The sequence below is a fragment of the Eublepharis macularius genome, chromosome 5, assembly GCF_028583425.1.
Source record: "Eublepharis macularius isolate TG4126 chromosome 5, MPM_Emac_v1.0, whole genome shotgun sequence".
Classification (NCBI taxonomy): Eukaryota; Metazoa; Chordata; class Lepidosauria; order Squamata; family Eublepharidae; genus Eublepharis; species Eublepharis macularius.
The window spans coordinates 11,328,641-11,616,183 of NC_072794.1; the positions used below are offsets into that span (position 1 = coordinate 11,328,641).

Genomic DNA, 287,543 nt, shown 5'->3' on the forward strand with positions numbered 1-287,543 from the left:
AGCTGTGGTTCTCGAAAGCTTATGCTAAAATAAAGTTGCATCTGATGAAGAGAGCTGTGGTTCTCAAAAGCTTATGCTACAATAAAGTTGCATCTAACAAAGAGAGCTGTGGTTCTCGAAAGCTTATGCTAAAATAAAGTTGCATCTGATGAAGAGAGCTGTGGTTCTCAAAAGCTTATGCTACAATACAGTTGGTTAATCTTAAAGGTGCTACTGGACACTTTACTGTATTGCAACTACAGACTGCCACAGCTAACTTCTCTGGAACACTGTGGTGGCAACTGTTGCTGAAACATTTGAGGAAAGGGAGTTGTATATTATGTGGAAGGATATTCTCAGGGAGATTAATCTGTTTATACACAGGTCTGGTTTCTCAGCTGCCCCATGAAATCCAGAAGCCTAAAAAATGATGCTTCACAACAAATCAGACCTTAGATTCCAACTTTAATTTCCTGTACTTTAACTGGCAAATGTTCATGCCCCAAACAGTTTTGATTTGTACACAATTTTTTACCATTGCAAACCTCCAGAACCCACATTTTCCAGCGTTAAAAAAAGAAAAAACATCCAAAGAAGACGAAAATGTCTCTGCTGTTGCTGTGCGCTCGGGCAAAACTCGGATTTTTGTCTCCAAATCTTGCATATTTGAGGTTGCCACAATGTCTCTGTTGCAACTGTGGGCATTTGAATTAGAGGTGGTTCATTCATATCTGCTCTGTTTGCAGCATGCAAGTTGACAACAAAAAAAATACTTGTTTTGCTTTGTGCAAAAAAAAAAAGCCTAGTTAAGTTCTCCAACAAAAGAGGGGAGCTTTAGAAGCAGCAAATTTAAAACAGAAAAACTCAGACTTAGTGACGTGGTCTGGGTAAGACAGAGCGCTTCCCCAGACCACAGAAGTTCCCCCAATCCTGGCCGTTTTCACTCTGCTTACCGGCCACGGAACATCGCGCCGAGCTCCCGGAACGGCAGTGTCTTCCTGGCGGGATTTTGCGCGAGAACCAGGAAGACGCTGCCGTTCCGGGAGCTCACTGTGATGTTCCGTGGCTGGTAAGCAGAGTGAAAACGGCCACAGTTGAGTATCAAAAAGGCCAGTTCACCTGCTGAGACTCCCTGTGCAAACTGGCCATTGTGCATCAACTGCCCCCAAAAGAACCCCCAAATGCTGTTTTTTAAACGGAAGCAGCTCACAGGACAAGCCTGCGAGTTACAAGAGGTGAGGCGATTCTGTCCCTGTATGCTCGAACCGATCCTTAGCCAGGGATGCTGCTGCCAATTTTTGTGCGGCTTCTTCTCTCTACCATAGCGGTGTTTAGAGCTAAGGCCTCAGCCTCCACTGCCAGCGGCGTCAGTTAAGTCCCCGGGCTCCCCCTCTGTGTGGGGCGGTGATGGGGAAGGAGGAGGATTCTCTGGTTTTGCAGCTGGGGAAACCAAGGCACAGCACTGTGGCAAACGGCTTTGCCTGAGGTCATGCGGTGTGGAAGGATGCCAAACAGGGTAAGGACGAGAGTGTTAAGCGGAGCCCTGAGCTGCATGCCAGAAACTGCTGTCATAAGTGCGTTGTGGGGCTCAAAAAGAGGGACAGACTCTGGGCAAAAGACTTTGCAGCAGTTGGGGATCGCACTGTGTGTGTGTTTGTGCGTGGCAACTGCTCCCCCCTGCCCTGTGATTTTGAGGAGGAGGCAAGGGTGGCTGGGAGGAGGTAGCTCTTAGCTCTATTGCAGTGGTTTGGTGAAGAGGGGCAGGGAGAGGGGGGCTCAGTCATGTCTCTTCCCCTCCTGGAACTTGTGCTTCCCAAACTTGTGGGCACCATCCTTCTGGGAGAAGAAAGGGCGCTGCACATGCCAGGGCTTCTGGCCCTTTGGCTCGTGTGGGTGGTGCTTATAGTCCTGCTCACGCTTAGGGTGGCGGCCCTCGCCTCTATCATGCCTCTCTTTCGGGTGCCCCTTCCCATCCTCCTGCGGGTGCCGTTTGTGTTCCTTGAAGTGGACTGACTCGTGTTTTGGATGGCGGCTCTTGCCTTCCTCCTGCTGAGGCCTCCACCGCTGCTCCTTCGTTGAGCCCTCCCGGTAATGGCGTTTGCCCAGCGGGTGCTTCTTTTCTTCTTCCTCCTCTTCCTTGGGTGCTTTGTGATCTTTCAGGGCCTTACTTTTCAAGGACTTCTCTCTTCTGCCAGCTTTCCTCTCTTCTCGCAGTTTCTCCCGGCTCTTTCGTGGTTCTGTCTTGGCGACTGGTTCCTCTGGCTCCTCCTCTTCCTCTTTTGGCTCCTCCTCTTCCTCCTCTTCTATTTCTATTGGCTCCGCCTCCTCCTCTTCTATTTCTACTGGCTCTGCCTCCTCCTCCTCCTCTTCTATTTCTACTGGTTCTAGTTCTTCCTCCTCTTCCTCCTCCGGCTCTGGTGGCTCATAGTCATCCGGCCAGCTTAGCCACCTCTCATAAAACCACAACTCTTTCTAGAAGAGAACACAGAACAGCCTTCAAGATGTAACTGTTGACTGGTGCCGGCCTTGGACAATTTTTGTAATGGAATTAAAAAAAACAGAACAACAAAAAGGCGCCCTTCGCTTTCTGCACTGGAGAAGGGATGGAGGTTGAAGGCCAGGCAAAGGGCAGTCTCTCCACAAGGCTGGCTGCAGTCCCATAACTGCCTTAGAGCAAGAAGGCAGAGTTAGATAGAGCTCCTGTTTGGGAGAGTTAGATAGAGCTCCTGTTTGGGAAATTCCTGGAGATTTGGGGGGGGGTGGAGCCTGGAGAGGGCGGGGTTTGGGGAGGGGAGGGACCTCATCTGGGTATCATGCCATCGAATCCACCTTCCAGGGCAGCCATTTTCTCCAGGGGAACTGATCTCTGTCATCTGGAAATCAGTTGTTAAGCTGGGAGATCTCCAGTTAGCCCCTGGAGGCTGGCAACCGTCGAGTCCGATCCAGTGTGGGGAGAGAGCACGGTTAGGGCCCTCTGCCATGGGAGCTGAAACCACCTTTGCTGGCTCTTGGCAAGTGTGCCATGCCAGAGGGGGATTGCGGGGATATGGATGCCAGCTGTGTAAGATCCAGACTGAGCTTCTTTCTCCATCCTGACACAGAAATTTAAAACTTGGACTTGGTCAGAGGCCTTTTCACCAGAGCTGAAGGGCAACAGCCAAAAGGTTCTTGGCCTTGAACAAATTTTTGGTGGATTACAGACTGCCCAGGGGGTTTTCCATACCTCTTCCCCACCGCCACCTGTTCCCTTATTTAAACTGTATTTTGTTCATTTTCATTGTTTATTTAAATTGTATCATATGACTCTGGGAAATTTCTGCAGATTTGACAGGTGCAATCTGGGGAGGGGGGTGAAGAATAAGAAATCGTGTAAATTAAAAAAACCCTGGAATCAGGGGCATGGAAGCTGCTGAACCCTTGCCGCCTGTAGCAGCCTGAGTTCATTAACACGTGGGACATTGCAGAGAGGTGCTTTCTGTTGCTGCGGGGGGCTTTGGCCCACCTCACTGCCTTCTGCCCCCTCCCCCTGTGAACTCCATTAGGGACGGAAGTGCAGCCAAGGGTCCACACTGACACTGAAAGCCCCTCTACAAGAGACATCTTACACGAGGATGCTCAAGTATAGGGAGATGCAATGTTAGCTGGGAAGCATAGTTTAAAAAGACAGAGCCGGAGATCACTCCTCAGAGGCTTTGTTAATTTCATCTTCGCTTCCCCAAAGGGGAGGTGACATTGACGGGAAGTGACACTGACAGATCCTTCAGGGAGGCAAAGATGAAATTAACAAAGCCTCTGAGGAGCCATCTCCACCGGCTCTGTCTTTTTAAACTACCTCCTGTAGAGAGGTGAAACTGACAGAGGATAGTTTAAAAAGATGGATCTGCAGAGATCGCTCCTCAGAGGCTTTCTTAAATTCATCTTTGCCTCTCTGATGGCTCTGTCAATTTCACCTCCCCTTCGGGAAGGCAAAGATAAAATTAGCAAAGCCTCCGAGGAGCGATCTCCCGCTTTGTCTTTTTAAGCTACGCTTCCGAACTAAAATTGCATCCCCTTACACTTCAGCATCCTCGTGTAAGCTATCTCATGTAGAAAGACTCTGAGAGGGAGGGAATTACACCAAAGACAAGATAGTGTGCCTCAGGGAGAAAAGGCAGGTTTGCCTGTAATTCTGCACTGAGCTTTGCAGGAACCCGAAGGAGCCTTGCTTTCCAAGAGCCTCCACATCCACTGTGGGAACGAGTGCCTGTCCTTCTCCCTATTCTCTGCTTCGTGCATCTGAAGCGTGGCTGCCTCCCACTCATCTTCCCCAATGCTCCTCATCAGCATGCAGGCATATCCTCTTTGATCTATTTATCCTCCAGCCTTCAGCTTCCTTCTGTGACCATGACTTCACCTCTTGGGGGGGGCAGCTGTCCCACACTGGCATTTTTAGTGCCATGGCTGTTGAAGTTTCACAGGCCCACCCCTTCCCTTTGGCCCAAAGGCACCCCCCTCCCCATAGCCAGAACATGCTATCTTCCTGAACACATAAAAACATTTAACCCGAGTTAAACTGAGGATCAAACCACACGAGACAAAATACACTTGAATTACACTTGAATACACTCGAATTACAAAATACACTCAAATTACACATGTAATTTGAGTGTATTTTGTCTCGTGTGGTGAAGTTAAATTGTCACAGTTTCCTAAGCCAACAAGTAATTTCATTGCCTGTTTGACACTTGGATTTATGACTCTGGTGATGTTAGAAAAACGATAAACCCAATCTAGGCATGAGTCAATTCATCCTTTCTTTTGTCAAAAGAGCCTAATTTTCATGTTGGGACTCCATATAAAGAGCGGGGGTGGGGGACTTAGCTTGGGGTTTCCAAACAGACCAGGCATGTGGAATGAGAGGTTCACTAGTGATGACCATGTGAGTAAAGGCAGTCAGCCTCTAAATACAATGCCAGTAGGCAACATGAGGGGAAGGCCTTGGCCTCTGTCTTTGGGTTGGCCCTTGGAGGCAACTAATTGGCCACTGTGCGAGACAGTCTAGGAGTCTCTCCAGACAAGACCTCTTACATGAGGACGGTCAAGTGAAGGGAGATGCAATGTTACTTGGGAAGTGCAGTTTAAAAAGACAGAGGTGAAGGCTCTGTCAATTCCCCCTCTCTACAGAGCTGGCAAAGATCGCTGCTCAGAGAGGTTGTTAATTTTCTCTTCTTCGCCTTAAGGCTCTCTTTGGGGAGGCGAAGAGAAAATTAACAAACCCTCTGAGCAGCGATCTTTGCCACTAGGTAGAGAGGGGCAGGGCTTTTTTTCAGCTGGAATGCGGTGGAACAGAGTTCCGGTACCTCTTGAAAATGGTCACATGGCCGGTGTCCCCTCCCCCTGATCTCCATACAGAGGGGAGTTTAGATTGCCCTCCGCGCCGCAGCACTGTGGCGCGGAGGGCAATCTAAACTCCTCTCTGTATGGAGATCAGGGGGCGGGGCCACCGGCCATGTGATCATTTTTGCCGAGAGCAATTTAAACTTTGAAAAACTCCCCCCTTGTTCTAGCTGATCTAAAGTGACATCATTGTGCAGTCTAGGGAGCGTGCACACACTTTGTGCACATGCATGTGGTACCAGGGGCACCGCTGTGCTGGCAACCCACTGAGTCCACCAACTCTTTTCCCAGAAAAAAAGCCCTGGAGAGGGGAAATTGACAGAGTCTTCAGGGAGGTGAAGAGGAAATTAACAAACCCTCTGAGCAGCTATCTTTGTGGCTTTGTAGAGAGGGGAAATTGACAGAGCCTTCGCCTCTGTCTTTTTAAACAATCCTTCCCGGCTAACATTCCTCTCCCTTCACTTGAGCGTCCTCATGCAAGAGGTCTTGTGTAGAGAGACTTTAGGAAAGACCCTCCTCTGCTTCAGGGGACCGGGGTGGGGGTGGGGGGAGATGCTGCTAGTCAGAGGTGACGGTACTTCCTGTATATGGCATCTTGGGGAGTAATGAAAAGCTTTTAAAAATGGCTACGTGGGGATTTTAGGTAAAAGCAGGTATAGTCTTCTCATAGATGCTTCAATGCAGCTGATGGATTTAACACTTCTTGGGAGCGCAGATATAATATTTTGAGGTGAGTAGAGTTGGAATATCTATGGCATACTCTGATATTTTAAATGACTGTATGAAGCTGCCGTATAAGACACTATCCTACTGGCCCATCAAGCTCCGTACCATTTCCTATGACTGGCTGCAGGTCTCCAGGGTCTCCCTTCCCCACCCCATTCTGGAGAAGAGTGCCCTGAAGAAATCAATGGGAAAACTCAGAAGGCAGAACCCTTGCGTGTTTTGGTGAAGGAGTCATACACATGAGACCTCCCCGCCTGCCTCCTTCGTTTCATGGCTCTTCCCTGAAAAAACAATTCTGGCTTTCTTTATTAATGTAATAATACAGAAATAAGAATGAGGTCACATCGGTGATACGGATGTTTCTGTCCTAAGGATTTCTCTACAGGATTTCTCTGCCAAGGAAGTGACAGATTTCGCCTGATTTGGCTCTCCGGCTTACCAGTTCTCCAGGGCTGCTCTCCTGAGGGCTGCTTTCTGGGGAAGTCCACACGCCGGGCTCTGCGTCTGGAACATCTGCCTCACCAAAGTCTAGCATGTCTGCAAAAACAGGGTTTGGGAGTGAGCTCTGATGCCAGTGGGAAGTTTTGTGCTCTAGAACGTGCTGCAGCAGCTTTCTGAGGGCCGGACAATCACAGGCTCAAGCGCTGGACCCAGAGCCCTCTTCAAAGCACAGCCCCTTTGACTGGCAGACCCCGTGAAGGCTCTGAATTGGCCAGGCCTAGAAGAAGTGCTCTGGGCGTGCCCTTCTGGTCAACAGAAATGGTATTGCTGGATCACAGCAAGCCTGGAGCAGTCGCAGCAACTGCCTTGGTCAGTCAATGGTCTGTCCTAGTCTCATTGATGCTTGTCAAGGCCTATTTGTACCCTCTCTGCTCTCTACTGAATTTAGAAGATGCTGAAGAGGAGGCAGACTGGAGGAAGGGTGAGAAGGAACCTTCCCCCAGAAGATCAGCTGTGCTGTGATGAGACTTTCCCCTCTTACCTTGAACCACTTGGCATCCCACACTGAGGAGGGCAACGCAAAAGGCGACAAGGATGCATTTGTTCAGTGTCAGCCCCTCCCAGGGGAGCGTGTCCTTTGTGGCGGCCACTTTTCTCTTCGTGGAGATGGCCTTCGGAGCTTCCAAAAGAAAAAGAGAGAAGGGAATTGACATATTAGAGCTGCTACTGGACAACGGGGCACTTTTCAGCAGTGTTCACGATCTCCATTTGTTACTATTAGTATGTCAAGCCCTGACCTGGATAGCCCAGGCTAGCCTCATATTGTCAGATCTCAGTACCTAAGTAGGGTGAGCCCTGTTTAACAATTCGATAGGAAACCACCAAGGAAGACCAGGGTGGCCAAGCAGAGGCGGGCAATGGCAAACCACCTCTGTCCATCTCTTGCCTTGAAAAAAAAACCAGCAGGGGTCGCCAAAAGTTCGCTACAATTCCATGGCCCTTCCCATCACCACCGCATCACTTCTGGCAGCGGCATTTTTTCCCGAAAGTGTATTCGGACTTGAAGCCATGGTACGAAGCCAGTGTCGCTCCCTCCGGCAAGCATGAAGGCAACTGTGGCCCACATCTGTCCCCTGGAAACAATGGAACCAGTCTGCACCCCAAGAGTTTTAAAAAAATATATTGTTAGGTTCTTATTCTGCTGGTGGTCTAGGAATTCATTTTGCTGCCTGTCATAGTTTAATGTTATTGTAGGTTTTAATTTTGATATCGGCTACTTTGACAATTACTTAGAAAAGCAGGGCATAAATATTTTTAATTCATACTGCCACCACACATGCTACATACCTATTAGAGATCCAGAGGAGTTAGCCGTGTTAGTCTGTAGTAGCAAAATCGAAAAGAGTCCAGTAGCACCTCTAAGACTAACCAACTTTACTGTAGCAGAAGCTTTCGAGAATCACAGCTCTCTTCGTCAGATGCTACAGTAGCTTATGCTACAGTAAAGTTGGTTAGTCTTAAAGGTGCTACTGGACCTATTAGAGATGCACTGAATGTTCACATAAGAATACGTTCTATCTTCCGCATTTTTTGCGCGATATTTTGCAACGTTCCGGGAGCGGGTAAGTAGTGTGAAAAGGGCCCAGGTCTATATAAACCAAATATGTCCGAGGTGTTTTTTGCACTCAGGACATGTCGCCATTGGCCCTTCAGTGCCAGAAAGGGGCAGCCTTTTCCCATTAGTAAGAGCTGGAGAGGACGATTCATTCACACAACGGAATCATGCAGCTGTAGAAGGAAGAAGAAAGCTTCTCTTTTCAGCCTTTCCTCTGGCAACGAGAAGACAAAAGGGGATGGAAGGTAACTCCTTCAATAATTGATTCTTGAACATAATATGCTTTTAAGGGGAAAGGGTGGAGACAGGTGACAGAGATCAGTTCCTCTGGAGAAAATGGCTGCTTTTTGGAGGGTGGACACTCTATGGCATTATACCCTGCTGAGATCCCTCTCTTCCCCAGGTTCCTCCGACAAACCTCCAGGAATTCCTCAGGCACGAGTTGGCAACCCTGATAGAGTATCTGGCAATTCATAAAGGACTGGTCTTCATTCCAGTTTTTCCCAGGAAGTGACATCATGCTGTCGTCCTGCTGACCATTTCTTCGTTTCCCACGGCTGCTCCAAGCGGCAGTGGGGAGAGAGGGCTGCTGGCAGGAGGTCTCCCACCGTAGCAGGAGGCCGGCAACCCTAGGACGCAGCCAGAAGTATTTGGCTAGACCTGCTGGTGATTCTGGTTCCACCCCACCATTCGTCACCCTGCCTCACCAGCTGCCACTGCTGGCAAGTCTGTTGACTTGAAACCCTGACACAGAAACCCAAACTCATTTTAGAAAAATAAAAGCATAAACTGCCTCAGATAGTAAAGAGTCCAGTAGCACCTTTAAGACTAATCGGCTTTATTGTAGCATAAGCTTTCAAGAACCACAGCTCTCTTTGTCAGATTTTGCAACTACAGACTAACACGGCTAACTCCTCTGCCTCAGATAGGTTTCCAGTGGGGAAAAAATAACTCAGAACCTAGCAGCCAAGAGAAGGGTGGGTGGACAAAGGCGCCCCCACACATTTCAGGTCAGTGGGTTGAGATCCTGGGCTGCTCAGAGGGGGCAGGGCCTGGGTGCCACTCGCTCCCTTTGATCTTTCAGCTCCGGGAGCCCTCTTACAAACTGGAGTCCCTGGAGGACCCCTGCAGGTGAGCCTGGTAGCTCAGGGAAAACAAAGGTCAGCTGCACAGCCCACAGCTGCACGTTCAAGGCCTTTCACGTCTCACTGTTTGAAAGTGGATCCTCTGTAATGATCTCATGGCAGAGGTCCGATCCCTCCTGCCTGACTCCAGCTCAAGACTTTCAGGCCACTCGTTTCAGAATCCTGCGGCTGGTTCTCAATACGGCAGAGACTGGGCTTTAGCTTTAGGTTGAATAGAAGCCCCTAGAAAAGCCTGGCGAGAAAAGCTCCCAGCTCCTGGAATGGGTTCAAGAGCTGCTCCTACTTGGGGACTTTTCCCCTGCATGGAGAACAGGGAGTCCCCGCATTTAAAGGGAACAACTGTACAGAGTTTTGCTCAGTCTGGGCGTGGCTTGTCTACTTGACCCTTTAAACTAGATCAAAAGTTAAATGTTCTTCGAGCCAGTTCAAAGAAAGAACCGCGGGGCGGAGTGTCAATCTGCATTCTCCACCCACAGCAACCGGCGAAGGGGGAAGCTAAGCTCCGCTTTCAACATGGCATGGGGAAGCTTGTTGCCATGTGCCATCCCTTTACAGGGCATTTTCCTAGCCCAGCTGCACTGTACCCTGGCTAAGAAAGGGAAAGGGAGGGGAGGCTGCCAGGCTTTTGCACATGTGTGATGCAGGAAGGAGGATGCTGTGGGGGGCAGCAGCCGGCGAGATCCCCAACAGGCCTTTCACTTTCCCCTGTTTTGCCTGGTCTCTAGTCCTCATGACCAATTACAGAAGCCAGCCAGAATGTGAGGGGGCTGCAGCCACAAAGAGCTTTGCTGCCACACCTCCACTTCTGATTGGCTCACACTGGGGAATCGTGGCCGGCTAGCTCCAACCTTCCAAACAAATGTCAGCAACAAGCACTCCCCCCACCCTGCACCTGCCTTGCTGCTTATGGAGTCTCTCTACACAAGGCATCTTACATGAGGATGTTCAAGTGTAGGGAGACGCAATGTTAGATGGGAAGCATAGTTTAAAAAGACAGAGCCGGTGAAGATCACTCCTTAGAGGGTTTGCTAATTCATCTTCACCTCCCTGAAGGCTCTGTCAATTTCACTTCCCCTTCAGGGAGGTGAAGATGAAATTAACAAACCTTCTGAGGAGTTTTCTCTACAGGCTCTTTTTTAAAAAGCTACGCTTCACAGCTAACATTGTGCCTCCTTACACTTGAGTGTCCTGGTGTAAGATGTCTTGTGTAGAGCAACACTTACATGGAGATGCTCAACTGAAAGATCTTACACTTGTTCTCCCATTGTGGATACACATGCACTGCTAGGGAGACAGATACATATATATAAGAATATAAGATCACACAGAAAGTAAGTCACTTGAGCGTCCCCATGTAACATGTCTTGTGTAGAGAGACCCTTAGCATCTTTGAAAACCCCAGAGAAATCCAAGGTAAGGAAGAGAGTTAAGAAGGTAGAAACATTAGCAGGTGATTGTCTTGCCTCCTCCCTGATCCTTAGAATCTAGCCCCCCCCTTAGATTCTCCCCTCCCTCATGTTGCTTTAAGATCAAGATCTCCAGACTATTTTTAAACTTCTTCTAAATTTAAATCTCTACACCTTTGGCTGCTGGTTTAATACAACATTAATCCTTTTATGATTATTAATGCTTATTTTATATGATTAGCCCATCCACATTTGTTTTTAACATGTAGTGTGAATTTATGAGTTTTTACTGGAAATTGCTTTGAACAAATTTGGAAAGGCGGCATATAAATATTGTAACACAAAAGATTGCCTGTGTCAGAGAGATGCTCGCTTGCCTTGCAAGAGCCAGCAACCTGACAAGGAAAGGTTTTCCGCAAGTAGACTTATTTGCGAACTGGAGCTTGCTGTGTTGAGTAACATGAGAACCCCTCCTCCTCCTCCTCCTCCTCATGGATCAGCTTTCAGGCTTAGCAAATGGCCTGGCTGGCAACGGGAGGCGAGGCGAAAGGTGGCAGCCCTTCTCCAATAGATCTGTCTGCTGTTTGCTTTGCAGAGTAGTTGCAGGCTGCAATTCACTCAGTAGAGAGTGAAAGGCATTGGTCCGACAAACTAAAGGCTCAAATTCTGCCCCCCCCCCGCCGCCACGGTCAATTTATTTCCAGAAGATAGGCCATTTCCCCATGTCTTAAAAATCATGCAACACTCACGGAACACTGGCGGCTTCATGGCGCAATTTCTGACGTTAGGTAGCGATGATTCCGTTTTCGTGGCACCATGACGTCAGAAATCGCACCATGAAGCTGCCAGCGTTCCGTAAGTGTCGCACGATTTTTGAGATGTGGGGAAAGGGCCATAATCAGCAACTTACATTGCAGAAAGGAATTCCAACCTTGGGGCCACTCACAGCAGTTGTGTCAGTGCCTTTGTTCCTGTGGGCCTACCATGTAAGGGGTGCTTTATGAAACGGGAAGCAATAGGAGAGGGCGTAGGGCTTCACAGGGCGAGACATCGTGATATGCAGACTAGTCCCTTCTCGGATTCACTCCCAACTGATGGAAGTTTCCTCCTACCATTCGTCTCTCTTGCGCTGTCTGTTCTGATGGACAGTAGCTCTCCAAAGTCTTAAGTGGAGAAGTGTCTTTTCCTGGAGATGCCGGGGCTGAACCTGGGACCTTCTGTAACCAGCCCACCCCTGTTGTGTTTTACACTGGACCTCCCAATACCCGTTTGGCATCCTTGTGGTGCCACCTCAGTCTGGATGGCTGTAGGCATAAAATGCCCAAAGAGATATTCAAAGGAGAGACGTATACCTGGGGAGCCTGCAGGGCGTGTTTTCTCTGTCGGCTTCTCTGCCCGGGGTGCTTTCTCCACCGCTTTCTCTGCCCTGGGCACCTTCTCTGGTGCTTTCTCCGCCCTTGGCACTTTTTCTGCCACCTTTTCAACTTGTGGCAGTTTCTCTGGCCCCTTTTCTGTTCCTGGCGGTTTTCTCACACGTTGCACCCCCTCAGACACCACTTCAGCCCTCAATACTTTTTCTGCCACCTGCTCAGCCCGGGGCAACTTCGGGGGCACTTGTTCCGGACCCAGCTGTTTCTCTGCCTCTGGCATGGCTTCCGCCATGCTGTCCACAAATTCATCCAGATCCTTCTCAATGATGTGAAGCTTGTTTCCGCTGCCTTTCTCTATTCCCTGAAATTATAATGGAAGCAAGTGTGGGTCAAGGAAGCCTTAGGGTGGACTTGCACATGACACCAGAAACTCTTTTTAAAAAACCCAGATTCTGTAATACAAATGGAAAAGCTGTATGAGGAAGACTGTACATTTGATTCTGAGAATGGTGCCATCTTCTTATGATTCTAGACGACAATTCCTATTTCTCACTAATATCTGATAACGTGAAAAACCAAACAGCTTTCTCTATTAACTTCAAGAAAATGTAGTTGTTTAAAATCGGTGGTTTCTCATATTTCACATGAACCCATGAATCAATGGCTGTTTGCACACTGCTTACTGGCCATGGAACATCGCGCCGAGCTCCCAGAATGACAGCATCTTCCTGGCACGATTTTGTGCGAGAACAGTTGTTCTCGTGTGAAATCGCACCAAGAAGACTCTGTCGTTCCAGGAGCTTGGCATGATGATCCGTGGCCAGTAAGCAGTGTGAAAACGGCCAATGTTTCTCAGTCATTGCATGACACTTCTTTCCTTGAATTAAAATTGGACACCCACTTCACTCCAAATGATTACTTGTACTGCATGTGTGAACCACCCGTCCTCACAAGATTCACAGACCAGTGATGGCGAACCTTTTTGAGCCCGAGTGTCCAAACTGCAACACAAAATCAACTTATTTATTTCAAAGTGCCAGCGCTGCAATTAAACCTGAATACTGAGTTTTAGTTAAGAAAAAACAACTCATACAGTTGTCCCAACTAATTAACATCTCTCTCTCTCTCTCTCTCTCTCTCTCTCTCTCTCTCTCTCTCTCTCTCTCTCTCACACTCACTCACTCACTCACTCACTCACTCAGGAGCCACAACTGAAAGTAAAGCAAGTTAAATCAAAGCAGTTTGCCCTTCTTTAGACCAGCAGCTTGCAAGCATTCTCTCTCTCTCTCACTCAAGAGCCACGACTGAAAGTAAAGCAAGTTAAATCAAGCAGTTTGCCCTTCTTTAGACCAGCAGCTTGCAAGCACTCTCTCTCTCTCTCTCTCTCTCTCTCTCTCAAGAGCCACGACTGAAAGTAAAGCAAGTTAAATCAAAGCAGTTTGCCCTTCTTTAGACCAGCAGCTTGCAAGCACTCTCTCTCTCTCTCTCTCTCTCAAGAGCCACGACTGAAAGTAAAGCAAGTTAAATCAAAGCAGTTTGCCCTTCTTTAGACCAGCAGCTTGCAAGCACTCTCTCTCTCTCTCTCTCTCTCTCTCTCTCTCTCTCAAGAGCCACGACTGAAAGTAAAGCAAGTTAAATCAAAGCAGTTTGCCCTTCTTTAGACCAGCAGCTTGCAAGCACTCTCTCTCTCTCTCTCTCTCTCTCTCTCTCTCTCTCTCAAGAGCCACGACTGAAAGTAAAGCAAGTTAAATCAAAGCAGTTTGCCCTTCTTTAGACCAGCAGCTTGCAAGCACTCTCTCTCTCTCTCTCTCTCTCTCTCAAGAGCCACGACTGAAAGTAAAGCAAGTTAAATCAAAGCAGTTTGCCCTTCTTTAGACCAGCAGCTTGCAAGCACTCTCTCTCTCTCTCTCTCTCTCTCTCTCTCTCTCTCTCTCTCTCTCTCTCTCTCTCTCAAGAGCCATGACTGAAAGTAAAGCAAGTTAAATCAAAGCAGTTTGCCCTTCTTTAGACCAGCAGCTTGCAAGCACTCTCTCTCTCTCTCTCTCTCTCTCTCTCTCTCTCTCTCAAGAGCCACGACTGAAAGTAAAGCAAGTTAAATCAAAGCAGTTTGCCCTTCTTTAGACCAGCAGCTTGCAAGCACTCTCTCTCTCTCTCTCTCTCTCTCAAGAGCCACGACTGAAAGTAAAGCAAGTTAAATCAAAGCAGTTTGCCCTTCTTTAGACCAGCAGCTTGCAAGCACTCTCTCTCTCTCTCTCTCTCTCTCTCTCTCTCTCTCTCTCTCTCTCTCAAGAGCCATGACTGAAAGTAAAGCAAGTTAAATCAAAGCAGTTTGCCCTTCTTTAGACCAGCAGCTTGCAAGCACTCTCTCTCTCTCTCTCTCTCTCTCAAGAGCCACGACTGAAAGTAAAGCAAGTTAAATCAAAGCAGTTTGCCCTTCTTTAGACCAGCAGCTTGCAAGCACTCTCTCTCTCTCTCACTCAAGAGCCACGACTGAAAGTAAAGCAAGTTAAATCAAAGCAGTTTGCCCTTCTTTAGACCAGCAGCTTGCAAGCACTCTCTCTCTCTCTCTCTCTCTCTCTCTCTCTCTCTCTCTCTCTCTCTCTCTCTCTCTCAAGAGCCACGACTGAAAGTAAAGCAAGTTAAATCAAAGCAGTTTGCCCTTCTTTAGACCAGCAGCTTGCAAGCATTCTCTCTCTCTCTCACTCAAGAGCCACGACTGAAAGTAAAGCAAGTTAAATCAAAGCAGTTTGCCCTTCTTTAGACCAGCAGCTTGCAAGCACACTCTCTCTCTCACTCACTCAAGAGCCACAACTGAAAGTAAAGCAAGTTAAATCAAAGCAGTTTGCCCTTCTTTAGACCAGCAGCTTGCAAGCACTCTCTCTCTCTCTCTCTCTCTCTCTCTCTCTCTCTCAAGAGCCACGACTGAAAGTAAAGCAAGTTAAATCAAAGCAGTTTGCCCTTCTTTAGACCAGCAGCTTGCAAGCATTCTCTCTCTCTCTCACTCAAGAGCCACGACTGAAAGTAAAGCAAGTTAAATCAAAGCAGTTTGCCCTTCTTTAGACCAGCAGCTTGCAAGCACTCTCTCTCTCTCTCTCTCTCTCTCTCTCTCTCTCTCTCTCTCTCTCTCTCTCTCTCTCTCTCTCTCGACTGAAAGTAAAGCAAGTTAAATCAAAGCAGTTTGCCCTTCTTTAGATCAGCAGCTTGCAAGCACACTCTCTCTCTCACTCACTCAAGAGCCACGACTGAAAGTAAAACAAATTAAATCAAAGCAGTTTACTCTTCTTTAGAAAGCCAGCCCGAGCAGCCCGGCTGCTGCCTCTGCTTCCTGCTGCTAAAGAGACGGGCAGCAGGGAGGCAGCCTTGAGGAAAAGGGATCACGTGGGCAGGGCCAAACCCCATGTGATCTCTGCTCAGAACGCCGTTCCAGGCGTTCCCCCTCCAAATTAGCCCTGGAACTAGTGATCCGGCGACTTGGCTTGCGTGCCCACAGAGAGGGCTCTGCGTGCCAGCTGTGGCACGCGTGCCATAGGTTCGCCATCGCTGGTCTAGACCCTGCTGGAAAGGAAACAAGCCCTAGTCAGTGGCTTATGCAGATGCTGCACCAGGAGTTTCCCCATTTCTGCTGCTGCACATGGAGGTATTGTGTGCACATGCGGCAGCAGAAATGGGACACACACATACACACGCACTGTTTTTGCATGGGGGAAAAACATTGGGAGAAAGGCAAAAGCTCTTCCTCCACCAGCGGCAGCTTTCCAAGCCCATTTGGGCTCTCTTTTTCCTATGCAAGCCATTTCCCAGAGGTGCTGTGTGTATGTGTGAGCCTGGGTTGGCTCCATGGGGTGAACTCATGAAGAAAATAACATTTAGAATAGCCCTGTAGACAACTACGAAGATGCTGGGATAGCAGACAAAGAATGATAATTGCGATGTCCTAAATATGTTGTGGATTGGGAGACATTTATTCTGAAATGAAGCCGAAGGTGTCTCTTGATTATAATTTACTAAAGAAAGAGCTAGAGAGAGGATTGGCTTAACTGCTGAATATAGCCAGAGATATTTGAAAAAGATATTTGAAAAAGAAAAAGACCTACTATGAATGAGGGCACAGGCTGTACTGACTCCTGAATCACTGGTTCAAAGGAAACAATATGGAAAGTAAAGAGGATGCTTTGGCTGTAATTGGGTTAGAGCAGGTTTATAGGGCAATCCCTAAAGAATATAGATGGTTCATTAAGATAAGAAACCAAAGTCAGGGGCTCAGGCTGTGGAAGTTATGGTCTAGAGGGAGAGCTGGGGTGTCCCATGTCAACATTTTTACCTCAGGTTTCAAGAAAAAGCATTCTTGGAATCCTCAGGATTCTTCTCAGGACAGTCTTGGCAAGCCAAAATGCAACATGAGAACGAATGAAGAGGACATACCAGTGCCATAAAAAGAACATTTTCACTCATATAAAGGAAAGGAGTGTCTCTGGACTAGGTTAAAAAGTACAGTTTCATTTCTCAAGTAGTACCAGAGGGTTGCACTCAGGGCCAAGCTACACATGACGAATGACACTTGAACAGCAAGTGGATTGAGTGGAGGGCAAGTGAACAGGGAGAAATACACTTGCTGTTCAAGTGTCATTCGTCATGTGTAGCTTGGCCCTCAGATGAGAATCCTGCCTCAGTGTTATCTGTCTGGAAAGTTCCGGAGGGAATAAAGTTTTCACTACTATATGCAGGTTGTGGAGGTTAACAATCAAAATATTTTGATGTGGAGAGAGGCTGGGTTAAAAATTACTCTTACGCAACCAGAATCAATACAGTCTGAACAAATAATCCCAGGAAAGCAGCAGGGCCAGATTGAGGGGGGGGGGTAGTCTGCCCCCGGCGCTGCCAGGGAGAGGGTGCCAGGAGCAGCTGCCCGCTGCCGGGAGTGCGCGGGCGGCAGCACGGGCAGCCTCACAGCCTCCTGTGCTGCCTTTCACCTGCTCCGCAGGACAGGGGGTGGCCGGCTTGCCTCATGCCCCCTGTCCTGCAGGGCAGGCAAAAGGCAGCATGGCCACCCGCGCCATTCGCCTGCCCTGCAGGACAGAGGGCAGCCAGGCCCTGTCCTGCAGGGCAGGCGAAAGGCAGCACGGGGGGCTGCGAGGCCGCCCACGCCATTTGCCTGTGGGGAGGCGAATGGCGCGGACGGGTTCCCAGCCTTGCACGCTGCTCCACTCTGCATGATGACATCATCGAAATGACATCATCATGCAGCACCGGGAGCGTGCGCGCACTGTGTGCGTACGTGACAGGTTGGGCTAGGGTTGCCCTGGGCGCCGGCAATCCTATATCTGGCCCTGGAAAGCAGATAAAACTTAAAGGGCCTGTTTTCTTGGTGTCCAATGCCAGTTGTCCCAGTGTGGCATAGTGGTTAGAATGCCAGGACTAGAGATGGGCACGAACAGCAATACGAACTAAAAAAAGCCACGAACAGCCCAAACTGCTGCTCGCAAACAAGGTGTTGGTGAGGCCCCATTCTAAATGAACAGGTGGCCATTGCAAGCCTCGTTCGTTGCTGTTCGTCAAACCAGACAATCTGGCACCTGCAATCAATTCCCTTGGCAACCGGAGGCAGGGACTGCCTGAACTCTGTCTGAACTCCTGCTGTTGCCCTGGAAACCCCAATCTAAGACCGATTTAGCTCGATAAGCAGGTCTTCTTTTCAAGTGTGGAGCTCCAAATTTGTTACAAGGAAGCAAAGAGCAGAGGGGAGGGGGGCTCCCAGCTCTGGTTTTGCAGACAGTGAGGGAGAGACAGCTGCTGTTGGCATTTTGAGAGAGAGACAGGGAGAGTGCATTGGAGCCTGAATTTTGTGTGTGGTGGGATAGGGATCTACCCCTTCGGGTTCCAGGGCTGCTGCCAGGCTCTGGGTCCAAGCTATTATTTATTATTGGTACATTTCCTACTGCCTGCTCAGGTAGGGTTTCTGGGAGTGGTGTGGTAGGGATCTTGATGGCTGGAGGAGAGCCTGCTGGCCCCCACGAACAACGAACGTGTTCGTGAACAGGTCATGTTCGTCAATGTTGTACAGAAGCTGTATGGATTGAAGGAATCCAGATCTGTTCCTTAAATGCAACGCAACAGGGTGTGGTATAGGCAATGCTGAGTAAGTACAGAGAGGTGTTTTCTACTATCGCTGGAAAAACCCATTTAGTTTAACATAAAATAAATACAGGGATGCTTCCCTCGTAGCTAATCACCATATTACCGGGGGGGGGGAGTGATATGTATCAAAATGGGGATAAATGAAATGTTGGCCCTTGGGGGGTGTTCCTTCAGAGACCTAACCTGGGTCATGGGGAATGTATATCTCCTGAAGAGCGAACCAGGAAAACCAATCTTGTAAAAGTCAATATTCTAAGCTGATAGTTACTCTCTGTCTCTAAACTCGTAAATGTAGAATTTTCCTGTTGACTGTATCCCGCATAGCCTGTGTGATACAACTGTGAACTGTTTCAAGCCTCTTTGCAAAACAGTCATTCAACCCTTTCCAAGAGTGGAAATAAACTTTATTTCTAAATTGTGCCCGCTTCTTCCTTTATATCAGGTTAGTCGTCTGGAATCGGCCCTGGTTATGGAGCAGGCAAGGTATTTTCCAAAAACATAACCCAGAGAGTCCAGGAGGAAATCACGTAGAGATGCAGAGGACAACCTCTTTAGGGCTCATGAGACACTGATTAATTTCTTGTAGCACACTAAGTTTGCCTTGGCACAGGGGCTGGAAATAATTGTTGACTTTTATACGCGGGCATTCTGTTTAAGACAAGTCAATGGGCTTAGACTGGAGTAACTCTGCTTAGGATTTCATGGACAGTGTATGAACTGCTTCACTGAGCAATCCTTAATGTCAACTCAGAATCTTACTCGGGTCTATTCAGCAGGACTTACTCCCCAGAAAGAGTTCTTTGGATTGCACCATCAGATATCTGGAAATGTTAAATAAATGCCAAGTATTAAAGCAACTGATGAGAGAGCTGGAGGAAGGGCAGGCTGTTATTCAACAGATCGAATTGTAAGGACAACAGAAGTAATTTTTTAAAACGTATGTTTAGTAGAACAGGAGACCATAGACGTGTGCCTGCTTGCTTGGGGTTTGTAATGTCCTTGGTTTCTTTTTCTGCCTCACATTAAGTGCTTTAGTAATTGCAGGTTGTTCGGTCGTCATCTCTTTTGTATTTTTCACTATCCACCCCATACTTTTAAACTTTAAAAATATATACATTAATTTTCAAACCGCAACAGGGAAGTCAAAGTAACGGAGGGCCCAGCCACCATCTGGCACGCCCATGGTTTCCTCTGGCATTTGGCTCAGAAGTACAGTTTGTCCTTCTCCAGCACGGATCCATGAGCTCAGCCAGCAACAATTTTTGGACAGGCTCCCAAGCATTTCCCCATCTCCTGAGGAATGGAGGGATGGTTCTGAACCAAACACAGCTCAAGGATCATCAAAAAACAGGCGCCGATGCCTAGAAACCAGGCATCCAGATAGTACTGCCAACGACTGACGTTTCAGGGCTTTACTAGCCTTCTGTCTCCTCAATGGTCTCTTGAGAAAGAATCAAGGGAGCTGGAAGGCTGTTCTTTATTTGCCGTGAAAGCTTTGGGCTTTCAATCTGCTCCTCTATGTCCATCAGCCTCCAGCCTGAGGCTCCAGATTGTGCGACTGACCAGCCAGGCACCATCCATCGTTGCAAAGTTCCACCTCATCCCACCAGGACTCACCCCCTCCTCACCATCTGCTAAGCTCTACCTTTAGCACTGCCACCTGTATATATCAATCTGAACAGCGTGGAACCTCTTCTTTCTCTCTGTCTGATCCAAGAGGGCCCTCCTCTGCCTCCATAATTCTGCGTTGCTCCAGTCCCTCTGCCTCTGATCTGCCAAGCCCATCATTTGAGCTCCAGGAGATCTGAGTGGCCTTGGGTAAGTCACTCCTCTCAGCCCTGGTTCCCCAACTGTATTGTGGAGATAATAATAACACTAACTTGTTCACTGCGCTAGGTGAGGTACTAATCTGTCTAGAAGAGCGATATGTAAGCACAGTTATCCTCCTCCTCCTCCGGCTCCACTGGGTAGCCCTGGGTTCGATCCCCATCCCAGAGCTACTTCCTCATCTGTCAAGCTCCACTTCCTCTGCATCTGAGTCTCAGAAGGGATGGCAGAGAAATGACCAGGTGGTACTGGCACAGAGGACACGGGTGCAGATTCTTCCTTCTCTCTTGTTCCTCTATTATCTTACTCGTTTTATGCTATCTTACCAGTTCCAAAAAAAACCCCTTTGAACTCCAAAGTACTGCCCTACACCTGTGTGTATGTGAAGCGTGGCCCTGCTGCCACGGAAAATCTTGCCCTAGGCAGCAGCACTGTATATGCAACCTAAATTCTGCTAAGTAATTCTGCTTCTGTGAATTCTGGGCAGGGGAATGGAATTATGCAGAGCACAAGATGGGCCATAGTTCAGTGGCTGAACTCCTGTCTTGCATGTATCTGGTGAAGGGTTCAGTCTCTGGCACTGGCGATTGTCACATAAGGGATCTCAGGTAACACAGCTGGAAAAATTTTTGCAGCTGCTTGAGAGCATTCGGTCATTGTGCTCTGCCCCTCCTCTGTCATCTGTCCTTCAGTAGTGTCCAAATTCTTTCAAACGTGTATCATGGCTTTCTTAAGGACCTGAAGCTAATTTTTTTTAAAAAAATTGCACCCAATATAAATTTTGCACTGCCATTACAGAATGTGAACAGCCTTGCTTGGTTCTAGCCAGGGGCATGACTGGGCTTGGTCAGAACTGCAATGGAAGTGCAACATGTTAGTGATTGGATTATCACCAGGGCTTTTTTTCTGGGGAAAGAGGTGGTGGAACTCAGTGGGTTGCCCTTGGATAAAATGGTCACGTGGGCTGGTGGCCCCGCCCCCTGATCTCCAGACAGAGGGGAGTTGAGATTGCCCTCCGCGCCACTCGGTGGCACGGAGGGCAATCTCAACTCCCATCTGTCTGGAGATCAGGGGGGGGGCACCAGCCCACGTGACCATTTTCAAGAGGTTCCGGAACTCCGTCCCCCCCCCACACACATGTGGGAGAAGAACAAAATCAATGAGGTGATATCCTCAGGTGGACCAGCAGCTGCTTAAAGATGTAACCATTTTTTCACAGAACCTTTGGAAAAATTCTCCTTGCCAGAGCACACACTTTGCCTGAAGAAGGTCCAGGGTTCAATCCCTGGCCTTTTCCATTAAAAGGATTTTGGATGGAGAGAGAGGTCGTTCTCAGCCTGAGACCCTGGAACACAGCCAGATGATGACTCCATAGTGAGCGAGAGGGAGCAACGGCCGAATTCTGCACAAGGATATCTGCGTTTCACTCCACATGATTGGTTTGGAGCACAGCTCAGTCAAGCAGCACGTGCTTTGCCTGCAGATGCCCTGCGTTTAGTTCCTGCCATCCATCCGCAGTTAGAGGGTCTCCAGTAGCAGGTGTTTCTCTGCCTGGAGGAGAACAGCTGCCCAATAGACAAAATGTCATCAGGCTAGAGGGGTCAACAGTCTGATTCAGCATAAGGCAATTGTATGTGCTGTGTGATGCTTGGAAAGCTCGAGTCATCTTTGACTGTTGGCTAAGCCAAAAAAACCATCCACTCCCACCAATTCTATTGCTGTTTCTCCAGCCCTTTCTATTCTGTAAGTGAAGCCCCTTCGAAACACAAACCTCAGACTATCAGGACAGAGTTCGTTTGGTAGGGACCAGTTTTAAAACATCACGAAAAGGTGGGGTACTTACATTTGGGGTGCCATTTACCTCTTCTTTATTTGGCTTGGCATCTGATTAAAAAACACAGACAAACAAAATTTAATGTCATCTTTGGAGGCCATACTTCGGATGCCCCCACTATCTAAGGATAGGTGAGTGACAACTGGACAAAATGCCTTCTTAGTCATGTTGCCAAAACTTTTGAACTCCCTCCCCCTATCATCGTCTTCTGCTGGCAGGTGAAGACTTTTGTGTTTTGTTTGGCATATCCCCAATAACTAGGGTGGCCATCCTCCAGGTAGGGCCTGGAGATCTCCAGACCATAGAGATCAGCTCCCCTGGAGAAAATGGCTGCTTTGGAGGGTGGAATCTACGGCATTATATTCCCTGCTGAAATCCCTCCCCTTCCAAAACCCCGCCCTCTTCAGGCTCCACCCCCAAAATCTCCAGGAATTTCCCAACCTGGAACTGGCAACCCTACCGACAACTGTTTATTGGCCTTCCTCCCTGGTTTTGGTGTTGTGAGTTTCTCTGTTTTATGAATTATTTAATATATTCTTTTAAATCCTGTTCAGACGTTTTAATGTTTTTACATTTGTTGCCTTAAGGATGCCATTCAGGTGGGAAAGTGGAGTTAAAAAGTTTAATAAAAATAAATAAATCAAGGATCATAGTGGAAATGGATAGGGACTTTTTGGGGTTTTTTCCCTGGTTCTCTGGTAATATTATTCTTCAGTGATCCATGTGGGTGAAAAACGTGGATGTGTGTGTCTAGAATTTCAGGGTGTTTTTAAATCCAAGGGCAGTGTTATGACCCTTACTTTCTCTAGGGTCGATTTTGCTTTTAATCTTTCCCTTAACACCCTCTGGGTAGTTTGCTGCCACCAGGAATATTGTATTCCAATATTTTTTATTTAAGTTTTCCCTTTTGGTGACGTTCCCAAGCGTCAGGCTCCTTCGTGGTTCTATGTGGCCCTGAGGATAGGAATGGGATATAGCAATGACAGCTACTCTGGGATATAACAAAATAAAATAAACTTTTATTTAGTCAAGAAGCGTATCGGTTTCATAAAAGTAGTTCTTGGTTCTTAATGTTACTTCATTTGCTCTCATTCACACAGATCTCTTGTAAGGCTTCACACACAGTTAGCCTCTTTCTCTAACTCAATATTTCTTACAGAAATGCTTTAAACTCCTCAGGCAGCACACAGCTAGCCTCTCTGACTCTCATTCACAGAAATATTAAACCTTCTCAGGCAGCACACAGCTGGCCTCTCTTTCCCTGACTGAGTGTCCTTTCACAAACATGCTCAGTTCAGGTTCCACACAGGTTATATTTCTCTCATGAATACTTCAGTATACTCAGGCAGCACACAGCTAGCCTGCTTTCTTCTGATTGAAACTTTTCTCTCTGCACTGTCAGTCTCAAACTGCATTCACTCCACTCAAACTCAGTCATCAACCAGTCATATCACTCACTCATCCCTCTCTTTCACCCCTACTCTTCACCTATCCCACACCAAGCATTTAAAGATACATGCACACATTTACTTGAAATCATTACAGGCAGTTTTATGGGAGGATGCCTTTGATTGCTATCTTGTTTCCAGCAAGGCTCCTTCTCCTTCAGCAACTACAGGTCAGAAATCCAACAGCAAAGTGTTCTCTAGGAAGGATGGAAGAGGCCCAGGAACCCTGCCAGAAAGAAGGTGCTGGCAATCCTAAAGTTACGTTCAGAAAATGTAAAAAGTACCTTCTTTTCTGTCCTCTTTCAACTGTTGCTGAACTGACAGTCCGTTTACAGAATCTGGGCACTCCTCATTTCTTTCCAGTACCTCACAGGGTCCTGTGGCCATATCACCTTCTTGGGATTCTTGCAAAACACAACAAGATAAGAAACAGATTTTTTAAAAAAATCACCAGTCACAGCTGGTTACCTTCTTCACCACCACCATCACCCCGTGCAAGTGAAAAACCACGTATGGTTGCTTCTGCCCGCAAGTTTTGCTCTGGTTTAGCATTCCAGCTGTAGAGGTGTTTTTAAGAGCATCATCCCCTGATCTTCCACTTTCCCCTTTATTTGCTCCTGTCTTTCCTAAACCTGGTTTTACACAAGCCGTTTTCACACTGCTTACCGGCCACGGAACCTCACGCCAAGCTCCCGGAACGACAGCATCTTTCTGGCATAATTTTACATGAGAACGGCAGTTCTCGCGCGAAATCGTGCCAGGAAGACGCTGTCGTTCCGGGAGCTTGGCGCGATGTTCCGTGGCCGGTAAGCAGTGTGAAAACAGCCACAATCTTTATGGAAAGGTTGTGGTCAAAGTGCATTTGCATGCTACGTGTACAAATTTTTGAAGGTCCTAGCCACACTGGCACTGTTTTCCACCTAAGTAGATCCTGGCTTTTAAAAAATTGCTAGTCAGTTATAAGCTTATGACAATCTAGTTACAGTAACCATGATCTACTAACTGCTTTGAACCTCCAGTTTAAATTTTAAAAGAGATGTCTCTTACTCTTTTCTGTTGGAGAAATACACATTTCCCCTTAAAATTCCACAACGAAAAAGTCTAGATGTACTTCTAAAACAACAACAACAACAACAACAACATTCAATTTGTATACTGTCCTTCAGGATGACTTAACACCCACTCAGAGCGGTTTACAAAGTATGTCATTATTATCCCCACAACAACAATCCTCCTGTGAGGTGGGTGGGGCTGAGAGAGCTCTGAGAAAGCTGTAACTGACTCAAGGTCACCCAGCTGGCTTCAAGTGGAGGAGTGGGGAGTCAAACCCGGCTCTCCAGACTAGAGTCCTGCACTCTTAACCACTACACCAAACTGGCTGGGAATTCAGAAGAACTAGTAGATACTGGTGACTGCTGCTTTTAACATAATATTGCTGAAGTCTAGAAACTACTTTTTTTTTAAGCCAGAAAAATGTCTAGCAGTTTTAGAAGGGGAACATACAGGGAAATTGGCGCTAATAGAGAAAAGCGCAGAGAAAACTCCTGTGTGAGTGCTCCATTGCCAATGCAAATGCCTCTGTGTCCATGTCAGTAGTGAGAGAAAAGAAGAATCCTCTCCTCATGCTTACAGCCCATGTTAACATTCTTGCTTATCTTAAAATATGTAAAAGGCTAAAAAGCCTCTTGCTTTCCTGTCAGTGTTCATATTCTGCAGGTACAAGTTGAGCTACTGAAATAGAATATTCAGCAGCATTCTAACTTCTTGGGGGAAGGTGTCAACAATACAATATTGACTTTCTAAACACTCTGAGGTAGTTGGAAGTAGTAGCTGAAGCCCTACCCCATGTGCCACCCTTATGTGATTTAAGGTAGGTGGGTCATGTGAGACAGGGCCTTTTCTGTGGAGGCACCTTGATAACAAAACTCCCTTCCAACAGACATTCAGCTGGCACTGAATGCGCTAAGTTTCTGGCACTTCTAAAAGATATACTTATTTACCAAGGCTTCCAATCTTTTATTTTTAAAAAATAGTGATTGATACCTGCTTATTGTCTGCATTGGTTTTTAAACCTGTAAGCTGCCTTTTGTGGAGGAAGTGTGTGTGTGTGTGGGGGGGGGTTATTTATTTAACTACGTAAATGAATAGGTACAGTGTCAGCCAAGGATTGGGGGGATCCCAACTCAGCCGTGAAGCGTCCTAGGTGCTCTTGGGCCGGCCGGCCTTCTCTGGCTCACAGGCTGGTAATGAGAATAAAATGAAGGCGGAGAGCACCATGTTGGGTGCCGGGGGTGGGTGGGGGTTGAATAAAACTGAAATAGACAGACTATGAAGCTTCCTGAGGGAAACTGAAAGGATATTTTGGCAGACAGGAAGAAAAACCGGTGCCAATACGGGGAGGGGGGACCCACGCCACCCCTCCGTCTGCTAGTTGGCAGCCCCTGTTCCCGGGGCAGAGATTGTCATACGTACAGCTGAGAATGCAGCCGACAGAAGCAACACATAAGCCTGGTGGATGGAGTGGTGTCAGAAGCAGTCCCTTACATCTCGTAACAACTGTTAGGGAACGAGGGGGCTCAGGGAATTGGGATGGTGTTACCCAGCTTGGAAGAAGTCCAGGATACCAGGTTTCATACCCCTATTCTTAGAAAACCGCGGTGGGATTTTTAACGCTGACTGCACAAACCAGGGCTTTGGTTTGAGTTCTTTAAGTGTGAATGAAGCGCTGGTGGGAAATTCGATGACTGTTTAAGGGTGTTTGATATTGCTTCTCCTAAACACGCACTCTGAGACATTCAGACTCTTAAAAGAAAAGCGTAGAGTTTGAATAAACTGATTCCTCTTCTAAAACTGGTGAGGGGTCAGACTGAATGGAGATAAAAAAGCTGGATGAAAAATAAAGCGTTTAGACATGACGTTGTAAAGAGGAAACGGAAGGAGAGAGCAGCAAACCTACTTATTTGGAACAGAAACTTCCAAATAAATGCAAGTCTACCAAAATTAATGGCCACGCATTACTCTTCTACAGGGCTTTTTTTCTGGGAAAAGAGGTGGTGGAACTCAGGAGCACACAATGATGTCACATTGGGTCAGCTGGAACAAGGGGGTAGTTTTTAAAAGTTTGACTCGCCCTAGGCGAAAATGGTCACATGGCCGGTGGCCCCGCCCCCTGATCTCCAGACAGAGGGGAGTTTAGATTGCCCTCCGCGCCACATGGCGCGGAGGGCAATCTCAACTCCCCTCTGTCTGGAGATCAGGGGGCGGGGCCACCGGCCATGTGACCATTTTCAAAAGGTGCCGGAACTCCATTCCACCACATTCCAGCTGAAAAAAAGCCCTGCTCTTCTACGTGGAAAAGGTTTACTTTTAGAGCATGTAAGAGAAAGAAAGAAGGGAAGGCAGCATGGCATGGCCCGATCTTGGAAGCTAAGCAGGGTCTGTGATTGGATGGGGGACCAACAAGGAAGTCTCTGCAGAGGAAGGCAATGGCAAACCACCTCTACTCCTCATTTGTCTTAGAAACCTCTTATGGGGGGTCGCCGTAAGTTGCTTGCAACTTGACAGAACATATGCACATTAGAAAATGAAGAGATGGTTTGGAAGGAAGCCAGGACAGAATAGTCATGCAGAGATGCGACAGGAAGCCTCTTCTCTGCTGAGCTGCAGCCTTGAAAAGGAGATGATCACACGTGATGCAGAGACATGATCTGTGGTCATTTACACACAGGTTATTTGCCCTGGTATGGATGCTACCGGGAAGAGTGCCCCCTCCCACTTCCTCACAGCATTGCCTTGACCTCCTGGGATCTCCTGTCCATCCTGCCACCTTTGCCGAACCTACTTTGCTGCAATGTTTTGGAAAAGATCACAGGAAAGCTGAGATGACTACTGTGAGACTACAGTCTCACCCACAATGGTGCTATTTTGGCTGCCCTAGTCCCCTCTGCTGTTCTCCCTCCCTGTCTTGAGCTCTGCAGGTTGTCCTGGTCAAGTGCCCCCTGGAGTAAGGCCTGGCTAGGGAGACCTGGAAGTGTAGGTGATCTGGAAGCAAAGAGCCAAAGCACAAAGCTTGCGCCTAGTGGACCTGTTGATCCAACGAGGCAGCCTTCCCGCCTCATCCTAAAGAAGCTAGGAGTTAATCAGGCTCATTTATGCTGTGCTTTGGCCAGGATCCTCCCTCACTGCGCTGCTCTGGGGTGGGGTTACATGTAGCCAGCCTGGCCTTTTGTCTCCTTTGGACCATCTCCGCCTGAGCCTTCTGCTGTTGCTGTTCCTGCTGAGTGGGAAGGGGGCTGCAAGCCCGCGGGCTGAGACCTGCTCAGTAGAAGCCTGATGACTATCTCAAGCGCCAGCAGGGAGGTCTCCCAGGAAGGCCTCTGGCGCTGCTGGCAAATTGTCAGCCGGTGCCTCAGCAGTGTTAGACCCTCCCTGTTCTCACCAGTCCCAATGGCCTCGGCTCTTCGGGCTCTTCCCTTGAGGACTCTGAGTCACTGAGTTGGTCAAAGGAGGCCATGACGTTCCCTGTGGCACCCTGGAGGGTTTCTTTTTAAAAATTGGTAATTGAGATATTGATATAATGGTATATAGAATCATAGGGTTGGAAGGGACCTCCAGGGTCATCTAGTCCAACCCCCTGCACAATGCAGGAAATTCACAACTACCTCCTCCCCAACACACACAGCAGTGTCCCCTGCTCCATGCCCAGAAGATGGCAAAACACTGTCAGGATCCCTAGCCAAACTGGCCTGGGGGAAATTGCCATCTGATCCCAAAGCAGCAATTGGCCTTACCTCGGGCATGTAAGAAGGGGGCACTGACGTAACCCTTCCTGCCCTCCCTCTCATGATCTGCCAGGTCCACAGAATCAGCATTGCCGTCAGATGGCCATCCAGACTCTGCTTAAAAACCTCCAAAGAAGGAAAGCCCACCACCTTCCGAGGAAGCCTGTTCCACTGTGGGACTGCTCTGTCAGGAAGTTCTTCCTAATCTTTAGTTGAAAACTCTTTTGGTTTAATTTCAACCTGTTACTTCTGGCCTTACCTTCTGGGGCAATGGAAAACAACTCCACAACATATCGATATGTCAATTATCGATTTTTTAAAAAATATGGCTCTGATGGGGGGCGGGATGGCTGCTTTGAGGACTTGGGCATGGAAAATGTGGGTAAGCCCACCACGTGGAAGCCCTGTGGCTGCTTTCCTGCTTTGGAAGCTGCAGCAAAAATGGAAACCACAGGAAAACATCACCACGTGGAACTGGCTACAGTCATCTGTCCCAGTGGAAGCTGGTTGGAAGGAAGCAAAGATAGGAGCAGGGTCTCATTCAGAGATTGATTAGATTCTGGGAGCTTTCCTTTGTGTCTGGGGAGCTCCCAGAAGCCTTAAGTTATTTCATTTCTTTCTCATGACTAGACATGGGCACGAACAGCATTACAGACAGAAAAAAACCACGAACAACCTAATCTGCTGTTCTTGAACAAGCTGTTCGTGAGGCCCCATCCTAAACGAACAGGTGGTCCTTAAAAGCCTCGTTCGTTGCCTTCGGCAGCCATTTTGCAATCAATCCCCTTGGCAACCGGAGGCAAGGAGGGACTGAACTCTGTCTGAACGCTTTCTGGCATTCCTTCTGGCTTTAACCCTTCAAAGTACTTCCAGCAGAGAGTCCCCTTTTTGCCGCTGTGAAGAGAAAATGACAGCCAATGGGGAGACCCATGGATCATGCCTTTCCCGGGGTGCAATCTCTCTAAAACTTGAGGGGTCTTCAGAGGACAGTGAGGACTATGTCCCCTGCAAATTTGGTGGATATTGGACATTGGGAAGGTCAGTTTGTGGGGTGTTTAAAGGGCCCTGCCCCTTGCACGTGGCAGGAAATGGCCCTTTAAACGATCAGCTGGCAGGGGGGAATCCCCCCCTGCTGCCTGCCAGCTGATCATTTAAAGGGATCTTTAAAGGGTCAGGTAAGTGGGTTTGAGGGGATGGGGGACTAAGCAGGGTGGGGGTGGGTTCTGGCCCCCACGAACAATGAACAACAAACATGTCCATGTTCGTTGTTCGTTGTTCGTTGTTCGTGGATGGCACCGAACAACGAACAGGATGTTCGGGTTTTTTTCCCATTCGTGCCCATGTCTACTCATGACCCACTAGACTGGAGCAACCCAGTATGCCTTTTTCTGGGGGTTTAAACAAGTTTGGTGTAGTGGTTAAGAGCAGCAGGACTCTAATCTGAAGAACCAGGTTTGATTCCCCACTCCTTCACTTGAAGCCAGCTGGGTGACCTTGGGCCAGTCACAGCTCTTCCAGAGCTCTCTCAGCCCCACCCACCTCACAAGGGCCATTTTCACACTGCTTACCGGCAGTTCTCGTGCAAAATCACACCAGGAAGACGCTGTCATTCTGGGAGCTCGGCATGATGTTCCGTGGCCGGTAAGCAGTGTGAAAACGGCCCCCGTGATTGTTGTGAGGATAATAATAACATCCTTTGTAAACTGCTATGAGTGGGTGTTAAGTTGTCCTGAAGAGTGGTATATAAATCGAATATTAATGTGGTTATCAAATGTGTTTTCCCCCCTCCCTACATGGCCACAACGTGGTAAGCTGAAGAAAATTCATATGCTGTAGCAGGTGTGGTGATCTGTCGCACACTTACAAACTCCACAGGTCTGCGAAGTGCCATTTATCATTCTCTTATTAGTACTCCACAGAGTACTTTAGGCTTCCCAATATGGGCAGGGTGTGGAGCTTCCACTGATGGAAGTTCCCAGTTTCAGTGAGCCTCATAAGCTCAGGGTGGAGCTTGTGGGATATGATGGGGGAAGGGGGGCATAGCATAGCCAGTTAGGCGCTCTATGAGTATCTCTCAAAAAAGCTGCACATTTCAAAGTGGGAGGAGGCAGAGGATTGAGGAAGGATAGCATTTCCTAACCACTAAAAAGTACCAATGTGTGTAATGAGCTTGCTACTTGCTTGGCCCTAAACAAAAAATTTGGGAGAGTTTAGTTTAGTTGGGAGAGGCATCGTTTAAGGATATAGAAACCCACTAATGCAATACAGCTAAATGCTTCCTGTAGAAAATCTGCAGAAAATACCTAGTGGTTAGGACCTGGAATATCACTTAGGGGTTCATCCCAAGATTTACTATTGGTACTACATTTCAAAAAAAAAAAGCTCTTTATAACTATGAGGCTAGAAAATTAGATTTTAAAACAAATCTTCAAGACTGTAAACAGGTATGAAAGCACCACAAGTTACAAGATGCCTACCCCTATTTTTAAGGGAAGGGCCATGGGCTCATTTAGCAGGGGCGGGAATCACTGATTCAGCAGATGTTTCTGTAAGGACGTCAGCCCCGTCCACCTGTTGTGGACTTCACTCTCTCTTTCCCAGCCACTGCATTCGGAGGTAATGTTGGAGTCTGGCTGAACCTTAGCCCACTCTGCATTCTGCATTCCAAAAAGATTACACAGAATGGACCTATCTTGCAAAATTTGTTCAAGTTCTTCTAGCCACAAGGTGGGAGGGGGTTACTGTACAATCCAGGGCACCAAAGCCCCTTTGATAACCACAAAAAGTCCTGCTCAGCCACCACCAAACAGAAAGATTACCAGCCTGGAAATCTCTCAGAATTACAACTGACCTCCAGAGACTCCAGAGGTCAATTCCCCCAGAGTAAATGGCTGGTTAGGAAGATGGACTTTATGGTGTCGTACCCCACTAAGGGCTCTCATCACCCACCCCCAGCCTCTTCTCCCAAATCTCCAGGAATTTCCCACCTTGGAGATGGCGATCCATAGGGCCTTGTTTGTTCATTCAGAAGGACTAGAAAAACAGGGTTAACATACCTGTAACTTATGTTCATCGAGTTCTTCTGTGCTGACACACATGGGGACTGCGCAGGCGCAGGCCAGCTGCCGGAGAATTTTCTAGAGCTTCCAAGGCTCCGAAGGGGCCGTTTGTCGCGCGCCTCAGCGACCGTCTTCCCGCCCAAACGGTCACGTGATCCTACAGCGACCAACGGCCCCTTCCCTCAGTTCTCCTTTGCCGCCGCTTGACCAACACACTTCAGCCATAACACCTTAAAAACACCAATATCCGTTACAGCCATCACAGTATTGTGCATTGGAGTTCACAGCGGGGTAGGAGGGAGGGTTGTGTGTCAGCACAGAAGAACTCGATGAACATAAGTTACAGGTATGTTAACCCTGTTTTCATCTTCGTTCTTCTGTGCCTCCACACATGGGAGTGTACCAAGCTTCACACAATAAGGAAGGCGGGGGTGAAGTCCAACACAATTTATTGAACAAACAAGAACAACAATAAATAGATATGCATATATACATCTATGTAAAAGAAACTGTGTAAGGACACATAAATATTCAATATTTACATATATACACACCCCCAGGCACATATATACACACTTTCACTCAAGGGTACCCAGCAGGTACGCCAAGAAAGTCATTCCAAAACTCCCTCAGGAAAAAAGGGAGTGTAAGACAGCCTTGGCCACAGATACATCCTGCTCCGCATTGACATCAACGGCGTAATGCCTGACAAAGGTGTCTGCAGAGGACCATGTGGCTGCTTTACAAATGTTAACCAGGGGCACCCCCCTGAGGAGTGCCGAAGAGGATGCTTGGGACCGCGTGGAGTGGGCTCTGACATGGAGCGGGCAAGCCACCCCTGCCAGGGAATAGGCCTTGCTAATGGCCGTCACAATCCACCTAGACAGGGTCTGTGAGGAAGCCCTGCTACCCTTGTCCTTGGCCCCAAAACATACAAACAGGTGAGGACAGGAGCGGAATTCCTTCGTCCTATCCAGGTAATAGGCTAGGGCCCTCTTCAAGTCTAGGGAATGAAGGGCCTTTTCCCCCTTAGAGGAAGGTTGAGGAAAAAATGCAGGCAGTGAGATATCCTGCGAGAGGTGGAAGGCGGACACCACCTTGGGCAGGAACCCGAGGCAGGGATGCAGGACCACCTTGTTGGGATGAAACACAAGAAAAGGGGGGTCAGACCGCAGTGCAGACAGCTCACTGACCCTCCTGGCCGACGTGACGGCCACCAAGAATGCTACCTTGTAGGATAGCATATCCAAGGGGCATGTAGCCATAGGTTCAAACGGAGGCAACATGAGACGTGAGAGCACCAAAGACAGTGACCACTGAGGCACTGGCGCCGACACAGGTGGGTAAAGATTGTACATGCCCTTAAGGAACTGGCGGGATTGTGGGTGAGAAAACACTGTAGCACCCTCAACTCGGGTGTGAGCAGCTGATATCGCTGCCAGGTGGACCTTGAGGGAGGACACCTTCAAGCCCAGGCCACGCAAGTGGCACAAATACTCGAATACAACCCCCAAGGGACTGCTGTCAGGCACCACTCCTTTAGCAAGTGCCCAAAGTTCAAACCTGCGCCACTTGGCCGCATAAGCGCGCCTAGTGGATGGCCGACGGGCGTTCAGGAGGACTCTCTGCACCTCGTCAGTAAAGCCTACCGGGGAGGAATGATCCGCCACGCCGTTAGGTGCAGCTTCCTGGGATCGTGGTGGACTAGGCTCCCGTTTAGGAGAAGGTCTTGCCGAGGGGGCAGACTCACATATGTCCGTTGGGACATTCGCAGGAGCTTCGGGAACCAAACCTGCCGTGGCCAGAAGGGGGCCACCAGGATGCAGTCCGTCCCGTCCTCCTCTATCTTGCACAGGACCCTGGGAATCAAGGGGAACGGAGGAAACATGTAGTGCAAGCCCTGCGTCCACGTAAACTGGAAGGCATCCCCAATAGAGAGGGGGTCGCTTCCTGCCCTGGAACAGAACGTGTGGGCCTTGGTGGTCGCCGCAGTGGCGAACACGTCTATCACTGGATGACCCCACATCTGGAAGATCGGCCCAACGCACTCTACGTTCAGTTCCCACTCGTGGTCCAGCAAAGGGACCCTGCTGAGGGCATCTGCCCGGGCATTGTCTGACCCAGCCACGTGTATAGCACGGAGCGACACGCCATTCCTGATAGCCCACTGCCAAGTGAGCGTGGCTTCCCGGCACAGGGCCATGGACACTGTGCCCCCCTGCTGATTCACGTAGTACATGGCAGTCGTGTTGTCCGTCTGCACCAAGACCTGACGATTTCTCAGCAGTGCTGTAAGAGACACAAGTGCGAAACGAATGGCCCTTAGTTCAAGCACATTGATATGGAGGGTCTTTTCCCTGTCAGACCAGACATCTTGCACAGACACATCACCACAGTAAGCCCCCCATCCCAACAGAGAGGCATCAGTGGTAACCGTGATGTCATGGTGTTGATACCCAAAAGGGGTCCCTCTAAACAAGTTGTCATCAGACAGCCACCAGTCCAAGGAGGAGAGGATGACCCTCGGGATAGAGAATTTGAGGGACGGAGGGTGGAGCAGAGCATCATACCTCCGCACAAACCAGTTCTGGAGAGGGCGCATACGCAGCCTAGCGAAAGGCACCACAGAGGTGGCCGCTGCCATATGCCCTAGTAAGCACTGGATAGTGCGCACAGACTGGAACCGGTTCCTTTTAAACATGGACACTAGACCCCTTAGGGACCGAGCCCTCTCCAAGGGGAGCAGGGCCTTACCCTCCACAGAGTCTAAAAGTGCACCAATGTAGGACACCTTGCAGCTGGGCACCAGCTTGGATTTCTCCAAGTTCACCAGGAGCCCCAGGCGTTGGCAAGTGCTAAGTACCAAGCCAATGTCCTGCACCAGCCTAGACTCCGATTCAGCCACGATGAGCCAGTCATCGAGGTACGGAAAGATGGTACAGCCTTCTCCCCGTAGGAAGGAAACCACAGGGGCCACACATTTAGTGAACACTCGTGGGGCAGTGGACAGGCCAAAGGGGAGCACCTTATACCGGAAAACCCTTTGCCGGTAAACAAAGCTCAGGTACTTCCTGTGCTCCTTCCGTATGCCCACGTGAAAGTATGCGTCTTTTAAGTCAAGAACCGCAAACCAATCCCCCTGTTTCAGCAAGGCGATCACAGCCGCCAACGTAACCATTTTGAATTTGGTCACCTTGAGGAAGGCATTAAGGCCCCTCAGATCTAAAATGGGACGTAAGCCCCCATCCTTCTTAGGGACCAGGAAGAACCTAGAGAAGAAACCCTTTACAGAGTCCTCATAGGGCAATTCCTCCACAGCACCCTTGGCCAAGAGCGACACGATCTCCGCATCCAGCTCGGCCATAGTGTTATTGACAACTGTCAGGGGCGAACTGCATCTAGGCAGCTCAACAAACTCCAGCCCGTATCCCAGTTCAACAATAGTTAAGACCCATGAGTCAGATGTTATTGACTCCCACTCAGAGAGGAGTGAACTAAGTCTGTCCGAAAAGTTCGGCGATACGGCTGGCGCGACCCGTCAGTACTGCCTCCCGGCGCCCTGCTGGTCTTTCTGCTGGGCCGGTTGCTGTGCCTGACGAGGCTTGAAGGGCCGACGCCTCCTCTGCTGTTGTGCGGGAGGGTAAGGCCGCTGCTGGTAGGCAGGATACTGATGGTAGCCCGGCCGCTGCTGTTGGTATCTGCCCTGGTAGTGGTAAGGGCCAGACCGGGGAGCGTACCGTGACCTGGAGGAGGGCTTGTCCGCTGGAGCCAGACCCAAAGACCGCGCCGTCTGTCTGTCCTCCTTTTTCTTTTTCAGGGTCTCGTCGGTCGATTTGGAGAACAGCGAGTCCCCTTCAAATGGCATGCTCTCCACCCTGGAACGCACCTCTTGGGACAGGGCCGTAGACCGCAACCAGGAGTGGCGCCTGAGGACCACCGCCGACGCCATCCCTCTAGCAGCAGTGTCAGCAGCGTGGCTCCCAGCGTTCATCTGCTGCTTAGAGAGCCTCACAGCCTCCGTCTGCAGCAGGGACACCACAGCCTTCTGCTCAGGAGGGAGGTCCCGGGTATAGGATGCCAACTTCTCCCAGAGGTACAGCTGGTACCCTGCCATGATGGTCTGGTAGTTGGCAATCCTCAGACCCAGCGAAGCGACGATGTACTGGCGCCTGCCCATGGCATCAAGCTTCTTGCCCTCTTTATCGGCAGGCACCGAGGAGTGACCCGATCGTCGGGGGTTGAATTCCTCTGTGACCAAGGAGGAAGGTGGAGGGTGTTTCACCAACGCCGGCCAGGTGCCCTGCTTGATCTTGTAAAGCTGCTCGATGCGCTTGGACGTTGGAGGGTGATCACAGGGCACCTGCCACACCTTCTCCACAATCTCCTCAATACCCTCGAGCATGGGAAAGCCAACATACGCCGGATTATCCCCATAGATACGTTTGAGGAGCTTGTCCTTGGTCTGGGGAACAGCCGAAGAGATGTCCATCTCGAGAGCCTTGGCCATCCTTGCCATCTGGTCGGCGTAGATGCGGAGGTCCTCGAATGGCGAGTCCGCAGATGGCACTAGCTCCTCAGCTGGCGATGGTTCGGACCAGGACTCCGACTGGTAGCCGCCAAAGCTCTCCCCATCCTCCTCATCGGAACCGAGCTGGGATTCCGGAACCTGGAGCGGAGGGGGAGCCCACGCCGACCTCGATGTCGAAGGCCTCGGTTCCGACACGGAGAAGCCCGCAGGTGCCCCCTCCCATTGGCAACGGTATGGTGAGGGGAGGTAGGAAGCCTGCCGATGCCGGGACGCAGTAGACCGGACTGATCGGACACTGTCCCCGGAACCATGCCGCTCACGACCGACCAGAGGTGGAGACGGACGGACAGGCGACGGACGGCTCCGACGAGGAGATGGGCTCGGTTCCAGCCTCGGCGACCGAAGGGCAAGCGATGGTCGGCTCCGACGGTGCGGGCTCAGCTCCGGCCCCGACGAGAATTCCGCGGGCACCGTCTCGAAGGCCATCGGATCCGGCACCTGCACGGAGATGTCTTCTGGCTCCGGGGAGCCCAGGTGAGGGGATGGCGTGTGAGGAAGCACGATGACCTCCTCTTGAGGAGCGGGACGCGGCGACCGATGATGCTTGGTCTTCTTCTTCTTCTTTGCCGGTTCCGAAGAAGACCTCGGAACCGACGCGCTCCTCGCCTTCGAAGGGGACCTCGGCTTCGACCTCTTAGACTTTATCGGAATCGATCCGGTCGTCGGTTCCGATCGGGGACTCGGTACCAGGATCCTCGGTTCCGATGTCGGTCTCGGATCCGACCTGGTGGATGACGCGCTACGGGGCGGCCGCACCGGTCCCTGCGCTGGAGAGGCCGCTCTCGACGCCGAGGTACTCGGGGGACGCGGTTTCGACCCCGACCTCGCGGAGGCCACTGAGCCAGCTCTGGAATGCCGTTCGGCAGAGGGGCTTGGGCCGGCCTTGGAGGAGGGCAACGGAGCGCCTCCGGACATGACCTTCTGCCACAGGGAGGAGTTCAGTCGGGCCTTGCGCTCCTGCTGGGCCTTGCTGGTGAAGCCCTGGCAAATCTTACAGGCCGTCACATTATGGGTCTCCCCCAAACAGAACAGGCACAGTTCATGGCCATCGGTCTTGGCCATTTTCGTGTGGCATTGGAGACAATGCTTGAAGAGAGCCTTTGAGGCCATCTTCAGGGGCACGCGAAAGGAAGGTCAAAAACAGTCCGAGTCAAATTACCGAGTCCACAACAAAGTCCAAAACGAGATCCGAAGAATAGTCGAGGTCACGAAGTCCGAAGTCAAAAGCCAAGCAATCAGTCAGATATAAAGCACGAAGCACAAAAAAGCACAGAGCAACGAAGCTCACGTTCTCTCCAAGCGGCGGCAAGAAGAGAACTGAGGGAAGGGGCCGTTGGTCGCTGTAGGATCACGTGACCGTTTGGGCGGGAAGACGGTTGCTGAGGCGCGCGACAAACGGCCCCTTCGGAGCCTTGGAAGCTCTAGAAAATTCTCCGGCGGCTGGCCTGCGCCTGCGCAGTCCCCATGTGTGGAGGCACAGAAGAACGAAGATGAACTTGGGCTTGTGGGAGGAAACAGATGCTCAGGATTAAAAATTGTGGCTCAGACATAGGTTATCAACACAGTCCTATGAGATCAATGGGCTTAGACTGGAATAACTCATCATAGGATTGCAGTGTTAACCTCTGTCTCCACTTCCATTTAACCTTTGCTAGATTTACAGTGCAATCCTAAGCAGAGTTACTCAGTCTAAACACACTGATTTCAATGGGCCTAGACTGGAGTAAATCTGTTTAGGATTGCACTGTAAGCCTCTTTACTCCTCCCTTAAACAAAAGCTATCTATTTTATCTTTTTTGTGGGGGTGTTATGGGGAGTGGTGAGCAGCCCCGTGGCGCAGAGTGGTAAGCTGCAGTACTGTGGCCCAGGCTCTGCTTGCAACCTGAGTTTGATCCTGGCAGAAGCCGGGTTCAGGTAGCTGGCTCAAGGTTGACTCAGCCTTCCATCCTTCTGAGGTCGGTAAAATGAGTACCCAGTTTCCTGGGGTAAAGTGTAGATGACTGGGGAAGGCAAAGGCAAACCACCCCGTTAAAAGTCTGCCAAGAAAACGTTGTGATGCGATGTCCCCCCATGGGTCAGCAATGACTCGGTGCTTGCACAGGGGACTGTTACCTTTACCTTACAGTGGGGACTGTTTTTCTATTTATTCCGGTGGAGTAGTCATGACAGGTTTCTACAACAAAAACAAAAAATGGCACTTAAAAGACTAACAAGTTTTTATTCTAGCATAATTTTTTGTAGACTAGAGTCTGCTTCCTCTAGTCCACAAAAGGTTATGCGAGAATAAAAACCGGTGTCTTTAAGGTGCCACAAGGTTCCAACTTATTGTTAGTGGTACAAAAAGAGCTGGGGGGGGGAGATGCAGAAAATGGCTAATTCCGCACACACTGGATAATGCACTTTCAATGCACTTTATCAGTCGTTTGAGGTGGATTTTTTGTTCCGCACACAAAAAAATCCGTTCCAAATGATCTATAAAGAGGATTGGAAGTACATTATCCAATGTGTGCGGAATCACTCAATGATAATTTTTTGAAACAGATGCTCGAAGTTATGAATTCCCCATGCAGTTCCTTGTTTGTATGTTGCAAACACATTCACGTAGAATGCACCCAGCATGTCAGTGACATTCCTGATCAGACACTCGCCTACTATCTCTCCTTCAACAATTCTAAAGTGGCAGTAAAGCTGTCCAAAATTTGCTTCCTCTTTTATATGTCCCTAGAAAGCTGTCAGCAGTTTCTGGGAAAGTGGCACCCCTAAGATAGGGCCAAGCTACAAGTGACGAATGACACTTGAACGGCAAGTGAAGAGACTCACATGTATTCCTCCCTGTTCACTTGCGCTCCACTTGCGCTCCACTTGATCATCAACACTTGAACGGCAAGTGAACAGACCCACATGTATTCCTCCCTGTTCACTTGCGCTCCACTCGATCATCGACACTTGAACGGCAAGTGAACAGACTCACATGTATTCCTCCCTGTTCACTTGCGCTCCACTCGATCATCGACACTTGAACGGCAAGTGAACAGACTCACATGTATTCCTCCCTGTTCACTTGCGCTCCACTCGATCATCGACACTTGAACGGCAAGTGAACAGACCCACATGTATTCCTCCCTGTTCACTTGCGCTCCACTTGCGCTCCACTCGATCATCGACACTTGAACGGCAAGTGAACAGACTCACATGTATTCCTCCCTGTTCACTTGCGCTCCACTCGATCATCAACACTTGAACGGCAAGTGAACAGACCCACATGTATTCCTCCCTGTTCACTTGCGCTCCACTTGCGCTCCACTCGATCATCGACACTTGAACGGCAAGTGAACAGACTCACATGTATTCCTCCCTGTTCACTTGCGCGCCACTCGATCATCGACACTTGAACGGCAAGTGAACAGACTCACATATGTTCCTCTCTGTTCACTTGCGCTCCACTTGCACTCCACTCGATCATCGACACTTGAACGGCAAGTGAACAGACTCACATGTATTCCTCCCTGTTCACTTGCGCGCCACTCGATCATCGAGTGGAGTACAAGAGGAGCGCAAGTGAACAGGGAGGAATACATATGAGTCTGTTCATTTGCCGTTCAAGTGTCATTCGTCACTTGTAGCTTGGCCCATAGTGTCAGATGCAAGGGCTTGTAGGGGCGGCTGGTGGATAGCCCTAGCCCACTGTTTTTAAATTTTTTCCAGTTACCAAAAAGCCATAAGCTGATGTTGTTCCTGGATCATGACATCTTGTTTTGTCTCTTGGCAGAACACAACTTGAGAAGCGTGTGTGTTTCTTTCAGACACAGATCACCGTTACGGTTTCTATGCTTCCTAATCCTGAGGACTGAAGTGGGCAGGGATCATTTTAAAATATAGAGAAAAAACAGGGCTCTGTCCTAGGATGGCCAACTCTGCCCTCGGAAATGCCTGGAGATTTGGAGGAGCAGCCTGGAGAGTGAAGGGAGCCGAGTAAGTATGAGATTCCATACTGTCTTCCCTCTGAAGTTGCTCCTTCATCCGAGGGAACTGATTTCTGTAGCCTGGAGAGATAAGCTGTAATTCCAGGGGAACTCCAGGCCCGTCCTGAAGGATGGCAATGCTCCATCTCTGTGCTTACGAGCAGCTGCTGAAAGGCTGTTTAATAAGAATTCTGAAGCCTTCATGGGATGGTAGGATGCGGCCAAGTTTTGACTTTGGTGGACCTCCAGCAGGAGGCAGCTCCAGAGCTGGAAAACAGCCACTGAGCACCTCTCTGAGCTCCTGATTGGAGGGCACTATAAAGGAAGTGCCCACTGCAGACTGAAGCAGGTGATGCCAGGCAAGGATATGGCTTGGGCAGACATTGTCAGATTTGGTGTTAGTCTAGAGGGCAATAAGTAGACTTCTCTGGGGCAAAACAGACCCACCCTGAGAAATACTGGAAGAGACACAATATATAAAGGGCAGAGGAAGAAGGCTCTGGGCCCTAAGACTCCAGTTGGGAAATTCTTGAGGATTTGGGGGCGAAGCCTAGGAAAGGTGGGGTTTGGGGAGAGAAGGGATGTAATGCCATAAAGCCTGCCATCCGAAGCGGCCATTCTCTCCAGGGGAAGTGATTTCTGCAGTCTGGAGATCTGCTGTAATTCCAGGAGAACTCTAGGCCTCCTTGGAGGTTGCCCGTCCTATTGGCAACTTTGTTAGCTGGGGCCCACTGAGCTGTGTGCAGTGTGGTGCTTTGCTGTTGTCAGGGCTTTTTTTCAGCAGGAATGCGGTGGAACGGAGTTCTGGCACCTCTTGAAAATGGTCACATGGCCGGTGGCCCCGCCCCCTGATCTCCAGACAGAGGGCAGTTTAGATTGCCCTCCACGCTGCTGGCAAACTAAACTCCCCTCTGTCTGGAGATCAGGGGGAGGGGCCACCAGCCATGTGACCATTTTCGCCCAGGGCAATTTAAACTTTAAAAAACTCCCCCCTTGTTCCAGCTGACCCAAAGTGATGTCATTGTGCGGTCCTGAGTTCCACCACTGAGTTCCACCACCTCTTTTCCCTGAAAAAAAGCCCTGGTTGTTGTTATTATTACAGAGAAAGAGAGGGAGTGGGCCTGTGTGTGCATAAACTGAGGAGGGGCCAATCTGCGTAGCACATGTGCAGCCATTTTGCACACGCACAAAGATCTTTCGCTGCTGGAACAAGCCAATGACAAATGACATGTGCCTCTGAAGCCACACCGATCTGTCCCTGACAGGTACATGCATGATTATACTACCACTCCGAATCGCAGCGTGCGCTGCTACATGAGCTACTATTGCTAGGATCAAAAATGTTCTGTCTTGTTGGCAGCCATGTACAGACCTTCCTTAATTTCTGCAAACACAAAACTGCCCATCATGCTGGCAGGAAAGACTCCGTAGTAATAGGCAATACTTCTCAGCACACAAAGACTAAATTGTACCCCCAGAGGTTCTGGCAATGTACAAACCCTCTTTTTGTCCCCTGCCACACATAACAGCCTTTTGCTAGTAGCTTGATTAATATGCAGCTTCTAGGCCAAAACGGAGCCCCTCTAAATAGTTCAAAAGTAGGCAGAAAGCTGCAGACAAGATCTGACAACCCACGCCTTCTTCTACCTCCACTGTCAAATCCTCAGGTTAAATTGCATTGTTTGAAGAAAAAGCCTTCAGACATTCAACACTGGGGTTAGTTCACTGCAAAAAGAAAAACGAAAGAAGAATACCTTTCTACCTTCATGTCTGCGTTTAATTTTTCATCTAAGGCAGCTCAGCGCCCCACAGAGAACTGAAGAGGGGGGAGTTTAAAGCTGACTCAACATCAAAGAAGGATCCCAAAATAGCTTTCCTTTCCCCTTCCCGGCCAACCTTTGCGAAGCAGTAGAAGTTGGCTCTAGCCTTGCTTCAATCCGTCAGCACTTGAGCCAGCAAGCCAAGTGTGTGGATCCACACGTGTGGATTTGCGGTTTTGTAGACACAACTGTTGTTTCTTTAAAATTGGAACCCAAAGTGTCAAACACCACCAACCTTGTCCCCGCAGAGGCAGAGCACACACATGCGGTTTGTACCTAGGACTGAAATTCCACCGACCGGCCTTCAGCTTGTCGCCTGGATCAGTCTCTCTCTCTCTCTCTTTCTCTCTTGCCCCTGCTGTATATTGCCTGTAATATACAGCAACAGGTGCTGGATCCTGTCGGAGGAAAATACCAGCCAATCACGAGGAAACTTCAGCTGCGGCTACTTCATTTTTCACAAGACAAGGAGATGGTCTGACTTCACGCAGAGGGGCAGGAACAAAGATTTGGGCATGACAGGGCTGTCGTCTTCCTTTTTCAGAGGGTGCTGCCCACGCCCCTCGCAAAGTAAGAATGCATCATAGCACTGGACACAGGGTGAATAACGGTTAGAATAAAGGAATATAAATGTACATTAAATAAATAAATTCACTTGGGCAATCAAGCTCCCCCAACTGCATTTGAACTGCCGTTCTCATGCGAAATTGCACCAGAAAGACACTGTCGTTCCGGGAGCTTGGCGCGATGTTCCATGGCCGGTAAGCAGTGTGGAAACGGCCATTGTGGCTTGGCTCTTGCTGTTAAAAAAAGAGGCATATTTATAAGCAACCTTGCAGACTTCTGCATAGCAGAGCTTGATTTTTTTTCAAGTTTCTAGTCCCTGTAGTTGTGGAACAGAGGATGATGTGGTCAGTTATTCACTGGAAACTTATGTCCATAATCAGTTTTCTGTCCCAATGCACCCAAATTATGCAGACATAAGCATATACATCAAAACCTACTAAACGAGCCTTGAGTATCTGGAGAAAAGCTGGCTTTTCTTGGTGTCTTTGTTTAGCACAGGGTATAAAAGCAAGTTATTCTCTCACGTTTGAAGCTTTCTTAGACAAAACTCCTTCTTGTGTTCACTTCCAAAGCAGATTCAAATCACAAAGCACTAATCTCCTTTTAGAACAAGACAACCCATAGTTACTGAGAGATATTTTGCACACACACTAAACCATGTGTGACCCAGATCCTGCAAACAATCTCTCTTGTCATACAGCTGATTTAGCTGCATCTCTGTCAGCTGACACAGGATGTGATTTTTTTTAAAATGCTCATTTTCAATAAATTGTTCCACAATATTCTTGTCTCTCTGGCCATTTTCACACTGCTTATCGGCCACGGAACATCGCGCCGAACTCCTGGAACGATGGCATCCTCCTAGCGCAATTCCTGGCAAAATTGCACCAGGAAGACGCTGCTGTTCCAGGAGCTCAGCGCGATGTTCCGTGGCTGGTAAGCAGTATGAAAACGGCTTCTGTCTGCAATTATAGGGGTGTCAAGGATCACAAGTGCTAGCATTGGAAGTTGGCAGAGTCAGGAAGCTGCCAGGGCCCCTGGAAAACCCACTTTTGATCCCTGACAGACTTAAGGGGCAGCTACTCTGCTCCTTTCTTCAGGTTGCCTCAACAGATATAGGGTTTTTTTTCCTATTGTAGAGCTCATCTTTCAAATCCACTACCTGCAACCATTTGCTTGGCATGAAATGTGTTTTAGGCGCCAGGTAAAAAGAAAACATTTTTTGTTTCCTCAAGCTTGATGTTGAAGATGGTTGGGTTGCTGTTTTTACTATGTTCCATTTTTATATTAATCTGTATATATCTCACTGATCTTTGCCCTGTTTAACACTGTGAGTTTATTACTTTGGTCTTTTAGAAACAGCAGTTGTATACAGGGATCATTTTGTAGAAAAAGAACTGGAGGAACTCATTAGCATAAGTCATTAGCATATGCCACACCCCCTGACATCACCTATCCTGGCTGTTTTGGACCCAATCCTGGCCATTCAGGGACAAATTTGGGCCCAAAATGGCAAAAAGGGGCTGAAAATGGCCAAAAAGGGGCCCAAAATGGTCAGGATCGGGCCTCTGCTGAGCAGGAGAGTGATCCACCACCCGTCAGAGGCCGATCCGGGCCGTTTCGGCCCCAATCCAGGACAAAACGGGCCCAAAATGGCCGAGAGTCAGGTGGGCGGGGCCACATGACATGTGACCTCTTTGGGGAACTGCCGGAACTGCATTCCTGAACGTTCCCCCTCGAAATGAGCTCTGGGTGTATACATAATAACAATAATAATAATACAACCTCCCTGACTCCTAGATTCTTGGATAAGTCAGTGAGGGACCAAACATTCCAGCCCAAACATCTGATGGACTGTGAAAAACAGAGATAATAATAATAATTTTATGCTGCGGCTTTATGGTTGACTTTATTAGTTGCTCCTAATTTTTAACTATTTTGTTTGAATCCTTGTAAACTGCCTCGAGAGATTTTTAGTCAAAAGTGCAGAGGTCATAAAGGAATCTTCTCCAATGCTAAGTGATCTTGCAAAGAGAAGGAGAAAGTATGGTGCCTTTGCTTTCTGCTCTACCCATCCATGCTAGCAGCAGATCCTGCCAAAGGGTTAAGGTGATCTTGGTTAAATGGTTAACTATAACTAATGTAAAAATACCCCCTAAGTAAGAGGCCTCATAGAACATATCGGCTTCTTCTTGAAATCCAACTTGAGTCTGATTTAATTGTAATCAAGACAAAAAACAGAGTATCATGGTAAATCTACAAAGCAAATGGAAACCCCACCAGAATAAAACTGATGTCAAATAACAATGTAATCTACTTTCTTTCATTCTTATCCAGGAAGCAATGCATTAAGACCAGATTGGTCTTAATGCATTGAGCTGCACGGCTTTCACATCTTGATTTGTTCTATTGATTGGCCCTTGAAGGTGTCTTTCTGAACTGTTCCAACTAGCGTTGCCAGCCTCCAGGTAGTGGCTGGAGATCTTCTGAAATTACAACTGGTCTCCAGGCCACAGAGATCAGTTCACCTGGAGAAAATGGCTACTTTGGGGGGGGGGGGGTAGACTCTATGGAATTATGCCATGCCAAGGTCCTTTCCCTCCCCAAACCCCACTTTCTCCAGGTTTCAACCCACAGATCTCCAGGAATTTCCCAACTTGGAGCTGGCAACCCTAGTTCCAACAGCCTGTTGAGACCTGTCATGATCTAGCTGTGCCAGGAAGGCCTAGCAAGGCCTCAGAAGCCTATTAGCAGTTGGAGTAGGCCTGCCTACAATTCCCTAGAGCCCCTGGGCCATTCTGGTGCCCTTTTTGGCCAATCAGAACACAGGGCTGATGCTATATGTCTGGGAAGAAAAAAAGCCTGGGTTCTTTCTCCCAGGGAGCAGGCTAGGGGAGGTTTCTGCCAGGGAGAGAGGCCCTCATCCAGGCAGGGTGAGCAGGCAGGCCTGGCAGGCAGAGGGACAGGGCCTTCTGTTGCTCTAGGGCCTTCTGTTTATTTTGCTTTCACCCATCTATTGTTGCTAAGGCACCTTGCTTCTTGTTTGCTTGTTTGTTTGATATTAACTGACCTCCTTGTAAATAAACTATTTTGTTTGTTGTTCCTCTGCTGGGTCCTCCTCACACCTGTTTATTGGCCAAGCTACGGAGGCCAGAAGGGGTGGGAGGGTACTCTGGGCCTTCCCAAGGGACCCTAAATCCCAGAGTGGTGGCAGCGTAAGGTGGCTCACCCCACCAGAGGCATGACAAGACCATATGATAAGAAACAAATAACGGGAACACATTACAATGATCTATGGACTGTAATGAATTTACCTACATGTAGTCATCAGACAGAGGCTGTGGAACTGGAATACATGGTATACCAGGAAAAAGAGTGGTGAAAGAAATGTTTTGTACTATGTTGCTGTTATATTGAAAATGGATAGAATGACATGTTTATTTCTGTTACAACCATTAGTATACTGTGAATTTTGCACCTAGCACTTCCAGTAAGCTCTTATTAAGTACATTACAATGTTATTTGACATCAGTTTTATTGTGGTGGAGTTAATTGTAATTGAAACATTTCAGAGATTTGTAAAAAAAAATGTCCTCTGTTGGTTTCATGGGTGGAAGGCACCCTCTTCTGGTGGGACTACTAGCATCCCTGTTTATTCTAAGCTGATCACACTCTGCTATGAAATCAACTTAAATTCTGCACTAGGCTCTCTGTATAGCATGATAAACTGCGAAAGCTCACACCAATCACAAAAGAAGTCTAGTTGGGAGCCATCCACAGATAAGAGAGGGGTGGAAAGAGGATGTACCCGAGTTCCTCATTTTCAAAGGAACTTCCTCCCGTTTCTGGCAGAGTGCTCTTGGGTAGCAGGTTGGTCGGAGAACATACCACAGAGAGTCTCTCAGAATAAAGATTAAATTTTTAAAAGTATAGTTTCTGGCTAATTTAAGGACGTAACCCCCCCCCCCAAACCCTCAAGTCTAATGAAAACTGATTGTGCTCCAGAAAGGATGAAATGTTAATTTTAGAGGCAGGCAATAGCAAACCACCTCTGTTAGTCTTTTGCCTTGAAAAGTCCAGCAGGGGTCGCCATAAGTCAGCTATGATGTGATGGCACTTTCTACCGCCACAGATATTTATACCCTACTTTTCTTGCTAGTGGGGATCCAAAGCAGTTTATATCATCTCCTTATAACAACAACACTGTGAGGCAGGTTAAGACAGAGAGAATGACTGGCCCAAGATCACCCGGCAAACTTCCCTGGCAGAGGGAAAATTTGAACCTGGGTCACTAAGATCCTAGTCCAACACAACTACACCACACTGGCTATGGCTGAGAGAAACTGAGTGTCTGTTAAAGAGCAAAAGGTATGTAGGTTATTCTGGGGGAGTCAGCGTACTCAAGCCCTTGAAACCTCATAACATTCGACAGTGGGAGATTTTAGGGCTGGGGTTTCCTCCCCATGCAATCTAATGCAGGCCCCAAGCATAGAACTATCCAGCGAATCTGCGCAAAACTGCCACATCGCCATGTTTTATTCTTCAAGCCAGTACCTTTAATGAACGTATATATTGAAGAAGCAAGCCGAGAGAGAAAAGCAGGCAGAGAGGCCATCTCACCTCTGGAGAGGTCTTTCAATAAGTTTTAAAGGCCCAAACTTGGGTATGGTCACAGTTAAATTGCACAATAAGCTGCAGACTTCCCTAGTGTTTGCTATGGTTATTTTGTTCATACTTCCTCATAACTATAATGGTGTACTCAGTGCAAAGCAAGTCAAGCAGACACACACACACTGCTTCCGGCAGCTTGAAGTGGTACAGTTCAACGAAAACCAAACTACTGATTTGACCAGAGATAAAAACTGCCTCCAAGTTTCATGGTAAGCGCACAATCCCCTAGTGTGTGCATAAAAAGGCTTTTCGGGTTGCACTCCATCTGGTCTGTACTCTTGTCAGAAGACCTACTATAACTTGCGCTCACATGCGTACCAAGCTGATGCCCAGGAAGCAAATTTGCGCGCACTGCCTGCCATGCTGCTTTCTCACCCACCAGCCTTCGTTTCACTCCTCTTTCTTTGGCCTCTAATTTGAATTCTTCCGCCACCTGATCCAATTTGCTTCACCCTTGCAACGAACCCTCTGGGTCTCTCTCCTCCCGCTTGTGGCCGTTCTATGAAAGTACTTAGCGTGGGGTTTCTGGGAAATCCACATTAAGCCAGAGCGTGCAAGTGGGAGCAGGTGGAAATCCAATGCATTAATTTCAGGCACCTTCACACTACTAAGAGTTCAGACCAAGGGGCCAGGCAGGAACTGAAACCTGTCAGAACATTATCCAGCTCTCCACCATTCAAACCAGTTGAGAAAATGCAATTTCCATTCAGTTTACAGCCTGACTCCAGGCCTCCATACAGACAGGCCTGCCCTCTCCTCCTTAAACCCTGTCATTTTTTTTTGCCAAGTGGTTTACAGATAAATATAAAAAAATAAAAAATTGTATTTATATTGAGGCAGACTAGTGGTCCATTTGGTCAGCCTTATCCACTCTGGCAAGGACGGCTCTCCAAGGTCTCTGGCAGAGGGTCTTTCCTAGGGATGCATACTTTAGAAGAAAGATGCACAATATCTTTGGTATTGTTGTTATTAAGTAGTCCCTTTTTCATTTCTCTCCCCTACTCTCCCTTCCCAACCCCCAAGCAAAGCATCTGCTCTGGCACTGAGCTGTGACCCTTCTCCTCCATAAGGTCATGGGTGCAGAGCACTAAAAGGATCAATATTAGGAAGGCAATTGTGGTTTGTGAGCATCATTGTCATGTGGAGGCCTTGTTTTTACTTGCTTTTTTCACACCAGCACTGCAGGATGTGTCTGAAACTAACAGCGGCTGAGTCATCAATATCCAGCCAAAACACGAACTTGGCTCCCTGTCAAAAACGCCTTTGCCATTTTCATTGCCCTAGCCCTGCAAAGACAAATGCCACAGGCAAACACAATAGGGTTTTGTTTTCTTTGGGGATGGGTCAGAATATAGAAGAGCAACCTGAGAACAATGGCCAGGCACGCAGATCTAGCTCAGAAGGAATCGGGGTGGAATGCTGATTTCCATGAATGTTATTAGTCAGCATTCGTTTCAAACTCTAAAAGGAGAGATTGCTGTGGAGAGTGAAAAAACCCCCGATGACGTATTTTTTAAAAAATTCAAATTGGATTGCCTGTAAATTGTCTACCAATTTGATCACATCTTTACTTCAAAGTCAGTGCAGCGTAAATGGCTTTCCTCTTCCCCACCCTTATCCTCACCATGAGGCAAATTAGGCAGAGAGAAACAAGTAGTCCCATGACACCCGACGAGGTTCATGTCTGAATGCGGATTTGAACCCGGGATTGCCAAGTCCAAATCAATCTACTAGACCATACTGGCTCACTTTAAAAAAAATTTCAATGGCATTTTTGAAGAACTCTGAATACAAGCAAGTTAAATATACAATCTCTTACAATTGAAGAGATAACCCATTAAGAATGGCTATTGCCCTGCGTCATTTTCTTTCTTATTATATAAATATATTTCTACTATTAGATGGTTGATGGCTACAGAACTTTTCAAAAAATGATAAAATGTAAACAATAGTGATCAATGGTGTTCTACCAAGCACTCTATTCATGTTTGTTAAAAGTGGTTTTTCTATGTAAAAAGCCATGAGGAAAACGTCCATTTGAAGTCGAGCCTTATAAATATGGCATCGTCAATCTTCCTTACAGCTAAGGATGGCCAAGGTGCAGATGAAAACAGGACTGACTAGGAATAGGAATAGGTTTCTGCAAACCTTGGGGAAGCCAAGGCTTTTACCAAAAACTGTACATGTGCAGACATTATAAACCTACCCACCTACCACAAATTCAGGCGGCAATTCGGGCTACTATAGCAACCCAAACAGTGACTGGCCTTGCAGCAATTGCATAGATGACTGTAACCAGAAGGAGGTGAGCTGTAGGTTGAGAACATGTCAGGAAGTGGGGAGAGGAGCAACCAGAAAAAGAAACTGCGGGGGCTGCGATGGGGGAAAAGCAGCAGCCAGCAAAAGACAGGGGGAGACAGGGAGGAGCCAAAGGGGCCCGGAGTGCAGGAGGCTGGCAAAAGTGGAAGAGAAGTGGGGCAAGAGTGGGAAAAGTGAGAGCCAGCAAGGGAGAAGCAGTGTGGGGAGGGGTTGGTACGGTGGCCAACCCTCCAGGTGGGACCTGGAGTTCTGCCAGAATTACACCTGATCGCTAGGCCACAACAAACATTTCCCATGGAATAAGGGGCAGCTTTCGAGGGTGGAATACATGGCATTACAATCCCTGCTGAGCTCCCTCCATTCCTCAAACTCCGCCCTCCCCAGTCACTGTCCCCAAATCTCCAGGAATTTCCCAAGCTGGAACTGGCAATCTTAGAGGAGTTGGGGGGCGGGGGGAGACTGTGATTTCCTCCCCATTGCAAGTTCTCATGGGTCCCCTTCTTGCATAATATACTGTCCTTATGGGCTTGATACTAGGGGTCTAGTGACTAGCAAGCCACTATAGACACATGGAGACACCTTCCCATATATCACTTAGAGCAGTGCGGCTCACTCAGTGGCTTGAGAGCTGCCTGTGTTTCTTCTGAGCACCATTCCCCAATACGGCACCTGTCCCATGCAAACGGGCAAGGCCTTTGGCCAGTGGGACTTGTGGTTGGCAGGTGGCCCCTCCCTTGAAACAGCTGCTGCCATAGGAATGGGTGAGCTGTGAGCCTCCTGGAGGCATAGGCCTCAGGCCAGAGTGGGAGCTCTTTGGGTTGTGAACATGGCTCTCCATTAGCCACAGAGTACCACTGACTTAGAGAGATTACCAGAGGGAGTCTGTATGTTCCTGTATTTACCCTTGTTGACTACTTCAGCTCTGTAATTTGAGGTGATCTCAAATAATGATTTTTTCCCCCAAATCAAACAAAATCATCCATTTTCATTTTATAAACTGAATCTGGTTTTATTATACTACCTATTTTATATTGTGATGCAATCCATTCTCGATAAGATTGTCACGATGCTCTCTGACAAGGATTCTTTTATTTCCCTAAGACTGGCGCTTTTTGTTTTAGCTGCTAGGAAGATCAGAGCAAAGGAATCAGCCATTGATTCACTGTGATTGCTTTTAGAAGGTTTTATTAATTTTAAAGGTTTTTTTAGTAGGGCATTTTATGCAGTTTTGAAGCATTTGATTACCTGATCATTTTGATGATGTATTATACTGACATTCAAGAGTGTTTTGATATTGTGAAGGCCAGTGGCCGTATACAATAAAACGAATCTGTCAGTCTATCTGTCTAATCCATTCTGAGCCTGCTTTGCAGGGAGAGCGAAATATAAAAATAATAAATAAATAATTTTATGAAAACAAACTGCTCCGACCAGGAACTAACTGACTGGGGAGCTTTACGTGAAGAAGGTCAATCTCGGTTTATCTGCAGGCGTGTGAAGGCAGAACCTCCTGCTCTTGAGCCCCTAGAGATCCAGAAGAGCTTTGCTTTTGGAAATTTCTGGGGGCTTCTTCAAATACAGACCCTGAGTCACATGAACTGCAATGAACAAAAATGTTTTAGTGGTTTTGAGTGTCCTGATGTGGCAAGGCAGTTTTGCAACAGAGGAGGAGGAGCAGAAATGAAACAGAAAGCAGCAGCTCTTTAAAAGAAAGGTTGCGTAACAGCGGGGATTGCTTCGTGTAATAAAATGCAGGTTCTGTCCTGTCTTTTTAAGAGAGGCTTAATCTCTGGAAATGGAGTGCTGAAGCTTTTCCCATGACCGTAAATAAGATCACATTAAGCCTCTGTTAAAGGGACAGGAGTTTTTTTCCTCTGGGCAGTTGGCAACCCTAAAAAGTGCTGTTTTTATGTAAGCAATCTAGTAGTCCTAATCCGACTGCACATAAACAATAAGCTCCCAGGCAACATTTTCTCAGAAGTTAGCATATACATATATATACATATATATATAAATAAACACACACATTAAAGAATGTACATCTGCCTAAATAATGTAAATGCTCTTTGAAGTTATACATTAACATTTTTTCAGGTGTTTAAACTTACTAATGAGTGTGTACAACTGGCCTGGCTTGAGGTATGGTTGCTAACTCTGGGTTGGGAAATTGGAGACAGGGGTGGAAACTGAGGGGAGGGGGGTATAATGCCATCGATTCTAGCCTCCAGAGCATTTTCTCCAGGAAAACTGGTATCTGTCATCTGGAGATCAGTTGTAATTCTGGGAGATCGCCAGGTTTCCAACTGGAGGCTGGCAATCCTACCTTGCATATGTGTGCAGTGAAATGAGACAGCAGAGTTGGTACCACCTCAGTGGCTCAGATTGTTGCTTGCTTTTTTTAAAAAAAAGTCCCTGCAAGTAGAAACCTAGCACGGTAAGGAGTATTAGAACAAAATTTCATGTGCTGCTTTTTGTTGTAGGGAATTTGAGATTTCTGTTTTGTTTCTATGTGGTGGAGCATTCAAAATATCATCTTTCAGATGCGATGCAAACCAGTACAATTCAATCTACCATTTACCATACTGGGATTCTACCGCTTCATGTTACCCCAAGTGTGGAGCAGGACAACCTGATGATTTAGGCAGGCAAATAACCTTTTCGGCAAATAAAAAAGGTGCAACTCTATTTTCTTAATAACTTTCATTTTAATCTTTTTTAAAAAATATACATTAGCCCCCTCTCCCTTCATGATTCCATTTACTCTGCTTTTAAATCAATCCACCCCATTTTGGGGTGAGGAAGGAATGTTCTTCTAGTTAACACTAGCCAGTGAACTGTTGCCTGTCTCCTGCATGTCACAGCTTGGCTCACTTGTACAAGTCACCCATTTACTCTCTGATTACTTGTCTGCTCCTAGAACATCCAGCTTGAGAACTAGTGGAAGGCATAGCTTTTAGCTGAATTTTGGAGCTGTTGCTCTTTATTTGATAGGCTGAGATTCTACACACAGGTCCTTGGAAGAAAGTTTCACTGAAATCCATCATACCTACTTTCAAATGCAAAGATCTTTAAAACATTAAGTCGTCTTCCTGATAGCCTCCAATGCTGTAGAAACGGGGGCAGCGGAACCCTCCAGAAGCCTAGAAATTCAATGCCAGGGCCAAAACATTTGAAATATTTACTCTGCCCTGTTGGGATGCATTTCATGTGGTTTGGCTTCCACTCAAAAACAGAGCAAAGTCTTACCCAGAGTTGCAAAATTGATCTTATACCCATTTACATCATATACTGGTTGTGCAGATAAAGAGGTCGATGCTAGCTTTGGCACGTTTCTCATCTGTTGCGCAAACACCCGGAGGAACTAGTATAGCTCAGAGTATTTGCTTCTCACAGCTTCCGTCAGTGCTGACTTCAGTCTGGCATGGTCTTATTTTATTACTTGGATCCACTGGTGCTACACTGGACCAAGGCCTCCTCAGCAACAGTTGCCATCCTCCAGGTGGAGCCTGGAGATCTCCCAGAATTACAACTGATCACCAGACTACGGAGATCAGTTCCCCTGAAGAAAATGGCCTGTTTGGAGGGTAGAGTCCATGGCATTATATCCTGTTGAGGTTCTTCCCCTCCCACACTCTGCCTTCACTAGCCACTACCCCCAAATCTCCAAGAATTTCCCAACCCAGGGTTAGGAAACTGTAATTTTTTGCCACGTAAATAAGTGTGCATATTGACATGGGCATTTTAAATTATCTTTGCTGTGGTTAAAAGTACAGTCCTCCGATGCGAGAAGGAGGGGGACTGGATGGGTGAGTGGAGGGTGCTGTACCTTGGGGGGGGGGCAGAGTGAATTGCAGTTTTGAGGAGAGTGCAGAGAAAGGGGGGAGGGTTGGTCATCCAGGGAACTCTGTCTAGTTTAGTTGGTCTGTGTGTATCTAAGAAAGAGGTTATCCTATCTCGTCTGGGGTTGCTGTATAGTTCATCCAATCAGTGTGGAAGTCAGGAGTATTCTACTCTGTGGATGAACACAGCCTAGGGGGCAACAGAGAGAAGGGCCGGACGGCGCCCTGCCTCGCGAAACGTCGCGCGTCGTTGCGCAGAAAACGCGAAATATCCCGTTTTCTCGCGCGAGTTTTGCGCGACGTCGCAGTCAGGCTTCTTTGTGTTTGACCGAGAGAGTCTGTGTCTGTGACAGAATTATTCTGTGAGTGAAGAACTGTGTGAAAACTTAGTCTTTGCGACTCGGTCTGTGAATATACCTTTAAGAATATGTGACTGCTTTGAAACCACCAAGTTTGTGAACCTATTTTGAAACCAGTGTGTTTGTCAAGACTCTACAACCATCATGCATATAAATAAATAATAATCCTGATTGAACAAAGAAGGATCCCTTTTTTGCCTCACAACTACCCCTAAGCACCGACCATTGCCTCACAACTACCCCTAAGCACCGACCATTCTGTCATATTACCATCTATAACAAGGGCCGATTCCAGACGGCGCCCTGCCTCGTGAAACGTCGCGCGTTGTTGCGCAGAAAACGTGAAATATCGCGTTTTCTCACGTGAGTTTTGCACGACGTCGCAGTCAGGCTTCTTTGTGTTTGACCGAGAGAGTCTGTGTCTGTGACAGAATTATTCTGTGAGTGAAGAACTGTGTGAAAACTTAGTCTTTGCGACTCGGTCTGTGAATATACCTTTAAGAATATGTGACTGCTTTGAAACCACCAAGTTTGTGAACCTATTTTGAAACCAGTGTGTTTGTCAAGACTCTACAACCATCATGCATATAAATAAATAATAATCCTGATTGAACAAAGAAGGATCCCTTTTTTGCCTCACAACTACCCCTAAGCACCGACCATTGCCTCACAACTACCCCTAAGCACCGACCATTCTGTCATATTACCATCTATAACAAGGGCCGATTCCAGACGGCGCCCTGCCTCGCGAAACGTCGCGCGTTGTTGCGCAGAAAACGTGAAATATCGCGTTTTCTCACGTGAGTTTTGCACGACGTCGCGCAAAACTCGCGCGAGAAAATGCGATATTTCACGTTTTCTGCGCAACGACGCGTGACGATGCGCGACGTTTCGCGAGGCAGGGTGCCATCTGGAATCGGCCAAAGTCTTCCTATAATACCAGTTAGACTGAAGATGTCAGGTTCAGTGTGTATATAAGCTGTACTGACTCCATTTTCTAATGCTTCTAGTGTTTAAGTGCTTTCTCCACAGGTGCACAAGTTCCCAAGCAGACTTCTCACCAAAAGAGATTGTTTTGTCTAACAACGTTCCACCCAAGATTGGCCTTGAGAGAGTCCAGCTTCCCAAGTCTGAAAGACGTTGTTTTGAGAACTGTGGGGGGAGGCTGGTTCAGCTGGGAACTGTTACTTTGTACCTCATGCTTTGCCCTTCATTGGTAACAATGCTCTTGTACCATCCTGAATCTCCTATTCAGGACAGTGGACTATAATGAACCATTTCTGCAGTAAAGTTTCCTTATTCAAACAATGGACTCTTGTTTGCTTGTAAAGGAGAACCTGTAGAGAGGACATTATCTAGCCACAGTCTGACATTTTGTTACCAATCATGTCTAAGCCGGACCCATCGGAATCCAAAGCAGTCCCGGACAGGGATCCTTTGTTTGATCCGTATGCTTCTCCCGGCGATCAACAGTTACGACCTCAAGACCCTGCACTGGCAGGGAACGGAGCTTCAACTACCACCCCTCCTCTCATCGATCTCGGCAGTGGGGGTGAGAAGCCGACGGCCATCACCATCCCGTTGTTCTTGGTACCCACACCCTCGGAGTGGGGAGCCAGACCCCGAGAGACGAGAGAGCGCAGGGCCAGTGGGGTGCCCCATTCGTTACCCATGGACGGGCACCGAAGTCTAGAAACAGTCCCTGAAATGGACAGCAGCCAACCATGGCTATTTTGGAACAGGACGACCGAACAGATAGAATGGGAAACATCCCGCCGCAGCGTCCTAAGTTGGGACTATTCGGAACTCACTCCGTGGACGGAGCAACCAGAGATTTCCGAGCAAAGTTGGGTACAGATGCAAAATCGTACCCTGGCTGTGGATTCCGGCATTTCAGCAGTTACTGGACTGGCCAAAGGAATTCTAGCAGCGAGATCGCAAGGCGATCAGGGAGACCCTCCACCTTGGAGGCCGAATACCCCGGTGGCTGCCGCTGCTGGGGACTCTACGATGGACCAACCGGGTCCAAGTAGAATTCAATTGCTAGAAGCTAGGTTAGTCAATATGGAAGAAAGCCTAGCTCATGCCATACATCTACTCTCATTAATGGTGGCGGGAGAGAGACCATCACCCGAAGAAATGGCTGTACAAATAGCTACCCTACAAAGCGTTATTTCTAACCCGAGGGAGCCCGCCCGTTGCAGCCGCCGCCCACGAACAACCCAGGGACAGGAGGTGAAGGGGATTCCTGCTCCGATAGCCTGTGCCCTGACGATACATCAGAATCGGAGGAAGAGGGGGATCCCTGCCCTGGAGAGATGCCAACGGAGATCCCTAAAACGGACGAAACTCCAGATCCCGGGGATGCTCCAGTAGAGGTCCTAGGAGGGAACGGAGATGAGCCGAGCCGCCCGACGGAGTCTCCGGTAATACCCCCTCCAACTTCTCCGATAGTCACCCAACCGGATCAGCTCGAAGAGCCTCCAGCTCCTCCAAGGGGGTAGACACCACACCAAACGCCTGCAACTACCCCCGTACAACAACCCCCAGGGGGGGGTCAACCATTGCAGATCGTACCCCGGGGACTACTTCCGAGTCCGAGATTGGCGACGCCGGGAGGGGCAAGCCCGCGCGGCCCAGCACCTATCAGGCCCTCGCCGCAGTGGCCCCTTCCGCTCCGACCTCAACAAATACCACCACAACAGCCGGTAAGGTTGCCTCCAGCTCAACCGGTGTTGCCACCTCCTGATCAACCGGTAAGGCCTCCCCCACTTCGACCGTTCCGACCCGCACCCCAGCGACCAATTCCGGCCCAACCCGTTCGGCCACCCCCAACCCAACCGGTACGGCCGCCGCCAGCTCAACCGGTGATACCGCCACCAACCCAACCGATAAGACCACCACCAATACAACCGGCCCCGCATCTGCCGCCGCAGCCGGGGGGTCCCGGGCAACCGTTACCACAGCCACAACCCTGGCCCCAACTACCCCCACCCCCCCAGCAGCCTCCTATCACGCCGCAGACCCAACTAACCATTCCGGACTATTACCCCACACCAGCCCCAAGGCAAGATCTTCCAATGGGCTGGGTGAAACTGGAAGCCACTTTTGACGGAGACCCCTCCAAGTTGGGATTTTTCCTGGTACAAGTGGTGCAGTTCTTCAACCGATGGGGACATCTATTCGGAAGTGAGGCCAGCCAGATCGAACATCTCGGTTCACGGCTTCAGGGCAGAGCGGCAGACTGGTATGTAGGACTATACAATGTTGGGGCCCCAGAACTCAATACCTTACAAGGGTTGGTGGATGCTATAAGGGCACAATATGAAGACCCCTTAGAAGAGACCAGAGCCAGAACAGAATTGCAAGCTATTAAGCAAGGCAGCATGTCGGCCAGAGACTATGTTACAAAATTCCGACAGCTGGCCGCTAAATGCCCTAGGTGTGAGGAGTCCACCAAAATAATACTATTCAAACAAGGGCTAAACCCGAAACTCCTGGACAGAGCTCTCATGCAAGACAATCCTCCTACGCTGTTAGGATGGATTCAACTAACCTGTGAAGTTGAAAATCGCATATTAGAAGTCCGGTTAGTTGAACAACAACAACAATCGGGACAAAGACGGCCCCTTACTTTGCAGAAGGGAGGACGAGGCACGGGATATGCTACCCGAGGAGCGAGAGATGCTAGATGGCAACAAGGTTTGTGCTTGCAATGTGGACAAGCAGGTCACTTTGCAGCACAATGTCCATACCGGCCTGTGCAAAGACCCCCGCTCCAATTACGGCGTCCAACCCCTGCTCCATTTCCCACATTACAACGCCCAACACCAGCTCCCAGATTGGGTAGGGGCCGCGGCACTTCCCAACGAAATGCCCCAGACAGAGGGTTAGAGGCGGAAGAACTCATGGAATACGACCCTACTGCTTTAAATGGAGAGGAGAATCCGGAAAGCCCCCAGTCGGGAAACGAAATGGATCTGTCGTGAAGGGGCCCAAGCGGCAGATCCACTCTCGGTCCGTCCCAACAAGGGACCGGCCACAAGGGTCCATATTGTTCATACCAGTAACTTTGTTAAACCCTGAAAGGAAGATGCATATTCGTGTACAAGCCCTAATCGACTCAGGCTGCTCTAGAGACATCATTGCCCCAGCCCTGGTCAATGGATTAGTATTGCCAGTGCGGGAATTACAAAACCCAGTCATTTTCGAGCAAATGGATGGCACCAATATGAACCCCGTCACCACGGAAACAATCCCGGTGGTGACGGGCATGGGCCAACACTGGGAAAAAAGATCCTTTGTCATTAGCACCACAGCCAAATATCCGTTAATTCTGGGCAGTAAGTGGCTATGCGATCACAACCCCTACATAAATTGGGCAGAAGGAAGCGTCACCTTCAGCCACGCCAACTGCGAAAACCATCGGTGGAATCAAAATTGGGGTACCAATCCGACCCACACCGAGAAAGCTCTCCTTACACAGGAGGAAATAAGTCAAATACCCGAACATTATTGGTCTTACTTACCGGCTTTCTCCGAAGAGGAAGCCGATACCCTACCCCCGCACAGACGGACCGATTGTGCAGTGGAGATTTTACCGGGAGCCTCACTACCAAAAGGCCGACTCTACCCTATGAATCTCCATGAAAGGGAAGAACTCAGAAAATTCATTGACACCAATCTCCAGAGGGGGTTCATCCGTCCAGCCAATAGTCCCCATGCGGCACCAGTACTTTTCGTAAAGAAAAAAGACGGAGGGCTCAGGCTATGCACGGACTTTAGGGGACTGAATGCTGTATCAACCAACAACGCTTACCCCATCCCACTCGTCCGAGATTTTCTCAACGTCGTGGCTCAAGGTAAGATCTTTACAAAATTAGATTTGAAAGATGCTTACTTCCATGTTCGTATCAAAGCTGGGGACGAGTGGAAAACCGCGTTTAATACACCCCTAGGACAATATGAATACTTAGTTATGCCTTTTGGATTAACTGGAGCCCCATCTGTATTCATGTCCATGATAAATGAAGTACTGCATGAATTTCTGTACAAAGGAGTGGTGGTGTATCTTGATGATGTGTTGATTTATTCAGAATGATGCCCCCACCGCAGGACACTATGGGTACTTGAAAACGCTACATTTAATACAACGGCAATTCTGGTGGCCGGGCATACGCAGAGACATTTCCCAATACGTAGCCTCCTGTCCCATTTGCCTCAGCACCAAAACCCGCAAGGGAAAACCTCCGGGTCTGTTGCAACCTTTGGAAACACCCAGCAAACCCTGGGAAACGATATCCATGGACTTTATCACTGATTTACCAGTATCCAAGGGACATAACTGCATTTTAGTGGTGGTAGATCTGTTTTCCAAGCAAGCCCATTTCATTCCATGTACCACTATACCCACCGCTCGAAAACTGGCAGATCTATTCTTAAAACACATTGTAACATTACGTTCTTTTCCGTCCAAGGTGATTTCGGATCGCGGCGGACAATTCGTTGCCAACTTCTGGCGGGAGCTTTTACAGATGTTAAATATTGAGCAAGGAATCAGTTCAAGCCACCACCCACAAACCGACGGGCAGTCGGAAAAAACTAATCAAATCTTAGAGCAATTCCTTCGTTGCTACATCAACTTCCAACAAGATAACTGGGTGGACCTCCTCCCTCTAGCAGAATTCTCATACAACAACAGTGTACATGCCTCTACAGGAGAAGCCCCTTTCAAGGTTGTGTACGGGGCCCACTTCAACCCTTTTCCGCTAGACGCTCCCCCTTCTCTTTCCCCGACTTCGCCAGATGTGTCTTCATGGTGGGGGGAGGCAGCCCAACAATGGACTCTCATTAAAAAACACCTAGAGAAAGCCAAACAGGATTACAAAAAATACGCAGATCGCCATCGTGCGGCCGAATGGGATTTGCAACCTGGAGACCAGGTTTATATATCCACCAAGAATCTAAAACTAGCACAAGTCAGCCGCAAACTGGCATTAAAGTTCCTCGGACCTTTTACGGTGCGCAAAGTAATCAACAAAGTGACTGTTGCTGTAAATTTACCCAAAAATCTACGCCATGTCCATGACACCTTCCATGTCAGCCTGTTGAAGAAGGCTCCAACAGATGATAAATGGCACGTCAAAGCTCCACCCATTCCAACCTTGATAGATGACCAAATACACTACGAGGTGCAACAAATTTTGGACTCTAAAATTAGGCGCAATCAGTTGTTTTACCTCATCAGATGGAAGGACTTTGACTCTGGGTTCGATGAGTGGGTGAATTCTGTACATGTTCATGCTCCTAGACTAACCAAAGCTTTTCATACTCGCTATCCATATAAACCTGGGGGGGATTTATTTTAAGGGGGGCAGAATGTCAGGTTCAGTGTGTATATAAGCTGTACTGACTCCATTTTCTAATGCTTCTAGTGTTTAAGTGCTTTCTCCACAGGTGCACAAGTTCCCAAGCAGACTTCTCACCAAAAGAGATTGTTTTGTCTAACAACGTTCCACCCAAGATTGGCCTTGAGAGAGTCCAGCTTCCCAAGTCTGAAAGACGTTGTTTTGAGAACTGTGGGGGGAGGCTGGTTCAGCTGGGAACTGTTACTTTGTACCTCATGCTTTGCCCTTCATTGGTAACAATGCTCTTGTACCATCCTGAATCTCCTATTCAGGACAGTGGACTATAATGAACCATTTCTGCAGTAAAGTTTCCTTATTCAAACAATGGACTCTTGTTTGCTTGTAAAGGAGAACCTGTAGAGAGGACATTATCTAGCCACAGTCTGACAGAAGAGACCTAAAGTGAAAGACTTTGGTGGTCGTGAAAACCTTTGAAAACATTGAGGGTCAAGTAGGCAGAAATATATAAGTGACACAACAGGGCAAAACGCCACAGGTGATGTTAGCAGTGGGATTCAACCCCCCAAGGGTAGGTATTCTTAAATTAAAAAACCTGGATAAAGTAAATAACACCTGAAGCTTTGTATGTCTGGAGAAAAAAGGAATGTTGGTTGTGACCAAGCCCTCTAGAGGTAAAAGTTTAAGGTAATATATGTGTGTGTGTTATGTGCCGTCAAGTCACCTCCGACCTATGGCGACACTATGAATGAAAGACCTCCAAAATGTCCTATCATTAACAGACTTGCTCAAATCCTGCAAACTGGAGGATGTGGCCTCTTTTATTAAGTCAAGCCATCTCATTTTAGGTCTTCCTCTTTTCCTACTGCCTTCCACTTTTCCTAGCATTACTTTTCCAGAGAGTCTTCTCATGATAAGACCAAAGTACGATAGCCCCCGTTTTGTCATTTTAGCTTCTAGGGAGAATTCCGGCTTGATTTGATCTAGTACCCACTTATTTGTCTTTTTGGCTGTCCATGGTATCTGCAAAACTCTCCTCCAGCACCACATTTCAAATAAATCAATTTTCTTCCTGTCAGCTTTCTTTACCGTCCAACTTTCACATCCATACATGGCAATGGGGAATACCCTAGTTCGGATTATCTTGATTTTGGTTCCCAGAGAGGTAATATAAGGAGAAGCTATAATAAAGATCTAAGACAGGTTAAAAAGAAATTATACAGTAACCCTAGTAACTCCCAGTAACCTTAGTTGGCATTCTTTGCATGAGCCCCACAAGCAAGAGGTGGTCTGCCAGAAATCAGTGAATTGGCCATCTTGTGGTCTGTGATTAAGCTTCTGCCCACTTCCATCTCATAGGGATCACATGTGCTGGCTATGGGCATCTAATTCCGGAGAGATCACCTCCTGGAATAGCACTTGATACATCTTGCCCCTACTCCTAACTGGACAGAAGTTGGCTGCAGTTGTTAGTTAGGAGTTAGGCTAACTGCAGGAGTTAGCCAGCAGTTGAAAAGTTTGGTTCTCGAAAGCTTATGCTACGATAAAGTTGGTTGGTCTTAAAGGTGCTACTGGACTCTTTACTGTTTTCCCTAGTGAATCACCGGTGGGAGGGGGCAGCAGGAGCGCCTGCTGTGAATGGGCAAATGTGTAATCCTGGGCTGTTGCTTCCTGCCTCTGCATTCCCCTTGCCTGGCAAAAGGCTGGTGCTCTTGTGCTCCACCCTGCCCTGACTCGAACCTTTGTGTGGGAGCAGTCTGGGCTGTTCTGCTGGGGCTGGCTCTGCTGAGGGAGCTACAGAAGCAGGCAAGTGCTGTGGTTGGAGTGGACAAGATGTCCTTGCCTGGAAGGGCAGCTGGCAAAAGGGTAATTGGCCACAGGTAGAGACTTGAACCCACATCTGCAGAGCTTGCTGGGGGAATGTTCACTCCAGGGCCCCTGCCAGTTACATTCACAGAGCTTCTTTTTAGGGGGGTTGCTTTTTCCCCTGCCTTGGTGTTTTCCACCTGTGGGTAGCAGTGCCCCAACATCTGGGTGTGTGTGTGTGTGCATCTGTTCACATCAGTTGACTGTGCCCATCTGCCCATCACTGGGGCATAAGTGACATGCTGCTTCGTGATTGGTGGATGTCAGCAGAGTTGCTATCAGTCTGGTGGAATTACTATGCTCTCTATAGCTTGTCAAAGGTTGTTTCTGTTTCTATTTCCTCTCTGCAGAGCAAGCACTGGATATCGATTAGTAGCAAAAGCAATATGCTGGTGTTGGGGACGCATCCACATCGGGGGCTTGGGATGGGGCTGCCCCTTGTGCAGCCTGATGGGGCACAAATTGGGGAAGTTTTTGGACAACTGTGAAAAGAATTCCTCAAGAGCACTGTTACATAGGAAATACTGTACTGCGTTTTGTTCTAAAAAGGTAGCAAAAGGCATTTCAGTGTCCTAAGACAGGATGCAAGAAAATGCTGATGCAGAAAATGCTGAGGAAATGAAGTGGCCAGACCTGCTAATCTAAGTTAAATAATAACGTCTGATTTTTCACCACTTTTGGACACAATCAAAGGAATGTTAGTTTATTAAAAAGGGGAAGAGAGGACTGGAGAGAAAAATAAAGTTTAAAGAGAAAGCCAACCACTTGGTGTACTGTAAACAAAATGCTGTGTCCTGTGACCGTCACAGTGCAATCACAGCACTATCTTGTTCAATCGGTCTAGTGCAAACAATGTGCAAACTTTCTAAGATGGAAACAAAATGCCATAGTACTGTACATTACAAATCATACTCCATAACAAGAATGGGTGGGGGCCGGCAACTAAACACAGATGCAAAAGGAAAGCAGGGTTTTAAAATTTACAATTGTGCTACTGGCAGTGTGCTTTTAAAAGCCTGAAGGAGGAACATTCTTAGATATAGGGGTTTTCCGCACAGATTTTTTCTGTTGGTTCTGGCCCTATTCTGCTTCAGTTTATCCCCTGATTTTTGCACATCTTTCTTCCCCTTTAGCTTTCACTTTGGGTTTTTTTCTCTCTATTTTTTTCCACTCAGTTTTTTGAGACCGCTTTTACCCCAATATTTTTCTGGAAGCTGATTTCGTGGCAATGTTTCCTTGTGCATAATGTTTCTTTCGGTTTTGTTTGTCCTGCCCATCAACCCACTTTTCGATGATTAAAACACTCATCTTCATCGAATCACTCCTCCCCCACCCCGTTTTATTTACTATCTTTTTGTTGTAATTTTCATAGTGTTAGATTGTCCTACCATTGCAGCAATACATGCAGCAGATTCTCTGAATGGCCAGCTTTCATTTTTTTAAAAAAGTAAGTATCTAGTCCCTTCCCATGCAGAGATATAAAGAAAAATGCATATCGCCACAATGGAACAGGCTAGAGACTGACGTTTTTTAAAGCAATTTGGGAATTCAAAGAATCTGTTGCAAGTATTATTACAAGGGCAGGTTATTATAACTCAACGAAAATGATGATTTTCTTATAACATTGCAAAAGCCCTGGGTGTCTGGGGGTTGGAGGGGGCACTTCTGGAACCTGAAAAAACAGCTCTGTTTGAAAAGCATGTAGCCACTACTGGTACAGGCTCCATCCCAACAGAGGTTGGTTTGCTCCTCCGGGGGCAGCATCCAGCTCTTAGCTCCGGGTCAGCCCAGGTGAGGCTTTCCAGTTTGAGCCAGGGCCGGATCAAGGGGGGGCCGGGGGGTAGTCTGCCCCCGGTGCCACCAGAGAGGGGGCGCCGGGAGCAGCTGCCAGCTGACGGAGCGCGCAGGCAGCAGCACGGGCAGCCTCGCAGCCTCCCACGCTGTCTTTCGCCTGCCCCGCAGGACAGAGGGCGGCCAGCTTGCTGCGTGCCCCCTGTCCTACAGGGCAGGCAAAAGGCAGTGCAGCTGCCCGCGCCATTCATCCCTGTCCTGCAGGGCAGGCAAAAGGCAGTGTGGCCACCCGTGCCATTTGCCTGCCCCGCAGGACAGGAGGCGGCCAGCCCCGCAGGACAGGGGGCACATGGCAAGCCAGCCGCCCCCTGTCCTGCGGGGCAGGCGAAAGGCAGCATGGGGGGCTGCGAGGCTGCCCGCACCATTCGCCTGGTGCCTCCACTGCTCCGCCCTGCGTGATGACATCACCGAAATGACATCATCACACAGCGCTGGAAGCGCACGTCCTTCATGTGCACACGGGGGTGGGGGGTCAGACTAGGGTTGCCCTGGGCGCCGGCAACCCTAGATCCGGCCCTGGTTTGAGCCACAGGGTGGGGGGAACTTAGGTATGGTTGGTGAAGCTGCTCCCCTTTTAGGCTTCTCCATGCAAAGGCTTCCCCAAGTATTCGTTTTTGAACCAAATAAACCAACCCAATAATTGTAAAAATGCAAAGGGAAGGCCGATGTGCAGAAGAACGGTAACCGAACCATTCCAATGCTGGGGGGGGATCAACCGCTAAGAGAATCAGAAATAAATCAAGTGTGCAGAAACACCTAACAGTGATTGGACAATGAACATGCCATGGAAATTTCTGAAAGATGATGGGAATGACTCTTGTGTGGGATGTTTTCATTTACAGAATATACATTCTTGGGGCATAGGACTGAACTAATTGGTCCATTGCTCAGTTAATGGGTAGGAAAATAGACTCATTAATAATGAGCATTAATAATCTCAACACATGATTGAGCTAATGGACTTATTCCCATTATAATAGGCTGTTTTGAGATGAAATGTTTAGGCAAGCAAAACCCAGCCTGTATTCATTCCTGACACAGCCTCTTCCCAAAAGCTCATGCCACCAGCCATCTGCTTGTTTTTATGGCATTTCCCAATTAAATTGCGAGTTACAATAACAGAGCTGTACGGTGCACTTCCGTGTCCCTAATGTGGATAGACCCAAAAATAACAGAGATTAAATGGGATCAGCTAATCTACAGAGCGTTCCCCTAGCCAAAGAGCAAAGGGGAGAGAGGTTAAAACATGAAAACAACGTAGAAGAAGAATTCTGCAGACTGAAAACATCTAAGTCCTGAACACAATGGAGTAGGCATCTGAAATAATTAAATTATTCACAAAGGTGGTAAGGGGTTTTTAAAAAAAATATTCCAACATTTTTTACTTATGTGCATGCCTAACTGTAGGACTAAGATCTGGGAGAACCGGATTTGAATCCCTGGTGTGCCATGGAAGCATTTTAGGTGACCTTTAGCTAGTCGCTCAGCCTATCCTACCTGACAGGGTTGTTGTTGTGAGGATAAGACGGAGGAGGGGGGAATGATGTACGCTGCTTTGGGTCCTCATTAGGGAGGAAAACGGGGTATCAATAAATAATAGCAACAAATTAAAATGAAATTCCTATAGTCAAGTAAGTGAAATTGCTGCTTCCTGCCTATTTTGACCTAGTTCAGTCCTACAGTCTGCAAAATAACGGGAAGGATCCAGAGCAAGGGTCCCCTGCAACCTGGCTCAGTGGGATGTGCTAAAGCAAAAGATTTTTAGAACTGGCACAACTGCATAATTTAGCCACAACCTGGACAAAGAAGAAAAAAGGACCCAATCGTGCAACCATTTAAATAGAGAGCATATTTAGCTGCCTTACACAGAATCAGCCCATTGGTCCAGCCAACCCAGTGTTTCGTCTTGACTGGCAGGGACTCTCCTAGTCTTTGAGCAGGGAACTGAACTGGCAACCTTCTGCACGTAATCTGTAAGAAAAGCAATAGGCAGAGCTGCAAGGTCTATTTGTAGACTGCTATTGACAGAGCAAAGGGACAGTTTATCCCACTTCCCTCTCTTTGTCCACCCAATTTCTTCCAATATTGCACTTAACCATGTTTTTAAAAGCACGCCCTCTTTAACTGGCTTGTCCTGCTGATTAAATTGTTCCCATACCAGCAATGCAGGACGGTGCAGTTTAAAAAATGGTACACACAGAACAGCCAGCATGAAATAATTAATGGCCCACAGCAGATGCCAATAAGTAGGCGTTGGTCTACAGGTCTCGCTGTAACCAGTGGGACCTGCTGAACAATTTTATTTACAGCGTTATGTTTATTTACTTGAAAATAATATGAGCTGGCTTTCCATAAGGTGCACCCAAAGTGGTTTACACAGACAGATGTACAGCAGTTTTGTGAAACAGTCTCCAACAGCTGTTTCACATGGCAACACTTTCCTTTGGAAGTTACATGGTTGCCGCCGCCGCCGCCAATGCACCACAGCGTCAACAGGCAGGTTCCCTCCACATTTGGTCTCCCCCGTCCCATTGCCCCTCCCTAAGGTTGCCTGTTTCTAGAAGGTGGCATGGAATCCCTGATTGCTGCACCCAACTGCCCACTGATCGATACGATGATAGGAGGAGAAAAGATGTCACTGATACCGTCATGTAACACCCCAAGGAGAGAATCATGGTAAAAGAACCAGAAGTACAAAGAACATAACCGTGGAAAAACTTACTACATGTGAAAACAATCATATCAAAACTTTTATCTTGTCTATAAATAATATGTCATAACATCCTATATAAATCACTATGTATACAAAAATCCTGTATATTCATAAATGTACTATGTACCACTATGTATATAATTGCTCATTCAGACAACAACTCATATAACAATTCCAGGAAAGATTATATACAAGATTATATACAAGATTATATACAAAGATTATATACGAAATAACAAAAAACTTGGCCCTCCAGAGTATTTGGACAGACTTTACCTCTCCCACACTTACAATGGCCATCATAAGACATGACTAATGACCATCGTAAGTGTGGGAGATGTAACGTCTGTCCTAATATCTTGGAAGGCCAAGTTTTTAGACCATCACAGGAAGTGGGGAAGAAGAATGCAGTAAATATTTTTTGGCTCTGACAAAAAACAATCAAAATGGAGCATTCCAGTCAGTTCTCCACCGCCTGTTTATATTTACTTGTGGAAATTATCGGGTTCTTCATCCAAGAAACATTATTCTATCACTATATATGGTGATTCTGGATGCCTCCTTGACTATGGAGGCCCAGGTTGCCAGGTCTTCTTTTTTCTATCTTCGACAGACCAGGCAGCTTGCCCCTTATCTTTCGTCCCGTGACTTGGCTACAGTGATCCAGGCAATGGCCACCTCTAGGCTTGACTACTGTAATGCACTCTACGCTGGGCTTCCCCTGAACCTCATCCGGTAGTTACAGCTGGTACAGAATGCAGCAGCGCGGGTCATCACCGGAACGTCAAGGTGTGAGCACATAACGCCGGTATTGCGTCAGCTGCACTGGTTACCAGTAGAGTACTGAATCAGGTTCAAAGTTCTGCTATTAACCTATAAAGCCCTATGCAGACAGGGACCGGCATATCTGCGGGACCACCTCTCCTCATATGAGCCTCAGAGGACTCTTCGCTCTAACGGCAAACATCTGCTGAAGGTCCCTGGCCCCAGTGAGGCCCGCCTGGCGTCGACCAGGGCCAGGGCCTTTTTGGTCCAGGCCCCAGCCTGGTGGAACGCTCTGTCTAATGAGACCAGGGCCTGGCAGGATTTATTGTCTTTTTGCCGGGCCTGTAAGACAGAGCTGTTCCACCAGGCGTATGGTTGATGCTAGGCGGAATCCTCCCGTCTAGTCGAGCATGGTCTGTGCCCTCCCCACTAGCGACATCCTCCATCTGTTGAGCTCCACTGTAAATGCTCTGGTGAAGGTGAAAGGGAGGTGCCTTGTGCATGCATATAGTGCATTTTATTATGCCGCTGAGTATATATATGTGTGTGTGTATATATATATATATGTATTTTAAATCTTAGGATGTTTATATATTTATAATTTTAAACTGTGTAATTGTTAGATGTATTTTGAATGTATGTAAATTGTAATCCGCCCTGAGCCTGCTGGTGTGGGGAGGGCGGAATATAAATCTAATAAATTAAATTAAATTAGATTAATTCTCTTATGGTACATTTATGACTATACGGGATTTATATAGGACGTTGTGACATATTTATAGATGAGATAAAGTTTTGATATGATTATTTTCACACGTAGTAAGTTTTTCACGTTTATGTTCTTTGTATTTGTGGTCATGTAATACCGGATGACATTCTAGCAATTCCACTAATCTCTGTGGTGGTTTGTGGGTTTCTGGAGGGGTGTGATGTCACTTCCAGATTTTGGAAGTAACATCACATCCATGGAGGCCAGGCTAGATGGTCACCTGACAGCTATGATGATTCTAAGACTCAATATGAATGAATATAGATAGGGAGAGGGGGGCATGAAGGGATAAGATAGGCTCTTGTGGTCTTTTCTTATATGCCCCAGGTAATACTGATTGTCACTTTGGGATTAGGAAGGAATTTTCCTCTGGGCCTGATTGGCCAGGATTCCTGGAGGTTTTTTTGCCTTTGTCTGGGCATAGAGCAAGTGTCATTGGGGGGGGGGGGGTGAAGGGGGGCAATAGCTGGAATTTCATGCATTGTGCAGGGGGTTGAACTAGATGACCCTTGGGGTTCACTTCCAGCTCTATGTTTCTATGTTTTTTGGGGAGGAAGAGCCTGGGGAAGGCAAAGTTTTGGGGAGGAACCGCAACGAAGTAGTGGAGCACAAGGAAACATTTTTTCATGAATGTTTGTTGCTTTCTCTTGCAACCTCTGGTTTGGGAAATTCCTGGAGATTTTGCGATGGAGCCTGGAGAGAACGGGGTTTGAGGAGGGGCCTCAAAGGGGTATAGTGCCATACAATCCACCCTCCAAAGCAGCCATTTTCTCCGGGAGAATTTATCTTTGTTGGCTAGAGATCATCTGTAATTCCAGATCTCCAGCCAGCACCTGGAGGCTGACAACACTGTGCAAGGAACTTCCACTTTCATTTCTACTTGGGTAGCAGTGTTAATCTCTAGCAGCAAAGCAAAACAGAAATCCAACAGTACCTTAAAGATTAACAACATTAATTCCAGCATGAGCTTTCTTGAGAAAGTGAGCTCTGTTTCAGTAAAGCTCATAAATGTTGTTAGTTTTTAACAGTGTTTTTTTTTTCCGGGAAAAAAAAAGAGGTGCACCAGTAACTCATGTTTCCCCTTCTCAGCCCAGGTCCACAAATGCCCAAGAAGTGGAAGTAGTCCATAAAGAGGTGGAAATACTCTGTACTGACATATACTTTCTGAAAAAAAACTCCTTGTTTTTAAGGTGTTATGGGGCTAAACTGGGTTGCCAGCTCCAGGTTATAAAATTCCTGGAGATTTTGATGGAGGAGGGGGGGAAGGTTTAAAAGGAGAGAGGGGCCTCAGCAGGAGATAATGCCATAAAGTCCAACCTCCAAAGCAGCCATTTTCTCCAGGGGAGTTAGCCGTGTTAGTCTGTAACTGACGAAGAGAACTTGATTCTCGAAAGCTTATGCTACAATAAAATTGGTTAGTCTTAAAGGTGCTACTGGACTCTTTTTGATTTTCTCCAGGGGAACTGATCCGTTGCCTGGAGACCAGTTGTCATTCAAGATCTCCAGCCACCACCTGGAGGTTGGCAATCCTATCCTTTCATAACATCGCGCCATTACAGGCCAAGAGATTTTTTTGGAAAGAATTTTGAACATGTTAACTGTGTGTGGAGATGAGGGGGGGGAGGCATTTCACAGGGCGGGGTATCAACAAAGCAAGTTGGCTACCTATATTTTATTTATTTATTGCCTAAGGAAAGATGTGTGTAGTTGTGTAGGCCAATTCTTTCTCCTTCACTGACCCTACTTTCTCCCATCCTCTAGGCCTCCTAACTAGTCTGCGCACGCGCGAGTACCTCGGCATCCAAGGAGATTTCCCCAACCCCCTTACCCTCGTTGCTGAGATCTTCCTTCAGAGAGCCAACCCATCCAGCCAATCGAATCCACCAGCTCGTCTCCTTCAACCAATCAGAGAAGCGTATTTCACCTCTTGGACACCACCCTCCCTTTATTATTATTTCTCCTCTCAAACCTCCGGCGAGCGGCTCATCAACGCGCACGCGCGTCCCCTTCTCACCAGCCGACTCTCCTCAGCCAATCAGGAGCGGTGGGGAAGAAGATGCGGAGAAAGAGAGGGGCAAATTGTTTACCTCAAGAGAAGAGAGAAAGAAGCATTTTTTAAAAAAAAAATAGAGTTCAAGAAGGGAAAAGCGGGGCGTGGTCTTGCCCATATATGGAAGAGAGCAGGGCGTGCCCCCTAGCAAGCGCGTCGTTACCCGTTTCTCCTTGGAGTGGGCGTGGCGACCCGCGCGGGAGGGCGTGGCCGTCCGTCCCTCCCGAGGTATAAAAGCTGCGGTCGGCCGCCGAGCGTCCGCCATTTTGTGCGACTGAGAGAAGAGGCAAGAGTAGTGAAAAGCCGCGAAGGGGGAGGGGGGCGAAGACCCGACTCGGGGGTTCGGTGACCAGGGGGCGGCCCGGATGGTGAAATCCTCCCTGCAGCGGATCCTCAACAGTCACTGCTTCGCCCGCGAGAAAGAAGGAAATAAAAAGACCCACCAAGAACCCGCAGACATGCCCGCCCTGCCCGCCAGCGCCGCTCTAAGGAGGTGAGAGGAGCAGGCCCCCCAGCCACCACCAAAAAGCCTCACATTCAGGCGACGGTTCCCCTCCTCGCGGGGAGACGCTTCGCCTCATCCTCCCGCGGCCTAGTCGCCGGGCCTCGCCTAGTGGCCCCTCCCCGCGCGAGAGGGGCGGGGCAGCCCCAGGCCCCGCCCTCTTCCCCACGGGAGGGCCGATGCTGGTCTCTCCCGAGTAGGAGAAGAGGGGAGAGGGGAAAAATACAGGGATTTTATGTTGCCAGGGTGGGAGGAGCTCCCCCCCCAGAGTAGCCTTACTCCCCAAATTTTACAAGTCAGCACCCCCCCCCCCCCCAGCACCAAAAGAAGCATCAAATATTTAAGCATCTTCGGAGTTTATATTTTATCCAACATACATCCCTGATGCCGCCCCTCCAAAGCAAAATCTTATTTACTAGATGGCGGGGGCAGTGAGATGAGAGACGTTTTGGTTCAGTTGGTGGTGGGGAAAATCCAGAGCGCCCCCCCCAACAGGGCCACACCCATGAAAATACCTCTCTCGCGCAGTTTTTGTGTTTATGGAGGGGGGAGAGAGAAAAGAGTCAAATCCTTCCCTTTCTCACTGACTCATGCCTGGAAAAGCATGCGACCCTGTTCAGTTTCTCTGGGGGTGCAGAAGAGTTGCTACTGGAGGGAGATTACATCTTTGTCTCCTCCCCCTCACCAATAATAACAGTTTATATAGATCAGGGTGGGTAGCCGTGTTTGTCTGTAGCAGCAGAAAAGAGCAAGAGTCCAGTAGCACGTATAAGACAACATTTGTTGTAGGATATGAGCTTTCATGAGTCGCAGCTCACTTCAGATATACTGTTCTTTTAGACAGATTAGGGTCCTGCTCAGCAGTTATTATCCCCACAATACACTGGGCTGAGCGAGGTGGTTTAGCCAAGGCCTACTGAGCTCATGGCAGTAGTGGAATTTGAACTAGCAGAGTGGTGATTTGCAGCTCAACTTCTTAATTTCTATGCTCCTCCAGCCCAACACTTCCCCAGCTCCTTGGATAACATACATCTGTTGGGAGAGGGAGAAGAAAGGGGGCTGTTCTCTTTAGTGGTTAGATTGCGGCTCAACTTGGTTTCTCTTCTCTCCATTATACAGGAAAACACTCCCAACACCCAGGAACACACAAGTTCCTATTCATTTGTGGGAGGGAGAAGAGAAAGTGAGACAGCTCTCTGTTCACCAGGGGAAATAAAAATGTGTTTGCTCTCTTCCTCCTTTCCAAACAAAAAAATTGGCCACGGAAGTGCACAAACACCCTGTGAAGAATGAAGGCCTGTTCAGTGTGCTTGAAATATGAGGAGGGAAAGTGAAACTCCATTCATCAGGCAAATCCATATTTCTCTCCCCACCCACCCGTCCCGGTCATCATAGCATCCTCTTCCATTCAGTATGCCATCTTTGGAGGATGTAGGGGGGAGAAAGTTAGACCATCTCTCTTCATTGATGGTAATCAGAATTGACTATTTTCACCCCTCACCTCCAAACTACACAAATGGCCATCAAGGCATCTGAATGCCAGAAAAGCAGGAGATGCTACTTAATATGAGGGAGTACAGAAAACAGATACAGATGTATCGGTATCTCATTGTCAACCCCTCACCCCCCCCCCATTTTTCATTGGGTACCCAACAGCAGATCAAGTGAGTAGCAGGAAGGATAGAATTATCAGAGGGTGAGAGGGTCCTCTTCTCCCTGCCCCCCTCCCACTAGGGACATGAACACATGATCAGACAGCCAGAGAAATGTATGTGAGAAAGAGAAATAATGTATGCAGGCTGTCCTCCATCTTCCCTGTTTCGATTAACTAGTTTGGAATGGATGAAACGCATTCTTCATGAAAAGATTGCAGTGGGGATTCCTACCAATAGGGTTCTCCCTGGAGAGTGACAATGTCTAATATGAGGTGAAATATAGGGCCAAGTACATAGAAACCTGCTACTGCGATGGCTCTTTTTGTGGAGGAAATGTGCCCTCTTTGGCATACACAAAGAGTGACTGGGGGTAGGGGGAGCTGATCTTCTCCAATATATTGGATTCTGTGGCTTATAAAAGAACTATTTAAATCTTCCATCAAGTAGAGATACAAAATAATTGGATACACCCAAGAGGGGAGGACAATACTCATTGAACAAAGGTTTCACTAAAATTAAATCTATGTGTATTCTCTGTATTGACAGGAGAATTCCTGTCCTCTTCACATATCACATATTGCCCAGAAAATGGCTGAATCGGGGGTTGCGGGGGAAGCAGTCTTCCTAAAAGGAAAGTTCAAAATAGGATGAACTTGTACATCTAAACGTTAAAAACATTACCGTCAACCTTGTGTTTTTTTCCTCTTCCGTCATTTTAGTTGATGTAAGCAATTACATAGTTAAGTGAGAGACATGCTCTGAGAATTGGAGGGGGGGTTAGAATCAGGGGTCCAGTGTGCAGGCAGTATTGCAGGACGGGGTTCTGTAGGGAAGAATCCTGCCATGTACTCAGGAGCAGAGAGGAAAGTCTTGGTCCTGTTCAGCTTATCTCTCTCCATTGATAAAGACAATGATAAACACATTTAAGGCGTATCTGTCAGTTTCAAAAGAGGGGGCCTGTTATGGGTGGGAGAGAAGTCTAATACGCACTCTAGGCATGGCCTGAAGTAAACTTCCCCTTTCCGTCCTGAAGCAGATGTGATGTGGAACATGGATTTGCCCACAACCTCTTGCCTTTTACCAGAAGTGATGCTGAGGCATCATTACCTCGCCAGAAGCTCAGCCTTAATCCTCTTCTTGCTGTGTCTCAGCACTGGTGGGAGTTTGTACGGGTGGAGTAGATGAGTGGGCTGAAATTACTGTTCTGGATTTTCAGAGCAAGGAGAGCTTTTCTTTTGGCATTCTTATCATGGGCAGACTTTTTCCAGCATGATAGAGGATGAGGCCTAAATCCTGCAAGTCTGTCTGTGAGAGGTGCTGGGGAGCCATGTGATACTTTTGTCGATGAAAACAAGACAAGATTCATTGGAGCAGCTGAAATGGCTTCAAAATACACAGGTTGCTAAGCTTGATTGACAAGCTGATGGCAGTCTTGTGTGGTCTACTTTTTGAAACCAGTATTGCAACCCACTGATTTTTTTTAATGTACAAAATAAGAGTGCACGCTCAAATCATAATTCGTCCGTGCTTAGTGATCCGGTGTATTCTTGCTTATGAATGCGTGCCTGCGTGCCTTGGCAGATGAGGTCAAGCTCTGCCACATTTCTGTAACAAGCAAGTGCTAGAGTCTACCTTCTGCTTAGCTATTCTAGGCAGCGTCTTAAGGATTCTTAATAATCTCTATTTCAGGCTGTGTCTTGCAGGGCAAAACTAGTGGAGAATGCATAAGTACAGAGAAGCTAAATCCTTTACTTACGTAATGGTATGGAAATTCATGGCTGTTAATCATTTGGGTTTAGTTTAAAATGGGAAACATTAATGTTATGAATCCAAGCCTTTAAATCCTTTTGTTTTTTAAAACAACAGTAGTTGCGTGTGCTTGCCCTGCTCCACTAGTACCGGAAAAAATGACATGTCTGTATAGCATTGTAAAAACGAAGCCGCCATCTAAACTGGAGAAGAAACAAATAGCATAGAGGCTGGGATTGCTCTTTAGAGAGGGTAAAAGGGATTCCACTTGTGAGCCCCTTCAAGGAATGCATGAATCAGTGCAAAGTTGATGCTGCCTTTTTACATAAGCACCTTGGTGCTCAGCATCTTTCAGGATATAATATGTCACTAGAATCCTAAGCCTTACATGTCTGGCAGAAGGAGGTGGGAGAAATCAGCTGCATAATCGCATTGAAAATGCTGGACCCAGTGCTGCTGCAAATAGAAGGATTTAGTGTGGTGGGAGGTTCAACATGGTGGATTTTAATCATTTTGCCTGTTTACACCATTTTGCAAATGGCTGCTGGCAGGATGGATGTGAGAGTTTCCTAAAGGGGGCTGTTGATCTGCTGCATCTGCTGAGGTGACGCAACCCAAGTGAGCCTGCAGGGCGAGCGGTGGTGCAGAGGGAGGGGCTAACCGGGGCAGCGAACAGTGCTGCTGGCATTGAAAAGGAGAGAGCTTTCTGTTGCGTATTGACATAAACCTGTTCTTGTGTACATAGAGAACTGATGGGTATTGGTTTTGAGATGCTGGAACCCTTGCCTAGAGCAGCTAGCAGCTACCAAGTTCAGGACTAATTTGGTATTTTCCTGGCTTGTTTGGGACACAGCAGCTCATGATTGATGGTTGATATGAATCTGCCTGCGGGGAGGGGGATGTCCTTGGCCTCACTTACCTTCCTCGCTTGTGTTTTTTGCAGCAAACCGTAGTTGTTCATCCAAACCAGCAAGCCATGTTCAGATTTACAGGGCAAAAGCAGGACTGCAGACCGGCCTGTCAGGAACTTTGATTTGTAGGGTAACCCTGTTGATTTGGAAATGATGGCATACTTTGGTTTCCCACAGAATGTGAGGAATTGTCTTCCCATGCATGAGGAAGGAGGGAGCATTTGAGCTTGGAATTCCTCCAGGTTCAAACTCACAGTTGGATGTTTGCTACTGTCACGCTGATTAAATTTTCCTGAAGGTATGGGGCACATCCATAGATACAGTCTCATGTTCAATACAAGTATCCAAAAGACAGCAAATACAGAAGAATTCCCTGGCAGGCATGAATCAGAATTGCGTGATTTTAAGGTTTGCCATTACAGCAGTACAAACATGTAAAAGTATTTTCACTTAAGGGTAAGAGCGTTGTGTGCTAGTGTCTTATCAAGGTAATGTAGGGAGAACTTTTAATTTTTGTGGGCTTCCGTTTGGTAAAACTCCAGTTGTGATTTGAAGACAAGAAGTTTTTGCCTATGATTGATTACTCCCCTCCCCTATTACTGATATAAAAATATAAGTGCAAAACCTGATTCTACTCTCTTTACGTCCCCTTCTAGTCCCTGGTAGAACCTATTGCTTCCTCTTCTAGAGCACTGGCTCCTTGCTGTACATTACTGTGTTATGACTACGCTAAACATCACCTTCCTGTCTCCTTCAGTTCCAGGGTGTCCTTCAGTTGCTGTAGTAACCTGGGTCCAGGGCCTCGGTGGTGCTCCTGATGCCCCTCACCCACCCCTGAAGATCCCAGGTGGGCGAGGGAATAGTCAGAGGGATCACAATCTTTCAGCTAATTTATTTTATTCCGTAAGTATTTGTGGGATTAGTAGTGGGGATACTGGGGCTGTGAGATTAGTACTGGGGCTGTGGTGAACCAGTGATTGTGGAAATCTAGTGGTGTTTGAATTGCATCTCCCCAAAGAGTTAATCTGGAGTGTGTGCAGGAATTCAAAGACTAAAGCAGAGGGGGGGGGGAACAGTCTGTGCTTTTTTACGTGAATGTTTCATAATTCAATATGGTTTGTAACCTTAAATAAATAAATAATCTGAAGATACAGCAATTTTCTGTTTTGCTTTCCCAGGATAATCGGCTGAATGTGACAGAAGAAGTAACATCAAATAACAGGACAAGAATCCTTAACGTCCAGTCCAAGCTGACGGATGCCAAGCACATTAGTTGGAGAACTGTGCTGAACAACAGCAACCTGTACATCGAAATTCCTAATGGTGCTCTGCCTGAAGGGAGCAAAGATAGGTAGGCAGAAAATGTCTCTGCTACTCCTGTTTGGTTTTTGTTTTGTATTGTTCTTCTGCAAAGCTGCTCTTCGGATAGATTTTAACATGGTATCTAGTTGTCATGTCTGGTAAAAGCAGTCGGTTCTGCTGGAGAATGCAGGTGTGCACCCACTATTCCTTCTGTCCCACCCCATTGGTCTCTTCTCCGGTAGGATGGGTAGGATTCAGAGGTATTTCACAAGGTACCCTCTCTGCTGAGTGACATTCAGGAGTGTCTGTTCTAATGCTGGGACTCCCCCCCCCCCAAAGACAAAGAATACCAAAATCTAAGCTGAAAAGGACACATTTTACTTTATAACCTCCATGCTGCTAGGCTCATGAAATATCTGCATTTAATGGGGAAGCTCAAACTGCATAGTGAACTTCATTCTTGAAGCAAATCTCAGCAGCTGTGTCAATAGGAGTACAGACAAGATTGGTTCTGATGCATATTTAATCCTAAGAAGTGTATTAAGCTCTAGATGGGATGCTTATAAATAACATGCAATTTGGGGTGGGAGAGAGGGCAGAACTTCCTCTTTGACTGCAGAACAGATGGCTGAAATGGTACTGGACCATTGCCTGTCAATCAGCTTTGCTTCTTTTTTTCACCCAAATCAAAGCATAGTCTTCAGTGCTTTGAGGGGAGACTAACTCACTTGTGCCCCTCCTTTCAGTTTTGCAGTTCTTCTTGAGTTTGCTGAAGAACAACTTCAAGTTGACCATGTCTTCATTTGCTTCCACAAGAACAGAGATGACAGAGGTAAGCCACGCCAAGCCTGCTTGCTGGGCTAAGGGAAGTTTGGATGAGGATCCTGCAGATCAGTAGCGGTGCTTTCCCTCTCGCAGCGGGTCTGGATCTGCAAGATCGACCCCACTGTTTGTCTAGTAGTATGTTGTTATATCTCCAGACCTTCATATTAAATGCCTTCTCTCTTCTTCCTGGCAGCTTCACTGCTCCGTACTTTCAGCTTTTTGGGCTTTGAGATTGTGAAACCAGGGCATCCCCTAGTCCCCAAGAGACCCGATGCTTGCTTTATGGCCTACACGTTTGAACGAGACTCTTCTGAAGAAGACTAGATTGCAGTGTTTGCCTCGTAGAGCTTTCTTGTTCTCCGTAAAGATGAATCTGTAGAAATTTTGTCAACATCTTTAATATACACACGTGTGCGCGCTTTAATGACTTGTTCTTTGTACGAATTATTGTGACAGGCTGCTGTGGTGGTGGGGCGGGGGGATGTTGAAAATTTCCGACTGTTGTCATCTTTCTCTTTCTGGATTTGTCCGCATGTTGTGATTGTGCAAAAATAAATGCTCACTCCAAATTAGCAGTATATTTCTTGGAAGTTTAATATTGTGTGTTTGTGATACTGAAGTATTTGCTTTAATTCTAAATAAAAGTTTATATTTTACTTTATTGCTGGTTTTACTGTTTGAAAGCGGGTGCTGTGCTCCAGAGTGTGGGGGGACTAACCTGGTTTGCACAGTTGAGAGGGTGTTGTGCCAGGGTGGATGGATTCCTTCATCTAACTTGCACTTTTCTTTCTTGGACATCTCATAGGATGGCACCAGTGGTGTGGGCTTGGATTCGAGAGAGACTGCTTAGGATAAGGGGACTGTTAGGTGAGCCACCCTCCTTTCTGTGATGGGGCAGCCCCAGGCTGAGTCACTGAAGTTAGCACTATTCTCTTAAATACATAAGCAAATTCAAAAAGTTCTCCCCATCTGTTAAAGGGGGGGGTGCCTTGAAAATGAGCTTAAAGGGGCTGAATGGAATTTGGGAAACGTATTTTTAGTTCACTAAATTTATTTAATTATTTAAATTGCCTTAGTTGCTGTATCCTTTGTTCCCAATAAACACCTAATTTAAAATGGATTATCAGTGCTAGAAGTGGGAGGGGGGAGAATGGAAGGAGCCAACACATTTGTGTAAGGGCCAAACCACAAGTTTTCTAACATGTTGGATCCAGCGTCTCTGACTCATTTTCCTTACAGCTGCAGGGAATGGTGTTTTAATCTGCCGGGGTCCAGTTTGTCTTGGGAAGGGGGGGGGGCTCTTTTCCTTGCTGTTTTCCTTAGCTAAAACAGCCCAGGGAGGGGAGTTGTTTACCCCATTTTGGAGCTACATGTGCATGCAATACCAGCCCCAACCTGTTAAAAAACTGTTACGTAGTTTGGCCTTAAGTTACACAAGAGTGCTTTCATGTTATTCCTGGGGTGTGGGTGGGGGCAGACTGGTTCAAGTATTAATGCTACTCCTATTTCCCCCTCAAACCTACCCTCTATCCTGTTGCTGTGTTTTGAATATATGAAAATGCAGGGGGAAGTGCTGCTAGCCAAGTGAATCTGCAGGATGTGTTGGTTCTTGCACCTTCTCTTTCTCCCTTGCTATTAAAAGATGGGCGGGGGCGGGGGGAATCTGTTTTTGGAGAGCCAGTGTGATTGTAGTGGTTGGTGTCAGGCTAGGATCTGAGAGAGCCGGATTTGAAGCTCGCTGGGTGACCTTGGGCCAGTCATACTCAGCCTAACCTACCTCTCAGGCTTGTTGTGAGGATGAAAATGGAGACGAGAAGAGTGATGTAAACTACTTTGGGTCCTCATTGAGGAGAAAAGTGCTGTAAATGAAGTGATTTGTTGTAGTTTTCCAAGGTGCCAGGTGCACAGAAAGTGCCTTAATACAGAGAAGAAAAGCAAATTACTTTTTATAGTTGGTGGAGCTGCCTTACAGGAACAAAGTGCTACCAGCAAGAGGCTAAGGACTGTCTGGGTTCCTCTGTATGAGAACTCTTCAGTATTGCCAGGTTGCAGCTAAAGAGGCCAGCCTTTCACGTTGTTTGAATCTGAATGTAGTTCTTCCTGGTAGGGTAGGAGAGAGCAGCTTTTCTGTTCTGGGTGCAGTGAGCCAGTAGGAGAGCATTTCAAAGGAACATTTTATTATTCTCACAGAAATGCATTGCAACATGTCCAAGAAATACGAAGGCATAGCTATGCAATATCTGTGGGTCTGTGCTGAGGGGTTCCTGTTATTTAAAAACTTCCACAAATCCCCTCCCTTTGCCAAATAGCACCACGCAGCTAACAAAACACATGCTAGAGTGAGTTAGGGTTAGTTTTCTCCCCATTCTTTGTAATCTCAACTGGAAAAAGAAGTGGGGGCAGGGAGGAAAACAGTAGAGGCTGTTGGCCCTTGCTAAGTTTTGCTGCTTTGGAAACCATTACCAAGAGAGATCTCTTCCTCCAGCCCTGTAAACTGAGTCTCTCCTGTAGTAAGACAAGTTCTTGTTCATTTTCTGGGGGCAGTTCATACATTCTCATGGACTCGGTGCCTTCATCTCACCTCCGGGCTGCTAGCTCTACTCAGATCTTCTGTACATAATTCCCAGGGAAGAGCCCTTCTCGCCCATGGAGACGACCCTTCCACCAGCCAGAGGCATCTGAAAGGAGACGACAAAAAGACATCCACTCTCTACCATTGGTTAGCTGTATGTGGCTGGGAGACTGAACCCAGCCAAGGATTGGGGTGTGCACACATTTCTTTAAAAAGGACCTTTGCCCCCTACAACCTTTGCATAATGCAAGACTACTGTACCTAGAACCTGGCAGGTGAGGTAGTATCCTAAACCAGCATATTCAACTTTTAGGGCTGGCTGGGACATTTTATGTTGTGCCAAGCTTGGAAATCTTCAAGATCGACATGCAATACAGCGCTGGATCTCCTGGCTGCTGCTGGGGGTAGTACAGTTTTCCCCTAAGGAACCTTGGGAGTTGTAGCTTTGCCAGAGGCAAAGGGCAATTTGGTTAACCACCAGTACTGTCGCAGGACTAATGCTTAGTACGGTGGCATTTCAAGGTATTGGTGTTTGCCTCGGAAAGACTTCAGGGTCTGGGCCCCATAGACCACAGAGTCTGCTTTATCGGTTACCTTTCTAGCCAAATAATGGTCCAATTTAGCATAAGGAGAGAGCAGTTACAGGGTTTCTATTGCAGTTGCTCCAGTTCTGTAGACTGACTTGCCCGTTTCATACTGCTTTGCCTTTAAGAGGGCTAGGGTGGGGGAAAGGTGACAAACTCCTGCTCTTAGAAAGATACTATATCAAGAAAGCTAGGGTTAGACCCCCTTGTGGCCCTCATGGGTGCCTTTTCCAAGAGCAAGGGCTTTTTTTTGTCTGAAGATCATCAAAGAACCTTTTTAGTCTATACCCTGGTTTACCACATCAGTGAGAACTAGGTTCACCTTCTCTTGAACCAATATAACTGACCCTCAGGTCAGCTCAAACACAAAGGCAATTGGGGGGGGGGGGTTATGCCTTGACAGCTGAGTGAGTTTTGCTAGTTCAGTTCTTTTTAAGGAAAATAAATCAGGCGCATAGATACCCATAATAATCTTCTTACTATATAACTGAGTGTGTTTCAGACAACTCACTTTATACCCTGGTGAACCACCAGAGGGTGCTGCCACAGAGGAAAGCCCAGGTAACTCACCGTATTGCTCCAGAAAAATGCCATGATGGGAAGCCCAGGCAGGGAACAGGAGCAGAGCAGGTGGCAGTGCCCTCCCCGTGCCTTAACCCAGCTGGTATTAGGTGCGGAGCAGGTGGCAATGCCCACTCCCCACCTTAACCCAGCTGATATTAGGAGCAGAGCAGAGAGCAATGCCCACCCCCGTTCAGCCAGCTGGTATTCGGAGTGGAACAGGTGGTAATGTCCACTACCACCTTAACTCAGCTGGTATTAGTACTGGAGCAGGTGGCAATGCCCACCCCCTTCAGGCAGCTGGTATTAGGAACACAGCAGGTGGCAATGGCTGCCCCCCGCCAACCCAGCTAATATTAGGAGCAGAGCAGGTGGCAGTACCCACCCCCCTTCAGCCAGCTGGGATCAGGCGTGGACCAGGTGGCAGTGCTGGCCCTCCACCTTAACCCAGCTGATATTAGGAGCGGAGCATGTGGCAATGTCCGCCCCCCCTGCCTTAAACCAGCTGGTATTAGGAGCGGAGAAGGTAGCAATACCTGCCTCCTGCACTAGCCTAGCTGGTATTAGGAGCAGACCAGGTGACAATGCCGGCCCCCTTCAGTCAGCTGGGATCAGGAGTGCAGCAGGTAGCAATGCCCACTCTCTGCCTTAACCAGCTGTTATTAGGAGCGGAGCAGGTGGCAATGCCTGCCTCCCGCCTTAACACAGCTGGTAATAGGAGTGGAGCAGGTAGCAATGCCCACCCCCTTTAGGCAGCTGGTATTAGGAACAGAGCAGGTGGCAATGGCTGCCCCCGCCTTAACCCAGCTGATATTAGGAGCAGAGCAGGTGGCAGTACCCACCCCCCTTCAGCCAGCTGGGATCAGGAGCGGACCAGGTGGCAGTGCTGGCCCTCCATCTTAATCCAGTTGATATTTGGAGCAGAGCAGGTGGCAATGCCTGCCTCCCGCCTTAATACAGCTGGTAATAGGAGAGGAGCAGGTAGCAATGCCCACCCCCATCTTAACCCAGCTGGTATTACGAACGGACCAGGTGGCAATGCCGGCCCCCTTCAGACAGCTGGGATCAGGAGCGGAGCAGGCTGCAATGCCCACCCCCACCTTAACCCAGGTGGTATTAGGCACGGAGCAGTTAGCAATGCCCGCCCCCTTTTAGCCAGCTGGTATTAGGAGTGGAGTAGGTGGCAATTCCCACCCCCCCACCTTAACCCAGCTGTTACTATGAGCGGAGCAGGTGGCAATGCCTACCCCCTACCTTAGCCCAGCTGGTATTAGGAGTGAAACAGGTGGCAATGCCCACCCCCTCCTTATCACAACTAGCATTAGGAGTGGAGCAAGTGGCGATGCCTACCCCTGCTGTATCCCAGCTGGTATTAGGAGTGGAGCAGGTGGCAATGCCCACCCCCTTCACCCACCTGGGATCAGGTGCGGAGCAGGTGGTTATGCCCACTCTGCTTTATCCCAGCTGGTATTAAGAGTTAAGCAGGTGGCAATGCCCACCCCACTTCATCCTGGTGGGTTCAGGAGCAGAACAGATGGCAATGCCCGCCCCCTTCACCCAGCTAGGATCAGGAGTGGAACAGGTGCCAATGCCTGCCCAGTGCCTTCACCTGGGTGGGATCAGGCACAGAGCAGGGGGCAATTCACTTCTCCTCTTCACCCAACCGGGACAAGAAGAGGAGGAGGTGGAAATGCCCTCTCCCTTCAACCTACTGGAATAAGGCACTGAGCATGCGGCAATGCCCACCCCATCACCCAGTCAGAATCAGAAGCCAAGCAGGCAGCAATCTCTGCTCCCCTTCAACCTGCCGGAATAAGGAGCAGAGAAGGTGGCAATGCCCGCAACCCCTTCTCCCAGTTGGGATCAGGATCAGAGCATGTAGCAAAGCCCACTGCCTGCCTTCACCTGTTGGGATCAGGCGAGGAGCAGAAGGTAGTGCTCTCTCCTCCCTTCACCCAGCAGGGAACAGGTGGCAGTGCCCACCCCCCTTCACCTAGCTGTAATCAGGCGCAGAGCAGAAGGCAATGCCAATTTTCCCTTCTCCTGGCTGGGATCAGGAGTGGAGCAAGTAGCAATGCCTGCTCCCCTTTACCCAGCCAGTATCAGACATGCAGCAGGTAACAAAGCCCACCACCCCTTCCTGTTGCTGAAATCAGGTATGGGGCAGGTGGCAATGCCCACCCCACTCCTTCACAGGCCAGGATCAGTGATGGAGGAGGAGGGAATGCCTGCCTGCCCGCTCTTCCCTTTCTAGATCCCGTTGTATTTTTTCCCACAACGGGCTTTGTTTCTAGTGTTTTACATAATGCCATTGATGTTGAAAGCGTTTCACAAATGTAATATGTAAGCCAGCAGGGCCAAGGCTGACAACAGCCGCCTTGTAAACTTGTGATGATAAACTCAATTTGAGCCTTCCTGTTGGCTGTTCTCTTAAACTGCCATGCTACATAGAGTGCCCACTGAACATGTTGGTATCTAAGGAGCAAAGATTCTGTAAACATTGGATTGATCCAGACCTTTCCATGCTTATGGTCTCATTTTCTACAGCACAGAGGGTATAGCGGTTTGCACTGACTGAGTTCCCCAGGGCCCCCCAGTGCAAGTTTCTGCCCACTCAGAAATGCTTCTGAAGCAAATGAGGACCCACACATACATCTTCTTACCTTCCAGCAAGACGTCTATAATTTCGCCTACGTTGAAGCTCAGTTCATCCACATCCTGCCCGAGATACTGGTATAAAGCTCGGCAGCGAGGACCTGGTCGAGCGGGAGGTGGTTTAGGTCGAGCGGGAAGTGGCCGTTGTCCAATGCTTTTCTTCCTTTGAGCTCTGCCATATCCAAGACAAAAGGGAGTCAGTGTGTACTCTTGTGGGCCAGAGTTCTTCAAATTCTACAAAATCGGACTTATCAAAAAGTGTGTGCTTGTGTACGTGTGCGCGCGTTCCAATTCATCCAGTAATCTCAGTGCTGGGATTTTTAAGGAGTGGAATTAGTTACCTGAGAACTATATTTCTACCCTACATGGAGGCGAAGATAATCTTGTATTGTGAGAGCAATGATGATGGAAGATGGCCAAGGAAGACTTCCAGTGTATGGGGGTAGGTGTGTTTTACCACTCTCCCTAGCTCCTTGCCCCAATCTGGTCATAGCAAAATGAATAAATTATACAAAGTGGGAGGTCTCTTCCCAAAGCATGTTGCAGAATTCACCTGTTCTTGGCATAGAATGTAGAAAGCCTTGGAACCAGGGCTTTTTTTCTGGGAAAAGAGGTGGTAGAACTCAGGACTGCGCAATGATGTCACTTTGGGTCAGCTGGAACAAGGGGGGAGTTTTTTAAAGTTTAAATTACCCTCGGCGAAAATGGTCACATGGCCAGTAGCCCTGTCCCCTGATCTCCAGACAGAGGTGCAGAGGGCAATCTAAACTCCCCTCTGTCTGGAGATCAGGGGGCGGGGCCACCGGCCATGTGACCATTTTCGAGAGGTGCTGGAACTCTGTTCCACCGCGTTCCAGCTGAAAAAAAGCCCTGCTTGGAACACATTTCATGTATGTGGCTGAGCTTGAATTGGGGAGACCTCATGAAATAGCTCCCCCGTCCCCCTCACAACCCTCCCCACAGCTCTTCAGTTTGGTGATCTTGTAGGAAAAAGCAGTTGGTCATTGGGGCAAGAAAGTTGCCCAAATTTAAGAGAAGGCCTTCCTTAACCAGATGGGGTAGAGATGCCAGTTTCATAGCAAATGGTGGTGGTTTTCTGCTCTTGAGGAAACTTTGGACTTGCCCCAAATGGAAACGTTGGCTCAAAGAGAAATAAGAAGCAAAAATTCATGTCTAGCTCTTCACCACCCCCACGCCTGTCCCATCAGATGCCAGACACAACCATTTCCAAATCATTGCCATACCCAGCCATCCCTTCATCTGGAACATTGAGGAAGTCCAGGTTGTGGTCCAAAGGTTCTCTTGCCTTCAACCGCCGAGTCTGGCCTTGTTTGGGGAGGGCGGTGGCTGGAGGCCCCTGCCTTTGCGGGGTGGTATACATCTGATCCTGCCCCCGGGTACTGTTCCGGGGAAACTGCGGGGCCCCGTTCCTGCAAGGTCCTGCGACAGTTCTCCCTAAAAGAAAACATCGGAACAACTTTGTGAAGAAGTCTACAGCTAAGAAATAAACACTCCACAGCTAAGAAAAACAAAGAATGAGCAAATGTTTATTATGCTGTTTATTTCTATATTTGTTTATATTCTTGTCAACATTCGCGTTTGGGTTTACAGACATGAACGCAGATTGAGTAGCCATTAGACACAATTCATACATACAATGCATATCATTTATACACATACATGGTGGTAGAAAGTGCCATCAAGTCATGGGTGACTTATGGCAACCCCTGCTGGGGTTTTCAAGGCAAGAGACTAACAGAGGCGTTAAGGAGTTAATTAAAGTGGCAGGAATTGAACAAGGACTAAGCTCTGCCTATCATCCCGAGACCAACGGACAAACCGAAAAGGTTAATCAGGTGCTGGAACAATTCCTGAGATGTTATATTAATTACCAACAAGACAACTGGACTGAATTCTTGGTTTTTGCAGAATATTGTTACAACAGCAGTATACATAGCTCCACGGGAGCCTCCCCCTTTAAAGTTGCCCAGGGGTTTGAGGGCAAGCCCCTGCTGTTCCTGACTGACACGGAGAAACCACAGGGGGGAGACCTGGCTGAGAGGTGGATTACCTTAACAAGTCAATGGGAGGTAATTCAAAAAACTCTGAACAAAGCTAAAGAGGACTATAAAAAACATGCGGGTCGCAAACGATCCCCCCCTCCCGGGACGTGAAAGTGGGAGACCATGCGTATATCTCCACTAAGAATCTGCAGGGGAACAGCCAAGCAAAAAACGGGGGTGGAAATTTTTAGGAGCGTTTGAAGTACTTCGAACTATCAATGCTGTGACTGTAGAACTGAAATTGCCAAAGAATTTACAGCACATCCACCCCGTATTTCATTTCAGCCTCCTGAAAAAAGCGCCTCTTCCCAATAAATGGCATCCTGACTGAGGAGTTCCACCCTCGGTGAAAGGCCAACCCCACTACGAGGCGGAGGCTGTGCTGGGCTCTAAAATGAAACAAGGAGAACTGTTCTATCTGATTCAATAGGTTCATTTTAACAAGAGTAATGTTGAATGGATCAAGGCCTCTGATGTTAATGTTCCGCGAATGCTTTGTAGATTTCACCGAGAATACCTGGACAAACCTGGGGGAGGGGCCTCGAAATTTGGGGGGGGGGCAGTATGTCAGATAAGCCTTGCATATCTGCCATGGATCTGACTGTATCTTTAGTTGGGTGTCTGAGTACGTGCAGAGTGAAAACTGATTTCTAACGTGCTAGGACTAATTGTTTACCTTACAGGAGAAATGTTTTCCTGCCAAGCTGAGAATTTGAACTTGGAGAAACCAAGCTCCCTCCTCCCATCTTCACAGAGACTCCTCTTTCCTTCCTCTTTCCCCCCTACCTTCTTCCCAGGCCTAACTGACTTTCTTTCTCACTGGGGGTGGGGCATTACTCTATAAAATTGATTGGGCTTTACTAGCTTTAGGCATTCTGGCCAATTCCATTGTCTGAGCTGCTTGATACTGGTATTAATCCTTAATAAACATTTTAACTACTTCGCCCAAATGATGCAGTGGAGGGTTTTGGGGAACCACCTGGCAAGACCTGACACTAGCCCTCAGCATTTGTTACTACCCTGATGCTCATCATGTGTGACACATCAGTCATTTGAAAGAAAAATTAAATAATAATCTCCCTCGCTTCCAATATACAAACACGTGCCTACCTGTTCACCTGGAGTAGTTTCTTATTACTGCTGAGTAGCTACTTACGAGCTTGTTACAGTAATCCCCGGAAGACAGAAGACTATATCCTCCCACCACACAAAACCACAATCTCCATGGCCGTTTTCACACTGCTTACCAGCCACGGAACATTGTGCCAAGCTCCCGGAATGACAGCGTCTTCCTAGCGCAATTTTGCACGAGAATGGCAGTTCTCGTGCGAAATTGCGCCAGGAAGACGCTGTCATTCCAGGAGCTGTGATGTTCTGTGGCCGGTAAGCAGTGTGAAAACGGCCCATGCAAAAGAGCCCTGAAATTCTTAATTTGGGGGTTGAAATTGATACTGTTGTCCTTTGGACAGTGGTTTCAGAGCCCTTAGGTATTATTTTGCTAGCCTGCACTTTATTTTAAATGCATGTGTGAAGCAGGGGCTTAAAATGATGTTGAGACAGAGGTAGCATGAAGTAACGGTGAACCGTGCAGTCTCTATCCCAGCCCTCTACCTCATAACCCAAGTGGCTTCAAAAATGGATTAAGTTCAGCACCAGTGAGAGAAACAGAACAAGAACAAGATTCGGGTCCAGTAGCACCTTAAAGATCAACTAGAGTTACAGGATATGAGCTTTACTCCCTGGGATAGGGGAATAAGGTAGCTCAGAAAATAGGATAGAAACTATTTATAGGTGTAACATGGACTTGCTGGGCTCATTCAATTACAAGGTTACAGTGGATAATCTAGGCGCCTGAAGAGCAGCTGGTAGCCAAGTTTGCATTCTTGAGGTGAATATTGAACTTCCTACAACCTCAGGATCCTCAAGTATAATTGTGAGCTTCTCTCAGAAAACATAAATCTCTCTAGATTTCCACATAAATTGGGGCTTTCAGGACAATATAGTCGCTTCCTCAAACTAGCCTGCTTTAGCATATAAAACAGCAAACATTCACAGTTTAGTCTGTTTATACTGAAGGCAGTCTGAGAGCCAAGCTGCAAGTGATGCCAGACACAGGTTGGACACTTGTCAGCTTCCCTCAAGTTTTGATGGGAAATGTAGGCGTCCTGGTTTTACAGCTTGGCTCTCCATTACAGCTGCAAGACCAGGATGCCTACATTTCCCATCAAAACTTGAGGGAAGCTGACAAGTGTCCAGCCTGTGTCAGGCATCCCTTGTAGCTTGGCTCTGAGCTGGCAGGGTCACTGCTCCCCCCCACCTCCCAAAAATCTGGCTCCTCCAGCCCTTCCAGGGATCCAGATCGGTTGCCAACACCAACAGAACTAAAGGGGGGTTGCTGTTTCGCAGAAAGCAGCAGGACCTTTGCCCATCCGTTACAATAGATTTCTAATCTTTTATGGCTGCTTGGAAGCCTATGAGCAATCTCTGCTGAAACCCCCAAGCAGCCTAAATGGGATAATTTCATCGTACCCTCGCAATACTCCTGTGAGTGACCTGTTCAGGCTCACCCAGTGATATTCATTGCTGATTCACACCGGAGGATCCACCATCCATATATGTTACTATCCGCTATGCCTTGCGGGTCTCTTTTGTCCACACAGGTTCCTAAACTCTTTTTTCACTCCATATGATCTCTTACTACTGTGCTTAGAATGGAGTTCTTCCATACCTCTTGGGGCTGGTGGGACAGCTCGAGATGGTGGTGGGTACCTCTGGTGGCCTTTGGTTTGCTGGATTCCTTTCTTGGTGGGTTCTGCGGGAACAGAAGAGACAGTGATGAAGAGGAAGGATGAAGATGGAACTCAAATGGGAGGATGCAGATCTGGATAGCTTTCAGCTCATTAGAAACCATTCCCAATTCATTAGCGAATCTAGCAATTTATATCTATCTTTGTAGGGGGAGGGGGAGGTTAGGGAGGGAAGGTTTGTTAAGGATGGAGGGAGGGGTGGGCAATTTCAGCAGGAAAGAGGGTAGACAGCTGTTTACGTAAATGTTAAGGCATGTTGGTAAAATTTTCCAAATTATTATTTTTCATAGCTCTAACTATAATCGCTTTTAGATGTAGAATCCTTGGGATAATGTAACACTAAAAATCTTTGTACAATATCTTATTTTGCCATTGAATATCTTCCCTTTTGTTGTTATTGAAAAAGTTAAAAATAAAATGAAAAAAAAAAAGAAACCATTCCCAAACTGTCCTTTCACCCCCAGTGGAGCAGGGAAAAGTACAGAATGTGGACTCAGGTACAAAGCAGTAAAGATCATGGACATTTGTGAAGATGAAATTTTATTGAAGATTGCATCCCTCTTGTATACACAATCAAGAGAAGAAAAACAAGGAATGAGCAAATGTTTATTATGCTGATTATTTCTATATTTGTTTATATTCTTGTCAGCATTTGGGTTTGGGTTTACAGACATTAACGGAGGTTGAGTAGCCGTTAGACACAATTCATACATACAATCAGGGCTTTTTTTTCAGCTGGAACGTGGTGGAATGGAGTTCCGGAACCTCTTGAAAATGGTCACATGGCTGGTGGCCCCACCCCCTGATCTCCACACAGAGGGGAGTTTAGATTGACCTCCACGCCACTCAGCAGCGCAGAGGGCAATCTAAACTCCCCTCTGCCTGGAGATCAGGGGGCGGGGCCACCAGCCATGTGACCATTTTCGCCGAGGGTGATTTAAACTTTTACCCCCCCCCCTTGTTCCAGCTGACCCGAAGTTACATCATTGGTCCTGGGAACAAGCGCGCACTTTGCACGTGCACATGTGGTACCAGAGGCACCACCTCCTGCCAAGAGTTGCCCCCCTGTGCTGGCAACCCACTGAGTTCCACCACCTCTTTTCCCAGAAAAAAAGCCCTACATACAGTGTATATCATTTATACACATACATGGTGGTAGAAAGTGCCATCAAGTCATAGATGACTTATGGCAACCCCTGCTGAAGTTTTCAAAGCAAGAGACAAACAGAGGCGGGTTGCTCATCTTCCAATTACTAACCAAGGCTGACCCTGCTTAGTTTCTGAGATCTGACAAAATCGGGCTTGCCTGGGCTATTCAGGTTAGGGCATACATATACACACTATGTATCTACTTACTTCATTTGTACCCCACTTTTTTCCCTAACTGTGACTCAATTGTAATAGTTGATATCATTCTGTTCCCCATTTTATTCTCCCAACAACCCTGTGAAGTAGATCAGACTGGCCCAATGTTGTCCAGTAAGCTTCCATGGCAAAGTCGGAATTCGAACCTGACTCTCACAGATCCCAGACTTCAGCCACTGCACCATGTCTGTTTATTGACCGTAACATTGGGAAAAGTGGATGGGTAAAACAAAAAATGAGGAAAAAGGAAAAAGACTTACTGGAGTTCTTTGGGAGTCCACTTCCAATGCTGATGGAAAGAGTTTTCCCTCCTGCTTTGAGGAGAGCCACGTTCCCCTGCCCACCGAGAAAAGTCACTGTTCGGGTCCCCCCTCCACCCCAGCCTTCCTTCTTCACACGGAACTGTAGTCTGGGATGATGGAGAAAAGAAGAAAACCAGGCATTGTGAATTGTGTTGGTTTGCCCACAAATGGGGAATCGTACTACATTCACCCCTAACAATATTGGAGTGTAGGACTTCCTACACCACCCGACATCTTTATGATTATTAGGCAGGGCAGTGCACAAACGGTGCCATTTCCAGCTCACCCCCCTCGAAGGAACACCCAACCACCACCTCCATAAAAAGCCTATAAAAGTTTTAAATACATTTTAACCTCACAATAACCCTGAAAGGTAGGCTAGGTTGAGAGAGAGAAAGCAAGGACACAAGCAAATGGCCCAGTGAAATCTATGGCAGAGCAAGGATTGGAAACTGGGCCTAGTCTAACTATTATACTGGCCAGCTTCCCAATATGACTTCTGCTGCCAAAATCCTGAGATTTTTTTAAAAAAATATATTTTGGTTTTTTTTAAATTTTTATGCCGCCTCTCCCTCGAAATGGGGCCCAAAGTAGTTTACAAAGATTAAAACCGCAATAAATGATATATATTAAAATGGAGAAGATCCCGCCAGAATACAGCCAGTGAAGCAATGTAATCCCAATAGCTGGGACAACTCAAAATTAAACAGATTCTTTTTACAAAATGGAATAAAGGCTGTGGTTTCTAGCTTTGATGGAGTCTCTCTACACGAGATGCCTTGGCATGTGTTCGTCCAGTGTAGGGAGGCCCAATATTAGTCAGGAAGCATAGTTTAAAAAGACAAAGCAGAGATCGCTCCTCAGAGCGTTTGTTAATTTCATCTTCTCCTCCCAGAAGGCTCTGTGTCATGTATGCCAGCATACCTGCCATTATTGTATTTTGCATTTTGTGCTGATCATTACTGTTCTGCTAAAATTGTATTCTGTTATAGCATCTGAGAGAGTGTAAACTGCTAACATAAAATGCAGGAGAGCCAGTGGGGCCTCTCTGTTATCTGTTGAAAATACATACTTTCACTTTTCCAGCAAGTGTCCTTGAAGGCGAGCTGCTAGCAGCGAACTTTGTATCTTTTCCCAGAGACTGGGATATTTTCACTTTGTGCTTCATTTAGTCTAAACTAATCAGTTCCCATGTAACTTCTTTGGGGTTTCGCTCCAGAATGTCAACGGACCACAAAGGGCGGGAAGTTTCCCTATAATCAGTAGTGCCTTTGTTTGAATTGTCACTACCTTTGTGTGAACACCCTGAACTGAATGGATCTCTAATAAAGTTGCTTCAACTGGAACACCTGTGTGTTAACTGTGGAGAACTTGAAGGGACCTAACTGCAAGGGACTGAGAGCCAAAACACACGAGAAGAAATACCTAGGTTCAGCACGTGTTCTCTTACCTCAAGGTTTGCCAGGATCTGTAGGCGTCCTGGAAGCTTAAAGTTTAGCATTTACAGAGCAGCAGGAAGGGAAATACAGGCGCCTGTATTTCCCTTCCCCTTCCTGCTGCTCTGTAAATGCTAAACTTTAAGCTGCCAAGACACCTACACTTCCCAACAAACCTTGAGGTAAGAGAACAAGTTTAGCATTTACAGAGCAGCAGGAAGGGGAAGGGAAATACAGGCGCCTGTATTTCCCTTCCTGCTGCTCTGTAAATGCTAAACTTTAAGCTTCCAGGACACCTACAGATCCCGGCAAACCTTGAGGTAAGAGAACACGTGCTGAACCTAGGTATTTCTTCTCGTGTGTTTTGGCTCTGACACTCTGTCAATTTCACTTCCCTAGTCAAACTGTGTGGATTGCAACAAGAGGGCAGCAAGGAATGGAAATGGGCTGGAGCTGCCTTCCAGAACCGGACTTAGACCTGGAGAGGTTATCATGGGCTGAAGTTTCCCTTCTGGCATTTCATAGCCCCTTCATACAGCTCTGGTGTATAGCAAAGCCTTTGCCCTGCTGCCGGCTCTGTCTTTTTAAACTACACTTCCTGGCTAACGTTACATCTCCCAACACATTTTCTTCATGTATTAGATGTCTTGTACAGAGAGACGTGGTTGTAAAAGAAAAAAGCAGTCAAAATAGGCCTATTAGAATGAGCATTAAGTTTTCAGAGGGAAGTCCAGTTCAGGGGCAAGATGGGCTTACGTGTCATTAAAACTGAGCTGCAGTTTGCTACGGGTGGCCTCTTCATAGCGCTTGCAAAGAAGGCTGATGAGTTCCGTCTTGAAGATGGACTCCAGGAAAGTGTCGGCCTCTACTTCGTGAAGAATAAAGAAATCGTCCTGCCTGGTGCTGTGGTGTCGAGAGAAAACAGAAGGGGGGAAGATTAGACCTGTGAAGCCAGGAAGGACTGGGGGCCAAGCTACAAGTGACGAATGACACTTGAACGGCAAGTGAACAGACTCACGTGTATTCCTCCTTGTTCACGTGCACTCCACTTGTGCTCCACTCGATCACGTAGTTATTGAGTGGAGCGCAAGTGGAGCGCAAGTGAACAGGGAGGAACACACGTGAGTCTGTTCACTTCCCGTTCAAGTGTCATTCGTCACTTGTAGCTTGGCCCATAGCGTCTGCGGGAAAGACTCGCAGGATGCCTGTGAGGAGACAGAGCCCCCTTCTGTTGTGCTTTGACCAGACCCAATTGAGAGCCCCTCCCAAGTTTCCAGTGCCTCCCCCTCCCGCAGGGGACCACCAGAGAGAAGGAAGAAGCAGCTTGCTAAGCAGAGGAAGCCCAGAATAAATGATGCAAAGCAGCTCAGGGACACCTGAGAGGTATGGGAAAGAACGTTACCTGAGGGACACTCTATGGACAGCGTGGATTTCCACCTTCTTCTTCAGCACTTCCCGGATCTGGCCCTTTTCGGGGCCTTTCTTTACCTTCTCACGGCCGATCAGGTAGAAGTATTTGGGCGTTAAGATGAAATCACGTTTAATAGGCTGAGGGGACAAGGAGAGAGAGAGGATGGATGGGTCACAAGGAGGACACGAGGACCAGCACAAGAGGGCACCTGTTTGCCACCATCAAGACCCATCTTTGTGAGTGTGGTCGCAGGTTGCCAACCCATGCATGCAAAATTCAATATAAAGTCAAGCAAACATTCCAGATCCTTCATGTGTTTAAAATGCCATCAAGTCACAGCTGACTTACAAAAGAGAAACACAGGCGATTTGTCATTGCCTGCCTCTGCATGGCAATCTGGGACTTTGTTGGTGGCCTCTCATCTAAGTACTAACCAAAGATAACTCTGCTTAGCTTCTGAGATCTGATGAGACTTTCAGGTCTTTATGCTTGAAATTAGAGGTGGTTGGTATGTAGGATTCTCGAGAGACCTTTAGATATTCTTCCTCTGGTTTATTCCAAGTCCCTTCCCTGAATGTTCAACTTTCATTAAAATAAACAATAATAAATCTACATTTTACTCATGGAGGAAAAGTACATGACTATGTCCATAAAAAGCAGCCTACTTCCTTCTTCCAAGGTTTCAGCCAGTGAGACCAAAGGCTGAGGAATTACAGACAAGCACTAAGGACCCCTTTAAGTTTTTTTTTAAAAAAGGGGAGATGGAATACAATCAAAGAACTTTAAAACTATGAGGTTACCTGGCCCTTCAGCTCTAGTCCATCACCCCCAACCTGTGCTTTTAGGCTGATTCATCTCCCCACAAAAGTCCAGTGATTGCCTTGAGACTCATGATAGAGACATGCGCACTAGAATGCTGTGGAAGAGGATGTCCCTGATGCAAATTTGACTTCTCATTGGGCTTGGCTTGATGTTCTGAATTTAATATACCCAGAGCTCATTTCAAGGGGGAATGAACCAGAACGCCGTTCCGGCAGTTCCCCCAAGTCAGGTGGCCCCGCCCACCCGACTTTAGGGCCGTTTAGGCCTTGATTGGGGCCAAAATAGCCTGAATCCAGGCCAAAACAGCCTGGATCGGGTCGTGCCAGGTAGGGGAACCTTCCTCTGCATGGCACTGACCCAGTCCTGGCTGTTTCGTCCCCAATCTGGGCTGAAACGGGCCCAAAATGGCCATTTTGGGCCTGTTTCAGCCTGGATAAGGGCTGAAATGGCCCAGATCGGGGTGGAAACATCCAGGACCGGGTCGGTGCTGGGGGGGAAGCCTCCCCTACCCAGCACCAACCTGCTCCCGACCATTTTGGCCCCGATCCAGACCAAAACGGGCCCAAAATGGCCATTTTGGGCCATTTTGGGCCCGTTTCAGCCCGGATTGGGGCCGAATGGGCCCGGATTGGGTCAGTGTCAGGTGGGGGAAGCGTCCCCCACCTGACAGCGACCCAGTCCTGGTAGTTTCGGCCCCAACCTGGCCCCAAAGTGCCCCAAAGGGCCATTTTTGGCCCTTTGGGGCCCGGATCAGGGCCAAAACAGCCTGGACCGGGTCAGTGCCAGGTAGGGGAAGGTTCCCCCCCTCGGATTCAAGCTAATACGGGCCGTTTTGACCCTGATCTGGGCCTGAAAGTCCCAAAATGGCCACTTTGGGCCATTTTCTGCTGGGATTGGGGTCAAAACAGCTGGGATTGGGCTGGTGCTGGGCAGGGGAAACCTCCCCCTCCTGGCACTGACCCAGTCCTGGCTATTTCAGCCCTGATCTGGGCCTGAAAGTCCCAAAATGGCCATTTTTGGCCATTTTGGCCCCATTCCCGCTGGGATCGGAGCTGGAACGGCCGGGATCAGGTCAGTGCCAGGTGGGGGAACCCTCCCCTTCCTGGCACTGACCTGGTCCTGGCTGTTTCAGCCCTGATCTGGGTCCAAATGGCCATTTTGGCCATTTGGGGCCCATTTCGGCCAGGATCAGGACCAAACCCACCAGGATTGGGTCGTTGCCTGGTGGGGAACCCATCCCCTGCCCAGCACTGACCCAATCTGGGCTGTTTTGGGCCGAATCCAGGCCAAAATGTGCCCAAAATTGCCATTTTGAGCCATTTGGGGCCTGTTTCAGCCTGGTTTCGGGCCAAAGGGCCCTGATCGGACCACTGCCAGGTGGAGGAACGCTCCCCCGTCTGGTAGCAGCCAAATCCCAGCCATTTTGTCTGGATCAAGGGGTGTAGCATATGCTAATGACTTATTCTAATGAGTTCCTGCAGCTCTTTTTCTACGAAATGACCCCTGCCCATACCTTTGTGTGGCTTACCTGCCACCAATGCAAGCCTAAATGATTAATTGGACCACAGATTCTTCTCCCATTTACCCTTTCCTCTCTCTTGTGATGAAATGTAAATTTATGTAAATGTTAATGTTAATGATTCTGATTTACCTGACAGGGTTGTTGTAAAGATTACCAAAGTAAGGTTCTGAAAGTCCTTTTAACACATGCAGTGTGCACATGTACTTCTGAGCTTTGGGAGACAGCAAAAAATAAAAATTCCTCACTGCGGCATCTCATCAGCGTACTGAATTGTTGCCTACCACTCAGCACAACTAACAACAGTGCTTTCCTCCAACCAAGAGGGATTGTTGGAGGAAAGCACTACCAGTAGCAGAACAGAGGGGGCCTAAAGCTCCGCAAAAACGCATGGCTGTAGCAGTGCGCATGTCTGCATTAGCACCTTTAAGACTAACTAACTTTATTGTAGCATAAGCTTTCGAGAACCACAGCTCTCTTCGTCAGATGCATCGTGCATCTGACGAAGAGAGCTGTGGTTCTCAAAAGCTTATGCTACAATAAAGTTGCATCTGATGACAAGATCTGTGGCTCTCGAAAGCGTATACTACAATAAAGCTGGTTAGTCTTAAAGGTGCTACTGGACTCTTTACTATTTTGCTACTACAGACTAACACAGCTAACTACTCTGGATCTATGACCAAGTGTGCGTTGGTAGGTACAGGAGGGAAAAATCACAGAGGCCTTCAAAAAATAAACTACGACAGCCTAAAGCTTAACAAAATTTTATTGCGGCTTGTGCTTTCGTGACCTAGAGACCACCTCTTTGGATGCAATGAGTGAATCCTCCGTATGTAGACACTTCATGTGTGTGTGTGTGTGTGGGGGGGTAACAACAAGGGGCCATGAGAAGCAGAAAGCACAAAATGAAATGCATTCCTGTGAAACTGGGATCTGATCAGAGACTGATCACTGGTTATGCCAAGCCCATACACATCTGTAAAGGGTCACAGGTTTTACTAACATAGTTAACAGCTATATTGAATCGCAAGTCTCCTTAGTCAGTCAGGAGCAGGGTAACGTGAACTCTAAAATAAACCCAAAAGAAATGTGGATGAGAAGTTTGCAAGGCGAGGGAGGAGATTCTGCTGCCTCCAGACCTTGTTAGATACACTCTTTACTTTCGAAACCAAATTGATCTCCAACTGACCTTAAACCGCCGGTCGTATTTGGTGACTGAGTCAGCAAAATCTATTCTTTCCCTTTTGGCCAGGAACTGACGCAGCTCCGGCTTGTCCTCCATGCCCAGGTAATCGCCCACAAAGTTCCGATTGATGCTGTTCCTCCGCCGTTCTTTGAAGTTGTACAGGATGTGGGATGCTGCATGGACGAAGGGGAAAGGAGCATCCAGTTTGAGAAATGACCAGTCGGCCATCTGGGTATATTCCAAGTATAGAATTAGACACTGGGCACAAAAATCAGCGTCCTGAAAAAAAATATCAACACTGCTTCCAATAAAACAAGGCACGATTCTAGAACACGAGCGCTCCTTACCTTCTTCTCGCATCTGTTCGTATTTCCGGATAGCAATGTGCCGACGCCAAGCTTTCTGGATGACTCGGGCATAGCCATCAAACTTCCGTTCCCGCATCTCCTCTAGAAGGAAGAGCTGGTGGAACATGGAGCATGTGATTTCAAACTTGGGCGGCAGATACAAAATCGGGGTTATCTTCGATTCAAGGCTCTCTGCTCTTTGCAATTAAACATGCTAACATGAACAGACAAGCTACCTTTTGCTGAGTCAGGCAACTGTCCAACTTGCCTAGCCTTGTCTACTCTGCTTGACTGCAAGACCAGGGACTCAGGCAGAGAAGCGACTTTCCCAACACCTGAGATCCTTGAACTGGAGACATAGGGACTGAATCTGGAACCAAACCACCTGCCCAGTACTCAGGCAGAAAAGCATCTTCCCCAGCACCTGCAGTCTGAGATCCAGTCATACTAGTCTTGGACCGTAGTCCGTTCTGCACATAAAACACCTGCCTAGTCTACTGGTAAGCCACAGACCCTCCCCGTGGTTTCATGGAAGAATGCCACAATTCCAGCAGGGCATTCAAAAAGAGAGAATTGGGGAACAGATGTACAATTCACTGTCACTCTTTCAAAAGAAAGTAAGTTTCTAGTTGTGTTCAAAAGTGTGTGAGCAACACCCAATAGAATCGCAGAAGCCCAGAATAAGATTTCCAGCCGTGGAAGGTTTTTAGCTTCTTGCGCCTCACCTGCGACTAGCAAAACCCAGGGTCATGCAAACACAGAGATTATGCCTACTGGTTTTTCATGGGACAAGGAGCCAAAACACACGTTAAGAAATACCTAGGTTCAGCACGTGTTCTCTTACCTCAAGGTTTGCCGGGATCTGTAGGAGTCCTGGAAGCTTAAAGTTTAGCATTTACAGAGCAGCAAAAAGGGGAAGGGAAATACAGGCGCCTGTATTTTAAGCTTTAAGCTTCCAGGACGCCTTTAAGCTTCCAGGACCCCTACAGATCTTTAAGCTTCCAGGACACCTACTTTAAGCTTCCAGGACGCCTACAGATCCCGGCAAACCTTGAGGTAAGAGAACACGTGCTGAACCTAGGTATTTCTTAACGTGTGTTTTGGCTCAAGGTGAACCCTGGTAGATCAGGAAGTGGGGTCAAAACCCCGGCTCCACAAAATGACCTCATTCAACAAAATACCTGATACTAAAAACAAGGTAAAAATACCAACAAGTCAAGCAAAAATTCCCAACCATTTGCCACACTTCTACAGAACGTTGATGCTGGACAGAGCTAGGGATGCTCGGCTTACCGACTCAGGGTTCTTGACGAAAACCTTGGTGCGGCCCATCTGGTACTGGTCGATATCCATATTGACGGATTTCAACAAATGCTGGACTCCTTGGCGCTCATCTCCACGCCACCTGGGCCATGTCTCTGGGGTCAGGATGGCATACCTGAGCATAGAAGGGGACATTCTTAATCAAATGATGCAAGCTGACATTGAAGTTCAGTTTAGGTGGCTAGCCGCATCGGTCTGCAGTAGAACAGCAGCAATTGAGTCCAGTGGCACCTTAGAGACCAACAACATTTTAAGAGTGTAAGCTTTTGAGAGTCAGTGCTCCCTTCTTTAGACACATTGAAGTTCAGGGGGATCCCAGAAGGATAAGAGGGAGATTGTTTTTAAACCAAGGGTGTACAATGTCCAGAAGTAAAATCATTTTGGGCTGCAAGAGTGGCACACTTCCATTTTTACTTCTGCATACAAGGATACCTCTGGGAAATGCTGTTCTCCATCCGGCCAGAAGGCACCCCTTTCAAAGGCCTTGATAGAGGGAAGATCGAGGAAGGAAGTTGTGCAGAGCTTCCACCTTGCTGAGCTGGGGATCCCAGAGAAAAGGAAACACTCTTACCGTTGCAGGAATTTCTGAAACAGCCTGCGATAGGCAAAGCCAGCTCTGCGAACACGGATATTCTCTTTCAACCCCAGATATTCTACTTGGTGCTTCACCCTAAAAAGGGGGAAAGCATGCAACGTAACAGGGAGACCTGAAGGACAATCATCCATTGGTTTTCTGCCAATCTGGTTCCCAACCCACCGAAATAATTCAGCATTCTCTCTTACATATTCCTCAGTTCTCTCCTATGCCAGGGAGTGGGAATGAATTCCAAACTGGTTTAACATGCAATCCTGTGATGAGTGACTCCAATTGAAGCCCATTGAAATCAATGGACTTAGACTGGAGTAACTCTCCATAGGATAGTAAAGAGTCCAGTAGCACCTTTAAGACTGTCTGGGGTCTGAGTCCCAGCCCCCAGATTTGCCAGGAGGGAACAGTGGGAGGCAACCGGGAGGCAGCGGCCCTGTCACCCCAGCGAGCAACCAGGTCCAGAATCTGCCCACTCCAGGGGGAAGGGGCGAAAGGCCAAAGCCTCAGAGGGCTGGAGGGAACAGGGAGAGACCAGCCAGTCCCACCCTCCAGGGTGAAGAGAGGGGGCTAAGCAGGACAGAGGAAAAGGGCCAAGGCAGGGGGAATAGGGACCCAGCAGCAGCCCAAACAGAGCCCTTACCAGCCAAGGAGGAGAAGCAGCCACTACAGCCCAGAGCCACACCCCGGCTAGAGGACAGCAGCCTGGCTCAGGAGGTGCTAGGAGCCAAGCCCCTCCAGGTGGAGCTGCCACAGGCATTCTGGGGGAGGAGATGGGTAGCCCCGCCCAGCATCAAGGAGCAGGCAGCCCAGAAGCTGGCCAGGGCAATTCCTCGCGAGCAAGGCCAGGCAAGCTCAGCAGCACAGAAGCCGGCTGGGGCAGCTCCTCATGAGCAAGGCCAGGCAAGCTCAGCAGCTCAAAGGCCTACTGGGGCAGCTCCTCGTGAGCAAGGCCAAGGAGACCTCAGCTGGGGATGGCTCGCATTCAACCCCACCCTGCCAGCAAGGCAAGGAAGCCTAGAAGGGGTTAGTGATAGGAGGGAATCACCTGAGGGAAGGCACAGCTGGGCCAAGTCAGGAGAGGGACAAGCCTGGAAGGAGGGCGGGGCGGGGAAAGGAAGCCCTATAAAGGGTGGCTGGGAAGAGCTCTGAGGTGGTGGGTGTGAGTAAGGAGTGATGGTGTGGAGTGAGAGCAGAGTGAGAGTGGAGGCGAGTTCTGGGAGGAGGAGATGATGGAGGACGCAGGGGGTGAGCAGGTCAGGTTGAGCAGGCCAGCGAGTGGACTGAGAGGGAGTCAGGATGATGTATACTGCCCCTCCTTCCACAGAGCAGGGTCCTGCAGCATCCCTGGCGTCCCTCTGATGTCAGGGCCGGCCCAGCCGGTGCCCCGCCCAGTGGCAGCAGCGACAAGCCCTGACAAGACTAACCAACTTTACTGTAGCATAAGCTTTCGAGAACCAGATCTGATGAAGAGAACTGTGGTTCTTGAAAGCTTATGTTACGGTAAAGTTGGTTAGTCTTAAAGGTGCTACTGGACTCCTTACTATTTTGCTACTACAGACTAACACGGCTAACTCCTCTGGATCTATCTCCATAGGATTGCACTGTAAGTCTCTAGTGCAGACTGGACATAAGGGATATTTGTCTGAGCCTCCATGTCCTTGTCTGTCACTCTCCATTTTAAGACAACCCTTTGTGGTTACCTCTCTGATCCTCAAACCCTGAAAGCAGATCAGACTCCAATCATTCATTCCTCAAATTTCCCTGCTGGGATTCTGTCACCTTCTACATTCCAGCACAATCTATTGCTTACCTCTGGCTATGCCCTCTCATTCCAGTAGGCTGAAAAAACTACCTGCCTTCCCTACCCAAGGCTCTACAGATAACCTGCTCCTTCAAATGTCCCTGCCATTTTATCCTTGCTGCCCCTTATGCCTGGAATACACCCCCTTGTTCCCATCGAATTACGCTTCAAAACTCAATTTTCTGTGAAATCTTTAGCTCAGTCCCCTCACCTTTACCAAGCCAAAGTATATTTGACTGAGAGCCAAGCTACAAGTGACGCCTTACACAGGTCGGACATTTGTCAGCTTCCCTCAAGTTATGATGGGAAATGTAGGCATCCTAGTTTTACAGCTTGGCTCTCCATTACAGCTGCAAGACCAGGATGCCTACATTTCCCATCAAAACTTGAGGGAAGCTGACAAGTATCCAACCTGTGTCAGGCGTCACTTGTAGCTTAGATCTCAATGAATATATTCATGTCCAGTCCGAGCTGCCTGGCGTCTCTATGCGCTTGCGTGTGTTACCTTTGCCTTTCCACTCTATTTTGTCCTCCCCATTGCCAAGTACCATGGAGCAGAGGCCTACCCTCTCTCCTGCAAAAGCCCCGATATTCATTGTGCTTTTAAAAGAATAAATCACTGCCATCCTTTGAACTGGCAATGTGCTTTATCCAGTTGGTAATACAGGTATGCCACCATCAACATACAAAGCCAAAGACAGAAAAAAGATTGTAATGTCAAACTGAAATAACTTAAAAGTTGCTTTATAAATTATAAAATCACCATTTTTATGATTAAGGCCGTGTCTCATGGCATTTACAGACAAAACTTGGAAGGAAATCTATTTATTTATTTATTTACGTGTGTATGTATGTCGGTCGTTTATAGTCCGTCTTTCTCACTGAGGCTCAAGGCGGATTACATAGTGTGAGATTATTACAATCAGTATCAAGGATCAAATGGGCAATGAGAGACTAATATACCCCAACAAACATTGCCTCATATTCATCTAGGACAGTATTGCATTTTTTTCCCCATCAGCTCTTCCTCTAAGGAGCTGGGTGTAGCATTCTCTCCTCTTAAATTTTATCTTTACAACCACCCTTGGAGGTAGGTCGGGCTGAGAGAAGTGCTAAAGAGCTCGGGGTGACATACAAGCACGCCTCTTTTAAATGGTCTTCGTACAACAAGTGGTGAGATAGTTTATGTTGAGAAAAAGTAGCCAATCCATGTTCACCCATCAAGTTTTATGGCAGAGTGGAGATTTGAACCTTGCTCGCCAACTCTAACCACTATACACTACTGGCTGTGTAACAACCGAGCATCGCTTTTGCGGAAGAAATCTCTCTTACCGGCTCTCTTCCCAGTCTCTAGGCCTCTTGGTTTCGTTGGGTTTAATGCAGCGGATGTAATGGGGCGTGCACTTCATCAGGGTATTTACAAGATCATTGGCCTGTTTCTGTTGGAAGAGATCCAAGATTCTTGGCGTCACCCAACCGTGCCTACCCACTGGGATACCCTTTCCGCCAACACTCATGCATGCAGGGTATGAGGTGGTAGAATGTGCTGTGCCACTGCGGGGGAAGGATCCAATTTTGGAATCCCCAACTCCCTGCAAGTAGAAATCTAGCACAGCAAAAGAATTTAAGGGCCTTTTGGAGCCAACCAAAAATCATACTTCTTGTTTCCCACAGTGGCCAATCAGGTCCTCCAGAAAGCATCCATAGCTTGTCCCTGTTATTGCAAATATACACTCCCTCCAATAGCCTTCATAGATAATTAGCCTGTGACCAACCTCTTCTCTCCCTCGATGGATTTGTTTCATCCCCTTTTTAATAAGCCATCTAAGCTAGTGGCTATCACTTAGGCTTGCAACCAGCAGGAGAAGGAGGGGTGGAGGATGGAGAAAATGGCATGGTATAATTTTCAGCAAATACATAGAAGTGATGTCACATTGCCCGCAGGATGTTCATATGATGCTCTAGGATTGGGACAAAACTCTATGGTAAACTCTATGGCTGTGGAATTGGAGGCCATCAATATGTAGATCATACCTAGCTCTAAATCTCGTTATCCAAATCCCCTGGTGATGCAGTAGAGTTAACGAGTTGCTGCTTGATAGTTATTGTTAATTGGCTGAAAGCAAACAAATTGAAATTGAACCCAGACAAGATGGAGGTGATGCTGGTGGGGAAAGCAGAGATCTTGAAGGACGGTGTGCTTCTGACCTTTGATGGGGTTCAGTTGACCGTGGCTGACTCAGTTAGCAGCCTAAGGGTTATACTAGACCCAGCACTGCTTCTAGAGAGGCAAGTAAATGCAGCTGCAGAAAAGGCCTTCTCACAAATCATACCAGCCTGGAAAATGGCCCCCTGTCTTGACACGGCCAATCTGGCCACATGGATTCATGGCACATCAAGACTAGGCTACTGTAATGCACTCTACATAGGTCTCCCCTCAAAGTCAACTCAGAGACTTCAGCTGGTGCAGCTTGATATCGCTCCCATTCTGCTCTCACCCCATTGGCTCCCCATCAGTTACCAGGCTCAGTTCAGGGTCATGACTACCACATTCAAACCCCTTCATGACCTCATATCTGTGACCCCCACCTCCCCCTATGTTCTGCTACAGCAGCTTCACTCATACCTTCAAATCTTCCTTATTGGAGAAATTAATTAAATCAGACTTACTTTGATTTTGGAACTGGCTGTGGTGGGACGTCCTTTTTTGTCGGCATCGAGTTTTTCGGGGAACAACATTCGAATGAAGCCACTAAAACAAAATATTCACTGTTACGTGATGACAAGAACTAGGGTTACCAGCCTCCAGGTGGGGGCTGGAGATCTCCAGGAATTTCAACGGATCTCTAGGTATCAGTTCCCCTGGAGAAGATGGCTGCTTTGAAGGGTGGACTCTATGACATTATATCCGGCTGAGATCTCTCCCCTCCCCAAACCCCATTTTCTCCAGGCTCCGCCTCCCAAATCTCCAGGGATTTCCCAACCTGGAGCTGGCAACCCTAACAAGAACAAGAGAAAGGTGCTCCAGACAATATAAGATCAGGATCAGGCTGATGGGCCATCTAGTCCAGCCTCCAGTGGCCAGTTAGATGCCACCAGAAGGCCTTTAAGAAAGTACGGAAGCAGTTTGGGGCCCAAACTGGGCCCAAATCGGCCTGCTACGAAGTGTGGGAGCGCTCCTGGGGTGGAGCAATAAAATAAATAGTAATAAATGACAGGGCTTTTTTTCAGCTGGAACGTGGTGGAACGGAGTTCCGGAACCTCTTGAAAATGGTCACATGGCTGGTGGCCCCGCCCCCTGATCTCCAGACAGAGGGGAGTTGAGATTGTCCTCCGTGGTGCTTGGTGGTGCGGAGGGCCATCTAAACTCCCCTCTGTCTGGAGATCAGGGGGCGAGGCCACCAGCCATGTGATCATTTTCTCCAAGGGCAACCCACTGAGTTCCACCACCTCTTTTTCTAGAAAAAAAGCTCTGATAAATGATATGCCAAAAATACTAGATGTTGATGGTGATTAATGATGATGATAATACAGTTAACAACAACAAATTGTGTTTTTTAGGCTTATTATTTAGATTTAATATTTATTTTTGTTACTTATTTTGAATGCCGACATTTATATATAATTTTAGTATGTTCAATATTCAGTGTACACAATTGTTACAGTAAGGTATGATGAAGCTCTTGGGTAAGTATTTATTTATTTATTTATTTATTTACCTGTTCAAATTTATATTCTACCCTCCCCGCACCGGCAGGTTCAGGGCGGATCACATTGGTATACATTTAAAATGACAACCACAGTTAAAAACATAATAGATATAGTATAAATATTTAAAAACAAACACAGCAGCACAAAATAGTTCATTGATCCATTTCCGACCGTCACTGAGAAATAGTTAAAGAAGGAGAAAACCTCCTTTTTGGAGGTGGATGTTCTCTACCCTTTCCTTTCAGATATTTATGTAAACTAGGGGTGTGCGCTTCAGGGTTCCTGATTCGGAAAAAAACCTGAATTGGGCCCGATTCGTAAAGATTCAGAATTTCCAAATTGGGGCCAGTATGATGGCCCTGATTCAGAAATACCAAATCAAAGCTTCCCGAAGCAACTCGAGTCAGTTTGGGTCACTTCAGGGCCTATATAAAGGGTTCTCTCCCACACCACACCACTTACCTTGGACATCCTGGTGGCGGCGGCGTGAGTGACAGAGGCTGTGGCTGCGGCCTTCCCCACAGCAGAGACACCGGCTGCAGCCTTCCCTGCCACCCAGCTGGCCACTGCAGAGGCGGAGGAAGCGGTGCGGGTGGAGGAGGAGCCAACTCTTGCCTTCAGAACAGGTAAGTGGGGTTGGGGTTGGGGGAAGGGGGCTCAGTGGGGGTGGGTGGGGGGACTTGATGACAGTTTCCCCCTCACTTCGATATGCTCTGAATAATTACGAAGCATACTGAAGTGATTCTGATAACCCGAATCAGAAGCGGCTTGCCACTTTGGGTTTCGGGTTATTCTGAATCTTTTTCCTGCTTCGGGAAAACCAAATATTTCACCGGTGCACACCCCTAATGCAAACATATATTCACCCATTCCAGTTCAAAGAATAAATGGACTGCATCTGACCCACAAACATAGTACAGATGGCTGGTTTACACTTCCCCCACCTCCACAGCTTATTCTTCCCAATGTTTGAGGTGTGAAATTGTCCTCCCTTTTATGTATGTGACACACTCACAATTCACTGCTTTGCATCAGCTCTATCAGATCGGTGAAAAGCACATCCCGATTCCTCTCACAAAACCCACTGGCATCATAGGATACCTGGAAGGAGAAATGGACAACCGGTCAGGTTTATTTGACTGGTCTGGCAAGGATATTGGGTAGCCAGTATTAAGGTCTGAAAAACAGTCAACGCCAGACCCTATGATATGCCCCTTCCCAAATTTCTAGATTCTGTTCTCGACAGTGTAGATTCCAGTTCTAAGGTTGTCAACCTCCAGGTAGGATCTGGAGATTTCCTGGAATTACAACTGATCTCCAGGCTACAGAGATCAGTTCCCCTGGTGAAAATGGCTGCTTTGGAGGGTGGACTCTGTGACATTATACTCTGCTGAGTTCTATCCCCAAACCCCACCCCCAAATTTCCCAGCTAGGAGTTGACAAACTTGCTTTACCCTAACCTGACAGATGCCTCTAATTGCTGCATCTCATTCTTTTCCAGGTTGCTCAGCGTAGTCTACAAGATTCTACCGTCTGACATTTGAACTTTACAATAACCCTGCAAGGCAGCTGGAACCCAGGTGTGGAATTCTAACTGCAAAGAAGCGCATGAGGCTGCTACTGTCAGCCTATCATTATCCAGACTAGTCCAATATGCCACAAGCAAAAGACAAGATCTAGAACTCTGCACAAAAACTCTGCAGTTTGATAGTTTTGTGGGTCAGTGAAGAAAGACTCGGGGGGAGAGAGAGAGAGAGAGAGAGAGAGAGAGAGAGAGAGAGAGAGATCTTTTATTAAAACTAAATAAAAATTCATTGAAATGTAATCTTTTAAATAGTTATATTAGCACAACTAAAATGTTAAATAGTGAGAACCTAACATGACAATGAGGAAACTGAAATTGTTCAAGATTTTCTATTCCTTGGCTCAATCATCAGCCAAAAGGGAGACTGCAATGAAGAAATCAGAAGATTGAGACACAGAAGAGCAGCTTTGAGGGAGCTAGATAAGATCCTTAAAGATAAAATTATCTCTCTGGGGACCTAGATCAAGATAATCCAAATTATAGTATTCCCCATTATTATGTATGGATGTGAAAGTTGGACAGTGAAGAAAGCTGAGAGGAAGAAATGTGGTGCTGGAGGAGAGTTTTGCGGATATTATGGACAGCCAAAAAGACAAATAAGTGGGTTCTAGATCAAGTCAAGCCGGAATTCTCCCTAGAAGCTAAAATGACAAGCCTAAGGTTATTGTACTTTGGTCACATCATGAGAAGACAAGACTCTCTGGAAAATTCAATAATGCTAGGAAAAATGGAAGGCAGTAGGAAAAGAGGAAAATGTAAAACAAGATGGCTTGACTCAATCAAAGAAGCCACGTCCTCCAGTTTGCAGGCTCTGAGCAAGTCTGTTAATGATAGGACATTTTGGAGGTCTTTCCTTCATAAGGTCACCATAGGTAAGAGGCAACTTGACGTCACACAACAAGATTAAAAGGTTAAATGAGACCCCAGCATAATAATAATATGGTATGGTGAGACCACATGTCAAAAATAACTAGGTGGGTTAGGCGCAACCTGAATCCCACCCCAAATTCCACACCGAGTTAGCCTGTGGGATAAGTAAATGCCTCTCCTCCACTTTCATGGCAGTCGGGATTAGAACTGGGACTAATCCCAGCCCAATATGCTATCCACCGATGAAGCAGAGGTGTAATCAGGGCTTTTTTTCTGGGAAAAGAGGTGGTGGAACTCAGTGGGTTGCCCTTGGCGAAAATGGTCACATGGCTGGTGGCCCCGCCCCCTGATCTCCAGGCAGAGGGGAGTTTAGATTGTCCTCCGCGCCGCCCAGTGGCGCGGAGGGCAATCTCAACTCCCCTCTGTTTGGAGATCAGGGGCCGGGGCCACCAGCCATGTGACCATTTTCAAGAGGTTCCGGAACTCCGTTTCGCCACGTTCCAGCTGAAAAAAAGCCCTGGGTGTAATGAAATGGGGATGGCTGTCCTGCCCTTGCCAGAGTCAATTCTGCCCTGGCTCTGTTTGTTCTTTGACTCATATCGGGAGCAGGGGGAGGTATCTGTATTTTTTACAATCAAAAATTGGCAACCAAGATTAGGCAGGAGATTGAGGGAGGCTGCGCCCTGCCTGCCCCATCGCACTCCAGACAGACCTTGCCAGCATAATGGTGGATGACAAATCCAGAGTTGGAGCCATTGAAATGCTCGTGGGTTCCCACGGCTGACTGGAGCTTCTGCAGGAGCGTCTGGTCTGCCCCCTCGCCCTTGGCATGCATTGTGGCGCACACGTCGTCCAAAACACTCATGATTCCAGGAGGGTTCTGGGAAAAGAGACCAGAGAGAATGACAAACTGTGGCACAGCCGCTTGTGTTACAAGTGTTAGGTTCCATGGACTGGGGTCAGAAGCGTTTGTTCAGGACAGATAGAAGAAAGTCCTACAATTATCCTGTGGAACTCATTACCACAGGGTGCTGCCATTGCTTCAAGTTTAAATGGCTTCAAAAAGGAATTAGACAAATTCACAGAGGAGCAGGGGACTATGAGTGGCTGTTGAGCCAGGATAGTTAAATAGTACTTCCATGTTCAGGGGCAGTTTATCTCTCAATACCAATAGCCAGGGAGGTAACAACAGCGGAAGGCTTGGGTCTTTGTGTCTTGCTAATAAGCACTGGGTTGGCCACTGTGGGAGATGGGGATGCTCAACTAAATGGACCTTTGTCTGATCCAATTTTCTTCCAATGTCCTTGAGAAAGGTGTGCAAACAAGGTATTAAACCTCAGTAGGCGACATGTTCATCAGAACGTTATGCGCTTACAAAGACCGTTTCCTGAATATTTTGCAATGCTTCGCAGCAGTTTTGTGGCACATTGTAAATCTAAAGGACTGTTCCCTTGTCTTTGGCATACAATTAGCCTGGACTGTTACAAGTGCGTCCCCTCTGCTCCCCGTGCTCTATCACTGGACCGTTGTGACCCGGTGGCAGGCAAAAAGAGGCAGGAGGATGAGGACACAGAAGAAGAAAAATGGCTATGATGAGGGTTTTGCGTGACCAAAGACTGGTCCTTCCTTACCACTTTGTTTTCAATGAGGTCACAGACAATCTTGTTGTTAAAATACTCAATAGGAGTCCACTTGATGCCTTCTTGCACATATTCTTCCTAATACAAAAAGGAAAAAAAGGGTGAACTGGAATTGTCCCCAAAGGACAAGTTCTCCTTTCAAGCAGGGCCTTTTTTCTGGGAAAAGAGGTGGTGGAACTCAGTGGTGGAACTCAGGACTGCACAATGACGTCACTTTGGGTCAGCTGGAACAAGGGGGGAGTTTTTTTAAAGTTTAAATTGCCCTCGGCGAAATGGTCACATGACTGGTGGCCCCGCCCCCTGATCGCCAGACAGAGGGGAGTTTAGACCATTTTCTCCGAGGGCAACCCACTGAGTTCCACCACCTCTTTCCCCAGAAAAAAAGCCCTGCTTTGTACCCTTGCTTAGCTAGAACGCTTGAACAGGATCAAGTGCGTTCATTTTATTTATTAATTAAACTCTTACATTTTGAACGTTCTAAGATTGGTCTCAGAAAGGAAGGTGGCATGGTATAGCCTGATCTTGTCATCTTTTGGAAGCTAAGCCTGGATGGAGGAGCACTGAGGAAGACTTTGCAGAAGAAGGCTATAGCACGCCACCTCTGTTTCTCACTTGTCTTGCAAGCTCCTTGCTGGGTCTCCGTAAGCCGGTTGCAACTTGGCAGTACACATATACATACAAGCCTGGGCCGTTTTCACACATTTTTAAAATAGCGCGATACTCATGGAAGTCTGCCGGCTTCCTCACCCAATTTTTGATACATCTATTTACAAAATAGAGGCAGGCTGTGATGGTGGCACTTTTGTGACATTTTGTAAATGGATGGTGTCAAAAATCATGCAAGGAAACTGGCAGCCTTCCGTGAATATCGTGCTATTTTAAAGACGTGTGAAAACGGCCCTGGTCTCTGGAATCAAACCCTGCCTATTCGGTTTTGCTGTATGAAAAGCACTAAAGCGGAATGACAGCAGGTCAGTGTGCCATCTCTGAAGCGTGATAGGGTGTGACTCGTTGTCCCCGTGGTAGCTTGTAAACAGCAAGGTGGGAGATGCAGCAACTAGGTGGAGCGTTTAATTTAATTTAATAGATTTATATTCCGCCCTCCCCACACCAGCAGGCTCAGGGCAGATTACAATTTACATACATTTAAAATACATCTAACAATCACACAGTTTAAAATTATAAATATATAAACATCCTAACATTTAAAATACATATATATACATACACATATACTCAGCGGCATAATAAAATGCACACACAAGGCACCCCCTTTCACCTTCACCAGAGCATTTACAGTGGAGCTCAACAGATGGAGGATGTCGCTAGTTAAACTCCAACACAGATACAGAGTGCTAGATGTGCATATGTGTCTGGCAGAGAGAGGCCGTTTCCACACGTCTCCCCTGCCCTAAAAATAGCGCAAAACTTACAGAATGACGCGCCTTCATGGCACGATTTTCCATCATGACTTTGCTTTCTGGAGCGTTCTCTGACGTCGTGCCACAAAGCAAAGTCATGTCAGGAAATCACACCATGAAGGCGCGTCATTCCGTAAATTTTGTGCTATTTTTCAGGAGGGGAGAAGACATGGAAACGGCCAAAGTTTGGTACCCACCTCAGAAGTAAGGGAAAGGGAAGGTGTCGCTAAGCTGAGACTTGCGGTGGCCACGCGGTGTTTGCGATCTCCAGGGACCCCAGGGGATGGGTCTTGCAAGACCATTTCTGCAGAAACGTAATTCTCCGCCCACCCCCCATAAATACTCAACATCACCACTGAACACTGTAGACCTCACCTGCTCTGCTTTGAGGGTAAGCTCGATGAAGATCTGTTGAAGTTTCTCATTCACAAAGTTAATGCAGAATTGTTCGAAGCCGTTTCTCTAAAAAGGGGAGGGGGAAGAGGGAGACATGAAGCGGGACGTTCTTGGCTTAGTTATCTTTTTTCAATAAGAACTTGCAAGGAAGGTTTATAAAGGGAAAGTGATTGAAAAGAAGACAGCCAACATTATAATGCCCCCAGGCTATACAGATCTATGGTGTGGTCTCATTTTGAATACGGTGTGAGTGGAAAACTGGTTGCCGTATCTCAAAAAGGACGTTGCCGAGCTAGAAAAAGTACAAAAGAGGGCAACCAAGTTGATTCGGGAGAAGGTTGAAGAGTCTGGGGCTTTTCAGTTTAGAAAAAAGGATTAAGGAACACGGAAACGATCGAAGTTTTTAAAGTTATGCCTGGAGTGGAGCAAGTGGATAGAGATCACTTTTTCTCTCTCTCCCATTGTACTAGCACTTGGTAGGGGGAGGCAACCAATGATCTTGATGAGCAATACATTCAGGACAGACAGAAGGAAATACTTCTTTACACCACAAGTGGTTAAAAAGTGGAGTTCATTGCTAGTGAATGTAGAGCCAAAACACATGTTAAGAAATACCTAGGTTCAGCACGTGTTCTCTTACCTCAAGGTTTGCCGGGATCTGTAGGCGTCCTGGAAGCTTAAAGTTTAGCATTTACAGAGCAGCAAAAAGGGGAAGGGAAATACAGGCGCCTGTATTTTAAGCTTTAAGCTTCCAGGACGCCTTTAAGCTTCCAGGACGCTTACAGATCCTTTAAGCTTCCAGGACTTTAAGCTTCCAGGACCCCTACAGATCTTTAAGCTTCCAGGACGCCTACTTTAAGCTTCCAGGACGCCTACAGATCCCGGCAAACCTTGAGGTAAGAGAACACGTGCTGAAGCTAGGTATTTCTTAACGTGTGTTTTGGCTCCTAGTGACGGCCACAGACACAGATAGCCCTAGAAGAGGATTAGATAGGCCATTTTCACACTGCTTACCGGCCACTGCCGTTCTCGCGTGAAATTGCACCAGGAAGACGCTGTTGTTCTGGGAGCTCGGCGCGATGTTCCATGGCCAGTAAACAGTGTGATTTATGGAGGAGAGGTATCAGTGGCTACTAGCCATATTGACTAAAAGAAGCCTCCACATTCAGAGGTAGTGGACCCATGCCGGAAGGCAACCTCATCTTCTATGTCCTGCTTTTGACCCTCCAGAATAACTGGTTGGCCATTATTGGTTGGCCATTATTGGTTGGCATTTTGACTCTCAAAAGCTCATACCCTGGAAATCTAGTTGGTCTTTAAGGTGCTACTGAACCCAAATCTTGCTCTTCTTCTACAGACCAACACTGTTACCCATCTGAAGCTATCTGGTTGGCCCTTGGGTGAGATAGGACACTGGACTAGATGGACCACTGGTCTGATACAGCAGGGCTCTTCTTATATTTTTATAAAATTATGGCTGGTGAAGAGAATGTGAATTTTTTCTCCTTCTTCCACAGTTCTAGAATTTGGAGGGACCTGATGTAACTAATAGCCAGTTGACTGAAAACAGACAAAGGAAAGCCTTTCGGACAACACATAATTATGTAATAGAATTCACTGCCACAAGACAACTTTATTATGAAAGAGGCAATTAGTCATGGGTGGAAATACATGCTATTAAGGACCTAGGGACACTCAAGTGAACCTCATTGTCACCCCTCCAACTTTCCAGGCATTCGGTCTCGCGGTCACACTTCAATTTGCTCCATGTGAATACATTCACGTAATCAATATCAGTTCCTTCTCAACTGCTAAAAGTGTCCCAGTTTCCCCCACATCCATTCATTGAAATGCAGATCTGGACACTTTCTCACACCTTAAAGAAATGTAAATTGGCAAGTTAAAGGAGCCTACAGTACTTGTTCTTGCAGTAAAAACAGAGCTGAATTGGCACTTTGCCCAGTGGAATCATTTGCAGATGCAGCCACACCAAGGGAGCTCCTTTGAAAGTGGCATTCACAAGCACTGACCAAGAACAGCCTGCACGTGAGTTGAGGACCACACATACAGTCCTGCACTTGACCCTCCCTAGTACTTAGTAACATATATTTCCACCCCATGATGGGTAAATGAAACTCCCATGTTCAGAAACAATGTACCTCTAAATACCAACTGGAAGGGCAATAAGAGGGTCAGGATATGGCCTTTGTTGCCCTGCTTGTCAGCTTTCTGGGGCATTTGGTTGACTACTATAAAATATGGAATGCTGGACTAGACAAATCCTGTAGTCCGACGCAGCAGGATTCCTTTTGATATTCTTATGATGTTGATTTTTAGGTTCCAGCACTCAGAAAGAGCACAGCAGGACTTCCGGTTTGGGATTCATGGAGGTCTGACGCAGCTCCAACTGCGGAGCTGACCGGACTGCCGTTTTAAGCGGCCGGCGGGGGCAAAATAGCCCGCGGCCGACTGCTCTCAGGCGGAGAGCAGGCAAAGAACGCTCAAGACCTCAGGGCGCGTTGATCTCGGGCGAGGGGGGGCTCTACGCGACGGGCCCCCTCACGACCCTTGAGGTCCCACCCTGTGACAGGTCGGCTATGATCTCTGCGGCAGTTTCGGGGCCAATGCGGTTGGCATAAGACCTACGTACCCAAGCTTCAACAGGGGAAAGAGGAGTAGAGGAGAAACGAAGATTGAAACAGTGATTACAACCCACGGAAAGTGAATGGGAAGGTAAAGATCACTATCTTCTGATACGGGACAGATTGTTAAAAGTAAAGAAGATTAAAAGTAGATTTTAAAACTGCAACAGGCTAACTATAAGGAGGAGAAGACTCGGCAAGAGTCGAAATAGAAAAAAGACTAAGTTTAAAGAAGTTATTAAAGAATTTGGACTATTGTTTTGAATACTTGCGGTTATGGAGCTGTGAGAAAATTTTACCATCGCGAGAGCTACTGCGGGAAGTCGGGAGGCAGGAAGTACGTAATAACAATAGAGTTGCTGGAGAGAAGCGGCCCCTGCCGGAGGGCAGGAAGAAGGGAATCGCCATCTTTGAAAGGGGAAAAGCCGCGGCTTCAGCGGAAGAGGAAGTAAGCCATTTTGGATTACAAAAACCATAGAAGAACCATAGAGAAAAGACGCCCGACATTTTGGATTTTCTAAAAGTTTTTTCTTTGCAAAAAGACCGGGACATTTAAATTAAAAATTAAAAAGACACTAAATTTTACGCCACGGAGTTAAGGAAGAGGGCGGACTTGTGGGAGCGAGCTAAGGCAAGCCCCACGATGTCGAAAAAAGAGTGGCAATCGGCAATAGAGAACCTAGACAAAAAACTCTTAGAAGTGATTAAAGAACTTAAGGACATGAAACTGGAGCTGATCAAAGAGGTTAAACAGACAGTGAAAAGTGAGCTGTCAGAAGTAAAGAAAGGTATGGAAACAATGCAAAATGAACTGCAAGGAACACAGCAGAGAGTTAAAGTAGTAGAAGGCGCGGTGGAGAATTTAGCTGACACGCAACAAACAGAGATGAGGCTGATGAGGGGGAGAATGGCGGTTGCGGAAAGTAAACACATGGAGAAGCAGCTAAGATTTCGCGGCTTGCCGGAAGTGGAAGGAAAGACAGCGCAAGAACAGATGACTGAGGTGTTAGCTGAATACCTGGGGAAGGAGGAGGAGGAAGTTGTGGCTATCCTGGACGTGGTATATCGTGTAAATTCAAGAATTGCGACCCAGAGGAAATTACCAAGAGATGTGATTGTGCAATTCACGACCAGAAATATGAAAGAGAAGATTGTGACTAAACAGTTTCAAGATCCATTGGAGATTGACGGCAAGACGATTATCATCATGAAGGAACTACCCAGATCGGTGTTATTGGACCGGAAAAAATATAAGGCGCTAATTCAGATTTTGAAGGACATGAAAATTAGGTACAGATGGGAATTACCAGAAGGAGTGTCCTTTGAATTTGGAGGGGCCAAAAAACGCATCAGATCTGAACGAGAGATGGAGCGATTTATAAGAGACAATGAAAAGGACTTACCAGCAACAAGATTATGATTATGGAGTGTAAAGTTTTATCTTGGAATGTAAACGGACTTAATTCACCGAATAAGAGAAAAAGCATTTTTCACTGGCTATTAAAACAAAAATGTGATATTGTATGTTTGCAAGAGACCCATATTCGAAAACAAGATGTAAAGTATTTAAAATCAAAAAAATTGGGCAATGATTTTGCAGCGGCCTCTAATAAGAAAAAAAGAGGAGTAGTGCTTTATATTAAAGAGGAGCTGCAGCCAAAGTTTGTAATGAAAGATGTGGAAGCCAGATTTATAGCAGTGGAATGCGTATGGAATTTAAAGAGAGTGCTGGTAGTTGGAATTTATGCACCTAATGGAGCAAAAGAAAGCTTCTTTGAGGATTTAAGGAAGCAACTAGATGAACTTTCATATGACCAGATAATACTTGCTGGAGACTTCAATGGAGTGACAAATTTGGATTTAGACAAAAAATCATCAACTGCACAAAAGAAGAGAGGATTGCTACCAAAGTTGTTTTTTGAATTGATACAACAGGAAACCTTAGAAGATGTATGGAGAAGACAAAACCCGAAAAGCAGACAATTTACGTTCTACTCCGCAAGACACTTCACACTATCGAGAATTGATATGATCTGAGCCTCAAAAGACTTAGCGTTATGGACTAAAGAAGTGGAAATAATGCCGATGGTAGGCTCGGATCATAATCCAATTATGTGGAAATTGGGGAGAAGGAGCAAAAGGAAAGGATGGAGAATAAATGAGGACTTACTTCAAGAGGGAGAGAATATGGAGATGCTGAGAAGAGAGACAAAGTTCTTCATACAATACAACATGAATAAAGAAGTACCAACCAACAAGGTTTGGGACACTTACAAGGCGGTAATTAGGGGCATACTAATGGACTTAAATGGAAGAGCCAGAAAAAAGAAAGAGGAGAAGAGACAGGAGATTATGGAGAAAATAAAAGCCAAAGAAATACAGTTAAAGAAGAGACCAGGGAAAAAGAAAATTTATCAGGACTTTAAAATATTACAAGAACAGCTGACAGCAATGAATAATAAAGAATTGGAGTGGAATCTTAAAAGACTGAATCAAAAAGGGTTTGAAGGTGCAAACAAACCTGGGAAATATTTGGCATGGCAATTGAAAAAGAGAAAGGAAAAGAAAACAATAAATAAAATATGTGAAGATAACAAAACGTATTTGGAACAGACATCCATTAGTAGAGCCTTCTATAAATTTTATGCTAAATTGTATAATAAGAAAGAGGTGAATAAAGAATCAATAGCGACATACTTGGAGAAAATGAAGCTCCCAGTAATCTCGGAAGCGTGGAGAGACAGACTGAACAACGAAGTAACGGATGAGGAAATAAAAATGGCAATACAATCAACAAATTTGGGAAAGGCGCCAGGGCCAGACGGACTTACAGCCAAATTTTATAAGACAATGGCCAATGAACTGGTACCATTCCTAAAAGAAGTGATCAATGGAGTATTAAAGGATCAACGGATTCCAGATACCTGGAAGGAAGCTAATATTTCATTGATCTCCAAAGAGGGCCAAGATCTGACTAATGTGAAAAATTACAGACCCATATCCTTACTTAATAATGACTATAAAATCTTTGCGAAGATACTGGCAGAGAGAGTGAAGGGATGGCTTTCAGAAGTTATTGAGGAGGAACAAGCAGGTTTTTTACCTGGTAGACAAATCAGAGACAATTTAAGGACAGTGATCAATGCTATTGAGTATTATGATAAGCGTTGTGACAAAGAGGTTGGTTTCTTCTTTGTTGATGCTGAGAAAGCGTTTGACAATTTGAACTGGGACTTTATGTTTGCCACTATGGAAAAGCTACAAATGGGAGAAAGATTCATAAGAGCAGTTAAAGAAATCTACAGAGACCAGAATGCAGCAATTGTGGTGAATGATGAGACTACTAAGAAATTGACTATAAGTAAAGGAACAAGACAAGGTTGCCCGTTGTCTCCGCTGTTATTCATTTTGGTATTGGAGATATTGATGATACAAATACGACAAGATGAAGAAATCCGCGGAATAAAAATAAAAGACTTTTCTTATAAGGTCAGAGCATTTGCGGACGATATAATGTTAATTGTGGAAGACCCAATGGAGAATATGCCAAAAGTGATAGAGAAGATCAAGGAGTTCGGAGATTTGGCAGGGTTTTATATTAACAAAAAGAAGTCAAAGATACTATGCAAAAATATGACTAAGCAAAAACAACAACTGTTAATGGAAATAACGGACTGTGAAGTAACAACTAAGGTGAAATATTTGGGAGTTGAACTGACTGCAAAGAATATAGATCTATTCAAAAACAACTACGAAAAATTATGGACTCAGATTGAGCAAGATTTGATCAAATGGAATAGACTGAATTTGTCATGGTTGGGAAGGATTGCAGCAGTTAAGATGAACGTGTTACCAAGAGTAATGTTCTTGTTACAGACAATACCAATTATCCGAGACTCTAAGCAGTTTGAAAAATGGCAGAGGAAAATATCAGACTTTGTTTGGGCAGGCAAGAAGCCTCGAGTGAAAATGAAAGTTTTACAAGATGCAAAGGAAAGAGGTGGAATGCAACTGCCCAATCTAAGACTTTACTATGATGCAATCTGCCTAGTGTGGTTGAAAGACTGGATGACGTTGAAGAATAAGAAATTATTGGCCCTAGAGGGATATAAAAAAATATTCGGATGGCATGCATACCTATGGTATGATAAAGTAAAAGTGAACTCTATGTTCTTACATCATTACATACGGAAAAGCCTATTTGCAACTTGGAAGAAGTACAGAGACTTTCTACAAGAAGGAACCCCCATGTGGGTGGTTCCATATGAAGTAATAGATCCGAGAGCTGTCGATACTGAGCAACAGTGTTTAACATATAAGGAGATAACCCGAATAGAATCTTCTAAACTTAAAATAAAGACACAGGACGAGTTATCACCCAACTATGATTGGTTTCAGTATAGGCAGATCAGAGATCTCTACAACTCGGACTGTGCAAAGGGAGGCATAAGAACAGAGAATTCGGAACTAGAGCAGACACTTTTAAAAGAGGATAAGAAGGAAATTTCCAAGGTATACCAAGTACTGTTGAAATGGTATACTGAAGATGAAATAGTTAAAGTACAAATGGTGAAGTGGGCCATAAATTTTAACAAAGAAATAACAATGGAGGCATGGGAACACTTGTGGAAAAACACAATGAAGACTACAACGTGTACTAATATTAAAGAGAACATTTACAAAATGATCTATCGTTGGTACATGACACCAAAGAAGATTGCGCTAGGGAATTCGAACACTTCTAATAAATGCTGGAAATGTAAAAAACATGAGGGCTCTCTGTACCATATGTGGTGGACGTGTGAGGTAGCTAGGCAGTACTGGGGAGAAATAATAAAAGTAATAAGTGAGATTCTACAATTTCAAATCAATAAGAACCCAGAACTCCTGCTACTGAACTTGGGAATGGAGAATATTCCAGCCCAATATAGAACATTGCTATTTTACATGACAGCAGCGGCCAGACTTTTGTATGCGCAAAAATGGAAAGTACAAGAAGTGCCAACTATTGAGGACTGGACTTACAAATTGCTGTATATGGCCGAAATGGACAAAATGACAAGAAAATTGAGAAATCTGGACCCAGGACAGTTCAACACAGACTGGGAGAAGCTGAAGCAATACGTGTTGAAGAAATGGGAGGTGGGAGGAGAACTGTGGCAGTTTGAGAACTATTGAAATATGACAAAATGTAGAGGGGGGGTGACTTTACCGGAGGGTAGAGAGAGAAATGAAAATGTCTAAGCAGCTATCTTGTTATATATAGAAAAATATACAGAATATGGATAGAAAATAACTAACTATAAGGACCAATTAATTAATATTGTTTCTGGTAAAAACGTGTAACATGTTAAACTGAATAAGTCTACCTGAAGAAATATATGGATCAAATTGATTGATAACTTTTGACGATAGTTATATAGATGTATAATTAAAGAAAGAGGAAATTAATAATATAATTAAATATAACTAAAGTAGAATGAAGATAAGATATGTAGAAAAAATAATATACAGAATATAAGTTAAATTGGTTGATTTATATGAATGAATGGATTATACGGTTTATATGGTATATGGTTTATAGAAATATTTGAAACCAGGAAATTATGAAAAAAGGGACAAATTGTTTGTCTAATACGGAAGAAGGGACTTAAGGATAGGGTATAGAGTGCTAAAAATAGTTAAAGAATTATTGCTTAGATTAAAGGGAAAGTATATATCTGTTAGATAGATGAATTTAAAATGAGTAAGGGAAAAGGGACAAAGGGTTGGAAAACTGTTGGAAGTCTACAAAAAAGGGGGGAAAGGGAGGGGGTTAGAAATTGGGAAATGGGAATTGATTGTAATGTGAAATTAAATGATTCTAATTCCAATAAAAATCTTATTAAAAAAAAAAAAGAAAGAGCACAGCAGAGCTCCGATTGTGATGGAAATATTCAAGGCCGGTCAAGATTTTGTCTGTTTCTATAAACTGAAAGAGAACTTATCCTTTATATGTTTATTTCTTTATTGCTGTCTATGTGTGCCAGTGACTTAAATTGCAGGCAGATTGAATAGTTAAACATTTTCTGGGCTACTAGCCCCAACATCTTGGAAAAAAGGAATCTACCTGGAATATTTCGAAGCCATAAATGTCTAGTACGCCCACACTGTACTCTTCATTCGGTTTTTGCATGGCTCTGTTGATGGACTGGAGAAGATCAGGAGATTGAGAAGAAAGAATTAAGGAGGGTTATCTTTAGGTACTCTACGGTCACACAGTTAGCATTATCATATGGACAGAAACAATAAATCAAACATTTTCAAAAGAATCTCATGCCACCCTTTGAGTTGACATTCAAAGAGGCTGTGGCTTAGTGGCAGACCATCACTTTTGCATGCAGAAGGTTGTGGGTTCAATCCCTGGCTTCTCCAGCTAAAAGAATCAGGTTGTAGATGATATGAAAGAGAGCCACTGCCAGTGTGAGTAGACAATATTGTCCTTGCTGGACTGATGACCTGATTTAGGGTGAGGCAGTTATAGTGTTGAAATTGATAAATTGTGTTGTCCAATGCCCTTAAAAGAGTTTTATACCCTACCCCAACCCTGTAGAAGTCAATAAAGTTGGTTGGAGGTGAAAGACAAATGGCCATCTTGTTGAACATGCTCAGAAGAATCCAGGGACCTCCTAGAGTCTTCTAAAAAAAACCCCCATTTGTTGGAAGCGACAACTGGGACATCATGCGGTTTGATGCACTTCCCGAATTCCTACTTGTCCCCAAATATGTTCTAGAATTCAATGGAAGAAGGCTGCTCACCTCCACAAGGAAGTCAAAGACACGAGCATAGAGGCCCTTAGCAAGGGCATCACGGGTATAGGCCGCTTGCTCAACGTTGAGAGTCACGTTGATGGACTCCGAGCGACCTCCCCATTTGCTGTCCATCTTCCTACTCGTCAGCTTCTCTTCAAGGCGGGTCTTGTCAATCCCCAACAAGTAGGCAGGAAAAGCGAGGGCTGGAACAGGGGAGGGAAGTCAACAATGGCGCCTCTGCCACATGGGATTTATTATTGATCAAATTTGACCAAATAAAATTTGGGATTTTTTATTGATAAAATGTGGCCATTCCTCCAAGCTCAGAGCGACATATATGATGTTAATCTCAAAAACAGGCCCATGTGTTAGATTAAAGTTTAGGGATAGCCGTTGGCCCAAGGTCTCTCAATGAGTGCAGATTCCTGCCTGTGTCTCTCCAGTCCTTCTCCAACCTCGCAGCTCCAGCTAATGAGAATATCTTTGTTGATTGTTTTCATTTGTTGGTAATGCCTGTGATTTTCTGCAGATATTTTGCAAGTTTCCGTTACGGAAAAAGAGACTGAAATGCCGAAACATGGGAGCTAAACTGGAAGCCCCGTCTTGTGCTGTGGACACTGTATAGATTACAACTAGAGATGGGCACGAACAGCAATATGAACTAAAAAAAGCCACAAACAGCCCAATCAGCTGTTTGTGGACAAGCTGTTCGTGAGGCCCCATTCTAAACGAACAGGTGGTTGTTGCAAGCCTCGTTTGTTGCTGTTCGTTGCTGTTCATCAAGCCAGAAATCTGGCACCTGCAATCAATTCCCTTGGCAACTGGAGGCAGAGACTGCCTGAACTCTGTCTGAACTCCTGCTGTTGCCCTGGAAATCCCAATCTAAGCCCAATTTAGCTTGATAGGCAGGTCTTCCTTTCAAATGTGGAGCTCCAAATTAGTTACAAGGAAGCAAAGAGTGGGGGGGAGGGGGGCTCCTAGCTCTGGTTTTGCAGACCGTGAGGGAGAGACAGTTGCTGTTGGCATTTTGAGAGAGAGACAGGGAGTGTGCATTAGAGCTTGAATTTTCTTTCTGTGTGGTGGGATAGGGATCTACCTCTTCAAGTTCCAGGGCTGCTGCCAGGCTCTGGGCCAAGCTATTATTTATTACTGGTACCTTTCCTGCTGCCTGCTCAGGTAAGGTTTCTGGGAGTGGTGCGGTAGGGATCTACCCCTTCAGGTTCCAGGACTGCTGCCAGGCTCTGGGGCCAAGCTATTATTTATTATTGGTACATATCCTGCTGCCTGCTCAGGTAGGGTTTCTGCGAATGGTGTGGTAGGGATCTTGATGGCTGGAGGAGGGCCTGCTTGCCCCCACGAACAACGAACAACAAATATGTTCGTGAACAGGTCATGTTCGTCAATGTTCATTGTTCGTGGATGGCAACGAACAACGAACACCATGTTCGGGTTTTTTTTTCTGTTTGTGCCCATGTCTAATTATAACTCATTTACAATAGGAAGTTTTGTTAACTATGTATGTCTTGTGATACCGTTTATACTGTTATACTATTTCTCAGCAGACATTTAGGGACTACTGAGAATAACTAAAGCGTTATTTATAACTTTTGGTATACACTTTTATTTCTTTTTGCTTTCTTTTAGAAAGTACTGTGTTTCACAGTGGGTTATTTAGTGTTATTCACACTGTGATTCCTCTGGTACTATTGTTTTGTATAGGAGTTTGGCGCCAGCTAATGAGAAGTCATTTCTTGCCATGTATAACCCAACATACATCAGAACTAGACCCAAGGATCCTCACTTCCTGAAGGAACCTTACAATTTATGAGCTAGCTTTTCGCTCTACAGCTGGAGATAAGTTAATGAACGGGTTGCATTGATGACCAGGTTCAACCCCACCACTGTCTTTGCGGGAGAAGTGGTTTGAGTCCTGTTTGGGTTACCTCAAAGTGATTACTCACTGTCGGGAGTTTCCACCTGGGCATAGTTGCCTTGTTCCTGGAATCCAATGTTACCAAGATGAAGGATGCCGGCCACAATTTGTAGAACGAGCTGCTTATCTTGACCTGAGATGCCGATCACATCCATAGCGTTCTGGTTGGGGCGGGTGAGGAGGGGGAGCCCAGAAGAGAAGAGAGAGAGAAAGATGGTTCTGAGAGACGAAACCGAGGTGCGAGAACCGAGCGTTCGCCTTGCAAGTTTTGTCTGCTCACCATGGTCTCCTGGAACTCGCTTTTGTCGTCTGTGCCGTCTACTTTGTATGTTTCTGACTGGCTTAGGTAATAGTAATAGTCGGGATTCATAAGACCCAGGTTGTGTTTCTGTTCCTGTACGGCTCCTTCGATGAGCTGTTAAGAAAAGGAGGGGGTTGTTTAGTGGGTAGAGCCATTGTTTAGCATGCAGAAGGTCCCAGGTTCAATTTCAGCGAAAAAGATCTCATGCAGCAGGGGTCAGAGAAGACCTGAAGAGCTGCTGCTAGTCATACTAGGAAATGCTGACCTTCACGGACCAAGGGACTGGCTCAGAATAAGGCAGAATGTGTATGTGTGCCCAGGGTATGGTGGGCATGTGTGTGCTTAAACAGCAACACTACAAAACCCTACTGTAAGTGTTCACAGAAGAACATCACAAAAATCAAATAAGCTTAATGTCCAACTGTTTATTTACAAAATTATCAGGAAGATCCAGGGGGAAACTTAGGGCCAAGCGAGAAGTGACGAATTACACTTGAATGGCAAGTGAACAGACTCACATGTATTCCTCCCTGTTCACTTGCGTGCCACTTGCACTACACTCGATCACGTAGACTCACATGTATTCCTCCCTGTTCACTTGCGCTCCACTTGCACTCCACTGGATCAGATGCATATGTATTCCTCCCTGTTCACTTGCGCTCCACTTGCACTCCACTCGATCACGTAGACTCACGTGTATTCCTCCCTGTTCACTTGTGCTCCACTTGCACTCCACTGGATCAGACTCACATGAATTCCTTCCTGTTCACTTGCGCTCCACTTGCACTCCACTGGACCAGACTCACATGTATTCCTCCCTGTTCACTTGTGCTCCACTTGCACTCCACTCAATCACGTAGTGATCAAGTGGAGTGCAAGTGGAGCACAAGTGAACAGGGAGGAATACATGTGAGTCTGTTCACTTGCCATTCAAGTGTAATTCGTCACTTCTCGCTTGGCCCTTAGAACTGATGCAATAAAATAATAAAAATTCTTCTCAATCTCCGCTTAACTAGGAAGGGTTTGGGTTTATCCAGCAATCTGTCAGGGCAAGGTGCTAATGGCCACGAGTCTTTCCTGCCTCCCCTTCCCCTCAATAGTCCCTTCCCAGGGTCTTGAGTCTCTGGACTACTAGCCGCTCAGGGCAGGGGGGCTGTACTGAAGGGGGGAAAGAGGATGGAATTCCCCCCCCCCCCACGCCTCCTGTGTCCACAGTGCTGGTGCATGTAGAAAAGGGAACCCTCACTCACAACCTGTCTATTCTGTGGCCCTGACTCCATTGCAGGGTTGCCAACTGTGGATTGGGAAATTCCTGGAAATTTAGGAGTGGACCCTGGGGAGGGTGAGGTTTGGGGAAGGGAGGGGCCTCAGCAAGGAGTGATGCCATAGAGTCCACCCTCCAAAGCAGCCATTTTCTCCAGGAGAACTAACCTCTGTAGTCTGGGGATCAGCTGTGATTCCTGGAGCCCTCCAAGCCCCACCTAGGGTTGCCAACTCTATGTTGGGAAATTCCTGGAGATTTGGGGGTTCTATCCTGGAGAGGGCAGCGTTTGGGGAGGGGAGGGACATCAGCAAGACGTGACGCCATAGAATTTGCCCTCCGAGGTAGCCATTTTCCAGCTGTAATTCTAGGAGAGCTCCAGGCCCCACCTGGTGGTTGGCAACCCTATGTGTGCTGGAGATGAGCCTGCTCAGTTGGTGGTGAGCCCGTCGCCAGCTTATTTATTTATTATTTATTTATTTGATTTGATTTATACCCCGCCCTCCCCACCGATGGGCTCAGGGTGGCTAACAACAACATTAAAAAAATACATTAAAAGTCATAAAAACATAAAATCAATAATTTTTTTAAGTCATTAAAATAGTCCAGGAGCAGGCTATTTAAACAAATATTGGGGGTCCGTATACGGGCATAGCAGATGGCCGAGGGCAGCCCCAGAAGAAGTGGTGGTCTTAGATGGAAGAAGGAGGACACCCACTGGCACTGAGGGCCAAGCTACAAGTGACGTCTGACACAGGTTGGACACTTGTCAGCTTCCCTCAAGTTTTGATGGGAAATGTAGGCATCCTGGTCTTGCAGCTGTAATGGAGAGCCAAGCTGTAAAACCAGGGCGCCTACATTTCCCATCAAAACTTGAGGGAAGCTGACAAGTGTCCAACCTGTGTCAGGCGTCACTTGTAGTTTGGCTCTGAGCCGAAGGCCCGGTGGAACATCTCCATTTTATAGGCCCTGTGGAACTATAACAGGTCCTGCAGGGCCTGGATCTCCAGCGGGAGAGCGTTCCACCAGGCCGGGGCCAGGGCAGAAAAAGCCCTGGCCCTGGTTGAGGCCAGACGGATGTCCTTTGGGCCGGGGACCACCAGGAGTTGCTTGTCTGCAGAGCGCAACACCCTGCAGGGGATGTAATGGAAGAGGCGGTCCCGCAGGTATGCAGGTCCCAGTCTGGGAAGGGCTTTAAACACCAAGGTTAACACCCAGGGGCGGAGCAAGGGTTTACCTCGCTCGCGGCCGGCCGGCTGGGCGCCCCCACGCGCGCATGAGCGCGCGCGCGCACCGGCCTGCGTGATGATGTCACGCGTGACGTTATCACGGGAGCGCACGCGCCACCGCTGGCCCGATTGCTGCAGCGGGCGGCCTCCGAGCTCTCCCGCTCGGTTGCCTGCGCCGCCGCAGATGCCTGCCCGCAGTGGCTGCACCTGGCCAGGGGCTTGTGCTGGCGGCGGCAGCGGCGCGGGGTGGGAGGGATAGGAGGCTGGTGCTTTGTGGCGCGCGCTCCCGCCCGCCGAGCCTCCTCCGGCGCTCCCTCCGGCACCCCGCGCCTGCGGCCACCGCCTACCTGGCCTCAATAGGCCCTCTGCCCCTGTTAACACCTCGCTTCCAGCCAATGCCTGACCCGTGTACAGTGGTGATGCGCATGTTCTCGATGGCACGTGACTTATGCACTCTTCCATGAAACCACTTGCCCATGTTGTCCCCAGGCTCATTTCTTGCACTCTCATACCTGGTAGTAAATGTGGAAGTTCCGTTCGTTCGTGTTCTGGCTTACCACCCGGGATTTTTCCAGCAAGAAGTTGGAGATCTTCCCTCCATCCGGCTCACCCCCTCGACTGAACTGGATCTCAAAATACTTTCCCTGGTGAGAGACATGGCAAATCTGGGGGGGATTGCCGTTTGCTTATAGTATGGATGGTGTATTCCTTTTGGATCTGCACATGACCCAAAGAGCTTTACTTACTTATTTATTTATTTATTTATTTATTTATACCCCACCTTTCTCCCTAATGGGAACCTAGCGCAGCTTACATCATTCTCCTCCCCTCCATCTTTTTCTTACAACAACTCTGGGAGGTAGGTTAGGCTGAAAGTATGTGACTGGCCCAAGGCCACTCGGTAAGCTTCCATGGCAAAGCGGAAATTGAACCTGGATCCCACAGTTTTTCACTCTAGTCACTTCACCTACACGGGCTCATGTTTGATCGGTGCGTGCAGTGCCACAGCCGAGTCACATCGGTTCCTAAGCATGTGCTTCTTGGATACAAATATACTCAGATGAAAAACGCTGTTACAGTTCTGCACCCAGGGAAGCGGAAACCTGTATGTAAAGTTAAGCTGCATTTTGCAGCCTGTAAATTTAGGAAAATTAAGCACATTTGCATGATTGCTCTGATTTGGTTTACGTTCTTCTGCTATGTGCCCTGACTCAGTCTTGTTAGATCTCGGAAGCTACGCAGGGGCGGCCCTAGTTAGCACTTGGATGGAAGCGCAGGGCTGCTACACACAATGGCAAAACATCTCTGAACATCCCTTGCCTTGGAAACTCTATGGGGTCGTCCTAAGTCACCTGTGGCTTCACGGCACTTTCCACAACCACCATTTCAGCTACCTATGAGGATAAAAGGCACTGAAACCTCACTCAGAACTTCTGGAAATCTTATCCAGACACTCTGAGTTCAGCAGGTACTGTCCAAACTAGAAACCATGCAGACTAGAATCTTGATTTTAAAAAGAAAAAAAAAGTTTCTCAGCAAAGTGAATTTCTGCACCCTCTCCTACATTCTGCACTTTTTCTGTGTTCCTGCAGAATTACAATATGTTCACAGTTTTGGGCACCCCCCTAAAGAAACCCTTTTGTATTTATTTTCTTAAATATTGATTAACTGATGTTTACTTAAAGTGGATTTTACTCAACCCAGTGGGAGATCATGTCCCTGTAAGGAGGCTGCCTGATGAATGATTTCTTTTAAAGCAAACATTCAGCTTTGATCTTTGAAAGCCAAACTGAACAGCAAGAAGCACATGCTTAGGAACCGATGTGACATGCTGCATTGGTGCACAAGTTGTACAACTCGGCTGTGGCCCGTATTCCACTATGGCATCTTTGCTCATTTGATCAGGGCCTTCTGCAGGTGCCACCCTGCACTTGGGCTAAATCATCAACTGCCCATACACGCACATTCTCTGTTGTGACCCTCCCCCCCCACCTTGTGAAATGGTCTGCCTGAAGAGGTCAGGACAGGAGAGCTCCCACTCTCTTAGCTTTCCACAAACTATGCAAAACTGAATTATTCACAAAGGCCTGAGAAGTGGTCTAAAAAAAAGAAGCATAGTAAATGGATAGGGACTATAGACTATACTACTATATACTGTCTGTTGCTGTAAGTATAATAATAAACATATGCTTATATACCACTCTTCTGGACAGATTAGTGTCCACTCAGAGTAGTAAACAAAGTCACTGTTATTTTTATCTCCACAATACAGCTGGGGAGCTGGGACTATGAATAGTGGCTCACCCAAGGCCACATGCAGATTTCATGGCAGTGGTGGGATTTGAACCAGCAGAGCACTGTTTTGCAACCCAACCACGTAACCACCATGCTACAGCACTATGATCATACTGGGTAGTTTCTGTGTTGTTTAATATGTCAGGTTTAGCCTCGCTTGTGCTCCGTTTCCCCATTTCTTCAGCTCCGTATTGGTTTTCTGCTTGTTTTCAAACCTTTGCACATTTGCATTTACATGCCCTATTGCATTGCTTATTGAAATGTCTCTGCTAATCCGCCTTGAGTCTTTGTGAGAAAGGCAGACTATAAAACAAACAAACAAACAAACAAACAAACAAACAAACAAACAAACAAACAAACAAACAAACTGTATTGTGGGGATAATAACACTGATTTTGTTCACTGCCTTTGTTGGCACTAATTTGTCCAGAAGAACAGTATCCAAATAAATTATTATTATCCTCTCTCAGGGCTTTTTTTCTGGGAAAAGAGGTGGTGGAACTCAGTGGGTTGCCCTTGGAGAAAATGGTCACATGGCCGGTGGCCCCGCCCCCTGATCTCCAGACAGAGGGGAGTTGAGATGGCCCTCCAAGGGCAATCTAAACTCCCCTCTGTCTGGAGATCAGGGGGCGGGGCCACCGGCCATGTGACCATTTTCAAGAGGTGCTGGAACTCTGTTCCACCGCGTTCCCGCTGAAAAAAGCCCTGTCCTCTCTAAACCTTTACCCAGAGGTGGACTCTCAAATGAAGTCCCCTATAGTGCTGCCAACTCCGAGTTGGGAAATTCCTTGAGATTTGGGGGGAGTGGAACCTGGGGAGGGCGGGGTTTGGTGAGAGGAGGGAGCTCAGCAAGGTATAATGTCATGGAGTCCACCTCCCAAAGCAGCCATTTCCTCCAGGGGAACAGATTCCTGTTTGGATATCATCAGTAATCCTTGGAAATCTCCAGGCCCTACCTGGAGGTTGGCAACCCTTGCCCCCCAATGCTGAAAAGACTTACAAATCGGCTGGAGTTGTTGTTCCGGACAGTCTTTGCGTTGCCAAAGGCTTCGAGCAATGGGTTAGACTGGAGAATGATGTCTTTAACGTGCTGAAGAGACAGAGAAACACCAGAGGATGCAGTGGGGGGGACGGGGACGGGATATTAAAATAAAATGATTTAACATCTGGTCCCTGCCTCTCAAAACATCCCTTGTGGTCAGACACTTAAAAGTGTAAAATTTCTGAATGAGGCTTTGTCAGGAAACTTGGCTGTATTCATGAAGGCCTGAATAAAGACCAGGCATTTCTCACTAACTTCAGGAGTTAATCAGCCAGGCAGTATCGTGTCCTTGCCGGTTAGCGCCACTGTGAATGGTCTCTGTCCTTTTGTTGGATACTTGTACCGAGGGCTTTTTTTCTGGCAAAAGACGTGGTGGAGCTCAGTGGTGGAACTCAGGACCCCACAATGACATTACTTGGGGTCAGCTGGAACAAGGGGGGAGTTTTTAAAAGTTTAAATCATCCTTGGTGAAAATGGTCACATGGCCGGTGGCCCCGCCCCCTGCTCTCCAGACAGAAGCGTGGAGGGCGATCTAAACTCCCCTCTGTCTGTAGATCAGGGGGCAGGGCCGCTGGCCATGTGACCATTTTCAAGAAGTGCCAGAACTCCGTTCCACCGCGTTCCAGCTGAAAAAAAGCCCTGCTTGTACCCTGTTTCATACCTTTGATGCTGAATTTGCACTCAGGATTTATTCTCTGTCATTTAGGATGATCAACTGGCACACTGTAATCTATTCATTTATATTTATTTATGCCACGTAAAAGCAGAAAGAAATGTGTGTCCTCTACAATCTTTTTAATTTGAAGAGTCATTGGAATGGACTTGAGCTGTGGACCAGAATAAAACAGTGCTCTGACGAATTACGCCCTTAGAAAAACAGCAGGGTAGCTGCACTGGTCTGTTGTGGCACCTTAAAGAACAACAGATGGTTAGCTATGAGCAGTGTGAAACTGCTTGACATAAGATGGTAGGGTGTGCTATCACTGCCTGCTGCTGTCACGAATAATCAGCATGCTTGTTTGGCACACTTTTGAGATCTGCACAGAAAAGTTTCAGACTATAGCTCTTAAATATCACAGCCTTTGAACCCCATTTTGCCATTCTCTCTCTTTTTGTGTATATATATATCTGCTAAGAATTCACTTCATGCAACTGGAGAAGTGGACACAAGTCCACAAAAGCTTCTGGCATAACACAGCTCTTCACATTAGAACATTAAAACCCTGATCCCTCACTTTGTATTATTTGTTTCAGGTGCTAATTTATTATGATCATGTATCTAATAGTAATGGGTGGACCTCCCAGGTTGATCAAAAAGTCCCAAAGGGCCATTTATTAAGACCTTGGCCGTTTCCAGACGGCTTACCTGCCTCCGGAACATCGCGCCATCTTGCGGGGAAAACGCGAAATATTGCGTTTTCCCCGCAAGATGGCACAACGTTCCGGAGGCAGGTAAGCCGACTGGAAACGGCACTTCTCTACCATACACAATTGCAGCTTCTCTGGTTGGTATATAAATGTTAATGTTAAGTGTTCAGTTCACACTGTTTTGAGTATATATTTTGTTGTTATATTGTTAAAAAATTCAATTTTAAAAAAAGTCCAAAAGGGGAGGACTATCTAAAGTTCCTGTAAACCTGAGATAATCCCCAGATGTGCAAAAAATGATAAGAAGATGCCAAGAAATTCTAGGGGGTCAAAATCCCTCCTGAATGCTAACTGATTTGATGGTTGTTGTGGATTTTCCGGGCTGTATAGCCGTGGTCTTGGCATTGTAGTTCCTGACGTTTCCCCAGCAACTGTGACTGGCATCTTCAGAGGTGTAGCACCAAAAGACAGAGATCTCTCAGCGTGATCTCTGTCTTTTGGTGCTACACCTCTGAAGATGCCAGTCACAGCTGCTGGCGAAACGTCAGGAACTACAATGCCAAGACCACGGCTATACAGCCCGGAAAATCCACAACAACCATCGTTCTCCAGCCGTGAAAGCCTTCAACAATGTAGCTAACTGATTTGTGGAAATGTACAAACATTGCCTTAAAAGCCCATGTGCAAATGAAAAATAGGAGTTGGCTGAAGGGTAGGAGGGAAAACTGGCCAGTCAGGTTGGGAAGGTGGGAGGAAAACCGGCACAGCAAGAAGAGAAGCCAACAGGGGCCAGTGAGGGAGGATAGGATTTCTCCTCCCCTGTGTCCCGTCTTTCTCAATAATTTTATGGAATCAACATTCAGCTGTGGAAGGAAATGTGTTGAAGGTGCCCCTCTACAAGCCAGCCTCCCCAGGCAAGTCTCCTGGGTCTCCGGCCCCTAAAGCCGGCCTTTCTTACAACCACTTCTGGAAACAAACCTGCGGAGACACGTGTCATTTCCTCCATCCCTGGAGTCAGCAGGAAGTAAAGACTTGGGAGGGGGAAAGTGGGGTTGAGGTGGGCAAGACCCAAGTTGAGATGGCTGCCCAGATGACCCACCTGCACTTTCTCTCCGCCCCCGGATACTTTGGAAATGTAGCCCATGATGTATTTGGCGGCCACTGTCTTCCCGGCTCCACTTTCGCCACTGGACAAGAAAACAAGCAGGCTGTCAAACAGGGTGAATCTGCAAAGCAAGGGAACTGCAGCAAAGACAACAAAGAGGGGATTCTTCCACTTGGTCCCATGGGCCCTCTTGCTCAGTGATTCACCTCAAAACCTGGTCCCCTCTTTTCTAGCTGACTTGGGGCTGCGGGAAGTTCGTAGACGGTACTTCCTCCTCTCTTAAAGGTCTCTTCTTCTCTTTGGTAACTCCATTCCTCCTTCCTTCTAGAACCCTCTAATGCTTCTGTTTCCTTAAAAAGACTCTGCTACTTCCCCTCTGCATCCTGGAACCCTCTCCTGGAGACTACCTGGTACATTCCCCCAAATTCTTGGGACTGCACCCTTCAAAGCACTGCTATCAAGTTTAAATAAACATGCACAAAATCCAATTATAACTGCCTCTGTCAACACATCACACTGATCTCTGCCAACTCAGGTTTCCTTCTGTTCATAGAGGATTAGTGTCTACGACCATGGTGACTACAGGGAATCTCCCCATTCAGAGGCAGTCAACCTGAATGCCAGTGCCAGGGTAGGGTTGCCATCCTCCAGGTGGTAGCTGGAGATCTCCCAGAACTACAGCTGATCTCCAAGCTACAGAGGCCAGGTCCCCTGGAAAAAATAACTGCTTTGGAAGGTGGCATTTCACCCCACTGAGTTCGCTCCCCTCACTAAACCCTGTCCTCCTCGGGCTCTACCCTCCAAACCTCCAGAATTTCTGAACCTGGAGCTGGCAACCCTCGCACAAGGAGGCAACTTTAGGGGCAGGCCTCAGCCTCTATGCTCTTCAGTTGGCCTTCAAGAGTAAATGGATGGCCACTGTGTGAAACAGAATCTTGGACTGGATAGACCACAGGTCTCTTCTTATGTCTTTCTAAGTGGCAAAATTTCAATTGTTTACTCCTGAGGGGTCAAAATCTGCCTTTTTTTTTTTTTGCATGTGGTATAACATGAAATTTATGGATAAACACTATTATAATTAGAGAAATGTTTACGAATAGAGAGCCAGTTTGGTGTAGTGGTTAAGAGTGCGGGACTCTAATCTGGAGAACCGAGTTTGATTCCCCACTCCTCTGCTTGAAGCCAGCTGGGTGACCTTGGGTCAGTCACAGCTCTCTCAGAGCTCTCTCAGCCTCACCCACCTCACAGGGTGATTGTTGTGAGAATAATAATAACATATTTGTAAACCGCTCTGAGTGAGTGTTAAGCTGAAATGAAGGGCAGTATATAAATTAACTGTTGTTGTTATTAATAATAATAATGATGATAGAATCAAAACGTCTTAGGCAGCAATAGCATCATTCATCATTCATTGATGGTTCTGGAATTTCCCTCAGTACTGAATTTCTCTCTGCAATTCCAGTTTAATCAGTAGAATTTCTAAAATTCCAGGGCTGGAGCGTGTACAGTTTGCACCCGTCCCGTACTTGTATCTGGTGGGAAAACATGTCAGTCAATGCTCTCAATATCCCCCAAACTCTATGGTAATGCCATAGAGTTTTGGGAGAAGTTGTGCAATGCCATGTCTGCCCCTTGACCTGCCCAGAGCTCCTGGCAATAGCCTGGCAATCTTAGTTCAAATTACAGATGATTTTAAAGTTCTAATCTCTGCTGTTTCTCCTTTGCATGAATGAAAGTCACAAATCTTTATCTTTAACTAGTTGGGTTTTTTTCATTATACTGATTTTTTTCCTGTTCCACTGTGACCTGTTACACATACTGTAATTAAAGTTGCCAACCTCCCGCCTGTCTGGGCACCTGGAAGTCAAGTTGGCACGATGACATCACTTCCAGAGTTACATCATCATGCCGGGCGGGATCGCACATGTGCATTTTCCTAAAAGAAGGTGAGTGCCCCCTCCTCCTCCCCAGGGTCCAGTAGTATTCTGGAACCCATCTGGCAACTCTAACTGGGAGGGGCAATGCCTGGGGAGGGTAGAGTTTGAAAGGGGAGTGATCTCAGCAGGTATCTGATGTCACTCTAGGACTTCTGTTTCTCCTGTGATCTATGGTATACCATAGAGTCCATCCTCTAAAGCTGCCATTTCCTCTAGGAGAACTGATGTTTCCAGTTTAGAGATCAGTTGTAATTCTGGCCTCATTCCAGGATTCACCTGGAGGTTGCTATACCTAGCTAGGATGGCTGAATTCCACTGCTGTTGGCGGGGAGCCTTTGGATCCTGCGCACCGATGTCAACCTCCCAGCTGGCTATTATGGGAAATCTAATGAACCATATCTTTGGGTCTGATCCAGCTGGGCTCTTGCTAGGCTAGCCTGGCTCATAGTGGGAGACCTCTTGCCTGGCAAAACCCATTGCTCTGAGCAGCAGCAAGATAAAAACCCAGAAGTGACAAAGGGGAGCACCAGTGATCCCCAGGGCTATTCTTTGTAACTCACAGATTTTACCCCAAGTGATGTCACCGATGCCACACCCACTACCCATGTTTCTGGCCCCAGCTGTCCTGCTGTTTGCCAGGCTTAGCTCTTGTTATCTTCTTAACCTAACATACTACAATTTTGTTTTTTCCTGATACGATCATTGCAACAGATTGGTTGCAGGATGTGGAGAAATTTCCTCCTACATGCTTGTTAAGGTCCAAAATAAGACTTGTGCCACCCTGAAATAGGTTGCCGGCTGTAACTGGCTAGCCCCTGGGAGCAATTGGGTGGTGGGGACAGGTGGCTCACCAGTGGCTTCTGGAGTTGCTTCTGCAATTCACGAAAAACACTATGGGTAAATCATTGACTGCCCCGCCCCCCACACACACACTGTGATCATGTCACTTCCAGTTTGGCAGCGGAAGTGACGTGATGCTGGGGTGCCCCCACATTGCCACCCTTTCCCCCCATGCTGTCAGCCTGTGACGCACAGGCAGGAGCTGGGAGGTCTCCCACCATACAGGGCATTCTCTCCCCACCCCCCGAACACATTATCAACACCAGAGCTTTTTTTCTGGGAAACGAGGTGGTGGAACTCAGGACCACACAATGACGTCACTTTGGGTCAGCTGGAACAAGGGGGGAGTTTTTAAAAGTTTAAATTGTCCTCTTGAAAATGGTCACATGGCCGGTGGCCCCACCCCCTGATCTCCAGGCAGAGGCGTGGAGGGCAATCTAAACTCCCCCCTGTCTGGAGATCAGGGGGCGGGGCCACCGGCCATGTGACCATTTTCAAGAGGTGCCGGAACTCCATTCCACCGCGTTCCAGCTGAAAAAAAGCCCTGATCAACACTAAAGATTCTTACAAATTCTCCTCTTCTGAATTTCTCTGTAGACTCTGGCATTCTCAATTACCATGTATATTAGAAATAAAGAAGTGGTGGTTTTATTCACACGAGAAGCCAAATGGAAGTGGGGATTTTTCCACTCAAAAGAAGCAGAGACAAGAAATTTGAAATCATGTCTACATGTGCTCAATTTCGCCACGGTTTAGCTGCTAAGTCTAGAAATTGAGTAGGGGAAGTCAAAAGCACCCAAAATGCACAACGGAATCCCGACAACTCCCAGAAAGACATCATGCATTGGCTGAAAGGTTGCAAAGGAGATACAAAATATATTCATTTCATCCTTTTTCAGAGCAAAATGGCTGTCCCCTATTTTATCCTTACAATAACCCGTAAGGCAGGTTAGGCCAAGAGAGAAAGAGAGTGTGTGGAAGAGGCCCGGCGTCACCTAGTAAAGCGTCATGGCAGAGTGGTGATTTGAACCTGGGTCTCTCATGGTCTATTTCCCTCCCTTAGTTCCTCTCCCAGCTGTTCCCCCTCTTCCCCATATGGTGCTACGTGCCCATTTGCACAGGGTTTCATTATACCACTCAGTGCACTTCTGGCTTGAGGAGGGTACAGATAGATTTTGATTTGAAAATCTATGCACGTAAGCTCATATATAGAGAAGAGATCCAGAGGAGTTAGCCATGTTAGTCCGTAGTTGCAAATTAGTAAAGAGTCCAGTAGCACCTTTAAGACTAACGAACTTTATTGTAGCATAAGCTTTTGAGAACCACAGCACTCTTCATCAGATGCATCAAGTGGAACACAAGTGAATGGCAAGTGAACAGGGAGGAATACACGTGAGTCTGTTCACTTGCCATGCACGTGTAATTCGTCACTTGTGGCTTGGCTCTTAGTCTGAGCAGAAAGGACTGACCTGTGGACAAACTCGGAATAAGGCCGCTTCACATGTGTATGTGCGCCTGTCTTGTGCAACAGGAGTTGTAAATACACAAGGGCCTCTATTTGCACCCATAATGTGCTGGATGGAGCATCAAAGGCCACCTGTGCTCCAACATCCTTCCCTCCTGCCACTCACAGTTCCAGTTACCTGATAATGACACATTGGTTTTCCCCATCAATGAGCATGTTGCGATACATGTTGTCCGTCAGCGCATAGATGTGGGGTGGGTTTTCATACTGAGCCTAGAACATAACCAAAGGCGAATAATCAGGTCTGAAAAAAAATTAAAACCATCCACTGAGAATGTTTGAACTGCTATTGTTTGTCTCATTTACATATTATATGCCACTCTACTGTTTTGCACCATACTTCCGGTTTTCGCTCACCAGGTCAGAGGCACGCATGTTGCACCCCTGCTCTCAAACTACAGAAATATTCTTTACTTCTCTGACTTTGGAAGTTTCAGAGGCACTGTTTGCATCACTTTCAAATATATCTTCACTTACAGGGGACAGAAACTTGACAGCTTTTTTTAAAAGGACAGCTGGGATAAAGTAAAAGTCGATTTTTCTGGGAAGATGTATTCAATGGATGGTACCGCCATTCTTTTTTCAGTTACTGAAATATAGAAACCACCCCCAGTCTATCCAAAACCACCTCAGAGCCAAACTACAAGTGACACCTGACACTAGCTGGACACTTGTCAGTTTCCCTCAAGTTTTGATGGGAAATGTAGGCAGCTTGGCGGAATGTTGGACAAGTGACAGTTGAAAAGCCCATTGGACAGCAGTCGGAGAGCCAAGCTGCAAGACCAGGATGACTACATTTCCCATCAAAACTTGAGGGAAGCTGACAAGTGTCCAACCTGTGTTAGGCATCACTTGTAGCTTGGCTCTCAGTTGTAGTGGGAGAATGCCTAACATACCAACGTGTCATGGACTGCCTCAGTACAGAGTCAGAAGATGAGTCCTTGTCCGAGGTGGAGGACAACCTGCTCCCAAGCCCTGTGCTGGCTGACCCCACCTGTAAGGCAGGTCCCTCAGAGGTCCCCCAACAGTATCCTGAACAAGCACTGGCCCCAACCCCTGAGCCAGCAGGGCCCTTGGGCTCGGAGGCCCCAGCATGCACCTGCCCATTGCCAGACCTGCCATGGTATCCTACAGGACCCCAGGATCAGAGAAGGCAAAGGGCGAGGGTAGAGGCAGGGACCGAGCGCAGGAGTGTGTGCCTAGCAACCAAAGGCCTTCCCCCTTCGCCAAGCTACAAGTGACGCCTGACACAGGTTGGACACTTGTCAGCTTCCCTCAAGTTTTGATGGGAAATGTAGGCATCCTGGTCTTGCAGCTGTAATGGAGAGCCAAGCTGTAAAGCCAGGACGCCTACATTTCCCATCAAAACTTGCAGTAAGCTGACAAAGTGTCCAACCTGTGTAAGGCATTACTTGTGGCTTGGCTCTGAGGAAGTGCCAGAAGAGACCTCAGTCATTACAGGATCTGGGCCTCACTACTCGTCAGGAGTAGAGGAGATGGCCCAGCTTCAAGGAAGTAACTGAACAATAGGGTTGCCAGGTCCCCTTCCCCTCCTGGCAGGAGGGGAGGACCCAGAACTTGCCTTCTCCTCTCTCCGCTTGCATGCTCCTGCTTCTGCGCAATGACGTCGCTTCTGGGAAGTGAGTCATTGCACAGATGTGGGGGCACCTGCTGCAAAGCACATTATCACTCTTGGGGCGGCGCAACAACATCACTCCCAAGAAGTGGCAAAATCTAGGCAAAATCTAGGCTGGTAGCATCAACAAAGCATTTATTTCAGCGTTGTTGTTTGGGCTAAGCTCCTCCTGTGTCCTTTTGATGAAAAGCAGCAACTGGCTGCTCCTGAAAGCAGTGTGTGTGTGTGGGGGGGGGGAGTTGCAGAGCTGCAAACTTGCTGCAAAACACTCTACTGAAAGAAAAATGCAGCAAGATGCAACATCTCCAGTTGGCCACAAGGTGAACACTAAGCATTCGAAGGTAGGGGTGTGCTCCAGCTTTACCCGAAGCGGGAAACTGATCCGGAATAACCCGAACCTGGAAGTGGCAAGCTGCTTCGGGATTTGGGTCTTTAAATCACTTTGGTATGCTCCATAAAGATTCAGAGCATACCAGAGTGAGGGGGAAGCTTTGTCCCAGCCCCCCCACCCCACTTAGACCCACCCACCCACCCTGCACCCCACTTACCTCACTCAGGATGGGAGGGATGCCCAGCCGGGTGGCAGGAGGGCGCACTACCACCACCTCCACTGGCGCAGCAGCCAGCTCAGAGATGGAAAGGCCCAGAGCTGCCGCCTCCACCAGTGCAGCGGCCAGCAGGGCGGCAGGGAAGGCTGGAGCCAACACCTCTGCAGCCTGCACTGCCGTCTCTGCATAACCAGCTGGGCGGCAGAAGGCTGGAGCCTGCACTGCCGTCTCTGCAGTGGCCAGCTGGGAGGCAGGGTCCACTCCAGAAGGCTGCAGCTGGGTCCAGAAGGCCATAGCCAGCACCTACACCACCCATGCCACTGCTGCCACTGTGGCCAGCTGGGTGGTGGGGTCTGGAAGGCTGCAGCCAGCACCTCCGCCACCCATGCTGCCACCTCCACAGCCTCCGGGAAGGCTCAAGTAAGTGGGGTGGTGGGAGGGAAGAGATCCCTTTTAAAAGGCCCTGAAGCTTCCTGAAGCGACCCGAATCGCTTTGGGAAGCTTTGATTCGGGGTTTCTGAATCAGGGTCAGCATGCCTGACCTGAAGAGCACACCCCTATTCAAAGGTGCCAGAGAGTGTGACATGTCAGCCAACCCCCTCCCATTCGAGGTTTCCTTACCGCTCCTTGGTACAGCTCAACTTCCCGGTCAGTGAAGTATGGCATCTGTTTAAAGGGGTTGACGGAGATCAGGACTGGTCCGATATAGGTCTGAGCATCACTCGTTAAGGCTGAATGTAATCCTTGCATTGAGGGATACATGTGCACACGCCTGCAACAGGCATGTGCCACCTGGATTGCTTCCACTCGGAGGTTTCTCTGTGCTTTGGCTTCTAAACTGAAGCAACTTTTTAAAAATGAGAATCAACATGATATCATGCTCTGATCATTCTCAAACAGGTTTGCTTCATTCCCCCCGCCCCCATAGAATGCAGTCCAAGAGCATTATCAGGCTGTCCAGACAGGAAGGTATGTGGGGCTTGCCCTCACAGGTGCCATTTTCCTCAGCACATCATCCTATGGTTTTTTGACGGCTTATAAAAATTGGTATTTGCTAAGGAGCTATAGCAATGATTGATTTTAATTAAAGCCCTTTAAAAAAAAGCTCTCAAAAAGTTGGTGTTCTAGGGGTGGGGGAAGCAGGGGAAATGTTGACTACAAGAGGATAAAGGGAGAAAGTGCACAGAAAACGTTTGCATGGAATCACATGACTCTCCATTCACAATGGCAATGAAAAGAACTCAGAGCCAAGCTACAAGAGACGAATTTCACAAGGAGGAGCACATGAAGGGAGTCGCAATGTTAGCCGGGAAGCTGAGTTTTAAAAGAGATCGGAAGGCTTTGTCAATTTCCCCTCTCTACAGAACTCTGCTCAGAAGGTTTGTTTATTTCCTCTTTGCCTCCTAGAAGGGGAGGTGAAACTGACAGAGCCTTTGGGAGGCAAAGAGGAAATTAACAAACCCTCTGAGGGGAGATCTCCCTAGCTCTGTAGAGAGGGAAAATTGACAAAGCCTTCCCATCTCTTGTAAAACTCAGCTTCCTGGCTAACATTGCGACTGCTCCTCCTCGTGTCTCTTGTAGCTTGGCTCTCAGAGGATCCTTACCCTGTGGAAGCTGCTCTAAAGTGAGAATTTAGATCTCTGTGAACCCAAAGAGAGGATCCGGAAGATCAAGGGACATGGCAGATTGGAGTGCCATTTGGTGTAGGGCTGGCCAAGATTGGGCACTTTGGTTATTGAAAAGAGGAGCTCTGTGCACACGCAGAGTGCTTCATACTAAACAATTACTATAGGCCACTGTTCCTTGGAGGAAGGGCTTTAAGTACTTAATTTTCTGGTAGTCTTTAGTGCTGGTACTTCAATGCAGCCCAGCTCGGTAGAGAAAGAAGAGGGGAGAAGAGACCACGAAAGAGGAGAATGGAAGAATATCTTCTTCCATTGGGTCGTTTACATGATGCTGCTTATAGTAAATCAGACTTTTGTGTGTCTTGTCACATATGCCTCGGAGCACCCCTGCAGGGTCTCAGGTGGGGGTCTTTCACAACCTGATCCTTTTTATAACTGGAGATGCTAAGGATTGAACCTGAGACCTTCTGCATACAAAGCAGATGCTTTCCCACTGAGCTATGGCTAGGGTTGCCAGGTCCAAGTTGGGGAATTCTTGGAGATTGGGGGGGGGGTGGCACCTGGAAAGAGTGGAGTGAGGGGAGGGGCCTCAATGGGGTATAATGCCATAGAGCCCACCTTCCAAAGCAGCTATTTTCTCCAGGGGAACTGATCTCTGTGGCCTGGAGGACAGTTGTAATTCCAGGAGATCTCCAGCCATCACCTGGAGGCTGGCAACCCTAGCCATGGCCCCCTCAGAACTGGCTACAAACTTTCCCATATTCTGCACACTTGGATTGCTTGCAAATAAGCTCCTGTATGTAAGAGATGCCAGGTACCATGGGCGCTGCTTGGTTTTATTTTGCTTAAAAAAATTTTTTTTTACCACCCCCCCCCACCTAAATAGGTGAAAGCAGGGCTTTTTTTTCAGTGGGAACGGAGTTCCGGAACCTCTTGAAAATGGTCACATGGCTGGTGGCCCCGCCCCATGTGACCATTTTTTCCAAGGGCAACCCACTGAGTTCCACCACCTCTTTTCCCAGAAAAAAAACCCTGGGTGAAAGAATGGGGGGAGGCTGTTTGGAGGGCTAGCAGTGATTTCTGGAAAAATGTAGACAGGGACAACATTGACTGACTCGTGAAATACAGATATATTTCTCCAGAGCAGCATACATAAGCACAAGCAGAGGGGTATTTTTAAAGAAAAATTAAAAGGAAGATAGATTTTCAGTTTATGTTCATCTTTGTTCTACAAAGCAAAAGAAAAGGGCCATTTCCACACAACTTACCGGCCTCTGGAGCATTGCGCAAAACATGCAGAAGATAGCATTTTCTCGTGTGAAATTGCGCCTGGAAGATGCGATGTCGCGCAAAACTCCAGGATGATACCATCTTCCTAGCGTGATTTCGTGCGAGAACATGCTATCTTCTGCGTGTTTTGCGAAACGCTCTGGAGGCCGGCAAGTCGTGTGGAAACGGCCAAGGACCGCTCTGAATAAATCAGACCCATCAAAGATGAAATCAACCTTCAGCCAAACATCCAACCTTGTAACGTGATACATGAAAAATCACAGATCCTGCCAAATTCACAAGTGACATCAGGTTCCCTGACTTTTGTATTTGTGCAAAAGACCTCTCTATGAGCCAAGCTACAAGTGACGCCTGACACAGGTTGGACACTTGTCAGCTTCCCTCAAGTTTTGATGGGAAATGTAGGCATCCTGGTCTTGCAGCTGTAATAGAGAGCCAAGCTGTAAAACCAGGACACCGACATTTCCCATCAAAACTTGAGGGAAGCCGACAAGTGTCCAACCTGTGTAAGGCATCACTGGTAGCTTGAGTTTTCCTTTATTAAATTTCTGCACCATGTGGCTTGGGAAGACAGAGGAACAGGGCCACAGGGAAAGCTGGAACCCCCCTTTTCTTTCTGTTTAATACATGGGTGTGATTTCTCCCCTTGTTTTTGCTGGCATTCTGAAATGGTTTGTTTCTTTCAGGGGATTGTGCATGATGCACCATTAATGGAGTTAAATAGCATTAAAAGTTGGATCCATTTAAGCAGAAGAATTTGCCCTGAGGACTTTTTCAAGCTGAAACGGCAAATCTGTGGCCTCTCTAGCAAGGACAGAGAGTTTACCTCTGAAGGTGTAGCATGTTTCATGCTCAGGAAATGAGTTTTCAGAGGCAAATATTTGCCACCAAAATTATCCTATGACGATGGCACGAGGTGTCGGCGCTCAGTTGGGGCATCCAAATTTGGAAAAGGCTGAGGTCAGAGGAAGAGTCGCGGCAAGCATCGCCACAAACCACGAGCACGTTGAACGGAAGCACATCAGCTTGAGAACGTGAAGCAAGATCGAGGCTATTAATGTCCAGCCGTCAACTGGTTACTGTTGTAGCCATAAAGCAAAAAAATAAAAATAAAAAAGGGAACTTGAACCTCACAAAAAAAAACCTGGGGTGGGATTTGAATGTCAGATGTAGAAACAAATGGGTCACAAGGAGATCCTAAGGAGAAACTTGGAGCAGAAGTCTAATACAGTTTTCTGTTTCCATCTGTGGGCGAGAAGATATTTGTGGTAATTTCCTAAGCAGGAAATGGAGGCTAAATCCCTCCCCTCTTGTTTGACGCCAGCATCTGCTATTTAGAGGTACACTGCCTCTCAACAGAGAGGCTCTTCTAGCATTCTTGGCTGATAGTTATTCCTCCACGGATCCAATGAGTTCCATATATTATTGCATGTTGCATGAAAAAATGATTTCCTGAAGCTGCTGCCAATGAATGAGTGACACACACCCCACCCTCGTCACACACAATAGTCTTATACTATGATAGAGGAACATTCTCTCTCAACACATAAATGTATAACCCTTTGGTTCATAAAGGCAATATTTTATGGATGTTTTTGTTTTTGTGTGTGCGTAGCTTCTTTCTTGCTCAAATATCGTTAGGGGGTGGAGGTGGTAAAAAGCTGGTGCAAGTTCATTGGCTAAGATATTGAATTTATATACCAGGAAGTTTGGGTTCAAATGTTGTGTCACTGGATGTTTAGGATAGCTACTTCTGGCTTGAGAAATTCTTGGAGACTTGGGAGCAGTTCTTAGGGAAGATGGAATATAGGAAGGGGAGGCAGTTCCCCCCCTTCTTTGATGTCGCTTCCTCTCATCCAAATTCAAATTTTAAATTTAAATTTCCTACTTCATATAATTTAACTTTAAAAAAACCCTCTCAAAATTGTCTTAAGATTTTTCTGAGTATCAAGGAGAAAAATCCATCCGTCAGTTTCTCTTAGTCTCTATGGAAGGCCATACAGTCTCTAGAAGAAATGAAAATACTAGAGCATCCACTGTCTTTAGCCTAAATAGGAATTCCGTAGTGTGGAATGGCTCTCTGCAAACAGAAAACCAGCACTGCAAGCAAAAAGAAAAAGTATTACTTTTCTCCCTGCTATGCTTTTATTCGCAGTAGATGGGGTCAAAAGATCTCCCAGAATTACAGCTGATCTCCAGACCGATCAGTTGCCCTGGAGAAAATGGTTGCTTTGGAGTGGTCACTATGGCATTATAACCTGCTGAGCTTCAGCCCTTCCCCAAACCCTCACCTTAGCAGACTCCGCCTCAAAAATTTCCAGGTATTTCCCAATCTGGAGCTGGCAACTCTAGCGGAGTATTTTTTTCTAAATGCACAAAAGTATTGAAAAACTAGAACCCACTCCGCAAAAAACTGGATTAGTACAGTGTACTTTCCCAGTTCTCTTGAATGGGAGAACCAGGTCCCAGTGAAGCTTAGTCTTTCTACATGAGATACCTAGGCGTGTGTTCATCAAGTGTAGTGGGATGCCATGTTAGCTGGGAAGCATAGTTTAAAAAGATAGAGCTGGCAGAGATCACTCCGCAGAGGGTCTGTTAATTTCATCTTCACCTCCCAGAAGGCTCCGTCAGTTTCACCTCTCCAGTCTAATACTGTGTGGGATCACAAACAGAGGGCAGTCGGGAATGGAAATGGGCTGGAGCTGCCTTCCAGAGCCGGGCCTGGACCTGGAGAGGTTATAATGGGCTGAAGTTTCCCTTCTGGCATTTCACAGCCCCTTCACACAGCTCCAGTGTATAGCAAAGCCTTTGTCCTGCTGTCGGCTCTGTCTTTTTAAACTACCTTTCCCGGCTAACATTGCATGTCCCGACACGTGTTCTTCACGTGACAGATGTCTCGTGTAGAGAGACGCTCAGTTTGAAGAGCCAGTTATAAATAAGCTGATATAAAAACATGGCTTATGGCCATAACCTTCTTCCCAACCTTAAAAACGCTTCCAGGGTTTCTGCTTCTAAGGCTCAGCCCCCACCCCTGCCCCTACCATTATGGGGAGAATATTATGGACCTTCCTTGCAGGATGGTTTGTGAGGGTTGCCAAGCAATTCTAAGTTGAGCGTGAAGAATTTTGAATGTTCAAACATGATCAGGATTTTTGTTACTTTTAAAGGATACAAAGATGTAATCGTCCATGAAACGCTTCTTCAGGTTTTCAACAATGGCATCTTCGTTGATTTTGGAGAGAAGGACCATGTCGTCCACCCCACTTTGTTTGACGTTGTGGCTCTGCCAGTGGAATCTTTCCTTGCTGCCCTGTGAGGAGATGATGGAGTGAGAGAAAACTGGTCTGAAAGAAATCAAGAGCTTGACCATTGGGTTGATCTTGAGAACGAGTTCAGTTGGGATCACTGCAGTGGTACGCTGCCTCGGAATATGGAAGTTCCATTTAGTTATTGTAAGAATAGAATTGGCGAGTCAGAGCTAGGAGCAATCCATTCCAGCATCTGGTTTCCAAAAATGAGCAGCTAGATCAAGAGCCTCCAACCTTTTTAAGCTTTCAGACACCCTTGGAATTCTGACATGGGGCGTTGGGCATCACCACAGAATGGCTGCCACACAATCCCACAACAAAATGGCTGACACAGGAGATGGCGACAACCCCACACTGTCATAAAGTGAGGTTATGCATAATTCTAATGTAACTCTCAACAGGGGAAGGTTCTTCCCATTCTTTATCCCTAGCATCCGGCATGCAGTCATTTAATTAAAAGAGTTCCATCTCATCTTTTCCTCAAAACCGACTGTGCAATCCTAAACAGAGTTACTCCAGTCTAAGCCCGTTGATTTCAATGGGCTTAGACTGGTGTAACTCTTCTTAGGATTGCACTGTAAAAGTATGTTACCTCAGAAACCCGAGGTTCCTCTGAAGGATAAGCAACAGGAAGCATTTCTTCACATCATTCTCTCATGGAACTCACCGCCAAGGTAGAGCCACTGGTTGCTTTAAGGGAGGACTAGATGAAGTCCATCCATCTATTAATATTGGCCATGAGGACTAAAAGGAAACTCCATGTTCAGAGGCAATGTAATGTCGCTGGGGCTCCATGCTGTGTTTGTTTCCCAAAGACATGGGCCTGGCTGCAGCTGGAGGCTGGACTAGGTGGACCCTTAATTGATCCCGCAAACACATTTCTTCTATTCTCATGCCCCTCCTTTTCAGATATCACACCTAACAGCTCTAGATAGATATATCCTCCACTATTGTGGTGGATTCTTCTTAAAATCAAAACCTAAGCTCGGTCCCATCGTGTGGCAGGGAGTTCTACAAGTTACTGGCATTATAAGCCATTTTTTTGGTCTCTTCTTGGCCTTCTATTGACCAGTTTCCCTGGGTGACACAGTCCTATGACAGAGGGAGAAAAATGTCTCACCTATAATCCCTGCACTTTTCTCATCTAGGTTTAGAATTTGTTTTTAAAAAATATTTAGGTGCGCATTCTCTTTCACTTCCTAATACACAGTCCTGCTTTCTTCGGGTCATTTTAAAAAAAATCCCCTCCAGTATGATAGTTTCAGGTTGGTTTGCAGAAGAAGAGCAAGATTTGAGTCTCGTAGCCACTTAAAGACCAATGAGATATCCAGGGTCAAAGCTCCCTTCGTTAGATATAAGTAGGAACAGACATCCCTGAGCCTTTATATTTGAGTCAGAAGATGATGATGGTAACAACAACATTCGATTTATATACCTCCCTTCAGGACAACTTAATGCCTACTCAGAGCGGTTTACAAAGTATATCATTATCTCTACAACAAAACACCCTGTGAGGTGGGTGGGGCTGAGAGAGCTCTGAGAGAGCTGTGACTGACCCAAGGTCACCCAGCTGGCTTCAAGCCAAGGAGTGGGGAATCAAACCCAGTTCTCCAGATCAGAGTCCTGCCACTCTTAACCACTACACCAAACTGGCTCTCAGGTGGGAGGGATGTTGCAAAGAAAGGAGTCAGGATGCAAATTGTACATTTGCATCCTCACTCCCTTCTTTGCAACACCCCTCCCACCTTCCAGCTAGGATATTAGGGCTCAGAGATCTCTGTATCTACTTGTATCTGATGAAAGGAGCTTTGACCCTGGAAATCTTGTTGGTCTTTAAGATGCTACTAGACTAAAATATTGATCCGCTGTGATATTTGCAGCTCCTGCTACTAAACCAATCAATACTGTATGTCAGGATGTCTCCCGTCATACTTTGCAAGGCCTGTTTGATTTTGTGATGTTAGAAACTGCCTGGGATGTAGCTGCCTGCGGTTCTCTCTTTCGCCTGGGAAGGCCTCATGGCCTTGGAGTTACTCACACATCATCTCTGCTGTGTTCTGCTGTTCATCTATTAAACTTGGCTAACTGTTCTCTGAAGGGGGAGTGGGGATGGGGCGGGGCTTAGAATGCTGTATGCGTTACATGCTTGTAGAGAAACACCATTCCTGGCAAAGAATGTAATAGGGAATGCACTAGCAGCTTATCAAATAAAATGCTGCAGTTCCTGGACTCATGCAGTGAAGTCTTTGAGGGCCAAGCTAGAAGTGACAAGTTACACTTGAATGGCAAGTGAACAGACTCACATGTATTCCTCCCTGTTCAGTTGCGCTCCACTTGCACTCCACTCAATCAGATTCACATGTATTCCTCCCTGTTCACTTGTGCTCCACTTGCACTCCACTCGATCAGACTCAACTGTATTCCTCCCTGTTCACTTGCACTCCACTTGCACTCCACTCGATCAGACTCATGTGTATTCCTCCCTGTTCACTTGCGCTCCACTTGCACTCCACTCAATCAGACTCACGTGTATTCCTCCCTGTTCACTTGCGCTCCACTTGCACTCCACTCGATCAGACTCATGTGTATTCCTCCCTGTTCACTTGTGCGCCACTTGCACTCCACTCGATCAGACTCACATGTATTTCTCCCTGTTCACTTGTGCTCCACTTGCACTCCACTCGATCACTACGTGGAATACACGTGAGTCTGTTCACTTGCCATTCTAGCTTGGCCCTGAGAGTTACTTGGTAGAGCCTTACACTGTAATGCTCTTGTATGGATTGATGATGCAGCTGCGTTTGGAATACAGTTGTGTTCTCCCAGTTGCAAAGGCGGTATTGGACTTCTGGAACTGCGGCCAAAAAGGGCAAACAAAAAGACGGAGGAGCCTTCCCTAACAGGAGAAAAGGCTACAAAATCAACAATGTCCACTGGCTCTGATGGCTTTAAAAGGGAGTTCAAGTGATTTATGGAGGATATGGCTATGGCTGGCACTTAGCTGTGATAGCTGCATGGGACCTCCAAGTTCAGAGGCTGATTTTGGTGGTTGGAGGCTGGACAGCAGTCAGCAGGGGAGGTCCATTGTCCGTGGGCCCTGCTCGTGGGCTCCCTGCAGCATTTGACTGGCTGAGAACAGGACTAGACGAACCGTCAGCCTGGTCCAGCCAGTGGGGCTACTCTTACTCTTTCATGCTGATGGCAGAGAGTGCATTGCTAGGAAGAAGAAGGGTGGGACTGAGGGTGTTTTTGGAGGATGAGTAGAGAAAAGAAGGAACCCAGAGAGATGGATGGGGAGGGCAGGAGATGAGGACCTCCACAGGGGGCCGTACTGCTTTGGTTTGCCTTCTGAAGCCCAGGGTTTAGGAGTGGCAGTTAGGGCCCTTCCTGGCATCAAGGCAGAGACCACCCACTGGCCTGCAATTTATCTTCTGGCTATATCTAGTGTTGCCAGGTCCCTCTTATCTCCCGCCAGGAGGTACAGACAGCTGGCACTTACCTCGTGCCATTCACAAGGGTCCTGTTCACGCACGCGCCCCGGAGCTGACACAAGGACGTCACTTCCAGTAGTGACGTCATTGCATCAGCTGTGTGAGCACTACCGCGCTCAGGACGGGGGCTATTCTGCCCATTTGGGGCCCAAATCAGCCCCAAACGAAGCGCGGAACGCTCCCATGGCTGGTGTGACGACGTCACATCCCAAAGTGACGTCACCGTGCCTGTTGGGAGTGTGTGAGCGGCACGTTTCCAGGGTTTCTGCCCATGGCAGGCAACCTCAGGGAGCTTGCCACCTCCCGCCGACCACTGGTGGGTCGGTGGGCAAGGTGGCAAACCCCCAGGACTTTGCTCACCACTGGCGGGTACCTGGGAACCCTAGGTATACCTGATCCTTAGGCCAGGCTGGCACCCCTTCTGCATCATAGTGCTATCTGGAAGGCAGACTGCACAGAGGCCAGCCAGAGACCCCACTCCTGCTTCCCCTGTTCTTGGTGCATCATTTCTCCATTTTCCTCTTGGTGGGTGGTGCGACTGCCTCTCTAATAAATTCAGCTGAGAAATAGACACAGTGGGGAGTCAGGAAACAAAGTTTCCCTACAGCTAATCAGGCAAGGCGCAAGTACCCTGCACAAAAACAATTCCCACACGAGCCTAACGAGTACTTGCACAGTATGGTTGTATGCTAAAGGAGTTCTGGACACACAAGCCGCAAAGAATAGCTGGCCAGGGGGATTTCTCATGCATTTCATTTCTCTGCAGACGAGACGGTCCCACTGGAGCTATTCCTTGTTTTAACAGGTGTTCAACAGCAGATTTTTATTAGGCAGGGGGATTTCAATTCCTTTTTTCAGATAGACTGAGACAGTACAGATGCATTACACAATGTGCAGAATTGAGGGGGCGGGATGGAAAGAGCACAGTTGTCCATTCTTTTGTGGATTCCTCATTTTGCCTTAAATTGGTTGCAGAGACTGGTGTTACTGAAGAGAAAGCGACAAACCAGCCCATGGAATTTGGAGCTGGCTGGTTCAAGTGCAAAGTCCTAGGAGCTTTTTGATCTTTGAGGAAACAAAACACAAGTCTTGCTGTAGCCCAATAGGAGATAGAGGCATGTTTGTACATTTGATGTTCCAGAAGGAACCCTTTTATCTTTTCATTAAAGGACTTTGAGTCGGAGCTTCTCTGAATACCTTTTAGGAGATGTTTTTATCACCGCTGACTGCTCAGATTATAAAGAAAATGGCTTCAAGGCCAAAAGAAGGGGGAAGGGGTCCATTTTTGAATAGAGACATACTGCTTGGATGTCTTCGTGCAGTTTGATGGCTGCCCATGAACCTAGCTAATTTTGCCACCAGCTTGTTTGATCTTGAGTACATAGGTGCAAAAAGCAAGCAACGTATTCGATATTCACCATTTTAAAAATGCATCTTACCAGGGCTCATTTCGAGGGGGAATGCGCAGGAACGCAGTTCTGGCAGTTCCCCAAAGAGGTCACATGTCAGGTGGCCCTGCCCAGCTGATTCTTGGCTGTTTTGGGCCCGTTTCAGCCTGGATTGGGGCCAAAATGGCCCATATCGGGCCTCTGACGGGTGGTGGATCACTCTCCTGCTCAGCAGTGGCCCAATCCTGACCATTTTGGGCCCCTTTTCGGCCATTTTCAGCCGCTTTTTGCCATTTTGGGCCCAATTTTGGCCCTGAATGGCCAGGATTGGTTCCAAAACAGCCAGGATAGGTGATGTCAGGGGGTGTAGCACATGCAAATCAGTTATGCTAATGGAACACTTCCAGTGGTGGCAAGGGGTGTGGCATATGCTAATGAGTTATGCTAATGAGTTATGCTAATGAGTTTCTTCAGCTCTTTTTCTACGAAATGACCCCTGCATCTGACTAAGTAGGTGCAAAGAGCGCGTGAAATGGAAATGATTCTGTGCTTGGCAATAAGGACATTTTAATTCTCCAGCCATGACCTTGAGGATGTGTGCCTCTTCTTTGGTAACTACGAAGATTGAGTTACTAACAAACATACAAGCTGATCTTGGTATTCTATGGGGCTATTACAGTTGTACAAAGCTGCTTTGCACAGTGCTTGAGAAGATGAGGTGTCCCCATTAGAAACAGAGCCTGAAATTCTCTGTTTAGTTTCAAATTGGAAATACCTCATAGGAAACTAAACAGGCAATTTCAGAGCCAAGCTACAAGTGATGAATTACACTTGTCTGGCAAGTGAACAGACTCATGTGTGATGGTTGTTGTGGGTTTTCTGGGCTGTATTGCCGTGGTCTTGGCATCAGGAACTACAATGCCAAGACCACGGCAATACAGCCCGGAAAACCCACAACAACCATCATTCTCCGGCCGTGAAAGCCTTCGACAATACATCGAACAGACTCATGTGTATTCCTCTGTTCACTTGCCCTCCACTTGTGCTCACTACGTGACCAAGTGGAGTGCAAGTGAACAGGGAGGAATACACGTGAGTCTGTTCACTTGCCAGGCAAGTGTAATTCATCACTTGTAGCTTGGCTCTCAGGCACTGTTTCAGAGCAGAAATGTCCAAATACATACCCCTAGTTCCAAACAGGAGTCTCAGCTGTTATATCAGCCAGACTGCCTGGGGAATGATCCAGTGGCCAAAAATCTCTGCTGCTGATTGAACCTAGGGAAGAAGGTGGTTGCTGCCAGAACCAGCAGTCAGGAATTAACAAAATTTGTGGAAGGGTATGAGCTTTTGTGAGTCACAGCTCACTTCTTCAGATACAGCTAGAATGTGAGTCCTTCTGTTCCTTTATCTTGGTGAGTGGACTGATTTCAGATGCTGAATGACAATAGCCAGTAAATGACAAAAGTTGATGAATAACAATAGAAGGCATGATTGGGTGGGGTATGCAGAGGGGTGTTGGATGTGAAGAAATCAGCATTGGTAATGAGAGAGGAAGCCTAGGTCTTGATTTAACTCGGGTGGAAGCATTGTCTTGAGCTTCATTATCAGTTGCAATTCAGTAGTCTCTCTTTCTAATCTCCCTTTGAAATTCCTCTGCAGGATAGCTGCTACTTTTAGGTCAGCAATTGAATATCCTGAAAGGTTAAAAGGTCCCTGCACTTTTTAAATGTTGTGATTTCTGATGTCAGATTTATGTCTCCAGTTTGTCCAATGTAGACGGTAGAAAGGCATTGCTGACACGTGTTGGCATAAATCACATTGGAGGATGAGCAGGAATATGAACCTGAGATGGTAAGGCTGATGTTGTTGGGTCCACTGATGGTGTTGCTCAGATCTAAATGAGAACAAAGTTGGCATCTTGGTTTGTTGCAGGCCTTGGTACCAGAGTCCATGTTACTGTTAACTAGTTTATCATTGCGTGCGAGTAGTTGTTTTAGGTTAGCAGGCTGACTTAAGTGAGAAAAGGTCGGCCCCCCAGTGCCTGTGCGAGAGAAGTGTCGCAATCCCACATAATGCGTTGAACTGGATTGAATTGTGAGCTGTAGGTGATCACAAGTTGTTATTTTCTTTGGGCTTGTCTTGTAGCAAGCTGTCCCTGGGTGTCATTGTGGCCTTTCCCATCATCTTTCTCACCATGTCAGGGAGATACTCTAGTTGCAAAAATGTGTTGCAAATTCTTTTTCTTTCTTTTTCTTTCTTTCTTTCTTTCTTTCTTTCTTTCTTTCTTTCTTTCTTTCTTTCTTTCTTTCTTTCTTTCTTTCTTTCTTTCTTTCTTTCTTTTTCTTTCTTTCTTTCTTTCTTTCTTTCTTTCTTTCTTTCTTTCTTTCTTTCTTTCTTTCTTTCTTTCTTTCTTTCTGTCATTTATAGTCCGTCTTTCTCACTGAGACTCAAGGCAGATTACACAGTATGAGATTAGTACAGTCAGTATCAAGGACATTTCCACAAACAATGCCATTGGGTAAATAGATACAAGTTTAAAAAGACATCTCTGTCTGAAGGGTTGGAGCAGATGAGACTATAGCGCAGAGCTTGGCTATACACAATGGATTGCTTGATGTGGTTGGGGTGGTAGCTAAAGACGTGTAGATGTTTGCCGATCTGTCGGTTTCCGGTATAATGTGGTACTTATGTGTCCCTTGTGTATCTGTGCTGTGGTGTCAGGAAGTTTATTTCTTGTATAGAGTGTGATTCATAGTTAGATTGATGATGGAGTGGAAGTTGTGGGAAGTCTGGTAAAATCTTTCAAGGACTTCCTTGCCAGGGTTCCTCTGCATACCCCACCCTATCCAATCACGCCTGGGCCGTTTCCACACTACTTATCTTCATCTGGAACGCTGCAGAACGGCGCAAAAAACCGTGGAAGATGGCATCTTCTCACGCGCATTTTGCACGATGTCGCGCAAAACTTGCATGAAAAGACGCGATGTTCCGCGGCGTTCCGGATGAAGGTAAGTAGTGTGGAAACGGCCCTGCTATTGTCATTCACCAGCATTTGTCATTCAGCTTCTGTAATCATACCATTCACCAAGATATAAGGACAGGTGGACTCATGGTTGTATCTGAAGAAGTGAGCTGTGACTCACCAAAGCTCCTACCCTATCACAAATTTTGTTAGTCTTATAGGTGCTGCTGGACTCTTGCTCTTTTCTACTGCTACAAACAAATGCGGCTACCCATCTGGACCAGTCAGGTATTGTTATCCTTTCGTTTTGCACACCTAGGCTTGTGGACCTTTATGTCCTTGCAAAACAAACAGGTGTAGTCTTCCTCGATGGTGACCAGCCCACCAACTTACTTGTGTTCTGTCTGACCAGATGGGGCAGGCTCCAGTGCCGTTCATTCCTGTCTTTCTTCCGGCTTAGCAACCAGCACCACCCCAGCTCCCCCCTGTGAAGTTCTGTCTCTAGAAAAGCCTGGCAGGAAATCTTTTAAGAAGCTCACCTGAACCTCCTGCCCTGCAGCTAAAAAGAAAACTGGCCACAGAGCTTTTCAAGCTGCAGATCCAGATGTACGAAGAAGCCACATCTGGTACTCATAAATGTGAATCACAGTTTTGATATACAGTCACCCTCTTTGTCTTACAGAGCTATGGCAACTTCTGCTGCCCAGGGGGCTTAGAACTCCTCAGTATAAAGAGCTGTTGCCATATCAAGAGAAGGTTCCTGTTCCCAGTTAAACCAAAGGGTATTCAAACCCATTACTACAGCTAAGGTTACCAGCTTCGAGTTGGGAAAATCCTGGAGATTTTGGGGGGTAGAGCCTAGGGAGGGTAGAGTTTGGGTGTGAAGAGGGGAGAGATGTCAGCTGGGAATAACGTCATAGATTCCACCCTCCCAAACTGCCATTTTCTGCATTGGAAGTGATCTCTGTAGCCTAGAAATGCATTGTAATTCTGGGAGATCTCCAGGCTCACCTGGAAGTTGGCAACCCTAACTACAACTGCTGAAAGGGTAATAAGATGTTTGTAGTCAGTGCTGTCCAAGTTGGGTTCCGCAACAAAATAAGGAAACCTTCAAGGATCTCTGCTCCTTTAGCAGAGGAGTTAGCCGTGTTAGTCTGTGGTAGCAAAATCAAAAAGAGTCCAGTAGCACCTTTAAGACTAACCAATTTTATTGTAGCATAAGCTTTCGAGGATCAATTTCTCTTCGTCAGATGCATGTTACAGAGACTGGTCAAATATAGAAGAGGAAGAAGGAGAAGGGGAGGAGAGAGAAGAGACAATTGCGGGGGAGGGGGACCACAGATCTCTTTGTCAGATGCATCTGGCAGGGAGAGCTGTGGTTATCGAAGGCTCATACTGCATTGGAATTGGATGGTCTAGCTGTTTGGCTGCTCCAAACTAACAGGGCAAACTCCTTTGAAGCCAACTGATACACACACCAAAGGGAGATGTTTACATATACTAGCAAAGGAATGTTTTGGTTGCACCCTCCCCCGCCCCCCCTAATTGCCTCTTCTCTCTCCTCCCCTTCTCCTTCCTCCTCTTCTATATTTGACCAGTCTCTGTAACATGCATCTGATGAAGAGAACTTGATTCTCGAAAGCTTATGCTACAATAAAATTGGTTAGTCTTAGAGGTGCTACTGGACTCTTTTTGATTTTGCTCCTTTAGCAGGTGCAGATGATTACGCTTTAGATTAGTGGCACAACAGCTCTGCCTCAGGGCCAAGCTTGAAGTGACGAATGACACTTGAACGGCAAGTGAACAGACTCACGGGTATTCCTCCCTGCTCACTTGCACTCCACTTGCACTCATCGAGTGGAGTGCAAGTGGAGTGCAAGTGAACAGGGAGGAATACACATGAGTCTGTTCACTTGCCATTCCAGTGTCATTCGTCACTTCTAGCTAGGCCCTCAGAGACACGAGGTCTCTGCCAAACGTGTCTCAAGCCTTCCTTGGTGCAGATGATCAAAGAGGGCCCGAAATCAACAGTCCTGGCAGCAGCTGACAGATGAACACTGCAATGGCTGAAAAGTTGTCCTGTGGGGACAGGAAGAAGGGTTGCTGAGTCATACCGGGTGACTCCCTTTCAAGCAACACTTGTCGTAGGCCATGCCCCCAAGGGACAAAATCAAACAGAAAGTCCTGGAGGAGGCTACACTAAAACTCTCCTACTGAGGCTTAGGTTGGTTTATTCAGAAGTAAATCCCATTTTATTCAGTGGGTCCTCCTCGCAGCTTTGAGGGTTGCAGAAGTCTGGATTTTTAAAGCTCATACAGCAGCAATAGGCCACACCACCGTCTTCTCACATAATAGGAAGGAGCCTCTGGAAAGGAATTTTATGCCCCTCTCTGGAAAATGTGCTTTCTTTCACACCCATGCCCTGCTTGACAGCGGGCACCTCCCCTCCTTCCCCTGCCCAGCTCTTCTGCCTCAGCAGGAGGAGATGGGCATGTGACAATTCAGCAGACCAGACTGCAGCACATGCCAATTAAATTTCCTCCAGAGAGATTTGACAAGGCAGAAGACGGGTTTTTTTGCATTCTGTGAATTGTATTGATTGTCACATGGGGAGGGAAGATGGCTGTGTGGCATAATGGTTTCAGCAATGTGAGCAGGGCTTCAAAATCCTGGCCCTCCCAGCCTGGGTAGGGGAACTTTGACCAGACGGAGCAGGCCTTTGTGCCCCCCCCCTTCTTTCTGTCTTTCAGCCCAGCCAGCCTCCCTTTGCAGGAGGCTATTCTGGGTCCAAGAAGAGCTTAACTGCAAAGGAAAGCAGGAGGTACATCCCATCTTTCCGCTGTGCATTCTTAAATCCAGTTTGGGAAATTTGTGGAGATTTTGGGCTGGAGCCTGAGGAGGGGAGGGGAGAGACCTCGCTGGAGGTGTGGCACCATAGAGGCCACCCACTGAAGCTGTAATTTCCTCCAGAGGATCTGATCTCTCCAGTCCAGAAATCAGACTCGTCATTCCAGGAGAAACCCACCTGGAGGGTGGCAACGCTAGTTTGTCTTGCTGGCCCTTTGGGATGGAGTTGTGGAGCCCACGAGGAGAGGCTTCAGATACTTTCGTTTCTTCCCTTACAGGTTGCAATTGAAGCTTCATGTTCTTCCTAGGATGGCTCTGAAAGAAGCCTTTCTGTTTGGGCCCCGAGTTCAAGTCTCAGTTGAGTGACATTAGCTCCCTTCTGGTTTTCTGTTTCTACTCCCAGCAATAATCTTGTTGAACTGGAACCTCCTGTTCAATGTAGTCTTGAAGAAGAGACGTGAACCAGGGACAGCCTGACCTGGCAACAGATGGCTTTGAAGCCAGAACCTGTTCCTCTCTGAAATCATTCCAGATGCTAGGACTTTTTTCTGCCAGGTTTTCCTAGGCACTTCTATTCAAACCATTGTCGTCCTGGTTAAAATCAACCTTAAAAAGCTAAAGCCAAGCCTCTGGGATATTGAGCCCCCAACTTTAGAGCTCTAAAACCATCGAGGCCTGAAGTTCTTGAGCGGAGCCAGGCAAGAGACCATTGCCGGAGGCTCCAGTTTCAAACAGTGCAACATTAAGCATGAAAGGCCTTGAAAATGTGGCTGTGGCAGCCCACCTTCTTCCCCGCCCCATTAGCAGACCTTCAAGAATCTTCCACAGAGCCAAGCTACAAGTGATGAAGGACACTTGAACGGCAAGTGTACAGACTTATGTGTATTCCTCCCTGTTCACTTGTGCTCCACTTGATCAGTACAGGGAGGAATACACGTGAGTCTGTTCACTTGCCATTCAAGTGTCCTTCGTCATTTGTAGCTTGGCCCAGAGACTCCAGGTTGCATGGAGTTCCCAGCTTCCAGGTGGTGGCTGGAGATTTCCTGGAATTACAACTTATCTCCAGGCCACAGAGATCAGTTGCCCTGCAGAAAACAGCTTCCTTGGAAAGCAGACTCTATTCCCTTTTACCCAACTGAGGTCCCTCCCTTCCTCCAATCCCGATTTTGAGGGAAAGGACTGGCAAAGAGAAATAAAGGAAGGTGAGCCGGGGTCATTTCGGTAACACTTTGGGCACCCTGGGAGTCTCCTTTTCATTCCAAAAATATTTGTGGGTGAACATTTGATTTATTTAATTTATATTCTGCCCTCCTCACGAATGGGCTCAACAAGATCATAAATACAGACTATTCAGTTCAATAAAACATCACCCAAAATGGCAGCTATATTTTCTTGACCCCAGCCAACACACCCTGCAGGGTAGAGGAGGTAACCAGATAAACCAACAGACTAAACGGTGGGAACTAGAGCAGGGGATTGTATTACCCCCCTCACGCACCTCTAGTATGTGTGTAGTGTATGTGTTCATTTGTTTTTAAGGTAGGGTTGCCACAACTAATTTCCCGCCTACAGAGATCACTTCCCCCGGATGAAAGAGATGCAGAGGAGTCAGCTGTGTTAGTCTGTAGTAGCAAAATAAAAAAGACTCCAGTAGCACCTTTAAGACTATGGCAGCATCAGAGGGTGGATTCTTTAGCATTATATCCTGCTGAGGTCCCGCCCCTTCACAAGCCCCGCCCACTCTACGTTCCACCACCAAATCTCCAGGAACTTCTCAACCTGGAGTTGGTAACGCTATTTTAAGGAAACAGTTGTGCAAAGCAGCTTGTACTGAAAATAAAACCAACGGTGAAATCTGTAACACTAGAATTTGGGCAGTAGATTCAAGACAGGAAGAGGAAGTTCTTTACACAGTCACAGAACTAACTTGGGGAACTCGCAGCCACAAGATGTAGCTATGGCAACGAGGCTTTAAGAAAGGACTAGAAAACAGATCCACCCACGGCTATTAGCTGTTATGGTTAGCAGGAACCCCCATGTTCAGAGGCAGTATACCTGTTTGGCCTCTGATCACTTGCTTGTAAGGCCTTTCCCCTGTTGAAAACAGGATGCTAGAATGAGATGGTCCATTGGTCTGATCCAACAGGGTTTATTTTATACTCCCTTACACATTAGCTTTCTATATGCAAGGAAAGTTTGGCAGTTAAGCGGAACCATTTTTTTCCAGCACAGTGCAAATTTAAAAACAACACAATTCAAATTCCATTCCCCTCCTGCCTTCACAAAGCATCTTCTAACTTTTGCATGCTGCAAGAAGCCATTTCCTCTGAGGTTTGGCACTGCGGCCTCCAGAGCTTCAGTTAAAAGGAAGGGAGAAAAGGGAACCAGGGGGAAAAAATTGCGAAAACCACTCAGGCATTTCCTGGGACACCGTTTCAAAAGCCTGCACCACAGGGCCAGCCAGATGCCCAATTCTCTTCCCAAAGAGTGCATCACTCAAAAACTGAATCTCCGCCCTCTATAATGAACATTCCTCCTTCAATGAGGGTCTCTGCATGAGTCTCTGTTCTGGGCTTGCTTTCTTCAAAGGCCCCTTGCCTCCCCCAGCTCCACCAACAGGTGAAACAAGATTTCTTTTGTCACATGAGTTCCGTGCCAGGAAGAGAGGCACCCTTTTTTTGTGGTTCAGCAACGCAGATATGGGTAATTGATGTGGGAGGCCTGATCTTCATTGAGAGCCGTAAACCTGCATGTGTGGTGCGTTCAGACTGCAGGTGGAGACTCCCTAACCTGAATGTCCTTCCATACAAAAAAGATGTTACATCCCCAAGGCACAAAAAAGGGTTCTTTCTGCTACCTTTTTACACGCAAGGGATTTGACTTTGCATATCACAGCAATTCTCATGCTATGGATTGGGATGCAAAAGTAGGTCATAACTTTCTTGTAAGGGAATCACGGGGCCAGCAGCGAGGGGCAGAGGGTGAGGTGGGATGTGAGAAATAGAGCGGTCTCTTTCCAAGTGAGTCCCAAACCGAACAATAAGTGTAGAAGCTGGTCCCACTCCAAACATGTGGAGGATCACTAATACAAAACACCATGCCAGCATAGCCCCCGCCCCTCGCCCCACAGTTGTACAGTCAAGAAACAGGCTGACTATCTTAGTAGAGTCAATTCCCCCAACAAGAAAAGGCAGTAAGTTCATTTATTGTTGACTGGAAACCCCTTATTAGACTTTTTGCACAAAACAGATAATAACGATTTGATGAGCTGTGGGCTTGCGGAATAAGGAGTTTGGACATTAGAAAAAAAGAGAGCTTTTCTTTGTGACATAAGAGAGAATTTGATCATTATATTTGTCATGGAGAAAATTAGAAGCCTCTTTCGAGCTTAAGTTTTTTTGGTTTTTTTTCTTTTGTTTTGTTAGACTTTTTTGTTGGTTAGTTGCTACTTTTTGTTTTGTTATTCTCTATATAGTTGTCTTTTTTTGGTCGTGTGTTATTTCCTTTATATAAAATTCTTAATAATAATAAAAAAGAGAATCACCAAAGAGTCAATTCCCCCAATCCTCTTTCGTTCCTGTGTTTCTCGGGTTGTCACTTCCAAAAGTAATTAAAGGGTGTACTTTTTATACTGTCTTGACTCCTACAGAATGCCTGGTGGCCTACGTTTTTCTCCGTTCCTTCCTTTTAGCTTCACAGCTGCACTGTAATGTAGGTTAGGCTGAAAGACAGTGACTGACATGCGGCTTTACTGAGAGAAGATTTAGGTCCGGCTCACTATAATCAAAGTCTAACACTCAAACCATTACATTATGGTTTGTACAAAATAGGACCTGGATACAAATTTTGTTCTGATCTTATCTGCACCTTTGAAACCATAGCTTTTTGGAATATTCTTAACTGATAGCTTTCTCAGGGCCAAGCTAGAAGTGACAAATTACACTTGAATGGCAAGTGAACAGACTCACATGTATTCCTCCCTGTTCACTTGCGCTCCACTCGATCATGTAGTGATCGAGTGGAGTGCAAGTGAACAGGGAGGAAAACATTCAGGGCTTTTTTTCTGGGAAAAGAGGTAGTGGAACTCAGGACCTCACAATGACATCACTTTGGGTCAGCTGGAACAAGGGGGGAGTTTTTTAAAGTTTAAATTGCCCTCAGCGAAAATGGTCACATGGCCGGTGGCCCCGCCCTCTGATCTCCAGAGGGGAGTTTAGATCGCCCAATCTAAACTCCCCTCTGTCTGGAGATCAGGGGGCGGGGCCACTGGCCATGTGACCATTTTCAAGAGGTGCTGGAACTCCGTTCCACCGGGGTCCCGCTGAAAAAAAGCCCTGAATACATGTGAGTCTGTTCACTTGCAATTCGAGTGTAATTCGTCACTTCTGGCTTGGCCCTATGTGGCCATAAGTGATGATGGTTCAATAACGGGACCTCCATATTAAGGGGCAGCTTATCTCAGAGTAAGCAAAGATGTTTGTTCGAAACATAAAAAGAGCATCTGATAATGGTACTTTCTCTCCATCAGGCTGTGTTTGTGAAATCTCAAGAATATCTGACTGGGTACTGTTATATGAGAGAATTGGACCACTGTCTACCTACTTTAGTGTTTCAACTGTGACCAGGCTTTGGGATGCCAGCAAGGGAAGCACAATGCTAATAGCCAGCATCTGGTCTTTGAGGGGTAGACTGCCCGGAACTGTGGAGGCTCTTAGCCATCCGCAACAAGTGTTTTCAGCCCAAACCCCATAGAACCAGAGCTGGGGTAATTTGCAAAAGGTTAAAAGGATGTGTTCGACAATTCAAGTTCAAATTAAGGTCATCCTTAACAACAATAGAAAGTAATAAGTTGGTGGCCTTCCTCCCCCCAAGAGTGCCATCATTTATAAAAACAGGATGCAAAGATTTCATATGCTGCACCCCCTGCTCCCACACCTGTTTTTGGCTTCACTGGCACTTACCATGGCTGCTCTCCGGCGTGGCAAGCTCCACCCCACCACCACCAAGACGGTCAGGCACCAGAACAAGTCACTGAATCCCTCCGGGAGCCATAGCTGTGCCCCCAATGGGAGAGTTTGGTCTGTTGCACTTGCAACAGCAGAGACAGCAGTGACAGACAGAAGTGCAACCACATAGCCTCGAGTGAGTTCCTCTATCCACCTCCCCCTGCGCCTCCTCACTTCCTCCTTTGGGGCTGAGTGGATGGGGGTGGGTAGGTGATGAGTAGAAGATGCAGGAGCAGCCCAAATCTGAATGCCAGCCATAATTTTAAAGCTCGGTGAATTAGTTTTTAAAACATTCACAATAGATTCTTTAAACACTCAGGCTACCAGCTCTCAATAAGGTTTTGAGTAAAAGAAACCAAAAATGTTGACGTGGTGCACTAAATACATTGAAACCACGATGAATCAGGGAGAAAAACTAATATGCAAGTTGGGGTTTTGTGCATTTTGAATCTATCCTGTTAAAGAGCGGCATGCAGAATGGCAATATGCTGCTTTTAAAGGTTACAAAATCCACGGTAATTAAACAGCCCCATAAAAAAATAATTAAGATCCCAATTATTTGTTGTATTGAGTGGGAAGCAGGGAAGACTCTGATACTGGTTGGCTGAACTTCCGATTCAGAATAGAATGTTCAGCTACACATAGAGCAAAGGAGTTTGCAGTTCGCTTTCTGGGAGGAAAAGGGAAGTTGTCAGTTTGGCTAGGAAGAAAGTGAATGACTAAGGAGGACCAGATTTTCCGAATTTGTTTACTGCTTTGTCTTGCTTCTTCTGAATCCTAGTTTAACTATAGAAAACTAAAATGGATTTAAAATTAATTTTAGACTTTAAAAAACTGAATTGAAAAGTGATGAAAATGCCGGCCTAGAATCTGAGACACTCAGCTTCAAATTCCCATTGTGCTGTAAAGCATGTCATGTGAACTTGTGCTAGTCTCTCTGTCTCAGCCTAACCTTCCTTACAGGGCTGATGTGCGGATAAAATAGAAGAGCACAGCATAATGTATGCCACTTTGTGGAAAGGCAGAGTAGGGATTGCAGATCTGTTAATGAATCGAAATGACTTTACTGCAGTTTTTTATCCATGTATCGGCTAATGTAGCAAAAGTACACAATTACAGCGAACAGCTCAGGATTCTGTCCCAAATGCACAACTAAAGATATTTAATGTATTGGTCCATTTCGGCAATGACACTCTCAATTTGGTGCACCAAAATGTGCGCTATATGCCATAAAGTTGCTTCTGACTTACGGTGACCCTATGAATGAATGAACACCCAAATGTCCTGTCATTAACAGACTTGCTCAGACCTCACAGACCAGAGGCTGTGGCTTCAATCCATCTTGTGTGGGGTCTTCCTCTTTTTCTACCACTTTCCACTTTTCCTAGCATTATTGTCTTTTCCAGAGAGTCTCGTCTTCTCATGATGTGACCAAAGTATGATAGCCTCAGTTTAGTTATTTTAGCTTCCGACTCCAAAATGTCTTCAGACTGAAGGGACTTGGCATAAAACTTCATATGAAAGTCTCTAGCACCCCCTGACATGGGAATTCAGCCAACTGTGCCTTTGATTGCCAATACGCATGGCAACTTGCCAATTCTCAGAAGCAGTAGCTGGAGACTGGTGTGGTTGGAGAAATCGAATGTCTTTGATTGGAGCTTCTAGTTTAATATTGGCACATTCAAACTTCCACGGCAGGTTTCCCCACCTTATCCCCCAGAAGCAACCACCCCCTTCCCTGGGCCAGCAGGGCTTTTCAATTAGAAAAAAAGGCACTAGAATATCATTATATCAATATGCCATTGTAATAATAGATGTGGCAGTTTCTCCGATTTCCCAGCTTTCATTTAACAAAAAGTAAGCCTCTAGCAACTTTTCTTGTAGAAATAAGCCTTTTTCCTTATATGACTTAAAGGAGCAAGAGACGTACTTTTTTAAAAAAGCAAATGCTGGGACATTGGGACAACAGTCTATCAATCTGATATTCAAAACATGACACAAAAATAAAGACGTGTACTTTTGATTTGCATCAGGGAAGAAAAGAAATTGACATTTTTGAGTCCATGCCCAGAAGATGGCAAAACACTGTCAGGATCCCTAGCCAAACCGGCCTCAAGAAAATTCCTTCCTGACCCCAAGTGGCGATCGGCACTACTTTGGGCATGTGAGAAGGAGCCAAGAAAACTAAGCACTGATGTAACCCTTCCTGCCCTCCCCCTCATGATCTGCCCAGGTTCACAGGATCAGCATTGCTATCAGATGGCCATCTAGCCTCTGCTTAAAAACCTCCAAAGGAGGAGAGCCCACCACCTCCTGAGGAAGCCTGTTCCACCGAGGGGCCGCTCTGACTGTCAGGAAGTTCTTCCTAATGTTTAGCCAAACTCTTTTGATTTAATTTTAACTTGTTGGTTCTGGTCCAGCCTTCTGGGGCAACGGAAAACAACTTCACGCCATCCTCTATATGACACTCCTTCAAGTACTTGAAGATAGTTATCATATCACTTCTCAGTCGTCTCTTCTCCAGGCTAAACATTCTGAGCTCCTTCAACTTTTTCTCATAGGACTTGGTCTTCGTTGCCTTCCTCTGGACACGTTCCAGCTTGTCTATATCCTCCTTAAATTGTGGCGCCCACAACTGAACACAATACTCTAGGTGAGGTCTAACCAGAGCAGAGTAGAGCGATACCATCACTTTGCGTGATCTGGACACTATACTTCCGTTGATACAACCCAACATCGCATTTGTCTTTTTAGCTACCACATCACGCTGCTGACTCATGTTCAGTGTATGGTCTACTAAGACCCCTAGATCCTTTTCGCACATACTGCTGCCAAGACAAGTCTCCTCTCTCTTAATGAAAACGAATGAATGGAACCTCCATGTACAGGTGGAGTGGTTGCCAGTGAAGCAAACTGAATTGTGGGCTAGATGGCAGTTTCCATATTAGATCTCCGTGAGTGGCAGCCATGAAAAACTCCTTTTGCAGAAGCAGCCTAGCCTCTGAACTCCAGCTACATGGGAGGGGAGAGCCAAACAATATTGGCCTTTGGGATGCAGGCTATCCTTGATTAACCAGCACAAAATGCATTGCACAAAACAGGCATATGCAAACCAGCTGAGTTTGCATGTTGCATACCCTGTCTTGGAACTGGGATTGCTTTGGGGGTCAGGATTTATTTATTTGGCACACACAACTGAGGGCGAGGTTTTATAAAGGAATGCTGACACAGCTTTGACAGATGACTGGTCCCGAATCCTCTGGCACGCTGCAAGTCTTCTAAATCAGCTGCATGATGGAAGATATCCTCAGAAATTCAAACCAGGGATTTTGGGTAATCCTTTATTGTAAAATCATGCTGTAATTTCTCTCTCTCTCTCTCTCTCTCTTTCTCAGTCTCTCATTTTGGAAAATAGGATTTTTAAAAAAACGTTTTCTATAATATCAGTCATAATTATAATAATACAATATATCTGTATATATTTATATATGAAATGGTGAAAAACCATTCCTGCCCTTAAGCAAAGGTACAAAATGCTCCACCTGTGCAGGAAAACACAAAAATTAAAAGACACTCTCACTAGCCAACCAGGGATGCATTCATTGAAGGAAGACGGCAAGGAATTTGTCCAGCTACAGACCAATACCCCTGGGGTCCAGGTGAGGTGAGCCACCGAAGTTTTGCCTAAAGTAAACTCTGAAGATAGTTTGAGGGGTTTCCCTTCAGGCAAAAACATTCAAAGCTTTTAGTAAGAAACCAAATTACTTTAAATAAGACTAGCAATACCTGGGGGGGGGGTTTATCTTTTTTTTTTTTTTTAACCAAAGCACCACTTAAAGCAAAAATCAACATAGATTCAGGGGATCCTTGCACATCCCTTTAATTTGGAAGGGTGCATCCCAAGGACCGCAGGTCTGAACCATCAAGAGTCAATTTGCCAAGAGAACATTTCTAAGTCACATCAAATGAACAGGACTCAACACAGAATCTTGCATTTAGAATCATCCCTGGATGACACCAGAAAATAATTCATTCTGACCCTTCCCTCAAAAAATGTACTTGTGAGACAGCAGCTTCAAAAATAGGAATCACTGGAACTTTTTTTTTTTAAAGTTGGAGTCCATAATGCATAGGAAGCCATCAAGGAGAACACCCTCTTATTACTTAAAAAATAAATAAAATTAAACTTGAGCTATAACAATGAAAAGGAAGCACCAGTTTGGTAATTTATTAAATTGAATAGCTGCAGGTGAAAAAAGGGACGGTCCTCATGTAGAAGAACCAAAAGAGTGCACCTTGAAGAGTTGTGACCAAAGTCCAGCAAACAACTAATTTAAAAAAAAAATTCAGAATCCTCCCTTCCTTACATGTTGACATTTTCACGTTGACATTCAAACCTGGTTAAACAACAGATCAGTGGAGAATTTGGATTCAAGTCTGACAAGATTTGGGGGAAATACATGAGATCTTCCCATTTTTCATCTGAGTATTAAAAACCCTGCTCAAAGATCCAAGAAGAGCTACTGGCCCTCATTAAAAAGCCTCGGATCTGCCAGCAGGAGTTGGGAAAACATTCTGATTTCTGCCCTCTACATTCTCTCCTCTGCCATAAAATTACAACTTAGAACGCTCCGTCCCCTTTCCTCGCGCCTGCTCTTGGGACCAAATCCCATTTCCGTGCCATCTCCATAGCCCCACCAAAGGATGCCCCAGAGAGCACAAGAAGATCTCTGGAAATGACAGTAAGAAGCCAAATAAGGAGAACGCTAGTGAGGTGCTGGTTATCTGCACTGATTCCACCCTGTTTGTGTGTGGGGAGGGTATACCACTTTTGCAGGAGCATCGGCTGCACTACTAAAATAAATAAGATCAGAGTTTCAAGTAATACACTCATCTGCACCTTGTTCGGCGTATCTGCCTTTCATTGCACTCGACCGTCTCCCCCCGCCCAACCCCGTCCTCAGTGCACACGTCAGCAGTGGTTTAACGGAAGTCCATAAGGAACGGGGAGGGTGCAGGACCTTACAGGGCTGCAGCACTTGCTTTGAACTTGTTGATGATTCTGGGGGAGGGTGGCAGCCAGGCAGCAGCGGGGTGAAAATGGCACAGCTGCCCCTCGCGGGCTTTTCCAGTTTCCTCACAGCACCAATAGCACATGATGGTTTAATGCCCTTGGCAGGTCTTGCAACAAATCTGTCGGAAGTAAGACCGGCTACAGAACTTAAACTTCAGCACCAAAGGACAATAGGCGACCTTATTCACATCTTTGCATTCTGGAAGGAAAAGAAGGAAAATGAGAAAAAAAAGAGAGAGACAGACAATCAATGGGCTTAAACGGGAGTAACTCTGCTTAGGATTTCACAGTTAGGGACAGTGTCAGAAGTAAGTGGGGGTGTGGCAAGTCCAAAGCAGAAGGGAATACCCATCCAGAAACTTCAACAGGGCTAATTGAGGGCCACTTGGCCTGCTCTGGCCTGGCTGATCTCCCCTGGATAAGAGCACGATTTCTTCCACTGTTCCAAGAGCGCTTTGTTCTGCTGCTTCTGAATTCCATTGCCAAGACATTGTGTTGCTCTCACTGACTTTTCTCTTTCCTCACATTTGGTATAAAATATATGAATGAACAGATGTACCTCTGTATTCTTCTCTTTAATGAGTTTATATTTTGGCCAATTGTTTCAGTTCGCGCTCTTTTCACTGTCAAGTTCTGCAGATTCGTCTTATTGTGTACCCATGCTGCATTTTTTAAAAATGCACATTTTGTACAACTTACCCTTTATATAATTGACATCATCTATATATGTAGCATACGCAAAATCCTGATTTACTGTTGCACAGATAACGCTGCAAAAATGTGCCCACTTTACATGGGTGTGAGGTCAGGAGTAAATAGCATGAAAATAAAAGAAGCGTGGGTTCAATTTTCCACAGGGAAATTTCCACAGAAGCTCAATTGAAAGCAGAATTGGGGGAGTTAAATCAGTAGGGAAGAGAAGCGCACAGTCTCAAGGGGAAAAAGATTTCCAAGGCAGCATTACCTTCGGGGTTTTCGGTCGGTCCAGAATCACACTTGCTCTCACACTGTTGCATTGTCATAGGCCTTAGAGTCTCCAGGCACTCGACAGATGGCTGTCCAGTGTGCGACATGCACTGGACCGATCGCCTCTGCTGGCCGAAGCCACACTTCCCTGAGCACTGTGGGAGAGAACAATGAAGGAAGACATGGAGGGTTGGGATAAGCCAGCCACCCCTTGTCAAGTCTTCTCTCTCTCTTATACACACACACATGCACTTTTCTTTAACCACTTTCACTGTGTATCTACTCCTCTCATCTCTGGCTGTCCCCATTTTCTAGTATTATTTATCTAATTTCCTATGTGCTTGTTTTAAAAAAGGATGAGGCCAAAGATGGAACTCTATTAAACGCTCTCTTTAATAATAGAAATCACCTCTGGGCATGTGCTGAAAGCTTTTTCCAAATGAGCAACTGCAGTCTGTCACCACTTTGAAGGATGGAAAGGGACTTAGATGTTCTGGGAAGGGCCTCTTGGCTTGATCCCCTGTCCTTCCATTTTTTAAAATAAAAGGGCTCTTTCTAGCCTTTTCTGATGGGATTGTGTGAATACACAAGCCTTGTTAAATGTTGAAAGCCAATGGCCCCTGTTAGTACAGCTGGTTGGCTATATTTAATGTATTTTCTCCTCTTCCATTAACTAGGAGACTCCAATTGGTGCAAAATGCGACTGTTATCAGGAGTGAGCAGGAGCATGAACATCACCCCCATCTTGCAGTCACTCCACTGGCTACCTATCCATTGGCTACCAGTATCAGTTACTGAGCTCAGTTCAAGGTATTGGTTATCACATACAAAACTCTTCATGGCCTTGGTCCAGCATACCTATGGGGTTGCCTCCTTTCCTATATTCCTTCACGGCAGCTTCACACATCCGAACAGGGTCTCTTGCAGGTGCCACCTTGCACATGGGTGAAATCAACAGCAGCCCATACATGAGCTTTCTCTGCGCCAGCCCCTACCCTGTGGAACGGCCTGCCTGAGGCGGTCAGGAGAGCCCCCACTCTCCCGGATTTCCGCAAACGATGCAAAACAGAATTATTCAAAAAGGCTTTTGTATTGTAGGGAGGAGGTCTCAGGTGCTTTGCTAGTTATAAATTGAACTTGGTTTTATTATGCTGCCTGTTTTATACTGTGACTAGCTTGATGCCCGTGCTTTGCTATGGTATTTAACTACTTTAAATCCAGTTATAATATTTGTAGGTATGTAACCTTTTTTGGTTTGTGGAGGGATTTTTTTTAGTTGGTTTTGTAGTATAATAGCATAGTACCCAAGCTTCACAAAAGTGTTTGAATAAAGCGAAGTTTGTTGATGCCTAAAACTGATGAAGTGAATTTCGAAATGTAACATTGGTTAAAGAGATTTTTAAAAGGGAAAGATTGTAGTGCAAGAAACAAAGTGAAAAATATGTACAACTGTTTTTTTCCTACTGAAGGACCTCTTTGTAGACCACATTGGTGGTTTTCCCCTCAGGTGCTGGGATCACCAGGTGCTGCGTGAGCTCACGAGCAGGCCACATAGAACTGCCCATGTGAGAAGCAGCCCTCCCTCAAGTCAATTCCTGCCATCTTCAGTGTCTGCCCCTGGGATTCGTTCATCATCATAGCAAAGCAGGCCTTGAGGGGGAACTGCAGTCCTTTGAATTCGAAGGGGTTCTCTGATGGTATGAGTGGTATGCGTGGTATGAACATCGACTCCTTCCGAGCACTACGGTGAACAATACTGCCTCGACGACGTTCCTGTGGAGGGCTTTCACTCACAGTCTAGTTCCATTGCAGAGTTTGGGTGGGTTGAGGTTCCAGACCAGCATCGCTGGAGCCCCCACTCAGGAGAAGCTTTTGGGCTGGGCCGTCAGGAGGGTTGAACGTGTTGAGGAACTCCACATGGGTAGTGGACCGCGTCATCCATTTGCACCACTGAGTTCACAGATCTGTACTCCATTTCTGCCCCTTTGAGGGAGTTGTGTTTCTTTAATGATAGCAGCCTTGTCGTTCTTGGGGGTCAGAATGGCACGCTTGCATAGCCAGTTCATGGACTTCTCTGTAATAGTGGCGATATCAGGGTATATCGTGGCTGTTAGGTCTGCTAGGGTCGTCAGTACTGTGCCCAGGGCTGCAGGGATGGTCACCTTTCCCTTCGACTCGGGATACTCTCTGTCACCTATTTTTAATAGGAGTTCAGAGAATTCCCCAGCGGTCAAGTTGATCCTCTCAAGTGGACCCTCATGTTCTTTCTTAGTGAGAGTTTCCTGATGAGGGGCCACAGATATGATGCCTTGACACACACGGTAACCTTGTCAGCTCGAGTTCCCCTTGGGACTACTGGCAGAGTCTGACAGACGTCTCCAGCCAGCAGCACGGTGACTCCCCCCATCACTCTCTTGTTTCCCCTGACATCTTTTAGGGTTATGCTCAATGCCTCAAGACACCCCTTGTGCGCCATGGTGCTCTCATCCTAAACAATGAGCTTACAGTTCCACAGCACTTGGGCCACGTTGCTTTGTTTTAAGATGCTGAACAGGAGGGTTTCTGCATGGATGAGGTTAAGAGGCGGCTTGAAGCTAGCAAAGGATCATCGGCCATGCCTGAGTGAGCCTTGACCTTCCATGGAAGTGAGCACCTCTCTACTTGTCTTCCAGGATTGCTTTGCTCATAGAGACTCTGCCACTCTGCACACCTCGGGGTGATCTTGCTGGTACTTGGCCACTGCTGCTTCGTGCACCACAGGAGTACGATGTGCATATTTCTTTGCCACATCTCTAAGTTGCTTCCTCCTTTTAGCATTGGTGTATCTTGCACGACACCTGCCAGAAGGCTTACTGGCGGCAGTAAGAGGTGATGGCCATGAGAGGTGTGACTTGGAGTTTGACTGAGGGAGGGGTGGTGTGGTGGGCACCTCAGCAGGCTCATGTGAGAGGTTCGTATTGAAATGGCCCCTAGAAAGGTCGTGCACTATCTCCCCAGGAACATTTAAAAACTAAGTTGCCTTACTAACTTCTGTTTAAAATCCCTATTCAGGAGCCTTGTACTGTCTTTCTTCAACTGTCTGTAATGCCCTTGACCTTATTTTTACCTCAGAACACATAGTTCCACAGCTGACCCATCAGAGAGAGGGGGGTGCAAGCAGGCAGGCCTCACAGTAGGGTTGCCAGGTCCAGGTTGGATAGAGCGGGATTTCGGGAGGTGAGGGGCCTCAGATTGGTATAATACCATAGAGTCCTCTGTCCAAAGCAGCCATTTTCTCCAGGGGAACTGATCTCTGTCACCTGGAGATCAGTTGTAATTCTGGGAGATCTCTAGCCACCACCTGGAGGCTGGCAACCCTACACCACAGGGAGATTGGCAACCCTAGTGAACTTTTAGGGGAAGACTGTGAGGTGCATTTTACCTCAGGACACATTCACTGACTCCCTTAGCAACTGTTTAGAATGTTGGCCCCATATGCAAATGACCTTGAAAGCTAGCCCAATCAGGGCTGAGTTGGCAGTTGGCAGGGGAGGAGCAGCCTGCCAGCCACACAGGGAAGCTGTATCCCTATGGGGAAACACATTTGACCCCTTTTTACCCCCTTAGGGGGCGAATTTCTTAAAATCCCTTCTTAATGAGCTTCTATATCACAAAAGGAACGTCCTGCCTAAATTTCATCATGTTTCTCGGTCCAGGGGTTTGGGCTGGGCGTTGATGAGTCAGTCAGGACACTTGTCTTTATATATATAGATGTAATCCACTCTGAGCCTGCTCTGCAGGGAGAGCGGAATATAAATATAATAAACAAGTAGGTTAGGGTCCATAGACTTCACCACTATATTGCCTTACATACTATCTGTTGCTTTAAATATTTGTTACTTGTGCTTCTTGTTGTCTAATGTCAGCCCTAGAATTGCTTATGATCTGTTTCAGCATTTCTTCAATTCTGTATTGGATTCTTGCTAATGTAGGCCAAATCCACACTTACCCGGCACAGCGGTAAGCAGGCGGAGTGAGAGCGTCTTTCTGGCGCATTTTATGACGTCATCGCGCCACGAGAGCGGCATCGTGGTGTGATGACGTCATAAATCGCGCCAGAAAGACGCTCTCACTCCACCTGCTTAGCGCAGTGCCGGTAAGTGTGGATTCGCCCGTAATGTCTTTGTAAACTTGTGTTTATGTACCCGATAGCAGTATTTAAGAAAATGACCTTGATATTGACTGTACTATGCTCACACTGTGTCATCCACCTTGAATCTCAGGGAGACTATAAATGACATAAATAATAGCAATAAACAATAGTAATAACTGGTTAAATACAGCTAATATGATGGGCAGACAATAGCTCCACGCTGGATCCCCACTGGGTCTTTGCCCTAGGGCATGGCTCCCCCTAGTGGCCTGATCCAGAGCATGCAGCCCCAGGACAGAAGTAGAAGATGAGACTTTTGTACCTCTCCCCATTCGCCAGTCACCCACCGTGGGGGTGGGCAGCGTCGGAGGCTGCACCGGATGCTGGTGGGGGGCTTGGAGTTCTCAGCACACCGGGAGGTTGGCAAGGTCGAGGTGTGATCGCCACTTTTGCACAGCACAATCCGATGGCGGAAACCTGGCCCACAATTTGGGGTGCACTGCAAAGAAGGGAGGCATTAAAAAGAGTGACCGACAGACCTCAGAGGAGCCCTTCTATTAGTACATAGGGGAAAAAACCCATTTGGGAATGCTTGGGAAGATTGCTGAACTGAGAGGGTGCAGCTGGAGAACCTAAAAACACATTTTATATAGGGAAGGGAGGGGGGCACAGGTTCATGCACGTTTTCTGCGGCAGCCCTCCCATCTGGAATGCCCCCCAGACTTAGCAATCTGAGATATGCTGCTCCCATAAATGGAGGCTACATTCAGCTACGCTGGCTATTAGCCATTGATAGACACCTACTCTACATAAGCAAGTATTAGAAGGGAGGGTGGGGCTTACTTGGCATTTTATTGCACCTTATATTTTTACAGTTTGGAACTGTAAGGCACCATGAGCCACAAGGGAAAGGTGGGGAGATTTAAATATTCCAGTAAATAAATAAATAAATAAATAAATAAATAGAAGAGCTTTTCTGACTCAGACTATCTAATCCAGAAGCCAGCCAGAAGATCTGAAAGGGATAGTCCAGCCTTGTCATTCATCTCCAGCATCTAATATACTGCCTCTGAATGAAGTTCTATTGCTAGCTATGACAGGCTACCATAAACCACCTAAGAATTACCTTGTTGGTTAAGACAATGTTTACTCAGGCTAGTATTCTCCTTCCAACCATGGTTGTTCATGTGCTTCTGGAAAGCCCACAAGTGGACTATGAAGGCAGCAGGCCTCCTCAATTGTTCATCCCAGAGGTATACTGTCTCTGGACATGGAGGTTCCATGGTTAGCTGTCACTGACAGCGGCCACCATGAGAAAAAAAATATAATTAGACCAGACAGCCATTGCGCAGAGATGCTCTCACCTCAGACCAGTCAAGGGCTGTCCATTCTGGGGGGCATGTCTGATTGTTACAGGGTTCCAGCATGTGGGGGCGTGGCAGGGTACACACGGAGTCATCCAGGGTTTTCTGCTCGGTGGCAGAGACCTTGCGCTGGCAGATCACACTCCGGGTGCGAACTCCCTGGTTGCAACTGCGGCTGCATTCAGACCAGTTCCCAATCACCCACCTGAAGGAGGAGAATGATAGTCATTTACATCGTAGTAGATCAAGACGGGTAGCCGTGCTAGTCTGTCTGCAGCAGTAGAAAAGAGTAAGAGTCCAGAAGCACCTGTAAGACTAACAAAATTTCTGGTAGACACAGCTCACTTCTTCAGATACCAGGTATCCGAAGAAGTGAGCTGTGGCCCATGAAAGCTCATACCCGACCACTGATTTTGTTAGTCCCATAGAAGTAGAATGTACCTGTGCCATTTCAAACGCACCAAGGAAAATTCATAACCCATCACTTTAAAACAGCCATAAAGCTACACGCACACACACCAAAGAGCAGTCTAATAGCGAGAAATAAGCAGCTGCATAAAAGTAACAGACAAAATGCCAGATAAAAATTCCATTAGGGTGAGAGTAGAGTAATAGTAAAAACTGAAAACATGTTCTGCGCCAGTAACCCCTCCCACAATAAATATGATATAGATATCGACATGCCCTTCTTCATTTGTTTTTGTTTCTGCAGTTGTTCTCAGCAGTCTTTTCCATTTTACCCACATTCAATACTAGAGTTCCAAATTTCCTTGGTTTTTTAACGCTATCTTTTTTAATGCTAACGCTATTTTAACTTTTTTTTTAAAAAAATTTTTTTATTGGTGAACATAATTTCAAACAATATTTTAATTAAACCCTATCTGATTAAATCTAATCTAACCCCCACCCTTTCCCCCCTCCTTCTTGACTTCCAACAGCTTTCCAACCCTCTACCCCCTTTATTACTTAACAAATCCTATATTAGACAATCAAGCATCCCTACACAGCAATCCTTACTCTAAGCCCTAATTACTCTATAATCTATACATACTATATTAGTTTTACTGATATTTCTTCCCAAAATTAATAACATACTTATCAAATTAATTTTACTAATACTTCTTCCCATAATTAACAGCATACTTCTCATATCTTATACTTAACCATAATTCAAACTTAATGATAGTTAAGTTAATATTCTAACTTAATAACATTTATTACTCTAAATAATTTCCTCTTCCCTTACTATATGTATGCTATATTACTTTTTCTAGTATATCAATCCCACTTCTAAGTATCAGTTATAAATTCTACCCCTCCTATAGTTAACTATAATCCTAGCTTAGATTAATATAAACACACATTTCTTCTATTGGTAAAGTCACTTCTCTCTTCTGTTTGTAATATCATAGTTTAAAAGTTCTCAAACTGCCACAGTTCTCCTTTCACATCCCATTTTCTCTCCAAATATTGTTTCATTTTCACCCAGTCTGCCATAAATTGTTCTGGGTCTTGGTCTTTAAGTTTTCTTGTCATTTTGTCAATTTCTGCCATGTACAGCAATTTATAAATCCAGTCCTCTACAGTAGGTACTTCTTGCACTTTCCATTTCTGCGCATACAATAATCTTGCTGCAGCTGTCATGTAAAATAACAATGTTCTGTGCTGCACTGGAACGTTCTCCATTCCCAAGTTCAGCAGCAACAATTCTGGGTTCTTATTTATTTGTATTTGTAAAATCTCATTTATTACTTCAATTATTTCACCCCAATACTGTTTAGCTACTTCACATGTCCACCACATATGATATAGTGATCCTTCTTGTTTTTTACATTTCCAGCACTTGTCTGACATATTAGCCTTCCCCAGCGCAATTTTTTTTGGTGTTAGGTACCATCTGTATATCATCTTATACACATTTTCTTTAATATTCATGCACATTGTAATCTTAATTGTATTCTTCCACAAGTGCTCCCAGGACTCCATCATTATTTCTTTATGAAAGTTTATTGCCCACTTCACCATCTGTACTTTCACTGTTTCATCTTCAGTGTACCATTTTAGAAGTATCTTATAAATCTTTGAGATTTGTTTCTTGCCTTCTTGTAGCATTACTTCTTCCAATTCTGAGTTTTCCATTCTTATTCCTCCTCTTGAACAGTCCAATTTGTAAAGATCTCTGATCTGTCTGTATTGAAACCAATTATAACAAGGAGACAATTCTTCTTCTGATTTTATTTTTAACGTTAACTGTTGTATTTGTGTTATCTCCTTGTAAGTTAAACATTGCTGTTCGTTATCGACAGTTCTCGGGTCTATTACTTCATACGGGACCACCCAAGAGGGGATTTGATCTTCCAGATACATCTTATATTTCTTCCAGATTGTGAAGAGGCTTCTTCTGATATAATGATGCAGAAACAGAGAGTCCGCTTTTATTTTATCATACCATAGGTATGCATGCCATCCAAATATTTTCTTATAGCCTTCCAATGCCAGAAGTTAGCGATTTTTCAACTTTATCCAATCCTTTATCCATGTCAAACAAATTGCTTCATAATACAGTCTTAGGTCGGGCAGTTGCAAGCCACCTCTTTCTTTCGCATCCTGTAACACTTTCATTTTAACACGTGGTTTCTTGCCTGCCCACACAAAGTTCGAAATTTTTCTTTGCCATTTTTCAAATTGTTTAGACTCTCGGATAATCGGAATCGTTTGTAACAGAAACATCACACGAGGTAACACATTCATTTTTATTGTCGCAATTCTGCCCAACCATGATAGATTCAACTTGTTCCATTTTATCAAGTCTCTCTCTATTTGTATCCACAGCTTCTCAAAGTTATTCTTAAATAAGTCTATGTTTTCTGCAGTTAATTCAATTCCCAAATATTTTACTTTGTTTGTTACCTTGCAGTCCGTTAATTCCATCAATTCTTGTTGTTTCTGTTTAATCATATTTTACATAGTATCTTCGACTTCTTTTTGTTTACGAAAAAACCGGCCAAGTCTCCAAATTCCTTTATCTTCTTTATTACCTTTGGCATATTGTCGATTGGATCCTCTACAATCAACATTATATCATCTGCAAATGCTCTGACCTTGTAGGTAAACTCTCTTATCTTTATACCTCGAATTGTATCGTCCTCTCGTATCTGGATCATCAGTATTTCCAAGATCAATATAAACAACAATGGAGACAATGGGCAGCCTTGCCTTGTACTTTTGTTTATTTTTAGTTTTTTTGTCAGATCGTCATTCACTACAATCGCTGCACTTTGGTCTTTATAAATTCCTTTAACTGCTTGTATGAACTTTTCTCCCATTTGCAGCTTTTCCATAGTGGCAAACATAAAGTTCCAGTTCAGATTGTCAAATGCTTTTTCTGCGTCTACGAAAAAGAAACCAACCTCTCTATCGCAATGCTTATCATAATATTCAATAGCATTTATTACTGTTCTCAGATTGTCCTTAATTTGTCTATTAGGTAGAAATCCCGCTTGTTCTTCTGCAATGAATTCCGACATCCATCCTTTAATTCTTTCCGCCAATACCTTTGCAAATATTTTATAGTCATTATTCAACAATGAAATTGGTCTATAATTTTTAACATTAGTCAAATCTTGTCCTTCTTTTGGAATCAATGATATGTTGGCCTCCTTCCAAGTGTCAGGAATCTCTTGGTCTTGCATAGCACCATTCATTACCTCCTTCAGGAGAGGCACCAGTTCTTGGCCCATTGTTTTATAAAATTTTGCCGTTAATCCGTCTGGACCTGGGGCCTTCCCCAGCTTCGTTGATTGAATAGCTTCTTTTATTTCTTCTTCTGTCACCTCCTTATTTAATTTTTCTTCCCATCCTTCTGAGATTGTCGGAAGTTTCATCTTATCTAAATAATCCGCTATTGAATCTTTGTTCACCTCTTTTTTTTGGTATAACTTTGCGTAAAATTTAAAAAAGGCTTTACTAATGGCGACTTGATCACTTAGTAACTTATCATCTTCACATATCGTGCTAATAATTTTCTTCTCTTTCCTCTTTTTTAGTTGCCATGCCAAATATTTCCCAGGCTTATTTGCTCCCTCAAACGACCTCTGATTCATCCTCTTTAAATTCCACTCCAATTCTTTATTGTTCATTGCCGATAACTGTTCCTGCAATATTTTAATATCCTGATATATTTTCTTTTTGCCTGGTCTCTTTTTGAGTTGAATCTCTTTGGCTTTAATTTTTTCCATGATTTCTTGTCTTTTTTCCTCCTTTTTCCTCCTATCTCTTGCATTCAAGTCCATTAGTATCCCTCTGATCACGGCCTTATATGTATCCCAAACCTTGTTTGTCGATACTTCTTTATTCAAGTTGCATTGCAAAAAGAACTTGGTCTCCCTTCGCAGTAACGCAATATTCTCTTCCATTTGTAACAGGTCCTCATTTATTCTCCATCCTCTTCTTTTACTATTCTTACCAAATTTCCACACAATTGGATTATGATCTGAGCCTACCTTTGGCATTATTTCCACCTCTTTAGTCCAAAGCAACAGTTCTTTGGAGGCCCAGATCATGTCAATTCTTGATAGTGTAAAATGTCTTGCAGAATAATATGTATATTGTCTACTCTTGGGGTACTGTCTCCTCCATACATCCTCTAAACTTTCCTGTTTTGTGATTGCAAAAAATGACTTTGGTAGTAGTCCTCTTTTCTTTTGTGTAGTCTTAGATTTCTTGTCCTCCTCCAAGTTCGTAACTCCATTAAAATCGCCTGCCAATATTATTTGATCATAAGACAATTCATCTAACTGTTTTTGTAAGTCCATAAAAAAATTTCTTTTGCACCATTAGGCGCATAAATTCCAATCACCAATGTCTTTTTTGAATTCCAAATTATTTCCACCGCCAAATATCGAGCTTCTGCGTCACTTAACACCACTTTAGGCTGTAGTTCCTCCTTTATATACAATACAACACCCCTCTTTTTCTGTTTGGAGGCAGCTACAAACTCTTTTCCCAGCTTTGCCATTTTCAAATATTTTACATCTTGCTTTCTAATATGTGTCTCTTGTAGGCATACAATTTTACATTTCTGTTTTACAAGCCAGTGGAAAATAACCTTACGTTTACAGGGTGAGTTTAGTCCATTTACATTCCAAGATAGAACTTTACACTCCATGATCAAGCCTTTGTGGGTTTTGGTAAGTCCTTTTCATTTTTACTAATAAAATCCTCCATCTCCTGACCAGATCTGATGCTCTTTCTTGCTCCGCCAAATTCAAATGTCAGTCCCTCTGGTATTTCCCATCGGTATTTTACTTTCATTTCTTTTAACATCTGAACTAGCTCCCTGTATTTCTTTCTTTCCAACAACACCGATCTGGGCAGTTCCTTCATGATTCTTACCACCTTTCCATCAACTTCTAGTGGATTCTGAAACTGTTTGGTCACAATTAATTCCCTTGTATTTCTTGTTGTAAATTGCACAATCATGTCCCTTGGTAGCTTCCTCTGAGACGCAAATTTTGAGTTGATTCTGTACACCACATCTAAGAGAGCTGCAATTTCCTCTTCCTCCTTCCCCAGGTACTCTGCCAAAATTTCTGTAATCTGCTCTCGGGCGGTCTTTTCCTCTGTTTCCGGGATCGAATGAAATCTTAGTTGTTTTTCCATTTGTTTACTTTCCGCGATGGTCACTCTCGCTTTCAATCCTCTCATCTCTGTCTTCTGCAAATCCATCGTATTTTCTACTACCTTAACTCTCTGCTGCGTGTCTGATACGTCTTTTACCAGTTCTGCCATTTCCGATTTAAGTGTCTCTTTAAAGTCTCTAAAATCTTTTGCCATCTCCTGTATCATACCTTTGAGCTCTTTATTGCCTTCTGTAACTTCAGAAACTTTTTTATCAAGATTCTCCATCGCAGCTTGCCACTCCTTCTTCGACATCGTGGGGCTAGATTTACGACGCTCCCGCGAGTCTGCCCTTTTCCTTAAATCCATGGCACTGATTTATTGCCTCCAATTGCTTTAAAAAGTCCCAATTTGCTCGGTTTTTGTTAAAAGTTGTTTTGCTCAGTCCAAAATGTCGGGCGTTTTTTCTCTATGGTTTTAACTTGAAGCAAATGCCCTTACCTTCTTCCAAGATGTCCTACTTCCTGTTTCATTGAAGCCAAAACTTTGTCCTTCTCCGAAATGGCGAACTTCCACTTCCGGTATTAACACAGACCGCCTCTTGCCAGTCTCTTTATGGTCCTGACGTACTTCCTGTTACTTTAATGTTTGCAGCAGTTCTCGCGATATTCAAGCTTTCCCACAGTCCAGTATCTCTTCCCACCGCAGGTATGTAAACAATATCCGATTTTCCGCCTTAACTACAGTTTAACATGTCACTTTTTAAATTTTCCCTTGCTGGAATCTTCCCCTTCACTTAATCAGTCTGTCGCAGTTTTTAAATCCAGTTTTAAACTTTATTGCTTGCTTAAATCTGTCCCGATTTGAGAGATAGCAATCTTTACCTTCTTAAACGTCTTTTCTTGGGTTGTAATCGCTGCTTCTTTTAATCAAACGAATCCGTTTCCCTTACTGCTTATTGAAGCTCGGGCATGTAGGTCTTATGCCAGTAAAGTTGACTCCTGAGCCGCTGCAGAAATCTTAGCAACCCTGTCTTCAGGTGGGACCTCAAGGGCGAGAGAGAGCTCGTTGCTTAGAGCTCCCCACCACCCGAGATCAACACGCCCTCAGGTACAGTGCGTACTTGCCTGTTCTCCGCCTGAGAACAGGGGGCCGCGGTCAATCTGTGCCCCTCCAGCCTCCACAAACAGCAGCACGGACAGCTCAGCTCTTAGAGCTGCTTTAGACTTCCATGGATCCCGAACCGGAAGTCAACGCTATTTTAACTTGATAACAACAACAACGGTTAAAACTTTATCAACTGAACACAGAAAATTCACTACAAATAAAAAGAAAATAACAAAACTAAACTTTAAAAAAAAATCAGAAAAGGAATTGCATTAGTTATTGATATAGCAGTATAATAATATGTGTACTAGGTTCCCTTGAATTCCTATCTTCATTAAAAAAAGAAAAGAAATTTAAGTCTCTCGCCCCTTTCATTGTAGAGATATAAAGGAAAAAGAGTATCTCTGCAAAGGAGGGAGATACAGACTTACTTTTTTAAAAAAATGAAAGAATCTGGTATACATATTGCTATACTGTTGTTATCATTATAGCACAATTCAACTAATGATTTAAAAAAAAAAAAAACCCTTGGTGGCAGGGGAAGAAATGGCTGTCATGATACCCAAGCTTCATAGGAGTTGGGGAACTTGCCAGCCCACCCACCATTTTCCAGGTGAGGGGGTGGGTTCTGCTGCTTGTGATACCAGCAGCAGAAAGAAGCCTATAGCAGGGGCAATGCTGGCATGGTAAGACTGGGGCAAGTTTGGTCATTTCCCTTTTAAAATTTAAAGGGCTGTGGGTGGAGGCCAGGTCTACCCAAGGGAACAGAGTAACTGCTGTTTCTTGGGCCAGCTTCTTCTCTTTCCCTCCCCATTCTTGGGCCTCCCCCAAACCCCTAAACACTCCTGAAAGTCCAGAAGAAAAGAAATGGTTACTCCTGGAGTTTTGGATGTGTTCTGTGTCATTTCAGGTGTCCCTGAACCAACCTGAAATAGCCAACTTTGTGTATAATTTTGGCTCATGTCTACCCAAATGCACATCCCTAGTTCCTTTAATGTTCTCACCCACCCTCCCCCATGTAGCTCCACCCAGAGGCAACATGGATACCGCAAGGGGATGAACTCACGCCGGCGGGCACGGCTCTGTGTTGCACACTCTTTGCCTCTCTGGGAGCTTAGTTTCAGGGCTGCACAAATGGCTCAAAACTGTAGAGCTGTCCCCTTGTTTCTTGCATACAACTGATTGAACTTGACTGCCTGCAGAACAATCAGGGAAAGGTGAGAAAAAAGTAGACTACAAGTAACACTTTCCAACTTCCTGTTGTACCAGTAGGAATCACAACCTGTGAACCCCTAAAGAATTATTTTTTAAAAAACAGAAGTGATAAACAGGGCAGTCTATGTACCACAGACAGTTCTCCATGCGCTATAGGATGGACATTTCTATCAGGGCTTTTTTTGAGGGGGAATGCCCCTGAACGGTGTTCCGGCAGCTCTGGAATCTGCCCATATGATTCCTTCCTCCTTTGGCCCTGTGGGCTCTGCAGAGGAGGCTAAGCTGATTTGAGTTCATCCTGCTTTATTTTCATTTCTGTGTGTGTGTGTGTGTGTGTGTGTGTGTGTGTGTGTGTGTGTGTGAGAGAGAGAGAGAGAGAGAGAGAGAGAGAGAGTGCTTGGGTCCGGTGCGGGCTCTGCAGAAGAGGCTAAGCTGATTTGAGTTCATTCTGCTTTATTTTCATTTGTGAGTGAGAGAGAGAGCAAGCTAGGGCCCAGCGTGGAGAGGAGCCTAAGCTGCTTTGAGTTCATTCTGCTTTCTTTTCATTCCTCTGTGACTGAGAAAGAGACAGCAAGCTGGGTCCAATGCAGGCTCTGCAGAGGGGGTTAGGCTGCTTTGAGTTCATTCTGCTTTCTTTTCATTCAGGGGTTTCTGTGTGTGTGCTGCTTTGAGTTCATTCTGTTTTATTTTCATCGGGGGAACGGGTGGGTGGGGCTGTGTATATGTGCTGCTTGAAGTTCATTCTGCTTTCTTTTCAGGGGGTGGGGCTGTGTGTGTGTGCTGCTTTGAGTTCATTCTGCTTTTCTTTTCAGGGGGTGGGGCTGTGTGTGCGCGCGTGTGGGTGTGCTGCTTTGAGTTCATTCTGCTTTCTTTTCATGGGAGTGGGTGGCACTATGCATGTATGTGTGTGTGTGTGTGTGTGTTGTTTTCATTCTTTTGCTGACTGAAGTTGACACTGTTATGGTTCCCACAGCTTTTGAAAGCAGATTGGTTCTGTGTTAGTTAAATATATCAGGTATGGTTATTTGTATTAGTTAAAATATCACTTATGGTTATTCGAGTTTTGTGCTAGGAATGGATAGCTGTGTCCAAGTCACAGAAGGATTTCATCAACATCAGCATAGAGGTGTTCTTATGTCTTAATACCTGTAACTCAAATGGTTCTTCCCCCCCCCCCCCTCAGCTGATTAACATCACTGAAATTGCAGTGGACATATAGGTGTTAAGGAAGTTTTTATGAATATTGTTTGTCTGGGACATTGAAATATTTATGAGAATTTCACAATGTCACGACAACTTAGCCATTGGTAAGGTAGAATTGGCAGGCAACAAAAAAAGCCATTTTAAACTAAGTATAAATCTAATGCAGCTAAAGTAGAGCATCTAATTTAAAATTGCTCCAGTAAAACAAAACCCTCCCTGAAAATTTGAAAATTCAATATTCATTATTAGATTAGGAATTTCAGACTCTGTGGAGTTTTGAGAAAGAATTTTGGATTTTTTCCCCTACACTGGCAGAGGGAATCTGTTAGAATTTAGATTTGTGAGATGGGTTTTGGATTTTTAGAGGCCCCCTCCTTCTTGCATATTTCAAAATATGATTTGAAAGAAATGAAATGTTTGGGAAAGGGAATGGAAAATTTCACTTTTTGTAGAGGATACAGAAAGGGAAAAAAACCTTTCTCATAATAATGTAATTTCCCAAGCTTACTAACATTTATCTCATCGTAATGCATTGTGCTGAGTTCCGGGAAGTGGTGTCACTTCCGGAAGTGACGTCATCATGCATTTCCAGGAGCGTGCACATGCGCGTGCTTTGCATGCGCACATGTGGTAATAGAGAATTGCACCACCTCTTTTCTCAGAAAAAAAGCCCTGCATTTTATTATATATTTTAAAGCCAGGTTTCTAGTCCCTTGGCCTGTCTATATATCTCAGAGACCACAGAGGTGGTTGAAGGAGAACCAACCTAGGTGAAAATGCATTAAAACTGAAAAATGTTGTATAACATCATATGCACTGTGCTGTTTAAAAAGAACTGGGATTTTAAAAATCTGGGATGACGGAAGATTCCTAATGCATTGGCTCAACTTCAAGAAATGAGACCCGGTACTTGGAAATTCCAAAATCCAGTGAGAAATTTAGACGTAAATATGTCTGACCCAATTCCCTAATTCATTTTAAGAATTCTCACAGTTAAACTTGTATTAACTGACAGAGCAAGATTCACAGAAAAATCAGAAACAAGAGCATTACAGGGGAACCAATTGATTTTAACGGAAATCCAGCCCGAATTCCACTAATTTCCCTCCAGAAATTCCCTCATAAAAAAAATCTTACCTCCAGCACAGATGGCTGAACATTTTGTCCAAGAGACATACTGCCACAAGTATTGGGCTACAGTGCTACGGGCGATGGGTGCATTGAATTTATACCGAATCCCTTGCAATTCTTCCCGCACGAGAACCTACAGGGTGAGGGGGATGGGTGATTGGAAAACAACATCATAATATCAGCAGGTGGATGCTCTCTTTTGTGGGTACTACCCCTAAAGAATATCCTACTACCTTCACAAAGGTGTGTCATAGTGGTTAGAGTATTGGACTGGGACCTGGGGTAACCAGGTTCAAATCCCTCACTCAACCACAGAAGCATGCCTGGTGACCTTGGGTCCATCATAATCTTGCTGCCTAACCTAGACTTACAAGGTTGTTGTTGTAGGGACTGAGGGGGAAACAATGTGAAACACCAGTTTGGGTCCCTTATCTGGAAGGATTTTATTTATTATTGTTTTATTTAAATGTAAGTCTCCTTGATTTCCTGAAAAGTAGGAAGGCGGCTAAGAAATTTTTTATATATGTCATTTATAGTCCGTCTTTCTCACTGAGACTCAAGGCAGATTACATAGCGTGAGTTTAGTATAGTCAGTATCAAGGTCATTTCAATAAACAACGCCATAGGGTAAATAAATGCAAGTTAACAAAGACATAACATTAGCAAAAATCCAATACAAAGTTGAAGAAATGCTGAAACTGAGCATAAGCAATTCTAGGGCTGACATTAGACATACCTAAAGCAACAGGTAGTACATAATAATGTCTGGAAAAAATGCCCCAAAGGCCCCTCTTCCTTTTTTATCTGAGCCGATTCCACACGGCTTACTTGAAGCGGGACGTTGCGGAACGTTGCGGATCATGCCGGAAAAAACATGGAAAATCGCATTTTCTCGCGCAAGAAAATGCGATCTTCCGCGTTTTTTCCGGCATGATCCGCAACATTCTGCAACGTCCCAGCTTCAGGTAAGCCATGTGGAATCGGCCCTGGTGGAGATTTTTGTGTGTGAAATCATACCCCACCCCCCAATTTGGTACCAACCATGATGATGAGGGTGATGTTGGTTGGACCAAGGGCCTCCAGGGACTCTGGCTCGTCCTGAGCGCGCCGGTAGTGGAAGGTGGTCCCAGCAATGTCAAATCGCCGTGGAGGGTCTATAGAGAGCTTCCCGTTGATAAAGTATTCATTGTTCTCTCCTCTTACAGCTGGAAGGACAAGTCGAGAGAAAGTGTCTATGAGCTAAACTACAAGAGACGAGGATGCTCACGTGAAGGGAGTCGCATGGTTAGCCAGGACACTGAGTTTTAAAAGAGATCGGAAGGCTCTGTCAATTTCCCCTCTCTGCAGAGTCAGCAAAGATTGCTCCTCAGAGGGTTTGTTCATTTCCTCTTCACCTCCTAGAAGGGGAGGTGAAATTGTCAGTGTCTTCAGGAGGTGAAGAGGAAATTAACAAACCCTCTGAGCAGGGATCTCCCTGGCTCTATAGAGAGGGGAAATTGATAGAGCCAATTTCTTTTAAAACTCAGATTCCTGGCTAACATTGCAACTCCCTTCACGTGCACGTCCTCGTGTAATTCGTCTCTTGTAGTTTAGCTCTATGAATCAATACTCTCCAGGATATTTTATACTGAGAAAGAGAGACAGAGATGCTTTTGTTGGGTCATCAGTAGAGATGATACCAAATTTTGTAAGCTGACTAGCTTGCTTGGAATCCCTGATGCCCATTTTTCCCTGCTGAAATTAACACATTTTTAACATTATTTTTGTGTATCAGTTGCTTGTAAATGGTCTCTTGTGAAGCTTTTCTGTCAAGCCTGTGCTGAAGGAAAGTAACACTACGTGCGGAACACATCTGTGGGGTCCAATCAACCTTTTGATACTCATTTATATTTTCGCCCACATTTTCAGTTGTCTGCTTCCTATCAATGTTTTTGTAGATTCGTTTGTACTCCATACTATGCTGTATGTTTTTAACCTGGAATTTACAGTGCATTCATAATACAGTGTATGTTGTTTATATCTGTAACAACACTGCCATGTTGATCTATGGAAGTTGAAACAAACTTGAACACAGTGTATGTTTTACAGGAAATTTTCAATGAGAAAGAAACGGCATAAAAATAAATGATCACCAGTTGAATCTGCATAGGATGGAGTGAAACTAAAACAGGGACAATTTCAGGTGGGTAGCCATGTTGACTTGCAGTAGAAAAGCAAGATTTGGATCCAGTAGTACCTTAGAGACCAATCAGATTTCCAGGGTATGAGCTCATAACCTAGAAATCTAGTTGTCTCTAATGTGCTACTGGACCCAAATCTTGCTCTGAAGCAGGGATGTTTATGTCCAGACAACATGGATGAGAAATCCAAAGTTGTCCCTAGATATCAGAGGGAAATGAGGCCAAATGATTGCTATGTTGCTCCACCCAGACAAGACAGCAGGGCAAAATAAAAAAAAGAAGGTTCTGGAGTCAGGATGGAGGGAGGAGAGGCTGTTTAGAAGGATGGAGGTGGATGAAACAGCGAGAGGGTACCTGAAGGTTATTGGGGGTTAGGGACTTTACAAGGTTCTCACCCAGATAGTTCAGAGAAAGATTGAGTTCTCGGATGTCGATATGCACTGATCCCTTGGGAATCCATATCACCTCTTCATAGCCTAGAAGACAAAAAGGAGGATATGAAATTTATCTAGGCCGTTTCCAGACGGCCCCCTGCCTCGCGAAACGTTGCGCGTCGTCGCGCAGAAAACGCGAAATATCGCGTTTTCTCGCGCGAGTTTTGCGCGACGTCACGCAAAACTCGCGCGAGAAAACGCGATATTTCGCGTTTTCTGCGCGACGACGCGCGACGTTTCGCGAGGCGGGGGGCCGTCTGGAAACGGCCCTAGTCCCCCCCCCCCCCGTTCCTTCTCCTATACTGCACAAAATTAGTTTCTAAACAGAGAGATAAACAATGGAAGGAGCAAAGTAGAGAAAGGACGTAACTGGTAATCAGAAGCCTCTCCCATTAATGTTTATCTTTTTTCTTTCTTTCTTTGGCTTAGTAGCTAATTCTTCCCCCCACCCCCAAGAAGTTGGGGCACAAAAAGAACAGCAAAATCAACCACGAACCAGAGAAACAAGCAGACATAAATACCAGGGAGGCAAAGGTGGGGAAGGGCTCCTGCCTTCTTCTCTCTGCATAAGTTTACCTGAGCCCCCCTGTCCCAGGTGGGACAGTTTTCTCATCAGGTAAAATCTGGCCCCACGCGAGCTATTCTTTGCAGGGTGAGTACAACACGTAGCCCTAGTGTGTTCCTGGCTTCCCTTAAGCTTTGCAAGACAGATGTTGGCAATCTGAGCAAAGGTTCAGCTGCCAACCTTTCTACCTCATGGTTCACTTATGTTAAAAACATCACTTTATTGGGATTTCACTCTTTGCCTTCTTTGCCCCCTTCCAAAACATTGGAAACATTTTCAGAGTTGCAAAACTACAACAGGGATTCGGGGTGGTTTGTGATGTCACCAGCTCCTGCCAACAGGTGTTTCCCAGAGGATGAATTTCTCCGTTCAAATTCCACCTTCACGAATGTTTTTTTTAAAAACAGTTCATCTCAGCACTGAAACGGTGTGGCTGTCTCTAAAACAGCAAAATGATCTCTACTTTTCTCTTCTTGCCATGAAAGTTAAATACAAGATCATCCTCACCTCCTTCGGGCAATGAGTGGTTGAAGATTCCTTCGATGGTTTCACAGGAGCTTCCGTCTCCCCCACATACTCGGCATTTGTCCTCCTTAGTATCTGAGCCCAGGATACGATCACAGCCCACGTGCTTACAAGAGAAAGACAGTGTGGTGTACTGGTTAGCACATCAAACTAGCAACAGGGAGACCCACCGACATTCAAATCTCTGCCTTGCCGTGAGGCTCACTGGGAAATCCTTGGCCTGCCACAATCTCTCAGAGCCAGGCTACAAGAGACGAATTCCACAAGGACATGCATGTGAAGAGAGATGCAATGTTGGCCAGGATACTGAGTTTTAAAAGACAGATCGGAAGCCTTTGTCAATTTCCCCTCTCTACAGAGCCAGGGAAGATGGCTCCTTAGAGGGTTTGTTGATTTCCTCTTTGCCTCCTAGAAGGGGAGGTGAAAGTGACAGAGCCTTCTGGAGGCAAAGAGGAGGCAAACCCTCTGAGGAGCAGATCTTTGCTGGCTCTGTAGAGAGGGGAAATTGACAGAGCCTTCTGATCTCTTTTAAAACTCAGCTTCCTGGCTAACATTGCGACTCCCGTTACGTACACGTCCTCATGTAATTTGTCTCTTGTAGCTTAGCTCTCAGCCTATCCTAGCTCACAGAGTTTTTGTACGGATAAAATGGGGGAGAAAAAAGCCATGTACACTTGTCCCAAACAGGAAAAGTGGGATAAAAAAATGTCACCAATAGAGGTGTCTTCTACCTTCCTGAATCCTTGTTGGAAAGAGCTGCCTTCAGATACCCTCCACGCCTTTTTGAAGTATGATGGTACCGATTTTAAAACTATTCTTCTTCTGCACCAAGTTCCTTCCATCTTTTCCCCATTTCAACATTTTTTTTAAAGGAAGGATACTTCAGAAGCAAGCAATCACGAGTTCTTTCCCTGATTCAAAACCCACATTCAGAAGATACTTACAAGATCAGCTTGGGTCAATCAAAGCAACAAGGACCCTTATGGTACTTTTGTTAGTCTTTAAAATGCCACAAAATTGTGTTGTTTCAGCTTTATGGCTACTCCTCTGAAATTGGCCAATCACCCTTTCTGAGCCGAAGCGCCCTGGCAGGGCTGTTTCGAGGAGGAAAAAAAGAAAAACGGAAGGCTCGTGTAGGCTCCCCAGAGCTTTTTGGAGGATTAATGATGACTGTAATCAGAAATCTATCTACTACATTTTTACTTCCATCCTTCAATCGCAACTCAGATTGAGGAACATGGACACAGAAGAGGAGCCTTGCTGGATCAGACCAGAAGTCCATCTTGACCAGTAGCCTGTTTCCCCAAGAAACTACCCCAGTGCCTCTGTGATGCCCACAAGTAGGTCTTGAAGGCAACAATACTCTCCTGTTCTTTGTTTCCATCATTGGGCATTAAAAGATAGACATGGAGGATCCATTCTTAACTATCCAGGCGAATAGCATCAATAGCTACATCCATGCTCCTTATCAGTGTATCTAATTATCAATATAGACAAATCTATGGATACTTAAATCCAGAGATTGGAGCTGTGGACAGACAAGCCAGATCTTTTTACACACCTGAAAAATACTCGAGGTTTAGAGAAAAAACTGAAATTTAAAAAAATGCATTGGGGGTTAAAAAACCCAAAATAATAGAAACAGCACTTGTAGCTTTAAGAAACGAATGCCCTTAGTGGGTATTGCTAGGCAACCATAACAGTACTGTCAACTTTCAAGTCTTGGTTTCTGTCAGTAAAAGGAATCGGGGAAGGTTCCGAGCCGTTTCCAGGCTGTTCTGGCATTAGAGGGTGCACTCCCTGGGGCCGGGGCCGGCAGCAATCATCATGCCACTTGATACCAGGCAACTTACGTAACTCACCCGGACCCAGCTGCTTGCTCCTGTTCAATAGTAGCCACCCCATGAAAGTCAGTGTGGTATAGTGGTTAGAGTTTCAAGTAGGGTCTGGGAGACCCAGGTTCAAATCCCCACTCTGATGTGGAAGCTTTGTGAGTGACATTAGTTCAGTCATACACACTCTCTGCCTAACTTATCTCAGAGTGTTAGCATGAGGATAAAATTGAGGAGTGTGATATACGCTGCTCTGGATTCCCATAGTAGAGAAAGGCAGGGTAAAAATGAAGTAGAGGACAGTGCCCTCAAGTCATGGCTGACTTATGGCGACTCCTGGAGGGGTTTTCATGGCAAGAGACTAACAGAGGTGGTTTGCTATTGCCTGCCTCTGCAACCTTGGTCTTTGTTGGACGTCTCCCATCCAATTACTAACCAAGGCCAACCCTGCTTAGTTTCCGAGATCTGACGAGATCAGGCTCCCCTGGGCAATCAGTCAATAAATAATAAATATAGCCAAAGATGTGCGTGCATGAGGAGTGCTGTCAAGTCGCAGTCGGCTTATGGCAACCCCTGGGGTTTTCAAGACAAGAGATGAACAGAGGTGGTTTGTCATTGCCTGCCCCTGTGCAGTGACCCTGGACTTCCAGGCTGGGCTTCCATCCAAGTACTAACCAGGGCCAACCCTGCTTAGCTTCCAAGATCAGGTGAGATCAAGCTAGCCTGGGCTATCCAGGTCAGGGCAGCTGAAGATGGGGGGGGGCAGATAAAAGGTAGGTTGGTTGGTGAGTGGGAAGGAGAGAAGGAAGCGGGAGAAGGTGAGGTTATGGGGGTTGCCAGGAGGAAGGAAAGAAGAAATAGGTGGGGAAGAGATACAGGGGAAGTAAGGTAGCCCTGTAAATCCTTGCATGTTCTGCACCTTGCAATTGGGCCACTCTCAGCAGGCAGTGCACAATTTGGCTGGAGTTTTCCCAGGGAGAGACTGCCAAGGGAAGAGAAGGAGGGAAAGCTGGAATGGGGGGTGGGGGTTGGTGGGTGAAATGATCAGGTGACTGGTGGGTGGAAAGGAGAGAAGGCAGCAGGAAAAGGGGAGAGGCTATGGGAGTTGCCCGGGAGGGGGGGGAAATAGTGGGGAAGGGGAAATGAGAGACCCCCTGCAAATTTCTGCAGGTCCTCCGCTTGTGCTTGTATAACCTTTTTTAAAAAACATTTTTGAAAGCTACTGCCTATCACTACATCTTTCAGCAGTGACTTTCACAAAGGGACACAAAACAAGCATTGCTGAATCAAATTTCTGTTTTCTATAGCGGCCAGCAAGGGAATTATAGCCCAGGACTGGGCACATTCATACTGTAAGAGGCTCCTACCAACAGGCACCTTCCATGGGCTGAACTTCCCCATCTATGTTGAATTGCATCCTCTAGTGAAGTGGGCAGTTGTGAACAGGATGCAATTCAGCATAGATAAGTGCACAGTATTATATCTGGGACACAAAAATGGGAAGCACAAATACAGGATGGGGGATACACTTCTGGGTAGTAGTGTATACAAAAGAGATCTTGGAATAAGAGCGGACTGCAAACTAAATATGAGCAGTCAGTGTGATGCGGTGGCAAAAAAGGCAAACTCAGTCTTGGGTTGTATCAAAAGGGCCATTGCATCGAAATTGCAGGAGGTCTAGTCCCCTCTATACTGTCTTGGTCAGGCCGCACCTGGAGTACTATGTGCAGTTCTGGAGGCTTCTCTTCAAAAAGGATGTGGACAAAATCGAGAGGGTGCAGAGGAGAGCAACGAGGATGATCAGGGGTCTGGAGACTGAGCCCTACGAGGAAAGGCTGAGGGCCTTGGGAATGTTTAGTTTGGAGGAGATTGAGAGGGGACATAATTGCTCTCTTTAAGTATTTGAAAGGCTGTCATTTGGAGGAGGGCAAGGAGCTGTTCCAGTTAGCAGCATTGGATAGGACCCGAAGCAATGGGCTTAAATTACAGGCAGAAAGGTACCAGCAGGATATTAGGAAAAAAATTTTCACTGTCAGAGAAGATCAAAGGTGGAATCAGCTGCCTAGGGAGGTGGTGAGCTCCCCTTCACTGGCAGTTTTCAAGAAGAGGCTGGATGAATACTTGTCAGGGATGCTTTAGGCTCATCCTGCACTGGGCAGGGGGTTGGACTAGAAGGCCTGTATGGTCCCTTTCAACTCTGTAATTCTGTGATTCAAGATTCCAAAAGGAAACCATTTTCCTCCGTTGCTTGCCCTCCACTCTGAGGTAGACTGCTTCTGTCCATGAAGGTTCCACTTAGAACAGGACTTTTTGCTTCCAAATTCCAACACAGCCTGAATTGGTTTACACTAAAGAAACTGCATGCCCTGATCTGGATAGCCCGGGCGCGCCTGATCTTGTCAGATCTCAGAAGCTAAGCAGGGTCAGCCTTGGTTAGTAATTGGATGGGAGACATCCAAGGAAGACCAGGGCTGCAGAGGCAGGCAATGGAAAACCATCTCTGTTAGAGCCAAGCTACAAGTGACGCCTGACACAGGTTGGACACTTGTCAGCTTCCCTCAAGTTTTGATGGGAAATGTAGGCGTCCTGGTTTTACAGCCTGGCTCTCCATTACAGCTGCAAGACCAGGATGCCTACATTTCCCATCAAAACTTGAGGGAAGCTGACAAGTGTCCAACCTATGTCAGCCATCACTTGTAGCTTGGCTCTGAGTCTCTTGCCATGAAAACCTTGTCATGCCCCATATTGACTTTCTGCGTGCGATGAGGAAAAATGAACTGATGATTTGTAGTTTTGATTTTTAAGATGATAGTCAGTTTGGCGTAGTGGTTAACAGCGCGGGACTCTAATCTGGAGAACTGGGTTTGATTCCCCACTCCTCTGCTTGAAGCTAGCTGGGTGACCTGGGGTCATTCACAGCTTCTAGCTTTCTCAGCCCCACCCACCTCACAGGGTGTTTGTTGTAGGGATAATTATAACATACTTTGTAAACCGCTCTGAGTGGGTGTTAAGTCGTCCTGAAGGGTGGTATATGAATCGAATGTTATTAAATTTGGGAAAAATAAATAGAAGGGGGGGAAGTATGGAAAAGGTAAATTTTGGAGATACTAAAACTAAAATTATAATGCTTGTTAAAATATGACAGGTGTTGTAGAGAAAAATGGAAAAAGAAACATTATTTTTCTTGGTTATTGTCAATCTTTGTTCTTTTTCTTTCTTTGTATTAATTTTTCTTTACTCTTTTCTATTTCTCTGCCCTTTTTACTGGGTTTTTCATCTTATTAATAAAATAAATATTTCTTTAAAAAAAAACCTTGCCAGGGGTCGCCATAAGCCAGCTATAACTTGAGGGCACTCTTCACCCCCAAAGAAACTGCACACCAAACCAGAGTCATAACAACCTGTTAGTCAGGGTGGCATGGTGCTTAAAGTGAAGAGCAGTCACCTTGCATTCTCCGCTTACGCAAATGTCATTGGAGTCCTGGCGGCAAGAGGTTCCGTCCACCACAGCTGCAGCACGTTCTGTATAGAAGTTGAAACCTTCAGCAAGGCAGTTGAGAGAGCAGGACTTGACGCCTCCTGGTGGGAGAGGGAGAGGAGAGGGCTTCAGCAGAGGGCAGATATCTGTTACAACAACTGTTAATGGAAATAACAGACTGCGAAGTAACAAGTAAGGTGAAATATCTGGGAATTGAACTGACTGCAAAGAATATAGATTTATTTAAAAATAACTATGAAAAATTGTGGACTCAGATAGAGCAAGACCTGATTAAATGGAATAGACTGAATTTGTCATGGTTGGGAAGAATTGCAGTAGTTAAGATGAATGTGTTGCCAAAAGTGATGTTTCTGTTACAGACAATACCAATCATCCGAGATTCTAAGCAGTTTGAAAAATAGCAGAGGAAAATATCAGTTTTTGTTTGGGCAGGCAAAAAGCCTCGAGTGAAAATGAAAGTGTTACAAGATGCAAAAGAAAGAGGCGGAATGCAACTGCCCAACCTAAGACTTTACTATGACGCAATTTGTTTAGTGTGGTTGAAAGACTGGATGATGCTGAAAAACCGGAAACTACTGGCCTTAGAAGGATATAAAAAAATATTCAGATGGCATGCATACTTATGGTATGATAAAGTAAAAGCGAATTCTATGTTCTTACATCATTATATTCGGAGGAGCCTATTCATAACTTGGAAGAAGTACAGAAATTATCTACAAGATGGAATCCCCTCATGGGTGGTTCCATATGAATAGACCCGAGAACTGTCGATAATGAACAACAGTGTTTAACATACAAGGAGATAACCCGAATGGAATTTTCTAAACCCAAAATAAAGACGCAGGACGAGTTGTCTCCAAATTACGATTGGTTTCAGTACAGACAGATTAGAGACCTTTATAATTCGGACTGTGCGAAGGGAGGGATAAGAATGGAGAATTCGGAATTAGAACAGGCACTTTTACAAGAGGATAAAAAGGAAATCTCTAAGGTATCTAAAGTGCTGTTGAAATGGTATACTGAAGATGAAACAGTCAAAGTGCAAATGGTGAAGTGGGCTATAAATTTTAACAAGGAAATAACAATGGAGGTGTGGGAATACCTGTGGAAGAATACAGTGAAGATCACGACATGCACCAATATTAAAGAGAATGTCTACAAAATGATTTATCGTTGGTACATGACACCAAAGAAAATTGCGCTAGGGAATTTGAATATGTCTAATAAATGCTGGAAATGTAAAAAGCATGAGGGATCTTTGTATCATATGTGGTGGACTTGTGAGGTAGCTAGGCAGTACTGGGGGGAAATAATAAGAGTAATAAGTGAGATTTTACAATTTCAAATTAATAAGAACCCAGAACTCCTGCTACTGAACTTGGGAATGGAGGACATTCCAGCACAATATAGGACATTGCTATTTTACATGACAGCAGCGGCTAGACTTTTGTATGCGCAAAAATGGAAAGTGCAAGAAGTGCCAACTATTGAGGACTGGATATATAAATTGCTGTACATGGTGGAAATGGACAAAATGACAAGGAAATTGAGAGACCTTGATCCAGGACAGTTTAACACGGATTGGGAGAAGCTGAAACAATATCTAGTAAAGAAATGGGAGGTGGGAGGAGAACTGTGGCAGTTTGAAAACTACTGAAATATAATAAAAGTAGAGGGAGGTGACTTTACCGAGGGGTGAAGAGGTAAATGAGAATTTCTAAGCAATTATTTTATTAGACTATTATATATAGTATTAAGTATAATAGGTGTTACTATAAGAATTATAATGATAGAAAATAACTAATTATAAGGATAGACTAATTAATATTATTTCTGGCAAAAATTGTACAATGTATTAAATTGATTGAACTGGTTTGGAGGTATATATGGGTCAAATTGGTTGACTATTTTTGGAGGATAGTTGCATAATGAAAGAGTAATATAATTACATAATTAGAACAGTACGAAGATAAGACATGTAGAAAAAGTAATATACAGAGTATAAGTTAAATTGGTTGACTTATATTGAATGTACTGTTTATAGAAATATTTAAAATTATGCTAAAAGAGGGATAAATTGTTTGTCCCACAGTGAAGACGGAATTACAAGATAGAGTATAGAGTATCCAAATTAGCTAAATGATTATTATCAAAAGAAAACATGCCATGAATGTATTATTTAGTTATGTATTATTTAGTTGTTAAAGTAAGTAAGAAGACAGAAGGAACACTGTGTTATATAGATAAGCTTAGAAAAAAGTGAAAGTTTATGTATGATAGATAGAATAAATCTAAAATGAGTAAGGGAAAAGGGACAAGGGGTTGGAAAACTGTTGGAAGTCAATAAAAAGGGGGGGGAAGGGAGGGGGTTAGAATTGGGAAAATTAAAGGAAACTGATTGTAATGTAAAATTTGATGATATCTAATCCAATAAAAATTTTATTAAAAAAAAAAAAGCAGAGGGCAGATATCTGGAAGCAACAATGTGCTTTCTAACAACGAAGGGGCTTTCCTGGGGATTCCCTAATTGTGCAATTCAGGTAGAGATGCTACCGAGGTTTGCAGGCACACTTTCTCAACTTGAAAAATCCATATTCTGATTTCACTTCTCCTTGACTCAAATCAGACTTGTGGGTCTTTGTTTGGGTATTGGTTTTTTTCCTCACCGTGTTTTTTTAAAAGTTTTTTTAACTTTAAAAATATCATCCAAGAAACCAATGGGCAAAGAGCCCCAGCGCTGAAAAAGGGCAAAATCAAAGAAATAAAGACAAGCAGGTTTGTACACTCATATCTGATCTTCCTGTGAAGCCCAGAACCTGTAAAGGAAGGTTTCAGGCAAGTGTCTGCCCTCTGCCAACAGACAAAAAAATAAAAATAAATGGATAACTAGGGTTAGGAAACCCAAATGAACAAAAACAGGGGAATGCAAAATTCCACACAAGGTTGCAAGCAGAGCTCGGAAAAAGGGCCCTTTTCACACTGCTTACCTGCTGCCGCAACATCACGAAATATCGCGCAAAAAACGTGGAAGATAGCGTCTTCTCGAGAGAGTTTTGTGCAACATCGCGCAAAACTCTCGCGAGAAGATGCTATCTACCGCGTTTTTTGTGTGATATTTCGCGACATTGTGGCAGCAGGTAAGCAGTGTGAAAAGGGCCAAGGCTGAGATCAGTGGATCTCTGGCAGCATTTGTTTTTGGGCCTGAAGGTTCACAGCCATAAGTCAGAATCAAGAAAAGGAACATGTAGACATAGGGGTTCTGACTATCCTGGGCAGAAATCTGGTCCAAGTGCCTCTAAGCAGCAATTCTTTATTTTGAAAATTAGCTGTTCCCCCAGAATAGCTGTTTTACAAGGGGAATGGGGGAGAAGAAAGCCATTTAAAGGTTGCCTAACGGCCTCAAAGCCATCTTCTTGGCACAATTCCTGTTTCCTCATTATGTGTGGCTGGGTAGTGGACACACCCTCTTCATCATGGTCTGGAGTGAGACACTGCCTGAATTTCCAGGAAAAACTAAAAACCAGCATTGGTTACGGTGGCAAAACTTAATATGCTTTGCATGAGAAAGTATTGTGTACTGAGCCTGGAGCTCAGAATGATTTCAGCCAAAACAATGCTCTTTATTGCAAGCCAGAACAGACAGATGACAGCAGACTACTACTACACACATAAGCAGAACAGCAGCCCTCAATAAATACACACAGGGCTTTTTCAGCTGGAATGCGGTGGAACGGAGTTCCGGAACCTCTTGAAAATGGTCACATGGCTGGTGGCCCCGCCCCCTGATCTCCAGACAGAGGGGAGTTTAGATTGCCCTCCACGCCGCTCGGCGCGGAGGGCAATCTAAACTCCCCTCTGTCTGGAGATCAGGGGGCGGGGCCACCAGCCATGTGACATTTTCTCCAAGGGCAACCCACTGAGTTCCACCACCTCTTTTCCCAGAAAAAAGCCCTGAATACACATAAACCCCTCCCCAAGAATAGCCAGTAACCAATAGGAACATGTACTTTACAATACCATCATTTGCATGAACTATATACAATGTATAAAATAGGCAGGCCACTGATGGGTCTTTATTGGAGAGGACCGATTGGCTGCTGCCCCCAGAAAGTACCCAATGAATGTGCAGACAAATGTAACCAATGATAGTAAAGTGCAGGCAAATGTAACCAATGGGAATTGCAGGCATATGGAACCCTGTCATAACCTGAAGCTCAGTGTGTAACAGTGAATACATTCAATATAGCAATTACCTTAGAGGCCTTGTTTGGCCTAACTCAGCCCAATACACAACAGAAAGGGAAAGTATTCCCATTTTAGACTGGAACTAAATTTTAAGGGGGGGGGGGGAAATCAGCACAGGGGGAGAGAATCCAGCGCAAAAATGGAGACTTGTAAATTTTGTTTCACGCAAGAGAGAAACAAGATCAAAATGGGGATGTTGAAACTGAAACAACCAGCTTTCAGAATTTGCTCTCATCTGCCCCCCCCCCAAAAGTGCTTTCTTTGTTTAACAAGATTAATAGTAAGGTTGCCAGGTTCCCTTACCCTCCCAGCTGGGGGGGGGACTTGGCACAGGCGCATACACTCCCGGAGTAGCATGATGATATCATTTCCAGGAAGTGACATCACCATGCAGGGCCCAGGAGCACTCCTACACTTTGAAGCAGGTTGATTTGGGTCCCAAACAGGCTTGATTCGGCCCAAATTGGCCCGCTGTGAAGTGTGAGAGAGCTCCCAGGGCAGCATGATAACGTCATTCCCAGAAGGGCACCTGAGAGGCCTGCCTTCCATTCCCCCACCCCCACCACCGCTGGCCAAGGGAGTGCTGGCAGGGGACGGAGGGTGGGAAGGGGGGATCCCCTGCTTCCACCGGGGGACCTGGGATGAAGTGCGGGAGAGGGGGACAGGACAGTGAATGACCAGATTGAAGCCATGTTCCCAAGCCCCACACTCACCACCTCGGTATGTCTTCCAGGTGTAATATTTTCCTCGGAAAGGGATGGTATCAAATTCAGCGCATTGCACCTCTCGGAAGTCCTGTGAGCCGGAAGGGCAATCCTGATGGAAAAGAAAGATGTCAAAAGATCCAGAGGAGTTAGCCATGTTAGTCTGTAGTTGCAAAATAGTAAAGAGTTCAGTAGCACCTTTAAGACTAACCAATTTTATTGTAGCATAAGCTTTTGAGAACCACAGCTATCTTCATCAGATGCAGTGTCAGATGCATCTGACGAAGAGAGCTGTGGTTCTCGAAAGCTTATGCTATAATTAAGTTGGTTAGTTTAAATGGTGCTACTGGACTCTTTACAAAGATGCTCATGTGACTGATACCTGCCAAACACTTACTGTACTCTGACCTACAGCTTGAAAACATTGTGATGGTATGGGTTCACAGGGGGAGGGAGTGGAGACAGCCTGACCTGTAATACAGAGGACAAGAAATTCATGGAGAATAGTTCTAGCAACAGCTACTGGTCATGACAGCAATATGGAACCCTCCATGCTCAGAGGCATTCTACCCCCGAGTTAACAGATGCTTAACCTTCACTTGGGCAAACTGGAGGACTGTGGTCTGGACTCTAGGAGGGTTAGATGGACAGGGAGCTGGCTGGATAACCACGCCCAAACAATAGTTGTTAATGGCATCACATCTAATTAAAGGAAGGTGTCCAGTGGAGCGCCACAGGGCTTGGTTCTGGGCCTAGTGCTTGTCAATATTTTTATAAATGATCTGGACAAGGGTGTGAATTTGCAGATGACACCAAACTCGTATGAGTAGGAAACACCCTTGAATATAGAAATACAACTCAATGAGATCTGAACACACTGGGAAAGCAGGCAGATTTGAACAAGATGTGATTTAACATGGATAAGTGCCAGGTTCTCCATCGGGGCAACAAAAATTCAAAGCCTGCATACTGGATGAGGGATACACTTTGGGGGTAGCAGTGTGTATGAACAAGATCTTAGGATACGGGTGGATGGGAAGCTAAATATGAGAAGTCCATGTGATGCAGCAGCAAAAAGAGGTGAATGCAATCTTGGGGTTATCAACAAAGGCATAACATCTAAATCACAGGATGGCATTATCCTATACTGTGTTGGTGAGGCCTCACCTGGAATATTGTGTGAAGTTCTGGAGGCCTCATTCCAAAAAGGATGTGGACAAATTGGAACGGGTGCAGAGGAGAGCAACCAGGATGATCAGGGGCCTGGAGACCAAGCCCTACGAGGAAAGACTGAGGGACCTGGGCATGTTCAATTTGGAGAAGAAATGGTCGAGGGAAGACATAATTACTCTCTTTAAGTATTTAAAAGTATGTCACTTAGAGGAGGGAAGGGAACTGTTTCTGTTGGAAACAGAGGATAAGATTAGAAACAATGGCTTTAAACTACATGAGGGAAGGTACTGGCTGGACATTAGGGAAAACTTCTTTATGTTAAGAGTAATCCAGAAGGGGAATTGGCTGCCTAGAGATGGTGTGGGTTCCCTCTCACTGGCAGTCTTCAAGGAGTGGCTGGACAAATCCTTGTCAGGGTTGCTTGAGGCTGTTCCTGCACTGGGCAGGGGTTGAACTAGATGCTCTATAAGACCCCTTCCAACTTTATGGTTCTATGATTCTCAGCATCTGTCTACACAAGACACCTGGGTGCGTGTTTGTCAAGTCCTGGGAAACACAATGTTAGCTGGGAAGTGTAGTTTTAAAAGACAGAGCCGGCAGAGATTGCTCTGGAGGAGATGGATTCTCTCACAGCCCTCTGCTGCCTCTGGGGTGCTGGACTGTCTCCCCTTCCAGAGCCTTTGTCCTGCTGCCCGGCCTGATGACTGACACTGTGCAACTAGGCCACAGTTCTTGTGCGTAGAGGCTTCCAGGATTACGGAAAGAGGAAAAACTGAAGACAGGGTGGGTGGGAGATACAGGTAGGTTGGGTGGTGAGTGGGAAAGACGGAAGGAGGTAGAGAAAGGGAAGATTCCACAGGCACTTTCTGAAAAGAGAAAGTGGAAATAGTGGAGGAACAGAAATGAAATATCCCTACAAATTCTTGCTAGTTCCTGTACGTTATACATGATTTCAAAAAATATGGACTCTGACACTGCTGATTAAATTAATGCATTATAATAGATGAAGAATTGGGAAGGTAACAAATAAATGATAAAAAATTGAGCCAATTTATAATGTAGTGCAATGATACTGGGTTGGTTTTTTTTTGCAAAATACTGTGTATGATTGTAGAAGTGATGAACATTCAGCATGGAGAAAGGCTGTGAAATACATTGCCAGGTCATGCTCAAGAAAATAACTCACATAACACCATGGCTGCCCACAGTTAACACAAAATGACCTTGGTACTCACATCCGTGTTACACGATCGATAGCGCTTCCTTTCCCCAAGACAGTATTTCCCTCCAATGGTTGGTCTTCAGAAAAAAAATAAGATGAAAACAATTGTTATATCCCAGCAATGGCACTGTAAAGGGAGCCTCGGGCATTGGTGTAAGATTGCTGCCACATAACGGACAGAGAAGAAGCGGCCTCTCTTGGGCCATTCCATCCACCATCCACGCACCCTGTGCCGGAGGGTACACACTCCCTTTTGTAGCACATGAAGACCAAGCTAATAATGTTCAATCTACGCTTTCCAGTTTTACACTGAAAGTTGCATTCACTCCCTACTGCAGCATAACAAAGGCTGAGCCAAGCACCTTCATGCGATTACTCACCGGGGACTGTCGCAGTAGCGGATGGATGAAGAGACGCCACCCCCACACGTTCGGCTGCACTCTCCCCAAGAAGACCAGCCCCCCCACGCTCCATCTACACCTTCTGGCTTCGTGCCAAAGGGTACACATTCTCTTTTGTAGCACCACTGAGGGGGGGGGGGTGGAGAAAAAAGAGAATTTCAGAAACCAAAGGCCATTTGCACACACTTCTGCCTCTTTCTTTGCCAACCCTTCTGTCCCTGCCCACCTCCCCAATTCCTAGCTTAACTGAAGAAAGGACTTGCCAAACAGTTATTCATCTGTGCTGAAGACAATCCGCATTGGGCTTTCACTTCTACAGGTTTCATCAACTCAGACTTTTATTATCATGACTAGCTTGAAACCCATGCCTCGCTACAGTATTTAACTACTTTAAATCCAGTTATCTGATTTTTACCTCAGAACACAGAGTTCCGCAGCTGACCAATCAGAGAGAGGGGGGTGCAAACAGGCAGGTGCCTGCCAGCCATACAGGAAAGCCAGGCCCCACAGAGAGATTGGCAAGACTGGGAGGTGCATTTTACCTCAGGACACATTCAATAGCAACTGCACACTGTTTAGAATGTTGGGGGCGAGGACCAATCAGGCCGCATACACAAATGACCTCTGTGTCCCAACTCTCTCTGTGGTGGGGGAGCGGGGGAGGGAATGAGGTGTGGAATGTTGTGACCCCCAATCAGCTCACATATGCAAATGACTTTGAAAGGCTGGCCCAATCAGAGAAGAGTGGCTGAGCTGGCAGTGGGCAGGGGTACAAGCAGGCAGGAGCCTGCCAGCCACACAGGGAAGCTGTATCCCTTTGAGAAAACACATTTTACCCCTTTTTACCCCCTTAAGGGGCGAATTTCTTAAAATCCCTTCTTAGTGGGTGTTTACATCATGAAAGAAATGTTCACCCCAAATTTCATGTTTCGAGGTCCAGGGGTTTGGGCTGAGCGTTGACGAGTCAGTCAGGACACTTGTCTTTATATCTATAGATTACTGTCAAATGCTCTTGTACAGGTCAGGGAGAAGAAGGAAGGTGTGGCTCCCATGTCCAGGGAGAGAACCTTGATGAGTGGAGGTGTTCAAAGACTGCATCATGGAGAGCCGTTGCCAGTCTGAGCAAATACTGCTGACTTTGATGGATTCAGTCCAGTGTTCAAACCACCCTTCTGCCCTAATGCTCATGGGCTGTTCCTGGACTTGGTGCGCTGCCTCACAGGGTGTGGCAGTGGTCCTTCTGCCCTAATGCTCATGGGCTGTTCCTGGACTTGGTGCGCTGCCTCACAGGGTGTGGCAGGATAAATATGTGATACAGAGATAACTGGAAGGGATTTCAAGATATGGAGGGGGAGAAGCTTCTGTTTTCCTCGGTCAATCGCAGTATTGCTATGGCTAGGGCCTTCTTCTGAGGCAGAAGCAATTTTGAATTTCTCCTCCTTACTGTTGCAACATGCACTGCATTTCCCCCATAAAAATCTGTGCACTTTCTGGCTTTATTCTGGCCTCAAAACCAGCCTTATATATTATACAGATATGAGACGTATAAATGACACGTTTTGTAGGTATGCTAGTTTGGTGTAGTGGTTAAAAGCAGCAGGACTCTAATCTGGAGAGCCAAGTTTGATTCCTTCTCCTCCATTTGAAGCCGTCTGGGAGACCTTGGACCAATCACAGCTGTCTCGGCGCTCTCTCAACCCCACCCACCTCACAGGGTGATTGTTGTGGGGATAATAATAACATTGCAAACTGCTCTGAGTGAGCATAAAGTTGTCTTGAAGGGCGGTATACAAACCGAATGTTGTTGTTGTTATTACTATTATTAATATCTACATTGCACATAGACAAATGCAGAGGGTGTACAAAATGCAATCCCACCCCGGGAACTGGAGAATTGGTCAGTGCAAATATAAATGAATAGGGAAACAAGGGGAAGTAGGGCATGCCATCTCAGCCCGAGCCCCGCGGCCATGGATCCGGGGCCACTTACCCCCTTCTCTATGGTGTTCGTTTGGCAGATGGTCCCCTCTGCAGCAGGGATGCTGTTGGTGATACAGCGGTTGCTCTTACTAAGACACCAGAGCTCATTGCAGACTTCCTGAAAAGTGAAAAACTCGTCAGTGGGTGGGATGGAGAAAAACAGGGCCAAGGCAAAGAATGGTAAGGGAAAGAGCGGGACCGGGATCTGCAGAGAAAGCATTTCTGCTTCCTGAAATGTTGGAAAATGTCACCTCCAAACCCTAAGCTCAGCGCCGTGCCAAGACGCCACAATAGCTCCCATACGGAATCCTAAGGATAAGTGGAACTTCAAGACTCATGAAACACAGGAAGTCATAACAAGAAAGCATCTCTGAGTAGAATGAGACGTAGGGACTTCATTTATTTGGTGAAAATTGTATGGGGATTTCTGTCTTCCGGCACGGTAGCATCCTATGTTCAAAAAACTTTTCTGCAAAAGCTGAAGTGCCATTTTCATAAACTGGATCCAAATCCTTGTGTGTCACACACACATACATTATGGTGTGTCATGTTTTGCATTCAAATGGACAGCGGCACAGATCTGTTCCACATTCCAATTGGGTTTAATTGCGCATCCCATTCCCCAATCAAAAGAATATATTATAACTGGCTTAACTGCACACCAGCTTTCCTCATTCAAGGGACAGGCCCAGATGTTGTACACAGTAATTGGCTTAACTGATCTTTCTGACCTGCACATTGTGTTACCCATTCTGAAAGACAGGCAACAATCCAGATGTGCTCTATGTTACAATTGGCTTAATTGTGCATCATGCTTCCCCTTAAAAAAAAGACAGTGGTATGTATAAGTTCATACAGGTATGAGCTATTTCACACAACTGGTTTAATTATACAAGAGCTTCCACACGTTGTTGCACCGCTGCCATGCACAATTAAGTCACTGTGCTTTTTTCCTGTAAATCTGGCAAGAATATTCATAAATTTACTGCCTATTGGGGGATACTTATATTGCAACAGAGAACACGTGTATGCCTCTCTAAGTAGAGAAATCAGAATATTCTTATGATCCCTACTATGGGCAATTCATTGGGCAGTAAGTATGAATGTACACCAATATCAACTGCTGGTATACCTGACCTGACACATCTTGATAGGCATCCTAGTGGGAGACCCCCATCCTGCCCAACAGCCTTCAAAGATGGCAGACAGGTAGGCAGAAGGATGGTTTACAGGGGCCAATACCCTTTTGGGACCAAGAGTAAAAGCAGGAAGGCTCTCTACCCCATATTTACACTGGCGAGATTTAACTCCGTACTGAAAACGGCACTGCTCGTCCGCATCGTAGGCCTGGCCAGGTGCCACTGTTGGGTAGACAAAGTCCTGCTTGGGTGGGGTGTTGGTTAGGCACAGTCCCATTCCAGAGCTAGAAGAAGGAACAATGAACTGGATGTTACTGGGGGTGGGAGGGACACTCTGCAAACAGGGAAAGGAAATATGGTCATAGGAGGAGGACGGGGAGAGAGTGATCCTTACTCCAAGAAGCTGGTGATGTAATCTCGACTACACGTGGACCACACAAAAGGGTTGGTCTTCATGGTGATGTGGGCTGCCATGAGCTTGGCCGTCTCCTGCCCCCGGGAACCACAGCTGTTTCCAACTCCATCATGGTTCATGCCAAACCTTAAAAAATTCAACAAGAGATGAGGTGAGATCCATAGACACTGACTTTGCTGCACGGAACTGCACCTCTAGATACCCCTCTTGGCAGCTAATCAACTGGGCAGTAGGAGACAGAGGACAGCTGCTCGCAAAGACCCACTGGCACACCTACTCTCAAGTTAAGTTGCACACAACGAGCTGAAAGGCAGCGTAGAAATCTATAAAATAAATAAATACATCCATGAGCCTCGAAGGAGAGCAGAGTGGCGGACAAGTCTCTCTCACAAGAGCTATACAGGCATGGAAAGGTCTGCAGATGGAAAACTGGTGCTTTTGTTATGAAGCACTAACTTCAATTCAATTCCAAACCAGGAAGTCAAGTCCTAAAGTCAGGAGACAGGGCCTTTTCTGTGCTGGCACCTTTCCTCTGGATGCCTCCCCACTGAGGACTGCCAGGTGCCCTTACTTTCTTTTAGGTGCCAGCAAAACGTATCTTTTTACCCACAGTTTTAATTAAGGTTTTTACCATAGCAGTTTTTTAATGATCTGCTTCTGTCTTACGGATAGTTTTTATGCTTTTTATGTTTGATGGCTTGTTTTTAATGGCCTGTGCTTATATTGTTACTTTATTATAACTGTAAGCTACCTCGAGAAGGACTCTAACAAGATGGCACAGAAATATCTTAAAAATAAATAAAGGAGTAGAACAAACCCCAAGCTGAGAAGCAGGATGTACCATCATTGGTATTGTGTGTTAATGCGTTTTCCAGCAGTGCAGCTTCACACGCAGCTTTCGAACAGTTATGCGGCCATTGGATTTAGCAAGATACTCAGTGCTTTCAGGCAGCAGCCTATTGCTGCTTTCATCACAAGGACACAGGAGTGAGCTACACCCCAAGACAAAGGTGAGAGGTGTAATAACATTTTGCTATCTGATCACACCCATTTGGCCTTGGATCTTAAGACTGTTTTATGTGGATAAACAGCCCATGGCAAGGCCACCCAGGTGTGTCCCGGGTTGTGTCTGTCATTCCTGCAAACACAACTGTTGTTATCTTACAACATTTATCGCCAAAAAATGACTCACGTGTGGCCAATCTCATGGGCAATGGTGAAGGCTGTGGCGAGGCCGAGGTCTTCATTGATGCTACAGCTCCGCTCTCGTTCACACATGCCACCCACGGGAGCCAACCCTAGAAATAAAAGAGGAAACATTATCAAGGAGGGGTGGGTGGAGGGCAACAATGTCTGCTTTGCCATTTAGGTTTCCTTCCAACCCGCTGTGGGGCTACCACTCACCAAACCGCTTTGCCTGTGTAGATGAGGTTAGAGAACGCCCAACAAACATGTGTCATCTCTCCAACTAGCACACTTCAGTTGCATGGTGCTGCTGGGCTGAGGGATGGCGACTGGTGGCCTGGGCTAAAGACTCTGATCGTCTCAGGGGCCCCAGAGAGAGAAAAGGCACGGCCAAGAGGCAGCCCTCTAGACATGGTGGTGACATGGTAGATGGTTTGGGATGATGTCTGGCCATGGGCATAAACTCCAAGAGGAAGACCACGGGTGGGAGCCCGTGTAGCATAGAGGTATTAGACAGGATCTAGGAGACTAATAGTGAAATCCTAAGCAGAGTTATTCCAGTCTAAGCCAACAGAGTTCTTTGAACTCCATAGCAGAAGAGAAGGTTAAAACGGAATGAAGTTTTGCTGAGGATGTCAACAGTCAGTCAGATAGATGGAAGGTAGATGGGAGCTGGAAGGCAGCTAGAACCATCAAGTTTAGGCAAAGCTGTCAACCACCTACACATTGCGAACCAATCTTGAAACTCAGCCCATTTCCCATCTTGAATGTCAGAATAAGCAATGACAGCTTCAAACCTACCTAGAGTGCCACAGGGCTTGTTCTTATAGATGCAAATATCATACCTAAATGGAAAATAGAAAAGAAGGAGGGACAAGAAAAAATAAACCAGCTTCCTACATATCAGCTGCACAGGGAATGGAGCCAGTGGAGGGAGACGGGGAATTAGGGTCCCAGGGTCCCACATTTGAACCTCCATTGTGCCATGGAATTTTATTGGGTGACCTTGGGCCAGTCATACACTCTTGGCCTAACCTACCTCACTGGGCTATTGTGAGGATAAAATGAGGAAGGACGAGCCACGGATGCTGATCGCAGTTTCCTGGAGGGAAAGTGGGATGAAAACTAATACCCGGACTTGACAGATCAGTTCATGAGACTCAGAGGCTGTTGCTCAGGAAAATAACAATGAGACAGGGCCACTATTTTCTGCCTCTTGGCACTGACATGATAGAGGTTGAGATCCAGTTTGGTGTTGGAAGGAAGTAAAGATGGGGGCAGGGGATCATTCAGAGATTGAGCAGGCAGCCTCCTTTGTGTCTGGGGAGCTCTCAGAAGCCTTGAGTTATTTCATTTATTTCTCATGACCCACTAGACTGGAGCAACCCAATATGCCTTTTTCTGGGGGTTTAAACAAGTTTGGTGTAGTGGTTAAGAGAGGGAGGATTATATGGAGAACCGGGTTTGATTCCCCACTCCTCCGCTTGAAGCCAGCTGGGTGACCTTGGGTCAGTCACAGCTCTTTCAGAGCTCTCTCAGCCCCACCCACTTCATAGGGTGATTGTTGGGGGGATAATGATAACATACTTTGTAAACCACTCTGAGTGGGCATTTAGTTGTCCTGAAGGGAGGTATATAAATAAAATGTTATATACTATTATTATTATTTTTATTAAAACTGTGTATGAAGGAATTGGAAAGTGACAATTTTCTCTCTCCATAACTTGGAGGTCACCTAATTAAGTTAGTAAGTTCAGGACATACAAAAAAGGCAACACTTCTTCACTCAATGTGTTAAATTAACTTGTGGAACTCATTGCTACAGGATATAGTGATAGCTACTAGTTTAGATGTCTTTAGTAAAGGATAGGGAGGGAGGGAAGGCGGTATAGCCCAATCTTGGAAGCTAAGCAGGGTCAGTACTTGGATAAGAGACCACCAAGGAAGACTCTGCAGAGGAAGGCACTGGCAAACCACCTCTGTTTCTCATTTGCCTTAAACACCCCTTGCTGGGGGCGCCATAAGTCAGCTGTGACTTGATGGCACTTTACACACAATAGAGGATGGGACAAATTCGTTGATGATAGGCTCACTGATGGCTATTAGCCACACTGACTAAACGGAACCTCCTTGTCCAGAGGCAGTCTACCTTTGAATACCAGCTGCAACAACATCTGTGCCTCTATTAATGGGGCATATGGTCAGCTATTATGTGAAACAGCCAGAAGGTGATCTGTCATGGCTCTTCAGAGGCCACTATATTAATTCAGCTGCAGTATGCTGAAAATAAAGAGGATTTTTGCTCCCTTATCCTCTGTCTAGTACCTTTTAAACCCACACTTCCTCTGAGGAAGAGACAATTCTCCTCCCTTTTATCCTCACAACCATCTCATGGGCTAGGCTAGGCTAAAATGGTGTGACGGGCCCAAAATCACCCAGAAAGCTTCCACGGCAGAGTGGGTATTAGAACCTGGGTCTCCTAAATCCTAGTCCAACACTGCACCACAGAGGTTCTCTCAGAGGCCCTCAAAAACAAGCACTGCACACCCTAAACAGGACAAGCCCCCCCCCAAATTACGTTTAGTATCCTCTTTCGATTCAACTTATTTCCATCTTTTTTTTAACAAAACACTGTTTCTTTTTTTTTTTTAACCTCCCCTCCTCACAGTATGACAGGATGTTATCAGGCTGTGAGGCATTTACAAGACACAGGGAAGGCATCAAGACAGGCTCTGTCTCTTCCAAGGCCTGGCTGCTGAAAGTAGGCCTCAGGGACTGAAGGCTGAGGAATAATTGCTCAAACAGTGAGGGCTGGGGTAGGGGAAGCTCGGGAATTTCCAAGTCAGCAACTCTTTTCCAATCCACGTCCTGCACGTGCAGAGCCAGAGGAGGCCAAGAAGAGGCAGGAACCCCCAGAGATACACACACACTCGCATCATGGTATTTCACAACTTTCTCCTGACACGAGCCAGGCTCTGTGTGCCTCGCGCCGTTGCAAAGAACTGGAGCAAGGGTCCAGCAAGCAGAAGGAAGAACCGATCTTCGGTTTTAAGCTTTGCACCCTGCTCTAAAGCCAGCGGCCAGGATAGGTCCCATTGGAGCGCCAAGCCATCCCTCCTTCTGTACCCCCCCACCCCACCCCAATCCACAGTTTACCTGGTGATCAAAACAGCAGTGTCATGGTTGGCAATGCCGTTCTCAGGGAGGGCATTTCCATTGCCATTACGGCTCACGATGGACTTCTGCCACTTGCAGAAGCTGTCGAGGGACTTGCCAGCGTGATGGTTGATTTCCAGGGTTGGCTGGGGATGATGAAGGGACGTCATTTTTAAAAAATACATATAAATTAAGTTGCCTTATCAATGCATCTAGTCAAGAATATGACTGGCCTAAGCTATCTGAAATTCAGGCCGAGAAATGACCTGGGATCCTTTCACTCAAGCGAAGGGGGAGATTGAATTAGGGACTTCTGGCATGCAAAATGGGAGCTGCAGCACTGCCCTAAATATATAAGCTGACTTATGCAGAGTCTGGACAGAAACAAGAGGGGGGGGGAACCCCCCAGCCTGAAAAACAAGTCAGGAACCAATAAGGCTGGGCGGCCGAGAAAATACAAGATATCAAAGAAATATAATCATTTATTGCACAGTGCATAAACGACTGAAAACCATGGAACAAAGCTAAAAATCTCGAGACCGAGTAACGTCACTTACACAGGGTCACAAAATTATTGGCACGTATACAAGAACCAATTCACAAAACTGATTGCACGTACACAGAGATGAAACGTGTTTCGGCCCTCTGGGTTCTTGTATACGTGCTAAGAATTTTGTGACTCTGTGAAATGGATGTTACTAGGTCTCAAGGTTTTTAACTTTGCTCCATGGTTTTTAATCATGTATGCACTGTGCAATAAGTAATTTTATTTCTTTTATGTCTTATATTTTCTTGGCTGTTCAACCTTATCGTTTCCTGATTTAGGCAGAGTCTGTCTGTACAACTCAGTATCAACTCCCACCAGCAGCACTTCTCTGCAATGTGAGGAAGAAAGGGTCTTTTCCAGTATCTTTATGAAGGGGGTGTGTGCAAACTAGAACTGATGGTATCTGCATGGCTGCCACTAGGACACCACTGCCATTTAGGATTCCCAGGTGCCTGTCAGGGGTTTGCCAGCTTGCCTGCCGACCCGCTAGTGATTGGTTGGAGGTGGCAAGCTCCCGGAGGTTGCGTGCCACTAGCAGGCACTTCAGGAACACATGCCACACGCACGCTCCCAACAGGTGCGGCGACGTCACTTTGGGAAGTGTCATCATGCCGGCTGCGGGAGCGTTCCTGCGCTTCATTAGGAGCCGAGTCGGCCCCGCATGAAGCGCCCCTATGGTCAGCACAATGACGTCGCTTCTGGAAGTGTGTGAGGTCTCCCCCTCCCACTGGGAGGGTACAGGGACCCAGCAACCCTATTGCCATTGTAAAGTCACTTCAAAATGCCACAAGGGCCCAATAGTGATCAGGCTCGGATTACAGCACTCTTATTCGCCACATACATTTTAAAGTGCAGAACAGCTTGGGGGGGTGGGGGGGTTGAAGCCATTTCAGCTTTGGATAGGGCACGAGCTGGGGGGGGGGGCAAGAGTGCCTCAATCCACTGCACTGTGGGCCTGATCCAGATTTTTTTAAAGTAAGTCTCTAACCTGTTGCAGAAATACGCCTTTTTCTTCTATCCCTACACCAGAAGAGGCTAGATACTTAACTTTTTTAAAAATGGAAAGCTGGGAATTCAGAGAGCCAGTTATGCCTAATGTTACAATGTTATTATAGCAATAAATAATATTCAATTGATGATTTAAAAAAAAAATAAAAAGCCCCTGGTAGTAGTGGGGGGGGGGGCATGGTCAGGGAAAACGGCTGCCATATGGACTGGCAAATCTGAGCCTTTCCATCCATACAGCAGCTACCCAGGCTTTACTGCAATCTTTCCAAAAATTTTGGAGCAAATCAGGTTTGAGAAAGATTGGAGAAAGCCAAGGAAACCCGAGCAGGTGCACAAACGCACCACAATGCTCTGGGGAAGCAGGAAAAACACAACACTGAACCCTCCGCAGATAACCTGGATGCAAATGGCTGGAGTCTCCTACACATGTACTTAAAGACACAAAAAATTTAGAAGAGGATTGGGGGAAGTTCTTGGGAACAGGCCCCTGGGCTGGCATCAGGAGTCAGAGAGAGGGTGGGGTCCCAGGAAGACCCACCACTATCCCTTGATCTGCCCCCCCCCAGGGTGCTTTCTGTTCCTGCTCTTTCTCTCTCTCTGGGACAGCAGTAGCAGGCGGACCATCTCCACCCTCGGACTTCTTTGGAGGCTCTGCTCTTCTACCTGTAGTTGCTAACATCTAGGTGGGGACTGGAGATTTCCCAGAATCACCACTGACCTCCAGAGATCAGTTCCCCTGAAGAAAATGGCTGCTTTGTAGGGTGGGTTCTATTGCATTATTTCTCTTGCTGAAGTCCCTCCCCTTCCCAAACCCTGCCCCACCCTGAAATCTCCAGGATTTTCCCAACCTAGAGCTGGCAACCCTACTTCTACTGCATGCAAGGTACCACGGCTGTTGCCCAGAAAAGGAGCAAAGCCCATGGCATGGCATAGTTGGCACGTGCCTGAGGACTTGCTCTGTGTAGGCGGGGAGGGGCTCAGCCACTGACAGCTTGCTAAGAATGGCTGTCTTGCTTTGAAATGGACCTGCTGGCATGTTAGGTTGGTAATAGGTAGGAGAAATTCGAACACATTTCTTGTGGTTATCTTTAGGACCCACGATTTACCTCATCCTGCACCTTGTTTCTCACAGGGACCAACCAAATCCCCCAGAAAGACTGACCAGGGTACAGAGGCCAAAACCCGCTTCTGTTGTTGATCCTCTGCAATTGCCAATCAGATGTATGCTGCCTCTGTACATGGAAGCTCCATTTAGTCGTCATGGCCAGCAGTCACTGAAGGACCTCCTCCTCCATAGTTTTGTCTAATTTGCTTTTAAATCCATGTAAGCCAAAGCAAAGAGAGAGTCACAGAAGAAGCAACAATGCACCATGAACACCTAACTAAACAAAAAAAGACTGTATATCTGGCAGCCATTGTGTAAGGATAATGAATATATGAGACGGAAGACACCATTTAACATCTGTTTATTTGTGATTTGATATACAAAATCTTTTTTTGTTTAGTTAGGTGTTCACGGCACATTGTTGCTTCAGTTTTAAATCCGTGTAAGCTAGTGGCCATTGTGATAGACTGTGGCAATGAGTTCCACAAGCCAGGTATGGTTTTAAACTCCTTCATTCTCTCTGGCAACTGTTCTGTAAGAAGCAGACTGGGGAATCTCCAAGATTCAGCACCTTCCCCAAAATTCAGTCCCCAGAATACTTTATGGGAAGCCATAGCATGCACCTAAACCCATCACAGAATAAAAGTCCAGGAAAAGGTCCTCACCTGGTCCTCTGTCAGAAGGATAAGGCGGGTCACAAGGATATTCACTATATTGCCCAGACTTGAGTCCTGAAAAAGTTTAGCAACCTGACCTCCAGGAAACAAGGAAAGACCAGTGTTAAAAAAAGAGAGGAGAGTCAATGCAGAGTTGCCGGGCCCTGGACTCAGAACTGCGGGATTTTAGGCTGCTCTTCAGGCAGGGTTTGCAGGGGGGTGGGAAGCCTCAGAGTGCAGACCCAGGATCAAAGAGGGGGAAAGCTACTTACTGCATGGATTGAGGGGCTTTCCCATGACTTCTGCCTCTTCCCCAAAATTCATCAGACTCCACTCCTGGCGTGCAAGATGCCACCCTCTGCCCACACCCGCTGCTACAAGGTTCCATCCTTCCTGTCTCACCAGATTCCACCCCCAGATCTGCCCCTTAAACTCCAGGCTCCGCCTCCTGCATATCTGTTGAGCTGCAAGGAATCTGGCAACTTGTCATGGGGCTCAGTGAAGGTGCGGACTCCTCGGGAGAAGAGGAGCCTTGTGTGACCAGCCAAGCCAGCTCCGATACAGCAGAAGCCGGCAATCAGGAGGAACGGCTGCTGGCAGATCAGAGTCCGTGGCTAGCAGCTGAGCCAGAAGCCCCAACACCCTTCAGCCCCAACACCACTGGTGAAGCCCAGCCAGCAGTTACCCAAAGCCCCCGGTCAGCAGCTGAGCCAGAAACACCAGTGCCTTCCAGTTCCAACTCCACTGGTGAAGCACTGTCAAGGACGCCCGAACCTCCAGCTTCACCCAGAGAGTGCCGCAGACAGAAGCAGCGGGTGGAGCTGCAGGAGAGGCGGCAAAGTGCACGCCTCCTGGCCAGACGCCAGCTGCTTGTTGAGAGCGACGAGGAAGTAAGCACAGGATAGCTCCCAAGCAGCTGGCTGCCAGTCCAGCCTATCCACAAAACCCTGCCACCGACATCCAGGGAGCGTGGAAGCAACACGTCGATATCCTGTTCCTGCTGCAACCACTCCACTGGCCTTGGCCTTGCCTTACTATTGTGACCTTTGGACCGTGCCTTGACTCTGCCTTTGCCTAGCCCTTGGGGCTTGCTGTTAACTGATCTTTGGACTGCCTGACCTTGCTATCTGGATTCTGGAACGGACTCTGACCATGCTACTGGACCAGCCCATGACACAACTACATCTGGTCCACTAGCTGCCATTCTCTGTTCCCCCATAAGCAACCACTAGGCTCCACCCACCTTCATCAGGCTCCACCCCTGAACAGCCAGGTCCCACCCCTTAGCGCCCCAGTTCTGCATCTCAGGTGAGCTGCTTCATCTCATCTCTATCTGTACAAGTATGACAAAGCAGATACCCACAAAGCGGACATGTAGTGGCAAACCCAAGTCGGGCTTAATGTATGTAAGTGAAATGGCCTGATCTTAAGGAACAGCCACAAATAAGATTGTCTAAAGGGGGGCTGGAAGGACAGGTTGAGGAACTTCAAAGCTGGGAGGGTAGGGGAGAGGTCATATCTTGGTTGTAACACTTACAATATTCATGATGGCCAGGATGTACTGCTCAATATCCCGTCGGCCGTGATAGCCCACCATCATCTTATCGGCCACCACGAGGGTCTCCACGTAACGCTCTGTGCTGACTGACCGCTTCAAGGGCAGCTGTCCTCGCTGTGTGAGGTTGCCCAACGGCTTCAGTGGAGAGGGCTTCAGAGTACGCAGCCACCACGGCCTACCTTTCCACGGCTTCTCATCTGGGGGGGGTGAGACGGGGGTGAGGTGTGCCTACATTTCTATGCAAATAAGTCACATTCAGCTCAAATCCTCTCCAAAACCTCCCTCTGCAAACACCAGCTATTTCAAACGAGATGGGGACCATGTCAAATATTCGCTCAGGAAACAGGAGGAATAAAACGAGCCAGTGTGCAAATATCACTTGAAGGCTGTGGGTGATTTCACACAACCATTTACCAAATGGGAATGTTGGGCTCCAAAGTTAGGGGTGAATTGATTTGATTTATTAAGCTTGTTTTCCACTCTCCTCGCTTACATGGACTCAGAGCAGATAAACCACAATGAACAAAATCACATTTAAAACCATAAATAAAAACATACTGTTTAGTAAATGACTTGACGGCAGACCCACGTCTCCCAACCCCAGCCAAATATCCCATGGGAATGGGGGGTGGAGAAATGAAGATAAATCAACTGGTGGGAAAGCTGGGGTGGGAGGACACAATACCCCCCCCCCCACACACACACACACAACAGGAGACTGGCAAGAAGAACTCGCCCATGCCCCAACCGCAACCATATGCCTGGCAGAACATCTCTGTCTTACAGGCCCGGCGAAAAGATAACAAGTCTATCCGGGCCTGCGTCTCAGCAGACAGAGAGTTCCACCAGGCTGGGGCCAGGACCAAAAAGGCCCTGGTTCTGGTCGAGGCTAGGCGAGCCTCTCTGGGGCCAGAGACTACCAGCAGCTGTTTATCGGTAGAGCGAAGTACCCTCAGGGGCACATATGGTGGTGGTCACGGCCCTCCTCCCCAGTTTGTTTCTTTCCTCACAGTCACTGTTGAGGTTGCTATCTGCTTGCTCAAGTGAGTGGAGGAATAGCAGTGGCAGAAATGAACCATAGCGGGCTATCCTGTTGGTGCAGGACCCTTCTGGGCCACAGCAGCCTTGGCAGTTGTTGAACAATGCTGACCCTTCAACGCTAGCCCTCCCAAGCAGGTGCCTCTGGGTCCACTTCACTTTTTATTGAGATCTGCTGATTTTATTTTTATTATTTTAACTGTTATTTATTGTATTTGAAAAGTCGTTTTTATGATGCTGTGACCTGCCCTGAGCCCGCTTGCAGGGAGGGTGGGATATAAATCCAATAAAATAAATAAATCTGTCTTGGGAAATTCCAGAAGATTTGGATGAGGTGCCTGGGGAGGTAAAATTTGAGGAGGGGAGGGAGCTCAGGGGGGACTCTATGGTAATAACAAAGATCTGGGTACGTTCTCCAGGTTCCGTGGTATCAGTGGTTATAAGTAGAAAACTGGAGGAGGAGCTCAGAGGACAACAACATGCAAGTTCAGCTCCCCAAATCTCTGTTTAAAGAATCACAAACAGCAGCTGTTGGGGAAAGACTGCAGGCCGTCAGAGAAGTCAATGCTGCGGCTTGAGAAAAGGCTGTTTCTTCGAAAGTGCCACACACAGAACGTCTGGCGCCACAGCCAGGCTGTCTTGGGCTCACCAGCCCCGGACAGACCTCTTGACACATGACAAAGCCCCCAGCCGGGAAGGGGAGACCCAACAGCAGAGGCTCAAAGACAGAGCATCGGCTGCATTGCATTGTTTTCCAAGAACCAAATTGGAAACAGACTGGCTTTCTGTCTCGGCTGGGATATGTAAGCGGTGGGGGAGGGGGGGTAGAAACGGGGGCTGCTCATAGCAGCTGAATGCAAAATGGTTTTGCAGTGAAGGTCAACTGGTTTGCTCTCCTCTCCTCCTTCTGGAATCCGGGAATCTGACTGCCTCCCCATCCCCCACACGACAGTATTAAAATTTCCCCACAAGAACTCAAGGTCTCAGAGCGAATGTGAGTTAGGCCAATGTACCTCTTTTCCTACCCTTCTGGAAAACTTTAACCATTAGTGGACATGCTATTTACTACATTCCTATGATCTGCATTTATATTTATAGATTCAAATATATACTAGGATGTGAGCTGCATTTAATTTAACATAACGGGTGGGATTTTCAGTTCTAACTTTTTCACTGGCACTTACAATTTTAAGGAAAACCTGGGCCGTTTCCACACATCTTACCTGCCTGCGACTCGCGCGAAATCGTGCCAGGAAGACACTGTTATCCGGTAGTTTTGAGCAATTTCGCGATTTCGCAAAATTCCCGAATAACAGCATCTTCCTGGTGTGATTTCGCACGAGAAGATGCTGTCTTCCGGGTCTTTTGTGCGATGTTCTGCAGGCAGGCAAGACATGTGGAGATGGCCATGAACACCCGTTCCTTGTAAAGACTAGAGTGTTGTTCTACGACTATGGGACCATCTCTCCCCCTATATTCCATCTCAGAATTTTCGTCCAGTGGCACCTTAGCGAACCAGAACTCTTTCGAGGGTCAGAACTCTCTTCTTCAGACACCGAAGAAGGAGGAGGAGGAGAGAGCTCTGACTCTCAAAAGCTTACACTCTGAAAATCTTTTTGGTCTCCAAGGTGCCACACTGGATGAAAATCCTGCTGTTCTACTGCAGCCCAACACAGCTACCCACCTAACTACATTCCACCATGGCCGCTCCACTCATCTGAACACAGCCTTCTGCAGATACCATCTTGCACATGGGTAAAACCAACAGCTGACTGTCCACGTGCATTCTCTTTGGTGGCACCCACCTTATGGAACAGGCTGCTGGAAAAGGCCAGGAAAGCTCCCGTCTCCTCGCTTTCCACAAATCACGCAAAACTGAATTATTCAAGAGGGCTTTTTACTCAGATAGGAGGGATGTACAGTAAAGAAATGGTCTCAAAGAGATCCCTCAGTAAAGACACAGGGACCATAGACTTTACTACTATGTGCTTCTATGTACTCTCTGTTGCTTTAAGTATGATCCTACTGGGTAGTTCTATGTTGTTTAAAATATGTCAGCCTTAGAATTACTTTTACACGGTTTCAGCCTTCGTATTGGATTTCTGCTGGTTTTAAATCTTTGCAAACTGGTGTTTATATACCCTATTATATTGTTTACTGAACTGTGCTTGAAATTGACTGTACTAACTCACACTGTAATTTGCCTTAAGTCTCAGTGGAAAAGGTGGAACATGAATAAGGGAAAGGAAGGAAGGAAGGAAGGAAGAAAAAGAAAGAAAGGAAGGAAGGAAAAGAAAGAATCCTCAATTAATGCCATCAGCAGGATATGGATACAGCCCGATCTTGTCAGATCTTGGAAGATAAACAGGATCTGGACTTTAAAGGGGGATGGCCAAGGAAGACCAGAGGAAGGCAATGGCAAACCACCTCTGTTTCTCACGTGCCTTGAAAGCACCTTGCTGGGGTTGCCATAAGTCAGTTGTGACTTGATGTCACATAAATACATAAACTAGTAGCCACTGCTACATCCTGTGGCTGTGAGTTACACATGTTAGTCATTCAGTGAGTGAAGAAGTACTTCCGTCTGTCCTGGATCTACTGCTCAACCATAGGCAAGGAAAACTCCCAGAGCTTCCCTGCCACAAAGGGACAGAATAGAGCTATGCAAGTCCCTAAGAACTGCCTTGAGTGGTGAGTCCAAAGGTGGCAATGGACAGCCAACTTCAAACCGTGTACAGTAGTGAAACAAAATAGCATGAGGGATAGAAACTTTGTGTGATTTTTTAAAAATGCTGAGAATCTCAGGAAGACTGGTTCAGCGGTTGTATGGAATAGTGACAGATTCACTGATCTGGTGCATACCTAACACGCCACATGCAACATCCATGTGTGGGTGCTGGAGAGATGACCGTTTGTATACCACGTGGGGACTTCCTTCACCCTCGTGCCCGCCACTGATGTTGGCACCAGGTTTCAGTGGCTCAATGAAATATTCCTCATCCTCAGCTATTATTACACCATGCTGGAACAAGGAGAGAAAATGGTTTTATAAAATAATTACAAAAATGATAGATATCAATCTGTGCTACTCATTTTTCCAAATCATGGCGGGCCTTGCAGAGAAGTCAGTCTGCCTCTCTTACCAAAGAATCCAGAACTCTTGAAATACAGAATCTGAAAACCATGGGCTTTGGGGATCCACTGTTATTTTAACCCCTGCCTGTTCAAAATGGCCTAAAAAGTTTACAGCCCAATCCTGAGTGAGGGGCTCCGAAAGCACCCAGGGAGCCAACTGTGAGTTATGTCTGCATATTTTGGACTTACACTGGTGTAACCCTCCCTACAACGATGCCTGGCTGTGGTGCCACTCTGCCCCGTGCTCCACTGGCGCTTGTCTGCGGTGGCCTGTCACAGGTCTAAGTGTAGCGTAAGTCCCTGTGCTGGTGCCCAGGGGGGTGAGACGGGGGGTGGGACACGAGTTACTCGGTTCCCTAAGCCTTTTCAGGTACAACCACACACACACACACACACACAGCAGTGGCAGAAAGTTAAGCCATGAAAAACAGTGGTGTAGCCCATAGGGCACCAATTATATGGGGAAAGTCGTCCACCACCACCACCACCCCGCCCATGCCTGCCTCTGCTCAAGCACCCTGGTGGAGCATAGAATGCCAACTACCACGGGGACCAATCCGCTTGCACCCTCATGGTGGACCAATCCGCTCCCCAGGCACTCTACGTAACTTCCATCTGAGGCAGCCCTGGTATGTAGGCAGGTGGCTGGAGGCTTAGAGCACGAGGTGGGAGAGGGCAAGAGTGTGCTGGGGGAACTTGGCGAAACTTGGGGAGTTCTTTGCACTCACACAGGGGAGGAGAGCTAAGTCCAGAATGTCTGACTAACAACCACCACCCAAGTTCCCTTGCGAGTTTATCCAACTCATGAGTCCTGGCTCGGGGGAGGCAGCGAGCGCACCAACAGGTAAGAAGGAGCTGGGGAGATGGCTGCCCCAGCTCGTTCGGTCACACCAGCCTCCCCTCAGGTTGAGGCTTGCCAGAGGGGTACGACCCCTGCCCATGACCCGGCGCAGCCCATGCCTACCACGGAGGTGGACATCCAGGGAGCCGCACTCAACACAGCTGTGGAAGGGCGCTTCCAGGAGCCCATTCAGACTCTCTTGGCTGGGATCCCCTCCAGGCAGAGGAGAGAGCACGGCTGCAGGTCCAGGGTGACGGGGTGCTTGCAAGCAATCAGTGACTCAGCCACCAGCCTGGTCCTTGTTGGGAATGGCGGTTGGGCGAGGAGGTGGGCAGGTGCCCTGTCTACACTTTCAGTGTCCCCCCACCCATGGGGCAGGACTACCCTCAAGGCAGGAGCCTCTGTTGAGGTGCAACAAGCCTCATCGTGGGTGTCTTCTCTCCCTGTGTGCCCACTCTCTGCAGGGCGGGGGAAGCAGCACTGGCAGCTGGTGGCGGGAAACGTGGCCCAGTCCACAGACCGGCTACGCCTTTTCCTGCCACTCACGGCACTGTCAACTGCAGCCACCCTGCAATTGGTGGATTCTGCCAGCATTGCCCGGGCAACTATGGAGCATTCTTTTCTGGCCGTGCCTTGCCATGCTCGGCTCACCGGCACAACTCTCCCACTGCAGTTACGCAGGCACAAACACGCCGGCACCTGGCAGGCCTCAGGATTGTGCTGTTAAGGAAGAAAAAGTAATACTTTGCAAGCCTTTCTACGGCTGGGCAGTTTTTCACATCAACAAGGGCTTCCCCCTCAAAAATATTATTTTCCTGCCTGAATTAACAGAGGAAAGAATTATACTCAGTGGAAGAAGTTATCCACAGAAGGTTTGGAGTACCTGTTTTTGTGGGGAAATCTTGCTTTTTTTGAAAGAAATAGGTTACATAAACATCTCTCCAGGATGACTGAGGTATCTAATCCAATATAATCCAATAATTTCTTCCAGTGGCCTGGGGGGAAAGTCTCAAATATTTAGATAATTAGGGGTTATCTGAGGACAGCAGGCTGGCTCAAGGATTTTCTGGCTGTGGTGAGACCCTTGAACCTCCTGCAGAGGATGGGGGGAACAAAACACAGAGGTGTGTAAAGCCAGCTGCACTACAAGGAACACACACATCCAACATACCAGAGTGCGCATCCCAGAATCCCCGGCAACATTACAGGAAACTTGTGCGTATACGTCACATTTGTGCAAGCAGCCAAATTCTGAAGGTTTTGGCCACATATTTTCAAGGGTATTCACAGCCATTAGGAATGAAAACTTTGCTTACATATTTTAAAAAGCCAAAATGTTCAGGGTGCTGCTGTCTGCACAGCTCTGGTTAGATATCAGCGAGCGAAAGGTCATAGTCCGTTCCCCCCACCCCACTTCCCCCGGGAGAAAGTCAAGATGATCTGAAAGAGAAATGATGGCTTGTTGTGAGTACTCTTATCACTAGTTTGTTAACCTTTCATAAGCAGGTCTTGCATGTTTTTGAGGTCTCTCCAAACAAAATCTGCTTGATTAGATTCCAAAGTGAGACAAAACAGGGTTACACAAAAAGAATTTGTCCAGCCCTCCCAAACCACTCAGTTCCCAGTATGTTCACGAGTGGCCTGGCTTTCTTGGTGCTCCCCCACTTTCTCTCTCCCCCCCCACCCCGCCAATCAGAACTGAATCAGTTCTGTGTGCCCCTGGTTCTAAAGCCTTGGAAGGGGGCGGCGTTGATAGCCCTGCTGTGGATTTCCTCTCTGCACGAAACCCTGTTGCTCTTGGCCAGATGCCACCATTCCAAGCACAAGCGAGGTACTGTGAGGTTAGCCTGGCTGGACGTCAGACAGAAAGTCCAGCATCAGCCTATGAAGCCAACTGGGTGGAAAGGAGGTCACCTTTTGGCTTGTGGCACAGCCCTTCGTTGGGGTGGAGATCACAATATCCTGACCCTTTTTCTACCCCTCCCCTTCTTTGTCCCAAATTTATTATTCAGCTGCTTATCTGACTGCAGTAGAAGTGAGCCAGGTTTATAGAAATATTAATTTTAATTGCATGCTGAGAACGAAGACTGAAAGTTGTCTGGTTCAATGCTCCACCTTCCCAAATTACGATTTCACTTCTCCCTTGTGAGACAGAAATCCAGAGGAGTTAGCCGTGTTGGTCTGTAGTAGCAAAATCGAAAAGAGTCCAGTAGCACCTTTAAGATTAACCAACTTTATTGTAGCATAAGCTTTCGAGAATCACAGTTCTCTTTGTCAGATGCGTCTGATGAAGAGAACCGTGATTCTCGAAAGCTTATGCTACAGTAAAGTTGGTTAGTCTTAAAGGTGCTACTGGACTCTTGTGAGACATGGGAGTCTTTTATTTTCCACATCAGTTTCTTTTTCCTTGAGCCGGTGTGGTGTGGTGGCTAAGATTTGGGTTCACTCTGCCACGAAACACTGTGAGTGACCTTGGGCCATTCACTCTGTACCTCACAACCTAATTTATCTCATAGGGCTTTTGCAAGAGGTGAAACAAAATGGGGGAGAGAACTATGCAAGCCACCTGAGCACCTCTGAGGAAAGTGATAATTAGAGATGGGCATGAACCAGGAAAATGGTGGTTCATTGTGGTTTGTGGTTCATTGCATTTGACAAACCACGAACCAGCATGAAATTGCCCAGTTCGCAAACTGGTTCGTTTGGTTCGTGAATACATCACTTCCAGGGCAGCAGCAGGTCTGCAGAAAGCCCATCCCCTCTGTTGCCTAGGAAACTGATTGATCAGCGCTAGGCTGACTGCAGCGATGAACCGAAAAACGAACCAAACGAACCGACCTAAAAATTGTCACGGTTTGTCAGAAATGCCCTCCAACAAATCGCCAGATCGCAAACCAAAAAACTGTCCAGTTCGTGATGAACTTTGGTTCGTATTTTAGTTTGTGTCCACCTCTAGTGCTGATTCATACGTATTTCTGCATCAGTTACATATAAATGGAACTAAAATGGCACAAAACAAAGCAAGAGACTTGCACCAATGAAAACAAGGCATATGTACATACGGCACTGCCTTATACTAAATCAGGCCTTCGGTCCATCAAGGTCAGTATTGTCTACTCAGACTGAGGGATTGACCTGGGACCTTCCACAGGCCAAGCAGATGCTCTGCCACCAAACCATAGCCCTCTTGCAACCAAGGACAGACTGCAACCGGGGGCAATGATGCTGGAATAGTTCTAAAGATCTGTTCTGTTGACCACAGAGCATTCCTTTGGCAGGAGGAACCTTATCCTGAAGCAAGAACTCACCCGAGGAAAGTGACGTCACTTACAGAATATCTGCGCGACACATCCCAGCATAAATACACAAACAATCATATCACCGAAATCCTAATTTTTACTCTAGAATTTGGAGCCTTTGAGGAATGTGAATATTCTCCATTTCCTTTCTGTCACTGAAATTGCTTCATTCTCCGCTTTTCAGCGTCCACTTTGTAGATTCGTTTATACTACAGGTCGTACAGTTTTCATACCCCAATAATCTGTTATAATATGTTAGTTCGCAGAATGCATATCATTTCTACATAAATATATACAATATAAATATATATAAATATATATAAATATAAATATATACAACACAGGTTTGTCAATGCACAAATAATGTTAAAAGGTGTGAACATTTTGCAGGAAAAAATTCACCGCAAGAAAACAGAGAATGGTGTGAATAATTATAAAGAATTGAAACCATGATTCATTATAAAGAGAAGACAAAGCAAAACAAAAGTTTTCAGGTTTAAAAAGCAGGGATAGAAATTCATAATCATCCCCAACAATTTGTATAATATATTTTCAAAAACTTTAGTATGTGCTTCTCAAACATATATTTTGGGGTTGTTTTCAACATTAATGTTCAACAACAGTTGTTTTAAAACTACAAAAGCACCAGTTCACAGCCTATCAACCTCACCAACAGTTCAAAATATCTCATAAACTCTGGACCACTCACAGTAAAGAAACAAGAGGGAAGGGGAAATCCACACAGATAAATCACGTTAAAATGCCAAGGAAAGATCTGGTGTCTAAGAAACACAAGCTAGATGAACACTGTGGGAAAGGTATTCCATAACTCGGGCGCCACCACTGAGAAGGCCCTATCTCTACGATCACCCATTTCACCTCTGAGGGTGGAGGACACACAGAACAAAGCCTCTATAGAAGATCTTAACTGTCCAGCAGAAGGTACACACGGGAATAAATCGATCATTTATTCAGCCTGATCTAACTGGTCCTGTTGATACCATGATCCCTGACAGGCTGGGATCATGTAAAGAAGGAAAAAGCAGAAGACTGGTTATAATTAACAATGGCACTAAAACAGAAGTGGGTTGAGCGGGGAAGATGAAAATTTAGCACAATTCTACTTCTGCTGCCCGATATAGCTGGGAAATCTCTCCACCACATCCTCTTAAAACTTTCCCGCCACAATCTCAAGAGAAAACTAGCACACTTACCAAACCGTTACAGTTACTGATGGCAACTTTTGAGTTCAGATACTGGTCCTGCAAATGACCGGCGTAGTGGCAGTCTTCGTGGAATTCGTGTTGCTGGTCTATTCCATCCCGTTTCCAGTACTCCACCTGGAAATGCTCCGCAAGCAAGTTGGCATGCAGGGTCAAGTTGAGAAGAAACTGAATCCTGTGAGCGGAGACTTTGTAAAAGACCTGCTGTTCTGGCGAGGGGTCTGGGCTGCGGCGAGACCTCCGTTTCCATGGGCGCTTCACGTCAAAGGTCAGGAAGTCGCCGTTTTGGTCCACCTGGATGGGGAAGGCAATTTCATAGTGGTCGAGGCTGGAGAGGAACTCCTCTGCGAGGGGGGAAAAAAGAGGAATGTTGCCAAATTGTTTTAATTCAAAAATCCAGCTTCTGTCATGAGTTTTCCCCACTTGGGATGAAATGAAAGCCAAACTCTTTTTTAAAAAAAATAACCAGTGATAGCTGAAAAAGATAAGCCAAATGCCAAGAAAATAGCTGGGGGAAGGCAATTCTTGATTTGAAGAAAAGTTTCTTAAAACAGTCCGTGTTGTGGGTTGCGGCAGAGAGTGCCCTCAAGTCACAGCTGACTTATGGCGACCCCTGGTGGGGTTTTCATGGCAAGAGACTAACCCAAGGGGTTTGCCATTGCCTGCTTCTGCAACCCTGACCTTTGTTGGAGGTCTCCCATCCAATTACTAACCAAGGCTGACCTTGCTTAGCTTCTGAGAGCTGATGAGAGCAGACTCACCTGGGCTATCCACGTCAGGGTGTGTTACAGGTTACCAGACAAGAGTACCTCTAACTTCCAGCCTTTGGGCAACAGTGCTGTGCATGGTGGCAGCAGAAGAAGACTGGAGAGGCTGAGGTCTGGCAGCTTGAGACCTGGGCCAGCTGAGTACATGTCACATTCTCCGCAGCAGGACAAAGTGCCTGAGGACTCCATTGTGCCTCGCCCCTAATTGTATTTTATTTAATTTCTGATTTTTGCAAAGACCATCATGTACGTGACATTTTGTGCGGTTTTCAGGTCCTTCTGCCTCCAGTGTGTTACCCATGCACAGGTGTGCACAGATGGAGCACTGCAAAAGAAGCGTGGCAACATACCAGGGAGTATGTGTACATCTTCATGCAATGATATGCATGATCACATCCAGGGCTTTTTTCTGGGAAAAGAGGTGGTGGAACTCAGTGATGGAACTCAGGACCGCACAATGATGTCACTTTGGGTCATATGGAACGGGGGGGGGGGTTAAAAAGTTTAAATCGGCCTTGGCGAAAATGGTCACATGGCTGGTGGCCCCGCCCCCTGATCTCCAGACAGAGGGGAGTTGAGATTGCCTTCCGCACCACATGGCGCAGAGGGCAATCTAAACTCCCCTCTGTCTGGAGATCGGGGCAGGGCCACCAGCCATGTGACCATTTTCAAGAGGTGCCGGAACTCCATTCCACCACATTCCTGCTGGAAAAAAAGCCCTGATCACATCCGTGCTAGAGATGCCGCAGCCTGCCTGTGCTCTGCGTTACTGCTGCCTGTCCCTTTTTATCTGACATATGAAAAGCTGCCCTTTGTCACTTCTGTTGTTTTCGTACACCGCCTTTTCGTATCTGGTCTCTTTTCTTCAGATGAAGGGTCAAGCACGCCTGCCCCAAACTACCACAGACATAGGAGACCTTAGAAAGCTTACTCATTAAAAGAGTTATTCAAACTCTATCAAGGATCTTTCTGCATAGTCTCTTTATCTTGGTTCAGGGTGAGCCAAGGCAGGCTTTTTATACAAGGGTGCAAAAACTGACTTCACAACACCAATTTAGCAAATAGAAAAATCCATCTTTAGTTGTATAAGTGCCCTGTCCTGGATAGCCTAGGTAAGCCTGATCTCATCAGATTTCAGAAGCTAAGCAGGGTCAGCCTTGGTTAGTACTTGGATGGGAGACCTCCAACAAAGACCAGGGTTGCAGAGGCAGGCAATGGTCTCTGGCCATGAAAACCCCACTAAGGGTTGCCATAAGTCAGCTGTGACTTGAGGGCACTCTCCACCACCACCAGTTGTATAAGCAGTCACAGGTTATAAGAAGAAAATGCATAAAACTGAGCAGTAATTAACTAACAACTTATGAGGGCCAAACTGGACGTGATGGCATCCTTGTGACCACCGCTGCTGCTTTTTAAAGTCATGTTAAAATGCCAGGAGGGCCCAATCCTGATCAGGCCCCCCATGTGTCAGGCTGAGGCATTCTTGACCCCCACTGTCATGTCTTGTTTGGCTTTGAGCATTGAGAAATGAAATGAAAGATAAGTCACACAGTGCATATTTAACGTATGGAACTCACTGCCACAGGATATAGCAGAAGCGACAAGGTTCAATAGTTTTAAAAGGGGATTAGATAAATTAATGGAGGAGGAGGAGAAGTCTGTCAATGGCTATATCAGCCTATGAATACCAATTGCTGAAGGGCAGCAACAGGGAAGGGTTTTGTCTCTGGGTCCTCTTTATGTGCTTTTCAGGAGCATCTGATCGCTCACTGTAGGAAACAACATGCTAAACATCATGGAACTTTGGTCTGACCTATTTTCTTAACTTCTGCATTTTAACATCTTAAGGACCTGGACACAAGAGGAGTTCATGAAAGAATTTTTAGATCTGAGAAGATGCAGGAAGACGAGTTTTATTCCTCTGTATGTCCCTGCCCTCCCTGACTTTAATGACTAGGACTTCGCTTGATAAAAAAAGAAACATGAGCTATGCACGTCTTTTGCTCTGCCAATGGTACCTTGAGACTGGAATGTGTAGCCAGGGAAGTTGCCCATCACCACGGCAGAGATGAGAGCCCAGGTCAAAAGTCTCCAGGCTGTTGCCATCCTGAGTGGCAATGCTCCTAGTTAGGTGGGCTTCTCTGGACGTGGCTAACAGGGTCTGCCCCACCATTTCTCTCTCTGAGCCACCACTTATGCTAAGAGAGGAGTTCTTGGTTCCTTTGTGGCCATCCTCGGCCACTCGGCATGTTCCTGAAGGCAGCAATGATGGCGTGGGCGTTGTGGTAGGTGGAAGCAGGCCCTCGTTCCTCAGCATGTGCTGACACACAGTAACTTCGCTCTGGCAGAGAGAAAGGGGAAAGGAAGAATAAAGGGGATGGATCAGACACCATTCTCAGGAGACATTGTTTGGCATGCAAGAAGCCCTGCAATAGCCAGACAGCCCTTTCCACAAGTGGAGTGCCCCAGCCTCCAGTGCAGCAATGCCAACATAGCATGCATGCTCACCAGGGCTTTTTTTCAGGGGGAACGCGGGGGAACGGAGTTCCGGCACCTCTTGAAAATGGTCACATGGCAGGTGGCCCCGCCCCCTGATCTCCAGACAGAGGGGAGTTTAGATTGCCCTCCGCGCCGCTCCGGCGTGGAGGGCAATCTAAACTCCGCTCTGTCTGGAGATCAGGGGGCGGGGCCACTGGCCATGAGACCATTTTCCCTGAGAGCGATTTAAACTTTAAAAAACTCCCCCCTTGTTTCAGCTGATCCAAAGTGATGTCATTGTGCGGTCCTGGGAGCATGTGCGCACTTTGTGCACGCGCAGGTGGTACCAGGGGCACCACCTCCACCAAGAGTTGCCCCCTTTGCTAGCAACCCACTGAGTTCCACTACCTCTTTTCCCAGAAAAAAAGCCCTGGTGCTCGCACAGCTGGGCACATGGTCAGCTGTAAGTTTTTATGAGCTCTTCCCTCCCAGCATCTTCTCCCTCCCAAATTATGGCCACATACATTAAAATACATTTAATGTGTGATGTATATTTTCCTGTTCTTAGTCACCCTGAGCCTGTTTGTGGGGAGGGCAGGGTATAAACCTAATAAAATAAAAATAAAATAAATAAAACTAAGTTTCCACTCTCTGGTTGCAGCTTCGCTCTTCCTTCAACACAGCCATCTTTCCCTCCTAAATGGGGTTCTTTTCTTCTACCTCCCCATTGGTGGGAGCGGAGCGTGGCCTTTTTAGACTCTTGCAACTGGCCATGTAACCTGTGCATGCACGTATTGGCATTGCCCAATCCAGACACAACAATCCCTTCAGATTTTTAGGGTGGCCATTCAGATGCCCCAAGGGCACAGAAGCCAAAATCTCCCCCTGTAAATGCTGCTTCCAGCAACTGGTACCAGAGGTATATCCCATCACTAATAATTCCATCCCTAATAGCGAAATCCTAAGCAGAGTTACTCCAGTCTAAGCCCATTGACTCTGCATAGGATTTTCATTGTAATTCTATTACTGAGCCTCTCACATGAACACAAGCTGCCGCCATATACTGGATCAGGCTCTTGGTCCATCAACATCAGTATTGCCTACTCAGACTGGCAGCTGCTCTCCAGGGTCTCAGGCAGAGGTCTTTCATATCACCTACTATCTGATCCTTTCCACTGGAAATGCCTGAACCTGGCATTGAACTTGGGACCTTCTGCATGCCAAGCAGATAGTGAGTCACAGCCCCTCCCCTCCCCTCCTCCATAACTGTGTTCCATAACCCCGGTTGATGGCCTCCCCTTGCCTCACACCGCCTTTAACTCCCCCTGCCCAAGTCTCATATTCCTATACAGTTACAGGCCTGGTGCAAACTGCAAACCATGTTTTTTTTTTTAATTCAGCTAATGTAGACCGGGGTTTTTTTTTTTTTTTTAAGGAGACATTAAACACACCTTTTTTCAAAGGGGGGAACCAACAGCTTTCAAACAGAAAACGTTGATTGTTGGGACACGACTGTTCCTAATTTCGCCACTGGATCTGGAGAGAACGCAAAACTTTTGGCTCACGATTCAGCTGGAGAGGACGATAATGCAAAGCATATGGGCTTTTGATTTGGCCCAAGGGGTGCCTCATTTATTGCAGAGAGAATGAGGAAAAATGCTGCAGAAAAAAAGAGAAGAGAGGAGAAACTCTCTTGTTTTCAAGACTGCAGGCTCTGGTTGGTTACTTTTTTTTTAAGGAATGAAGAAAACTCCAGGGATATTTTGCTTTTTTTCTTTCCTTGGCAGGACTCCTGCATATCGATTTATTTATTCAAAATATTTCTAACCCACCTCTCCCCCTACCAAACAGAGTCTCAAGGTGGCTTACATATGCAGGTGGGAGTTGTAAGCATCAAAACTTTTATCAATACAACCACCCCAAAGACAACATGGTCCCAAGATGCCTCAACCATGTGCCCCTTCCCCTACAAACTTCATTCATTTGCCCTTGTAAGCCTCCTTAAACAGAAAGGCCGTACAATGTCTATAAATTTGGAGCAAAGCGGGGGTCCTTCTCAGCTTCTCTGGAAAAGTGTTCCACAGAAAAGGTGTCACAGCCAAGAAGGAACATGGCTCAGGCCGTGGCAGATCTGATGGACTTGAGGGGTGAGACACAAAAGGAAGCCCTGGGAAGAGCAACGATGGCGCACACGCTCAGACAGGGAGAGACGGTCCTTCGAGGACATGGGTTGTACAGAGCTTTACAGGAAGCAGGCAGCATCCCGGTCTTTGACTGGGAGGCACAACATTGCAAGAGATGATATAAACTCATCTGAACCCTGGAGGAAACCCATCAGGACATTTTGGGATGGGTTAATCCACGTTGATGAGTTAGACAAAATAAAATACTGGGCTTGATTTCAATTGTCTCAGCCGTGCTGAAAATCTCCATTCTGATTCCCGCTTCTCCTTTGGGGCAAATGCATGGTTCTTCGGTGCCATTTGTTGTTTCCTCATGCAAAACTAAAGTGTGCACATTTCAATTTATTGGTGTATCAGTATGCCAGCATTAGATACATGGAGCAGAGATGTCTGTTGTACAGATGAATACCATGTAATTTCATCTCAATAAAGGCTGCATACGCAACACAAACAAATGTACAGGTATGATGGTGAGAAGCGGAGAACCGAAACCATCAATCAAATTAAAACATTAACTATTAGGAAAAAAGATTGATAACTTGCTTGCCCCTGATATTTACCTCCTCCCTAGAAAAGTATATTCTCACTATTTGAAGATGTACCAATACTGACCATTCACCAAGCGCAAAACTAACCAAAGCCATAAACTTGGGGGGGGGGGGGGAGTTTAGGTGTGTACTTTTAAACATTTAATGTACCCCAGAGCATCTGATGTTATGTTTTTTATTTTGGGCGCAGTTTAGCTAGACCAGTGGTGTTCACTCTGTGGCTCACAGGAAGCCACATTTGCAATTACCATCAGTCTAAAGAGCCACATATACTTCCATTCCTGGCATGAGACCTGCTCCTCAGGGAAGCATAAACACTATGTTGGCATTGCACACACCACCACACTATTTGTTCAGACCAATACTCAGGGAGGTGGCACATCAAAGAGCCTTATGTGGCTCCAGAGCCGCTGAATATCACCGAGCTAGACTCTATTTCATTTTCATCATGAGGAAGCTTTGTAACACTCTGACCAGTTAAGCAATGCTTTTTGGACTAGCTGACTGACCTACACAAGGAGAACAGCAATAATTAAACCCACCCACCCCATCACTATTTGCACACTTTGGTAAAGGCTTTGCTGGGTGAACTTCTGGCTTTCAAAGTCAAGGGAAAACATCCTCTGTATCACTGTTGGAAGAGAGGCGAACACCTCTGTGGTTTCCACAAGCATTTCAGCACACGAGCACATGGATGTGTACAAGCTAGGGTTATGCTTTGCCTGGAGCCAGTGTGGTGCGCTGTATGTGTCAGACCAGGACCTGAGAGACACAGGTTCCAATCCCCCCTCAGCCATGGAGCTTACAGGGCAAACCTTGAAGAAATCCTTCCCCCTTAACCTGTTCTGCTTCACGGGGCTGTTGTGAAGATAAAATGGAGGGAAGGGAACCATGTATGCCTCTAGGAGCTCTGTGCTTAGATGGGTTAGAGACAGATGGAGAAATCAGGATTTGAGTCCAGTGACACCTCAGAGACCAACAAGGTTTTCAGGGTATGCACTTTGGAGAGTCAGCGCTTCCTTCTTCCACCTTCAGTGGCCACAGCTAACCCGTCCTCCCAGCCTGGCCAGCTTTGACTCTTGCAAGCTCATACCCTGAAAATCTTGTCGGTCTGAGGTGCCACTGGACTCAAATCCTGCTGTTCTACTGAACACCAACACAGGAGCCTACCCCAAACTACTTCTGAGCGTGTACAGAGTGTCTTTGACTCTTGCGAGCTTCTATTCTGGAAATCTTGCTGGCCTCTGAAGCCCTGCTGGCCTCAACTCCTACTGTTCTCCTGCAGGCCAAGCGGGGCACCCACCTGAAACTAGACAGAAGAAGGAAGCCCACAGAGAAAGGCCCAAACCACCTTTTGGCGCCTGGGCCCTCCTGCTTCAGAGCAGGGCAACCAAGCCAGCTCTTGGCCTCCAGGCTGCCCTGCCAGCAAGGGAAGGGAGCGGAGGGGAGTACCGGGGCCCGCCTGGGCCACTACCGACTCTGCGGCTCCAGCGGGGCCCTCCGGCGCGCCGTGCCAAGCCCAGCCAAGCCGGGTCTCCGCTCCAGTCGGCCCCCGCCGGGCCGGGCTTGAACTTGGCCCCCCGCGCCTCCGGTCCGCTCGGCTTCCTGGCCAGCTCGCCCGCCCGCCTCGCCTGGCCTCAGCCCGGGACTTCCTCGGCACCTTCCCGCGACGCGGTGCGAGGGATTCCTTCAGGCAGGCGGGCTGGCCGGGACGCGCGGCCGCCGAGGCGCTCTGCTCCGAGCCGCTCCGCCCGGCGCGGAGCCAGGGGCTGGCCGCTCCCGCTCCCGCTGGCGCAAAGGCGCTCCTCGGCCGGGCCGAGGGGCCGCGGCGGCCGAGGGGGAAGCGCAGCGGCCGGGCGGGCGCAAGGCCGCAAAGGGTCGCTGGGGCCGGGCGCACCTCAGACGGGCGCCCCAGGACGCCGCCGACGCCGAGCCCGGCGGGCGGAGAGGGGATGCCGGCGCGCCCCGGGCCTCTGCCCGCCTCCCCAGCGCCCGGGCGGAGCGCGGCGCCTCGAAGGGCTCCCCGGCGCAGGCAGCGGGCAGGGCGCTCCGCCCGGCGCCTTACCTTGGCTGCGGGCGGCTGCTCGAGGCGGAGAGCGCGCCGGGCTCCGGGCGACAAGTTTCTCCGAGCAAGCGCTCGAAGGGGGCGGGAAGGAGAGGCGAGGAGAGGAGAGGGAGGAGGAGGAGGGCAGAGGCTGCCTGACAGGCGGGCGGGCGGGCGTGGAGCTGGCGGCCGCAGGGCTCCCTCCGGGGCGCGAGAGCGGCTCCGAAGGCGGGCGGGCGGGCGAGCCGAGGAGCAGGGCGGCCGCCCCCCGAAAACGGTGTCCCAAAGGAAGAAGCCCGGCCGGGGCCCCCTGCCCGCCAACTCCTCCTCCGCCAGTGACGCCGGGGAAGGCCGGTCTCGGGTCGCTCGGCTGCCCCGGGCGGAAAGGAGCGGGCGCGGGAGAGGGCGAAGGAGCGCCCGGGAGGCGAAAGCGGCCCCGCGAGGGACCGAGAGCAGGCCGAGGGGCAGAGCTGGGGCCGGGCCAGAGGGTGGCCAGCTCCGATTAGGGAGGGGGGGAGGAAGCCTGGAGAAGACAGGGGTTGGGGAGGGGAAGGATCGCGGCGGGGTATCATGCCGTAGATCCCACCCTCCAAAGCAGCCATTTTCCCCAGGGGAACGGATCTCGGAGGCCTGGAGATCAGGTGTAATTCCGGGAGATCTCCCGACACTACCGGGAGGCTGGCAACTTGCCCCCCGCCTCTGTCAGGGCGACCTGGGGCGAGCCACTCACGCTCTCTCAGGGAGAAGGGTGATGGTGCCCCTTCCTGACAAGGTTGATGGCAAAGGTGCGCCCTCCAATCGAGGGACGGCAAGTATGATGAACCCCAGCGAACTGCAAGTGTTCCAACTAGGAGCCCAAATGGACTCCCTTGGAAGGGAGAGGGAATTGGCAACAGCTGCCTCCTCCAGGTGGCCAGTGGCTAATGCGCATAACATTGATCCACGTTTCTAGACCACAATTGGGCTCTGATGGAGGGTTGTCAGCTCCAGACCTAGAAATTCCTGGAAATTTTGGTAGTAGACTCTGGGGGAGGTGGGGTTTGGGTAGGGGAGGGGCCTCTGCGGTTTGGGGAGGGGCCATGGAGTCCACCCTCCAAAGCAGCCATTTTCTCCAGGGGAACTGATTGCTGTGGCCTGGAGATCAGTTGTGATTCCGGGGGTTTCTACCAACCACCTGAAGGTTGGCAACTGTAAATATAAGAACATAAGAAGTGCCCTGCCAGATCAGACCAGGGGACTTTTCAGGTTAGAAAAGAGATGAGTTAAGGTGGAACATTAGAGAGGCTTATACAATTATGCATGGGGTGGAGAAAGTGCACCTGATCAAATTGATGGAAAGGTGCAGGACAAACAAATGGAAATCATAGTAGTTACTCTTTGTGCAACCGTTGATTAAATTGTGGGATTCCCTGCCAGTAGATGGAGTAATGGTCATAAGCAGATAACAACGATTTACACACGGCCCTTCAGGACAACTTAACACCCACTCAGAGCGGTTTACAAAGTGTGTTGTTATTATCCCCACAACAATCCCCCTGTGAGGTGGGTGCGGCTGAGAGAGTTTTGAGAGAGCTGCGACTGACCCACGGTCACCCAGCTGGCTTCAAGTGGAGGAGTGGGGAATCAAACCCAGTATTCCAGATTAGAGTCCTGCCGCTCTTAACCACTACACCAAACTGACTTTAATAGAGAATTTTACTGATTTACAGAACAGGGCCGGTTCCCAGTTTTGGGGGGGGGGCCCTGGGCAGAGACTACGTAGCCCCCCATGCCCACTACTAAGCTTCCCTTCTTGCCCTCCCAACCATGAACCCCCACCTGCCTGTGCATTCTTCCTTTGTCCACTCAAAAAAACTCCTACCGCCTGCAGTCACAGCTGCCCACATCACCTGCACGTCCTTTCCCAGATAGTGCTAGGTGAAGGCTACAGCTTGGAGTGCCACTGCTCTGAGCATCAGGAACATTTGATGCTTCGTGCACCACTCACAGCCCCTTCTTCAGCAGCACTAGGCAGCATATGCCACTGGAAGCAGAGGTGACAAAGCGCTCACAATCAGGCATCAGAGGAGATGCATGAGTTGAGGTCAGCAGCAATGGGCACGTATAGAAGCGATGGGCCCTGGCAGTTGCCCCACCTCACCATGGGCTGATGCCAGCCCTGTTGACACAGAGGAGAGGACTATCGGTGGAAACTAGCTGTGGTGACAAGGGAACCTTCACCCTCATGGGCAGCAAAGCTCTGAATCTCAGTGCAACATCAAGGGAAGGGGCCTTGGTCCCAATGGTTAGCAGTCAGACCATTCCTCACTGCTGTGAGGGCAGTTTATAGATGGAATGTCATAAACACCCTTTCCCATATATCATAAATCAAGCGCGCTGCCTGGCCCAGAGTGGATGTCAGCCAGGCAGGAGCCTGGAAAATTACCAGCGTGTGAGTCAGAGCGGCTGACTGATTGACACTCCTCCATGCCCCGGAGAGAGACATATAATTTAGGACAATGAGGTGTCCCAAGAAGCTCCTGGCTAATCTCATCCATGCCCAATCTCACTTCCCAACCCCCTGGCAAACCTGGCAAACCTGGTAACTTTTCCCATTCGCTACTTACACAGTCATCAAGCTCTTTTTCACCCATAATCCACCTCAGAGAGGATCCATAAAAACTCTCTCAACTTATTGTCCAACCTCCAGACAACCCAATAAATTACTGGTTTTGGGGATGAAGACATCAGGATGCCCCAGGGAGCATTTTGCCCTATAACTGAACTCCCTAGCCACCAGAGAGAGAGAGAGGGAGAGAGAGAGAGGGGGGGGGGAGAGAGAGAGAGAGAGAGGGAGAGAGAGAGAGAGAGAGACATTTGAACATCTGCCTAAGGTTATTTTGAGAGTTGTCTTAAGGGAACAATCCCTGTAAACATAGGTGAATAATCTCAGTTACCCTCTCTTGCTCATCTCCTTAAGCTATTTTCCGTAAGTAATTAGGAGACTGCCTAACTACACCCATGTTTGTTCTGGGCCAGCAATGGGATGCCTTTGAATGTTACCGAGCCTCCATGTGTGCAGCCTGTTTGCTTAACACTCTGCCCTGTTTGTTGGCCTGCTAGGACAACTGGTTGGTCACTGTGTGAACCAGGATGCTGGACTAGATGGATCATTGGTCTCATCCATCTTGGATCTTCTTATCTTCTTATAAGAGATGTCTGCTTGCTTCCAGCCTCTAATGTCCCTGTTAATCATGTTGTCTAATGTATGTTCTGTTTCAGCAGTCCTTCAACCCTGTATTGGATCCTTACTAATGCTATGTCTCTGTAAAACTTGCATTCATCTACCCTATGACATTGTTTATGGAAAAGTCCTTGACATTGTACGGAATGCCTTGGCCTTGCTGATTGTACTGATCTCACACTATGTAATCTGCCTTGAGTCTCAGAGCGGAACTACAAGTGACAAAAGGCACAGGTTGGACGCTTGTCAGCTTCCCTCAAGTTTTGATGGGAAATGTAGGCATCCTAGTCTTGCAGCTTGGCTCTCTGACTGCTGTCCAATGGACTTTTCAACTGTCACTTGTCCAACATTCCGCCAAGCTGCCTACATTTCCCATCAAAACTTGAGGGAAGCTGACAAGTGTCCAACCTGTGCCTTTTGTCACTTGTAGTTCTGCTCTCAGTGAGAAAGGCGGACTATAAATGACATAAATAAATAAAATAAATAAAAATAAAATAGCTGCAGAGTTTCATAAAATAAAATTCTCATATACAAATAGAAATCCAAAATTGCAAATAAGAAACCAGGGAAGTGCACATCCTGCCATTTTCTCTTTTTGTTCTATATGTTGTTATGTGTTAGTGTTGTTGATGCCTGTCTCGTTTCTTTTGCGCAGTTCACAGGTATGCGCCATTTTGGATCAGTTAAACACGATGTTACAATGATGGTGAAAAATGAATTAATTTTTTGCAGGAATAAAAGTTAACATGAGGAAAAGAGAGTGCAAAACTCAAGACGCTCCGCTTTATTTCTCACAAGGGAAAAGCAAAGCTGAAGTGAGTATTTGTTAATCTGGCTAGTAAGCTTGTGAAATTCAGTTGCGCTGTTGTTCAGAACCAGATGTGTCAGTACAGGGAAAATACCACAATCTATTTAGCCCCACAGTTTGGTTAAGTCCACAAACCTGCTAAAACATGACACTTATTGGACGCAAACAATCAGGGAGTACGCAAACCTCCTTTGTAAACGATTTGCACACCGTTTGCTGCTGTACAGGAGGCCATCACGCGTTGCTGACCACTTCAGTTGAGAAGGAGAAGATAACTTAAGTGAAGATCTGAAGATAACTTAAGTGCAGGGCTTTTTTCCTGGGGAAAGAGGTGGCGGAACTCAGTGGGTTGCCCGCGGAGGAAATGGTCACATGGGTGGTGGCCCCGCCCCCTGATCTCCAGACAGAGGGGAGTTGAGATTGCCCTCCATGCTGCTGGAGCGGCGCGGAGGGCAATCTCAACTCCCCTCTGTCTGGAGATCAGGGGGCAGGGCCACCGGCCATGTGACCATTTTCAAGAGGTTCTAGAACTCCGTTTCACCGCATTCCTGCTGAAAAAAAGCCCTGCTTAAGTATATGGAGAGATTAATTGGAGGCAGGGTGCAGAAGAAGCAAGCCCATATCCAGTGTCTGGGGCCAGAAGCAAGCACAGAGTTTCTTCCAAAGTAACACCAGCAGCCTGAAAAACAAAACAACTTGTCCTCTCTCTCAACTCTGACATATGCCTGGCAGACACGTGTTTAGTTTTATCTCCAGGCGCTTCTTGCCTGATGCAAACCAAATTTGTGATCTCTTATTTTCATACCATGTCCTGTTAACTTGCACTGCCATTTTCCTGTGAAATGGGCTCATTTGTCACAATTATTTGTATGGCAAAAAATCAGCATTGCATATTATTGTGAATACAGTGACTACTGAGGAATGACACAATTTTGAAGTTGACAATGAGAAAATTGAAATTGTTCAGGATGTTCTATTCCTTGCCTCAATCATCAACCAAAAGGGAGACTGCAACAAAGAAATCAGAAGAAGACTGAGACTCGGAAGAGCAGCTGCAAGGGAGCTAGAGAAGATCCTTAAAGATAAAGATGTCTCTCTGGGGACCAAGATCAAGATAAACCAAACGATAGTATTCCCCATTGCTATGTATGAATGTGAAAGTTGGAAAGTGAAGAAAGCTGACAAGCAGAAAATTGATTCATTTAAAATGTGGTGCTGGAGGAGAGTTTTGCGGATATCATGGATAGCCAGAAAGACAAATAAGTGGGTCAAATCAAGCCTGAATTCCCACTAAAATGATGAAACTGAGGCTATCATACTTTGGTCACATTCAGGGGTCATTTCGTAGAAAAAGAACTGCAGGAACTCATTAGCACAACTCATTAGCATAACTCATTAGCATTTGCCACATCCCCTGACATCACCGGAAGTGTGTCAGAAGGCAACACCCACCCCTCAGGCCCCTTTCCCAAATAATCTCCAGGTATTTCCAGAAAATAAAGCAGAATGAACTCAAAGCAGCTTACCCTCCTCTGGAGAGCCAGCCCCAGCAGCCCCGCTTGCATGCATGCACGCACGCACTCACTAGTCACGAATGAAAATAAAGCAGCAGAATGAATTGAAGCAGCTTACCCTCCTTTGGCAATCCAGGTTCAGCAGCCCGGCTTGCACTCACTCACTCTCTCTCTCTCTCTCTCTCTCACGCACACACACACACACACAAGTCATGAATGAAAATAAAGCAGAATGAATTGAAGCAGCTTACTCTCCTTTGAAGATCTAAGCCCAGCTTGCACTCACTCACTCACTCACTCACTCACTCACTCACTCACTCACTCTCACTCTCTCATGAATGAAAATAAAGCAGCAGAATGAACTGAAGCAGCTTACCCTCCGTTGGAGATCCCGGCCCAGCAGCCCAGCTTGTACTCACTCACTCTCACAAATGAAAATAAAGCAGCAGAATGAATTGAAGCAGCTTAGCCTCCTTTGGAGGGGAGGCAGAGGGGAGGAAAAGGAATCACGTGGGCGGGGCCAAAACCCACATGACCACTTTTCAGCTCTACCGGAACGCTGTTCCAGCGCGTTCCCCCTCCAAATGAGCCCTGGTCACATTACAAGAAGACAAGATTCTCTGGAAAAGTCAATAATGCTAGGAACAGTGGAAGGCAGTAGCAAAAGTGTTAGATGTAAAACAAGATAGCTCAACTCAATAAAAGAAACCACTTCCTCCAGTCTGCAGGATCTGAGCAAGTCTATTAATGATAGGATGTTTCGGAGGTCTTTCATTCATAGGGTGGTCATAGGTTGGAGGCGACTTGACGGCACATAACACACACACATGTATATTATATAGTATTTACAGTAAGCTGCATCCTTTAAAAGCTCAACATCAGACAAAATGTATTGCTGGTTTTCTGTACCTGTGCAGTGATCAGTATCTATCAAAGAACTAATCACAAGGTTAACAGCATTCATGAAAAGGCACAGAAATATAATAGCATCTCCTCATCACCCCAGTTAACCTAAATCAAATATCTCAGACCAATTCCCCCCTCCATATCACTAGATAGCCTTTTAAAAACAAGGTGGAGGCAGCAATCTTGGCCATTTTCACACGTCTTACTGGCTGCGCAAAATCACACAAAACTCCCGGAATGACGGCGTCTTCCTGGCATGATGTCCTGTCATGATTCCGCTTTGTAGCACGATTCGCCGTCGTTCCAGGAGTTTTGCACGTTTTTGTGCGGCTGGTAAGATGTGTGAAAATGGGCATAGGCTCATTCTGCAAGAACACAGTAAGCTCCTGCAAAATGTGTGCATTTAATTCATTTGGAGGCATCTAAATTGTCTGCTGAGCAATCTGTTTCTGGCTTATGTTCAAATGTGCATAATTTCTACTTCCCTGCTATCTGTCAGTCCCTGGCAGTTAGGTCCCTTCAAGTCCTCCACAGTTAACACACAGGTGTTCCAGTTGAAGCAACTTTATTAGAGATCCATACAGTTCAAGGTGTTCACACAAAGGTAGCAATTGGCAGAAGTGACTATTCAAAAATGGACACTACTAATTATAGGGAAACTTCCCGCCCTTTGGGTCCGTTGACATTCCAGCACGAAAACCCAAATGAGTTACATGGGAACTGATTAGTTTAGGCTAGGCAGAGTACAGAATGAAATCATCTCAGTCTCTGAGAAAAGATACATTGCTCGCTGCCCACAGCTTGCTTTCAAGGACACTTGCTACAGAAGCAGGGCTTTTTTTCAGCTGGAATGTGGTGGAACGGCGTTCCAGCACTTCTTGAAAATGGTCACATGGCTGGTGGCCCTGTCCCCTGATCTCCAGATAACAGACAACCCCCACTGGCGCAGTGCACTGTAAGTTAGCAGTTTACACACTCTCGGATGATTTATACAGAATACAACCTTAGCAAACATTTATGATCAGCACAAACACACTAATGGCAAGTATGCTGACATACAACATGACACTATCCATGCAGACTGGCAAAGTTATGATGTCCACACCCCCAAAAGCAAAAATCAGGAGAAAAGGGGGATTTACTGGGATATGATGTAGAAAATAGGGATAATCACTCATATATAACGGAATTTATATACTGAAAAACAAGTGGAAAGTCCCACATTTCTTAATCTGTGTGATCGTAGCTGTGGCCCAGGATTAGAAAGTTTCAGATTCTATGAGAACTTGCACAAATTCAGTTTAAATGGAAAGGTTTATTTTTCTGAGAAAAGATAGATTGATTAGGGCAGGGGAATCGTGTAAACATAAAATAAATGAGGTAGGTGGCAGGAAGGGCCTTGGCAATTGATAAGAAATTTCCCAACTAATTTTATATCTTCAGTCTCCATTTTGCTGTTTATTCAAGTTTCTACTGAACTATCAGACATGATAGCAAAATTAAACCTCCAGACCCAACCTTCTGCCCAAGAGATGAAACAAGAATAGGGAAATTTTCTGATTTAATGACAGTAATGGTTCAGCTAGACAGTTCAAATTTCATTTACAATTTCTCTGCCCTCAGGATGAAATGGCAGCTGTCCTCACGGCCCTCCCCAAACAACATCAGATAGCAATGGGGCCATTAAAATTTATATCACTTTTTGTAATTATTGTGTCTATGGTCATTAAAGAAATGAATGAAAGCAGGAAACTTGCCAAAGAGAGCAGCAAGGATGGAAATGGTAATCTATTTTCATAAAAATTAAAAGAAAACATATATGTGCATGTATATTTGTACCTCTTAAAAAACAACTAGAAATTATTGGCAAAGTTTGATGAGGATGCGGAGAACTCATCCCCAAGTGCTATTTTGGGATTTTCTGGACTAGCAGTCAAGAGGGTACCACATGGGATTCGAGGAGGGAAAAAACATGGCTTCAGAGCTTGTGAATAAGGTTGAGAAAAAGTGGCAACTTCTCTGCAGGATGGGTGTAAAGCTGTTTTTTGTTCAAATGGATATATAAAAAATGGGAGGGTGACGAGTTCAATTGATTGGACTCTGAGCCAGAATATTGTTCCAAGCTAGAAAGCAGGGCCGAATCGAGGGGGGGCAGGGGGGTAGTCTGCCCCCAGCACCACCAAAGAGGGGGGGCCGGGTGCAGCTGCCAGCTGCCGGGAGTGCGCTGGTGGCAGCACAGGCAGCTGAGTGACCGCCTGACCGCACCATTTGCCTGCCCAGCAGGAGAGGGAGCGTGTGGCAAGCTGGCCGCCCCCTCAGCCGGGCAGGCAAATGGCACGGAGGGCTGGGAGGCCATCTGTTCCATTCGCCTGGCCTGCTGAGGGGGCAGCCAGCTTGCCACACGCGAATGGCGTGGGCAGCCTCCCAGCTCTCCATGCCATTCGCCTGCCCGGCTGAGGGGGCGGCTGTCTTGCTGCACGCTCCCTGCCCTGCTGGGCAAGCGAGTGGCATGGAGGGCTGGGAGGCCGCCTGTGCCATTTGCCTGCCCCGCAGGACGGATCCGTGGCAAGCCGGGTGGCCTCCCAGCCGTCGGCACTGCTGCCGCTCTGCTGGCGGCACGCCTGCCCTACGTGATGATACCACTTTGTGACGTCATCACGCAGCACCGGGAGTGCGTGTGCGAGGGGACCCAAACTTGGGGTGTCCTGGGCGCCGGGCGACCTAGATCAGGCCCTGCCAGAAAGTTAATTCCATGTAACGGTTAAGCTTTAGGGTTTAGTCAACTTTCTTTGGAGCACATTAGAGGGGGCCTGGAGTCTGCCCTGGCCAACTATGGGCCAAGCTACAAGTGACGAATGACACTTGAACGGCAAGTGAACAGACTCACATGTATTCCTCCCTGTTCACTTGCCCTCCGCTTGATCACTACGTGAGTCTGTTCACTTGCCATTCAAGTATCATTTGTCACTTGTAGCTTGGCCCCCAGTGTGAACCGTGAATCGTAGGACAGGAAGGAAACTGGTCTTCCCACCCAGCATAAGAGCCAGCCAAGAATTTCTCCCACCCTTCACTCTTTCTTTGAACAGTTGATATACACAGCAAGACTTTGAACTCTGATGAATTCCTGTACTGTTTTTAATCGACCACTGGTTGAAAATTTAAATTGACCTTTTATTGAGAACATTTAACAGCCGTGCCGTTTCGAACCTCCTTGGTTTTCTTACTCCTTCATCCATCAGGGAATCTCCCAGAAATCTTCTGTACCCTCCCTTGAGTGTTTTGAAGACAAGCCAATGATCCATATTTTGTATTGCTTAAGCGTTTTCACCAATGCCTTTGATTCTCTGCTTCTCCCTCTCTGGCCTGGAGTCATTTATTACCATATACACATGATAAATGGTTACTTCTTTTAAAGCTGGGAGCGGGGATGGTGGGGGAATGAAATGTATACCAATATATTGCAGATATATTGAGACAGCAACACTGCCTTATTGTTTACATAATCTAACTTCATGTTATGGTGGTGGAAAGTGCTGTCAAGTTATAGGTGACTTATGGCGACCCCTGCTGGGGTTTTCATAGCAAGAGACTAACAGAGGTGGTTTGCCATTGCTTGGCTCTGCAACTGTGGTCTTCATTGGCGGTCTCCCATCCAATTACTAAACAAGGCTGACTCTACTTAGCTTCTGACATCTGATGAGATCAGGCTCACCTGGACTATCCAAGTTAGGCCAACTTCACATTATAAGAAGTCAGTAAAATACCAATATCCTAAAGGTTTTATATCCAGTGCGGTATAGTTGCTAGATTGTTGTACTAGGATCTGGGAGGCCCTGGTTTAAATGCCCACTCTGTTGTGGAAACTCATTGAATGACCTTGGGCCAATCACATTCTCTCAGCCTAACCTACCTCACAGGATTGTTGTGAGGATAAAACAGTGGAGAGAAGAATCAGGTAAGCCACTCCCCATTGGGGAGAAAAGCAGAGTATAAATGAAGTAAATAAATTAAACATATCCAATTTATACATCCAGTCCAAATCTGTTATAGGCAGGGCTTTTTTCCAGCTAGATTGCAGTGGAACTATGTTCCGGCACCTCTAAAATACCCACATGATTGGTGGGTATTTGGCCCTTTTGGCCATTTGGGGCCTATTTTGGCCCCAAATGGCAGAAATGGGCCCAAAACAACCAGGATCGGCTGCTGCTGGGCGGGGGAGGACTCCCCCTCATGGCAGCTGCCTGTTCCAGGGCAATTCGGGCCCGATCTGGGCCATTTTGGGCCCATTTTGGCCCAATTCAGGCCTGAAATGGCCAGGATTGGGCTGCTGCTGGGCAGGGGAGTGCTCTCCCGTGTGGCAGTGGAACATTCCAGGCTAATTTGGGCCCAAATCAGGGGCCCCTTTGGAGCACTTGAGTGCTCATGGGGCGGCCACGGCCTGCATGATGATGTCATTTCCTGGAAGTGACGTCATCATATGGGCCCAGGAATGTGCACGCACTTTGTGCACACGCTTAATGGTACCCAGTGAGTTCCACCACCTCTTTCCAGAAAAAAGCCCTGGTCAATACATTGATAACGAATCATGCTTATTTATTGGTGTATGGATAATTATGAAAAATACTAGCATTTTCTGGGGGGGAGGTATGAGAAAACAGATGTTGCAAAAATAGGGAATCACAATTCATGCGAGGGAGTAGCAAAATCAAAACGGAGCATATATATGCTGATTGATAGATGGATGTATTTACTGAAGCTGGCTGTAGTCCACTTTCAGTGAAATCCTAAGCAGACTTACTCCAGTCTATGCCCATTGCAGTAACTGGGCTTAGAATTCCACTATTAATCTACCACTGAAGTTCAACAGATTTAGAAGGGTGTAATTTAGGGCTGCCAACAGACCTGGAGAAAAATGCCCCATCCCTTTAAATAGAAGCATAATGTGTTGAAATTGCTAGTTAAAGCTTTTCATAGCATGGAGATAAATAACATTACCTGGCAAATAACATACCATCATGCCTCTATGAAAAGGACAAGACATTTTCCTTCAGGCCAGCAGGCATCCCTATGGTAATTCTGCTCAGCTGGCACTGCTAGTCTTTTAAGGTGCCCAAAAACATTTTTTTGTTTCACTGTTGAGATTAAATGTTTTAAGGAAATTGTGTGATGCTCCCTTTTGCATGCGAGTCAAGAATAGGGTATTCCCTCAAGTTTCAGCTCTTAGGTGCACACAGCAGAGATGAGTACGTTCAAAATAACATCTATTTATTAGCCTGGAGATACAGAGATGAAAGCGACTGGTTACGTGACAAGAATGTTCATGCAATGGTTGTTGTGGATTTTCCGGGCTGTATTGCCGTGGTCTTGGCATTGTAGTTCCTGACGTTTCGCCAGCCACTGTGACTCTCCCCCCTGCCATCCAGGTGAGAGGTAGTGGGGGGCAGACGCTGGCATTGGGGCATCACCCACCCCCACCTAGGCTTACCATTTGCCTGCTGGTGGTGGGAAATTTCTCTCAACCTGGTTGACCACTTATCACTGGCGATCAGTGAGAGGTGGCAACTCCTCCAACGATTGCACACCACTGTGGCAGGCAACCTGGGAAAGCATGCACTAGGAGTGCTTCTGACAGGGGAAGACAATGTCATTTCCTGAAGTGTGGGTGCACACCCATGGCCAATGTGATGACATCACTTTCCGGAAGTGATGTCATCACACCTATTCGGAGGTGCCAGAAGCACTGGCCATAGGCATGCTCCTGCGCTTTGCTGGGACCAATTTTAGCCCCAAATGTGCCAGAATTAGCCCTGTATGAACCATGGGAGGACACCTGTGCTGGTGGGATGATGTCACTTCCTGGAAGCGGGGAACCCTACATCCACCGAGGGAATGGGATCCCTAGAGTGGAGCCTGGGGATCATGGTTGGATTTGGGGATCGAAAGGACCTCATTAGGGTATAACGCCATACAGCCTACCCTCTCTATCCATTTTCTCCAGGGGAATGCTTAGGGTTGCCAGGCACCCTCAATCTCCCAGCGGGAGATTGCAATGGTTCATGCAATGGTTGTTGTGGATTTTCCAGGCTGTATTGCCGTGGTCTTGGCATTGTAGTTCCTGACATTTCGCCAGCCACTGTGACTCTCCCCCCTGCCATCCAGGTGAGAGGTTGAGACCTGGCTCTTACCTGGAGGGGGGTGGGTGGGAAATCTCCCTCATGCTCATGCTCCTGCAAGCGTGATGATGTCACTGCTGGGAAGTGATGTCACCACACAGCCTGTTTGGCCGCGGATTGGGCCCGTTGTGGGCCCCTGTGGAGCACAGGAGCATTCCTGTGCTCTGCAGGGGCCCACAACGGGCCCGATCCCAAACGGGCCTGATCCATGCCCATTTTGGCACGGATCAGGTCCGTTTCGGTGCGGATTGGGTCCGTTTTAGGCCCCTGTGGAGCATGGGAGCGTTCCTGCGCTCCACAGGGGCCCACAACAGGCCTGATCCATGCCCGTTTTGGTGTGGATTGGGCCCATTTTGGCATGGATTGGGCCCGTTGTGGGCCCCTGCGGAGCGCAGGAACACTCCTGTGCTTCACAGGGGCCTAAAACGGGCCCAGTTCTGGCGGTTGCTGTGCACGGGGGGGGGGGGCACAGCACTGCAGGGGGGAGCACATGGAGGGTGTGCGCCCCCCCCCCGCTGGCCAGGTAGGGAAGGGTAAGGGTGGCGGGGGATCCCCCGCCCCCACCGGGGGTCTGGCAGCCCTAGGAACGCATCTCAGTCAGCTGGAGATCAATTGTAATACTAGGAAATCACCAAGCCCCACCTGGAGGTTGGTAACCTACATCTACAGCCATCTACGCTGTTGGGAGGGGATCAGACTCTTGTGAGAACTGGGGGTGTCAGGCCCCTGTCCCATCTCTTTGATCTGGTGTGACGCTGGATGCGATACCATTAAAGCTGTTGTCTTAAACGCACTTACATGGGAGTAAGAAATGTTGGCCAAAAAGGGGGTGGGCTTTCCGAAGGGTCTTTCTTCCCCCCGCCCTTACGTTGAGAAAGATACAAGGGGAATGTTTCAAAAAGAGTAAGTGGCAAGGCCTCAGAGGCAGGTTAAATCCCCTTCTTGGGACCAGAGGAGGCAGAGTTTTGCCTCGGATTGTAGCTCCCATTAGCAGTTTGAAAATACATATGTATATGTTTTCTTCCTGATGGATGATATTATGCTGGGCCTCAATAATGATTTGGGTTGTGAATTTAGTTAGCTTCAGAGTTGCCAGGCCCCTCTCCCTTGAAAGTGGGCGGGGCGGGGGGCGGGGAGACACTGCTTCTTTCACATGCTTCGAATGATACCACTTCCAGTTTAAAGTGGAAGTGATGTCAGTTTAGGGTTGCCATCTTCCAGTTGGTAACAAGAAAACCCAAATCGTGAAAACTAAGAACCAACAGTAAAGAAGTATATAAATCTAATGTCTATTCTACAATAATGTTTTTAAACATATACATTATATATGATCCATTTCTTATTATGTACATAAACCATAATTTATTTATACAATGCATACATCAGAGATAAACATTTATACAAAACTAGTCTGGTTCATCATGGTTATAAGGCAGTCTGCAGAAAGGCAGTAGCAACGTATCCGCCTTGGAAAGAGTAAATCACAAAAACAAAGTGCTAGTGCAGTCCAATTCATAAACACATTCTTGATTTTAAAAAATTGAGTTAATAATTGAATAATTGAGTAATTGCACTTGCCCAAGAAGCATGTTGCAGAATCCAAAGGGTCTGTAGCAGAAGGGAAGGGAACTAGTTCTTGAAAGTGACAATGCTCATGATGAGATCCATTCATAAAATATTTAGATGGTGTGTCCAAGAATCCTGCTGATGCTGTGGAATCCCAACCCGGTGTATGCTCTTTCTTTGAAGAGAAGGTTTCAACTGTGACCACAATGGGTAACTACTTCTAAGTACTCTCTATTGTTTGTAACCTCCAGTCAGTGATCCCCAGGCCACAGAGATCCATTCCCCTGGAGAAAATGGCAGCTTTAGAAGGCGGACCGCCTGGCATTATACCCTGTTGAGGTCCCACTCCCTCCCCAAACTCCACCTGCTTCAGTTCTCCACGCGCCCCCCCCCCCCACAATGTCCAAGAATTTCCCAACCTGAAAGCGGCTACTCTAAATGCCATCAGCAGCCTGTGCAGCATGCGCCATTTTACCGTGTGCTCTGCCCATCCATCCCACATCTTCCTCCCCCCACCCCGCACCAGCCAAGTAAGCAATGGTGGAGGGGCAGAAATCTCCCCTCCCTGGTGGTGTAACGAGACAGTTGCCCGTGTCTAAAACCAAGTTTCAACTTGCCAGGAGAAAGATGGATCTCTCTCCGGGGAAGCCGAAAGCAGTTAGTCTTTAGACCTGTCAAACAGATAAGTTCTTTGAACCAGCTGTTTATCAGTACATTTATTTATATAGGGTTCAATATTGCTTTGCAACTCCCCATCAAACACACAGACACCAATCTAGAGTTTATTTCACTTTATTGAAAATACACTCTAGTTTTTTAATGAAGCAAGTAATCAAAATATAAATGGCTATTAATATGAATCCTATAACAGCAGAACATAGAAAGGCAATAAGAAATAAGTTCACTAACATTTCTTATTAAGTCCTAAGTTTAACATTGCTCAAAGTTTCTATGAAATACATAGGTAGAAATAGTTTCTCACCTAGATTCTCCCAAGAGATCTCTTCCATCAGTACCCTGCTTATTCTTTCTGTGTTTGCAATTATATACCTAATCATATGCAAATATTTAGGGTCTATTCACATGATAGCACAAACAAATATTGATTGGTTTGACACTTCACTGAATATTCATAATTTCATAGTACAGCCTTCCAATTAGTTAAAAAATTATGTCATAGTCAGAACTGCAAAAGAAAACTATAAATCTCTGACAAGTGTCAAGAAAAGTTAAGTTGGGCGATCGCCATTGGTTGAATCTCTGATAGAGGAACATCAATCTCGGTAGAGTCCACTATTTTAATTAATTGTCAAAGGATGAAAGCACACCTGCTGAATTACCTTACACATAGAAAAAATACACTGAAAGTTCATGTAAAGTTTAAAAGTTCATCTAGAGAGTATAGAAGCTAGGCCTAGTATGGTTCAGTATTGATTATTGGCATATGATTTTAATCTATATTGGCATAACAGTGGGAGGCTGGCATCATCCCTTCGAGGTTCCTGGTTTGCAGTTGATTGTATGAAATGCCCTTCAGAGGAAAGAGAGGCGATTTTGTTTTCTGTGGACTGAGCCACAGACAACATGCAGAGAGTGGACAGCATGTTTCCCTGTCTGATTCCATGGAATCGTCTGGCCCATTCAGGAACCTCAACCTCAGCTGAACAATGATGGAGTGGCCATGCTCACCGCTTGGTGCTTTTCCATGGGATGACGAAGCCCCAGGAAGTGGGCTGCCACACCTGTGGCTCTGACACAGAAAGGATCTTAAATGGCTTAGAAAAATAAGCTGATATTGACCGACCCTGTTGGCCTTAGCCAGGGCTCATTTCAAGGGGGAACGTGCTGGAACGCAGTTCCGGCAGTTCTCCAAAGAGGTCACATGTCAGGTAGCCCTGCCCACCTGACTCTCGGCCATTTTGGGCCCGTTTCAGCCTGGATTGGGGCCAAAACAGCCTGGATCGGACCTCTGACGGGTGGTGGATCACTCTCCCACTCAGCAGTGGCCCAATCCTGACCATTTTGGGCCCCTTTTTGGCCATTTTCAGACCCTTTTGGCCATGTTTGGCCCAATTTCGGCCCTGAGTGGCCAGGATTGGATCCAAAACAGCCAGGATAGGTGATGTCAGGGGGTGTGGCATATGCAAATCAGTTATGCTAATGACACACTTCCAGTGATGTCAATGGGCATGGCATCTACTGATGAGTTATGCTAATGAGTTCCTCCAGCTCTTTTTCTATGAAATGACCCCTGGCCTTAGCCCCATCCCCCTTTTTTTTTAACAAGGACACACCCTACTTCCAGTTCTGTGGCCATACAAACCTGTTCTTTAAAGAAGCCAGTTTTAAGGAATGTAAGACAAGTACCTCTGATAACTAGGGTCAAATCCACATTCACCCATTACCCGCATGTTTATCAGATATCTTCCGTTTGCCTCCAATCCGTGATTTTTTCCTCTTCGTTCACATTCCTGCTTCCAATCCATCTTTCTCGCGCGTTCCTCCGGTCACATGGCCGCTCAAAAACCGCTTTTTTGGGCGGGACCTTTTTTCCCCCGCCCATTTTTAAAATTTTTTTGAGCGCACTTTTCCGTTATTTCGATCTTGCCTTATAAAGAAACATCATTGAAGATAATGATGCCTCTCTTTTCCCCACTGACAGCACTGATGGCTCTCTCCCGTTTCTTTTTTGGAAATTTGGAATCATGTGGGAAGCTTTCGTGGACATTTCCTATGCAGGACAGTTCAGTGCCTGAATTTTACTGAAGTTTCCACTTCCTTGGAGTGTCATTATTTCGATATTTCGTAATTTCGATATTACAGTAATATAAAATTAAAAAAATAAAAAACAGTTAAAAAGGAAGTTTCGCGAGTCCATTCTGAGGATGGATTCACCCCAAAATGATTTTTCAAACTACCAGATTTGATTCAGAAACAGCATAATCAATAAATCCAATGCTATGAAGTCAAAAACAGTCTTTTGCAGACTATGGAGCACTTGCAAGTTGAATCAGCCAATAGGAACTCTCGGAACGGCCGGAGAGACAGGAAGGGGGGGTGGTTTTTAAAAAAACCACGTAAATTGCTCATTGGCCCATTCACGGCCACCGTGAAACTCCCGTTGAAAACCTGTGACCACATATTCGGGAGAAATGCAAATGAAATGTGTCTGTTTAATGAGGCAATGTGACCGGCACTCAGGATTGCGTGGGGAATGCGGGGAACATGCGACTTAGAATGAGTAATGTGGATTTGACCTAGGAGTACCTGCCTTCAGGTGGCGCCTGGAGAGCTCCTGGAATTACAACTGATCTTTAATGATCTGCTCCCTTCAAGAAAATGGATGTGTTGGAGGGTGGACTTTATGGTATTACTGCTGAAGCCCCTCGCTTCCCTAAACCCTGCCCTTCCAAGGTTCCACCCCCCAAAATCTCCAGAAATTTCCAACCTATTTGGCAACCCTATTATACACAGACTACCTCACTACGAGCAAGTACACAACTGTACAGTCCAAGATTTTGGGGGCTCTTTGAGATCAGATTGAAATGTAATAATTCACACAGAAGTCTGCTAAAAAATTAGAATGAATTAGAGAAATGATGCAACATCATAACTGGGTAAATGTATGTCAGCAATCCGATAATTTGGGGGATTTTAAAAGTAAAGATGAAAGAAGAAATGTCAGGGATTTGTCTCAAACCCCTCTCAAAATTCTTCACTTGTTTAGCCTGAAAGGAACCTTCCATTCACCAAAATTCAGTGGCAAATCTAGTTCCTAGGTTTGGCTGCCATATTTTTTCTGTTAGGGCTTTTTGTGCCTTTAACCGCTGCCAAAGAGCCGGGCACTGCATTGTGAAGCAGCTATGGAGGAGGAGAGCAATGTTCCTCTTTTAGCATTTCTGCTGATTGCACGGTGCTTAAAAGCACTGGAGCAGTGTGGGGGAAAGAATTTGGCAACCCATATAAAAAATTCTGCTTTTAGCCTTTCTCCACTGATTTCTTGAGTATTGCCCTTCTTTTCATAGGTCTGCACAGCTTTCTCTTCGACTTTCCTGCCGTCACAATGAGGAAATAAGGTCAAACTTCAAAGGCACCCCGTCAGTGTCGCAGAGGAAATTTCAGCCCTCAGAGGCAGCACAACGGGTTCTCCCCCTCCTCTCGTTTACCTTGCGTATCTTGCTCTGCTTTGAAACAGAGGACAGCTTTTATTTTTAAAAAGGGAGAGAAAACCGTTCAAGGAATGCTCAGCATCTCTCATCTTCCAATCCAGGTAAGGTTCAGTTGCTTACTAGGCCCGGGTACAGCAGCCATGAATTTGCCAACTGAGTCCCCCTGGGAAGGAGGGTTTCCAAGACCCTAAAGGTGTGTCCTGGCAGACTTCTCAAGAGGGGCAATTTTTGCCCAATGCACCTTCTCCTGCTGTGGTCGCACATAAGACGGTGGACCCTTGAAGCTTGGGGACACCTTGTTGTGGGTTGGGTTACCAGATTACAACAGAGAGACCTGAATCCTGACCAAACGGGTCAGAAGTCCTCAGATGTCACCTGCCAAAACCACATCCCAGCAGGGGTCTTAGCTGGCCCCTGGAGCCCCCCTTGCCCTTGCTCCACCTTTCTATTGCAAATGCCCATTGAATTTGAACAAGAAAGTGAGAAGAGTGGCTTGGGGGAAATGTCCCCTCTTTTGTTTCTTTTTCTCTTCATTTATGTTGACGGTTTTGGTTCACTACTTTTCAGTGTGGGTTTTCTAGGCTTGTTTTAATTGTATCAGCATGCTGTATAATTTTAAAATCCAGCTTATAGGGTATTGGCACGTATAATATGTATAATATTGATTTATTGGTGCACAAGCAACATTGAACAATGCATCCATTTTAAAGGGAAAATTTGAGGTCCCAAATAGAAAATGATGAGACCAAAATAAAGAATCCCAGATTCACTTTGCACAAAGGGGAGGAGGAGGCATTGAAATGAAGGGGGGGCATGAAAGAGCAGGGAAGATAAATTTGAAATCAGAGAGGCACGAGGAAAAGGAGCAGCTACCCCCTCCCCTCATCTGGTCCCTCTAGGGAGTAGTGTGGATTGGGCCCTGTGGGAAAGAGCACACACGGGCCATTCTCAGAGAGAGTCCCAAAACACAGAGCCTTTTTTATTTACAATTTCCCCCCATAACTTTTAATTTTACAACATTAATAACCTTTCAAGCGTACATTTTTATGATTACTATAAAATTATACAATCCTTTGTAGACATGCCTAGTAGATCATATTACACTGGTTATTTACTATATGCCTTATGTGTGTGTTATGTACCGTCATGTCACCTCCGAGGTATGGTGACCCTATGAATGAAAGACCTACAAAACATCCTATCATTAACAGACTTGGTCAGATCCTGCAAACTGGAGGACGTGGCTTCTTTTATTGAGTCAAGCCATCTTGTTTTAGGCCTTCCTCTTTTCCTACTGCCTTCCACTTTTCCTAGCATTACTGACTTACCCACAGAATATATTCTTTATACATTCAAAAGACAAGCATTTTTGCCCTTTCTACTGCATATGCCAACATTTGGTAGTACTCCGTCTTTGCAGTTGCTTGTAACATAGATTCTTCACTTCTAAGGTACTCTAGAACTGGAAACCATTGCTCCAATAGGTGAGATTTATAGGTTGGGGACTCTAATTGTTTTAAGTGATTTGAAAGTTTCTCCATCGCAAAGTAGTCCCATAGCTGGTTATACCAGTTTGATAGTGTTGATAAACTTTTCTGTTTCCATTTGGAAGCTATAACTAATTTGGCTATTGATAAAAGTATCGGGATGAGAATTATTCTAATTTTTGGAATTGAAGGTTAAAACATAGAGCCTTTTGTTGAGAGAGAAAGCTGCTCTACTTACACAGACCTTTGGGCTAACAAGATGCTTGGCTTATGGGCTTCCAGCTTGCCCTGCGGGTTCAGGCTCAGGCGCTATAAACATTTTACTAAGAGCCATGCTACAAGTGACGCCTTACACAGGTTGGACACTTGTCAGCTTACCTCAAGTTTTGATGGGAAATGTAGGCATCCTGGTTTTACAGCTTGGCTCTCCATTACAGCTGCAAGACCAGGATGCCTACATTTCCCATCAAAACTTGAAGGAAGCTGACAAGTGTTCAACCTGTGTCAGGCGTCACTTGTAGCTTGGCTCTCATTCACCAACATTTGGGAAAGCACAGAGAGAGTTGTGTATTGGTCTCCAACGAGGACTTCTGCTCTAGAAAAGGAGGTCTAATTTTTCTCTGTTATGGCTCACCTCCACTTGTAGACCTGTCTTCCTTCAACCTGACCTAGTGGCTGTCCTAGTGGCTGCAATGATCCTAAATTTAATGCTGAGAGAGAGAGAGAGAGAGAGAGAGAGAGAGAGAGAGAGAGAGAGAGAGAGAGAGAGAGAATATCTAGCAATTCTTCTCAATTCACTCTTTTAATACATTTTATCACTCCATAAACCTCTCGCGCAGTCATGTTTAACAGTTCAGTTTCTGTACCAAAACGTTTCTTAAAGCAGATTTTCCTTTAAAAAAAACAATTCATTTTCAGGTGTTGCAAAATATGGAACCGTAATTGTATGTTTTGGGGCAAAGCTTTTGCAATCTGTTTTTACTTGGGTTGGATTGTTTTAAATGGCAGCGTATCGTAAGTCACTATAGGCAGAAATGGCAAAAGTGAGAGGGGTGTGTGTGTGTATAAAACAGAAACAAACCAAACCAAAATATTTACCGTTTTGATTTTCATGGGAAGAAAAAAATTCACTTCCACTTTCTCTAAAGAGCTCCAAACTCCTTAGCCAATGCTCAGACCCCTTGGTGATTTTGACAACCTTTTTCTGCACTACAATATTATTCTAGAAGGACGGTGACCAGAGCTGTGCTATGTATTCCACAACACAGCCAGGGAGGGGATGGATTTCTTATTGGAGAAATGACAGGGGGGAAGTAAACGCCCTTCCACATGGCACCATGGTCCACTACCAATAAGGAGCTGCTTTTTGATAGCTAAATCTTTCTTCTTGTCTGGAGATCTGATTTACCAGTCCCCACTATGGCCTAAAGAAGTTTCTGGATGGCAAAAGCAGTTTCTGGGACACATCACTGGGGAACTCAGAGCCAAGCTACAAGTGAGGAATGACACTTGCCTGGCAAGTGAACAGACTCACGTGTATTCCTCCCTGGTTACTTGCTCCGCGCAAGTGGAGGGCAAGTGACCAGGGAGGAATACACGTGAGTCTGTTCACTTGCCAGGCAAGTGCCATTCCTCACTTGTAGCTTGGCTCTCAGGCTGCTTGCATCTCACCTGCTCAAGCCGTACAAATAAGAACCCCCAGCCATAAAGATTTGTGGCAAGCTGAGAAGGTGGGAGCCAAGCAGGCAGACAAGCATTCTGGGGACTTAGAGGGCTATAGCCCCCCGTGAGTAATCATTTTCAGCAAAACTGTATGTGCCCCTCTTCTTTTCTTAAAATGCAAATGCCTCCCCACCTCTGCTGAATTCACACATTTAGCAAACGTTTCCTCGAACCCGGCCCAGCGTAAATCAGCCCCGTCTTGATTCCTCACGCCCACACTTGCAAGGTGCTCAGAAAATTTCCAACCACAAAAGTGAGCCGTCCGGAGGCCAGACTGCTCTTTTCACAGCGAATGTATTGAAAAGAAACGACAGTTGGAGGTGAGTAAGATCCGCTAACTCTATTTTTTTAAACAAAACTCTCTCCTGATAAAGATTTTCCATCAGACGTACAGCCCAGATCCAAAACTTGTTGACTCAGGATATTTCCACACAGGTTGTTTGTTCCATTGTTTCAATGCTGCCCGGAAGCAGGTTTTTACATTTTTTTCAGATGCAAGTCCCAGTTTCTTCGTCCAGAGTTCTTCCTACCATGTGCCTCAGCAGCTGTGCAATTAACGCTCAGCTTGTTTACTCATAAGTAAAACCTATAGAGTTTAGTGATGCTCTTCCAAGCTAAGATTCTATATTGGCAGGAAAACCATTCCTGCCTGAATCCAAAAATGGCACCTTAACCAATTGCATTCTCTTTAAAGTCCTACTCAGAGATACATATACAAACCTCCATGGCTTTTTTAAAAAGGAAGAACAGCTGTTCATGGTGATAGATAAATGAAACCTTCAAGTTCACAAGCAGTTTACCTCTTTTCACCAGATGCAATGAGGAATGTCTTTCCCTTTTTGTGCTTTTTAAATAAAATAATTTAAATTATGTACACAAATACCACACCTCCACATAAAAATGTCATTCATAATACCCCAATAATTCTAGATATCTACTTTATTCCTAATTAGAATGTCCAAGTTTCCAAACAGACTGTTTCCACATGCCCTTAAAGGGACAGCACACTTCCAGAACGCTGGTGATGCCTCCGTTTGCAAAATGGATGTGGGCTGTTTGGCTTCCGGGTTTTTGGCGCCTTTTCTGGGACCGCAGAAAGTGCATTCCCAAAAAAGGCAACAAAAAAACGGAAGCCAGATAGCTCGCAACCATTTTGCAAACAGAGATGTTTGGATTCATGAAGAAAAGCTGCCAGCGTTTGGTGAGTGGGCCGTCCCTTTAAGGACATGTGGAGATGGCCTTAATCACCTTTGGATCAATCCAATTCAAAATGTCAATCTTTGCTGACTCAGCTGGAAAATTTCGCTCCCAGAAATCAATGAAGGGAGTCCGTTGTCTATAAGTGTCTGTAGCTTAAGCTTCTGATGCCCATCAGCTTTTAACATAGTAATTTTATCTATTCACATATGTTCCAAATCATATGTAGCCACTTTACTATATTAGGTACTTGCACTTGCTTCCAGTATTTCGCTAGAAGAGTCCTTGTGGTCACCGATATTTGCTGATATTTGAAGGCCATTTCATTAAAGCTGAACAGATATATTAGAGGTGACAAAGAAGCGTTTACTCCTGTGAATTGCCAAATTATTTCTTCCCCTTTCCTCCAGTTTGGTTAAGAGCAGCAGGACTCTTAATCTGGAGAACCAGGTTTCATTCCCCTCTCCTCCACTTGAAGCCAGCTGGGTGACCTTGGGTCAGTCACAGCTCTCTCAGAGCTCTCTCAGCCTCACCCACCTCACACGGGTATTGTTGTGGGGATAATAATAACACACTTTGTAAACCACTCTGAGTGGGCGTTAAGTTGTCCTGAAGGGCAATATATAAATCGAATGTTGTTGTTGTTACCCTTTAACCAGGGAATAAGTCTGCCACAAATGAAGCATTTCCAACAAATACTAGAGGGGTTCTGAAACATTTCCCGCAACCTCGCCAGCATGAGGTGCCATCTGTATAGAATTTTAATAGTTCTCTCTGTTCTCCATATTCTTGGAGAAACAGAACGTTGTCTAAAAGATGGTCTTACAAACTTTGTTTGAAATCTTACATCCTAGATCCATCATCCTATACCCTGACCTGTATGGCCTAGGCTATGAGCCCATCTCACCAGATCTCTAGAAGCTAAGCAAGGTCAGGAGTCGGGACTCCTTGGTGCTTGGATGGGAGAACACCAAGGAAGGTCCAGGGCCTCTATACAGCGGCAGGCAATGGCAACCCCCCCCCCCCCGAATGTCTCTTATGGGTTGTCACAAGTTCGCTGTGACTTGACAGCACTTTACAACAGATCTATCATCAACCTATTTTTATAATAATAACTGTGCTTATATACTGCTCTTCTAGACAAAGTAGTGCCCCACTCAGAGCAGTGAACAAAGCCAGCGATATATTCGCCGAGTACAGCTGGGGAGCTGGGACTGAGAGAAGTGACTGACCCAAGACCACCTCCTGAGCTCATGGGATTCGAACCCGCAGAGTGCCGATTTGCAACCCAACCACTTTACCACTGTGTAACAGCTGCTCTCTGTGTATATTTATAGCCTTGCTCGGGAGCTCCAGAAAGCCTCATAATCTCATTCCATGTTTGGATAGCAAGGTCAGGGACTAAGGTTGCCAGTTGGCCAGGAAAGGTAGGATTGTATAGTCTGAGTCGGGAAATTCTTGGAGAATTGGGGGTAGAGCCTGGCGAGAGACCTCAGTGGGGTACAAAGCCATACAGTTCACCCTCCAACGTAGCCATTTTCTCCAGGGAACTGATCTTTGTTACCTGGAGGTTGTTTGTAATTCTGGGAGATCTCCAGCTATCACCTGGAGGATGGGAACCCTAGTTGTAATTCTGGGAGATCTCCGGGCTCTATTTGGAGGTTGGCAGCCCTAAGAAAAGCTTGTTCCTCTGATATTAAAAAGAGGTTAATCTGAAGGATTTAGTGGTGCGTCTATGCGCGCAGCTTTTCTCAGATGCCTGCAAAAATAACTGGCAGAAGGTCCGTTGCCTTTGTGCAACCTCTGGCTTGACTTTCTTGGGACCCCAAACATTCAGGATAATGAGTACAGGGGGGAAAAGAAAGAAAATTTTGAGTTTCTGCATATGCCAACGGGGAAAAAGTTGTCTCCCATCACTTCCACCCAAGGACAAAACGTGCCCGATGAGAGATGTATTTCCTACTGTCCACACTCTCTCCCTTAACACTCAGCATGCTCAAAGGGAAGGATGTTCAATTGCAGCTCTCACCGACCCCACTTCCTGCCGCTGCTTCCTGTCACGGCTGTGAAATGCCTGCTCTTGTCCCAAGCTTGTTTCCATTCTGTTGCCCTCCAACACAGGGGCAGATTCAGACAGCCTGGAAAATAACAACTAATCTCCATTGCTGTTGTTGCTATTTGTTGCAGCATCACTATCACTCCAGAGCCACAGTCCACCAAGAATTGTCCCTGTGAGTTAAATAGCCAGTCCGCCCCTGTGCAGATGTCTCATCTCCTAGGGCTGCAAGCTGAAAACAAATTAATGGGTGCTGAAAATTGATTAACGTGCTAAATTTCATTCTGGCGATGGATAAATGGGACTGGGACCAACACATCTACAGGACCGCTTCTGCCCGTATGTCCGTAAGGATCTGCCAAGCAACTCTCAAAAGTCTTCACTGTAGGCAGTAAAAGAACTTTATTGAAAAGTTGCTAGTATCATGAGCTTACTCTGTCTTTGCCAGGAATAACGTTCACATGCAAGCATAAAACATATATAGGCTTTCAGATCCTTCCCCCCTCCCCAAGTCTAATAGTTAGGTAGGCTCAGTGGGAAAACATTTAAGCGGGAAAACAGCAGAACTGATGTATGGGATGTTCAGGGTCATGATGTCTGGGAACTACTGGGTGCAGTTCAGAGGAGCATACAGATAACAGCAGGAACAAATGCCTGCCTTGCATAGTTTCACATCGCGGGTCTGGAAGGCAAGGTAATTATCAGTTGCAGTCCGGTCAAAGAATAGCCTCAGCTTTTACTCATAATCATCACATCAAGCATTAGACTGCAATCAGAACAGCAGGGAACAGCAGGGTGTTGCTCGGTATGGCAGGTGATGCTAAACACCTGACATCCTGCCCCCCCCCCAAACTCAACCTCCGCCCGGATTTTCTGGGTATTTTTTATGAAAAGCTTGAACCAATTTATTAGCTCTAACATCACTTGATTTAACCCATTCAGCATGGCCCTTTGGAAAATGTTTCCATTGGATCAGGTAGTACAACACCCTCCTCTTCCATTTGGAGTCCAAGATCTGTTCGACCTCCTGGTGTGGTTGCCCCTGAATCATGATAGGAGGTGGGGCCGCCAGTCCTGGGTGCCATTTGTCTGGTCCAGGGTCTTTCTTGGGAAGTGGAAAACAGGGTGCACATGTCTTACATTTTTGGTTAACTCAAGTTCAACTGTCACATCATTAATCAGTCAAGTCACTTTGAAGGGTCCCAGGTATTTCCAACCCAATTTTTTACTCGGCTGCATTTCCCTTAAATATTTTGTTGACACACAGACTGCATCCCCCAGTTTCAATTCCCGGGTTCGGGGTGCGTGGGTGGAACACTTCTTATCTGCTTGTTCTTTGTAATCTAGTTTGGCCTTTTCCAGAGTTTGTTTTACAAGTTGCAGCTGGGTTACTATTTTAGTCCACCAGTCTTTCAAGTCTTCCCCCATCACCTCTGCTTCTGTTCCCAGGAGTGGCATCGGCTTCCCTTCAAAACCCTGGGTCACCTGAAATGGTGACGCTCCAATGGAGCTGTGTATGTTGTTGTTGTAGCAATATTCTGCATACGGCAGAAAGTCGACCCAATCGTCCTGTTGATAATTAATATAACATCTCAGGAACTGTTCTAGTATCTGATTTGTGCGGACTGTTTGTCTGTTTCATTCTCCTCTCCTTTTCGGCTGGAGTGGTCGGCCCTTTCAGACGGGGCTTATCTCCCCCTCTATACTCTGCAATTCCTTGCCTTTGGCCCTCTTGATGTTAATTTAATTTAATTTATTAGATTTATATTCCGCCCTCCCCACACCAGCAGGCTCAGGGTGGATTACAATTTACATTAAGAACATCAAGAAAAGCTGCTAGTATCATGAGGTTACTCCATCTTTGCCAGGAATAACGTTCACATGCAAGCATAAAACATATATAGGCTTTCGAAGCACAGGCAAATCCTAAGATCCTTCCCCTCCCCCAGTCTAACGGTCAGCTAGGCTCAGCGGGAAAACACCTAAGCAGGATGTATGGGATGTTCAAGGTCGTGGTGTCTGGGAACTACTAGGTGCAGTTCAGAGGAGCATACAGATAACAGCAGGAACAAATGCCTCCCTTGCATAGTTTCACATCGCGGGTCTGAAAGGCAAGGTAATTATCAGTTGCAGTCTGGTCACAGAATAGCCTCAGCTTTTACCCATAATCATATCATCAAGCATTAGACTGCAATCATAACAGCAATCATAACAGCAGGGAACAGCAGGGTGTTGCTGGGTATGGCAGGTGATGCTAAACACCTGACAATGTCCCTCGGAGGGTTCTGTGTTCTGCGGATACGCAGCTGCTGGTGGTCCGTGGCCCGAGGGATGTTCATGTAGCCTCTACCAGGGCCGGAGCTTTCTCGGTCCTGGCACTGGCCTGGTGGAATGCTCTCCCAGTGGAGATCTGGGTCCTGTGAGATCAGTTACAGGTCTGCCGGGCCTGTAAAACGGAGCTGGTCTGCCAGGCCTGTGGCTGAAGCATCGGCGAGTTGTCTCTTCTGACTGTTCATGTTCCACCATGCCTGCCCTGGATGTGATCTTATCCCACTAGTTGCATTTTTCAGTCTTGCAATAGCTGTTCGTATGGAAGTGATAGTAGACACCCCTTCGTATTTTGTATTTATTGGTATTTATCTGGTTTTCTGGTTTTAATGTCGATTGTATTTGTATCATTTGATATTGTTGTGACTTGCCCTGAGCCTGTTTGCGGGGAGGTTAGGCTATAACTGGAATGAATGAAATGAAATATCTTTGTGGCTTTGGATACCATCGACCAGGCTATCTTTCTAGACAGACTAGCTGGGTTATAAGATGAATCCTGATGGGTCAGAAGAGCAGTATGCTCCAGCTGCCTCTCCCTGCAAAATCCTTCTCGGCCTTCACAGGAACCTGAATTTAAAGGCCTCCCCTTGCTCCCCCTCCCTGGCTCTGCTCCCAATCTCCACCTAGTCTCCCTGACTGGCCCTGTTCCTGGCCTATCCCTCCCCCCGGCCTCGCCCCCCGCCCCCGTTTACCTGGCCGATGTGGGGAGCGCGCCTCCCCTGTGCACTCTCAGGTGGCATGGACACAGTCCCGTGCTGCAGCCACCGGGATCGGGCCTGTTTTGGCCCTGGGCTGCCGCAGCATGTGAGAACACTCTTGTGCTCCATAGCAGCCCAATCCAGGGTTGGCTGTCACTGCTAGTTCCACCCAGGTTCTTAAAGCCTCATTGGAGGGCAGGGCTGGCTGGTCTTTACCCACCCCTTCTGCCCTGCCAGGGTTTGGGCATCTCCATAGTGGGCATCTCCACCCTAGCCTCTGCAGCCACCCCATGGCTTAGTTGCTGGACAGCTTGTGCTGCGGTGGCTTCCTCGCGCGCTGCCCCACTGGCCTGCACGGCAGCATCTCCTCCCGCCTCCCAGCTGGTCTCGGCAGCGGCTTCCTCCTCCAGGCTGCCACCCAGCTGGTTGCTGCGTCGTCGTCCTTGCCTGCAGCCCAGCTGGTCTCCATGGCAGCCCTGCCCATCTCAGAGACTCCTGTGGGGTCTCTGATGGCTCGGAAGGCTCCTGGCTGCCTCCTGGCCCACTGAAGAGGTGAGGGGGGGTGGGGATGGGCCATGCATGCAGGCCCAAATCAGCCCCCTGCGGAGCGCTGGTGCGCTCCCAGTGCAGCTGTGCGATGATGTCACTTCTCAGAGTGATGTCATCATGTTTGCTCCCCAGCAACATTTGTGCCAGGCCTCCAGCCTCCCCCTAGGAGGCTGAAGGGGCCTGGCAACCCTAGCTGGGTAGACTCTGCAGTCTCCTGGCCCCACCCACTCCATCCCGGCCTAGGGCGGGGCATTTGGTCTGCTCTCTGCCTGGCTCCCCCCTGCTGCTTCTGGTCCCTCCCCAGTGGCTCCCCTGGCAGCTCGGGGCCTGGGCCTGCCTGGCTGGTGCTGCTGGCAGACTCCCGTGGGCCTGGATGAGGTGGAGCCGTCTGGGCAACTGCAGCAGAAGGGTGAGTCTGCTGAGTGGCTGCAGGCTGCTCCCCAGAGTTGTGCCTGGGCATCAGCTGCGACTGGCCTGAAGGTGAGGGAGGCCTGGGGGCCTGGGGGGGCTCCTGCAACTGAGGCACTGCCAGAGGCCGCGCTGTAGGGCCTGAAGGGGGTGTCTGCTGCTGCAGGGCTCGGGGGTTGGGGGGTGGACAGAAGGCCGGCTTCGCCAGACACAGGGCTTATGCTGGAAGGATGCCTTGGTGGTGACTGTAAATTATATTACAGCTCCCTTCAAAGGGAGCTCTGACTCTCGAAAGCTCACGCCCTGGAAATTTAGTTGGTCTTTAAGGTGCTGCTGGACCTGAATCTTGTTCTTCAGCTGCAGACCAACATGGCTGCCCACCTGAAACTGTGTACTGTCTATTGCTCTAAACATGCCGCTACTGGATAGTTCTGAGCTGTTTTCTGCTTTGTTTCAGCATTATTTTTCATTTCTGTTCTTCAGGTCTGTATTGGATTTCACATTTCTGCTATCCTACCCTATTGTATAGTTTTATTGCATGCCGTAGCCAATGTTTGTACTGGCTTATACCAAGTAATCTGCCTTGAGGTTCAGTGAGAAAGGTGGGAGACAGACAGACCCATCCATCCACCCACCCACCCAAGTTAGATTACTGTAATGGACTCTCTGTGGGGCTGCCTTTGAAAACTGCTGATAAACGACAGTGGATCCAAAATACAGTGGCCAGGTTACTGAGAGGAGCAAGATACAGGCAAGATATCACCCCTGTGATAAAAGATCTACATTGGCAGTTGGTTCTCACTTTTAAGGCCCTAAATGACCTGAAGGTAGGGCTATCAGGCCTCCCACGATGGTTATGGTTAGAAAAAAACATTAACAGTGTCTATGCCGTGACGTTACTTCCAGGCAAAACCTGGAAGTGACGTTGGGTAGCTTGAGGAATTGCTGGAAGCTCTATGGTAAAACCATAGAGTTTCTGGCTATTCCTAATACTATGTAACATCACTTCTAGATTCTCCCAGAAGTGACATCATGATGGCCCCCCATGTCCCCACACCCGAAGCTTTCACCTGTCCCCTCCCATACTGTTCAGCCGTCACCTAAGTACTGCCTCACAAGCCTTGCTCTCTGCGCCTCCCATCTTCAGTGTTAAGGTCTGTGGCAACGGAAGAGCCTTACATTTTCATTAGTGATACCCCATCTTTGGACTGTCTTACTCTGTGAAGTTCACCGGTGCCTACTGTACTATCTTTTGGGCCCCAGGCCTGGTGGGGACAGGGGATCTCCTGTTCCCAGCCTCTGCCCCTCACTGCCACTCACCTGGCCAGTGGGGAGAAAAACTCTGGAGAATGGGCCCGGAAGGCAAGAAGCCTCCTGGGCCAGCACGCAACAGGTGTGCTTCCCACAGGCAGGATGATGCCACCTCCTTAAATGACATCATCACGCCTGCCAGGAGCACATGTGCACTTTGTGCAGGTGCGAGAAGATCATGCGGGTAAGTGCCAGGTACCTTCCCTCCCCCCAGGAGGTTAAGAGGACCTGGCCACCCTAAGCAAGACTCTGGAGAGGTTGCATAAAAATATCCTAAATCAAAAATCAGTATACAAAATGTGACAGTGTAATTGCTGTTTAGGATCAGCAGCTCAAAACACATATCTTTAGGTCTGTACCAAATGTACTTTTGGGTCCATTTTTAAGCACTGGTTGTTACCTTTAAAGCCCTTTGTGGCCATGGGCTTTCTATGTATGGAACCACATCTCCTGATCTGCTCCCACGCACCACCTACATTTTTCAGACAACTCTTCCTTGCAGTGCCCTGTCTCAGGACTGTCAGCATGGTCTAGGTCTAGAGGCACCGGGTCTAACAGGACCTCCCAGCAAAACTCCATCTTCCCTACCAGTGCTTGAAAGGCTGGTGATGGGAAAAAAGGGCAGAAAATGGGGGTGGTGTTGCCAATGTCATGCTGGCATGTGACATCACTTCAGCAAAAATAGGAAGCGGTGGCATGTGGGGGGGGGGTGCCACTCTAGGATTTGCACAAAACTCTATAGTTTAATCATAGAATTTTGGGGCAAAGCTAGAGTGTCCTACCATTCCGTGGTATCATTTCTGTTTTTCTCCAGAAGTGAAGTTGTGTCCTGGTGCACCTGTCCCTACCCTCAAATCCTCATGACCGCAAGTCCTCCCAGGCCTTTTCTGTTGTAGATGCAGTCTTTTGGTGTGCCTGGGAATGAGGCGAGGGGGAGGTTCTTTCACTCTCTGCATTCTAGAAGAAAAGGTGATTTTAATTCAGAGGGCATGTGGAGGAGGGTAAACTGTTCTGGCAGATCTGGCTGCTTTTTACTGCGTATGTTGTTATCTCGTATGTTGTTTTTATCTTGTTGATGGACAGTTATATTGTTTTTATGTGTTTACAGCTTGTCACTTTGTTAGTTGCTTTGAGTCTAAGGACATAAGACAGGATACCAATTTTTTAAATAAATGAATAAATTGCACCTCCATTCTGCGGGCAGGCTCAACCCAGCCTGGACTCCCACGTAGTCAATTGTAAGTCACCTCCTCTGGGTCATCCATAGCGCAATCCAACCCTTCCCTCACCCCAGAGGTTCTCCTGGAGAACATCAGAGCTTCCCCAAAGCAGTCATCCCAATGCCGGTGGGAAGCCCAGAAGCAGGGCCTGAAAGTAACAACCCTCTCTAGTTGCGTGCTTCTGAGAATCTGTTTCTTAGAGGCAGACTACCCTGAAACGTGATGTTTCCAGTCCACTATCATGGCCAGTCTTGGCTGAGTACTCTTTCATGTCAATTTTTTTTTTAGAAAGCCACATCTTGCTGCAGTGATTGCTGTAAGTTAATTATGTGTCATGAGACAAATGCCTTGTGGAACTCCTTGCCACAAGATCTTACGAGACGCATTGATGAGGGGTGGAATTGTCATGCAATTGATTAAAGTTTTTGCTCGGGTTCCCCTGCATGTTGTTTAAGATGCCTGTGTCTCTTCCGTAGACTTCCCTAGGAGCGCTGTTTCGTTGGGACCACTAAGTCTCTTGAGATGCCTAACCCCGCCGCTCACCTCCCCTTCTACTACGGCAGCATCTCACGTTCAGATGCAGAAGAGTACCTCAAACTGGCCGGGATGTCTGATGGCCTCTTCTTGCTGCGCCAGTGCCTCCGAAGTCTAGGCGGCTATGTCCTCTCCATAGTGCAGAACCTCCAGTTCTACCATTACCCCATCGAGCGCCAGTTGAATGGCACCTATGCCGTTGCCGGGGGCAAAGCCCATTGCGGGCCCGAGGAGCTGTGCGAATTCTATTCCAAAGATGCCGACGGCCTTTGCTGCACGCTTCGGAAACCATGCAACCGCCCCGGTGGCGTGGGGCCCCAGCCTGGGATCTTTGACAGCATCCGGGAAAACATGGTGCGGGAATACATTCAGCAGACATGGAACCTGGAGGTATGGAAAAGGAGATTGCTGTCAGAGTGAAAGATGAAGCTCAACACTGGTACCCCAGCCTGCTCCTGAATCCACTACAAGGCCAAATCCACACGCACTCACCATCCGCTTATCTTGCGCAGTCATGGCAGTTGGGTTCATTCCACTAACATGCTGTGCATCATCACATTCACCCTCCCAGTGCGTCTTCATGGCACAATCAGTTCTCCACACGCCACTGAGTAAAGTGTTATAGTGGGCAGTTCCCTCCTCTGTCGTCAGCGTTGACGGCGCACGTCACTTCCCTTTTTTCCGCCCAAGAAAGTTAATTTTGCGCTATACTGATATTCCGACTCTTATGTAGGCAGAGCCAGGGAAAAGCCCAAGTATTTATAGGGGGAACCAGGTTCCATTCAAAGCTGAGAGCGGAAAGTAACTGATGGTAAGATAAAGGACCATCATCTATATCTTTTCCCGTGCAAACCGCTGCTCTCTAAAGTAGGTTTTGTGGTATACCGACCTTTCTTTATTGTGCAAATGCGCTATAAAAGCCCATTTTTTTAAAAAAAAGGGCCGGGCAAAAACAGATTCCCGCCATTATCACGTGGTACGGAAAGGAGGCGCAATTGTGGCGCAGTGATGGCGGGGAACACGCGGAATGGGAAAGCGTGTGAGTATCTGCTTGAACAGCGCCACGGTTGTGAAAAAGGCACAGAAACAAAAAGGAAGTGTGGATTCGGCCCAAAGCTCTCCTCCCCTTCAAAGCTTTACCTCCCCTTACCTTATACATTCTTTGATACATTCCTGCCCATCCAGTTCCACTGTCCTCACCTGTCTGAGGGCCCCCTGTTCCTACGGTTGCCAACTCTAGGCTGGAAAATTCCCAGAGATTTGCAGGTGGGTCCTGGGGAGGGCAGGGTTTGGGGAGGGGAGGAGAAGGACCCTAGTGGAGTGTAATGCCACAGAGTCTGTACTCCAAAGCAGCCAATTTTCTCCAGGAGATAACTGGTCTCTGTAGTCTGGAGATCAGTTGTAATTCTGGGAGATCTCCAGATGCTGGCTGGAGGATGGCAACCTTATAAAGTCTGCTCCATGAATGACTCTACCCTTTCTCCCTCACTACCCTTATGCCTGTAACCCACCCCCAGAACATCTGCATGATCTCTCTCTCTTCCTTCCAGTCCCATCTTTTCTGCAAAGCCCCCCTTTGTCTCCTTCCCAGACAGAATTACACAGTTCTAAGTCTATTGGAGCTGATAGGCTTAACATGGGTGTAACTTTGTTTAGCCGGGCACTGTAAGCTTAGCTTAGGAACTGGAAGGAGCAGGTTCTTCCCCTGTTTATGTCCACCTTTCCCTCTGCTCCCTCCCTTTAGTAAGAACTTTTCCATTGAAAACTCCTGTGTGTGTGCGTTCGTGCTTTGCCCACTGATGAGGCATTATTATTATTAGCATCCTATTTATTATTGTAAGTTTTATATCGCATTTAATGTATTGCTGAAGCTTTTAACCACAACCATCTGCAAGCTATCCTTCCTTGCTAGGTGGGGCTTCAAAGAATTAGCTGGCAAACCAGCAATTTCCGCATAACTGAGAGGAGCGTCTTTGACCTTCTTACCAGACTGATGTCTTTTTTTAATGCCTCTGAAATGTTAACATCAGAAATACACCGTTTGACTAAGGGTAGATGTTTTCACACTTGCTTCTAAAATGGTTGCCATCTCTGGGTTGGAAAATTCCTGGAGATCCGGGGGGCCTGGGAAGGGCGGGGTTTGGGGGGGCAGAACCTCAGTAGCAAAACTGATCTCTGTAGTCTGTAAATCACTTGTAGTTCTGGGAAATCTCCAGACTTCACCTGGAGGTTGACATCTAAAGGGTTGGGCTCTCTCTACCCCAAGAACAGGATTTCGGGGTAGGGGCAGCATTTCACAATGTCATGAGAGGGTGGAAAATTGTGCTCTGTGAGTGGAAATGCTTGCATTCACGGAAACTTTTACTCTGGATCCAAGCCAATTAATATCTTCTGCAAAAAAAGAGAGATGTACTTAATTTAAGCCACCCCTTTTGATTTATTATTTACTGAGAGAATTTATATGTCACTTCTCTGGAGACCTGTGCAAGGCAGTTCACAAAATAAAAGCAATGTAATAAAAATCATAAAACATTTTGTTCCAGTTTTGCAGTACCGTAACTCAGCTCCGGAGACGCACTGCTTTCCTGGCAGCAGCCAACTGCTGTTTCATTTAAAGGACTCATCTGTGAACTGGCCTTATGACAATGTGGGAAATAAATAAATAAATAAATAAATACAAAGGTTGGGTTTCTTTTCTTTTTTCAGATAAGTTTTGCCCTCGATTTTCCAGATTGGTTTTTGGTAAATAAATAGTTGATACAATCACCCATCTTGCCTTTGGGAAACTCCTGGCCAAAATCTCAACTGAGTTTCTAATCCAAGCCTCCGTATTCCTGACAATACCCAATTTAGCAAAGAGAGGTATGTAAGGTTGAAAAAAATCCACCATAAGCTACCTTGAACCAGTCTCTGGAAAAGTGGCATATACATTTTCTAAATACATTTTCGAAATGATATTTTGCCTGCCTGTGAAGCCAGTGGTGATAATTCTTGGAAATATAAAACTGTTTTTTTTCCTGCCCTTTGTAGGGAGACGCCCTGGAACAGGCCATCATAAGCCAGGCCCCACAGGTAGAAAAGCTCATTGCCACTACTGCTCATGAAAAGATGGTGTGGTATCACGGCCCCATCTCCCGGGAACAAGCTGAAAGCAGGCTCTATTCGGGAGCACAGCCTGATGGGAAATTCTTGTAAGTGCCTGCATATCACCACTAAAGTAGAACAAAACTGCTCTCGGCATCTTGTTGTGTGTGTTGGGACCTGTGAAAGCTTATTCTGGGTCTAATGTACACAACAACCCTTTTGGACCCTTGAGGATTGGCTACTACAAATGGGATTTATGAGGGACTGCCCTTGAAGACGAACCTGAAGCGCTGCTGAGCACAGAATGCCACACTCTACCTCCTGTAGGGTAGGAGGAGAATCTTTAAATGGTTCTGGGATAATTATATTGCCACTTAGGTCCTGGGTCCATTTCCTCTTACCTTTTAAGTGTTGGGACCAGGGCTTTTTTTCAGCTGGAACGCGGTGGAACGGAGTTCCGGCACCTCTTGAAAATGGTCACATGGCTGGTGGCCCCGCCCCCTGATCTCCAGACAGAGGGGAGTTTAGATTGCTCTCTGCGCTGCTCTGCCAGCCATGATACCATTTTCTCCACGGGCAACCCACTGAGTTCCACCACCTCTTTTCCCAGAAAAAAAGCTTTGCCTGGGACCCATGGATGCAGATCTCTTTCCTCCACGTGAGCCCCGCTGCTATGCATGACTTCATAAACATTCTTCCATCTTGGAGTGAAGCACACATATAGCACCCTCCAGACCACGTTGAAAGTTGTTGGGCGGAAAATCGGATCAAAGTGATAAAAGCTGCATCTTAAACTATTCTACAGAGGGAAATAGAAAGTACCGCACCAAGTTACTTATTTGTTTATTTAGTAAAGCTATACACATCATCTCCAGAGACCTGCTCATGGCAGTCTACAATACAAATAAAACTATAAAAGAAGTAACATAAGAGTTATCAATCCAAAACAAAAAAAAGCATCAAAGAATTTAGCAGCCTAAAATAACATTTAAAATAGTCCTCAGGCTATAAGCAGAGCATAAAAACATCTAAAAATTATAGAAACCCTCAGTGAAAATCTGGGTAAAAATAAATGTTTTGGCCTAGCACCTAATGGGTCAGTAAGGTAGGTGCCAAGAGAACCTAAGTTATACCACAGTGAAAAAGCTGTCTGTGGTGGGCACTTATTGGCTAGTTGTTACGACCTCCTTTTTCAGTTAGATTTTGCCTTTAATCCTTCTCTTACACCCTCTGGGTAGATTGCTGCCACCAGCAATAATAATATTCCAAAATAATTTAAATTTCCCCTTTAATAATGTGCCCAAGCGTCAGGCTCCTTTGTGGACCCTGAGGATAGGAATGGGATATAGGAATAACAGATACTCTGGGATAAACAAAAAAAACCCTTTTATTTTTACAAGAAGTGTATCAGTTTCATACTGTTAATTAAGCTTCATGGTTTCAAAGATAGTTCTCAGTTCTTAAAGTTTCTCTTCATAGGCTCAGTCACACAGATATACACAAACTTTCTCTCTCAAGTGCACACACTGTTTGCCTGCTTCAGAGAGAATGAATGTTCTCTCACAGCCACACACAGTTAAGGCATCCACACAGGTTGCCTAACTGAACTAGAATGAGAATCCCCTCAGGCTTCCACACAGGTGGCCTAATTGAACTAGAATGAGAATCCCCTCAGGCTTCCACACAGGTTGCCTAATTGAACTAGAATGAGAATCCCCTCAGGCTTCCACACAGGTTGCCTAACTGAACTAGAATGAGAATCCCCTCAGGCTTCCACACAGGTTGCCTAATTGAACTAGAATGATAATCCCCTCAAGCTTCCACTCAGGTTGCCTAACTGAACTAGAATGAGAATCCCCTCAGGCTTCCACACAGGTTGCCTAATTGAACTAGAATGATAATCCCCTCAGGCTTCCACACAGGTTGCCTAACTGAACTAGAATGAGAATCCCCTCAGGCTTCCTCACAGGTTGCCTAACTGAACTAGAATGAGAATCCCCTCAGGCTTCCACTCAGGTTGCCTAATTGAACTAGAATGAGAATCCCCTCAGGCTTCCACACAGGTTGCCTAATTGAACTAGAATGAGAATCCCCTCAGGCTTCCACTCAGGTTGCCTAACTGAACTAGAATGGGAATCCCCTCAGGCTTCCACTCAGGTTGCCTAACTGAACTAGAATGGGAATCCCCTCAGGCTTCCACTCAGGTTGCCTAATTGAACTAGAATGAGAATCCCCTCAGGCTTCCACACAGGTTGCCTAATTGAACTAGAATGAGAATCCCCTCAGGCTTCCACACAGGTTGCCTAATTGAACTAGAATGAGAATCCCCTCAGGCTTCCACTCAGGTTGCCTAACTGAACTAGAATGAGAATCCCCTCAGGCTTCCACTCAGGTTGCCTAATTGAACTAGAATGAGAATCCCCTCAGGCTTCCACACAGGTTGCCTAATTGAACTAGAATGAGAATCCCCTCAGGCTTCCACACAGGTTGCCTAATTGAACTAGAATGAGAATCCCCTCAGGCTTCCACTCAGGTTGCCTAACTGAACTAGAATGAGAATCCCCTCAGGCTTCCACTCAGGTTGCCTAATTGAACTAGAATGAGAATCCCCTCAGGCTTCCACACAGGTTGCCTGCTCTGCCCAGACTGAATGTTCTCTCTTTGCTCAGTAACTAAAAACAGCAGTTTACTCCACCCACACTCTCAGTCATCAACCAATCATCTCCCTCACGCATCCCTCTCTTTCACCCCCACTCTTAATCTGTTTCACACCAAACATTTAAAGACACACTTAAAACCATCACACTAGTGCCTCTGACATAACCAACATGCCCATCCATCTCAGATTTGTAACTGATTGGGATCTATTATAATTTTGATGAGGCAAAGAATTGAATGCCTATGTGTATTTATAAACATATTGTTTCCACTTCCAAGTATTTTTACAAAAAGAACACTGTTTTTATACTTTATTACAGTGTTAGAACACTGTTTTTATACTTTATTACAGTGTTAGAACACTGTTTTTATACTTTATTACAGCAGCAAGAGTACTTTATGCACAAAACTGGAAAACTACAACATTGCCTACAGTGGAGGAATGGTTGACAAAAGTTTTGGAGTTTGCGTTAATGGCAAAACTTACTGCATTAATTAGAGAAAAGACATTAGTTAACTTCTTGACTGAATGGAAACCGTTAATAGTCTTTTTGCATGAAATGGATAACAAGGATTTGTTGACATCTGGATTTATGGATTAAGAAACAGGAACAATAGAAAAAAGAGGGGGTTTGTAACTAACTTAGAATAAGTGGGAGTCTAGAAATGATATATACTTGTCGCGGAGAAAATCGGAACTCAACCTGTAGTGTAATTTAGGGGGGGGGGTGTTTTCTTTTTCTCTTAATTGTATAGATATATGTATTGTTAGTGTGTCATGTTTAGAACTGTGTTTTTTTCTTATTCTCTGTGTTTATTGTTTATTATGTTATGGTGTATAGTTTATAGTTTAAATAAAGAAAATTCAAACAGGCAAAAAGACAGATCCCAGATGAAGGTCCTAGTCTGAGAGCAGACGCCAGCATCTGACTTTTATATATGTATGTACAGAGCATAGGAAGCTGTCTTCTACTGAATCAGTCCTTGCCAAGGCTAACATTTGGTCTCCTTTAAATGGCAAGCCAAAAAAGACCTTTCCTAGTATCCCCTACTGAAGATCCTGAGCCTGGGACTTTCTGTATACAAGCTGGTACTCTTTTTGTTGAGTCTTGGCCCTGGCCCAGTTTCCAGGACTCGTTATGGTTGGGTTTGATGCATGGGTGAATATACCGTTACACCTAGCGCCGCCCCCACCTTGAGATGCCAGAGCTATTCCTGGAACCCCGTGCACCTCTGATCTCTTCTCTCCCATGCAGAATGAGAGAAAGCAAGGAAAAGAACTCTTACGCTTTGTCCCTTGTCTACGGGAAGACAGTTTATCACTACCGGATCGTTCAAGACAAAGCTGGGAAATACTTCATCGAAGATGGAACCAAGTTTGATACACTGTGGCAGGTGGGTTCTATATGTGGTCGCATTTCTGTAGTGGGCTGCCAGCCTTTCTAGGTCTTCTGTGGTTCAATGGAGCATCCATGTTCTGGGCAGCAGCTTCTACAGGACAAGTAGCGGCTATAGAGCGTTGGACTAGGATCTGGAAGGCTCATGTTTGACACACACACACCCTTCACTGTGTCACAAGAACCTTGCTGGGTGACCTTGGGCCAGTCACGAGCTCTCAACCTAACCTACCTCACAGGGTCATTCATTCATTCATTCATTCATTCATTCAAATTTATAGACCTCCTTACCCTGAATACGCATGACTCAGGGTGGTGGACAACACATGATAAAAACATTCATACATAGTAAACAATTTAAATAATCCATAGGTAAAACATGCTCAGAATGGCAATAATACTTTAGATTCTGAAGTTTATCACAGCCTCAACAACAAAAGGGGGCAGGAAAGAAAAAGAGGAGGAGGAGGAGGGCCAGTAGGATGGTATCCATTTCTGTCCTCAGCCGAAAGCCTGGTGGAACATCTCTGCCTTGCAAACCCTGTGGATAGGGTTGCCAGCTCCAAGTTGGGAAATTCCTGGAGATCTGGGAAGTGAAACCTGGAGAAACCTGGAGAAAGTGGGGTTTGGGGAGGGAAATGGTCTCGGGCTAGTATAATTCCATAGAGTCCACCCTCCAAAGCAGCCATTTTCTCCAGGTGAACTGATCTCTGTGGCCTGGAGACCAGTTGTAATTCCAGGAGATCTCCAGCCACTACCTGGCGGCTAGCAACCCTACCTGCGGAACTGCATCAAATCTCGCAGGGCTTGGATGTCATTCAGCAGAGAGTTCCATCAGGTGGGAGCCAGTGCAGAAAAGGCCCTGGCTGTGGTTGAGGACAGCCGGACTTCTTTTGGGTTGGGGATCACCAGTAGATTGTTCTCTGTTGAGAATAACACTCGTTGGGGAACATACCAGAGGAGTACCAGAACCGTGAACCTTAGGATTGTTTTTCAATGTTATCTGATCACCCATGAATCAGAATTATACTGCTGACAATGGCATAAATTCAAAATATGAATAGCCTTTTTAGCCACGTTACCCTACGATGTTCATACATGGTACAAATGAATCTACGAAACGAACAGCAAAAAGTGGAGGACCAAAACCTTTCACAAAAATATAAACTAACAAACAAACAAAAAATGAAAGAGGGAATGTTTGAAAACGGATTCATTTGTAGGAATGATGATTCTGTGCAGTGAGTTTATATTTTGTGGTATAATGTCAAGCTTTAGCCTGGTTGAAAACTTTTCATGGCTAAAAGCTGTTTAAAAATACCTCTAATAAACTCCCAAGTGAACTTTCCTTCTTTTTTTCTGATCTTCCTGTTCTCCCTTCATCTGCTGCTGCAGCTGGTTGAGTATCTCAAACTCAAACCAGATGGCCTGATCTACTACTTGAAAGAGAGCACCCCAAATCCCAGCATGACAGCAGGTGAGTTCCCCTTCCTCCTTGGAAAATGCAGTGGGGGTGGAGGGTGGAACCTGCAAATATCTTCAGGTACCTTCTCCCAAAAGTCCTGTTCACTTCGGGTTACCCTTGTCTCAAAAGAGAGATAATCAGAGCTGAGAAAGGTGCAGGGGCGGGACATGATAGAGGTGAAGAAAATCATGGATTGGGTTCCTGCCGATCATTTCCACGGGTGGAAAGGGGAGGTTAGTTGATTCTCCCATTCTGCTGTAAATGTGGCTTCCATTAGCAGAAGTGATCAGTAGGATCCAACACTATGTATAGATTAGAGAAAGTGAACTTTCCTCCTCTCTTCTGTAACATTTAAAATTAGAGTCTCTCTACAGGACACATCTGACATGTGAAGAACACGTGTCGGGAGATGCAGTGTTAGCTGGGAAGGGTAGTTTAAACAGACAGAGCAGGCAGCAGGGCAAAGGCTTTGCTAAACACTGGAGCTGTATGAAGGGGCTGTGAAATGCCAGAAGGAAAACTCCAGGTCCAAGCCCCAGGGCCGGATCGAGGGGGGACAGGGGGGGTAGTCTGCCCCCAGCGCCGCCAGGGAGGGGGCGCCGGGAGCAGCTGCCAGCTGCGGAGCACGCAGGTGGCAGCATGGGCAGCCTCACAGCCCCTCGCGTGGCCTTTCGCCTGCCCCGCGGGACGGGGCGGACGGCTTGCCGCACACCCCCTGTCCTGCAGGGCAGGCAAAGGGCAGCGTGGCCGCCCACACCATTCATCTGCCCCGCAGGAGAGGGGGCAGCTGGCCACCCCAGCGCATGGCGTGGGTGGCCTCACAGCCCCCTGCGCTGCCTTTTGCCTGCCCTGCAGGACAGGGGGCGCGCGGCAAGCTGGCCGCCCCCTGTCCTGCGGGGCAGGCGAAAGGCAGCATGGGGGGCTGCGAGGCCACCCACGCCATTTGCCTGTGGAGAAGTGAATGGCATGGGCTGCTTCCCAGCCCTGTACGCTGCCTCCGGTGCCCCGTGTGATAACGTCACCAAAATGACATCATCACACGCGCAGAAGGCCGGACAAGGGTTGCCTCGGGCGCCGGCAACCCTAGATCCGGCCCTGCCAAGCCCAGCTTCCTTGCTGCCCTCTGGTTGCAATCCCACACAATTTTAGACTGGAGAGGTGAAATTGACAGAGCCTTCAGGGAGGTGAAGATGACATTAAAAAACCCTCTGAGGAGCAATCTCCACAGGCTCTGTCTTTTAAAACTACCATTCCTGACTAACATTGCGTCTCCCTACGCAAACACGAGGTGTCTCGTTTAGAGAGACTCTTAGTTGATGGGCAATAGATTTATGACAGACAACCAGAAGGCCTTCTCCCCACTCGGTGTGGTTAACTGGTGAGACTCATTGCCACAGGATGTAGTAATGGCCACTAGCTTCGGCAGTTTTAAGAGAAGGATTAGATAAATTCCTGAAGATTGTTCTATCAGTGGCAACTAAATGGTAATAGTATTTGCTTTTTTATGAAGCACTTCAGAAGTGAGGTGCCATGCAGTGATAAAGTGAAAAGACTGAAGCCTGCCTGCATGGGTTCTCCCTGTTCAGAGGTCATATCCCTCTTAATTAAGGATCCCATTCCCCCAGTGGGGCAGGGGATCCCCCACTTTCACCCTCCACCCCCTTCCACCACTCACTTGGCTGGTGAAGGGGAAAAGTGTGGGATGGGCTTTCTGAGCACACTTCAGGGATGGCACAACAACAACTCCTGGGAATGATGTCATTGCAATGCCCTGAGAGCGCTCCCACACTTTGCCACAGGCCGATTTTGGCCCCAAAGACCACCACCCCCCCACTTGTGTGATGACGTCACTTCCTGGAAGTGATGCCATCATGTGCGCAAGAGGTGGATCATGGAAAGGCCAGAAAGGTAAGCACCAGGTCCCTTGCTTCCTGCCGGGGAACCTGGCAACCCTACTCTTAATTTTATTTGATAGAGGTACACAGGGAAGGGGCCATCTGTCCATTATTGGAAACAGGAAGCGGGCTAAGCCAACCTTGGTCTGATCCAGCTCTTTTTATATTTAATAATCTTATTTCTCCCCCACCCCCATTTCCAGCAGCAGCAGCACCAGTCCCGCCAGTTCACCCTTCCGCAATGGTAAGTGCAGTGGTGACACTTGGAGTTTTGACTCCCTATATCTTGCAGTTGTGCCAGCAAAGTGCCTCTTTGCAAGGAAGGCCCTGTGAAAGAAATGAGCTGCCAGGAAAACCTGTTGGATTACTGAGTTATGACCAGTCTCAAAGGGACTGGAATCTTGGAAGTAAAAAACAGATGGGATTAGAGCTTCACTCTGTGCAGCCTGTCAGTCTTGCGGAAGTTCAAACTCCAAGCTTCCTGTCTCTCTTTTGCGAGTTAGAACTCTGTGGGCCAAGCTACAAGTGAGGAATGACACTTAAACGGCAAGTGATCAGACTCACATGTATTCCTCCCTGTTCACTTGCGCTCCACTTGCGCTCTACGTGATCGAGTGGAGCACAAGTGGAGTGCAAGTGAACAGAGAGGAATACACGTGAGTCTGATCACTTGCCGTTCAAGTGTCATTCCTCACTTGTAGCTTGGCCCTGTGCTGCTTGTCTCTCTTGTGGAAGTTCAACCTCTGTGCTGCCTGTCTCTCTTTTTTAGAAGTTCGCCTGTAACCCCTTCCTGGTTTTCTCTTTCCATCTGTTGGACCGTTGCTGTTCCTTACCTTCCACCTATAGAAACATTTTAGAAATGTTTTATTGGGGCTGGGTAATATGGGCTGCCACTTAGTGCTGTTTTTTATTGATGAATTGTATGTTTTCTATGGTTTAAATGGAAATTTTGATGTGGATTTTAATTGTTATCCGCTCTGAGCCCGCTTGCAGGGAGAGCAGAATATAAATTGGATTAATAATAGTAATAGTAACAATTCCAGAAGTTTGAACTCTGCACCACCTGTCTTTCACCCCTACTTTCATTTTAAGTGGGAGAATTTCAAACCTTAATTTGGGAATTGAAGTATGCATACTTTGCTGCTGTTTTCAGATTTTTTTCTGCTCATTTGCATTGATACGCACAAGAGCCTTGGCCAAGAGCCATGCTCCTGTGGATTTGAAATATGTATGCACTTGCCTTGCAAAAAAAAAAAAATCTTACACAGCTTAAAGAATTAAAACCGTAAAACAATAAACTCCACACAAAGGGCATGAATGAAGAGAAATAAAATTAAAACTGAAGCAAACAGATGGACTTTCTCTCTCTGAGAAAACAATCAGAAAAACAAAAAGCAACGCTTTTGAGGTATTCCTAAAACACTGGAATCCCCAAACTCCAAAATCTGGTAAGAAATTTGGACAAGGAATTTGGACAAAATGATTGATTGAAAGCTTGGCTCAGCGGGTAACATTCTATCTCCCTCCGGAGTTGTTGCGGGAATATAATATTACTGCCCTGTTTGCATTGCCTTGATCTTCTTTTTTGGACCCTGCTAGGCTCCAAAGAAATTAACATCTCAGAATTCAGATGGCTACACACCTGACCCCACAGGTGAGTAAGCTCAGAAATCTATTTCAATGGTTTGAGAATTGGCAAGCCTGCTTTGTAAACAAGAATGGCCGATAACGGTAATAATGTAAAACATCAAATGTGTTACTGAGTGCATTATTATGTTACTTCCACCTTGTGGCCAATCTTGTTATTACAAGATTTCTCTCGGCACAGTTTGGCAACTGGAAAATTGTGGCATACACAGGGCTTTTTTTCTGGGGGAAAAAGGTGGTGGAACTCAGTGGGTTGCCCTTGGAGAAAATGGTCACATGGCTGGTGACCCTGCCCCCTGATCTCCAGACAGAGGGGAGTTGAGATCTAAACTCCCCTCTGTCTGGAGATCAGGGGGCGGGGCCACCAGCCATGTGACCATTTTCAAGAGGTGCCGGAACTCCATTCCACCGCGTTCCTGCTGGAAAAAAGCCCTGGGCATACACATAATTTCCGTAATGAAACGGCAAATGGGATGGTGGGAGGCCGAAGAATCCAAGGATGTCAACTCTGTTTTGGGAAATTCCTGGAGATCTGGGAGATCTGTGAAAGTGGAGTTTGGGGAAGGGAGGGAGCTCAGACCGCCTCCCAAAGGTCTGGAGATCAGTTGTAATTCTGGGAGAATTCCAGACCGCACTTGGAGCCTGGGAACCTAACCTAGATATAACATCATCATCAACAACAACAATAAACGGTGTTTATATACCGCTCTTCTAGATAGAGTAGTGCCCCACTCAGAGAGGTGAACAGTCAGTGTAGAAAGAGAGTTTTAAAAATGTAGGAAGGAAGGACATTTGGAAAGTTTTCAGATATTTGAAAGTTAGCCAGGGGGAGGTGAAAAATGACCTTTTATTGGTGCTCACCAAAGAAGAGGTCCAAGGGTTGGGAAATTCATGGAACAGACAATCCCCTGAAGGCGTAATAATAAATAATAATAACAATGTGCTTATATACTGCTCATCTAGACAGATCAGTGCCCCACTTAGAGCAGTGAACAAAGTCAGTGTTGTTATTATCCCCACAATGCAGCTGGGGAGCTGGCGCTGAGAAGAGTGGCTCCCCCAAGGCCACCTGCTGAGCTCATGGCAGTGGTGGGATTAGAACCACCAGAGTGCTAATTCTCAGCCCAACCACATAACCACTATGTTGCAGCCCCTCTCTTCTAGAGCTAGAACCTTCGAGCCCCTCTAAGGCAAGCCATGGGGAGATCCATGATGTAACAGCCACAGATTTACAAGCTTAGAGTGGTGCTAAAGGGCAAGATTTTTTTTTAAAAAAAACCCTTCTCCCCACTGCTGTCTTCCCTGCCCTTTGGGAATGGGGGCAGGCATAGGAAACAAGACACGGATCTTGCCCATGGACACCCCTTGCTACGAGAGCCCTTACAGTGACCCTGAAGAGCTGAAGGACAAGAAATTGTTTCTTAAGAGGAGCAACCTGATAGTGGATGAAGTTGAACTGGGCGCAGGAAACTTTGGGTGCGTCAGGAAAGGCGTGTATAAAATGAGGAAGTAAGTGATTCCCTTCTCTTTCTTTCTTTCTTTCTTTCTTTCTTTCTTTCTTTCTTTCTTTCTTTCTTTCTTTCTTTCTTTCTTTCTTTCTTTCTTTCTTTCTTTCTTTCTTTCTTTCTTTCTTTCTTTCTTCCTATTTCATTTATTTGAATTGCTTTTATCACCTTGGATACACAGAGATGTATGTTTTCTCCCCAAAGCAGCTCATAACTGCAAAAAGAAAAATGCAATATAAATAAACCAACAACCAAACATCAGCCCAGGTCTCTGACTGGTCTGGGATTTAATGGCTAACTCATCTGAAAGCACCAACTGCTAACCACAAGCTAAGGGCTCTTTGCCCTTTGGGATTTGCCCTTTGGCAGTCATCCAGGAGCTTGTGTCTCTTAACAGTTCCCAAACTTTATAGTACCTGCAACTGGAAGAGAGAAGGAACCAGGAACCAGATGTGGGGACACACACCTACTCTTCTCTCATTTCACTCTCTCTGTCTGTGTCTTTAAGACAAAACTTGCAGGAGCCGGCTGCTCTCTGTTTGACTTGCAGACATCTGCTGTTAGATCCACCCTCATATTCATTAGGCTCTGCCTCCGGAACTCCAAGCACAAGCTAGGGTTGCCAGCTCCAAGTTGGGAAATTCCAGGAGATTTGGGGGCAGAGCCTGGAGAGGGCAGGGTTTAGGGAGGGGAGGGACTAAAGCAGCTGTTTTCTTAAGGGGAGCTGATCTCTGTGGCCCTGAGATTAGTTGTAATTTTGGGAGATCTCCAGCTGCCACCTGGAGGTTGGCAGCCCTAAGCATAATGAAGAAAAATAGGCAATTGGTGCAAAGGAAAGAATCTTTAATGATTGTACAACCCCTACGCATTTCACATACAGCTTTATCAGGGGGAATCTGCCAATTAAAACAAAATATAAAATAGTGCATCATCTCAACAGTTAATAAAATGTGTTAATTAAATACAGGACAGTTTCACAGAGCGAATGCAATTCATAATAAATACTGGGTATCTACATATTCTATAATCACAAAAAGTCTTGGGCCGTTTCCACACCGCTTACCTGTGCTTGTAACATCCTGGTAGATCATGCAAAAAACGCAGAAGATTGCGTTTTCTCGCACGAGATTTGCGCGATGTCACACGACGTCGCACAAATCTCGTGCGAGGAAACGCGATCTTCCGCGTTTTTTGACCATCTACTGGGATGTTACGAGCACAGGTAAGCCGTGTGGAAATGGCCTTCATTTAAATTGTTTATGAATAAACATTACAAAACCTTACTGACCTTCCTTTTAGTATCTTTCCTGTATACGCACTTTAGCAGAGTGAGTTGCCTAGGTTTGTCTCCGTTTTTATCTACCTGAGTGTTTGCCAGGAAATGCCCTAAGCATAGCCAGCCCCTGACCTAACACATGCCACCCCCTATCAAGTGCTACTAGCTTTTACTGTACCATCTCTCATCTCCCAGCTTCGCGTTACGGTCTCCAGTCCCTGTGTGAACCAGCAACTGTGGTACCCAGCCGTGGTTTAATTCTCCCTCCAAATGTCCACTTTCCAGGAAGCAGATCGATGTGGCCATCAAGATGCTGAAAAGTGGGAACGAGAAGACGGCCAAGGAAGACATGATGCGGGAGGCTTACATCATGCACCAGCTCGACAACCCCTACATTGTCCGGGTGATCGGCCTCTGCGAGGCGGAGGCTCTGATGCTGGTGATGGAAATGGCTTCCGGTGGGCCACTCAACAAGTTCTTGTATTCAAAGAGGTGAGCAGGTGCTTCGGCAGGGGACAATTGATCTCATCGATCCCTCAGAACATCTCTGGTTCTCTGGTTTTAGAGATGACTTTCAGTTTGGCACCCCCAAACCTCAATCTCTTTGTCCAACGTTCACATCTATGCATAGGAAAGGGGAATAACATTTTATGTGTTGTCTTGGTCCCCAGGGATACATCCTTATGCTTATCCTCTATCTGACGAAGGGGGCTTTGACTCTTGAAAGCTCATAGCCTGGAAATCTAGTTGGTCTTTAAGGTGCCACTGGACCCAAATCTTATCCTTACCCTTCTTCTTGGCTGCCTTTTAAGTCTCAATCTCCTTCTGATTTCTTGGCTTCAGTCTCCCTTTCGGTTGATGATTTCAATTCCAATTTTTTCATTGTCATCCTTAAAACTGTATAATTCCTAGGTAGTCATTACTTTGGTCTTATTCTAAGGCAGGCTCTTTTAAAAGTTACAGCGTTCTAAAAGCTCCTCGTTACCTTGGAGTCTTTTTCCAGGCAGTTAGCTCTTTTTCTGCTCCATGGTAGCTACCAAGATGGAGATCAGGATCTTTCCTCCAGCTGGAATCAACCAAACTGCAGACCTCTCTCTTTCCATTCCAAGGAATTTTATCTCTTCTTTTTTCTCACCCCGCCTTTGGGTCAAAGAATCCTTTCCTGAAATCTCCAGGAAGACACCCCTCAAGTGTCTGCGAGTCTCTCTGTGTGAGATGCTTGGGTGCGTGTTCGTCAAGTGTCAGGACACGCAATGTTAGCCGGGAAGCATAGTTTTGAAAGACAGAGCCAGCAGAGATCACTCTGGAGAAGACAGATTCACTCACAGCCTTATGCTGTCTCTGGTGTGTCGGATTGTCTCCCCTTCTGGAGTTTTTTCCGTGCCTCCCTTGCTGCTTAAAACTTTGAATTAACTGAGCCTTAGCAGGGCAAAGGCTCCGGAAGGGGAAATGCCAGAGGTGGTGGAGGGCTGGGAGAGAAACTGTCCCCTCCAGAGTGATCTCCACCAGTTGTCTTTCAAAACTGCGCTTCCCGGCTAACATTACATCTCCCAACACGTGAAGAACAAACGTCAGATGTCTTGTGTAGAGAGACTCTGTGTGTCCCTTCTAGGTGTCGGATTCCAGCCAAGCTGTGAGCTGGTCATTTCACTGTTTCTGCCAGGAGGGACATTTACATTTACAAAGCTTTGATGGCTCTGTACCAGCTAGGGCTATTGACAAGATTGGTGAAGCAATTTACTTCCTCCCTCCAGCCTGACTTCTGCTAACCTAGAAAAATCTTTAAAGCAAAGTGCAAAGCCCAGATCTCAAAAACAGAATGCATTTCTCCACCCTGGCCACCAAATTTTGCCCATCACATTTGCACTGTTTTTTTTAACAAGAACAATTTGGGAAGCTTCCCTGGTTTGAAACCTGTCCACAACTGGTTTCTGCTTTGAGGCAGAAGCCGGGACAATGGTTGGACAAGGACCGGGGAGCCTCAGGTTTTAATTGCCATGATACCATGGAACTCATGGGCAGACCTTGGGCCTACTATTCTCTCTACCTACCCAAACTCACAGGGTTGTTGTGAGGATGAAGTGGGGAAAGAAGAATCATGCATGCCACTCTGAAATCCTTGAAGGAAAGGGTAAAAATAAAATAATTATTCTCACAATAAGAACATTGGAAGAGCCCTGCTGCATCCATCTTGTCCAGCATCTTGATCATCCAGCCGCTCCTGGGAGGCCCTGCAGTAAAGGCCCTCCCCTGTTGTCATTCTCCCCAGAAATTCTATCCGTAGGTATCCTCTGCCTGTTGTTGGAGGCTCCATTTAGCTATTGTGACTTATAGCCATTGATCAACCTCTTCTCCTCTATGAATTTGTTTAATCCTCTTGGAGAGCCATCCAAGCTGTCCCACAATGTTGGGCAGCAAATCCTTGAGTTTAAAGAACTGTGTCTTTTGAGCAATTTATTTATTTATTTATTTATTTATTTAGGATATTACTTTGCCACCACTTCAGAGACCTACTCGAGGTGGCTTAAAATTAAAAGAAGTAACCTTATTAAATAACTAGTTTAATACCCGTGCTTTGCCACCGTATTTAAATCCAGTTATAATACTTATGGGTATGTAACATTTTTTTTTAGTTGGTAACCATAGTGTACTTTTAGGGGAAGACTGGAGATGCATTTTACCTCAGGACACATTCAATGACTCCCAATAGCAACTGCAGACTGTTTAGAATGTGGGGGGTGAGGACCAATCAGGCCGCATATGCAAATGACCTCTGTGTTCCAATTGTCTTGGGATGGGGGGATGAGGTGTGGAATGTTGTGAACCCCAATCAGCCCGCATATGCAAATGACCTTGAAAGGCTGGCTCAATCAGGGAAGAGAGGCTGAGCTGGCAGTGGGCGGGGGTGCAAGCAGGCAGCAGCATGCCACCCACACAGGGAAGCTGTATCCCTTTGGGAAAACACATTTGACTCCTTTTTACCCCCTTAGGGGCGAATTTCTTAAAATTCCTTCTTAGTGGGTGTTTACATCATGAAAGGAATGTTCTCCCCAAATTTCATGTTTCGAGGTCCAGGGGTTTGGGCTGGGCATTGATGAGTCAGTCAGGACACTTGTCTTTATATGTATATAGATAAAGAGTCCAGTAGCACCTTTAAGACTAACCAACTTTATTGTAGCATAAGCTTTCAAGAACCACATCTCTCTTTGTCAGATGCATCACGCAAAGAGAGCTGCAGTTCTCGAAAGCTTATGCTACAATAAAGTCGGTTAGTCTTAAAGGTGCTACTGGATTCTTTACTATTTCGCAACTACAGACTAACACAGCTAACTCCTCTGGTCTTATTAAATAAAAAGCCATTAAATATAAAGGGCATAAAAACTATCAATAGACCTCAGACCAGAAGCAGACCACTTTAAAAAAGCTGGTAAGATAATTCCCCTAATTAAGAGCCTGGGCAAAAAGATGTACTTTCTCTTGACACTTAAAAGAAAGTAAAGTATGCTCCAGGCAGGCCTCAAGGGGGAAAGCGTTCCTGAGGAGAGGTGCCACCAGTGAAAACGCCCTGTCTCTTGTTGCCACCCTCCTCATCTCTGAAGGTGGGGGCACAAAGAGGCAGGCCTTAAGAGGCAGATCTTTACTGGCAGGCTGGATAGTACGGTCAGAGACAGTCCCTCAAGTACTCGACCTCCAGTTTTAGAAATGTTAATAGGTAGTGAGGTGGCCGTGGTGTGATGGAGGATGAGAAGTGACTCTCCCTTTCCTCTGCCTCAGGGACGAGGTACCAGTGAACAACGTGGTGGAGCTGATGCACCAGGTGGCCATTGGCATGAAGTTTTTGGAGGAGAAGAACTTTGTCCATCGAGACCTGGCGGCCCGGAATGTCCTTCTTGTCAATCAGCACTACGCCAAGATCAGCGACTTTGGGCTCTCCAAGGCTTTGGCGGCAGATGACAGTTACTACTTGGTGAGTTTCCAAGAATCATCTCTGCAGGACAGCAAGGACAGCTCCTCTTTCGAGGCAGTCTTACCCCCACCAGTGAAATTTCAAGGCAGATATTGCAATTAAAGCCTCTGGTCTCATGAAGAAGAGTATTGAGAGGGCAAGCCCACTTCCTAAGAAAATCCAAGGAGTATGTCTGGTGCCCAAAGAAGTAATTTAGGCAGGCTGTTAGCTAAGCAATGGGTTTTATTTGCCCTTTACCCACCTTGGAAGCTATTGAATGAACTGTCCTCCAAAAATTGATAAGAGGTAGTGTGGTATAATGGCTAGAATGCCAGACTTTAGCCAGAGAAGCCAGGTTCAAGCGCCTATTGGGTGTCATTTGACCAACTGGCATTTCCCTGCTAAGTCTACCTCACTGGGTGTTGTGAGTACATAATGGGAAAAAATGAGCCAGAAATACACACAATACACACCAAATGACTGGTTTGGCTTGTTAAAGCAACTTCCAAATCGGCAGAACAACTTTGGGAAAAGAGGCTGTAATGAGCTCCATGCCAAAAAGTTTGTGCGTTTCGGTTCTTAATACACAGAGGCCAGGCAGGCAAGCAGGGCAGTCGTGGGCTGTCTGGCCGCATCTTGTTTTCCTTAATGGCAAATCTGTCCACGCTCGTCTTGCAACTGATGGGATTTGAAGGGCAGATTGAGCCCTTGGCGTTAACGCCAATGGTGAGAAAGGGATGTGCAGGGTGCTCATGAGTGCATTTTTTCTTCAGCACATCCTGGGCAATGGCATTAGCATTGAGTGACTCGTAGGGATCAAATCGCAAAAGTTTTGCTTTGTGCAAAGGGAGGGGAGCAGCAGAGGGCATGGTAGCATCAGCTCCAGCATCACCATCGCCAATTGCTGTCCTCTTGTGTGTGTTTTTACACACAATGCAAGGAAAGGCAGGCAACATCCACATGGACTTCAATTGTGAGTTTGAGGAGGGAATAATAACAACAACAACAACATTCGATTTATATACCGCCCTTCAGGACAACTTAATGTCCACTCAGAGCGGTTTACAAAGTATGTCATTATTATCCCCACAACAATCACCCTGTGAGGTGTGTGGGGCTGAGAGAGCTCTGAGAGAGCTGTGACTAGCCCAAGGTCACCCAGCTGGCTTCAAGTGGAGGAGTGGGGAATCAAACCCAGCTCTCCAGATTAGAGTCCTGCCGCTCTTAACCCCTACACCAAACTGGCTCTCTCTCAAACTGGGCGGGGGGTCTCCTTCAGCCTTTGAGCCCCCAGCTGTTGCAAAGGCTCAGGGTATGCAGATGAGGGTGAACACTGGAAAGAAAATGGGAAAGTACAGTATAGAACTATTAAAATTGGAAAGAAAAAGCAATCATCATCATTAATGTCATTTATTATTATTATTATTATTATTATTATTATTATTATTATTAATGCCATTCTCACTGAGACTCAAGGCGGATTATACAATATGAGATTAGTACAGTCAGTATCAAGGACATTTCCATAAACAATGCCATAGGGTAAATAAATGCAAGTTTATAAAGACATAGCATAAGCCAGAATCCCATACAAATGCTGAAGCAGAACATAATCAATTCTAGGACTAACGTTAGACAACATGAAGCTCCGGTAGCTCTTAGGAGCACATATTTAAAACAACACATAGTACGTAAGGCAACATGGTGAAGTCTATGGTCCTTAACTCATTAGCGAAACATCTGAGACCCCCTTCTTACTAGGTGGTGCACCAAAAAAAAAAATCGGGTTTCCCATTTCGGGTTTACTGAAGTGGGAAAAAAATTGGGTAAACCCGAAGCTTCGGGTATTTAAACCGCTTCGAGATTATTAGGTAAGATTCGGCCATTGTTTCCAATGGGAAATGCCATTCCTGGCTATCCGGGGAGGCTGGGGGTGGGCATTTTCTTATCTAATAGTTCCAAATGTTCAGAGGATCCTCTCCTAACCCTCCTCTCACAACCACCCAAGTTTGGGGGAGATTGGACTTCAGGAGGCCATGTTATGGCCCCCCAAAGAAGGTGCCCCTATCCACTACCAATCTCCATTATTCCCTATGGGGAAAATTGGTGTGGGGGGGATTCCTAGGTGGCTGGGGGTGGCATTTTGCAAGCAAAATGCACCAAATTTGCAGGGGACTTACACCTACCTGTCCACTCTCAATAATATGGGGGACATATTATAGCCCTCCCCAAAAGACGTCCTGTCCTCTAATTTAAAACCCTGCAGCATTTTTAAAAAGGCACTCTCCTTCCAGCGAATTCCCCTTGGTTGGAAGGAGAGCTGCTGCAGGATTGGCCACTCTCCGTCACCCCTTCCTTCCCTGATCCCCCTCCCTCTTCCTCCTTCTGACTCACTTTACTCCAACCCCCCTCCCCCTCCCATCAGCTAAAAAAGGCACAAAGCACTTTTTCTCACTTTTTCTAGAACAGCAAGAGAAAGAGTGCTGCAGTGCTACCCAAACCTTACCAAAGCATTCCGAAGTGCTTCGGTAAGCTTTGCTTCAGCATTCCCGAATCGCTTCAGCAATGCTGAGGCTGATTTGGGAATTCCAAAAGATCCCGAATCGGGCCAAATCTGAGTCAAAAACCCAAATCTCAAACCCAAAGTGCACATTCCTATTCCCTACGATATAAAAGCCTTTTTGAATAATTCGGTTTTGCATCCTTTGTGGAAAGCTAGGAGAGTGGGGGCTCTCCTGACCTTCTCAAGCAGGCGGTTCCACAAGGTAGGGATAGGAGAGCCACACTGAGGAGGTCCCAGGCATGTGGACGTGGTTCATGCCCATTCAGTGGCCTTCTCCCGCTGCTATCCTTCACTTAGGTGCCATGGTGCCCCAGGGCCACTCACTGTGACATAAGAAGTCCTCCAAAGATAGTGGGTTGAGGAGTGCCAGGAGGAATTTCATCTCTGCATATGTACTCACACCCAAGTCGTTCCAGTTTAGTATTCCGCATTGAAGGACCCATCTGGTCAGATTTTTTATTTTCTGGCACACTGACAGGTCTCTCTTATTACTTATCTTCCTGTGATTTCTCCTTCATTTTCCTGGTTAACAGTTTTAGTTGGAAAGGAAGACTGACAGCCAGCAACCTGTCCAGTCTCCCACTTTTACTAGAAAAAATAGGGGGGGAAAGAAGGCCATACTCCCTCTATTTCACTTTCCATGAAGGAAAAACCTGTATCTAGCACTACCTTTCAGCAGGCTTTTATGCACAATGCAAGGACAGGCCAGAGGTGTATCTAAACAAAGAGTCCCAGGCTGCTGCAAAGCAGATTAAAGAGGAGGAGATTCACCCCTCATTGTGGGAACAAAACTACAAGGCACAGGGAAACATGGCATAATAGCAGGACTCAATGCTACTAATTTACAGACTTTGTAATTCACTAAAGTAGAAGGGTTTTTTTATTCTGCTGCACTGTGCCAGATGACAATCGAGTGCTTTCCTGATTACATGTCATGTCAGCGCTCTGTGCTGGTGCCACTTGTCCGCCATTGTGTGTGCCCACCAACACTTGCCTTCTTTTAGGGGTCCATTGTTGTGCTTGAGGATGAACTCATTGGACCAGTGGGCTTTTGGACACTGCAGTTCTGGGCCGTCGTCTCACGGGCATCTCTTCCGTTAAATTTACAGCATATAGCGTCCTACCTGTTATCGGCACAGTAACGTTTCTTTGGGTCACCTAACGGCTCTTCGCGCCACCAGCTGTCCACACCGAAGCACTCTGTTCTGTTCTCTCTAACCGCGCCGAAGCAGCTCCTCCCCCCTTTTTTTTATTATTCTGGCGTTTAATTCCGCTATAACGGAATAACAGCATATAAACATTCCGTTAGAGCAAAACATTACGACCCTTTTGTCTTTCCAACTTTGAAATTATATAAATAGCCCTTTGCCCGCAGAAAACTCCCTGTCTGACGTGATCCCCATCGCTGAAGACTCTGCCATGGCGATTGAGTCATTTTTACTTCAGAAGAAAGTTTGCATTGTGTTATGGTGTTATGTCGTTATAAGGACATAAAATAAAAAAAAGGGGAGTCGCAGGAAGAAATGGATTCTGGGATTGAAGGGAGGGCATAGGGCGTTGCGAGGCGAAATACATCGATGTGAAGCATTCACACTGAGGCACAAAATAGCGCGACTATCAAGCACAAAGCAGAAAATCGCTACAGTGTTGGAATAAGGTGGGTGTTTGCCGGGAAATAGCGCCATTTTAGCGCTAAATAAAAGCCCGTGTGACGACGGCCCTGGTTAAGCACTAATAACGCCTTGTTTCCCCCCTCCTTGAAAATAACAGTATGTGTATGTGTGCGCAGCCACTCAGCACTTGCCTTGATTCACACCTTTCCCAAACATTCTTGGAGCTGGTAAACATGGGACCCTGTTGTTGCATGCTCTCAAACTCAGTGGGTCAATTGTTTAGACGGAGGTCTGTATTCCGTGGGATTTGGCTGCCATTGCATGCAAAAACAGCTGCCCCAGAGCTCATTTCTCCACCTCCCCTTCAAAAGAACAGTGTGAGTTTGCGATGTGCGGTCAACACGTGAGCAACAAGGGGGAAAATGAAAAACAGACAAACAAAGGGATCAGATCCAAGCCGGCACTGGCCCACCTGGAACAAAGCAGCAATGGAACGGAACTATTCCAGAACCCCCAGAACAGAAACTGAAAGAAATTTTCTCAGTGCACGCCCCTAGTTGTGAGGATAAAATAGGGAGGGAGACCCAATGCTCTGTTTTCCCTTGTGTGATTCCAACCCCTGTCCTGTTTGCATTTGAGCATCCCTCCCACCGAGAAGTGCAAAAGTGGATTTAAATAAAACACAGAGAGAGAAAGAGCAGTCCCCATGAAATCAGTACAAAATAGATCCAGAGGAGTTAGCCATGTTAGTCTGTAGTAGCAAAATAGAAAAGAGTCCAGTAGCACCTTTAAGACTAACCAACTTTACTGTAGCATAAGCTTTCGAGAATTACACTGTGATTCTTGAAAGCTTATGATACAGTACAAAATAGGATTAACAGTGTGGATCCTATCCCTATCCTCTCACTCCACTGAGCAAAGTTGGAAGCCTTCCCTCCATCTTAAGGGGTTCTTCCAATGGAGGAAAAGCTGTTTAAGGAAGGTTCTTTAATCTGGAGGAAAGCTCCTTGGAGGTTGACTGGATCCACCCCAATATATGAAACTGGAACAAGGTGAAGGGTCAGAATGGGGGAAAGAGTCTCCTCTTCGACTGCTTGGGAGGTGTGTGAGTTCTCTGCACCCATGGGCATCCTTTTCTCTTTTAACTCAGGCTAAGACAACTGGGAAGTGGCCGCTGAAGTGGTATGCCCCAGAGTGCATCCTGTTCCGCAAGTTTTCCAGCAAAGGCGACGTCTGGAGCTATGGGGTGACCATGTGGGAGGCTTTTACCTATGGCCAGAAACCCTACAAGGTATGTTCAGCCTGGTGAGGAGGCAACTGAGACGTGATATGATAGCCCTCTTCAAGTATTTGAAGGGCTGCCACACGGAGGATGGAGCGGAGTTGTTTTCTGTCGCTCCAGCAGATCGGACTAGAAACAACAGGTAAAAATGAGATCAACAGAGAGTTTTCTGCAAAATATTAGGAAGAACTTCCTGACGGAGCGGTCCCTCAGTGGAACAGGCTTCCTCGGGAGGTGGTGGGCTTTCCTTCAGAAGTTTTTAAGAAGCTAGATGGCCACCTGACAGCTATGATGATACTATGATTCAATTTGATTTTAGGCAGGTCAGGAAAGGGAAGGCATGAAGGGATGAGCGGGTGCTAAGCTCTCGTGGCCCTTTCTTACATGCCCAGGGTAATGCCGATTGCCACTTATGGGTCAGGAAGGAATTTTCCTCCAGGCCAGATTGGCCGGGGATCCTGGAGGTTATTTTGCCTTCCTCTGGGCATACAGCAGGGGACACTGGGGAAGTGACTGTGAACTTCCTGTATTGAGCTGCGGGCTGGACTAGATGGCCCTTAGGATCCCTTCCAGCTCTATGTGTCTGTGTTTCTACGGCGGGCACTGGGAAGTGAATTGTGCCCCATCCTTGCTTGCACGAGTGCCCTGTTACCCACTCTTTGTTGCTTGGTCCCAGGATTTCAGCTACCAGTTCTGGCCAGTGGAAGGTTGCAGCATCTCTGAGATTTGACATTTGAGAAATGAGACTTGGGAGAGAGAACCTGGGGGCTCAGGTCTGAGGGCTTGTTGGCCGGGGGAGGCAGAGAACAATTGATGGATGATTTCAGATTTCTGATCTTCACAGTTCACATTGACTCAAAAATCCTCATTTCCATGTTGATTCACCCCTATGCAAATATTCTGTTTCATCACACCATTTTTCTTCTAGATTTTTCGACATGATTTGTGCATTAGCAAATTGGCAATGTATTTTTATTGTACATATAAACAATGTATATAATAGTTATAAATCCCAGGATAAATTGTAAAAGGCACACGTGTCACCTGATCCTCCGGAACTGGTAGCTGTTATACTGCCCTCCAGCCATGACAAGTGGTGGCGCTGTAGCACAGCAGATAAGAGGCTGAAAACTCTGTCCCTTTGCAAGCTTCTGTGGTTGCCACTGGTCAAAGTCCATGCTCGAGGCTCCTGGCATCTTCCAGATCCAACCAGAGTCGAATGAATGTGATTTCAGTAGGAAGTTAGCTATCGTCACTCAGGACAGGTCTTTCAGAAGCTGTGAGCTGCAGTCGCTTAGTGGATCCTCCACATCCAGAGGCAGAGATGATTTGGAGGTACAGGTGCTGGGCATAACCTATAGAGTAGGGCAGTAGCCTTCCAGCCCTGCCTCTGGGCTTCTCAGAAGCATCTGCTGAGGACATGAAAGGGGTCTGGTCCAGTACTGTGATTTCGTATGTATGGGGCTTTCTGACATCTGATTGTCTCTCATTGCCCAGAAAATGAAAGGCCCTGAGGTCATTGCCTTCATTGAGGAAGGGAAACGGATGGAATGCCCTCCCAAATGCCCTCCAGAGATGTACAAACTGATGCAGCAGTGTTGGACCTTCAAGTAAGTCTTGGCCCTTCAAACAGCTGAGTCCTGGGGTCTGCTGAAAGGACTGTATGCATCGTGAGACTCACTCAGTCTCTCCCAAATTTTAACCAGATATGCCCCAAAGTATCTGGCCTGTAAAGTTGTTTCCTGCACCTCAAGTGGCCCTACCAAATTGCATCTCTCTTTGAATCTGGTAATGAACTTGGAGGCATTTGTGATGGGGGTGGGGTGGGGATTCTGCCAATAATAATAATAACAACATTCGATTTATATACTGCCCTTCAGGACAACTTAATGCCCACTCAGAGTGGTTTACAAAGTATGCCATTATTATCCCCACAACAAAACATCCTGTGAGGTGGGTGGGGCACCAACCCTTCTGTGGCCAAAGGAAGGGACCTCAAGAGGACAAGTGGTTAGGAGCCACTGGAGCTGAAACTCTGGACTCTCCGATTTGTGGAGAGCCATCCCAAGGCTATAATCTGTTCTTTGCTGAGTTCACCAAATGAAGTCATCCATTGACTTGGAAGGACCACAATGGGGGGGGGGTCAAGCTGAGATGCTGCTTGACCAATGGATGCCTCAACTGTGCTTAGCCAGTTGCCGACCCCCGAAGCCCCCTTGGGGCATTGAAACCTGCCAAAGAATCTCCCTTTCACTGATAGGCTAAAGCATGGCCGTTTCCACACAGTTTACCTTGTTGTGGAAAATAGCGAAATCTCGCGAGAGGACGCTGTTATCACGTGAGAAGACGCTGTTATCACGCGAGAAGAAGCTGTTATCACATGAGAAGACGCGATAACAGCGTCTTCTCGCGTGATTTTGTGCGAGATTTCGCTATTTTCCACAACAAGGTAAGCTGTGTGGAAACAGCCACGTCAGGTGATTCACCTTGACCCCTATAAGAGCTAAGCTATGAAATAACTTGGCTGCAGATGGCCCTTTTCCTTCCATCTTCTCTTCCCTTTACCTCGGCCACATGTCTGACTGCACAAGATCTGGGACTATTTTTTTATAGTGCTCCCAGTTTTCTTGAACACATTATAAGGAACTAGCAACAACACCCATTGTGTGAAAAAATGCAACTGGCTTTAGCAAACTGATTTGGCAGGCCCCCTCCCGGTGGCAAGCAGGTGCTTCACAGCAGCCTGGGGGCCAGAGCAGGAGGGCACTGAGGGGAGGTGCGGGGAGGAGTGCTTAGGCTGCTGATTCGGTGAGCCCCCTCCTGGCGGCAAGCAGGCACTTTGCATCGGCCTCGGGCCCAGAGTTGTCGGCAGTGCGCCTGCACGAGGATAAAAAGTGAGTTGTCGCCAATACAGCTTGTCTTTTATATAGTAGGATGACACTTGTTCTGCACAAAGATGAGCCAAATTCACTGTAGAACCTGACCTCCCCCACAAGGGGGCTGGAAGTGGGACAATATATATGGGCACCCACCAGATTACTGCCTGGGGAGCATGGCCTCAGAGAAGTCAAATGCTGGCCATTTATAATAATAATAACAGTGTGCTTATATACCGCTCTTCTAGACAAAGGAGTGCCTTGCTCACAGCACTGAACCAAGTTGGTGTTGTTAATATCCACACAATACATCTGGGGAGCTGGGCTGAGAGGAATGGCTCACCCAAGGACACTTGCTGGGCTCATGGCAGCTGTGGGAGTTGAACCTGCAAAGTGCTGATTTGCAACTCAACCCCTTTACCATGATGCTATAGCATTTATACTCTTAGCATCAAGGAACTGGCAGGGAGGGGAACCACAGAGACATAAGTCAGGGGATACATCAATCTCATTGTAATTTTTAAAACTGTGGACTGTAGATCTTCAGGAAAAAATATGTGACTTTCCCCCCCCAAAAAACTGGTTCTACATGGCAAAAAGCCCTCTGTTTCCATGGAGGCTCCTTCTTGCATCTCAATAGGAGTTATTTTTGTGTCTAACCCTATCGGCAGCTGCTGGCTTTGGTTGGTGTGCCTTTGTTACATTTCTGGACCTTTCCTCTCCCTCTAGGTGGGAAGACCGTCCAGATTTTGTTGCTGTGGAGACCCTAATCCGCACCTATTACTACAGCATCGCTGCTAGGACAGAAGAGGAACCCGTGACGGTTAAGAAGACACCAGCTTAGCTCCCAAGAGCTGGCAGAGGACCCTTCCATTCCTGAAGGATCTCATTGCCCTTGATCTCGTGAAGGGAGAGCTTACAGGCTGCAGAAACCCAGACGGCTGTCCGCTGTGTGACCCTGTTCTACCTGGAAGCTGCACACACTGTCTCCAAAACACCCTCCCCCCCACCGAGGCCTGTTGGTCTGACACCAGAGTTGCTGATACTGCACATTTTCTAAAAAGCCATTAACTCAGCCCTGCTACACATGCCTGTGAATGACCAGCACTCATCTTGTCAAGGTGTCAGGAGCTGTACCAGAAAGCATACCGCCGGAGCTGTTAGTGCCAGGACTCCTTCACGTGCAGCTCTGAAGTTGGGCAAATACCTTCCCATTGGGGTTTCTTTAGGCTCAAGGAAAAGGCTGGAGGGGAGGGGGGTTAGTAGGAGCACCCCCTACTCCTCCCATGCTGCCCTGCCAGCAAAATCAACTTCTCAGGCTTTTAAATTGACATTTTTGGAGCTGATGTGTGAATGTGATCAAAGGAGTGAATCCAGAGGCAACACATAAACAAGTGCATTGTGTAGTTAAGCCCTACGGTTGCCATTCCCCAGGTGGAGTGGATGATCCCCCACTCCCACCTCCTGCCCCCCGCCAATACTCACCTGGCTGGTGTGGGAGCAAAAGCGGGGGAACAAGCCCCTCAGGTGCGCTCCCAAAGCAGTGTGGTGATGCTCCCGAGCTTCACAGAGGGCCGATTTGGGCCCCAAGCTGGCCCGTTTGGGGCCCAAATTGGCCCGCTGCAAAGCACACATGCGCAAAGT

The 287,543-nt window shown here is 46.6% G+C and overlaps 5 protein-coding genes across 11 annotated transcripts in view; 2 read left to right on the forward strand and 3 right to left on the reverse strand.

Annotated features, from left to right (window-relative positions):
- Positions 1-427: 427 nt before the first annotated feature.
- On the reverse strand, positions 428-70,434 carry JSRP1 (junctional sarcoplasmic reticulum protein 1). 6 transcript variants are annotated; one of them, XM_054979419.1, is made up of 10 exons: positions 70,182-70,434; positions 69,425-69,683; positions 65,215-65,320; positions 41,748-42,101; positions 23,587-23,706; positions 21,864-21,904; positions 12,041-12,419; positions 7,064-7,201; positions 6,521-6,618; positions 428-2,451 (listed from the first exon to the last, which is right to left on the reverse strand). In XM_054979419.1, the coding sequence occupies exons 5-10, from the start codon at positions 23,687-23,689 to the stop codon at positions 1,756-1,758; spliced, it is 1,455 nt and encodes a 484-aa protein (XP_054835394.1). In that variant the 5' UTR covers positions 23,690-23,706; positions 41,748-42,101; positions 65,215-65,320; positions 69,425-69,683; positions 70,182-70,434; the 3' UTR covers positions 428-1,755. The 6 variants fall into 6 exon arrangements, with proteins under 6 accessions (XP_054835394.1, XP_054835393.1, XP_054835392.1 ...); XM_054979418.1 differs by lacking the exon at positions 70,182-70,434 and having other exon boundaries at positions 41,748-41,910; positions 69,425-69,800; XM_054979417.1 differs by lacking the exon at positions 70,182-70,434 and having other exon boundaries at positions 41,789-42,101; positions 69,425-69,800.
- On the forward strand, positions 69,916-77,251 carry OAZ1 (ornithine decarboxylase antizyme 1). The gene is given in 6 exon segments (XM_054979423.1): positions 69,916-70,139; positions 75,221-75,278; positions 75,280-75,366; positions 75,642-75,814; positions 76,512-76,597; positions 76,784-77,251. Coding segments are annotated over 6 exon segments (663 nt in total). The 5' UTR covers positions 69,916-70,011; the 3' UTR covers positions 76,915-77,251.
- Positions 77,252-78,828: 1,577 nt separating this feature from the next.
- MYO1F (myosin IF) lies at positions 78,829-157,999 on the reverse strand. Its single transcript, XM_054980238.1, has 28 exons — positions 157,883-157,999; positions 142,098-142,235; positions 136,632-136,721; positions 133,945-134,039; positions 129,519-129,606; positions 127,010-127,099; positions 124,227-124,358; positions 121,204-121,338; positions 120,952-121,084; positions 118,997-119,193; positions 118,308-118,388; positions 109,536-109,622; positions 107,731-107,817; positions 106,812-106,979; positions 104,660-104,745; positions 102,604-102,685; positions 101,266-101,372; positions 98,115-98,213; positions 97,514-97,658; positions 96,221-96,335; positions 95,877-96,046; positions 92,338-92,483; positions 91,692-91,838; positions 89,458-89,606; positions 87,754-87,837; positions 84,207-84,417; positions 82,971-83,134; positions 78,829-79,268 (listed from the first exon to the last, which is right to left on the reverse strand). The coding sequence occupies exons 1-28, from the start codon at positions 157,883-157,885 to the stop codon at positions 79,192-79,194; spliced, it is 3,306 nt and encodes a 1,101-aa protein (XP_054836213.1). The 5' UTR covers positions 157,886-157,999; the 3' UTR covers positions 78,829-79,191.
- A 3,273-nt stretch (positions 158,000-161,272) lies between these two features.
- Positions 161,273-226,883, reverse strand: ADAMTS10 (ADAM metallopeptidase with thrombospondin type 1 motif 10). 2 transcript variants are annotated; one of them, XM_054981507.1, is made up of 25 exons: positions 226,845-226,883; positions 221,589-221,911; positions 218,795-219,147; positions 213,168-213,327; positions 209,247-209,464; positions 207,719-207,802; positions 204,394-204,539; positions 202,039-202,082; positions 201,245-201,350; positions 200,032-200,178; positions 199,780-199,921; positions 198,509-198,616; positions 196,498-196,643; positions 196,131-196,194; positions 193,732-193,834; positions 188,720-188,853; positions 183,425-183,548; positions 182,314-182,394; positions 180,780-180,943; positions 179,745-179,871; positions 177,256-177,385; positions 169,464-169,668; positions 168,422-168,598; positions 163,966-164,122; positions 161,273-163,200 (listed from the first exon to the last, which is right to left on the reverse strand). In XM_054981507.1, exons 2-25 carry the CDS (start codon positions 221,674-221,676, stop codon positions 163,091-163,093), a joined length of 3,318 nt encoding a protein of 1,105 aa, XP_054837482.1. In that variant the 5' UTR covers positions 221,677-221,911; positions 226,845-226,883; the 3' UTR covers positions 161,273-163,090. The 2 variants fall into 2 exon arrangements, with proteins under 2 accessions (XP_054837482.1, XP_054837483.1); XM_054981508.1 differs by lacking the exons at positions 218,795-219,147; positions 221,589-221,911; positions 226,845-226,883 and adding an exon at positions 215,165-215,225.
- An 18,274-nt stretch (positions 226,884-245,157) lies between these two features.
- The window catches only part of LOC129330643 (tyrosine-protein kinase ZAP-70), a 42,859-nt gene continuing 473 nt past the window's right edge, over positions 245,158-287,543 (forward strand). Inside the window, exons 1-13 of the mRNA XM_054980768.1 lie at positions 245,158-245,283; positions 258,635-259,082; positions 261,723-261,883; positions 265,691-265,829; positions 267,227-267,308; positions 269,398-269,435; positions 270,791-270,845; positions 272,164-272,347; positions 273,905-274,111; positions 277,394-277,586; positions 282,892-283,032; positions 284,521-284,633; positions 286,629-287,543. The exon at positions 286,629-287,543 is cut by the window's right edge and continues 473 nt beyond it. Coding sequence (XP_054836743.1) covers positions 258,681-259,082; positions 261,723-261,883; positions 265,691-265,829; positions 267,227-267,308; positions 269,398-269,435; positions 270,791-270,845; positions 272,164-272,347; positions 273,905-274,111; positions 277,394-277,586; positions 282,892-283,032; positions 284,521-284,633; positions 286,629-286,743 — 1,830 coding nt within the window. The 5' untranslated portion in view covers positions 245,158-245,283; positions 258,635-258,680 and the 3' untranslated portion in view covers positions 286,744-287,543. The remainder of the gene's footprint in view (positions 245,284-258,634; positions 259,083-261,722; positions 261,884-265,690; positions 265,830-267,226; positions 267,309-269,397; positions 269,436-270,790; positions 270,846-272,163; positions 272,348-273,904; positions 274,112-277,393; positions 277,587-282,891; positions 283,033-284,520; positions 284,634-286,628) is intronic.

Excerpts from the sequence above, each read along its gene's own strand:
- JSRP1 (XM_054979419.1), bottom strand. The coding sequence starts at position 23,689 with ATGGCCACAGGACCCTGTGAGGTACTGGAAAGAAATGAGGAGTGCCCA. Across the intron at positions 7,202-12,040 it reads ACGCCCTGCAGGCTCCCCAG|CTCCGAAGGCCATCTCCACG; the intron begins GTATACGTCTCT and ends TTCTTTTGGAAG. Across the intron at positions 6,619-7,063 it reads GGGATGCCAAGTGGTTCAAG|ACATGCTAGACTTTGGTGAG; the intron begins GTAAGAGGGGAA and ends CTGTTTTTGCAG.
- MYO1F (XM_054980238.1), bottom strand. Across the intron at positions 106,980-107,730 it reads ACCTCATTGAAAACAAAGTG|AACCCTCCTGGAATCATGAG; the intron begins GTAAGGAAGGAC and ends CTCTTTTCCCAG. Across the intron at positions 104,746-106,811 it reads TCCACCATTATGCTGGCAAG|GTATCCTATGATGCCAGTGG; the intron begins GTCTGTCTGGAG and ends TTCTCCTTCCAG.
- ADAMTS10 (XM_054981507.1), bottom strand. The coding sequence starts at position 221,676 with ATGGCAACAGCCTGGAGACTTTTGACCTGGGCTCTCATCTCTGCCGTG. Across the intron at positions 196,195-196,497 it reads CGCTACTGCGACAGTCCCCG|ACCAACCATTGGAGGGAAAT; the intron begins GTGAGTAATCGC and ends TTTTTTCTGAAG. Across the intron at positions 193,835-196,130 it reads ATCGATCGTGTAACACGGAT|GATTGCCCTTCCGGCTCACA; the intron begins GTGAGTACCAAG and ends CTTTTCCATCAG.